This window comes from Oncorhynchus clarkii, chromosome 29 (assembly GCF_045791955.1).
Source record: "Oncorhynchus clarkii lewisi isolate Uvic-CL-2024 chromosome 29, UVic_Ocla_1.0, whole genome shotgun sequence".
Taxonomy (NCBI): domain Eukaryota; kingdom Metazoa; phylum Chordata; class Actinopteri; order Salmoniformes; family Salmonidae; genus Oncorhynchus; species Oncorhynchus clarkii.
This window is the reverse complement of record NC_092175.1, coordinates 11995148-12265616: the sequence shown is the minus strand read 5'-3', so window position 1 is coordinate 12265616 and position 270469 is coordinate 11995148. Positions and strand designations below refer to the sequence as shown.

General features: G+C 42.4%; 5 protein-coding genes, 1 long non-coding RNA gene and 3 other non-coding genes across 13 annotated transcripts; 2 read left to right on the top strand and 7 right to left on the bottom strand.

Annotated features, from left to right (window-relative positions):
- Nucleotides 1–88366: 88366 nt before the first annotated feature.
- Nucleotides 88367–131754, top strand: LOC139387831 (epidermal growth factor-like protein 7). 5 transcript variants are annotated; one of them, XM_071134089.1, is made up of 9 exons: nucleotides 88367–88484; nucleotides 113291–113557; nucleotides 114420–114545; nucleotides 124544–124656; nucleotides 124738–124833; nucleotides 124922–125131; nucleotides 128220–128278; nucleotides 128617–128779; nucleotides 129045–131754. In XM_071134089.1, exons 2-9 carry the CDS (start codon nucleotides 113478–113480, stop codon nucleotides 129062–129064), a joined length of 867 nt encoding a protein of 288 aa, XP_070990190.1. In that variant the 5' UTR covers nucleotides 88367–88484; nucleotides 113291–113477; the 3' UTR covers nucleotides 129065–131754. The 5 variants fall into 5 exon arrangements, with proteins under 5 accessions (XP_070990190.1, XP_070990188.1, XP_070990191.1 ...); XM_071134087.1 differs by lacking the exon at nucleotides 88367–88484 and adding an exon at nucleotides 99451–99685; XM_071134088.1 differs by lacking the exon at nucleotides 88367–88484 and adding an exon at nucleotides 101663–101968.
- A 2786-nt stretch (nucleotides 131755–134540) lies between these two features.
- Nucleotides 134541–156560, bottom strand: LOC139387832 (1-acyl-sn-glycerol-3-phosphate acyltransferase alpha-like). The gene is made up of 6 exons (XM_071134092.1): nucleotides 156106–156560; nucleotides 148486–148619; nucleotides 140109–140284; nucleotides 138014–138109; nucleotides 137137–137209; nucleotides 134541–136958 (listed from the first exon to the last, which is right to left on the bottom strand). The coding sequence occupies exons 1-6, from the start codon at nucleotides 156279–156281 to the stop codon at nucleotides 136792–136794; spliced, it is 822 nt and encodes a 273-aa protein (XP_070990193.1). The 5' UTR covers nucleotides 156282–156560; the 3' UTR covers nucleotides 134541–136791.
- Nucleotides 156561–162211: 5651 nt separating this feature from the next.
- On the top strand, nucleotides 162212–190995 carry LOC139388573 (divergent protein kinase domain 1B-like). Its single transcript, XM_071135316.1, has 7 exons — nucleotides 162212–162879; nucleotides 164088–164222; nucleotides 181738–181845; nucleotides 182310–182486; nucleotides 184196–184422; nucleotides 186449–186590; nucleotides 189926–190995. The coding sequence occupies exons 1-7, from the start codon at nucleotides 162811–162813 to the stop codon at nucleotides 190367–190369; spliced, it is 1302 nt and encodes a 433-aa protein (XP_070991417.1). The 5' UTR covers nucleotides 162212–162810; the 3' UTR covers nucleotides 190370–190995.
- Nucleotides 190996–192243: 1248 nt separating this feature from the next.
- On the bottom strand, nucleotides 192244–197361 carry LOC139388572 (uncharacterized). Its single transcript, XR_011629299.1, has 7 exons — nucleotides 197250–197361; nucleotides 196239–196316; nucleotides 195850–195978; nucleotides 194866–194938; nucleotides 194480–194590; nucleotides 192810–192849; nucleotides 192244–192556 (listed from the first exon to the last, which is right to left on the bottom strand). It is a non-coding gene; the product is annotated as an uncharacterized lncRNA (long non-coding RNA).
- LOC139388862 (small nucleolar RNA SNORA17) lies at nucleotides 192624–192753 on the bottom strand. Its single transcript, XR_011629385.1, has one exon. It is a non-coding gene; the product is annotated as a small nucleolar RNA SNORA17 (small nucleolar RNA).
- On the bottom strand, nucleotides 194678–194809 carry LOC139388861 (small nucleolar RNA SNORA17). The gene has a single exon (XR_011629384.1). It is a non-coding gene; the product is annotated as a small nucleolar RNA SNORA17 (small nucleolar RNA).
- Nucleotides 196057–196185, bottom strand: LOC139388863 (small nucleolar RNA SNORA17). The gene has a single exon (XR_011629386.1). It is a non-coding gene; the product is annotated as a small nucleolar RNA SNORA17 (small nucleolar RNA).
- Nucleotides 197362–200648: 3287 nt separating the features above from the next.
- On the bottom strand, nucleotides 200649–206997 carry LOC139388406 (small ribosomal subunit protein uS2m-like). Its single transcript, XM_071135046.1, is given in 5 exon segments — nucleotides 200649–201262; nucleotides 201531–201660; nucleotides 201812–201831; nucleotides 201833–201920; nucleotides 206973–206997. Coding segments are annotated over 5 exon segments (813 nt in total). The 3' UTR covers nucleotides 200649–200712.
- A 7390-nt stretch (nucleotides 206998–214387) lies between these two features.
- LOC139388680 (protein phosphatase 1 regulatory subunit 26-like) lies at nucleotides 214388–222506 on the bottom strand. Its single transcript, XM_071135505.1, has 2 exons — nucleotides 222331–222506; nucleotides 214388–219428 (listed from the first exon to the last, which is right to left on the bottom strand). The coding sequence occupies exon 2, from the start codon at nucleotides 219355–219357 to the stop codon at nucleotides 215674–215676; it is 3684 nt and encodes a 1227-aa protein (XP_070991606.1). The 5' UTR covers nucleotides 219358–219428; nucleotides 222331–222506; the 3' UTR covers nucleotides 214388–215673.
- Between the last annotated feature and the right edge of the window lie 47963 nt (nucleotides 222507–270469).

Here is a 270469-nt window from a genome sequence, read left to right as displayed (position 1 = left end):
GTTGGCTCCCTTTCCTGATCATCACTTGATTTCCCTGAATTTACAAGCTACTAAAAAATCAAAAGCAACTCAGGGATAATGGAAATTAAACAATACACTTCTTAAAGATACTGATCTCATTGAAAACATCAAATCATTAGCTAAAGATATTTTTGCTAGAAAAGACTTAAACGCGCCAAAGAGCTGATGCAATTAAAGAACAATAGAGAAAAGGAGATGATGAGCAAGCTTGACAGTTTTCTAAAGAAATATATTCTATCTGAAGAAGAGGAGTCTGTGTTCAGGTCTTTACAACTAGAATTAGAACAGACTTACAAGGTCAAGAGCCAAATGGATTGAAGAGCGGGAAAAAAACACGAGTTACTTTTTTGCACTTGAAAAGAGAAACTACAAAAGAAAATCTATAACTGCACTCAAAATTAACAATGTTTTATGCAAAGATCCCATTACAATATCATCATTTGTCAATTCATTTTATGAAAACCTTTACAACTCTCAATCTCAGGAAGATGGTTGTGAAAGTTACATTTGCCACATTCAGAATTGTGTCCCTGTAATTGAGGATGATTTCCACTCAGTTTGCGATTCACCTGTGTCAATTGGAGAAATTAGAGAGGCTCTGAATTCAATGAAAAAAGGGAAATCACCTGGCCCTGATGGCCTGTCAGTTGAATTCTATAGACAGTTTTGGGAGTTACTAGAAGACCCGATTTTCAATGTTTCAAGATTGCATTAAAAAAGGGGAAATGGTCTCCACTATGAAACAGGGCCTTATTTCACTGATTCTGAAGCCTGATAAAGACCCTTCTCTCATTGACAATTGGAGACCAATTACTTTATTAAATACTGATTACAAATTGATTGCTCTGCTTTATGCCAAAAGATTAAAGAAAGGAATAGATACCATTATAAATGAGACTCAAACAGATTTATGAAGGGCCGTCACATAAGCTCGACCTGATAGATTATTCAGATGCAATTGACTCAGATGCGGTTGACCTATTTCTGGACTTCTGTAAAGCCTTTGACACAATTGAACATGAATTTCTCTTTAGGTCTCTTAAACTTTTTGGATTTGGTGAACATTTTATTAAAGTAATTCACATGTTTTACAAAGATATAAATAGTTCTGTGCTACTAAACCTTAATACTTCCAAAAGATTTAGTATCAACAGAAGTGTACGACAGGGATGCCCAATTTTGCCATTTTTATTCATTTTGGTTGTGGAACTTCTATCTCTAGATATTCTGAATGATGCAAATTTGTATGGCTTAACCATTTTTAACAAAGAAATTAAAATTTCCCAACTGGCTGATGATACTACTCTTTTCTTAAGACACAAAGACGAGGTCGCACATGCCCTTAATGCTATAACTGCATTTTCTATTGCATCAGGATTAAAACTGAATGTTTCTAAATGTGAAATCTTATGTTTATTTGACTCTGATGATAAAGAAATTGAAAATATTCATGTAAAGGACTGTGTTAAATATTTAGGAATACATCTGTCAAAAAACCACTTAGTCAGACAACATTTGAATTTCTCTCCTAAAATTAAGAGAACTAAAAATATATTTAATAATTTGCTACAAAGAGATCTTTCTATACTTGGGAGAGTACTTCTGTCCAAGGCAGAGGGACTGTCTCGTTTTGTGTACCCCCCATTATCGTTATGTGTAAATCCAGCTACTTGTAAAGAGATCAATAAGACCTTTCTTGACTTCATCTGGAAAAATAAGTCTCACAAACAAAAAAAATATGTCCTTTCTAACCAAAGAGCTGAAGGCGGTCTAGAAGTGTTGGACTTTGTTGACATAAATAACACTTTCAAGATAAACTGGTTGAAAAAATGTTGCTCGATACTGATTCAATATGGTATTTCATTCCAAATAATGTGTTTAATAAATTGGGAGGTCTTACATTTTTACTGAAATGTCATTATATTCCTGAAAAATTACCTGCTAAATTGGCTAGGTTTCACCAACAAGCTTTACTGGCCTGGAAAATATGTTTCCTGCACAACTTTTCCCCTCATAAAGCTCTTTTGTGGAATAATTCAGACATAACTGTAAGGAATAAGTCATTGTTCTACCCCAGCTGGCATGAGAGGAATATTGACTTTGTCCTTGATATTTTCGACAACAAGGGTAATATTCTCACATATGAACAATTTATAACATTGAAAGAGTTTCCAATACCTTTCAGAGAGTTTATTTCTGTGATCAAAGCCGTTCCCAGTGGTCTAACTACACTTATGAAAAGTCATCTTAATTTTGGGAATGATCACAAAGTTTATCCAGAACTCAGATTGGAAGGCGTGGGCTTAATTGAGAAATCTTTTTGTAATAAATATATAAGACAAATTCTTCATTCACAAAACCAACTTACACCGAGAGGAACGTTTTTCTGGAACATGCTTATTACTGACATTGTCTGGAAAAATGCATGGTTAAGAACTTACAAATACTGTATAATAAAGTTAAGGAAGTGCACTTCAACATTTTGCAGAAGATATATCCATGTAATTCTATGATGTCCACATTTGTGGCTATTGATGATATCTGCGTTTTCTGGGAAAAAGAAGGTGAGAATCTGTCTCACTTGTTCTTTGAATGTAAATTTGTGTCAGAATTTTGGGAAAACCTTGCAAAGTACTTATTTACCATTATGAACACTGCTTATAATTTTAACATAAAATATATAATATGTTACTATTGCAATGATAACAAAACCACTGAAATTATTGTTAATTTTTTTTATTCTTGTTGCCAAATACTTTATACACAAACAAAAACTCCAAAATTCTATACCAAAATTACCAATTTTTCTGATTGAATTATCTTATTAAAACACTAACCCTAGTGAATAACAAAAATAATAACATCTTCATGAATCATTATAATAAGATATTTTCAGAGTGAATATAATTGCACTTAAATTGTTTCTTTTTTTGTATTTTATTTATATTTTTTGTATGTTTGAGCATTATTAATACCTGTATTTGGTTTGCTAGACATGTTTGATGTAGCAATGTTGATTTTTGTATTATGAATAATAAAATAATAATAAATAAATAATAAATAAAATAAAATAAATACTAGTCGTAACTAAGAAATTCTGATTATTTGAATTGCTAACTTGTTTAGTTATATACGTGCAGCTTCAATGAGACAAGTCGGGCATTTCCGAGTTCAATTGTTCCTACTAGCATTTGAGCACGGCATAATAAATAAACAGCCACAAATGGCTAAATCCCACCTATTTATACAATTTCCACACCGATAACCCTATAACTAACCTGAAATGAAGACATTTTATTTATGAATTTTTACGATATAGCCCATTTTGCTGGTTGTCACTCATCACCCCACAGCCAGAAAAGGGATCGCATTCAACATCGGCTACGTTAGACCATGGTTTGTCACATGGATGTCATTCGTCATTTCAAAGTTAAAACAGCTAATTATATTCAAAAGCACACAATGTTAAGGGCCAGAGGTGTTCGTGCTGAGCCAGAGAGATGCAAGTAGCTAAGGAAGGACCACAATACATTTACTTACTACAAACGAGGATATGTTAAAAGAAAATAAAGCTGCAACGCCATTAATACATCTAGGAAATACCCCCCAAAATAAACCTTACCACACCGCTACTAAATGTTCATATTACCTGCTGTTTTTAGGAGATCCACTCTGGTATACAACATTCGTGAAAATAGTAAAACACATACCAACCGCTATGCTGGTACTGATGGGTTCAATCGTCGCAGTGATGTTCAACAACAGAAACCCCGGCAGAAAACTGTCGCATCTTTGACAGTGTTTACGAGCTAGCTAGCTGTGTATATTTACCGAAACAAACTTGATTGCAGACTAGGTTAAGTAAAATTAGACACAAAATGGTATCAAAGAATACAGACAACACCACCTGAGCGAGCCACAACTCTGTGGTTTGAGCTTCTTCTATGATATAATGGCGGTCCGTGTATGCCGCCACCTGCTGTAGTGTGTATACAACATTTCTAAATCCTCCTTCCTAAATCAGTACTTTTGAGAAAATACAAAAGAGCCCTACTAGCATACCCTCCCCCATATCCTCCACACACTGGAGGGCAACTATTATCGCCAACAGTTCAACTGAGTATACCGAAAGTTAATCTCTTAATCTTCTACATATCTGCACATCAAATTCAGGAATGTAAACGCCTGCTCCTGTGCGCCCACTATCTGGGTCCTTGGATCCATCTGTGAAAAGAGGTAAAAAAAGGCTAGAAACTTCTACCAATGTAATTGTCAACCAGTTTCCCTATATCACTGACTTCTGACCAATCTTTCCTCTTCTCTACCAAGGTTAGATCAACAACAGGATCTGGGAGTACCGTAATTGCTGGACTATAAACCGCTACTTTATTCCCACATTTTGAACCTCGCAGTTTATACAATGACGCGGCTAATTTATGGATTTTTCCCGCTTTCACAAGATTATGCCGCCAAAAAACTGAGCACCGTCACATAATGTGACATAAATCGAGCGCGCTCAAACTTCCCATCATTCTGATTACGGTAGTAATTTTGTCACCCTCATCATGGAAAAGACACAGAGAAATGCATATGATGCAGCTTTCAAGTTGAAGGCGATCGATCTGGCTGTTGGAAAAAGAAATAGAGCTGCTGCATGGGAGCTTGGCCTTAATGAGTCGATTATAAGACTTTGTAAACAGCAGCGTGAGGAACTGACTCAGTGCAAAAAGACAACAAACCTTTCAGAGGGAAGAAAAGCAGATGGCCCAAAGTATTTGCAGCCACTCGACATCAGTGTAAATCGTGCATTTAAGGTGGCGCTCAGTGTTCAGTGGGAGGCTTGGATGACAAGTGGGGAGAAATCCTTCACTAAAACGGGCCGCATGCGAAGAGCAACTTATGGTCAAGTCTGCCAGTGGGTCCTGACAGCGTGGAGCATTGTCAAAAAATCCACTATCATCAACGGGTTTCGAAAGGCTGGACTGCTGCGTGTTGAAGGGGCAGCATGAGCTCAGCGGGGTATTTGCCTCCGGATGAAAGTGAGGAGAGCTACTGTTAGTGTTCAAATACTGGAGAGTTGAGACCAAATCACGGACGCTGGACAGAGTGGATTTCAGTTGTAACAAAAGACAGTTTTAATGAGTCAGAGATATCTTGTCCCGCAGTTTTACGTGCACGGACCTAGTTCACATAACTCGTCAAGGAGCCAGGTGAAAAAGAGGCCTATACAATGGTTACATACATTTTTATACATAGAATAAAGTAGGTGGAGTCTTGTCGTTTCGGTCTTCTTGACTGGTCGGAGGGTTGGAGGCGGGCCTTGCTCTAGCCAGAGCGGGCCCCATTGGTGCACAGCAAAAGTTCTTTGCTCTTGGGACCGGCCAGTTAGAGGGAGATGAGATGTGTGTTTATATAAGGAAGAGGGGGTCAGTCTTATGGCTGGGTGTATGTGTTCTTACGACGGAATGTCTTTGTTTATATGAGCTATGTGTATGAATATTTATATAACACTACAATGAAAACGATCCAACATCGGATTAAGCAATTCTGAGGCTATTCAACTCCGACACTGAAGGAGATGACTTCAGTGGTTTCAGTGCACAGGATGAGGAAGATAGTGACCAATGACTTTCTTGGTAGGCTACTGTTTTAATTTTTGTTACAAGCCGTGTTTCGTTAAAGCCTATTTATTTTTGTTACAAGCCGTGTTTCGTTTAAAGGCTGTGTAAAGTTCATTTGTTTCAATGTACCGGTAGGCACCTGCGGCTTATAGACATGTGCGGATTATTTATGTACAAAATACATATTTTTTAATAATTCAGTGGGTGCGGTTTATATTCAGGTGCGCTTAATAGTCCAGCAATTACGGTAACTATGGAAGAACATCCCCTATCACCACAGGAGGGCCAACCTCTAAGTCCCTCAAACCACTCTCATGAGCAAGCTGTATCACATCCCAGCCGTGATTGGGAGTCCCAAAGAGCGGTGCATAATTGGCCCAGTGTCGTCCGGGTTAGGGTTTGGCCGGCGTAGGCCGTCATTGTAAATAAGATTTGTTCTTAACTGACTTGTCTAGTTAAATAAAAAAGCTTTTCAACTGTCCAACCAAAACCACTACCTTGTCTACTAGTATGTTCCCAACCATCATCTTGGACAGTAGCAATGGGATGCACAACCTCAGCCTCTCAACATAAGCCAATAAGCTAATGACCATTTTTTATGCTGTATATCCAAAGCCATCTCACCTGCCTACACTAGTAAGGCACAGATGTTGATTTAAATGCACCAATAAATATCCTTAAAGCTATACATTGGATTGTGTCCAGCTTCTGAAGCAAAATCTTTAGCGCTGTTCCATAAACTATACACCCGTAATCAATTGTCGTCCTGATCAGAGCTCTATAAATATCAATCAACGATTGTCTGTCAGCACCCCATTCATAACCAGAGACCGAGCGCATAAGATTCATTACCTTCTTACACTTTGTTTCAACATTGACATTATCTTTCCATTTATATCACTCATTGAACAATAGATCCAAATATTTGTACTTAGAAACCATCCTTATAGGCTGTCCATACAGAAACAACTGTATATTATCTGAAACTTTCTTATTCAAGAAGAACATAAAAGACTTCGCCACTGACAATTTAAAACCCCAGTCAATCAACCATCTTTCAACATCCACTATAGCTTGTTGAATAGATTTGATCACATGAGAAACATTCCTTCACCTCCAAATAGCCACATCAGTATATAGGGAAGCCCCAATACCTCTACCTACATTCGAAAACACATTGTTAATCATAATGTTGAAGAAAATAGGACTGATAGCACTGCCTTGAGGAATACCATTGTCAACTCCATAGGCATAAAAAAATGCTCCTATTTTTACTTGAAAAGAGCGGTTACATAAGGCCATAGCCCAGTTATATAATCTCTCACCAATACCAATTCTTTCCATCTTATTCAGTAGGCCTTTTCTCCACATAGTGTCATAAACCTTTTCAATGTAAAAAAAAAGACAGTAGCCATTACTTCTTTCATGACCAGAGTTTTTTCAAATTCATTGCTCACCTTTACTAATGCATCCAAAGTAGATCTACCTTTACGGAGTCCACTTTGACATTGACTCAATAAACCTCTATGTTCCAGGAAATATGACAATCTACTGACTATCATCTTTTCCATCAGTTTACACAAGTTAGAGGTCAGTGCTATTGTTCTATAAATATCAGCACATGAAGGGTCCTTACCAGGCTTTACAAAAGGTAATATTTTTGCACGTTTCCAATCAGATATAGGTATAGGTATAGGTATAACACCCTCACTCCAAATTGTATTAAATAATCCCAGGAGAATAATCCCAGGTTTTCCTACTTACAAAGCATGTAGAGAGGTATGTCATTTTTATCATAGGTACACTTCAACTGTGAGAGACGGAATCTAAAACAAAAATCCAGAAAATCACATTGTATGATTTTTAAGTAATTAATTTGCATTTTATTGCATGACATAAGTATTTGATCACCTACCAACCAGTAAAAATTCTGTCTCTCACAGACCTGTTACTTTTTCTTTAAGAAGCCCTCCTGTTCTCCACTCATTACCTGTATTAACTGCACCTGTTTGAACTCGTTACCTGTATAAAATACACCTGTCCACACACTCAATCAAACAGACTCCAACCTCTCCGCAGTGGCCAAGACCATAGAGCTGTGTAAGGACATCAGTGATAAAATTGTAGACCTGCACAAGGCTGGGATGGGCTACAGGACAATAGGCAAGCAGCTTGGTGAGAAGACAACAACTGATGGCTCAATTATTAGAAAATGGAAGAAGTTCAAGATGACGGTCAATCACCCTCGGTCTGGGGCTCCATGCAAGAGCTCATCCTCGTGGGGGATCAATGATCATTAGGAAGGTGAGGGATCAGCCCAGAATTACATGGCAGGACCTGGTCAATGACCTGAAGAGAGTTGGGACCACAGTCTCAAAGAAAACAATTAGTAACACACTACGCCGTCTTGGATTAAAATCCTGCAGCGCATGCAAGGTCCCCCTGCTCAAGCCAGCGCATGTCCAGGCCCGTCTGTAGTTTGCCAATGACCATCTGGATGATCCAGGGGAGGAATGGGAGAAGGTCATGTGGTCTGAGGAGACAAAAATAGAGCTTTTTGGTCTAAACTCCACTCGCCGTGTTTGGAGGAAGAAGAAGGATGAGTACAACCCCAATAACACCATCTCAACCGTGAAGCATGGAGGTGGAAACATCATTCTTTGGGGATGCTTTTCTGCAAAGGAGACAGGACGACTGCATCGTATTGAGGGGAGGATGGATGGGGCCATGTATCGCGAGATCTTGGCCAACAACCTCCTTCCCTCAGTAAGAGCTTGAAGATGGGTCGTGGCAGGGTCTTCCAGCATGACAATGACCCGAAACACACAGCCAGGGCAACTAAGGAGTGGCTCCGTAAGAAGCATCTCAAGGTCCTGGAGTGGCCTAGCCAGTCTCCAGACCTGAACCCAATAGAAAATCTTTGGAGGGAGCTGAAAGTCCGTATTGCCCAGGGACAGCCCCGAAACCTGAAGGATCTGGAGAAGGTCTGTATGGAGGAGTGGGCCAAAATCCCTGCTGCAATGTGTGCAAACCTGGTCAAGAACTACAGGAAACATATGATCTCTGTAATTGCAAACTAAGGTTTCTGTACCAAATATTAAGTTCTGCTTTTCTGATGTATCAAATACTTATGTCATGGAATAAAATGCAAATTAATTACTTAAAAATCATACAATGTGATTTTCTGGATTTTGGTTTTAGATTCCGTCTCTCACAGTTGAAGTGTACCTATGATAAAAATTACAGACCTCTACATGCTTTGTAAGTAGGAAAACCTGCAAAATCGGCAGTGTATCAAATGCTTGTTAGCCTCACTATATATCCACAGCCTTTTAAGGCTGAACGCACCTCATGTATGGTAAAAACAGCATCCAAAGTCAACAGTATCTCTTTTCTTCTACACATTAACATTATAATTTAAAATCTCACACCTGCGTTGCTTAAATGCTTCATCCAAAGTAACCCAACTACAGTATGTACCCTAGCAAATGCCTAACAAGTCAGCTTTTTCTTTATCAGTTACGGACATTTTTTGACCCACAACCATAAATGGAATTCGGGTGGACTTGCTTCTTCCAATCATTTTATTCAACATAGACCATAAATCTATCAGCTCAGTACCCCTGCCTATTGTAAAGCAGAACTGTCTTCGTGCATTTCTCTTGACAGACTTAATGACCCTACATACTAGAAGAAATCGACTAGATTGTCAGGAGTCATATTCCTACGCAACACTCTTTAAGCCCAATTTCTTTCTCGACTAGCCGCAGTGCACTCTTCAGTCCACCAAGGAATCACCTTCTTTTTCTCACCCACTTCACTCATTGGTACATATACATTCGCAGCACCCAAAATCGGAGGTCACAGAGGCAGCACATACATCAACCAGCCTCTCTAAAGACAACTGTCCAATAGACTTTAAGCAATGATCTCCAAACCTTTCCCAGTCTGCTTCATGAAAGCCCCATCTTCTGAATGGTACCGTATCTGGAATAGCAACATCTAAGTTCATGGTAAAACCAAATCTGGAAATGATCACTTCCAACAGTAGAATAATTCCTTACATTACATTCACACAAAGATGCAATAGAGTTAGAAGCCGTTATGAGGTCCAGGCAGGATGCAACCCCTCTAACAACATCAACTCTTGTACCACATCCATCGTTAAGACATACAAATGCTCTTGTTTCCATCATATCTTCCGCAATAGTACTATTAGCATCTGTATGTGTGCTTCCCCATAAACTACTATGTGCATTAAAGTCGCTGCACATACCTCTCTAGAGCCCAACTCTCCTGATATTTCATCAAACACCTCTAATGATAGTTGACGACAAGGGTGGTAAAAAATGGTGTAACTTAATATTACTACCTGCACTGTAGATTTCCACCATTGAGCATTCATATTCAGATGGGACAGTTATATTACGATATACAAGACTTTCCCTTATGAACGTAGCACACCCACCACCCTGTTTAGCTGATCTATCAGATCTGATTGAACAATAACCTGGAATAAAAAAAATCTAGATGTTTCTTGAACACATATCACATCAAGTTTGATCTCTAAATCTATTACATATTTCTTAAACTCCTGGCAGTTAGCAAAAGGCGTCTGGAATTCCACTGAAGGATAACAAAAATCTAATGATCATCATACTGAGACATTCCCTCATTAGTATTATTAGGAGTCAACATATCAACAATCATGGCGATAGTAACATCTGTTACTCTTAAAAACTCTGTTGCTGCTTCCACAATGATCTTCAACTTGGCAGTTATTTTTTCCACAAACACAGTCAGGTTGATAATCTTTCCAATGAAGGCTATAAAGTCAATCTGATGAACTATTAAGGTGTCCTTTGAAACAACACATTTGCGAGAGCAAGATTTCTGAACAGGTCTTGTATCCGTGTCTGGACCAACATGAGCAACATTTCCTACAGTAGGTCCGCTTATTCCAGGAGTAACCCTGATATCTCCATCATTCTGCCTTGCAGTCTCTGCATAAGAGACATTATGAGTGATTTGATATGTTTTTGACTCTTTCTGCATATGGCATCCACCAAATGCTGCACTGTGTTCCCCCCCCACAATTACTACATTTAACTTTGACATGGTTCCCACGTTCACCATAATCATGTTCCCCTCCACACTTGGCACATCTTTTCTTTCCTTTGCACAGATCAGCTACATGTCCCATTCTTTGGCATTTAAAACACCTTAATAGAGGTGGGACACTCTCTAACAGTGAAAGGCAGAAAGCCCATCTGTGCTTCTTAGGTACAGCCTTCTCAAACATGAATAATACTGACACTTTAACTTCTCTGCCCCTCTTTCTTACTGAAAAATCTTTTAGCTTCAACTACTATGCCCCCCCCCCCCTCTGCATTTATATAATCTATAGACAGACAGTAGAACCCCAGAAATGACTGTATCCAACCACCATCGCCCGTTTGACGTGTGGTGCAATCGTATTCGCCCTTTGACTTTAGCCACCGCCCCAACTCAAATTTTCAGAAAACATATGGCGGCCATGACACTTTCCCCGCATCCTATCATTGTTTACATCACACAGAGAGATGGTTACAGAGTAAGTATATTGTGTAAGCTGGCATGAAATCGATTGTAATGTTATTGCTACATCTGTGAAGTCGTAAGAATGGAAAAGCTAATTGTAAACATTATTATACAGTGTGATCTCTGGTGTCAAATACCTATGATGCACGTACAGTACCATTGGTTTCGGCATCGGTAGCTAACTTTACCAGTTGAAACAGCCACCACTTGTCTGCATTTTCAATCATATTTTTACAATTGTGGGGTTTTGAAAATATGCTTGGCCTAACATGAGGGTGTCTGTGTGTGTTAGAAGTAACATTTTGCGACATATGGTGTGACTAGCAGAAAGGCTATGGCTAACCTTGGGTGCAGGCAGTTATCATGAGTTGTGGGGGACACATACAGAGCATAGTGTTGCGAAAACAAACTGTATTTTGTTAGACATTAACAAGAACCAGATGTGTGATAACGGTATCTAGGGTATGAGGGCATAGATATTCTACACAGCAACAGTTACATCTATCAACTGGAGTGCCTGGGGGGCTGGGACCAGCCTGTGCGCCAACGATAGGCTGAGTGAGTTTAAATCACGCCCAGTCTCTACTCTGACAGGCCAGCTCGGAAGCAGGAACGACTTCTGTCAGAGTATTAATGAAGATACCGTTAGGGTGTTGGCCAGTTCTCTGTTCTGCCCTGCGTGGTATTACAGCGACCCCGTATATATGAAAATTGCATTTACCATTTATTGCTTAAGTTAATAAAAAGTGTTAATAGAATAAAATCGATGTTTCTGAAATTCACTCTCTAACCTGAAACCAGATTCGAATTGACGCAACCCCTTACACAATCGTATCTATTTTAATGCACACTATTGCTTAAATTCGTGCTTTGTTTTATGGTATAAGACATCTGTGAAGTTGTTATAGTTGTGAGATCGTGTGCACGTGACGCAGGCTACAGTACAGTAATGTTATCATGCTACAGTAGTTTCTTTTCTGTTCCAGTGTATGTGGCAGTATCAGTCATGTATTAGCTAATGCATGTATTATGTTAGCTAGTTTAATGGTGTTTGGTAGGCAGGCATTCAATTCCCTTGACATTCTGCAAACATGAATACTTTACAGTAAGGAATGATCTGCATTGCGTTAGTCTTACTATTTGCCCGTTAAATCTCACATGCATTGAATGCTAAACAACTTTACCACATGCTTTCCATAAATGCAGTGTGTACTTTGCAAAGATGAAAACCCTTCCATGATGACACTCCCGTCCTGTATCTGTCATATAGACCTATGCATTCTTTGTCCTATAGCTAGCTAACTAAATCTAGTAGCTGTCACTTACCATCCATGCTGCGGCTTGGCTGTAGATTTGCTCTCATGGTGTTGAGAATGATTAATACTGTAGCTGTCACTTATGTATTCTCTGTATGTATTATGTATGAACCCTTGGACGTACAAGTACCTCCAGTGCTCGCTCCTGCCTCACGGCAGGCCTGCCCTGGGTGATCTACCCCAGGCTTCTGTCTTTCCCCCGGTGGGGTGAAGACTAGCAGAAGAGGGCGATGTCCTTCTTGCCTCAGAAAGTGCTAGGGTGAGTTTTTCTATAATAAACTTTAAGCTTAGAAATTGTAATTGAATATTTGCTAATATTGGGTTGACTATAAGTAGTTTAACACTCTCTCCCTCTCTCAACAAGCATCAGCAGGGGTGGATTGGCTGGACGCTCTTGACCAGGAGCAGCATGGGGAGTTCACAATTCAGCACTGACTTGCTTGAGAGACACCAGACCAACGTTGGTCCAGTGTGAACTGGCGGCCAGCAGTGGACTGCCCGACCTCCTTCTTTGCATATCCACTGTTCCTCTGGATGCCCCTTTGTATGTAGGCATTTAAGCTGACATGCCCCCAGGCTGGGTGAGGGCACAATTCATCACAGACTTGCTTGAGACACCAGATTAACGATGGTCCAGTGTCCAGTGTTGTTTTCCACATTTTGTACAGGTGTGGCATGTGGTGTGAGCTGATATTCAATGTTCCCCTCCTGTGAAAATGTAAAGTTATTTATTTTTGCAGACTTAAATAAATAGTTTTTTAAAAAATTAATTACATTTCCGTCCAGTTTTTGGTCACAAGGCACCTGTCACTAATTTCGTATTTTTTTTAAAGAAGGGGGATAATAGTCAGTTGTACAACTGAAATGTGTATTCCGCATTTAACCCGACCCCTCTGAATCAGAAAGGTGCAGGGGGCTGCCTTAATTAACATCCAGGTCCAGGGAACAGTCGGGCAGTATTTTGATGTTTGGATGAAAAACGTGCCCAAAGTAAACTGCCTATTTCTCAGGCCCAGAAGCTAGAATATGCATATAATTAGCAGATTAGGATACAAAACACTCTAAAGTTTCCAAAACTGTCAAAATATTGTCTGTGAGTATAACAAAACCGATATTGCAGGCGAAAACCTGAGGAAAATCCAACCAGGAAGTGCTGTTTTTCTGAAACCTCTCTTTTCCATTGCAAGCCTATCCTCCATTTAAAGGGATATCAACCAGATTCCTTTCCCTATAGCTTCCACAGGGTGTGAACAGTCTTTAGACATAGTTTCAGACTTTTATTCTGAAAAATAAGCAAGAATGATCACATCGCGTCAGTGGATAGCTAGGTGATAGCTAGATTTGTGCATGCACGAGCGCCTGTAGCAAGACCTTTTCTCTCTCTCTCTCCTATTGAAAAGGCTACCGTCCGGTTGAAATATTATTGATAATTTATTGTAAAAACAACCTGAGGATTGATTTAAAAAATATTGACATGTTTCTACGAACTTTACTAAACAAAATGCGCCAACCAAATGGAGGTTTTTGTATATAAAAATAATCTTCATCGAACAAAACAAACATTTATTGTGTAACTGGCAGTCTCGTGAGTGTAAACATACGAAGATCATCAAAGGTAAGCGATTAATTGTATTGCTTTTCTGACTTTCGTGACCAATCTACTTTGCTGCTAGCTGTTTGTAATGTTTTGTCTGCTGAGAGCTGTCCTCACATAATCGCATGGTTTGCTTTCACCGTAAAGCTTTTTTGAAATCTGACACGCCAGGTGGATTAACAACAAGCTAAGCTGTGTTTTGGTATATTGCAGTTGTGATTTAATTTGAATTTGGCGCTCTGCAATTCACCGGATGTTGACGAAAATTATCCCGCTAAAGGGATCGGTGCGCCAAGAGGCTCTTGCTCAGGGGCAGAACAAGAGATTTTACCTTGGGGATTTGATCCAGCAACCTTTCAGTCACTGGCCCAACACTCTTAACCTGTTGCGACGACCAAACCCGGATCCGGGATTCTATTTATAGACCTAAGCTCATTACCATAACGCAACGTTAACTATTCATGAAAATCGCAAATGAAATGAAATAAATATGCTAGCTCTCAAGCTTAGCCTTTTGTTAACAACACTGTCATCTCAGATTTTCAAAATATGCTTTTCAACCATAGGAAAACAATCATTTGTGTAACAGTAGCTAGCTAGCGTAGCATTTAGCGTTAGCATTAGCGTTAGCATTAGCGTTAGCATTTAGCAGGCAACTATCACAAAAACAAGTAAAGCCTTCAAATAAAATAACTTACCTTTGAAGAACTTCTGATGTTTTCAATGAGGAGACTCTCAGTTAGATAGCAGATGCTCCGTTTTTCCAAAAAGATTCTTTGTGTATTAGAAATAGCTCCGTTTTGTACATCACATTTGGCTACCAAAAAAAAAAAAAAAAAAAAAAAAAAAAAAAAACGAAAATTCAGCCCTCAAAACGCGAACTTTTTTCCAAATTAACTCCATAATATCGACTGAAACATGGCAAACGTGGTTTAGAATCAATCCTCAAGGTGTTTTTCCACATATCTCTTCAATGATATATCCTTCGTGGAAGCCTGGTTTCTCCTTGCTCTCAAATGGAAAAATAATTGCACCTGGCTTTACGCTCCAATTTCGACACAGGGACACCAGGCGGACACTTGGAAAATGTAGTCTCTTATGGTCAATCTTCCAATGATATGCCTACAAATACGTCACAATGCTGCTAACACTTTGGGGGAACGACAGAAAGTGTAGGCTCATTCCTTGCGCAATCACAGCCATATAAGGAGACAATGGAAAACAGAGCTTCAGAAATTCTGATAATTTCCTGGTTGATGCATCATCTTGGTTTCGCCTGTAGAATGAGTTCTGGGGCACTTACAGACAATATCTTTGCAGATTCTGAAACTTCAGAGTGTTTTCTTTCAAAAACTGTCAAGAATATGCATAGTCGAGCATCTTTTCGTGACAAAATATCGCGCTTAAAACGGGAACGTTTTTTATCCAAAAATGAAATAGCGCCCCTAGAGATCAAAGAGGTTAACCACTAGGCTACCTGCCGGTGTTTATCTGACTAGATTTTTTTTTATGTATATATATCAGATTTTTTTTTTTATATATTAAAATATATATATAATAATTATGTCTCCCCCTGCATAGATATATTACATTTATTACATGTGTTAACAACATTGGTCAGCTAGGAGAAATTAGAATAGGTAAGGTTGAGTTGAAGATGAGTGCAATATAAGCCTAAGAGATGGTGAAAGTACATTTTCAACAAGGTTGCATAATAATGATTTTCTATATGTAAAAACAGTAAACTCAGTTATCAAGGTTTAAAGGGACCAATATGACAGAATGTTTTATCACAAACAAATGTGCCACTCCTATCCAGAATATTAGGCTATTTCCTGGTATAGGGTACTATGATTGGTTTACTTTATGTTTGTTTGATAAAAAAAAAGATTTAAAAAAGAGACAGAACTATTTAAGTCTTTAGAAAGAATATAGAATAAAAGCTATGGTTGATGCCACTTTTTAATCGATAGACCTACCAGAAGAGGGCATTATTGTATTGTAGAGAGTAAATGGCTTGCCTTACCTTCTCAATGGGAATTATCCTGCTGCACTACAGCCACCTTTTTAAAGTCTACAAAATCACCTATACTACACTCTTTACATTCACCATACAGTGCCTTCATAAAGTATTTTGTTACGTTACAGCCGTATTCTAAAATGGATGGGGGGGGGAGAGTCCTTAGCAATCTACACACAATACCCCATAATGAAAGGGCAAAAATAGGTTATTAGAAATGTTTGCAAATATATTAAAAATGTAAAATATAAATACCTTAAGTATTCAGAGCCTTTGCTATGAGACTCAAAGTTGAGCTCAGGTGCATCCTGTTTCAATTGATCATCCTTGAAAGTTTTCCAAAACTTGATTGGAGTCCACCTGTGGTAACTCCAATTGATTGGACATGATTTGGAAAGTCACACACCTGTCTATATAAGGTCCCCCATTTGACAGTGCATGTCAGAGCAAAAACTGAGTCAATAGGTCGAAAATTTGTTTTTACAGTTCCGAGACAGGATTGTGTTGAGGCACAGATCAGGGGAAAGGTACCAAAACATTTCTGCAGCATTGAAGGTCCCCAAGAACAGAGTGGCCTCCATCATTCTTAAATGGAAGAAGTTTGGAACCAGTTTAAATGGAAGAAGTCTGGAACCAGTTTGGAACCACGCCAAGCCAAACTGAGCAATCGGGGGAGAAGGGCCTTGGTCACAGAAGTGACCAAGAACCCAATGGTCACTCTGACAGATCTCCAGAGTTCCTCTTTGGAGATGGGAGAACCTTCCAGAAGGACAGCCAACTCTGCAGCACTCCACCAATCAGGCCTTTATGGTATAGTATCCTGATGGAAATCACTCCTCAGTAAAAGGCACATGACAGCCCACTTGGTGTTTGCCAAAAGGCACCTAAAGGACTCTCAGACCATGAGAAACAAGATTTTCTTGTCTGATGAAACCAAGATTTAACTCTTTGGCCTGAATGCCAAGCGTCACATCTGGAGGAAACCAGGCACCACTCATCAGCTGGCCAATACCATCCCTACGGTGAAGCATGGTGGTGGCAGCATCATGCTCGGGAGATGTCTTTCAGCGGCAGGGACTGGGAGACTAGTCAGGATGGAGGGAAAGATGAACTCTGCAAACTACAGAGAGATCCTTGATGAAAAGCTGCTCCACAGCGCTCAGGACCTCAGACAGGGGCGAAGGTTCACCTTCCAACAGGACAATGACCCTATGATTTGGAAAGGCACACACCAGTCTATATAAGGTTCCACAGTTGACAGTGCATGTCAGAGCAAAATCCAAGCCATGAGGTCGAAGAAATTGTCCGTAGAGCTCCGAGACAGGATTGTGTCGAGGCACAAATCTGGGGAAGGATACCAAATCATTTCTGCAGCGGTGAAGGCCCCCAAGAACACAATGGCCTCCATCATTCCTAAATGGAAGAAGTTTGGAACCACCAAGACTCTTCCTAGAGCTGGCTGCCTGGCCAAACTGAGCAATTGGGGGAGAAAGGCCTTGGTCATGGAGGTGACCAAGAGCCCGATGGCCACTCTGACAGCTCATGAGTTCCTCTGTGGAGATGAGAGAACCTTCCAGAAAGACATCCATCTCTGTAGCACTCCACAAATCAGGCCTTTATGGTAGTGGCCAGACGGAAGCCACTCTTCAGTAAAATGCACATGACATCCTGCTTGCAGTTTGCCAAAAGGTACCTAAAGACCATCAGACCATGAGAAACAAGATTCTCTGGTCTGATGTAACCAAGATTGAACACTTTGACCTGAATGCCAAGCATCACGTTTGGAGGAAACCCGGTACCATCCCTACGGTGAAGCATGGTGGTGGCAGCATCATGCTGTGGGGATGTTTTTCAGCGGCAGGGACTGGGAGACTAGTCAGGATTGAGGCAAAGATGAACCAAGCAAAGTACAGAGAGACCATTGATGAAAACCTGTTCCAGAGTGCTCAGGACCTCAGACTGGTTCACCTTCCAACAGGACAACGACCCTATACACACAGCGAAGACGACGCAGGAGTGGCTTCGGAACAACTCTCTGAATGTCCTTGAGTGGCCCAGCCACAGCCCAGACTAGAACCTGATAGAACATCTCTGGAGGGACCTGAAAATAGCTGTGCAGCAATGCTCTCCATCCAACCTGACAGAGTTTGAGATGGGAGAAATTTCCCAAATATAGAAGTGCCAAGCTTGTAGCGTCATACTCAAGGCTGTAATCGCTGCCAAAGGTGCTTCAACAAAGTACTGAGTAAAGGGTCTGAGTACTTATATAAATGTCATATCTCAGTTTTTAGTAAACATTTCTAAAAACCTGTTTTTGCTTTGTCATTATGTTGTATTGTGTGTAGATTGATGGGGAAGGAAATGTAATCAATTTTAAAATTAAGGCTGTAACTTAACAAAATGTGGAAAAGGTCCAGGGGTCTGAATACTTTCCGAAGGCACTTTATCTTCATTTGTATGTCATGAATCTTTAAGTTCGTTTGCCGTTATGTGTCTCGGTTTTCAGAATTTAAAGGCGCCCACTAGAGGTCAATGCTATGGAAGTCCAGAGAGGACACATGAATAAATAAATTCCCTCGTTGTGTCGAGATCCTAACTTATTATTTGTTTCATGATCACGACATAACAAAAGTTGTTTTGTTGAGATCACTCTATATATCGGTGGAGCGGTATTGATAATAGAGTGACAGTATGTCTGAGGCAGCAGAGCTCATGGTGGATCAGCATATACGTTTCTATTGATTGCTACACTAAGGGATGGTACATTTAATGTTAAGATCATGCTTTAATTTGTGTTTGGAGCTCATTATCAGTTTATAAATTAGAATGTTGGCAAGCTAAATGTCCCTTACCTTGAGCTAAGAGCTTGTGGGGCATTTAAGCCCTCATGGGGCATTTAAGACCTGAACAATGCCTGACAAGCAGCACTGTCTCCCAGGCTATGCAGGCTATGCACTCAACAAACAGGTGGTAGATGTTTTCAGCCCTCTGCTATGTGCCGTCTTTACATGAATTACCTAGTGGGGAAGCAACCATGAACAGCCATCCATGAGATGTCTTTCTGTTTGTTTGTGATGTCGTGGTGATTGAACTTTAACCATACCTGTTGCGTGTCTATGGCTGAGCTGACTCTCAGGTGGGCCATGATGTCCTTGTACATCCAGGATGCCAGCCTCAACCGTGGGCAGATCTGACCTGAAGGCAAAATCTTTCCACATATTGTACACTGGTGGGGGGTCCCAGCAATAGGGTACAGTGTGGTCGAGGGTGCTGAGTCCCAGGGTTCTGAGGATAGGAGTTGCAAAGTACCGTTCAAATTACTTGGCTTTCCTGTCTGTCTTGTGGATGTTGGTGACCAAGTTGGATAGTCCTTGTGCCTTAATGATGTTAAGGATGTCCACCCAGTCTCAACTGCTTTGTGCAGGGTGCTGTGCTTGAATTGCTCCATCTGGCTCCCCCAGACAAAGGTGAGCATCATACGTTCGATTTTCTTGCTGGTCGCTCTCTCCGGGGGAAACAACCTGCCTAGGTACAGTAGAATGGGGAGAACGATTGCATTCAGGACCTGGATCTTACCCGTCATTGTGAGGGACCGTGCATTCCATTCGCAGATATTCTGTTGGACATGGTGGATGGTCTCGTCCCAGCTGACGGAGCCATCTTCATCCCTCTGACCCCAAGCAGCTTTATGGTCTCTGTTTTGACAGGGAAAGAGTTGGTGAGAGAGTCTCATGCCAGTCCTGTGACAGGTACAGTTCACTCTTAATCCTGTTGATGAGGGCACCAGTGGCTGCATAGTAGTCTTCCACCACTTTTCCATAAAGAGACGTGTTTTTCTACATCATCATGTACACAGTGTGACCTTTGGTAGGTTGGCTGCTGGTAGGCTTTGGCAGCATTACAGCAAAGCCAAGTCAGTCCCTTGCTCATGGTTCACTTCTCACAGGGTAAGTGAAATGATAGGCTACAATGACTTTGCTCATGGTCCACACCGAAAATGATATGTAACAACACCCTCAGTGCACCAAACACGAAACCCCAATACAAATGTAACAACAGCACAACAAAATTGATCAACAAGTTCCTTGAATTTTCTTTTGCAGGTGCCTGTTCATTATAGGATAGACACTTATGGTTTAGCTGCACCAATCAAAGTAGTGAAGCAAGACTTTAGTGGTCAAAACCATTCATCTTGGGGCAACGGGGGGAGCAGGATTGCAAATTGCAATCATATCACGCAATTATACAATTTATAAAATGGTCATATATATTTTTTAATACAGACAAGCTAAAAAATGTACTAAAATTATCACATTTTCTGGTAAAAAAGTGGAGCTGCAACTTTGCACCCCGTATTTTAATTTGCTTAATTTATTTTAAGGCTCAGGCGTACAAGTACAGGCTATGCCGAAAAGCTGTTTAGCTCAGTCGTGACTGGCGAAGAAGAAGAACTTTGCAGGTGTTTCTTTTTGTTCTTTTTTAAAATCATGCTTGTGGGAGGTAACATTAAAATAAAACCCAGCACTGAAAATAAAAGTAGACTGAAATGTATTAGCATGTCATATCGTAGGGGAAACACAGCAGAGCTGCATAAAAAAATCAGAAGTCCCCAATTTGGATTTCCCACTTCAAGTCCAGCTATAAATGATTTACTCTGGATGTTGTCTTTCAGTTGAAAACATTTATATTTATGTTCTTGTGGGCTTTAAAGAGGATTAAATAGCATCCACTGGCCCTTGTGAAATGTCCCCTTGTTTACATGCTAACAATGCACTCTGAAGTTTTGGGATTACCTTTACAGTGGTTATGACATGTTTTAACATAAAGTCAGAGAACATTGAAAGTGGTGGGTCAAGTTACACCAACAACTAAAAAAAGCTGTAAAGTATCACTCAAACATGAGTTTTGGTCTAATTGGTTCCATGTCTTGGTTGATTCCAAACGTCTCCCATTTAACAATGATGGAGGTGTTCTTGGGGACCTTCAATGCTGCAGATATGTTTTGGTATCCTTCCCCAGATCTGTGCCTCGACACAATCCTGTCTCGGAGCTCTACGGACAATTCCTTCAACCTCATGACTTGGTTTTTGCTCTGACGTGCACTGTCAACTGTCGGACCTTATATAGACAGGTGTGTGCCTTTCCAAACCATGTCCAATCAATTGAATTTACCACAGGTGGACTCCAGTCAAGTTGTAGAAGCATCTCACGGATGATCAATGGAAACAGGATGCACCTGAGCTCGACTTTGAGTCTCATAGCAAAGGGTCTGAAAACTTATGTAGTTAAGGTATTTCAGTTTTTTTTATTTTGAATACATTTGCAAACATTTCTAAATACCTGTTTTCACTTTGTCATTATAGGGTATTGTGTGTAGATTGATGAGGCAAAAAAAACTATTTAATCAATTTTAGAATAAGACTGTAACGTAACAAAATGTGGAAAAAGGGAAGTGGTCTGAATACTTTCCGAATGCACTGTATATCAAGTATCCGTGGCGCAGTGGTTAACTGCGGGTCTGAGCATCTTATCAGTTACTGTTACAGGTTCGAACCTTCCACCGTGCTTCATTTTTTGCTGTGAATCCCTTTTTTTTGCTGTCAAAAACTATGAATCTATGGCATTATTTAGGATAGAAGCTTATACTAAATAAAACAAATTGTTTGAACAACAATGTGCAGAAAGTGTGGTGTCACAAATATTTTCAATTGAATATGCTTCCACCGGGATTCAACATTGTAAGTACGGTGTCAAGTAGAGGTCGGTGTTTGAAAGCGACTTGGAATCGAGGAAAGCCCCGGAACCACTGCAAAATCAGTGAAAAACCACTTGATCTAACAAAGCTTTGGACGTCATTGATCACATGATAATGTTATGTTGAAACAAGCATCAGTCCACTGCATCAGAGCATCGGAGCTCTAGTATCATACGTCCCATTACTCAAATTTTGTCCAGTAGGATTTCTCAAGGAAAACTCCCCCACTGCTATGTCAAAGATAATACATCTAAAGTATTTATAACAAAGTATACTATCGTATTTTTTAATGTGTGTGTGAGAGAGAGAGAGAGAGAGAGAGAGAGAGAAAATATGATCACAGTCACACTGAATTGTGAGCACACATTTCATATATTTTTTCAAATGTTAAAAACAGTATTTTCATTATTGAAAAAGAAAACCTGTTGTTTGACTAAGCTTACAGCAATCAGAGTTGTATTGAGTAATAATCTAGGTGAGGGCAGTCACTGTTTGTTCAGTCTGCTTCATAAAACTTAGCCAACATTCCCATGTCCACAGAATGAGACCCAGCTTTAACGTGGTGGCAGTAAAGTTGTAACTATAATGACTACATGTCATCAATACTATACTTTCTTTCCACCACAATTTTTCTTTTAAGCAAATACTTTATCAGGACAAGGGAGCAGTTTCTAAAACAAGCTCTAAGGTATTGAGAAATGCCTAAGCTTACTGACAAATGTTTATGATTGATGACACAAATAAAGGGGAAGAAGCAGTGAAGAGAGGAAGGGGACTTTCATGTGAGTCATTTTACAGAAAAAGTTGTGTGTGTGATATTATTCATACTCAACCAATGAAATAGGTAAATATTATACACTGAGTGCACAAAACATTAGGAACCCCTTCCTAATATTGAGTTGCACCCCCTTTTGCCCTCAGAACAGCCTCAATTAGTCGGGGCTTGGACTACAAGGTGTCGAAAGCGTTCCACAGGGATGTTGGTCCATGTTGATTTCAATGCTTTCCACAGTTGTGTCAAGTTGGCTGGATGTCCTTTGGGTGGTGGACCATTCTTGATACACACAGGAAACTGTTGAGCGTGAAAAACCCAGCAGCGTTGCAGTTCGGTGTGCCTGGCATCGACTACCATACCTCGTTCAAAGGCACTTAAATATTTTGTCTTGCCCATTCACCCTCTCAATAGCGTTCGTACACATTTCTCAATTGTCTCAAGACTTAAAAATCCTTCTTTAACCTGTCTTCTCCCCTTCATCTACATTGATTGAAGTGGATTTAACAGGTGACATCAATAATGTATCATAGCTTTTACCTGGATTCACCTGGTCAGTCTATGTCATGGAAAGACATATATGGCGCCGAAGAACATGGCTGACGTTTCACATTCTTCCAACCAATTGTGCAATTTTTTTTTTTGTGTGTGTTTTGTGTAACTTAAAAAAAAAACGTATTGCTCCTCCTCTTATGACCGAAAATAACTTCTGGACATCAGAAAACCGATTACTCACCACAGACTGTGAGAAATGTTTCCTATTTCCTGCTTTCACCGGAACAGGCCCAGATCCATGCCTTTTGTGTGAAGAAAAGACGTCGGAAAAGGGGATGCAGATCGGGGATCCTTCGGAGAAGCGAGCGAGTAAACTCTCAATGCCTTCCATTCTCCTTGCTAACGTGCATAAAATTGATGACCAATAAAATTGATGACCAAGATTAATAAAATTGATGACCAATATTAAGATTATCCTACCAACGGGACATTAAAAACGTATGTTTCACTGAGACGTGGCTGAACGAAGAAACTGACAATATAGAGCTGGCGGGATTTTCCATGCACCGGCAGAACAGAGACGCTGCCACTGGTAAGACGAGGGGTGGGGGTGTGTGACTTTTTGTCAATAACAGCTGGTGCACGATGTCTAATATTAAAGAGGTCTCGAAGTATTGCTCGCCTGAGGTAGACCTTATGATGAGTTGTCGACCACACGACCTACCAAGAGAGTTCTCATCTGTATTATTTGTAGCTGTCTATTTACCACCACAAAGCGAGGCTGGCACTAAGACTGCTCTCAACCAACTCTATAAGGCCATAAGCAAAAAAGAAAATGCTCACCCAGATGTGGCACCCCTAGTGGCTGGGGACTTTAATGCAGGCAAATTTAAATCAGTTTTACCAAATTTTTACCAGCATGTCACATGTGCTACCAGGAAAAAATTAATCCTAGACCACCTTTACTCCACAATTCTATCCTCCTGATTCCTGCTTACAAGCTAAAACTAAAGAAAGAAGTACCAGTGACTCACTCAATACAGAAGTGGTCAGATGAGGCGGATGCTACACTACAGGACTGTTTTGCTAGCACACTGGAATATGTTCCGGGGTTAATCCAGTGGCATTGAGGAATACACCACCTCAGTCATCGGCTTCATCAATAAGTGCATCGATGACGTCCCCCCCCACAGTGACTGTACGTACATATCCCAACCAGAAGCCATGGATTACAGGCAACATCCACATCGAGCTAAAGGCTAGAGCTACCGCTTTCAAAATGCGGGAGACTAATCCGGACGTTTATAAGAAATCCCGCTATGCCCTCTGACAAAACATAAAACAAGCAAAGCGTCAAAACAGGATTAACCTCTCTGGAATATGTGGGACGGTAGCGTCCCACCTCTCCAACAGCCAGTGAAAGTGCAGGGCGCCGGGGGGATGGTAGGGGACGCCATGTGCGACTGACGTGTTTTCAGTTTGCTCCCGTGGTATTCTTAAAGTTTATGTGAATTCTGCAGCAGAACCATATTTATTTTCAAATATTAATTTGGTGATCCCTTTCCGTAAAAACCAAGACTACTTTGCTTCCGAATGTCAGCATGTCGACCAAACATAAGGCCAAGAGCATGACTTTGAGAAAACCCAGCCTACAAGACCCGCTCTCATCACCGCCCTCTCCTGAGTCTGAGGGCCCGGGGACGCACACTTTACCCGGGGTGAACATTCTCGAGGCCATCAAACTACTACGCTCTGAGATAGTTGAAATGAAAACACAGGTGGTTGCTACGATTGAGGCCAGAATACAGGAGGTTTCTGATACTTTAAAAGCAGATTTAACCATCCTGCGGAACGAGACTGTGCCAGCAATCACATTACTCAAAACAACAACTGCGTCACACACTACAACGATTGCAGCACTAGAGTCCTCCGCTACTAATGTCTCCGATTTAACTACCTGGAGGCTGAAGTTAAACGCCTAGCTGCGGATTTGAAAAAGGTGAGTGAGAGCTGTGTGAGTTTAGAGGGATTCTCTCGCCGCAATAATCTGAGACTTGTATCAGTCCCAGAGTCCGCGGAAATGCATCGCGCCACGGATTTTGTTTCATGGCTGCTGAAGGATGTTCTTGCCTTAGATGAAAAGCCCCTGATTGATCGAGCCCACCGGTCGCTGCGCCCAAAGCCCCGGGATGGGGAGAGGCCCCGTGACATAATTCTTCGAGTGCACTTTTTTCATGAGAAGATGGAGATCCTCCGACGAGCCCGTAATACCATGAGTTTTCAAGGACAGAGCTTTTCCATCTACCAGGACTACTCCCCCACTGTTTCCAGGCAGCGCGCAGCTTTCGGACAGGCCAAACGAGTACTTCGGGACCATCCAAGTGTGAAGTATGTTCTGCGATTCCCGGCCCGTTTATGGATATCTCATGAGGGTAAAGACTACACATTTGAATCTCCGGATGAGGCTATGGCTCACATTCAACGTCACATCAAGAAGTCTTGAATATGCTTACAGTTCAGCAACTGTTGCTTGCGAACTGTGGATAGTAAGTACCCCACTTGTGGTACAATTATGTTTAGATATAACAGGCTAGTCTTGTATAGTTGGTGAAACTATTCAGGCTTATTTGATGTGATCTAATGTTTTGATCATCTAGTGTGCGTGCCTTATCTTGCTCACCTATTTAGTTTGTTTACACATTGTCTCAGTGACTCAAAATATTTTTGGTTATTTGTTTACTGCATCCGTTTGCATTGACCCAGTAAACAGTAAATGTCTCCCGGGGCTACACGGTTTCTGGGGCCTCACTTTAATTTTAAAAGTTTTGAGCGTCATTTATGCCCAGCAAACGTTCAACGTTGCGCACACGTAGTTTTTTGGTATTGGTTGCAAGCTGTCTCAGCTTCAACTAGACTACTATTATAATTACTATTATTTTTGATTGTCTTACTATGATTTCCTTACTTCAAATTAGATTTTTGGCTGAGAGCCTTTATACATTTTATTTATTTTCTCTCTCAATGCCTGTTATAAGACTGGGAATACAATTATATACATCTACAAGTGGTGCTTTTGTCATTCCGTTTGCACAAGGGATTCGCCTTTTTTTTTATTTGAAAAAATACATACAAATCTTTCTTTTTGCTGCTTGATCCACTAACAAAACGCGACTTTAAAGAGCGGGACTGTGGGTTTAGGTTTAAGACCGCACTCTCACAGACATACTGTGCGAAGAGAACATGTTCTATTTAGGCTTGTACCTCATTTGGGGAGGTATTGTCTGGGATGGGGGGATGGGGGGGGCAGGTTGAATTGTTCAGTTCAAATGTTGTCATTCTGTTTTTTTTCTGTTTTTTTTTCTGTACTTTTTCCAAACATTTACCACCGTACATTATTACTCTGAGACAAGTTACTCTGGGGGTTTTGGGCGCTCATTGCTTTTCCATTCTATGCTCTGATGACAGGGTTGAATAACGGGAATGCCCAGAGGGGCCGAAATAATACGATCAAGTACATTTCTTGGAATACCAAAGGGGTTAACAACCCGGTGAAGCGTAAGAGGGTGTTGACACACTTAAAGGGTTTGAATGCAAGTATTGCATTTCTACAAGAGACTCACTTGAGGACTGGTGAGCATTTTAGGATGCGTAAGGACTGGGTTGGTCAAGTGTTCCACTCAAACTTTCATAGTAAATCAAGAGGTGCTGCTATTCTGGTTGATAAAGCTACTCCCTGTGTAGCTTCTGAGGTTATTGCTGATCCTAAGGGACGATACGTCATAGTAACCGGTGAACTGTTTTCTACCCCTCTTGTTTTGGCTAGTGTTTATGCTCCCAATTGGGATGACACAAGGTTCATTTCTTCCTTTCTGTCTGCTATTCCCAATTTAGATTCTCATTTGTTGATTTTAGGGGGGGATTTCAACTGTAAAATGTCCCCAGTTCTTGACAAGTCCTCACAAACAAATACAGGCCCATCTAAATGTGCCCTACTTATTCAATCCTTTCTTCACCTACAGATAGACAGTATTCCTTTTATTCTCATGTTCATCAAACATACTCCCGGATTGATTACTTCTTTTTGGACAAAAAAATCTGCCTAACCTTCGGCAGTGTACTTACGAGAGTATTGTTATCTCTGACCATTCACCATTAGTGCTTGAACTAGAGTCTCCCCAGCGACCTCCTATGTGTTATCAATGGCGTCTCAACCCCATTTTACTCTCAGATAAGGAGTTTGTCAATTTAATTTCTTCTGAAATTACCTTATTCCTAGAAACTAATTCAACACCAGGTATGTCCTGCTCTACCATATGGGAGTCTCTCAAAGCATACCTACGTGGCCAAATTATTTCTTATACAGCCAACCAAAACAGAGTTCGCTCCCAGCGACTTCGGGACCTGAGCGAGTCCATAGCCACATTGGATGAGAAGTATGCTACGGATCCTTCCTCTGATCTGCATAAAGAGCGCCAACTACTCCAATCTGAATTTGATGAGCTTTCTACCAGGCAAGCTGAACAGTTACTCTTGCGAGCTCGATACAAAGTCTATGAACAAGGCGACAAGGCCAGTAAACTCCTTGCGCATCAGATCCGTAAATCTGAGGCCTCACGTTTAATCCCACAAATAAGGACCCCGTCTGGTGCCACCACAGTTATACATAATGAGATCAACGATCAATTTAAACAATTTTACTCTGCGCTATACACCTCTGAATCCCCTCAAGACCCCTTGTTGATTGACTCCTTCTTTAATGGCTTGAATATGCCTTCAATTGATACAGACTCCCATGACTGGGAATTTACGCTTGAGGAGATTGCAACAGCAGTGTCCGCAATGAAAAGTGGTAAATCACCGGGTCCGGACGGTTTTCCAACCGAATTTTACAGGACGTTTTCTGGTCTGCTTTGCCCATTCTTGTCTCAACTATTTGCAGAGTGCCTCAATACTTCAAAGCTACCGCCTAGTCTTTATCAGGCTTCAATTTCATTACTACTAAAGAAAAACAAAGACCCCCTGGAATGTGGATCCTATCGCCCAATCTCGCTTTTAAACTGTGATTACAAAATCCTAGCTAAGCTTTTAGCCATCCGTATGGAAGGCTTGCTGCACCAAGTAATACACTCTGACCAGACTGGCTTTGTGAGAAATAGGCATTTATTTTTCAATATCAGGCGCCTTATGAATATACTGTACTCCCCAGCGTCGGAGGACCCGGAGGTGGTGGTCTCACTTGATGCCGAAAAAGCGTTTGACCGCGTTGAGTGGGATTACCTAACAGCTGCCCTTTATAGATTTGGCTTTGGCCCCAAATTCATTGCGTGGATAAAGATTCTTTATTTTTCCCCCATGGCTTCGGTACGGACTAATAACTTGTCCTCTGACTATTTTCCCTTGCACCACGGATCCAGACAGGGTTGCCCACTCTCCCCCTTGTTGTTTGTTTTGGCAATCGAGCCTCTCGCCATTGCACTACGCTCTAATGATGCCATTCAAGGCATAATCAGGGCGGGCTGGGATCAGAAAGTCTCGCTATATGCTGACGACCTCCTTTTGTTTATCTCCAACCCTGATACCTCATTGCCACGTGCCCTATCTGTTCTTAAAAAGTTTGGATCAATCTCAGGGTACAAGCTGAATCTAGGCAAGAGTGAGCTTTTTCAGGTAAACAAGGCTGCTTTAAAGTGCTCTTTCACAAGTTCTCAGTTTAGGATTGTCCGGGATCAATTCACTTACTTGGGAGTAAAAGTGACAAGGAAATATTCAAATTTGTTTCAGGAAAACTGTGTTGCTCTAGCAGACAGATTGAAACAATCTTTTACTTTTTGGAATTTGCTACCCCTTTCTCTTATCGGAAGGATTAATGTCATTAAAATGAATGTGTTGCCCAAATTTTTATATTTATTTCAATGTTTACCCATTTTTATTCCAAAATCTTTTTTTATTTCACTGGATCAAACATTCATGCATTTTATTTGGGATGGCAAGGTACCACGGATTGGTAGAAAACATTTACAGAAGCCTAGGTCATTGGGGGGTTTAGCTCTACCAAATTTTCAGACATACTACTGGGCTGCAAATTTCAGAGCCGTTCTGTACTGGCTGCAGACTGATCCTACTGGCCCTAGACCACTCTGGGTCCAGATGGAGTCTGAATCGTGTAAACCTGCAGCACTTTCCTCTGTGCTGTGCTCGTCTCTCCCAGTGTCCTTAGGCAAAAGGTGTCCGACTGGATTCTTGATAGGGGGGTACCCATGGGCAGTACTCCAAAAAGGGCTGTAAGGGGAGACGGATCTATAACAGTGTCATATATATCAGAGAAACATTTAAATATTAATTCCCAGAAACCTGACAGTTTATGACAGCCCCAAAACATATGCAACAGTGTGGCTGGTTCCACCTTACATCTGACACAGGTAGGATCAAAATCAGAGAATATTCTTCCAAGTTTGGCCCCGACCAGTGGATACAGTATATCAATTTATTTGAATTTGCCGCGCTGCATTTTCCCTTAAACAGGTCAACATTCACAAAGCCGCTGGTCCAGACGGATTACCAGGATGTGTACTCAAAGCATGCGCGAACCAACTGTCAAGTGTCTTCACTGACATTTTCAACCTCTCCCTGACCGAGTCTGTAATACCTACATGTTTCAAGCAGATCACCATAGTCCCTGTGCCCAAGGAAGCGAAGGTAACCTGCCTAACTGATTACCGCCCTGTGGCACTCACAGTGGTATATGGTCTGACCATATAGACTGTTTACTCTGCTACCGCACAGCAAGCGGTAGCGGAGCGCCAAGTCTAGGACCAAAAGTCTCAACAGCTTCTACCCACAAGCCATTAGACTGCTGAACAATTCATGAAAATCGTCAACGAACAATTTACATTGACCCCCCCCATTGACCATTTCACTGTAAAGTCTACACTTGTTGTATTCGGCGCATGTGGCAAATAAAGTTTAATTTGATTTGACTAATGTTTTGTACTCAGTGTATGTAACACAAAATCCTGTATTTGTGTATGTTGGGGACGTACATCCAACTACCTGTGCAAAACATGTATATGCCTCTATACAAATTGTATATGCATGTGTACAGTATGTGTGAGTAGATATGCATGTGTGTGTTTCAGCATGTGTACACATCTGTGTGACACTCATCTCATCTTTGTCACTGCTGTTGAGAGGTGGGGTGGCCCGTCATCAATCAACAGAATGAGAGCAGATGCAGAGACAAGACTGGAACCTGATGCCAGAGTGTCCAGTGTCCCTTCCTCTTCAGGGCCATGCCACCAACGACGTCCACCTCCCTCCCTCCTGTCACTGCACCAACCACAGCAGTGACGATCCTCTCCCACTCTAGCGCCTCCTGGGATGGTCTAGTGGTGGTCTACCACAGTCTCGTGTCCCTGGTTGTAGGTCACACCACCGCAGAGAGAGAGAGAGAGAGGGAGGGAGGGAATGTGTGTGTGTGTGTGTGTGTGTGTGCGTGCGTGCATAAATGAGTGAAATGAGGGTTGTTCTGGTTGTCTGTCACACCACAGCACAGAACACAGGAAGAAGGAAACCAGGGGAATCATTCAAACCAGACAGAGTAGAGCAGCCCTTTACAAAACTGAAACCACACTGACCTTAGACTGACTCCAAATGACTCACCAGATGTTTACTATGTTGGCCCTCTTCAAACTTTAGGTTTGTTGAAACTCAATGATAGATGACGGCACTAGAGTGTGTGTGTGTGTGTGTGTGTGTGTGTGTGTGTGTGTGTTTGTGTGTGTGTGTGTGTGTGTGTGTGTGTGTGTGTGTGTGTGTGTGTGTGTGTGTGTGTGTGTGTGTGTTTGTGTGTATTTGAGACCAATTCAAGTCCTACCTGAGACCATTATGACTGAGGACACATTAACAAAGATGTGCTATTGAGTCAGACATAACAAGACTATTGTGGGCAAGGGGAATCGCGTTTGATGTTTTTCACTCTTCACTTTGATATCTTAGGGTTTATCCTCCTGTTCATGTTTTGGAGAAAGATTGGGTCACATTTCTGTTTTGTTACTTTAATATTGAAAGGTAATGTTCTTGTCTTGTTTTATTCTGTACCAATAACATTGCCCTGCTCGTGACCCCTTCATCTTTGACTTAATTTCCCCCTCTGGCCATTCGGATCAAGCCCGTATATTTTTAGAGAGAGAGGAGAGAGAAAGATAATGGTTTGGTTTATAGAAACCAAATGTTCCATCCCCTCCCATTCTATCCACCCTCCTCCCTCTCTGTCTGCCCTCTCCAACCCCGCACCTCAACCAGCACTTGGCCCACATTAGCTGGGCCTGAGGTGAGGATGCTGATACTCATACTTATTTTTACTAAGGAATGTGAAGTGGGATGTGTGGAATAAATATAGACATAACAATAAAAAGTTTAAGTGGTAAAAAGAGATGAGGGGGGGGGGGTGGGGGGGAACAGATGCAGGCAAGATGGCCAATGTAAATGAACTGACATCCAATAAATCTTACAATATGGTCAGAACATGCAGCAAAGCAGCACAATTGTGACTAAAAAAGTGACTAAAAAGGTTTGGTATGTAGTTGAATCAGACCCTTGGGGTCTCTGACTGACTGACCGCCTGCCTGCTATGGCAGGTGAACTGGCTGTTTGTTACACAATCTGTCTGTTCATAGATCAGTGTGCTATTTAATCAGCTGATGTATGACAGGTGAACAACAGAGCCAGAGAGATGAATCAGGATCAGCCAGGTTACCCTTCGGCAGCCCTGGGACACCCTGACTCCCACCCACTGGGCGAAAGGGTCCATATCAGGGCATGACACCTTTTTGATATTCTAGAGAAAATAGACCATTTGCATATTTTGAGTTTTGTGAATATGCACCATATCCTGACAAATTCTGAATCCAGATTTGTCTTTTATGATACTGGGATTACTCTGAATATCACACATGGACATTTCCTATGGTCGGATATGGACTCATTTAATATCCTGAGATATGTGACATATTTTTCTCTCTCTTCATGTTGCCAAATACTGTGTGCATCAGCAGATCTGTGTTTTCTCAGCACATTTCTCAGCACATTCCAGATATGCTTCTCTTGGCTGAGGTCCATATCCAGATCTAGATATGCCTTTTGATATGCTGAAAATAAGGACGATTTCTGATGCATTTCTTGAGACTTTCAGCACATGCTCAATAATTTGACAAATATGAAATCCATATTTTCCTTTCATGCACAAATCTTTTTTGGATTCCCTCTGGATATATGGCCGGATATTGATTCAATAGATATCCTTAGGTAGGACTATGTATGTGGACATCTTATTTTGTCTATATGATGACAAATACTGACAGTAAGCATACACAGTATATTTTCTCCGCACATACAATGCATATGCTCTTGACTGATGTCCATATCAGGATCTTGATACACTTTTTGATATGCTAAATAAGGACAATTTCTGATGCTTATTTAAGGACATACTCAATAATATGACAAATATCCAACCCATATCATTCTTTCAGACACTAGCTATAATTTGTGTATTCCCTCTGCATAAAGGTGATCGCCTTGCAACAAGAATCACGTATTTTAGAATTTGAGCACCACAAATGAGTGTGTAAACAGTGTGTGGTCGAACTGACAACTGGAGACACAAAGAAGTGAGAAGCTGTTCGGAAAATACCTAAAAGAAGTTAACACTAAAGTGAGAAGCTAATTTGAGAGGTTTTATTTAACTTAGTAACTAGAATCAAGAATGTTAGCTAGCTAATTTAGCCAGCAGCCAGTAGGGCTAGCTAGACTTGATAGGGGGGTGAAAGCTAACTGGTAGTCTAAGTTAGCTAGCTAACAAATAACAAAATTGCCTTTCCTTCAGCAAAATGTTTTTACCCCCTAACAAGCCTCGAGGTAACAGCTAATGTTTTAAAACGTTTAGGCGTATTTTGAATTACTGGTTAATATAAGCTAGCAACTCGGCTAGCTAGCTAGCTTGTTCCACTTAGTTTTATCGTCATGAATGAAGCAGGTAACGTAAACTCGTACATCGCCTTGGTCCATACAATTGCCCTTATTTTAGCGCCCCACGTAATAATTCCAGATCAACTGTAATGTCAATACCATTGTAAAGCACAATTTCTCCCCTTTCAAACAGAATCAATTACATGACCTAAACGCTGCCCGTTTCTGCATAATTCAAGAAGACAATGAGCCTCGTCGGGTCTTTTTAAAAAGGGCGGGTGGGGAAGCGAAACTAATGCGTGATAGTGAGAAGGAGAGATGTTGTGTGAGAAAATGGCTTTTTTTCACTCGATCTGTCCAACTTATCACCTTATCGCCTCTAAAATGTAAATAAAACACTATAAAGTGTTTATATAATGTGTCATTGCATTATATACCTATTTGAATGTTTGTGTCGCAGTTGAATCAGGTTTTTAGGGGCTACCTTGTGGTATGGTTATGTGAAATGACAATATTTTCTTGGAGTATCGACACAATTTTGATTCATGATATGCATTGACAGTTTGTAGTAAATCGCAGACTGACACTACCACCACGTTGGGTCTGGACTGCGAGGGACCCCCACTGACAACCCAATCTGCCAATAGTGTGTAACTGCAGCCCGCACTTCGAAGTGTTCCTGCATGTGGGCATTCCTGCATCTATTCCTTATATCTAATAACATGTAAGATATCCGGAAATATATAGATAGATAAAGATATCCCCTGATATTGACCCTTTTCGCCCAGCTACCTGCCTCTCTTCTGCCTCCTCCCTGCCTCCCTGGCAGGCTCTCTGGTCTCTGGCCTGGCTGAAAATCTGTCAACAACAGAGGCCATCTCTCATCTCTTTTCTGCTGTTTCGGGTGTTTTCCCTTCCTCCCCGCATGCGTGTGTGTGTGTTCGTTATGTTTCAGGATCAGCACCCTTCCTTCGAGGGCCCTGGGTGTGGCCCCTGGGGGGGGGGGGGGGGGGGGGGGTAATGAGGGCTGTGGCCCTTGACAAAGCACAGGCCTTCTTGCAGGCAGAGATAAGACGAGAGAAAGAGAGGGATTTGGGTTTCCATTGATAGAGTGGGGAGCTGTGAGAAAACAAGGAAGGCCTGAAAGCTGAGAGGGCACATCCCAGTACACACTCCTCTCCGCGCTACCTTCATTCCCCTGTCCCAGACCCATCGACTCTTGGCACCCAAAGGGATCTGTACAAACACTTGTGCCAGATTTGTAAAATAAACACCCGCACTTCTCTTTTTTCTCTCTCTCAAGGAGGTCATTGAGCGACAGATTTTCAGGAGGAGGAAAAATAAGATTTGCCATCATCAGGGAATGTTTCTGTTGTGTTTTTCAGTGTTTTGTTTGTGTTATTTTCTTGTCTGAGCAGCCCAAGAGGTATTATTGCTATTTTTTTAATAGCCACAATTATCATAACCAAAGGCATCGACATGGCAACTCAGTAACTCATGTTCAGCATTTTGACTTGGTCTGAACACAACAACATGTTTTACATTAATGCCTTATACGGTCTTTCTATATATTTTAATCCTAGATCCCGCTTCTATTTCAGTCTTAGTTCACTTCAGGTTTTGTTATTGGCAATGGAGAAATCCATTTGTGTCACCAAAACATGTGCCACAACAACAGCAAATAAAATAAGTTTGTAACAAAATAGATATCAATAACATCTGGGAGTCATTACATGAGAACACAAACTCGGAACCTGGAATGTGTGTGTGCTTTTGAATGTGTGTGTGCCAGTCCAATCACAACCTCCTGGACAGTAGTAAGTCTCCTCAGAGGAAGGGGAGGACCATCCTACTCAGTGAATTTCTGAAAAAATTCCCTTTAAAATAACTAAATATATTCATATGTCGACAAATACTGATTTAAAAAAAAACGTTTTTGCAATATTGGCCTACAGTTGTCTCAGCAGCACCCTCTAGGGTAGCACCATGGTGTAGCCGCAGGGCAGCTATTTTCCGTCCTCTGGCTACATTGACTTCAATACAAAACCTAGGAGGCTTATGCTCCTCACCCCTTCTATACACCTACATGGTAACTATGACACCTTCCGGAGGACATCCTCCGAACAATCAAAGATTTTTCAGTACGAACTAACATCTTGTCAATCCAATCAAAGGATCAGAGAATGAACCTAGTTCTTCGTATGTGTGATTTAAAAGCTTGGTGAGTTGGTGACAATGTTGGATTGATTGAAGTTGAGATAGTGAAAGTGATCATTTATTTCAATTTTCCTTGCTAACTTCAGTAGCAAGTAGCTAGAGTGCAGAGTGCAGTTTTTACTCTAACAACAATGTAGTGGATTTTTTTTGTTGAAAAACCCTTTCATTGCCCACATCAGGTTCAATCTTCTGGGAAAAAGTTTTGGTCTTCCCAGTCAAATCCTGTCCTGCCCTTAGTGGAAGAGTTGAGCTCTTCTCCAACACCATCCATCTATAATAAAACTGTCCTGCACTGAAGCCTCTGAACACCTCAACCCCTTTCCTGCACTGAAATCAAGCCTCTGAATACCTCAACTCATACCTCATACCCTCCTTCAATCACTGCTGTAATCCCTTCCCAGCACTGTGTAAGTAGCCCCCTCATGTTTGGATAAATACCATAGCAGACCAGCAGCTAACATAATCTAGTTATTACATATACACATCAGTGATTTTACTCTTTGCTTGGACTAACTCATTCTTAGCTCATCTGTCTAAATGTCCTGTGTTCAGGGGTAAAAAAACAAAAAAACATTCACAATCTTTCCGTTCTGAGCAGAACTTTCCGATGTTCTGACCAGAGATTAAGTTCTGAACCAGTTCAAACCCCCTAAAAGTTACGGTTCATAAACCTTCATTAAGTTCATTTCTTAACCTGTGAAATCAACATTGTTTTTACATTCAACTAATTCATTTACTCCACCAATTTGCGCCAATAGTGCAGCTTGCTGTGGAACGGGTAAAATAGTTGTTTACATGTTTGTGCAGGCATGTAAGTGCAGGCGCGAGATGCAACTGAAATTTCCCAGGTAGGGAGCAAGCGAGAGAAAGGGGTATGCATGGAGGGGGCTTGGCTTGAAGCGCTGAACATCACAACTTGAAATGGAATATGTTTATGCTATAACTAGCATTATAACTGCACTGAATTACAGAATAATATAGTAGACATTTTGAATATTTCTGAACAAAAAAATAACATTATTAACCGGTTCTCAAGATTTGATCACTTTTGTTCCGGTTTCTGTTTCCGTTCCTCAATTTTATTTGGTTTTTGGTTCTGTTCTCTGAACCGGTTCCAATCCCTGGTTGAGTTATGGATTTCACTGCCCTCAGTGAATGAGTAGAGCTCTTCTCCAAAACCCTCCAGCCATGATGAGCCTGTCCTGCACTGAAGCCTCTAACCACCTCAACTAATACCTTGTACCCTCATTCAATCACTGCTGTGATACTTTCCCAACACAGTGTAAGGTATCCCTCATTTCCATTCCCCATAATATTTTACTATAAATGTTATTAAAATTTTTAGGTTAAAATCATTTGTATTTGACGATATTTGAAACACTCTTTGACGTCTCTGTGCGGTCCGCGCCTATACCGTGGGTCTCTCATCCTCCTCAACTTTTCAAATCCCCAGTCCTCAGCTCTCTCTTTTGATAAATGTGTGTGTGTGTGTGTGTGTGTGTGTGTGTGTGTGTGTGTGTGTGTGTGTGTGTGTGTGTGTGTGTGTGTGTATTGCGTTTGTGTAGAGACAGGGTGGCAGTGCCTTCTGCTCAATCAGCTCATTTTCAGATGTTTGGTAATCTGACACTTCACAGGGATTACACAGGGTCAGATGTTAGAGTGTATACGTATTAGGGAGGAACCCTAGAGATAATCCCACAATATCAACTGGCTTTACAGCTAATCACCCAATAAAGACTCATCTGGTGATAATGCATCTCTGTGATGTGACTTTTGCTTTGTAATAAAACATCAGCATCCATTTCTCATCTCAAATGACATAATTCTACAGCATATAGTCTTACTCAGCGTCAGATATAAACGCTGCTATACAGCAAGCCTGTAATCGGTGAATTATGTGTGTCGTTTTACGAGAGAGGCTTCTTTCTTTGGCTAGGCTACAGAGTGTAGTAACACAATCTGCCTAGTCCGACAGGTCAGGGCATCCTTTCAATAATAATAATAATAATAATAACGTTATTTGAGCCAGTGTTCTGAATCAGTGTGTCCCAAATGGTCAATGGTCAATGGTCAATGGTCAATGGTCAATGGCGCTCGGTGCTGTGGAATGGAAGATGGCATCTCTGAAGGCTTCATGTTCTTAGAAGGACAGAGGACAGGTCAGCTACTAATCTCAGTTTAAACAGAGGCCACTGCCACTACAAAGCAGGGGCTGACCCCAACTCCCCCTCTTTTCTCCTGGGTTAGCCCTAGCCTCCCACTCCTTTACCCCCACCACCCCCTATCAGCCCAGCACCCCGCTCCTTTGAGAGTAAACCCAGGGCTAAAGCACATTCCTGTGCAGTCAATAATTAGGGAATCTGCCAAAAGAAGGCAAAAGAAGATGGAGTGAGAGTGAAGAGGAGTAAATCGACCGAGAATAAATGGTTGTTTCACTCTCTCCATCACGTTATCACTTGTTGTACTTGTAGATCCTCTCCCCCTCCCTGTTCATATACCGTACTGCCTCCCCTCTTGGTTAAATGTAAACATGTTTAAGAGGGGTTGGTGTTTGGCTGTGGATCTGCTTCGTAACAGTGGTCCCCTCTAACTGTAATGGCAACTCCCAGAAGGAGTGTACAGCTGGTGTACAGCTGTCTTCCCCACTTCTGCTCTCCATAACATAACTATGTATCCATACTCTTTCTCTCCCTGTCTTTCTCATTCTCTCCCTCTCTCTCTCCTACAGTATGACTGTACGTTACAATTATTCATCATGCCATACTAACAAAGGCCACCACTCTCAACGGTGAAACCCAAGCTGTCACCAACAGCACGACAGGCAGAGGCTCCTTCCCACACAGGGTATCTTACACATTCTGTCTTAGAAACGTGATCCACCCTTAGACTCAGGTCTGAGAGCATACCTCAGCTGGGGAACTACAATGGATCAAAGAGAGGAAAGGAGACAACAGGTGATACTAAGTCTCGCTGTATCCCTACCCCCTCCAAAGACTACTTAGCTACAGGGATTACTCATCCTACCCCTTCAATGCACTTTACCCCCTTTTACCAAAGTGCTTGGGAATTGCAAGGGTGCACCGTATTGCGAGTTTACAGTAGTAATAGTTTACAGACTGTACAGTACCTCAAGTCCTTACCCTTCAACACCAGCAGAGGGAATTTAGTGATTTTCTACGGGCATGTCCACAGATTAAATATGCCACATGCATGCGCTCTCACACACACACACACACACACACACACACACACACACACACACATTCCATATCATTGTCAGAGCGGTGAGCTCATCAAAGGATATATTGGCATGGGAGCTGTTAGGCCCGAGACAAAGTAAATGCGACCCAGTCATCTAAATGTTCCATTGCCAGCAACATTATTATCCCTTGCTTGCTAGCTAGCCAACTACTGCTAACTTACAGTCACGTCAGAATAACAGCAAAGTAGCTGCATTTGCATTTGCTTAAGCTGTTTTATAGTGGCCTTCATTTTGGGGCGGCAGGGTAGCCTAGTGGTTAGAGCGTTTGACTAGTAACCGGAAGGTTGCAAGTTCAAACCCACGAGCTGACAAGGTACAAATCTGTCATTATTCTGCCCCTGAACAGGCAGTTCAGGGGCAGAACACTGTTAAGGATGTCATTGAAAATAAGAATTTGTTCTTAACTGACTTGCCTAGTTAAATAAATAAAACATTTTGGATACATCCATAACAATGAGCAAATGAGGCACGATTTTGCCTGGCATAGAACATTTGCACACTCGTCAGGACACTGTTGTTCAGAGGAGCTAGCCAGCAACACAGTTAACACATTCACTTCAAACTGAAGCTGGAAAGACTGCAAAAAACTAGCTGCACTTCGCTTCGTTTTACCTTTTTTTAGCTGACATTTCTTTGAATATATCGATAAAAATGATGCCAGCTGATTCATGACTGGCTGAGAAAGGCTGCCTGTCGCTGATTGAGAACCATACCCGGCCAAAACAAAGAAATACAAAAACATAGAAAAAGGGACATAGAATGCCCACCCAAATCACACCCTGACCAAACCAAAATAGAGACATAAAAAGCTCTAAGGTCAGGGTCAGGAGATTGAATTTTAATATTGAAACAATGTTGCAAATGTCAAGGTTTATACACACATTTCCACTGTTGAAACTACATGTTATTCTAAACAAAATGTAAGATAATGTCTAGATATTTTTTATAGTGGAGATCAAGTTTATAAATTGCTTGGCTGGGCTGATGAGACAGTGGATTGCGCAGTCAGATGGAATAGGATAAATAGGCATTTTAACATCATACATTTCGCCGATAACTTGTATAATAGACACCGGCTAGAATGAGGTTTTATCCAATCAGTATTCAGGATTAGACACACCTGTTGTATGAAATGGCATAACACAACACATTACATAAACTGGAATGACACCCCACAAATGGTTGCACAAAAAGAGCTCTGCGCAAACCACGGCCAAAAATATTCTAATGAGCCGCTCCCCTACATTTGAATTGTCACAAAAGAGCAAATAACCCTTTTGAGAACTTTAAAGAACCATTGAAGAGCTCAAAGGTTTATTTGAGTCATAATGGTTCCACATAGAACCATCACCCTTTCCAAATAACAATTTTTTTGTGAGTAGCCACCGTTACAATACTGTGAAACATATGGGACTACTATATACCAATTCAACAATCAAGAGAACTACTGACCTAATCATAGGGGCTACGACACAGCTGGCTGAGAGACACGGCTCAGAGAGGAAGGAAGTGTCGATTCGGCACAGATAACCTGGAACACCTGTTCTGTTATCTATGATATGTGTACTGTAATAGACCAACATACACTGTCCACAGCACAGTCAGGGCTGGAGCCTACCAAATTCCATTGTGCGTGTGTGTTTGTGACGCATGCATGCACATGCAAGTATAGTTATCTAATGTAATGTCTATCAGGCTTATGACCAATGGTTATGACTTACTGAATACTTATGGGGCCAGGACGTTTTCCTGCCCACATGACCTGACAAGGAAAAACTCCAGGCCCTACTCATAAACATAAAGAGTTGGCTGACCATTAAAACCTCACCACTATTCCACTACTTGGCCCTATCTGATCCTACACCAGGCTGTCATTCTGGGAGGAATGGGACGATATCGTTCAGCACACCTTGTAAATCCTCGGCAATAAAATCTCGTACACCCAAATACTTCTCTCCAGCTGCCACCACAACAACTATTTTCTGTGATTTACGTTCCATTTTTGCGGTACAGTTGACAACCTTGGCTATGAACACTAAGAAGTTAACTTTACTGGAACACATGTTATTCCTATTGACCTCGGCCTACTCACAGGGATCCTCTTAGGACAGAGAGAGAGAGAGAGAATAGACAATACACATCACGACAACACATGACTATATATAGGGCAGCGTTTCCCAAACTCGGTCCTCGGGACCCCAAGGGGTGCACGTTTAGTTTTTTGCCCTAACACTACACAGCTGATTGAAATGATAAAAGCTTGATGATTAGTTGATTATTGAATCAGCTGTGTAGCGCTAGGGCAAAAAAACAAAACGTGCACCCCTTGGGGTACCGAGGACCGAGTTTGGGAAACCCTGAAATAGGGAAACGTTCTCCAAGCTGTTCCATTGAATCATAATGAGCTACTTTATATTAAAACGTAAACATCCACCAATACCCAAAGTCTATATTAACGCCTCTAATTAGGAAGTGACCCAACATCCTGCTCCTTTTCCTCTTCCTCCTCTTTTTCAGTCTTTCTCTCTTGGGGTGAGAGCTGCCCATGAAGAGAATTCAGACCAGGGACAGGAAGGTCTAGGGGGTAGGGGTTAAAGAGGAGTAGTGAGGGTGTTTTGATTTGATCTATATGGCGTTTCACAAGGACTTTTAAAAATGCTTTAGGTTGGTCACAAAGAAAACAAGTTTTGAAACCACTATGATATTATTGTCCTATAGTACTATATAGTTGTGGTTTGGGAGCCGCTATACTCATCCCTTTACATAAATTGGACTCTGGTGATATCATTAAAAGCACTGGTGATGTCATTAAAAGCACTGGTGATGTCATTAAAAGCACTCTGTTTTCCAAGAGACCCAACCACAGGGAGCAGAGAGAGTACATGGTGAGAGGGATCGATATGACTGGTCTGACTGCTATAAAGCACCGTTAGGGAGCTACACTATAATGTTCAGGTTGGGTGGCAGCCAAAGCCCCTTTCCATAACTCAGGAAGGATGCCAACACCAGACCAGTTTCAGGGTCCATTTGCTTGTAGTAATTCTTATTTTTATGATTACAGTAATGGCCATAAAACCATGTTACTGTGTTTCTGGAACACAATAAATCACTCTTTAAACACAGAGGTCAGGGTTCTAAGATGGCACCGGAGAGGATGGCTGCCGTTTTATTGGCTCTTAACCAACCGTGCTATTTTTTTTAAAAAAAATGCATTGTTTGTATCTTATTTTGTACATAACGTTGCTTCTACCGTGTCTTAAAGAGCTTCTGGACATCAGAACAGCGATTACTCACCTCGAATTGGACGAATAATTTTTCTTTCATGAGTCGGACGAGAAGGATATACTCCAAACACCCAAACTGTCCCTCATCCTCGTCATTTGCTGGAGAAAGAAACTGAGATTTTGTGGAAAGAGATCGGGGTGTGAGGATCAGGCAACTAGTGGCTAACCTGCCTTTGCCATCCGTACTGTTAGCCAACGTTCAATCGCTGGAAAATAAATGGGACAAACTGAAACCACATATATCCTACAAAATTTGAGTGTAAAGAGCCATAAGCCAATATCATGTAAAGGTACACTGTGCAGAAACGCCATTTCCTGGTTGCTAAAATTCTAATACAATTCTAATTCTAAAACAAGCATACCATCTAAACATCTGTGAAATATCTTTTCAATATTGTATTTTCAGCTGTTAGAAGCTGGTGTACGAAACTGAAAATAAAAGACCAAAAACAAAACTGAAAGGGCAAATTCAAAAATGTTCTACTTCATATTCATCATCGCCACACCACTCCAACATCAACATATGTGAAAATGGTGCATTTCTATGTTTTGTAGTAAAAAAAATAGAGAAAGGTAAGTTTTTCTAATGACATGATCAACCATTTAGTAGGCAATTAGTAGACAATGCATACTCACAATTGGTCAAAATCACACGATGCACACCGTTGATGTCATTGGAAGTACTTATCTTCCTCTATCTTTTTTTTTTACTACAAAATATATAAGAGTACCATCTTCACATATGTTGATGTTGGGGTGGTGATGGGGATGATGAATAAGAAATTGAAAATTGTGAAGTTAACCCTTTATGAACGGGAAGTATAGAATTAGCGGGCATAGAACAGATCTACCGCTTCTTAGACCTGCTTTCAATGAGAGTGACAAATCTATAACTAACATTTCTATGTGAATTTTGTCGGGTCGCCCAAAAATGTATATATTACAGTTTTTGTCCGTAATGTAAAGGAAAGTAAAAGGAAGGATGTAAAACACATGGGTTAAATTAATAGTTTTATGTTGGTATGCTAGTAATGGAATAGTGGTTTAAATGTGGTGGATTTCCATATATGACTGTTGTCTATATGGAGACATTTTTACATAACAATGACCTAGTGAACTAACAAAGAAGCACCATATTTACTGTTACAAGGGATAGTTGAGGCAAAATAAACATATTTTCTGAGGTTAAACACACACACACCTGTTTGAACACTCACAAGGTCACTTTCCCTTCAAAGAGTATGTCATTCACAGATAAGTAAAAACAAAAGTAACAACCAGGTACAGAACATTAAATATCCCATCCCTGCCAATGTTGTATTATGCGGCAGAGAATGAAGTAAAAGTATGAAGTACACTTTAAATGAAGTATACTGTGAAGTTTGTAAAGTAAATTATTATGCAGACAGTACAGTACAGATGCTTAAAGGATCATAAAACTGAAACAGCTAGCTTGAGACTACGTTGGTAAGCAGGAGCGAATAAGATCCCCTAAGTGTAAGTGAGGAAGTGAGATCACCTCTGAGTAGAGGGGGGTCTGTTATAGGGTCCGTACCTTCTGGGAACCCCACTGTGACAGGGGTCTTGGAAACAACCTTCCTGGGTTGGAGAAAGGAAGGTTGAGGAGAGGACACCACAAATAGATGAATGAGCAGAAACAACAAGAGGGGGAGAGAAACAAACAAACACAGGGCTAGCCTTACGTCCACCTGCCCACAGGCCACTGACCCTACATCCTAAACCGTAAACCTGACACAACCCCAGTAAACCTAGAGCTACTAGCTGTAACTGCATGCGCACTCACCTCAATCACCAAACCAGATCTAAACTGTTAAAATACACCGTAAATATGTTTGACTCAAGGATTCATTGTTTCAATAAGAAAGAGTTTGCTTCTTGCCAAAGACACTCATGCATTTAAACTCCTTTGTATATCAACTACACTAACATTTGTATTCTTCTGGAAGCTGAGCAGACTGCGAAAATAGTTATCAGAACTTCAGGGCTTTGAGTCTTCACATCACACACACTGAGACAGTAACTCTAAGATAATAGTTCATTACTAAAACTTTCTTTATAAAGGTCAATTTATTTGTTTTTTCCAAAATGCATTACAGTTTCAAATGTTCAATCAGTTTAAAAGGAAATGTACATTATTCAATACATCATTAAGGTAAAATTTGAAATAATAAACAATTCAAACAATAAGTAATCAATCCAACTTAGGCTAATCAAATGGTAATTCAATCAAAAGAAGACATAGAACAAAAAAACGAATGCAATCAATGAAAACAAGGAGTTGACGGTGTATGTGTGTCTTTCTGATACAAAAACTCTGAGATAAGAGTTAAGTACTAAAACTTTCTTCATGAAGACACAGGGAGAGGTTGCTGACACCATCGGTTATTAGGGCACTATGCTGCTACAAAGAGAACATTAGGAGTCTCTTCTGAGTGTGCGTTGACCGGGGCACACATACACATTCACAAAAGTCATTGATTAGGCTGTTATCAGAACACTAGACTACAAAGTGGATAGGGATAACACAAACATTCCATTGATTTAGCTGTGAAAGAGACCCAATGCAGCACTTGCTTCTTTGTTTACGCTCCCACTCATCGACAGCATCAGCCCAGACTCAAAAATGTTAAAGCATACCCTTCCTCCAACCTCTCCCCTACCCTCTCGGAATCTACACTGAACAAATATATAAACATAACATGTAAAGTGCTGGTCCCATGTTTCATGAGCTGACATAAAAGATCCCAGAAATGTTCTATACACAAAGAGTTACTTCTCTCAGATGTGTGCACAAACTTTATTACACCACTGTTAATGAGCATTTTCTCCCTTGCCAAGATAATCCACCCACCTGACAGGTGTGGCATATCAAGAAGCTGATTAAACGGCATGATCATTACACAGGTACACCTTGTGCTGGGGAAAACAAAAAACAAATTCTGATTGGCTGAGCCTGACTCCCCAGTGGGTGGGCCTATGCCCTCCCAGGCCCACCCATGGCTGCACTCCTGCCCAGTCATGGGAAATCCATAGATTAGGGCCTAATGCATTCATTTCAATTGACTGATTTCCTTATATGAATTGTAACTCAGCAACATCTTTGATATTGTTGCATGTTGCATTTATATTGTTGTTCAGTATACTTACCATATGTTTACTGGGACACCAGGATATCCTAGGGTTCCCACTCTCTCTCTATCTGAGCCACCCAGTTGACAACACAGAGCCAGAGGGGGAAAGACCTGACACACACACACACACACACACACACACACACACACACACACACACACACACACACAGCCAGATAATGGCTTTGTACCAGCCTGGTGGTGCACTCATCTAAAGCAAGGGCTTTGAGCCTACCGAGTCCTACCTCCCTGCATTAACAGTCTTTAAATCTTACCCCCTCTGTCAGTGAAAGAGTGGAACATGCCTTTACATAGACTCTGCTGACTGGGGAGTCTGAGCAGAGGTCTGAGGTGAGGCACACTGCTCCAGGGCACGTATGTGGAAAGATAGAGAGGTTTCTTTAAATTGGGTATCAGCATTTCAGCACTCTCAGTTCAATATGGGAGAAGTGTTTTGGCCATACCCAGTAATGAAAATGAAGTTGAAAAGACATCTTTTAGAAGTATTTCCCAGACGTTGACATCACGTGCTTTTTAAGTGCTGAATAAAAGGTACAAATAAATATTTTCCGGATGTCAAAATGATGTATTTTGCGAACATTTAAAATACATTTTCAGATGTAAAATTCCAGACGTTGAAATCAGGTGCATTTTAGTTGCTGAAATAAATATTTTCCAGATGTTGAAAATACATATTTCCAGACATAGAACATTTTTCAGGCATTGATTCAATGTTCAACTGCTACACATTCTCAATTAAGTAAGCATTATATCACAATAATAATTTTTCACACCTCTTAATAGCAAAGAGGAGCCAACTAAAGATTTCAACAAAAAAAAGCCTTCATCAATCACATGGACTTACATATTTATTTTTCAAATGTTTTAAAACGGTCAGCAATTATGTTAAAAGCAATCAAACATAGTGAATAAACCAACATATCACTTCAACTACGATAACATTCTGAGTAACAGTTACAGAATACATTTTTCTTGCTATGTTCTTGTTTATCTACCTTAGTTGAATGTACTTTCTGTAAATTACTCTGTATAAGGGTGTCTGCTGAATGACCAAAATGTCAATTTAAAACCAAACACTTGCAAAGCATGCTTGGTATTATTATCCGCCCCCAAACAAGTACAAATTTAGTTGGTGCGAACCAGATCCAAATCTGAACAAATCATAGACGTCTAGTTTGAACTTCACAGTGCAGTATGGCACAGTTTAGTACAGTAGAACACAGAAGAGTAGAGTACAATACAATATGGTATGGTACATGACAGTAGAGTTTTATTCAGTAGAGTACTGTACTTTACAGTACAGTAGAGTTTCATTCATTAGAGTACAGTAAAGTACAGTAGAGTACAGTATAGTACAATCCAGTAGAGTGCAGTACAGTTCAATTCAGTAGAGTACAGTACAGTAGAGTACAGTATAGTATAGTTTAATTCAGTAGAGTAGAGTACAGTATTGTTTAATTCAGGAAAGTATTGTATTTATTAGGGATCCCCATTAGCCGCTGCCAAGGCAGCAGCTACTCTTCCTGGGGTCTGAACACATTAAGGCACTTACATTACATATAAAACAAAATATAAAACAGTACATCATATAATATTATTACACCACTACATACCTCCAATACAAAATGTATAATACCACCATACAACAATATTACAATGTATGTGTGTGTAGAGTGCGTGTGCTAGTGCTTATGTGCATATGCATTTCTCTGTACCCTTGTGTGTCACAGTCCCCGCTGTTCCATAATACGTATTTTGACCAGTTTTTTTTATTTGATTCTACTGCTTGCATCAGTTACCTGATGCGGAATAGAGTTCCATGTAGTCATAGTTTAAACAGACAGCTTGGTATATTCAGCTTGTCAACACTTCTTACCAAAACAAGTAATGATAAAGTAAATCTCTCTTCCACTTTCAGCAATGAGAGATTGACATGCATATCATTAATGTTAGCTTCCCAAGTACTTTCTGCTGCCCTGTTCTGAGCCAATTGTAATTTTCCTAAGTCCCAATTTGTGGCACCTGAACACACGACTGAACAGTAGTCCAGGTGCGACAAAACTAGACCCTGTGGGACCTGCCTTGTTGATAGTGTTGTTAAGGAAGCAGAGCAGTGCTTTATTATGGACAGACTTCTCCCCATCATAGCTACTGTTGCATTAATATGTTTTGATCATGACAGTTTACAATCCAGGGTTACTCCAAGCAGTTCAGTCACCTCAACTTGCTCAATTTACACCTTATTCATTCCAAGGTTTAGTTGAGGTTTAGGGTTTAGTGAATGATTTGTCCCAAATACCATGCTTTTAGTTTTAGAAATATTTATAACTAACTTATTCCTTGCCACCCATTCTGAAACTAACTGCAGCTCTTTATTAAGTGTTGCAGTCATTTCAGTCACTGTAGTAGTTGATGTGCACAGTGTTGAGTCATCTGCAAACATAGACATAGTGGCTTTACTCAAAGTCAGTTGCATGCCGTTAGTAAAGATTGAAAAAAGTAAGGGGCCTAGACAGCTACCCTGGGGAATTCCTGATTATGTTGGAGAGGCTTCCATTAAAGAACACCCTCTGTGTTCTGTTAGACAGGTAACTCTTTATCCACAATATAGCAGGTGGGGTAAAGCCATAACACATGTTTTTCCAGCAGCAGATTATGATCTATAATGTGTTTTGCCGGACCGGACCAAAAATAATCGCCCATGGACGTTGAAATCAAGGCCAGTCCGGATCACACCAAAAAATACAAAAATAAGACTGAAGACCCCAAAAAATATGGAGTACGACAAAAAAGACGTCCAAAAGACGTCGCCTAACATTAAATGCTTAGTGGATATACATTACACCCCCCCCCCCTTCCCTCACAATTTTCTTTTTACATACACTAGATAGGTGTAGTGAAATGTGTTGTTTTACAGGGTCCGCCATAGTAGTAAAGCACCTCTGGAGCCAATTCAGGTTAAATGCCTTGCTCAAGAACACATTAACAGATTTTCACCTTGTCAGCTCAGGTATTCAAACCAGTGACCTTTCGATTTCTCTAACGCTCTAACCGCTAGGCTATCTGGTCTAACTTCTAGGCTACAGATGGCCCCAAGTATAGAGGAGGAGAGGGGGAGCTGGTGGAGGCATGGTGGAGAGAGACAGAAACATGGTTGATAAACAACATGTAGCCTGCAGTGCGTGGCTGAATCTGTGGAGTGCAACCCAATCCAGGTCCTGGGTGGTCGAGAATGAAGAATGGCTTTTGTTTTTCTTGAGTCCTTTTAGAAAATAAACAGCCTGTAGATGTGATTGGCGGAGGAGATCGCATTGCATATTAAACACTAGGCTAGAATCTAGCTAAAGAGTTTGCTTCTAGCAAGCCTGCCAATATGACAAACAAATTCAAAAATAGCAGTTGCTCAAAACAGCTAGTCAAACTAGAAACATGTGGGGGGATTTGACAGCATAGCGCCACTTGCGTTGTGGCTGCAACAGAAGGGACAAGAGAAATTCATGTTCATTACTCACCACGTTAGGTCATCAGATGCTCCAAAAAAACATGTCTCTGCAAAAACAAATAAATGCTAGCTAAGTTTTTCCTCGTTGGACCTGCGTTTACAATGTATCCAATTTCAGTTTGTGTGGTTGTTGGTTTAGCTTTCTGTAACTTTGTAGCAAGTATGGTCTGCATGTGTTGGCGCATACTGCATCATAATTGCAAAGTGTCCGATAACTTTTCCAAGTGGCTTAAATAGCCACCCATTCAGTCTGTTACCAACCCTTAGTAAAGTTTGGAAAAAAATTGTGTTTGACCAGATGCTATTTTACAGTAAACAAATTGACAACAGACTTTCAGCACGCTTGACTGATGATTGGCTGAGAGAAATTGATGATAAAAAGATTGTGGGGGTTGTTTTGTTAGACATTAATCGATCATAGTCTGTTGCTGGAAAAATGTATGTGTTATGGCTTTACCCCACCTGCTATATTATGGATAAAGAGTTACCTGTCTAACAGAACACAGAGGGTGTTCTTTAATGGAAGCCCCTCCAACATAATCCAGGTAGAATCAGGAATTCCCCAGGGCAGCTGTCTATGCCCCTTACTTTTTTCAATCTTTACTAACCACATGCCACTGGCTTTGAGTAAACCCAGTGTGTCTATGTTTGTGGATGACTCAACACTATACACGTCAGCTACTACATTGGCTGAAATGACTGCAACACTTAACAAAGTGCTACAATTGGCTAAGAACAGGGCAGCACAGCTGACCCTTGGATGTACACAGAGAGCAAACATAAAAAAATATGCATGTCAATCTCTCCTGGCTCAAAGTAAAAGTGATATTGACCATCACTACTTACATTTGTGAGAGGTATTGACATATTGAAAACACAGAGCTGTCTGTTTAAATGACTGGCACACAGCTCACACACCAATGAATACCCCACAAGACATGTCACTAAAGATCTCTTCAGTCCCCAAGTCCAGAACAGACTATAGGAAGCACACAGTACTACATAGAGCCATGACTACATGGAACTCTATTCCACATCGGGTAACTGATGCATGCAATAGAATCAGATAAATATATATAAAAATACACCTTATGGAACAGCGGGGACTATGAAGCAACACAAGCATAGGCACAGACACATGCAAACACACACATGATAACATATGCACTATACACACACGTAGGCATGGATTTTGTGTTGTAGATACAGTGCCTTCGGAAAGTATTCAGAACCCTTGAATTTTTCCACATTTTGTCAGGTTACAGCATTATTCAAAGTGATTCAAATGTTTTTTTCCCCTCCAATCTACACACAATACCCCATAATGATGAATCTAAAACAGGTTTTAGACATTTTTGCTAATTTATTCAAAATAATAAAAATTAGAATATGACATTTACATAAGTATTCAGACCCTTTACTCTGTACTTTTTGTAACACTTTTGGCAGCGATTACAGGCTTGAGTCTTCTTGGGTAAGACGCTACAAGCTTGGCAAACCTGTATTTGGGAAGTTTCTCCCATTCTTCACTGCAGATCCTCTCAAGCTCTGTCAGGTTGGATGTGGAGTGTTACTGCACAACTATTTTCAGGTTTCTCCAGAGATGTTCGATCGGGTTCAATTGGGGACTCTGGCTGGGCCACTCAAGGACATTCAGAGACTCCTAAGTCATCTTGGCTGTGTGCTTAGGGTCGTTGTTCTGTGGGAAGGTGAACCTTCAACCCAGTCTGAGGATCTGAGCTCTCTGGAGCAGGTTTTCATCAAGGATCTCTCTGCACTTTGCTCTGTTCATCTTTTTCCCGCGATCCTGACTAGTCTCCCTGTCCCTGCCGCTGAAAACATCCCCACAGCATGATGCTGCCACCAACATGCTTCACCGTAGGGATGGTGCCAAATTTCCTCCAGATGTGACGCTTGGCATTCAGGCCAAAGACTTCAATCTTGGTTCCATCAGACCAGAGAATCTTGTTTCTCATCGTCTAAGAGTCTTTAGGTGCATTTTGGCAAACTCCAAGTGGGCTGGCATATGCCTTTAACTGAGGAGTGGCTTCCGTCTGGCCACTATCATAAAGGCCTGATTGGTGGAGTGCTGCAGAGATGGTTGTCCTTCTGGAAGGTTCTCCCATCTGCACAGAGGAAGTTTAGAGCTCTGTCAGAGTGACCATCGGATTCTTGGTCATTCTCTGTACAAGGCCCTTCTCCCCTGATTGCTCAGCTTGGCCAGGCGGCCAGCTCTAGGAAGTCTTGGTGTTTCCAAACTTCTTCATTTTAAGAATTATGGAGGCCACTGTGTTCTTGGGGACCTTCAAAGTGGCAGAATTTTTGGGGTACCCTTCCCTAGATCTGTGCCTCGACACAATTCTGTTTCTGAGCTTTACGGACAATTCCTTCGACCTCATGGCTTGGTTTTTTCTCTGACATGCACTGTCAGCTGTGGGACTTTATATGTGCGCCTTTCCAATCAATTGAATTTACCACAGGTGGAGTCCAATCAAGTTGTAGAAACATCTCAAGGATGATCAATGGAAACAGGATGCAGCTGAGCTCAATTACGAGTCTCATAGAAAAGGGTCTGAATACTTATGTAAATAAAGTATTTCTGATTTTAATTTTTTAGAAATTTCCAAACATTTCCAAATACCTTTTCACGCTTTTCACGCTTTGAGGTATTGTGTGTAGATTTCTGAGGTTTTAGTTTTTGTATTTAATCCATTTTAGAATACGGCTTTAGCGTAACAAAATGTGGAAAAAGTCAAGGGGTCTGAATACTTTCCGAAGGCACTGTATGTGGTAGTGGAGTAGGGCCCTGAGGGCACATGTTTCTAAAATTGTATAACTACCTTAATTTTGCATGACCCCAGGAAGAGTAGCTGCTGCCTTATGGGATTCCACAATAAATACAAATACAAATGTCCCATTTGTTGGTTTTAATGTCAATTTTAGAATGTCCTTCAGAAACGAGTATTCAACAATGCTGTGGTATAATGTTAAACAGATGGAAGCAACCATGCCATGGGCCGGAAAGTCTGCTTCTGGAGATTGAGTCAGTGCAGGCTAAAAGCCTTTCCTTCTACCATCCTATATCTCCCAATTTAATTAAGCCCTGTAACTCATCACATCAACGCCGAGGCTTATAGAACAGTTCATTATAAAGAAAATTCCCACAAAACAATTATTACCTCTGCACATTGTTTAATGTGTCAACATTCTGGTTGGGGACCTTTCTCAAGACAGATATACTTCATAGTCCCCCCAAATTTCTAAAAGATCAACTCATACATTTAAGATTAAAGCTGGTTAATCACATTTATATTAGCTATACACATATACAGCTCTCCTGACGTTGTGTTTTAATTAGAATTTGAATTTGAAAAACGTTATTGTCCAAGCAATGTGGAAAGTTGTCTTAAAGCAGACATTAAACACCATCAGGAGCACAACATCCTCAAGATCATTAAATCAAATCAAAACAAATCACATTTTATTTGTCACATGCGTCGAATACAACTATTCGAATACACATGCGTCGAATATGAACTTTACCGTGAAATGCTTACTTACGAGCCCTTTCCCAACAATGCAGTGAAAAAGTAGGAAATTTAGCAAATAGATAAAAAGAAAATAATATCACCATAAATTAAAATAAAGTATACAAAGCACAAAAGTGCTACAGTGCAAGTTCAGTTTCAAGTTAGTATACATTTCATCATTGGTCTAAAAGATTGAAGGGCACCTGATCATCTACATGATTCAATAATTCCTATGTACATGCAGTACATCATGATCCATGAACATTATAAGCACCTATGCTAATACAACTTGGGACAAATTACTTTTTATAGATACTCTTAGAGGTCCTCGGCATCCTGAACCACCTCCCAAAGGGGAGCATTTCAAACTCTGGGAATAGGGGATGAGAGGGGTCATTAGCAATAGTTAGTGCATTCCGCTGAGTGCTCGGCACATACAGTACATGTTACTGAGCAGCCTTTGAGATTTACCAACTATCTTGCTGCCCATATATATTACTCTGGACAGTTGTGTCCTGTTCTTGGCACTCAGGTTGCCTTAACATATAGTCATGTTGAAGTAAGAAAGACTTCCTACCTGAAATAGTACACTATTTCAAGAATATGATGGCTCACACCAAAGATGTTTAACTTCCTGAACAGATAAAAATATAGTCAGTGTTCACAGTAAAATTCAAAGAGTTGTCACAAAACAAGTAGTATTTAAACGGTCGACAGGTTGACATTTTACCAGATGCTCTTCTCCAGATCAACTTACAGGAGCAATTATGGTTAAGTGCCTTGCTCAAAGGCAAATCGGCAGAAGTCCTTTTGTTCACCCCATCTAGATTACTTCACTATAAAATACCGACCGCATTACCTCCCGAGAGAATTCTCTTTGGTCATCGACGGCATTCAAGTAACTACAATGGACTTTGTGCAAACTGGAAACCGCATATCCTGAGGCTGCTTTTATTGTAACTGGGGACTTTATGAAAGCAACTCTGAGAAAAATGCTACCAAAGTTTTATCAACACATTGCCTGCGCTACTCGCTCATCAAGAAATATTGACCTTTACTACTCTCCCTGGCTACAAGGCCCTATTACAATTACGCCTCTATTCTGCTCCTTCCTTACTATAATGCAGAAACTCAAACAGGAAGTACCTGTGGTAAGGACTGTTCAATGTTGGTCTGACCAATCAGAATCTATGCTTCAAGAGTGGTTTGATCATGCAGACTGGGAGATATTACAGGTCGCCTCTTAGAATAACATTGATGTATACACTGACTCAGATCATCAGGAAGTGCATAGAGGATGTTGTTCTCACTCTGAAGATTAGAATTTACCCAAACCAAAAACCGTGGATAGATGGCAGCATTTGCGCAAAACTGAAAGCGGGAACCACCACATTTAATCATGACAAGGTGACTGGGAACATGGACAAGTAAAAACAGACCAGCTAGGCCATCCGTATGGCAATCAAACAGGCAAAACGTCAGTACAGAGACCAAGTGGAGTTGCAATTCAACGGCTCAGACACAAGGTGTATGTGGCCTGGACTCCCGACAATCATGGATTATAAAGAAAACCAGCCATGTCGTGGATACCGACACCTTGCTTCCGGACAAGCTAAACACCTTCTTTGCCCGCTTTGAGGAAAACAAAGTGCCGCCTACCTGGGCCAGCGCCGAACACGAGGACGTGTTAACCCTCGAAAAGTCTACCGGTCCAGACGGCATCCCTAGACACGTCCTCAGTGCAGACCAGCTGGCTGGCGAGTTTACGGACATATTCCATCTCTCCCTATCCCAGTCTGCTGTCCCCACATGCTTCAAAATGTCCACGATTGTTCCTGTACCCAATAATGCAAAGGTAACTGAACTAAATGACGATCGCCTCGTAGCACTCACTTCTGTCATCATGAAGTGCTTTGAGAGACTAGTTAAGGATCATATCACCTCCACCTCCACCTTACCCGAAACCCTACACCCACTAAAATGTGCATAAGCCCCAACAGATCCACATGCTCAGCCCACTCCTGTACTCCCTGTTCATAAATGACTGTGTGGCCATGCACATCTCCAACTCAATCATCATGTTTGCAGACGGCACAACAGTGGTAGGCCCAATTACCAACAACGACGAAACAACATACAGGGAGGAGTTGAGAGCCCTGGCGGAGTGGTGCCAGGAAAATAACCTCTCCCTCATTGTCCCCCAAAAAATGAAGCTGATTGTGGACTTCAGGAGACAGCAGACGGATCACGCCCCTATCCACATCGTCAGGGCCTCATTGGAGAGGGTGTAAAGTTTAAAGTTCCTTCGACGTACACATCACTGACAACCTGAAATTGTCCATCCACACAGATCGTGTGGTGAAGAAGGTGCAAGAGTGCCTCTTCAGCCTCAGGAGGCTATAGAAATTCTGCTTGACCCACACAAACTTCTACAGATGCACCACTGAGAGCATCCTGTCGGGCTGTATCACCACCTGGTACGGCAACTGCACCATACGCAACTGCAGGCCTCTCCAGAGGGTGGTGCGGTCAGCCCAATGCATCACTTGGGAAGCACTGCCTGCCCTCCAGGACATCTACAGCATCACAGGAAGGCAAAGAAGATCATCAAGGACCTCAGCCAACCGAACCATGGCCTGTTAACTACGCTACCACCTAGAAGGCGGAGACAGTACAGGTGCATTAAAGTTGGGGCCGAGAGACTGAAAAACAGGTTCTATCTCCAGGCCATCAGACTGTTAAATAGTCACCACTAGCTGGCCTCCGCCGAGTACCCTGACCTGAACTTGAGTCGCTGTTACTAGTCGGCTACCACCAAGTACTCAACCCTGCACCTTAGAGACTGATAACAAGTTCAAACAGGTGCCATTAATACAGGTAACAAGTGGAGGACAGAGGAGCCTCTTAAAGAAAAAGTTACAGGTCTGTGAGAGCCAGAAATCTTGCTTGTTTGTAGGTGACCAAATACTTATTTTCCACCACAATTTGCAAATAAATTCATTAAAAATCCTACAATGTGATTTTCTGGATTTTCTTTACTAATTTGGTCTGTCATAGTTGAAGTGTACCTATGATTAAAATTACAGGCCTCTCTCATCTTGTTAAGTGGGAGAACTTGCACAATTGGTGGCTGACTAAATACTTTTTTGCCCCACTGTATGTATATACTGTATTCTTGTCAAGGGTCATCCTATATAACTACTGCTGTACATGCCTTTTCTATTCATATACTGTCCATAATGCCTATACACACCATCATATACATATATATTTATATTCCAGACTCTGACTCTGCTCGTTCTAATATTTCTATATTTCTTAAGTCAGAAATGGGACTTTTTGGGATCTGTGTGTATGGTTAGGTATTACTGCACTGTTGGAGCTAGGAATATAAGCATTTCACTACAACCGCGATTACATCTGCTTGTACGCGACCAATATAATTTGATTTGATTTTGTTAGCATAGGTAGAAAATAATACAGGTGATAAAACACGTCCTTGAGGTGCCCTGGTGTTTAAAACCAGCTGCTCTGACATGGCACCCTTAGTGGAGACCCTTTGTGGCCGGGTAGAACAGGGCTTTCCAACCCTGTTACTGGAGAGCTACCATCCTGTAGGTTTTCCCTCCAACCCTAATCTAGCGCACCAGATTCTAATAATTAGCTAGTTGATAAACTGAGTCAGGTTAGTTACAGGAGGGTAGCTTTCCAGGAACAGGGTTGGAGAGCTGTGGTTAGAGAGGAAGTCTCTGATCTAGAGAATGAGACCACCATTCAATGAGCCTTTGCAGGAGAATGTGTGTTTTAATGGCGTTAAAAGCAGATCTAAAATGTATGAACGCAACTCTTGTATTGCATAATGTTAGAGTTGCATCAGTAACTTTTATAAGCAAACTGGATTATCCACAGAAGCTGTAAGGTGATTAGTTCTCCATGCGTTTGTTCAGGATGGAGGTGAGTGCCACTGGTCTAAAATCATTCAAGAGTAGCTCCAGGCTTCTTTGGTACAGGTATAATATTGGATAGTTTCCATGAATTGGGTACAATGCAGGTGGTCAACCAAAACAAACTTCTTTGGAATCGGTGTCCCTTCCACGGGACGGTTGAGCTAACATAGGCTAATGCGATTAGCATGAGATTGTAAGTAACAAGAACATTTCCCAGGACATAGACATATCTGATATTGGCAGAAAGCTTAAATTATTGTTAATCTAACTGCACTGTCCAATTTACAGTAGCTATTACAGTGAAATAATACCATGCTATTGTTGAGGAGAATGCACAGTTTTGAAAAATAAAAAGTTATTAATAAACAAAATAGGCATTTTTGGGCAGTCTTACAAAAGTTTGAACAGAAATGCAATGGTTCATTGGATCAGTAAAAACGTTGCACATACACTGCTCCCATCTAGTGGCCAAAATCTAAATCACAGCTGGGCTGGAATAATACATTATGGCCTTTCTCTTGCATTTCAAAGATGATGGTACAAAAAAATACATTAGAACGGTTGTTTTTTTCTTTGTTTTATCTTTTACCAGATCTATTGTGTTATATTCTCCAACATTCCTTTCACATTTCCACAAACTTCTAAGTGTTTCCTTTCAAATGGTACCAAGAATATGCATATCCTTGCTTCAGGGCCTTACAGGCAGTTAGATTTGGGTATGTCATTTTAGGCAAAAATTGAAGAAACGGGGCGGATCCTTAAGAGGGGAATATTATCTTTAAGGACAGCCCCCCTGATATAGCTTTCATGGTGCTGAACGACAGCTCCTTCTGTCCAAGAACCTTAATTCTCGGGTGGTTGGGATGAGGAAATTGAAGTAACTGCTCCTCAGGAAAATGTCAATGATGTGCATATTTTATTGGGTTGTTTGAAGATGATGTTGAATGAGTTTGAACATTCTTTGCATTCTTTGTGACAAAATCAACAGTCAAATGGAACAGCAGGTCTTATTTAAGGCCTACGTAATATTAGTGAGTAGCTGAAGCTACATTAACATATTACAGACATGACATCCTTTACCCGCTGCTGCCTCCGCTCTTCCTGCCTGAGATCACAGCAAGTTTAGGTTGGATCAAACCCAAACTGGACCAGGACATGTGATTCAGAGTGGTTGGGTTAAATGCAGAAGACACATTTCAGTTGAATGCATTCATTTGTATAACTGACTAGGTATCCCCCTTTCCCTTTCCTTTATCCATGCATCCTCATACTTCTTACCAGGAATACTTCAATCAACTGCAACAGGAAACATACAGTTGAAGTCGGAAGTTTACATACACCTTAGCCAAATACATTTAAACTCAGTTTTTCACAAATCCTGACATTTAATCCCAGTAAAAAAATGCCAGTTAGGATCACCACGTTAGTTGAAGAATGTGAAATGTCAGAATAACAGTAAAGAGAATGATTTATTTCAGCTTTTATTTATTTTCTTCATATTCCCAGTGGCTCAGAAGTTTACATACACTCAATTAGTATTTGGTAGCATTGCCTTGAAATTGTTTAACTTGGGTCAAACGTTTCGAGTAGACTTCCACAAGCTTCCCACAATAAGTTGGGTGAATTTTGGCCCCTTCCTCTTGGCAGAGCTGGTGTAACCGAGTCAGGTTGTAGGTCTCCTTGCTCGCACAAGCTTTTTCCATTCTGCGCACAAATTTTCTATAGGATTGAGGTCAGGGCTTTTCAATACCTTGACTTTGCTCTCCTTAAGCCATTTTGACACAACTTTGGAAGTATGCTTGGGGTCATTGACCATTTGGAAGACCCATTTGTGACAAAGCTTTAACCTCCTGACTGATGTCGTGAGATGTTGCTTCAATATATCCACATAATTGTCCTTCCTCATGATGCCATCTATTTTGTGAAGTGCACCAGTCCCTCCTGCAGCAAAGAACCCCCACAACATGATGCTGCCACCCCCGTGCTTCACAGTTGGGATGGTGTTCTTCGGCTTGCAAGCCTCCTCCTTTTTCCTCCAAACATGAAGATGGTCATTATGGCCAAATAGTTCTATTTTTTTTTCATCAGACCTGAGGACATTTCTCAAAAAAGTACAATCTTTGTCCCCAGGTGCAGTTGCAAACCATAGTCTGTTTTTTTTATGGTGGTTTTGGAGCAGTGACTTCTTCCTTGCTGAGCGGCCTTTCAGGTTGTGTCGATATAGGACTCGTTTTACTGTGGATAGAGATATTCACAAGGTCCTTTGCTCTTTTTCTTTGATTGATTTGCCCTTTTCGCACCAAAGAACATTCATTTCTAGGAGACAGAACGCGTCTCCTTCCTGAGCGTTATGATGGCTGCCTGGTCCCATGGTGTTTATACTTGCGTATTATTGTTTGTACAGATAAATGTGGTACATTCAGGCATTTGGAAAAAAAACATTCTAAGGACTTGGCTAATTAATTTAGATTTTCCCATGATGTCAAGCAAAGAGGCTCTGAGTTTGAAGTTAGGCCTTGAAATACCTCCACAGGTACACCTCCAATTGACTCAAATGATGTCAGTTAGCCTAACAGAAGCTTCTAAAGCCATGACATAATTTTCTGGAATTTTCCAAGCTGTTTAAAGGCACAGTCAACTTAGTGTATGTAAACTTCTGACCCACTGGAATTGTGATAAAGTGGATTATAAGTTAAAAAATCTGTCTGTAAAACAATTGTTGGAAAAATTACTTGTGTCATGCACAAAGTAGATGTCCTAACCAACTTGCCAAATATTTATTGTGCAGATAATTACATTCAGTCTGTCTGGTGTTATTGGCCAAGGATTAGGTGAGGGAATAAAGTCTGGCTGTTGACTGGTAGTTTCTGCAGGGGGTGTACATGGGTTGGTGAAGGCTGTTTTAATGGGGTGCAGAGTCTGGTGTTTGACAAGGTGTGTGTGTGCGTGCGTGCATCCCTGTATGTGTGTGTTTGGTTGCCGGGTGGGTGGGTGTTAGGTTGTGGTGGCCGGTTGTTCAGGGAGTCCAGTTTGCAGGGTCAATATAAATGCAGAGAGAGGAGGGGGAGGGCGGCGGATATAAGTCCTCTCACATCACTTCCTGTCTTTGTTCCAACCGCTCTATTTTCAAGGCTTGGAATGTAAATCCTGTCAAAAGGTGAAGGAATTTAAAACAAGTTCATTATCTCCTATGTCGGGAGTCAGGGGTGGGGGTGGAACAGGCTTCTGAGTGTGTGTGTGTGTGTGTGTGTGTGTGTGTGTGAGTGAGTGAGTGAGTGAGAGGGAATGGGAATGGTCTGGTACCACACCCTTTCTGTATCCTGTACCACCCCTTCAGTCCTTGTGTCTCAGGCCAGGGCACTGAGGCATGCCTAATATAAACACCCTTAAAAAAAGTGTCCCTTAAAACATGTAAAATAACAATTTAAATCTCTCATGTTAACACCACTTTTTCACATGTGAGAAGAATAAAATGTTTTCACATGTTAAAAACTTTCACGTGAAAATCAGATATGCAGTTTCACTTGTGAAAAACATTTACATGTGAAAATCTCATTTGCAGTATGACATGTAAGAAAACTCCAACTTTCACATGTGGTTTTGCAGATTCACATGTGGATACATTGTAAACACAGGTCCAACGAGCAATGTTTCCACCAGTGGAATTAGAGTGACCACATCTAAAATGGCCAAACGTGGGACAAGGGAATGATTTTGCGGGACTTTTGCAGAACAGTAGACAGAATACATTTTTAGGGGGTAGGCTAATGGAACACATTCAAATGACAACATATTTCTGCTATATGAAGGTCACTGCCTGTTATTAAAGAGGCAATCCTTAGTTGCTACATCCATTTTTTGACTTATAAATGTATGATAAGTACCCATTGATTCTTGAAGAAAATAACCTATAAATACCTCATGACCTTAGTTCAACTGTTGTACCCCATCAGAACCCAAAATATACACTTGTTGTACTCCAAGGTAGGACTGCTCTCCTACTGTATGATTATTTTTTTTTAAAGTGGGTTTGTCTCCTCGGGGACGTCTGACAGGGACCTGTCTCGGGGATGAGGCTCAGCGCTCGACGGAGGACAGATTTCCGGTAATCCTCCACTCCTCTCCAGAAAGACCTCAATCACCCTAAAGACTCTCTAGGAAACTGCTGTCTTTCAGCAGCAGAGAGATTTGTGACTTGAGGCAGGATACATGGATATACTTTTTCCATGTTCAGTTCACATTGTGGGAGAATGTGTGTTTTTGTGTGTGTGCCTGTGTACCATGTGAATTTGCTCAGCATATTGTGTATGCATCCAGTGTGTGTGAGTTGTAGTCATGTTCTTCTATTTTAAGTGCATTGTACTATATGAGCATTTTTGACAGTGCTTATTTTCTATATGAGTATGTGTTTGACTGTGTGTGTGTGTTTGTTTGACTGTGTGCAGGGCTCTAAAGTGCGACAATTGTGGTCGAGTATAGTCTTCAATATTTTGCTGTGCGGCCTGACATTTTAAATTGGGAACCCAGTGCGACTACAAAAAAATCTGCCAAATTATAATTGTTGTGATGATTAGGCTTCGCTGTACCTCTGTTTCCGAGTGCCCTAGATAAATTTTTAGCACAGATTCGTTACCTTGGTGGTTGCACCATTAGGTTGCACCATTACTACTGAGAAAACCGCTTGTCTGTGGCCCAAACCGTTCAAAAGTTGTTACCACATTACCACCGCTAAGCTTTAAAGTGGTTCCTTTACCAGTATGTCCAAACATTTGGGGGCACATAAAGAATGGTAAAGGTATACCTTCTTCAGGAGATCAGTGATCACAGCGATTAATGAATGACAGATTTGCATGTCATGTCAACACACACAAATGTAACACTCTTAAAGGGACCGTGGACAATTTTCAACACTTGCTTTTTACTCAATGTAGAAACCTAATATTCCACAAATTACTTTATAATTTCAGTGACAGGCATTTTTATAAACATTTGAGCTTTTATAATAAACATATGTCTTGACAGAGTTATATATTAGTTTCTAGGGCACAACATAGTAGCTAGAATTCATATAGGCCCAATAAAGTCTGTATCTCAATCATGAAAAAAAAATCTTATTTGATGGTGCTCCTAAATTTTATGTGGTGCTCCAAACTTTTTTTTAGGTTTGGAGCCACCAGTGCTACCAATGAAAGGTTTTAATTGAATTAATTTCTCTACCATAAGAGCCCTGACTGTGTGTGTAACTGATATAGCATAGCACGTGTTATGACCCATGATTTCTGTAGGATTAATAGTCCCTCGGGTGAACAACCCCACATGGAAAAACCCTGTGGATTTAACAATCGCTTGGCTGATGGCTTGTTGTTCTTACCTGTGGGGGTCAATCAGCCTTCCCTTGTTTTTACCTCCTTCCCTCCATTATCTACGCTCCCTCCTGCCCTCGCTACCAGCCCTCTCCCTTTTCCTCCCCCGTTTCCTCTCACTCTCCCTGCCCTCCACAGTGTGCTCGCTAACAGCCAGCGCTTGGTATTTGAGGTGTATTTGTTGACAGCCTGTCACTCACACACTGTGGGCGCATTAGGCCCAGGCTGCTAATGTCTTTGACATGTTTAAGAGAGCGCCTCGCCCCATAAACAGACTGAGTAGTAGGCAGCTCTGGTCAGGACCACGGCCATGACAAAGAAGGCCATTTGTCAGGCTTGTTTTCCAAGGTGTTTTGCTACTGTGTACACAGCCAGGTCATCTACTTTAACAGTCCTACCCACTGACTGACTCAAGGTCTTTAGGCTCTGTGTGTCAGAGGCCTTTTCTTCTCCACCAGGGAAGCCATGGGGGGTATGCCTGAAATTGCACTATTTATAATTTATAGTGTACTATTGACCTGGGCCTGCATAGGGCTCAAAAGTAGTGCACTATATAGGGAACATGGTGCCATTTCAGATGTGATCTGCATCAGCAGTACCCTCTGCTCACTTTACTTTACTTTCTTTTTTTTGGGGGGGGGGGTAGATCAGCTTTAATATTGCAGATAGATTGTGGCTTCTATCAATGTAATTAACTGCATCATTTCCAATCCCCCATATGTTGTTTTGTAAATATATATTAACACTACCGTTTAAAAGTTTGGGGTCATCTAGAAATGTCCTTGTTTTTGAAAGAAAAGCAAAAAAAATTGTCCATTATAATAACATCAAATTGATCAGAAATGTAGACATTGTTAATGTTGTAAATGACTATTGTAGCTGGAAACGGCTGTTTTTTTAAAGGAATACCTACATAGGCATTCAGAGGCCCATTATCAGCAACCATCACGCATGTGTTCCAATGGCACGTTGTGTTAGCTAATCCAAGTTGATCATTTTAAAAGGCTAATTGATCATTAGAAAACCCTTTTGCAATTATGTTATCACAGCTGAAAACTGTTAAAGAAGCAATAAAACTGACCTCTTCTGTCTATTCTTGTTCTGAGAAATGAAGGCTATACCATGCAAGAAATTGCCAAGAAACTGAAGACCTCGTACAACGCTGTGTACTATTCCCTTCACAGAACAGCGCAAACTGGCTCTAACCAGAATAGAAAGAGGAATGGGAGGCCCCGGTGCACAACTAAGCAGTAGATTGTCTCGTTTGAGAAACAGATGCCTCACAAGTCCTCAACTGGCAGCATCATTAAATAGTACCTGCAAAACCCCAGTCTCAACGTCAGCAGTGAAGAGGCTACTCTGGGATGCTGGCCTTCTAGGCATACAAAAAATGCTGATGCTCCAGATACTCAACTAGTCTAAAGAAGGGTGGTTTTATTGCTTATTTAATCAGGACAACAGTTTTCAGTGCTAACATAATTGCAAAAGGGTTATGTAATGATCAATTAGCCTTTTAAAATGATAAACTTGGATTAGCTAACACAACGTGCCATTGGAACACAGGAGTGCCCTGTGCTTCTACACCTGCATTGCTTGCTGTTTGGGGTTTTAGGCTGGGTTTCTGTACAGCACTTTGAGATATCAGCTGATGTACGAAGGGCTATATAAATACATTTGATTTGATTTGATTTGAGTGATGGTTGCTAATAATGGGCCTCTGTCCGCCTATGTAGAAAATCAGCCATTTCCAGCTACAACATTAACAATTTCTACACTATATTTCTGATCAATTTGATGTTATTTTAATGGACAAAAAATTTGCCTTTCTTTAAAAAACAAGGACATTTCTAAGTGACCCCAAACTTTTGAACAGTAGTGTACAGTCGTGGCCAAAGGTTTTGAGATTGACACCAATATTAATTTCACAAAGTCTGCTACCTCAGTTTGCATGATGGCAATTTGCATATACTCCAGAATGTCATGAAGAGTGATCAGATGAATTGTAATTAATTGCAAAGTCCCTCTTTGCCATGCAAATGAACTGAATCCCCCAAAAAACATTTCCACTGCATTTCAGCCCTGCCACAAAAAGATCAGCTGACATCATGTCAGTGATTCTCTCGTTAACACAGGTGTAAGTTTTGACGAGGACAAGGCTGGAGATCACTCTGTCATGCTGATTGAGTTCAAATAACAGACTGGAAGCTTCAAAAGGAGGATGGTGCTTGGAATCATTGTTCTTCCTCTGTCAATCATGGTTACCTTCAAGGAAACATGTGCATTGCGTTGCACAAAAAGGGCTTCACAGGCAAGGATATTGCTGCCAGTAAGATTGCACCTCAATCAACCATTTATCGGATCATCAAGAACGGTTCAATTGTTGTGAAGAAGGCTTCAGGGAGCCCAAGAAAGTCCAGCAAGCGCCAGGACCATCTCCTAAAGTTGATTCAGCTGTGGGATCGGGGCACCACCAGTACAGAGCTTGCTCAGGAATGGCAGCAGGTAGGTGTGAGTGCATCTGCACGCACAGTGAGGCGAAGACTTTTGGAGGATGGCCTGGTGTCAAGAAGGGCATCCATCCCTTTCCGATTGTTTGGGGCATCCAGAAAAAAGCTTGTCCGGAGAAGACAAGGTGAGCGCTACCATCAGTCCTGTGTCATGCCAACAGTAAAGTAACCTAAGACCATTCACGTGTTCGGTGGGAGTGGCAGCCAAGGGAGTGGGCTCACTCACAATTTTGCCTAAGAACACAGCCATGAATAAAGAATGGTACCAACACACCCTCCGAGAGCAACTTCTTCCAACCATCCAGGAACAGGCAAAAGTGATAACTAAGTGGCATGGGGAACAAAACATCGATATTTTGGGTCCATGGCCAGGAAACTCCCCAGACCTTAATCCCATTGAGAACTTGTGGTCAATCCTCAAGAGGCGGGTGGACAAACAAAACCCCCAAAATTCTGACAAACTCCAAGCTTTGATTATGCAAGAATGGGCTGCAATCAGTCAGGATGTGGCCCAGAAGTTAAATGACAGCATGCCAGGGTGGATTGCAAAGGTCTTGAAAAAGAAGGGTCAATACTGCAAATATTGACTCTCTGCATCAACTTCATGTAATTGTCAATAAAAGCCTTTGGACACTTATGAAATGCTTGTAATTATACTTCAGTATTCCATTGTAACATCTGAAAAAAAATATCTAAAGACAATAAAGCAGCAAACTTTGTGGAAATTAATATTTGTGTCATTCTCAAAACTTTTGGCTACGATTGTATATTATTATTATATACTGAACAAAAATATAAACTCAACATGTTCCATGTTTCATGTGCTGAAATAAAAGATCCACAGTAAATTTTACATTAATTATCTTTTTTGTTTGTTTATAGTCCAACCCTTCAGCTACCCTCAACCCCTTCCATCTATCTATGAAGACCATCCAGTTTTTATTTCTAATTGCCATATATATTTCCATTGTGCTGTTTCACAAACATTTTTTTATTTTATTTTTACCTTTATTTAACTAGGCAAGTCAGTTAAGAACAGCCTAGTGACTGCCTGTTCAGGGGCAGAACAACAGATTTGTACCTCGGGGATTTGAACTTGCAACCTTCCGGTTACTAGTCCAATGCTCTAACCACTAGGCTACCCTGAACCTTTCTTTCCTCATAGTTTCAACGGATTGTAAATTAAAGATACATTTATGTCAATAGTGGACAAGCTTGTTTTACTCCTCTTACCAGTTTAATACTTTCAGAGAAGTAGCCATTATTTACATTTCACACCTGGGGTATCTATACATAACTTTAACCCATTGCATAAGATTCTCCCAAATTAAAATAGTCCAGGAATTTATATATCAATTCCAGTCGTACTTTAAGGCCTTTTTTAAAGTCAGCTATGAATACCAGACCTGATTTCCCAGATTTTTCATAGTGTTCTATTGTTTCCAGTACTTGTCTTATATGTATCGTCCATGTAAAAAACCTGTCTGATTAGGATGAATAATATCCGACAATACCATTTTAATTCTGTGCACTATGCATTTTGCAAAAACAATTCACAACACTGAAGTGTAAAGGGTTTCCAGTTTTTTAGGTGGACTGGATCTTTATATTTACCAGCTGGGTTCTGTTTCAGTAATAGTGAAATCAGACCTTTATGCTGAGTATCTGATAGTATACCATTTTTATAGGATTATTTAAAACATGTTAATAACGGACCTTTGAGTACATCGAAAATATTTGATAAACCTCAACTGGTATGCCATCAAGCCCTGGAGTTTTCCCAGACTTGAAGACTTTAATTGTATCTAGAAGTTCCTCCTCTGTAATTAGGCCTTTACATGACTCTACAGACTGTACAGCTGTTCATTTTACACTATTAATTAAAAAAAATCTTTACAATTAACTTCAGTTAGTGGAGATGGAGGAGACTGAAATGAAAACATATGCTTAAAGTACCTTGCTTCCTCTTTCAAATGATCATTTGGTGAATGACTGACATTGGACAGGGAGACATTTTTTTCTGAACCACTTTTCCGTAAATGGCTCCAGATTCCAGAGGTATTCCAGACGTCCCATGTCGGATCAATCATCAGGTTAATTGAAATCTGGCACAAGTTTTTCTTTCAATAATAAGTACAGTTGCATGATCTAATTTGGAGGCAATGGCGGATGGGGGCCTGGAGACTATAGCGTAACTGTCGCTCGGGAGTCAAGATGCTTGGTTTCTAACTTTGGTTTGGCGTAAATCTCTTTCTGAGTGTCTCCAACTGTCTGCTGTGGATTTGTGTGTGGATGTGTGTGTGTGTGTGTGTCCTAACCCATCTGTCCTTAGTTAGAGATCCAGGCTTGACAGTCCACTAACGAGGGAATAATTAAGACATTGACAGACAGTAACAGCATCAGGCTGGTTGGTATTCTCTCATCTACACACTGACGCTGCTAAACTAACACAGCGCCTCATCTAAATACACTGATCCCAACTGAAATCAGGCTGTACAGTAAATATTTCTGGGAGTATGCCGGGTCTATGTAATCACTGGCGCAGCTGTATACAATTAGGATCCTACGCTGCCAGACTGCTCCCTCCAATAGACCTACTGGTTCAGGATATGGACATACAGTGCCTTGCGAAAGTATTCGGCCCCCTTGAACTTTGCGACCTTTTGCCACATTTCAGGCTTCAAACATAAAGATATAAAACTGTATTTTTTTGTGAAGAATCAACAACAAGTGGGACACAATCATGAAGTGGAACGGCATTTATTGGATATTTCAAACTTTTTTAACAAATCAAAAACTGAAAAATTGGGCGTGCAAAATTATTCAGCCCCTTTACTTTCAGTGCAGCAAACTCTCTCCAGAAGTTCAGTGAGGATCTCTGAATGATCCAATGTTGACCTAAATGACTAAAGATGATAAATACAATCCACCTGTGTGTAATCAAGTCTCCGTATAAATGCACCTGCACTGTGATAGTCTCAGAGGTCCGTTAAAAGCGCAGGGAGCATCATGAAGAACAAGGAACACACCAGGCAGGTCCGAGATACTGTTGTGAAGAAGTTTAAAGCCGGATTTGGATACAAAAAGATTTCCCAGGCTTTAAACATCCCAAGGAGCACTGTGCAAGCGATAATATTGAAATGGAAGGAGTATCATACCACTGCAAATCTACCAAGACCTGGCCGTCCCTCTAAACTTTCAGCTCATACAAGGAGAAGACTGATCAGAGATGCAGCCAAGAGGCCCATGATCACTCTGGATGAACTGCAGAGATCTACAGCTGAGGTGGGAGACTGTCCATAGGACAACAATCAGTCGTATATTGCACAAATCTGGCCTTTATGGAAGAGTGGCAAGAAGAAAGCCATTTCTTAAAGATATCCATAAAAAGTGTTGTTTAAAGTTTGCCACAAGCCACCTGGGAGACACACCAAACATGTGGAAGAAGCTGCTCTGGTCAGATGAAACCAAAATTGAACTTTTTGGCAACAATGCAAAACGTTATGTTTGGCGTAAAAGCAACACAGCTGAACACACCATCCCCACTGTCAAACATGGTGGTGGCAGCATCATGGTTTGGGCCTGCTTTTCTTCAGCAGGGACAGGGAAGATGGTTAAAATTGATGGGAAGATGGATGGAGCCAAATACAGGACCATTCTGGAAGAAAACCTGATGGAGTCTGCAAAAGACCTGAGACTGGGACGGAGATTTGTATTCCATCAAGACAATGATCCAAAACATAAAGCAAAATCTAGAATGGAATGGTTCAAAAATAAACATATCCAGGTGTTAGAATGGCCAAGTCAAAGTCCAGACCTGAATCCAATCGAGAATCTGTGGAAAGAACTGAAAACTGCTGTTCACAAATGCTCTCCATCCAACCTCACTGAGCTCGAGCTGTTTTGCAAGGAGGAATGGGAAAAAATGTCAGTCTCTCGATGTGCAAAACTGATAGAGACATACCCCAAGCGACTTACAGCTGTAATCGCAGCAAAAGGTGGCGCTACAAAGTATTAACTTAAGGGGGCTGAATAATTTTGCACGCCCAAATTTTCAGTTTTTGATTTGTTAAAAAAGTTTGAAATATCCAATAAATGTCGTTCCACTTCATGATTGTGTCCCACTTGTTGTTGATTCTTCACAAAAAAATACAGTTTTATATCTTTATGTTTGAAGCCTGAAATGTGGCAAAAGGTCGCAAAGTTCAAGGGGGCCGAATACTTTCGCAAGGCACTGTATATCATTGGTTACGCCCATCACAGCAAAGACTGCTCTCTGTCAATGTGACCATGAAACTAAGACACAATTCTCATCTTGACTCTTATAGCTTCTATAGATAAGGTGGAGGAGTTAGCACAATATTATGCCAGACAGCAAGCATTCATTCCACTGTGTCACAGACTAGGATACAGTTGCACTAAGATCAGTCTTGTGTTTACTCCCCTAATGGTTAAGGTTACGATTAAGGGAAAATAAGCTAATCCTAGATATGTGCCTAATTGTTAAGGCCCAATCAGAAGCAGACCTGAGGAATGCCCCTAGCTGTCGCTCTATACTCTCTCTGTAACAGTCGTCAGTCCCATGGTCAGCTCAGGCAGAAGAGATGCAGCACTCTATGGCACGTAGCAGCAGTATAATAAACCTCTCATCACCAGCAGCAACCCCACTACTCCTCTGACAGTCAATCCTGGGTCTACAACATACTCTCCTGGAGGATCCATTTAGTTTAGACTCTGGCTTCAGCGCCAGCTACTATCATTGCAGTCTGAGTGGAGTGTAGAGTTCCTCATGTCTAGTGGAAACCACTGATGTGCATCTCTGGACACCTTATCTCCTTACTCCAAACATGTTCCAAAAGTCGTTCTTCAACTGCTGCCCAGCCTCTCCAGAAAACTGCCACCAAACCTGTATCTATAAACCATAACTGAACTTATCAACTACCTATCTGGATTTGATCTCTAGCATGTACATATACAGAACCCCTCTTTGCAACACCTGCCATTGATTCACAACAGCTTTTCTATTCTTACTGCCCCCCCCCCCCCTCCCCCACCCCCACCCTCAACACACACACACAAAAACATTTCCTGTAACGCACATTTATAATGTAATCTAATGTACAGTATATTACTGGAATTACCCAGTGTTCTTTTCACTTTTACATTTTGGTCATTTAGTGGGCGCTCTTGTCTTTAGCAATTTACAGTCAGTGCATTCAACCAAGTTTGATAAAAAAAAATTTAAAAACACAGTCATAACAAGTAAAACGGTTCATGTTACCGATACTGAAAATGTTGTTCTAGTTAAGGATACATTGGTCTTCAAAATAATTGTAATTACAATAATTTTATGATATATCTCTGACTATCTGGATAGTGCCAATACAATACTACAAACACAGTACAACACAGTAAAAGTGACTAATTATTTATACAGTATTTTACTGTAAGTACAGGGGATTAGAGCAAGCAGGTTGGCTCTGTGCATTTCCATATTAATCAATACTAGGTGTTTTATATCACTTGCACATCTAGAGGAGAGTGGTTGATGGTGTATGTGTTTTTCTGTTGGGGGAGGGGCTGGGGCTGGCAGTTGCTGAAATGAGGTGGCAGTTGTGGTTTGTCGGTGCTGTGTCCAGGTTTGGGGCTGGTGTTGTGGCTGGAACTGGGAAAACCTGGGTTGGTACTGATGCTGGGGATGAGACTTCAAGTCGTGCTGGGACCGGGACTGGAGATCAGGGGCCGGATTCACAAAACCTTCTTAAGAAAACATTTATTCTTAACTGCCATTCTTTCCTGAACTATAGACTTAAGAAGAAATTTAAGCAAAGTTGCTATTCCTCATTAAAGTTATTGGAAATGTTCTTAAGTTTTTTTCCTGTTTCTTCCTAAGAAGAAAGTTAAGAAGAAATGGGATTCTTGAAAATAATGCTTTAGGATTTCTTCTTGGAAATGTACTTAACTTTAGGACAGCTAAACCCTTCTCTTGTGCAGACTGGTCCCAGGGGGAGAGCATTTTAAAAATACATTATAACTAAAAACATCAATGTAAACCTTAATTTGAAAAGATTTTAATGACATATTTGACAATAATGAATATAATAATAATTTTTGAAATGGTCATAAAATCAAATGACGACAAAGCTAAATGTATTGATTAGAAAAATTATTAAAATAACAATAGTCAAAAAACAGAATAATCAAATAGGAATATTTAGTGATTCAAAACTTGCCATGACACTGTCCATTAAAGGATGTCAATTCTTTGGGTAGCTGCTAGAGAGAGGGAGAACCCACAGAGGCCTCTCAGAGACCGGATGGATCCTCTACATGTCCCTGACCATGTTCTGAGGAAATATTGACTACCACATCACTCGATCATGTACTTGGCTGAACTTTAAATGAAAACTTAAAAAGTCCATGAGATCTAGCTCTCTTTCAATCATCCTGCAAATCATGATTGCCCTGAGATTCCTAGCATTGGGATCCTTTCAGGCCTTGCTTGCAGGGACAGTGCGAGTTAGTCAGTCCTCTGTGAGTCGGGTGGTTTGTGCAGTGTGTGATGCACTGTGTCATCATGTGCAAAGATTCCTCAAGTTCCCATAAACTGTAGCTGAACAAATAAGCACCAAACAAACATTTGAGGTGGATAACTTCCCCAATGTCCTTGGTGCTTTGGATGGGACCCATGTGACAATAAACGTCAGTGACGATGACTAGCTTCGGTCAAAACATGTCTACATAAGTAGAGTTTGCACCCCACCAAAATGTATTATTTCAGTAGGTTTTATAAGTATCTGATGTAGTCTTACCATTTATCCTGATAGGGTCCACGTGGTGAGGAGGAAATATATGTTAAACGAAATAACTCCCACTCTATCAATGTGCAAGTAGTCTGCAATGCCACACTAGCCTTCACAAATGTTGCCAAATAGCCCGGGAGCAGACATGACTCCTTCATTGTATCAAATTCAGCCCTGGGAATCAAGTTTGAGGAAGGTCACATTCCTGATGGATGGCTATTAGGTAAAGATATCAGAAATCACAACCCTTTCTTTACCTGACACCTGTGGAATTGTTTTATGGTCCACAGCTCACTTAAAATAGTGTTGCTTCTTATGATATCAATTTACTACTTTGTGTGTTTGGGGTTTTAGGTATAGTGGCTATGGACAAAAAAAACATTGCTCATGACACCAATCCTACACACTAACAATGATGCAGAAGAGAACTACAACCATGCTCAGATGACAACAAGGAGTTTAGTAGAGAGATCTATCGGAGTCCTAAAATCCAGATTCAGATGCATTGACCACTCTGGGGGAGTTATTTTATACAGCCCAGAAAAAACATGCAAGATCATAACCTCAGCATGTATCTTGCACAACATCTGCATACAAAACAGGATGCCACATCCCAAGATACCTGACATTCCACCAGCTGTACCTGACCAGGATGTTGCCGATTATCACAATGCTGCTGGTAGATGCAATGCTGGCCTACAAGCAAAGAAATTACCTCATAAGGACGAGATTCACATGAAAAAAAAGGTTTGTATATCGAAACAGATTTATTTTAGAACAGTAATCTTCAAGTCTTCGCTTCTCCATGGCAAACTTCTCCTTCTCCAGGGCCTTCCGAAGCTCCTCCTGCACCCTGCGCAGGGCCGTGACCTCCCCCAGGAGCGTCCTCTAGACAGCCACCATCTCCTCCACACCAGCATGCCTCCATGCCCGTGGTGGCACTGGCTCGTACATTGGGGTGTCATGATGGATAAGGATCTGAGACAGGCACATCTCCCCTGTGTCTTCAGTGATGATCTGTTGAGATAATACAATTAATCTGTTATGGGAATGATATGTGTTGTAGGCATATTATAGAATAATAATAAACATATTAAATGAGAAATCAAAACAAACACCTACCTCTGCTTGTTCTTATGTCAAATGATCATGATTTTCCATGGCTCCCACATCCGGGCACAGGAGCATATGGATCAAGTCCAGTGTTATATTATGGAAGGTCAAACACCGTGTTAGCATGACAACGTTTCAAGAGCTGTAGGCTCAATATGATGAGAGAAGTAAACCAGTGTAACGTTAGCTGCACGACTGGATACTTTTGAAACCATGAATGTTCTCTTGGGCCACTGCCACAGATGGCTACCAGACATTTCAATACAGCAAGAAAACAAATTAGACGTGAATTATCTAGCTATCTACAAATTAACAATACATTACAATATTCTAGAAGTGTTATATAGCTAGAGTTAGCTTGTTAATTTGCAAAGAAGAACTTGTCTGACTTAGCTAACGTTAACGTCGTTAGCTATGTTGGCTAATTAGCTAACGTTAATGTTGTTACAAGTTAGCTAGCTAACATACCGGCCGCGCAGTCTGAGTCGATGCCCGACCGCAGTCCAATTCATGGTCAATCCGAATTCTGCAGTGGCCGTACTGCATTTACAACGATGCGGCCTCCGCAGAAGTTCATTCATACTTCTTGAGCTTCGGTGAGCTGTCATACACAGCCAATAAATTGGTCTGCACCGCACCACTCGTAGTGATTCAGGGCTAATTTCTACAGCCATTCAGCTAATTATGAGCAACGGGCTAAACGAAAAGACAAGACCTTATCTCTTCTGAGATGTTGGAGTTTGTTTCCCGGTGCTTGACATAGGAGCTCCGCCAAGATAGCATGAAGTAAAAAGGCTGCATCTCCACGATGAATCTCCCCATTGCCCCCCAGCAATATCAGCCTCAATTTAGGCTATTGGTTTATTTCACACTATGTTGAGGTAAAAATGTGAGTATAATGCTTGCATGGATGTCAACAGCAATAAGTGTTCATGTCATCGCCATTAATCAACTGCATTACAGTTAAAAACAACTTTGACTACCACCCCTGATTTCTGTATGCTAGCTATGCTACCAGCCTATACGAACGGGAGTAAGCCGACAACTTCTAAATGTTATGCAGCGAAATATATCCAAATTCGATTTTGGTAACCACGTTGTGGGCCTGTTACAATTCATCAATCATTACGGATTTGACATATCCACTTTGTTAGATCAAATTTGTTGAATGTGCACCAATCCAGCGTCCTTCTATCCCCCACGGTTGCATTCCATTGACCTCTTTAACGCATCTATCCCCATCACCTCCCCGATGGGGATAGTTTTTTGTTTCTTTGAAATCCCAACAAGAGGTATCATAAAGATGTGTTTTATTTGTGAACTTACTCTGATAGCCTTTCATCAAAGTTCTCCATGTTTGCTGTCAAGGAAGTTGTCAAAGTAGTGAGTTTGTGTTCATACAGGATGTACCACCCCCACCTACCAATCATGTCAATATAGAGCTATAGGGAGCTATGCGGAGCCCCTCTGCATTGTTATAAAATTTTAGCATGTAACTCTTGGTGGGGCAAAAAAACAACAAGTGGAATGCATGCCAGCAAAGCCACTACACAACAAAACACTAAACAATACATTAATTGGACTATAACGGTGACCACAAACTGTTAGGGCCTACATAAAGCTGTCCCAACATCTTACCACTGCTACACCTGGCTATCAGCGGAGCCTTGTCTGGCAGCAAATTCAGCCTCTCTGTAACAGTCGTCAGCAAATTCAGCCTCAGCCTTGTCTGGCAGTTAATTCAGCCTCATACTGCCTTTAAAAAAAAAAACATATTGATATAGAAACAAATGTGGTTTCTAATGCCAATTGAGATGTACAAACTATGGCATAAAGGGACAACAAGTGGATAAGAGGCAATCCGTCATTTCGATTAAGACATTAATGAGCGAGCCAGGATGGACGTAACGTTAGTGTTACGAATCCCTTTTGGCCCGACAGTCTAGGGGGGATGGTAATGAGACGCGTAACATAACTCATGCAAATTATAATGGTGACAAAGTAAAAGTGTGAACGAAATAACCAGGACAACTGAAATCTACCGTCAAACTCAAGGTTTATTAATAAACACACGGTAATGGGGGGAGCAGGAAAAGGGGCTGAGCTGGACCCAAGGAAAGAAACAATAAGTATACAAAAACACCCCTAAACTAGACTAGCCTACTTTAACAACAGCTAACTAACTAACCAAAAATACAGTGGGTGGTCCGCCCAGTTCTAACTAGTGTATTTAACAAAGTTCACCTACGGGTAGTGTATGCCCATGGGCGACTTGTCTTGGTTTCCCCTTTTCCCACCAGCAATCAAATACAAACACCATAACCAAAAACAATACTCACAGGTGATGACAAAGTGCTATGGAGGTGCTCAAACAAAAGATAGGTTTAGACAAAAAGAGAGAGTGAAACACAGAGATCTACAAACATGGCATTTACAGAGAGATTGAGCTCTAGAGCAAACAAATGATGGGGTTTTTAAACCATGGGGAAGGAACTGTGATAGGGTAGGAAACAGGAGGAGGTGTGTCTTCTGATTGGTGATTGATTGTTGACTGATTGGGGAGTGATGATTTTCACCTGTGAGGGGAGAAGGAGAGAAAAGAAACACACACACACAGGATACACACACAGGATAATGGTATCTGTAACAGTTAGTCAAAATAACTATTTGTTTAGCACTTTTGAAATGTACAGAGACAGAATTCAGAACATGGGCCGTTCTTACAGTGTTCTCCCTTTACACCAAGTCAGAACTGTTGGATAAATAAAGGGGACATATAAGCAGACAATGAAAGCTCTTATAATATTCAATGATTACATTTCTCTAAAACAGGTTATAGGCTACATTAGAGCAGTCAGAACAGTAGGCAAAATGAAGAGGGGTAAATATACCAAATGATTAGGGTGAGGCACATGGGCTACTAACATCTTACTAAACAACATACACTTAGTATTACTTTCTTAGCTACAGTATACATATCTCTCTGGCATATTACATAATTTATCAAGAGCATAAAATACATTGTTCTTGCTGTGCTCACTTGAACATGAAGGTGGCACGGTGGTCCTCCGAGTTAACAGTTGTTTTGAGCGCTAGCTAAAATTGTGATAGTATGATGTTGACATGATCAGTCCAATCAAAGCTACTGTACATATGACGTGATTTGACGACATTTTATCTGTGGTCAATGACCTTCAGCTTTCTTTGATGGGCACTGCTATGGCAGCAGCCGATGGGCTAAAATCTTCAATGTCTCCTCTTACACTTGGCGTAAAGTGACGTAAATTCCCAATGAGTGACAGAACACTGAGCCAATCACGACACAACGCTCCGTATTTGAGTTTGAGTTTGAGTTTGAGTTTATTTTTATTTTTACAGGGACAGTGCACATTAATCAACGTTTCAGTAAAAGTGCCGGTTTTAGCCAGCCGGCTAATTTTCAACCGCAGTCCCTGGGCAGGTTATTAAAAACAATTACAATATAGACAATAGCAGCATAGAACAAGCAAGACATAGCAACATAGGACAAGCAAGACATAGCATACAGAGCAACATAGGACAAGCAAGACGTAGCATACAGACAGAGCAACATAAAACAAAAAGCAGCAAGACAAAATTCATAAAAGCAACAAAGTGTTTCCACACCTCACAAGCTACAGACAACAGACAACATGGAAAGCGGCAACACACAGCTAGGGACCATGTTCACAAATCTGATTGACCTTTAGCCATGTCTTCAAGCATTTTGTGAAAGTGTGATATGTGGTGCAGTTATGTGTGTCTGATGGCAGTGTATTCCAGACATGGGAAGCTCTCACAGAGAATGCAGATTTACTAAAGGTGCTTTTCCTTAGGGGAACTATACAGTCACCTCTCATGGCAGACCTTGTGGATCTGCTGCCATATGTCTGGGTTTTCTGTTTAACAAAAATATTGAGTGGAGGGGGAGCCAGGCCATTAAGGATCTTGAATACAAGACATGCGTCGGTGTATTGCACAAGATTTTCCCAACTCAAGAGCTCATGCTTTCTAAGAATGTGACAATGATGATGGCTATTGGGCTTCCTATCAAGCACTTTGAGAGCCTGTTTGTAGACAGACTGAATAGGTTTTAATGTTGTACAGCAAGCTTGGGCCCAACTAGTCAAGCAGTATGTTAAGTGGGGGAGTATCATAGTTTCGAAGTACAGTTTTGCTACCTCTGTAGTCAAACAATTTCGTATAAATCGGAAATTAGCTAGGTTGAATTTGGTTATTTGAATTACTTTTTTCACATGCTTTTTAAAAGAGAGGTTGGAATCAAGTATGATGCCAAGGTACTTAAAATCGGATACCACCTGGAGCTTCTCCCCTGACACATAGACATCTGGCTCAGTAGCATCTGTTGCCCTCTTTGTGAAGAACATGCAAACAGTTTTTTTCACATTGAGATGCAAACACGAGTCACTGAGCCACTTTGTAACCTGGACCATTACAGTAGTGAGTTCTTGTGCAGCTTGTTGTTTGCTCTTTGCATGCACATATATCACTGTATCATCTGCATACATTTGAACTTCAGACCCAGTACAGACAGAAGGCAGATCATTAATGTACAGGCTGAACAGGAGGGGCCCCAGTATTGACCCTTGGGGCACGCCCACATCATAGCTACGAGTGGGCGACAGCTCATTGCTCACTCTGACACACTGAGTTCTGCCTTCAAGGTATGATTTCAACCATCTCAAGGCATCAGGGGAAAAGTTGAACTTGGACAATTTTGTGATGAGAATCTCATGGTTAACAGTATCAAAAGCCTTCCTTAGGTCCAGAAACACAGCCCCCACAACACCCCCTTTGTCCATCTTGGACTTCACATTTTCCAGAAGAAAGCAGTTGGCCGTTTCTGTGGAGTGTTTCGCTCTGAAGCCAAACTGCATGGAGTGTAATGTGAAGGGGCTGTTGTTGAGGTGGGCAATCAGTTGTTCTGCTACACACTTTTCAACAACCTTTGACACCACAGGTAGTATACTAATGGGCCTGTAGTTACTCACGTCAGCAGGGTCGCCTGATTTAAAGATGGCCGTTATTGTGGCCGACTTCCATACCCTTGGAAACACACCGAGACCAATAGATGTGTTGGTGACCTTAGTAATGGGGCCAATGAGTGACTCTTTGTAGTTTTTAAGAAAGGTAGAGTCCATCCCAAACACATCTTTGGCTTTAGAGTTCTTTAGTGAGCTAATCACCTTGTTCACCTTTGACTCAGAAACCTCCCTTATGATGAAGACAGGTTGAGTGTCATTCACTAGCACTGGGCCCAGGAAACAAGTGGAGGGGTTCTGTGTCAGTGCCCTGACAGAGTCAATAAAGTAGGAATTGAAGGCTATTGCTATTTCGACTGCATCCTGTGTTAGATTGTTATTCACCATGATTTCTAGTCTTTTTGCAGTGTTACTATGGTCTTTCCCTGTTAACTTTTTTAGATTCTCCCATATCAATTTAGAATTTCCCTTTGCTTCACCAATTATGTTAATAAAGAAGTTTGCCTTGGCCTGTCTAATTTCTTTCATCACCTTATTTCTCAACATGGTAAACCTACGTCTGTCATGCTCTAATTTAGATTTTAGGGCTATTTTTAGAGCATAATCTCGTTCTTTCATCAATTTCCAGATTTCTCCATTTAGCCAAGGAAGAGTGCTCTTTTGGCCAGGTTTGGATTTGATTTTCTTTAGGAAGCCATTTATTGTAGTCTGGATTGTGGATAGAAAAACCTGACTATCAGCTTCCACGTCTGTATAGGACAAGATATCATTCCAGTTTATTCCCTTAATTGCTTTTTCAAAATAGTTTAATTCACTCTTAGGTATTCTGAGTTGATCCGGCTTTCTAACAGTAGAGAGGTTAAACCTGCTCTTAGACAGCTTTCTGGCTATAAGTGTCAGATTATGATCAGATAGCCCAGTAACCATATTGAATGATTTAGTCACTCTCTCTGGTTTATTACTGAACACCAAATCAATCTGTGTTTTAGAGCAACAAGTCACCCTGGTTGGCCCTTTAACTAGCTGTGTAAGGTCAAAGGTATTAGTGATTTGTTTGAGGGTTTTCCTACAACACTTGTCTTCATAATTAATGTTAAAATCTCCCATTAAGATGACCTCTTTCCCAAAATTACATTCCCTAAGCATGGTATTAAACTGATCAAAAAACACACTTTTGGTGGAAGGTGGCCTATACATTCCAATGAGGGTAAAAGACATTTGGGGAGACAGTGTAACGTTCAGGCCGATACATTCTAGTTCATTATCACATGACCACTCAATTTGTTTACATCGGATATGTTCTTTAATGTAAATCATCACACCCCCTCCTCTTCCTTCAATCCTGTCTCTCCTGAAAACATTGTAGCCAGGCACAATCAAAGCAGCATATGGAGAGTGTTTATGGAGCCATGTCTCTGAGAGGCAGAGAAAGTCAAGGTTGGAGTCTGTGAGTAGATGTTGAATTTGATCACTTTTTGGAATGACACTACGAATGTTCAAGTGCCCCCCTAATAGTCCCTTGGGCTTAGCTCGTGGGTCCCAGATGACTCGAGAGTGATTGACACATTGAAAAAAGTTTAATTTTCTGTGTTTTCTGACGGCTGGGTTTAGGCCGTTTTGTTTCGTTTTGATTAGGGGCAGTTCGGTAGCGCAATTAACAATCCCTCCCGCCTGCACTGGATGCGGGGAACTAATTAAAATAGCTTGCGTACCAGAAACAGAGTCAGAGATCGCATATAACGACTCTGGTATGTTTGAAGAGTCAAAATCTATCCTGGAGCCGGGTGAGTCGAGAGAAACCATAGGACCATAGCACTCACCCACCTCCACAGCGGCGACGACCAGTGGACGAGGCCATCCACCGCTCTCCACTCCGGTGCGTATCACTGGCTCGGTGATATTGGGCCCAGGATTGAGTTGTACATCCCCGGAGAGCAGGAGGGTAGTGAACAGGTAGTTTAACAGTTTCCGATAAATGTTGGACTTGTGTTTGTTACGCCTAAGCGGTTCAGTAGAATAAGGAGCGAGGTAGACTTGGCCATTATTCAGAACATTATGGTATGCTGTGTACTGTCCGCTCCCGTGGAACGGTGAACCAATGTGTTTGGTGTTGATATTCTCCGGTAGTAGACTGATTGTGTCATCCCAGCAAGGACGCACTGAGATTATCAGTAGAGCAGCTACATAACTGACAATCATGGCAGAGTACTGGAGATAAAACACATAATTGCGCTTTAACTCTTTGCATGAGTTACTTAGCTGGGATCGGCGTACACCTGATGGTTTAGATAAAATTACAGCATTCGAATGAGAAGCGGCACCTGCCGCACCACCCTGTCTTCCGTCCGCCATTTTTTAACAGCTGTCAAGTCGAGTGTACGACTAGGGGTTCTCACGATGAAATTCATCTATAGCCCAAAAGGTAATAGAGATTAATAGCATATTCTACATATTACATAACCATGCAGTCTCTAAGAGGAAGTTAATGCATTTCATTAACTAAAATAGCTTCCTAACAAAGAGGAATTTGTCAAACAAGAATTTTTCTAGGACTGTCTGGGAGTGGTCTTGAGTGGGGAGGGGAAAACTGAAAACAAGCTGTTGTTCTTCTGGCTTGCCCTACCACCACAGAAAGCACTGAGCTAGGCTGTAATACCTGCATTTTGGAGCTGCCTTACTCAAGAAAACAAAAAAGAGACCATGATTGTATGATATATATTATTTTTTACATTATTTGCAAACTGATATGTGACACGTATTACTGCCAAAAATAACAAGCAAAACAGGCAAGCCCCCCCAAAAAGTATTGTTATTATTTTTCTTGTATTTATTTTTTTGCTAAAAATGTGGGGCCCAAAACAGGTGGGGCTCTGCCCTGCCTAGGTACAAGAGAATGGGGAGAACAATTGAACAATTGCCTTCAGGACCAGGATCGTACCCATCATTGTGAGGGACCGTGCATTCCATTCGCAGAAAGGGAAAGAGGTCGTGAGAGTCTCATGCCAGTCCTGTGACAGGAACAGTTTTTTACCCCTGTTGACAAGAGTGTCAGTGGCTGCACAGTAGTCGTCTACCACCTTTGTTGCTGTGGTGATGGAGCGACTATCTATGCCAGGGGTGTCAAACTAATTTCATGGAGGGCCGAGTGTCTGTGGGTTTTTGTTTTTAAGACCTAGACAACCAGGTGAGGGGAGTTCCTTGCTAATTAGTGACCTTAATTCATCAATCAAGTACAAGGGTTGAGCAAAAACCTGCAGACACTTGCCTGGCATCTGGTAGCCACAGATTAAGAGGCTCTAGGTAGATGACGTACAAGGGCTAGGGGCAACCTTGGCATACGCCGGATCTGATGGGGAATGGGTCTGTGAAACTGTTGTTTACCAGAACTCTGCTTGTGATGTTCTGGTAGCAAAGTTTGGTACACTGGATGAGATGTTGGGGGAATTTCATCTTGGTTAGCACCCTCTGCAAGAAGCCATGGCTAACCCTGTCAAAGGGTCTAGGCTGAAAAGGCCTAAACGGGACCTCTGCTCCTGAGAGTGCAGGATGAGATCTCTCACCAGGAGCAGGTTGTCATTGATGGACCTACCGGGGATGCTGCAGGTCTGGTCTGGGGCAATTAATGAGGGGCGGTGTGTCTGGAACCGTTTGGTGAGAGCCTTGGTCATGGTTTTGTTGTCGACAGAGAGGAGGTTGATTAGGCACCTGTTCCGGAGGTCCATAAGGTCTCCATGTGACAGAGACCGACATGGACCCACCCAGCCTCTTTTCCCTGTATACTACTCTGAAGACCTTCGCCACGTCGTCCTTGAGGAGATCCCTACCGTAAAACTCCCTGGCCACCCCCAGGATATTGTCACTGTTGGTCACAGTGTCCACTTCGTTGTTGTACAGGGACAGAATGGGTTTTTGCTTTGACCGTGCCCTGCAAAAGAAGCATTTCTCCTGCTCCTCCAGATCCTGGAGTTTTGACCTGTGCTGGATCTTCTTCTGTTCTTCCCGATAGAGGGTGGGAAAGATGTTATTTGGTTTTGGCCAGCTCTCTGGCCGTGTCCCACCCCTCTAGCTGGAAGAGGCTAAGACACTGGAGGGCCTTGTTGTGGTGTTCAAATTTGGCCCTCTTTTCCCTAGCTTTCCTCTGGGCTATTCCCCCAAATAACCATGGGTCATGGCCTTGACCATTTCTCACCACTCTATCAGGGAGTCAAATATTTCTTTCAAAGTCATCCACTCCAGGTAGCATCTGGAGGAGAGCTTGACTGCTGGGTCCTAAAGGATAGATGTATTCATCCTCCAGGACCCATGCCTACTCTCACTAGAACTTAGGCCTTTGCAATCTAAAGACACAGTCAGCATCCTGTGGTCTGAGAAGTGCACTGCTTAGCTTGTCAGGGAGCATATTCTCAGACCTGGCGATAGCAAGAATATGTCAATCCTAGAGTAGGATGCAACGGAGGAACTCACCCACGTTGGTGTCGGAGGGGAGTTGCCACCGGCGTCTGTCTGTAAGGGGGAGGTCATTGATGATTGATTGTAGTTACTGAGTGCTATGGTCTCTCTTCGGCCTGCTGCGGTCTTTGTCTTAGAGGGCACAATTAAGTCTCCCCAACCAGGACTGGTGTGGGGGTGAGCAGGAGTGATTGAAGCTGTTTGAAGAGGGATACTCTCTCGGCCATGTTGGTGGGGCCATATACATTGATGACCCTCAGGGGCGAACCCTGAATCTTGAGGTCTAAGACCAGGAATTGCCCACTCTGAACTACCCTGATGGACTTCAGTTGAAGGTGGGGGTTGGTCACCAATATGCCAACCCTGTCTGCTGTGCCGATGTTGGAGGGTCATAATGGGTTATGAAGAGGATCCGGGTCCAGTGTTGGCCATATCATTACAGAGTTGGATGATGGTTTCTAGTGGATCGGTGGTGCTGGATGGTGGCCCCCCCACTGACTGCCTGGTGGCCCAATAAACTTTCCGGATGAAGGGTTATAGGAGTGTTGAACATGGTGGCTCAGATGGTCTGGGGGTCTGGACTGAGGCTGGCTGGCATGCTGCTTTGCGGAATCAGGGGCAGGGAGGGCTAGGGGGGGTGGATCTTGGTCACTTAGGAGCAGGGGGAGGAGGCAGGGGCAGTTGGTGGCGGGAAAGGGGATCAGGAATGCGTCCTTTATATTCAAGCCAGACTTGGTGCAAAACTACGCCCACAAGAAACTTAGCAACATTCAAAACTGTGCTGATTGGTCAGAGTTTGGTTGTTCACTGTGAAAAGTAATGGCGCGTGAGAGAAGAAAGAACGCTAGAGACGGAATCCCCACCAAAACAAAACATTGCCATCCCATACCTTGCATTTTCCTGAATTTGGATATGAAGTTGCATTTAACAACATCGATTGGGATGAAGCTGTCTATTAGTGTGTGTCGTCTAGCATTAGCTTAGTGTGGTTATCTACATGTTTACGAAAGGACTATTGAGATACTTACCTACATGACGTTTGTGCTAGTTGGCAACTAAAAGAGATGCTGCACAGCTAGCAGTAGCTGAATGTGCAAAGCTAACTCCATTCATTCACTATTACTGACAATCATGTAATGTTAGCTATCTACAGAGTCACTTGTTTCTTGCCTTCCGTTTAGATCATTTCAAATGAGGCCACGAAACTGTGCATCTCCTGCAGTCTCCTGGCATTGCAGGCACGAGCAAAATCCGAACTCCCCGTCTAGCGTTCTTCATCTCTCACTTCGTCACAGGGAATTTCCAAACTCTGACCAATCAGCAAGGCATTGTATGTTGCTAGATTACTTTTGGGATCTGTAGAAGTGCCCCTCCCCTTTGCACAGTTTGCAGGGTCGTGATTGTTTGAATTCTGATGTGGGGTGGTTGCCTTTGCAGTTTTTACAGCGGATGGCTCTGCAGGCACTGCGGCCAGATGCTCAAGTTAGCCGCAGTCCCTGCACAGCTTGGGCATACCGCAGTAGTGGATGGCGCCCCTGTTGTTCCTCAGCGTGATGGTGCTGGGGTTATGTTGGTATAACTGACCAAGCCATTTTCTTGCCCAAGTCCAGAGAACTCCAGGACTCTCCTGGCCGTTGATTTGATCAGTGCAAACCTGCCGAGCCAAACCTGGATGTCAAAGTCTTGAATACAGTCGTTGTGGAGTTGAACAGTGACTATCTTGTTTCCTGTGTCTGAGAGAGGGTGTGCTCTGAATTTGTTAATCGTGGGTACATTTTTGAAGTTCCTAAATGTTACACAAAATTGGAAACTGCCCATACCTCTCTGGAGAAATGCCCTGCTGAAGCCAGGAGGGTCATGCTGTTTCCTGGTCTGTTGGTTCCGGTTGCTGATGTTGCTCCATATCCGTTTGTGGTCGACTGTGGCACTCCCCTGTGGCCTGCCCGGTCTTGGAGTAGATTGGTTTCTTTGGGTCCTTCCTCCGTGATTGTAGCAGGGTCTGGTCCTGGGGGTTGTCTAGTCACTGGTCTACTCTGTTCCTTTAGGGGGAGGAAGGACAACCTCAGAGTAAGCAGTCACACCTGGTAGCCCATGACCCGGAGATCAATGGCGGATCTCCCCTATGGTCTGCTTGCTCCAGGTGTAGGTTTGTGTCTTTGGTCCTTCCTCTGCACCTTTGGTTATTTTGGTGATGGTGTCTGGTCTGGTCTCTCCTTCTGTTGGTCTGCTCTGGATGGTTGGCGGTCAGCTGGTCCTGCTGGAGTCAGGCCGTGCCGTGGTCAAGCCACTGTTACCCTTCCAACTTCCCCAGTCCTTCCGGCGATTCCGGCCTTGTCTGCTGGACCAGAGAGACAGCGCCAGCCACGGTCAAGTCATTGTTAGTGTTGCTGTCTCCAGGGTCTGTCCAAAGAAAAAGCTAGTGAGAAAAGAGGGTAGAGAGTGGGACACAACCCTGTAAAATCTCCAGCGCACATGCTTGTGCGTAATGAAGAGAAACCAGAGTTAAATATCTTTAATTGCATTTTTATTTTCATGGGAGAATCATTAACATACATACAGGGAGTCATGCAACAAGGCAAAACGTACATGAACTAACACTCATTGACTTGGGGGCAGTTATCATTCTGTCTATCATTCAGACATAGACATATGTGGAAACACTAAGAAATCTAGAAACGAAGAAACAAAGGGCAGGGAGGGTATGAGTTTCAGATGGCTTCTTAAGGGGGGTGCAGGTTCTAAGGAAAGACAACACAACATAATACAACACTACGTATACGATATTAACTGTGGTTTATAAATGGGGTGGCATTATGTTAGTAGGTAAAATTGCAGGGGCAGTAGTCAAGCAATGATCTATTGGGGGAAGAGAAGGGGAGGGGCTGAAAAATAAAAAAAATAAAGTATTTGTGTCTGATGGCTACATTGTTCCATACTGTTGTGCTTAGATCAGTGGTCAGTGTGTGTGTGTGTGTGTGTGGGGGGGGGGGGGGGGGGGGGGGGGTCTGTGATGTGCTTTCTGAGGGTATTTGAATGACCAGTACTGGCTTGTGTTAGTGTCTGGTGCTGTAGGGAGGTGATTACTTTTTTAAGGTCTTTGTAGTGTTTCGGGGAGTCCCATGAGTAAGGGTTCCTATGGTCAAGGGTACAGAGCCCTAGTGGTCTGCTCATGGTGGAGAAGTAGAAAGTGTTGAAGATGCTGGCCTTACTGTGTTTTTTCTGTATTTTGGAGATAATGTAGCTAAGGCCCTGCACTGCTACCATGAGTGGGATGTTAGGGATCCCCTTACCCCCCTTGTCTAGTGTCTTCCACATAGTCATATTTTTACCTGTTGCTGGCTGCTGCTCCAGAGGAAGTGGAAGATGACCAGATTGATGCATCTGGCTGTATGTTTACAATGATGACAAAACCTAACCTATGTAAGCCAGTATCAGGTATAGGATGGCTTTGATCAGTAATCCCTTCCCAGTCATTGAGAGTGATCTTCCAGCTTTGGTCTCTGGGGTGAGTCCTGCTAAAACAGATGCTCAGAAAGTTAACAGTGCTCTTGATTGGAAAAAAGATGTGCAGGATCTGGTCGACTCGCCAGTTTGGTGTACGCAAACCTCGCACTTGGTATCATTCACTATTGTGCCTGTGGTTTTACAGAAGGAGTTGATGGACTGGATGACATTGGGGATAGACTGTGGGTCTGTTGTGACTATCGTGACATCATCCATGTATAACTGTTTTTTTAGGGTTGTGCCTTGTGCACCTGATGTGGCCTGTGATTAGAGGATGGTTGTGGATGCTTGCAGGGAGTGGTTCTATTGTGATGGTGTAGAATAGGGCCGATAGTGGGCAGCCCTGTCTTACTCCAGCATGAATGGGTATGGGATGGGAGGGGGTGCTGTTGATCAAGACTCTACTCTATGTATTCCCAGTTTTGGAGACCGAGAGTGTGGTTACTTCTGGCCAATACCCTAAGCATGTATTGGTGGCACACTCTGTTGAAGGCCTTTTCCATGTCAATATTGAATAAACAGAATGTGGATGTCACCAATCGACAGAGTGAGCAAACACGTCCCTGATGGTGGAGAGGTTGTGGGACTACAGATCCCAAATTCATACAACCAGTAGGCCTAGGCTATCTAAAAAAAAAAGTAAAAAAACAATGAGTCTGATGCGACAGATCAGAACATTTAGTTTAAAATGTTGCTAAACTATTATTTCTTCACATTATAAGCTCAGAAATGCAAACAAGGCAGTAGGCTAGGTGCGACTGTTCGTTCCATAATGCAATTAGTGGGAAAACACTGTTGTCAAAAGCTCACCACACATGCGAGCGGTTTCATGTGACAGAGATGAAAATATCCATTAGAAATGTAGAAGGTGCAAATAGTCTGGGTAGCCATTTGACTAGGATTGTGCCTTGTGGCTACTGGAAAGTGAAAGAAAGTAGCCACCACCGATATGGTCTGGTTTTGGCTAGGCTACTTTGAAGCAAGGTAAGACATGTCTCATAATATGTAGCAAAACTTTCAGGTTTCAAACAATTAAGTACAGTATAATGCATACTGCCTCCAGCTCATTGCAAAGTTGTTTGTGACGCACTGATAAAGCCTGCCTTCCGTTGCCTGTGCATTTGCTGTTTGAGATGCTGTAGCAGCAGCTCAAAGGCATTGTATCTGTATGCTATGAGCTACATGTGTGATACATAGGATAGGCCTACATAACGAATATACTGCACACATGCAGCAATTTATTTCCAGTAAACTATACAAATGAACCTATAGACCGGTAAGCATGACTCGTCAACTGTACACTATTTCCACCGACTGCTATTTTCATCAATGAATAGCATTATTTGGCAATGGATTTTTTCTTGCAATTTTATTTATCAGCTTTTCTATTTTTTCATCTGCCAAAAGCTAGCTATTCCCGGCTAATGGAAACCCTGGTCTGAGCCCAAGAGACTGATACGGCGCCAGTTCTTGAGCTCAGTAGCTTCTCCCTTTCCCTTGTACAGGAGAGTGATTGCACTCTCCCGCACTGAAGGAGCTAACCTTCAGTGTGGGTGAGTGCAAGCTAGCCATCCCTGTACATGCTACTGTAAACTGTCCCCAGACTGACTTAGAGGTGTTTCCAAAATGCTACGTAAAACTCAGTAGGGAGCCCAACTGGACCTGGTGTCTTACCTTTGTTTAAGGAGTGCACGGCCTGGATGAGCTCATCCAGCGACAGGCCCATTTCCTCCTACAAAGTCGTGTTGTGGGATTGGCGCTATGTGGCTGAGGAGTTTGTCGATCAGTGTGTCATCTGTCGTCTTAGGGAAGTACAATTTACTGTAGAAGACTGTAATGATGTTATTGATGGCCTGATCGTCAGTAGTGTCTGTTGGTCATCTTTCAATGCATCTATTGTCTGTTTCTTTCATCTGATTTGTTTGAAAAAGTATTTGGTGCATTTCTCTTCCTCTTGTAGGTGTTGGATTTTGCTTGTGTGTTTGATTTTCTGCTGTTTCTGCCTGTGTAAGAGTGCGAGTCTGTGTTTGGTGTCTGCTATTTCGGGTGCCAGATCGAAGCCTGCTTGCTGTAGGTCGGATTGGCTTGTAGTCGTTGGTTGAGTTTGTTCAGTTATTCTCTTTTTACCGTTTGCTATTGATTTGCCTGCCTTGATGTAAAGGTGTTTAGTTCTCCTCTTGACCATTTCCCACCACTCGATGGCGGAGTTCAAAAGGTCAAGGAGAGAGGTCCAGTTCTTCAAATGCGTGATGCATAGGTTGTTGAGTCTGGTGGTCAGTAAAGTGGTGTTCAGTTTCTGTGTCGCTGGGAGGTGTACAGTCGTACTGAGTTGTCGGTGGTCTGAGAAGAAAGTGGCTGATGTGGTACCTGATGCTGTGGGCTGTCCAGGAGGAGAAGGTAAATACTGGAGTATGACTGGTTGTCAGAGCTCACCCAGGTGTAGCAAGGCACCAGGTCCTGATCTTTTAGCCCTGATCTTTTAGTTGGTACTCATTATAGACTTCTACAGTAAGTCCAGAACAGACTATGGGAGGCGCACAGTACTACATAGAGCCATGACTACATGGAACTCTATTCCACATCAGGCAACTGATGCAAGAAGTAGAATCTGATCTAAAAAACAGATAAAAATACACCTTATGGAACAGCAGGGAATGTGAAGAGAAACCCACACAGGTACAGACACACGCTTATGCACACACACGCTAGCACACGCACTCTACACACACGTACACCGTCATATTGTTGTATGGTGGTATTATACATTTTGTATTGTAGTGTATTGGTGTAATATATATGATGTACTGTTTTATCTTTTGTTTTATGTGTCCACACTTCACACTCACACAGCCTCCTGAAACAACTTTGGGGAATGTTTTGGCTCAAATTCAAGATGGCTGCCACTGTTCCAAATGCTAGCCTCATGGAGAGAGAATGGATTACTATGGTAAATAAGCCTATCACTGTCACATGTGTTTCTGAGGGAGCAGTTTGGGAGGAATGTGTATAAAATTCCATCTCTCCCTGGCCGTCGATGACAGTTTCTGACGAGGACCGTTGGCAACGGCAACAAGGGGAAGTAATGTGAACGGGACGGGAGTCACAGTTGGGTCACAGTTGGGTTATTGAGCTCATCGAGTCAGATCAGAAGACTGGAGGCGTGGCTTAGTAAAGGTGTGGCTTTCAGATGGTTCCTTTTGGCCACCTGTGAGAGTAAATGTCATTCTGGTTCTTCTGTTCTTTTGTATTGTCTACACCTGTTAAGGTTGAGCACCGACACTTTTGTAGTTTAACGCTGGGCTGTAAAGTCTCCTGTTTAGGAGATCTACTTGGTTCTGTTTCTGACTGACATTTTTGCTTGTAAATCAATCTGTGGAAATCCGTAGATCCAAATGGCTTGCGTTGAGCGATAGCCCTGGTTCCCACGGACACAGAGCCTGCGTCCGTAGGATGTGAAATCTGAAACCACTTGATGCTGGGATGTCCCTCCTACCATTTCATTCGCTCTTCCGACTGTCCATCAACTCCTGGCTGAACCCTACGTCACAGCCACTGACAATCCTTACATCGTAGCGCAGCAGGAGAGAGTGGTTTCACCTCATTCAGAGATCAATCTATAAACAAAAAACACTTTCTGTTTGTCATAGATGGACTAGATTAATATGAAAGGTGAGTTCCTACCGAGTTCAGGAAGCCAAGCTAGAGCTATGTTTTGATCAAGAGAGACATTTAGAAAATATGCACATTTTCTCTAACACTAAACATACAAATATGTATTTTACAGTTATGTAATTGAATAATGATGTAATTAATTGTAGTGATGTTACGATTGATACCGGAGCTCCAAGGCATGTGTCGAAATCTCTAAGCAGCTAACTTCGAAGCAGTGTGCCAATACATGTATCACTTTATCAGAAGTACGTCGTCAATGACGTCCGAAGCTTTGTTTGATTGCATGCTTTTTATAACCGTGTGTTGCAAAATGCGAGATCACACTGATTTCAACGTGGTTCCATTGGTTTCTTTAATTCCAAAGCTGGTTTCAAACACCAACCTCTACTGGACAACGTACTTACAAATATAGTTAGGATTTTGTATATGTACTTTCACCTGACAGGTAGCTTAGCAGGTACAGGAGGGAACTCAGGGACGTGAGGATATGAGGTCAAATCTTGTCGAAGTCACACTATGGTATTCCAACTGTATATAGGCTATTAAAGCCAACAACTTACCATTGAGCCACGGAGTTCAAATGAAAACAGTGGAGAGAAAAAAAACGTCTATCTGATAATCGCACTCAGACGTCACTAATGTGCATTGTGAACCGATAATGAAGCGCAGGGTAATTAACCACTTTTCAGCACAATTTGGTGTAAGCTCCAAAGAGTTCAGAAAGCCTTGGTTTCCCATCACTAATTAATTGTTTATTAAAATATTTAACATGCCACAAAATGATGAACATGAATTACATTTACTCTCACCGGTGGCAAAATATACCTATCTGAAAGCCACAACCCTAATAGGCCAAGCCTCCTAAAAATAAACGAAGGATTACATTAAAAAGACCCATCCCTGGGTCAACCCCAATAAACCCCCAACCCCAACTGATGGTTAAATTAACCCATGTTTGGGTAATCCAAAGGTGTGGCCTATTGGGGGCGTGGCTTTCACCTATATATCCGTGAGAATAAATATGATTCATGTTCATTATTTTAAGTATGTATACTGCAAACTTCAAATTTCCTTCAATGTTTTTGCACATTACATATTTTAATATACAGTTGAAGTCGGAAGTTTACATACACCTTAGCCAAATACATTTAAACTCAGTTGTTCACAATTCTTGACATTTAATCCTAGTAAAGATTTCCAGTTTTAGGTCAGTTGGGATCACCACTTTATTTTAAGAATGTGAAATGTCCGAATAATAGTAGAGAGAATGATTTCTTTCAGCTTTTATTTCTTTCATCACATTCCCAGTGGGTCAGAAGTTTACATACACTCAATTTGGTAGCATTGCCTTGAAATTGTTTGACTTGGGCCAAACGTTTTGGGTAGCCTTCCACAAGCTTCCCACAATAAGTTGGGTGAATTTTGGCCCATTCCTCCTGACAGAGCTGGTGTAACTTAGATTTGTAGGCCTCCTTGCTCGTACACGCTTTTTCAGTTCTGCCCACAAATTCTCTATGGGATTGACAGAACGCGTCTCCTTCCTGAGCGGTATGACAGCTGCGTGGTCCCATGGTGTTTATACTTGCGTACTATTCTTTGTACAGATGAACGTGGTACCTTCGAAATTGCTCCCAAGAATGAACCAAACTTGTGGAAGTCTACAATTTTTTTCTGAGGTCTTGGCTGATTTCTTTTGATTTTCCCATGATGTCAAGCAAAGAGGCACTGAGTTTGAAGGTAGGCCTTGAAATACATCCACAGGTACACCTCCAACTGACTCATATGATATCAATTAGCCTATCAGAAGCTTCTAAAGCCATGACATCATTTTCTGTAATATTCCAAGCTGTTTAAAGGCACTGTCAACTTAGTGTATGTAAACTTCTGACCCACTGGAATTGTGATACAGAGAATTATAAATTAAATACTCTGTAAACAATTGTTGGAAAAATGACTTGTAGATGTCCGAACTGACTTGCCAAAACTATAGCTTGTTAACAAGAAATTTGTGGGGCGGTTGACAGACGAGTTTTAATGACTCCAACCTAAGTGTATATAAACTTCCGACTTCAACTGTACATTTAGAAACATTCTTATTTAAATATTGTAACAAAGCTGTAAATATTTCAACATAGGCACTTAAGGAACTCATATTCTTGACTTATTAAAGCAACAAAAAGTGTGAGGGTTCAACATTAACATGCATTTACAATATGACAGAACAGATTAACTGGAATGACATTTACTGTCACACCACTAGTACCCCACTAGCTTTAAGCACCAGCTGTCAAAGCAGCTCACAGATCACTGCACCTGTACCTAGCTCATCTGTAAATAGCCCATCCAATCTACCTCATCCCCATACTGTATTTATTTATTTATCTTGCTCCTTTGCACCCCAGTGTCTCTACTTGCACATTCATCTTCTGCACATTCTACCATTCCAGTGTTTAATTGCTATATTGTAATTTATTCACCACCATGGCCTATTTATTGCCTTACCTCTCTTATCCTACCTCATTTGCACATGCTGTACATAGATTTTTCTACTGTATTGTATGTTTGTTTACTCCATGTTTAACTCTGTTGTTGTCTATGTCGAACTGCTTCGCTTTATCTTGGCCCGGTCGCATTTGCAAATGAGAACTGTTCTCAACTGGCCTACCTGGTTAAATAAAGGTTAAATAAAGGTGAAATAAAAAATATATTTAAAAAATAGTATGCCACACCTCCAGTCTTCTGATCTGACCCGGTGGATAATAGCTCAATAACCCAGCATCAACAACCAATCTTAAAGAAAACAATGGGTTGTTTCTGACCCAACTGGCTAGGTCAAAACAACCCAATGTTTGCTCTGTACAATATTTACCCAAATTGGGTTGTTTTTAACCCAGCATTTTTTTAGAGGGGTTTAAGGCCTTGGATGCAGGACTTCCTGTTTGGCTTGACTGAATGGAAAACATGTCATCACTGTGGTAGTGGTGGAGAGATGCATGGAGCACAGGGAGAGGGGGTTTAAGTGTGTGTGTGTGTGTGTGTGTGTGTGTGTGTGTGTGTGTGTGTGTGTGTGTGTGTGTGCGTGTGTGCGTGTGTGCGTATGTGTGTTGTGGGGCTATATGAGGTTCCCAGAGACTCTTCCTCCTTTCTTCCTTTCTTCTTACTCATCCTCTCTTCTGTCTTATCTAAGCAACACACATTGTCATGACGTGTGCGTATGCAATAATTAGTGTGCAGGATGTGTGGTTTTATAACAATGTGTTATATGATTGAATAGGGATAATAGGTGTGCGTTTGCAACGTTGCACATATCTGTCTTCTCCACACATGCTCGTAAGCCTTACAGTACAAATCTCCACCGCATCCAGTCTAGCCTCATCATTCTAGTGTCCAGCATGTAGACAGACAGACAGACATACACTACATGGCAAAAAGTATGTGGACACCTGCTCGTTGAAAATCTCATTCAAAAATCATGGGCATTAATATGGAGTTGGTCCCCTCTTTGCTGCTATAACAGCCTCCACTCTTCTGGGAAGGCTTTCCACTAGATGTTGGAACATTGCTGCGGTGACTTGCTTCCATTCAGCCACAAGAGCATTATTGAGGTTGGGCACTGATGTTGGGCGATTAGGCCTGGCTCGCAGTCAGGATTCCAATTAATCCCAAAGGTGTTCAATGGGGTTGAGGTCAGGGCTCTGCGTAGGCCAGTCAAGTTCTTCCACACCGATCTCGACAAACCATTTCTGTATGAACCTCGCTTTGTGCACGGGGGCATTGTCATGTTGAAACAGGAAAGTGTCTTCCCCAAACTGTTGCCACAAAGTTGGAAGCACATAATCATCTACAATGTCATTGTATGCTGTAGCGTTAAGATTTCCCTTCACTGGAACTAAGTGGCCTAGCCCGAACCTTGAAAAACAGCCCCAGACCATTAATACTCCACCACCAAACTTTACAGTTGGCACTATGCATTGGGGCAGGTAGCGTTCTCCTGGCACCTGCCGAACACAGATTCGTCTGTCGGACTGCCAGATGATTTAGCGTGATTCATCACTCCAGAGAACGTGTTTCCAATGCTCCAGAGTCCAATGGCGGCAAGCTTTACACCACTCCAGCCGACGCTTGGCATTGTGCATGGTGATCTTAGGCTTGTGCATGGCTCCTCGGCCATGGAAACCCATTTCATGAAGCGCCAGACGAATAGTTATTGTGTTGGCGTTGCTTCCAGAGATTTGGCATCCTATGACGGTGCCACGTTGAAAATCACTGAGCTCTTCAATAAGGCCATTCTACTGCCAATGTTTGTCTGTGGAGATTGCATGACTCTGTGCTCGATTTTATAAACCTGTCAGTAACAGGTCTGGCTGAAATAGCCAAATCTACTAATTTAAAGGGGTGTTTACACACTTTTGGCCATGTAGTGTACTGTACATACATTTTGAAACCCCATTGCCCTATGTACACTACCGTAAAAAAATTGGGGTCACTTATTAATTTCCTTGTTTTCCATGAAAACATACATGAAATTAGTTGCAAAATTAATAGGAAATATAGTCAAGACGTTAACAAGGTTATAAATAATGATTTTTAATTGAATTAATAATTGTGTCCTTCAAACTTTGCTTTCGTGAAAGAATCCTCCATTTGCAGCAATTACAGCCTTGCAGACCTTTGGCATTCTAGTTGTCAATTTGTTGAGGTAATCTGAAGAGATTTCACCCGATGCTTCCTGAAGCACCTCACACAAGTTGGATTGGCTTGATGGGCACTTAATACGTACCATACGGTCAAACTGCTTCCACAACAGCTCAAAAGGGTTGAGATCTATCCAGTGACTGTGCTGGCCACTCCATTATAGACGGAATACCAGCTGACTGCTTCTTCCCTAAATAGTTGTTGCATAGTTTGGAGTTGTGCTTTGGGTCATTGTCCTGTTGTAGGAGGAAATAGGCTCCAATTAAGCGCCGTCCACAGGGTATGGCATGGCGTTGCAAAATGGAGTGATAGCCTTCCTTCTTCAAGATCCCTTTTACCCTGTACAAATCTCCCACTCTACAACCACCAAAGCACCCAAAGACCTTCATATTGCCTCCACCATCCTTGACAGATGGCGTCAAGCACTAATCTTTTCATTTTTTCTGCATCTCACTAATGTTCTTCTTTGTGACCTGAACACCTCAAACTTAGATTTGTCTGTCCATAACACTTTTTTCCAATCTTCCTCTGTCCAGTGTCTGTGTTCTTTTGCCCATCTTAATGTTTTATTTTTATTGGTCAGTCTGAGATATGGCTTTTTCTTTGCAACTCTGCCTAGGAGGCCAGCATCCCGGAGTCGCCTCTGCATTGTTGACATTGAGACTGTTTTGCGGGTAATATTGAATGAAGCTGCCAGTTGAGGACTTGTGAGGCGTCTGTTTCTCAAACTAGACACTCTAATGTACTTGTCCTCTTGCTCAGCTGTGCACCGGGGCCTCCCACTTCTCTTTCTATTCTGGTTAGAGCCAGTTTGCATTGTTCTGTGAAGGGAGTAGTACACGGCATTGTACGAGATCTTCAGTTTCTTGGCAATTTCTCGCATGGAATAGCCTTCATTTCTACAAACAAGAACTAATGAGGTTCAGAAGAAAGTTCTTTGTTTCTGTCCATTTTGAGCTTGTAATCGAACCCACAAATGCTGATGTTCCAGATACTCAACTAGTCAAAAAAAGGTATGTTTTATTGCTTCTTTAATCAGGACAACAGTTTTCAGTGCTAACATAATTGCAAAAGGGTTTTTAATGATCAATTAGCCTTTTAAAAGAATAAACTTGGATTAGCTAACACAACGTGCCATTGGAACACAGGAGTGATGGTTGCTGAAAAATGGCCTCTGTACGCCTATGTAGATATTCCATTTTAAAAAAATCTGCCATTTCCAGCTACAATAGTCATTTACAACATTAACAATGTCTACACTGTATTTATGATCAATTTGATGTTATTTTAATGGACAAAAAATGTTATTTTCTTTTAAAAAACAAGGACATTTCTAAGTGGCACCAAACTTTTGAACGATATATGTATGTAAATGCTATAATTACAAGACACATGACTTCCCACTTGCAATTTGCCAAAAGGCACCTAAAGGACTCTCAAACCATGAAGAACAAGATTCTCTGGTCTGTTGAAACCAACATTTAACTCTTTGGCCTGAATATCAAGCGCTACATCTGGAGGAAACCTGGCCCCATCCCTACTGTGGTGAAGCATGGTGGTGGCAGCATCATATTGTGGGGATATTTTTCAGAAACAGAGACTGGGAGACTAGTCAGGATGAAGGGAAAGATTAAATGAGCAAAGTACAGAGAGATACTTGATGAAAACCTGCTCCAGAGCACTCAGGACCTCAGACTGGGGCGAAGGTTCACCTTCCAACAGGAAAACGACCCTAAGCACACAGCCAAGACAACGCAGGAGTGGCTTCAGGACAAGTTTCTGAATGTCCTTGAGTGGCCCAGAGGTGCTTCAACAAAGTACTGTGCAAAGGGTCTGAATACTTATGTAAATATAATATTTCCATTTTTTTTTTAAGAAATTTGCCAACAAAACCTTAAAACATGGTTTTGCTCTGTCATTATGGGCTATTGTGTGTAGATTAATGAGGGGGGAACTATTTAATAAATTTTAGAATAAGGCTGTAACATAGCAAAATGTGGAAAAAGTCAAGGGGTCTGAATACTTTCTGAATGCACTGTACATACAGAGAGACACATTCTGCTGACTTTGCTTGTATCCTCACATTCCTCCATTACTGGTGTGGACAGGCCAACCGTCTTAGTATTGGCCAGAGATTCTAAACACAGCACAGATCCACAACTATACTGAACAGAAATATAAATGCAACATGCCACAATTTCAAAGACTTTACTGAGGTATAGTTCATATAAGGAAATCAAGTTGAAATATCTTCATTAGGCCCTAATTTCTGGATTTCACGACTGGGCAGGGGCGCTGCCATGGGTGGGCTTGGGAAGGCATGGGCCCACACACTTGTGAGCCAGGCTCATACACTGGTGAGCCAGGCCTAGCCAATCAGAATTTGTTTTTCCCCACAAAAGGGCTTCAGTTTCATCAGCTGTCCGGGTGGCTGGTCTCAGACGATCCCACAGGTGAAGAAGCCGGATGTGGAGATCCTCGGCTGGCGTGGATACACATGGTCTGCGGTTGTGAGGTCGGTTGGACGTATTGCCAAATTCTCTAAAATGACGTTGGTTGCGGTTAATGGAAGAGAAATTAACATTCAATTCTCTGCCAACAGCTCTGGTGGACATTCCTGCAGTCAGCATGCCAATTGCACACTCCCTCAAAACTTGAGACATTTGTGGCATTGTGTTGTATGACAAAACTGCACATTTTAGAGTGGCCTTTGTCCCCAGCACAAGGTGCACCTATACAATGATCATGCTGTTTAATCAGCTTGTTGATATGCCACACCTGTCAGGTGGATGGATTGTCGTGGCAAAGGTGAAATGTTCACTAACAGAGATGCAAACAAACGTGTACACAACATTGGAGAGAAATAAGCTTTTTGTGCATATGGAACATTTCTGGGATCTTTTATTTCAGCTCGTTTATATTTTTGTTTAGTATAAAGATAAGGAAGAAATTGAGAGTGAGGGACAAAGAAAGAGAGAGAGAGAGAGCGATGGAAGAGAGATTGAGATTTTATTTTTAATCAATGCTCCATTTAAATATTCATGGTTTTAAAGATAAGCAGATATCAGTGGTGCATCTAAGAGCCTGCAGGCACAAAGACAGCCTGCAGACACAAAATCTGTAAACACACTTGTGATGTCATCAATACTTAGTGACATGGAGGGAGGCGTTCACTATATGAGTAGCCAGAGAAACACACACACATGGCGACACACACACATGACTGCCCGCCCGTACAACGTACACACACACTGGCACAACCAATGCTTTCTACATCAACACACTCCTATGCTTTTGTGTAGACAGACAATAAACACGATGCGGTACGCGGTGGGAACGCTCCAGACCTATTTGTTTGTCAGCCACAATAATATTTACTGTATGGTATGCCCTCCTACTCTACTCTACCCTACCTCCACCTCCCAACCTCTCTCTCTCTCAGCATTCCCATTCTTTCCATCTCTACCACCTATCTCCTTGCTTTCCCTCTCTCTTATGACACTTTCTCTATAACTATCTCTCACCCTATCCTCTCTCCTATACTCGCACCTCTCAGGGCTCATCACGAAAGTTAGTTCACGTTTCATGACATTCTTCAGACCATAGCATGGGCACAGCGACCCTTCTCTCATACCCTCTCCAGGGTCAGTGCTTCTGCCCTTAAGCCAAATCTGTCAGGTTCCATTTTGACGCAAGTCCGCTTCCTGAACAAGTGAGATTTTAATTGTTTCAAGGGACACGACTCCAGAATCTCACTTCCACAGCCATTTCCTGCTTCCTCTCTGGCAGGAAGTGCTGCTTTGCTTCAGTTTTCTTTTGGTCTCAGCAATCGGCATCTTTTCCTGGGCCAAATCTGCAATATGCCACAGACTACAAAACTTTGCTTGCGTCGGACCAAGCCTTGATTTCAAAGAAAGAAAATTATTCCTGTCTGAGAGAAACAGACACACACTCACACACTTGTACTTTTTGCGTCTCCAGTTCCTTTAACCTTTCCTACTGCTCACCCTTGACAGAATGTCCTGAGTGTGTGTTGGTGTGTGTGGTCACCTGCAACCCCCAGCCATGGTGCTACAGCACGTAGGCTTCTCTGTTATCTCAGTAAAGGGTCACATCGCTAGGCTAAACCCCCAAATCACTGGGCCTTTAAACTTACCTCAGGAATAAAAACATGGCTAACCCTGGCAAGTTTGGTCTTTTCATTTAACTAATATGTTATTCTATTACTCTGGTGGTTTTGTAACATATCTGTTAACCAATATAAAATTATTACCAGAGAAAATGTGAACCAAATGTTAGCCTCTGAACAACTTTTAAATGTACCTTTGATGTAAAAAAATAAATAAATAAAGTACAAATAATCTATTCAGCATAGATAAAGACTGAGTAAGGGCCTCCCGGGTGGCGCAGAGTCCCTGGGTTCGCGCCCAGGCTCTGTCGTAACCGGCCGCGACCGGGAGGTCCGTGGGGCGACGCACAATTGGCCTAGCGTCGTCCGGGTTAGGGAGGGATTGGTCGGTAGGGATCTCCTTGTCTCATCGCGCACCAGCGACTCCTGTGGCGGGCCGGGCGCAGTGCGCGCTAGCCAAGGTTGCCAGGTGCACGGTGCGGCTGGCTTCCGGGTTGGATGCGTGCTGTGTTAAGAAGCAGTACGGCTGGTTGGGTTGTGTATCGGAGGACGCATGACATTCAGCCTTCGTCTCTCCCGAGCCCGTACGGGAGTTGTAGCAATGAGACAAGATAGTAGCAACTACAACAATTGGATACCACGAAATTGGGGAGAAAAGGGGGTAAAATTCAAAAAGAAAAAAAGATAAAGACTGAGTAATTCAAATTCATGGGTTTTTGCAGCCAGTGAGTAGCATATGGTCTCTACTGATTTTATACCCAGCCAGTGTGTATGACACGGTGACAGATGAAACACACACTCTCTTTCTTTTCTGGTTCATTGCAGCCACTCAATAGCTTTAGCCACATGTTGTGAGTACACATTATGAGTAATTGTTTAGAGTATTTATGTGCAGCGTGTGTGCGTGCGTCTGTCATTTTGTACACTTAGCATGACAAATGAAGACTGGATGTCAAACTGACTAATCATAACCTCAGCTTCAAAGGAAATAGATGAGAGTGCTCTATCTTTAACATGCTACTGACACACACTTCCCATTTACCTCCAAAAGGTTCTGGACCACATCAAATGAACATTAAATACCGTGTTTCCTCTCCCTCTCAGGCACACATTTATCTGAAAAACACCTCTCAGATCCCATAACTCTCTCACACGTCCTCATCCACCCAGTTGGAGTCAAAGTCAAACATGATGAAAATCAGCAAATTCACCACGAAATCTAAAATATGATTCATAGACTACGTTATGACACGTTTAAGCCAATACAAAATAGAAAGCAGCAATGGAGAGTCCTCATGTGCTCCTGACACCTAATAAGAATGTCAGTGAATACAGCACTCAGCTCTTACCCGGGATCAATGTGTCGTTGTTTCCATATTTCTGTGTTATACTGTCCTCTATTTTATGTATCGCTGTGCTGATGTGACTATATGTTCCGGAGGCTTTGGGAGTGACTGTACAGTATGTTTTGGAGGTGTTGAGAACGACTACAATCATAACTTATAAAGACCGATCCAACTCCAAACAAAAGCACAATAAAAAAAATCCTAAAATGACACCCTCAATGCTTTTGCTTTGACTCGACTTGGAGCAAAAGGTCTCATAAGAGGGCCTAAAATGTACATTTCAACCATAAACTCATTGTGATGGATTATGGTTGCATTGGGACTATTCATTGGTTGTCATTCCGTGTTCTCTGCAACTCTGAACACGAATTGCGGTATTTTCAGTAATAATGTTGCTATGCTGAATTAGCCTCTGTTGTAATGTAATAAAACATTCTGTGGGTTAAAATCTGATGGCTACAGTCCAGGGTTGGGGTCAATTCGAATTGAAGGGAATCAATTCAGGAAGTAAACTGAAATTCAGTAATTGAAACGATATGTGCAATGATTTATTAATTATTAAACAAAAGTTTAAGCTGTAAATTCAAATCACTTCATTGGACGCTTTTTCTTGTCCCTTCAAACTGTCCGTAGGCAGAGAATGCTTGAAAAGGTGATTCACATAGCGGTTTGAGCAGGATGGAGAGTGTTTGTGCAGTAGAAGGGTTTTATCAGCGCGAAACACTCACAGGAATTCCGGTTTGGGATTGTCCATCCAATTCCTGCGTTCCACAGGAAGCTCTGCATAAAAAGCAACTGAAAAACGCCCAAAGGCATTCCATTTTTCGTCAGTCGGTTCACGGGGAGCATCTAGAAATTAGCCGAAGTTTTGTTCTAATAAAAAACCGTGGGTACGAGTTTAAAATAAATTGTGTAACGATGGAAGATTATTCTAAACTGCCTGCCAAGTGGTCGAGGTTGGTTCCTATGGCAGCCTCCATTCATCGCGCGCGCAGAGACGCACAACCACATGACCTCATACTGAGGGGGTAAGGAAAGTTAATTTTTTTCGTTGATCTAAAAAAAAGCTGCATTTATGATAATTTCATTCACTTTTGAAGAAAAAATATATACATATTTTAACTTGTTTGAGTGTGATTTGAAGGGTTTAATTGAGCCATCCTTACTGCCAGCAGTAAAATGACATTCAGGCCTATTTGGATGTAGCCTGATATTAGATATACATAACCTAACCTAACCTAACCTTACCCTGGTTCAAAGATGCCACATATCTCCCATCAGGGCCGGCTCTAGCCCTTTGGGGGCCCTAAGCGAGAGTTGGTTGGGGTGCCCCCACACCTCACTGCAAAACATTTCAGTGGCCCCCCTCATGATGGTGGAGGAAAACAATTTCTGCAATTCTACACATTTTGCCATGGGGTGGAAAGAAAATGTTACAGTTTTAAAGGTGCAATATGCAGAAATTCTAATAGTTTGCCTAATTCCCGTTTATGTGACAAAACAAGCAATGTATAGTGTAGAGAATCATTGTACCATCTAAACTGCTGTGAAATATATTTTCAACAACCAAAAATATTGTATTTTCAGCTGTTTGAAGCTGTGTAAAAAATTGAAAGTAAAAGATGCAAAAACGAAACTTAAGAAATGGAAACGTATAAATAGTGCACATAGAACATATTTACTGCTTCTTAGACTTGCTTTCAATGAGAATGACAGATCTATAACTCACATTTCTATGTGAATTTGGTAGGGTTGCCAGAAAGTAACATATTGCAGCTTTATCACAAGTTTTCTGCAATTCGACAAATCTTGCCATGGGGCGAAGAGAAAACTTTGCAATTTTACAATGTCCTGCGCTCTCTTTCACTTCAACTTTCATGCAATTCTACTAATTTTGCCATGGGGCAGAGATAACATTTTAGCAGTTTAACAGCTAATTTCTTGCAATTCTACACATTTTCCCATCGGGTGGAGATAACGTGATGCAGTTTCTAAGCTAATTTCCTGCCATTCTACACATTTTGTAATGACTTATGTCATGTTGATATGATGTCTGAGTGAGAATGACAAATACAATCAATGTGGGCCCCCTGGAAGTCAGGGCCCTTGGTATTCAGCCATTATTACTACAAGTTTAGATAGCTGGCTAGCTAGAATAATGCTGCATTCACATGCTATAAATTATAGGAAGCTCCTAGTTCCCAGTGGGAAATTTCACTTGAACTACCAATCTAGAAATGTTTAACTGGCATGGCTAATTGAGTGACGGTCAGTTACTGACATAACTGCTGGTGCACAACCAAATTTCCAAATTGCACCTGGTGTATTCTACTATTCTTACTCTCACCAGTAAATTGAGCCCCCAACTGAGTTTTATGCCTAAAACCGCTTATGACTGGAACCGGCCCTGACTCCCATAGCAATGGAATCCTCAGCCAACCATTCACATTAACCATATTAGACTAGGCTACTTTCTTTGCATGCATAAAAATTATATTTGTCATATTATTGATTATCAGCTGATTGCAAAAATATATACATGCTTTTGTTAAATGCCTGTTGTAGTCAGAAACGTGATTTTCATCAGTTTTATATATATTTCCACACTATGAGGTTGGAATAATACTGTGAAATGGGTGAAAATGATGATAAAGCCCGTTTGGTGTAAGAGCTGTTTGAAACGACTGCCTGACATTTCAGCCTGTTTTGGTGGGATTGAGTTTTGACCTTCCGTGGTGACCTAACCACTCCCAGACAGTCCTAGCACAATCCTTGCTTGAGAAATTGCCCTTTGCTAAGCAGCATTTTTTATTATGATTTTTTAAAACCGAAATCACACTACGGTACTTAATTGTTACTCAGAAATTATTTGATAATGAGATCTCCGTATGCTGACGTCGACCCCCCCCCCCCCCCCCCCCCTCCCCCTGACACCCTGCTGACTCGAGCTAGAGGAGGTGCTGTTTTGGATAGGCTACCTACCCCCAAATGCGCGCTTTGACGTTAGGCTACTTACTCATAGAGACCTAACCTGCATGTGAGCTGACTGAGTGAGATATTACTACTAGGCTATAAACACAGGACGACTCATATGGGTTGCTTACTACTCAAGCGAGTGGAATATAACTTTCTGTTGAGGATTTCGTCTTATACAGAAAGGGTTTTCTGTTTTGCTGGGAATATCACATTTTGGTAAAGAGAACAGTGTGTGGCTACTTGGCTGCACATGGAACAGTTGTGAGTTTTGTGATTGGATTTGACAACATTTTACAAAAAAAGCCCAGTGGAATAAGTATTCAGAGAACTTGCTTGTGAGTTGCACGTTTTTATTTCTTTTCAGTCCATTACGCACATTCAAAACCAGTATGCATGCACTCACCTCCGTTTCGTTTTGATATGGACATAGCCAGCCTGCTACAGATTTTTCGGGGCAATAATTGAGTTGCACTGTGACTATTAATCAATATCGATAACTTTAGCTTATTGTTGTATTGAGAGGAGGATAGGATGTCATTCTCTCTCTCGCTCTGTGTGTGCGTCTGTGCCCACGTAAGTGCGTGCGTGCATGTATGCAAGAGTGAGAAAGAAAGAAAGAAAGAAAGAAAGAAAGAAAGAAAGAAAGAAAGAAAGAAAGAAAGAAAGAAAGAAAGAAAGAAAGAAAGAAAGAAAGAGCGCAAGAGCATCTCTGGCTGAGGCAAGTTTGCGGTGTGTGATCTAATGATTAAAGTTTTGTAAAACACTGCCGTCTTTTGGCCACTGTACGAAATGTGTCACTTGTGCCAACTGCTTTATTACCATGATGCCTTGACTAGACCAGGGCAATGAGGGCGCATGCTCTATCCATTTACTGTGTTGGCATAGCTGGTCTTGAATTTGACTACCAATCTCATTTGCAGCAATAACACTATTTTTATTTCTCAGCTAGATCAATATTTAACTGAGCTCAGGGCACTTGATTATCCCATTCATCAGTCCAGGTGTAGCTGTTCAGTTTTGTTTTGCTTGGCCATGTCTGATTTAACTCAGAGTAGTGTGTTCTCGGCTAGGGAGAGTTTTGGTTAGATGGTGCTTTGTGTGAACTGAGATTCAACCTACATGTGTATTTTAGGGCTCCATTCAGGGCAGGGAGATACACAGACGTTATCAGTCAGAGTCAAGGGCTTTGACTTTCTGCCAGTTTCAAATCCCCACCTCATGCACTCACACACACATCCCCAGGGTTAGTGACATCAACCTCTTAAATAATCAATTCAGGAAGGTAGAGGTGTGTGCTCTTCACCCTACAACTCACTCACTTTTTTTCACTGTACCTGGAAACGGCAGTAAATGTTTGTGCTGCCCTTGTCCTCACCACCATTCCACTACCATCCCCTCTCTCCCCTCGAGGAGAGACCCTCAGACACAGTGGTGATAGTCTGTCTTCCCACCCACCCCACCTCCATAGCCCCTCCTTTGGCCCAACCTTGGTAACCCCCTGACAGGCACATTGTGTAAGCTGATCCTACTGTCTGGTCTGTAGCCATTAGAGAGATATCCTCCCCTCTACACAGGGCTCCATAGAGCCTCGCCCCTTTTCAGACACACACTTAGACACATAGACAGACAGACAGACACAGCCTCCAGGTCTCCTCTACACTCCGCTCTCAAACACTATCATCATCTGTCTGTCTGTCAGCATAGACCTCATTGCACCCTCTCTAGCTGGGTGTGGTCACCTGGGGCTGGGACACAACCAGGACGAGAGAGGTGGAAGGGGGCACTGAGATATTGGGCTATATATGGGGGAAGGGAAAGTGTTTTTTAATTGGTATTCATTGCCTGGATGACTTTCCCATTTAGTTCTTTATCACCTGTGGAGTGGAGTGTCATGTTGAGTCTGTTGTACAGGTAGAGTGAACCCAGGCATTAGCTGCTTGGCTCAGTATATTTCTAGAGGAGATTATGTTTGTCAAAAATATTGTATGGAAGTGCCAGAGTTGTGGATTCAATTAATGAATCCCCAAAATCACTCTTTGGCTTCCAAGCAAACAACTATTTCTTCAACCAGTGTGACATCCATTCTACCAATTTAAAGTCAGCAAACATATATGCAGATGTACAGTACCAGTCAACTTTGGACACACCTACTCACACCTACTCATTTGTCTTTATTTTTTAAAATGTTCTACATTGTAGAATAATAGTGAAGACATCAAATCTATGAAATAACACATATGGAATCATGTAGTAACCAAAGAAGTGTTAAACAAATCAAAAAATATAATTGATATTTGAGATTCTTAAAAATAGCCACCCTTTGCCTTGATGACAGCTTTGTACACTCTTGGCATTCTCTCTTCCACAACTTAACTATCTTCTCATACCAACCCTACCTTGTCACAAGACAACTGATTGGCTCAAACGCATTAAGAAGGACAGAAATTTCACAAATTACCTTTTAACAAGGCACACCTGTTAATTGAAATGCATTCCACCTAATGAAGCTGGTTGAGAGAATGCCAAGAGTGTGCAAAGCTGTCATCAAGGCAAATGTTGGCTACTTTGAATAATCTCAAATATAAAATATATTTTGATTTGGTTAACACTTTTTTGGTTACTACATTATTCCATATGTGTTAAGTTATAGTTTTGATGTCTTCACTATTATTCTTCAATGTAGAAAATAGTAAAAATAATGAAAAACCCTTGAATGAGTAGGTGTATCCAAACTTTTGACTGGTACTGTATCTCGCCCAAAGAGGTTGTTACTGTATATGTCCTGTACTGTATTCCCTTTAGGGAGTGTGACTCAGACTATTGGAAGCAGTAACCATTCTCAAAGCCTTACATGACCTACAATCTAATCATCAGCGTTACGGCCTGCCAGCAACAAGGCAAAGCTGTGATAGCTGCACACCCTAAGGTCTTCTTTGATACTTCAGAATTTCATTGATCACTCTAAAGATAAGACACACACACACACACACACACACACACACACACACACACACAAGCCCCTGTCTCCCAAAGTGCCCCCCTGGATTGTAACATACTCTGTTTCACGGATACATGGCTCTCTCGGGATATACTGTCTTTGACCATCCAGCTAGCTGGACAGGAATAATTAACTCTCAGGGAATGAGAAAGGCAGGGGTGTATGTTTCATGGTTAACTACTCATGGTGTGATTGTGATAACAAACAGAAACTCAAGTCCTTTTGTTCTCCCGACCTAGAATACCTCACAATCAAATTCCAACCATATTACCTCCCAAGATAATTATCTTCGGTTATAGTCACAGCCGTGTATATTCCCTCTCAAGCCGATACCACGACTTGCCCTCAAACATCACTGGACTTTATGCAAACTGGAAAACACATATATTGTAGCTGGGGATTTTAACAAAGCAAATTTGAGGAAAATGCTACCGAAGTTCTACCAACACATTGGCTGTAGCCCTCGCTCTGAGAAAACAGACCACTGCTACTCAGCTTTTCGAAATGCTTACAAGGCCCTCCCCAGCCCTCTCTTTGGCAAATCTGATCACGACTCCATTTTGCTCCTCCCTTCCTATAGGCAGAAACTCAAACAGGAAGTACTCGTGCTAAGGACTATTCAACACTGGTCTGACCAATTGGAGTCCATGCTTGAAGATGGTTTTGATCATGCGGACTGGGATATGATCTGGGTAGCCTCTGAGCATCAACGAATACACGGATACGGTGACTGAGTTTATCAGGAAGTGTATGATGTTGTACCCACTGTGACTTTTAAAACCTACCATAACCAAAAACTGTGGATAAATGTCAGCATTCGCGCAAAACTGAAAGCGTGAACCACCGCATTTAAACATGTCAAGGTGACTGGGAATATGGCAGAATACAAACAGTGTAGTTATTCCCTCCGTAAGGCAATCAACCGGGCAAACCGTCAGTATAGAGACGGAGTGGAGTCGCAATTCAACGGCTCAGACACGGGACGAATGTTGCAGTGTCTACAGGGAATCACGGACTACAAAGTGAATACCTGCCACATCGCGGACAAGGACTGTGGGCTCTCCTGCTCAGTGGCCGACGTGAGTAAGATATTTAAGCGTGTTAACCCACGGCATCCCTAGCCGCGTCCTCAGAGCATGCTTCGGACCAGCTGGCCGGAGTGTTTACGGACATATTCAATCTCTCCCTGTCCCAGTCTGCTGTCCCCACTTGCTTCAAGATGTTCACCATTGTTCCTGTACCCAAGAAAGCAAAGGTAACTGAATTAAATTACTATCACCCCGTATCACTGACTTCTGTCATCATGAAGTGCTCTGAGAGGCTAGTTAAGGAACATATCACCTCTACCTTACCTGACAACCTAGACCCACTTCAATTTGCTTACCGCCCCACTAGATCCATAGACGATGCAATCGCCATTGCACTGCACACTTTCCTATCCCATTTGGACAAGAGAAATACCTATGTAAGAATGCAGTTCATTTACTATAGCTCAGCCTTCAACACCATAGTACCCTCCAAGCCTATCATTAAACTCGGGGCCCTGGGTCTGAACCCCGCCCTGTGCAACTGTGTCCTGTACTTCCTGACGTGCCGCCCCCAGGTGGTGAAGGTAGGAAACAACACATCCACTTCGCTGATCCTCAACACAGGGGCCCCACAACGCTGCGTGCTCAGCCCCCTCCTGTACTCCCTGTTCCCTGTTCACCCACACGGACAGGACAGTGTGGTGAAGAAGGCGCTACAGCACCTCTTCAACTTCAGGAGGCTGAAGAAATTTGGCTTGGCACCTAAAACCCTCACAAACCTTTACAGAAGCACAACTGACAGCATCATGTAGATCTGTATCACTGCCTGGCACCGCCCGCAACCGCAGGGCTCTCCAGAGGGTGGGGGGTCTGCCCACGCATCACCAGGGGAAAACTACCTGCCCTCCAGGACATCTACAGCACCCGATGTCACAGGAAAGCCAAAATGATAATCAAGGACAACAACCACCCGAGCCACTGCATGTTCACCCCACTATCATCTAGAAGGCAAGGTACAGGTGCATCAAAGCTGGGGCCGAGAGACTGACAGCTTCTATCTCAAGGCCATCAGACTGTTAAATAGCCATCACTAGGAGGTTTCCACCCGGTTACGTAACCCTGCACCGTAAAGTCTGCTGCCCTATATACATACAGTTGAAGTCGGAAGTTTACTTACACTTAGGTTGGAGTCATTAAAACTCATTTTTCAACCACTCCACACATTTCTTATTAACAAACCATAGTTTTGGCAAGTCGGTTTAGATAACTACTTTGTGCATGACACAATACATTTTTCCAACAATTGTTTACAGACAGATTATTTCAATTATAATTCACTGTATCACAATTCCAGTGGGTCAGAAGATTACATACACTAAGTTGACTGTGCCTAGAAACAGCTAGGAAAATTATAGTAAATTATGTCATGGCTTTAGAAGCTTCTGATAGGCTAATTGACATCATTTCAGTCAATTGGAGGTGTACCTGTGGATGTATTTCAAGGCCTACCTTCAAACTCAGTGCCTCTTTGCTTGACATCATGGGAAAATCAAAAGAAATCAGCCAAGACCTCAGGAAAATAATTGTAGACCTCCACAAGTCTGGTTCATCCTTGGGAGCAATTTCCAAATGCCTGAAGGTACCATGTTCATCTGTACAAACAATAGTACGCAAGTATAAATACCATGGGACCACGCAGCTGTCATACCGCTCAGGAAGGAGAGGCGTTCTGTCTCCTAGAGATGAACGTACTTTGGTGCGAAAAGTGCAATTCAATCCCAGAACAACAGCAAAGGACCTTGTGAAGATGCTGGAGGAAACACGTACAAAAGTATCTATATCCACAGTAAAACGAGTACTATATCGACATATATCGACAGTAAAAAGAATCCTATATCGTCCTATATCAACAAGGCCGCTCAGCAAGGAAGAAGCCACTGCTCCAAAACCACCATAAAAAGCCAGATTACGGTTTGCAAATGCACATGGGGACAAAGATTCTACTTTTTGGAGAAATGTCCTCTGGTCTGATGAAATAAAAATATAACCGTTTGGCCATAATGACTATCGTTATGTTTGGAGGAAAAAGGGGGAGGCTTGCAAGCCGAAGAACACCATCCCAACCATGAAGCACGGGGGTGGCAGCATCATGTTGCTTTGCTGCAGGAGGGACTGGTGCGCTTCACAAAATAGATGGCATCATGAGGATGGAAAATGATGTGGATATATTGAAGCAACATCTCAAAACATCAGTCAGGAAGTTAAAGCTTGGTCGCAGATGGGTCTTCCAAATGGACAATGACCCCAAGCATACTTCCAAAGTTGTGGTAAAATGGCTTAAGGACAACAAAGTCAAGGTATTGGAGTGGCCATCACAAATCCCTGACCTCAGTCCTATAGAACATTTGTGGGCAGAACTGAAAAAGCGTGTGCGAGCAAGGAGGCCTAGGAACCTGACTCTGTTACACCAGCTCTGTCAGGAGAAATGGGCCAAAATTCACGCAACTTATTGTGGGAAGCTTGTGGAAGGCTACCCGAAACGTTTGACCCAAGTTAAACCATTTAAAGGCAATGCTACCAAATACTAATTGAGTGTATGTAAACGTCTGACCCACTGGGAATGTGATGAAAGAAATAAAAGCTGAAATAAATAATTCTCTCTACTATTATTCTGACATTTCACATTCTTAAAATAAAGTGGTGATCCTAAGTGATCTAAGACAGGGTATTTTTACTACGATTAAATATCTGGAATTGTGAAAAACTGAGTTTAAATGTATTTGGCTAAGGTGTATGTAAACTTCCGACTTCAACTGTAAACTTTAAATCAATGGGCACTTTAATAATGGGACACTAGTCACTTTAATAATGTTTACATATCTTTGCTTTACTCATCTCATATGTACAGTGCCTTGCGAAAGTATTTGGCCCCCTTGAACTTTGCGACCTTTTGCCACATTTCAGGCTTCAAACATAAAGATATAAAACTGTATTTTTTGTGAAGAATCAACAACAAGTGGGACACAATCATGAAGTGGATGAAATTTATTGGATATTTCAAACTTTTTTAACAAATCAAAAACTGAAAAATTGGGCGTGCAAAATTATTCAGCCCCCTTAAGTTAATACTTTGTAGCGCCACCTTTTGCTGCGATTACAGCTGTAAGTCGCTTGGGGTATGTCTCTATCAGTTTTGCACATCGAGAGACTGACATTTTTTCCCATTCCTCCTTGCAAAACAGCTCGAGCTCAGTGAGGTTGGATGGAGAGCATTTGTGAACAGCAGTTTTCAGTTCTTTCCACAGATTCTCGATTGGATTCAGGTCTGGACTTTGACTTGGCCATTCTAACACCTGGATATGTTTATTTTTGAACCATTCCATTGTAGATTTTTCTTTATGTTTTGAATCATTGTCTTGTTGGAAGACAAATCTCCGTCCCAGTCTCAGGTCTTTTGCAGACTCCATCAGGTTTTCTTCCAGAATGGTCCTGTATTTGGCTCCATCCATCTTCCCATCAATTTGAACCATCTTCCCTGTCCCTGCTGAAGAAAAGCAGGCCCAAACCATGATGCTGCCACCACCATGTTTGACAGTGGGGATGGTGTGTTCGGGGTGTTGCTTTTACGCCAAACATAACGTTTTGCATTGTTGCCAAAAAGTTCAATTTTGGTTTAATCTGACCAGAGCAGCTTCTTCCACATGTTTGGTGTGTCTCCCAGGCGGCTTGTGGCAAACTTTAAACGACACTTTTTATGGATATCTTTAAGAAATGGCTTTCTTCTTGCCACTCTTCCATAAAGGCCAGATTTGTGCAATATACGACTGATTGTTGTCCTATGGACAGAGTCTCCCACCTCAGCTGTAGATCTCTGCAGTTCATCCAGAGTGATCATGGGCCTCTTGGCTGCATCTCTGATCAGTCTTCTCCTTGTATGAGCTGAAAGTTTAGAGGGACGGCCAGGTCTTGGTAGATTTGCAGTGGTCTGATACTCCTTCCATTTCAATATTATCGCTTGCACAGTGCTCCTTGGGATGTTTAAAGCTTGGGAAATCTTTTTGTATCCAAATCCGTCTTTAAACTTCTTCACAACAGTATCTCGGACCTGCCTGGTGTGTTCCTTGTTCTTCATGATGCTCTCTGCGCTTTTAACGGACCTCTGAGACTATCACAGTGCAGGTGCATTTATACGGAGACTTGATTACACACAGGTGGATTGTATTTATCATCATTAGTCATTTAGGTCAACATTGGATCATTCAGAGATCCTCACTGAACTTCTGGAGAGAGTTTGCTGCACTGAAAGTAAAGGGGCTGAATAATTTTGCACGCCCAATTTTTCAGTTTTTGATTTGTTAAAAAAGTTTGAAATATCCAATAAATGTCGTTCCACTTCATGATTGTGTCCCACTTGTTGTTGATTCTTCACAAAAAAATACAGTTTAGATCTTTATGTTTGAAGCCTGAAATGTGGCAAAAGTTCGCAAAGTTCAAGGGGGCTGAATACTTTCGCAAGGCACTGTATATACTGTATTCTATTATACTGCATCTAACAATTCACAACAAAACACACAATAAACACAACCCTAAAAGTAAAAGAATGGAATTACAAAATACATAAATATTAGGATGAGCAATGCCTCCGACATTGAGCAAAAGTAGTGCACTATATAGGAAACAGGGAGCCATTTGGGATGTAGAGTAAGGCTGGAAGTGCCGCTAAGCCCTGAGACAACCGTCACCGTGTCCGACATTGCTCATCCTAATTTATGTATTTCTTAATTCCATTATTTTACTTTTAGGGTTGTGTTTATTGTGTGTTTTGTTGTGAATTGTTAGACAGTACTGCACTGTTGGAGCTACAAACACAAGCATTTCGCTACAACCGCAATAACAGCTGCTAATCATGTGTATGTGACCAATTTGATTTGATTTGATACTCTGCCAAAGCTGTGACGATTTGTGAATGAACACAGGCTGAGTAAGGTTTGCCTGTCGGCTCTCTGGGCGTGGAGCCTGTAGAGGATCAGAGAGACATGCACACTGTCAGCCAGGACTTAGCGGGCACTTCCAGCCTTACTCTACATCCCAAATGGCTCCCTGTTTCCTATATAGTGCACTACTTTTGCCCATGGTTCATAGGTTTGTAGTAAAAGTGGTGCACGGTGCATTGTATAGAGAATATTTGGGACGCAGGCTACCTCATTGTTACCTGTCAGGCTAGCTGCTAGCCCAAGGCTAAGAGCAACCCTTCAGGGTAACATTAGTATAATGCTATAGGCTAGAAGAAAACCCAAGGCCCCTGCCTATAGGATCAACTCCAGGTTAACTGTAGTGCCATCGTACTACTCTCTTAGAGGCTAAATCAACTTTCAGAGTCAGAGTACCCCCTTCTCTTCTTAAGGTTAACCAAACTCCTGCTTTTTTTTCTCCATACATCTAACGGAGTAAGGGAGCAAGGAAGAGAGTATGGGCCAGAGCTGGAGGGAGATCTATCTTCACTTTATGTTCTGAGAGACGACTCAGTGTGAGTTCAGCACTGCCTCACACAGGATGAATGTGTTTGTGTGTGTGCGCGTTGGTTCGTGCTTATGTTTGTATGTGTGTGCATGTTGCTTTGGTGAGGGTGTGGGTCAATAGACAATATAACAGAGCTATAAAAATGTAATGGGTAATGGGGGGGTTAATGCACCCATGGCACCCATGATGCCACTACCCATGATGCCACCTCTCTCCCTGTGGCCCTGTGGCCCTGGCTGTGGTGTGGCGTGACTGATAAACGGTCCTCTAATTAACGGTCCTCATCATTCTGCGACCGTAGGGGTCCAGCGCCAGTCTACATAATGGGGTTAGCAGGGAACGTTAACATCAACCCAGCAGAGAGAAAGGTCCATGTTTATACACAGACACAGACAAAGATGCACGTGCACACACACACACACACTCACACACACACACAACCTACCGCCTTGAGCATCCGACAAACAACCTAGCTCACACGCAGTGCATAAAGCACAAACATGGCTCATAGCATCTTTACAGTTAGTCGTGAACTGTATTCTGAGTGGAAGAGGTATAGTAACCAAAGTGCTAAATCTGGTTACTGTACCCCATACTGCTACCTATCGTCTGAACTCCTTCACTTTTACGACCGCCATGTTTAAAAACAAACCACCAAGGAAGCACACTCAAATCTATTTTAACCAAAGCTTGGGGGGGGGGTCGTTATACGTCAATAACTGGGTTGATTACGTTAAGCTTTTCAAGATGAGGGGCTCTGTCGTTCATACAAATAGCTGCGGTAGGGAGACGAGAGTCACGTAACAAACAGAAGAGAACATACATAGCTACATGTTATGTGATTACAGTGAAAATATGACCTGTTGTGAGTGTAGTGAATGTTGAACGAGTCATTTGAAGTGAAATTAATTTCAGTGCTGCTATGTTAATCACTGCCACATTTTTTATAGTACAGTGGAGAGAGTCTTACTGTTCCTCTGAGTCTCTGACTTTACCTCTCTCGCTTTCTCTCTCTCTTTCTTTCTCTGCGGGTGCGTGCGTGTGTGTTGGTGTGTGTGCTTGTACAACCCCATCGTTATAATGTAGTAATAGAGCCATACCCTTCACTGCAGATTTCAACTTTGCACAGTATTACAACAGTATGTGTATCAGCTGTTTTAACGTAAAGTTTTACATTGTCCACGTTCTGTCCACGTTACACTGTCACTCCAGAACTTTATTTGCAGTAAGTCTGTAACTTCTCAACGTGCTCAACCCTACCTGCCCTTTAAAGCTAATTGTTTATGACTAAGCTGTGTAGGAGGATTGAAATCTGGACTTTGAGACTGTTTAATGTCCTCTATCCGGATGTTTGACTGCAGCACTTCATCTAATGGTCTCTAAAGCTTTCTAACTCAGGGTAGCTCGGGGTAAAGCTCTTGAGATTTTGGAGGAGTGAGAGGGGAGGAGGAGGAGGGTGGCTTTAGTGTTCTCGCTGACACGACACAGCTAAACAGCATGACAGCGTTCATTGGTCAGAGTGAGTCTATCTCAAGTGGCCCATATGCTGCCATAGAGGCACAGTATGTTTGCTTGGAATGGTGTGGGAACTGATATTAGGAGTGTTTTTAGGAGATGGATTGCCATGAATTTCACATGTGATCACATGTGATTCCAAAAACACGCTTTCATGTGATCACGCAATCTTATGTGAAGTTAATGTGATAACGTGACGTGTGAAGAAACGTGGTAGCGTGGAACTACACGTGAAAACGTGATCACGTTAAATCGTGCTCATTTCACATGAAATATTGTGATTTTCCCACATGTGAAATCATGTGGTTTTTCCGTAAGTGTGTGTTTGCGTATGTCTGTGGGGGTAACACGGAAGTCTTCCACATGAGATATGAGAGTGGAGAAGTAAGCTGGTCGTGTCTCTGAACATATTTCTAACATGGTTTCTTTCAAATGTGCAAAATGTTACTATGACCAACTGGGGTTGAAACTAGTCTTCTGTGCATCACAAGTGGAGTGGAAACATGAAGTGGAAATGCATGAAAAAAAGTGAGCAGTTACTCTTCTCTTTCTAACACCTAACCTCTGTGTTTGTCTCTCTCTCTGTGTCGCTACAGGTAGCTGGCATCATCCTCCTGTAGATCAACACAAGGAGCCGTAACATCAGAGAGAGAGGAAGCCCTAACACAGCCATTCTCCCCTCCTCCTCCCCCTCATCCTCCCTTCTTCTCCCATCAGACTGACAGAGAGAGAGAGAGAGAGAGTGAGGAAAAGAGTGAGGGAACGTGGGAAAAAAGGGGAGACATGTACCAAACACTCCTCCTCTCTTCCTCTCTCTTCCTCCTCCATGTCGCGGCCACTCCACAGTTCCACGGTCATCACGGGTAACCGCTCCCTCATTCCACTTCTTGTGCTTGTTATTGGCTGTCACTCATTGGTCGGTCAGCCTTGGTCCTTGGGACGGCTCGGCTACATGGGTGGCTAGCTTCAGTTACAGACTAGCCACTTACTTAATTGGGAGCTATTTATTTTAAAAGGTTATTTGCTTCTCTTGGCATTCTCACCCTGAGTAAATGTGTACTGGTTGGCCAGATAACAGTTATTAGATTATTAGACTTAGGTCAACTCTAAGGAGATGCAGGTTCTATTTTTGAGGTCTCAGTTGATTTTTATAGAGACCAAAACAAAATAGAGCCCTCGCGAGAGGTCAAAGGGCGATGAAAGGTTAGAGGTGACTCTCAACTCTGACACCTTCAGTGGCGATTACATCGGCCAATCAGCATCAATCACATGTCAGCTAACCTCCACTGACTAATAGAGACCTCAAGGTCACGTCCTCAATTGAGAGTTAAAATGCTTGATGGACTGTTTAGTTTCCAGACTGGTTAAGAGACCACATAGACTGGTTCAGATATCATATAGTAAGGTTGAAACCCAGTCTTAATTAAACTGTCCCCTGGTGCAGCACAATCTATAGGTGAATGCTTCAGAGGTAATGGTATAAGTGGTGTAATTTCCCATTTAAACCATGAAGATTCCTGTCAGTAATTTAACTACCAACATGATGTAAATGGTTAATTTGATGTCAAATAATTATGATTATGATGAATTTCATGACTTGGTGTGTTAAACTGATACAGTGACAGACTGATTTAACAACAGAGACAGTCGTCATATGTCCCAAAGAATACCTCTCCAGTGTGTGTGGTCTCACCTATGTGTTCCTACGTGTGTGTGTGATTTAAGGAGGAGGGTGTGTGGCAGAGATGTCCGTCACAGCAGTGTAGTCACGATGACAGAGTCGTTCGTCCAGCCCGTTCACAAGCCCTACATCACCCTGTGTCAGGGGCACCGCTTCTGCAGCACCTACAAGTAAGAGACATAGCCATGACTGTCATGATCACGATCACTGTTACTATCGCTGTCACTGCAAACATGGTAGCTGACTCTATAGCCACTCCTATCTGTCATATCTTTAATCTGAGCCTAGAGGAAAGTCTTTGTCCTCAGGCCTGCAGGGAAGCCAAAGTAATTCCGCTACCCAAGAGTGGTAAAGCGGCCTTTACTGGTTCTAACAGCAGACCTATAAGCTTGTAGCCAGCTCTTAGCAAACTGTTGGAAAAAATGGTGTTTGACCAAATACAAGGCTATTTCTCTATAAATGAATTAACAACCGACTTTAAGCTTGCTCATAGAGAAGGGCACTCAACACATACTGCACTGACACAAATGACTGATGGTTGGTTGAAAGTGTGGTTGGTTGACAATATGGTTGGTTGATAATAAGAAGATTGTGGGAGCTGTACTTTTAGATTTCAGTGCAGCCTTTGGTATTATTGACTATAACCTGTTGTTGAAAAAACGTTTGCGCTGTGGCTTTTCAATCTCTGCCATATTGTGGATTCAGAGCAATAAAGAAGAGAACTCAAAGGGTTATCTTTAATGGAAGCTTCTCTAATGTCAAACATGTAAAGTTTGGTGTACCACAGGGCAGCTCTCTACGCACTCTATTTTTACCAATGACCTGCCATTGTCATTAAACAAAGCATGTGTGTCCGTGTATGCTGATGATTCAACCATATACACATCGCCAACCACAGCTAATGAAGTCACTGAAACCCTTAACAAAGAGTTATAGTTGTTTTGAAATGGGTGGCCAGTAATAAACTGGTCCTGAACATCTCTAAAACTAAGAGCATTGCATTTGGTACAAATCCTTCCCTAAGTTCTAGACCTCAGCTGAATCTGGTAATGACTGGTGTGGCTGTTGAATAAGTTGAGGAGACTAAATTACTTGGTGTTTCCTTAGATTGTAAACTGTCATGGTCAAAACATAAAGATACCAATGGTAGTAAAGATGGGGAGAGGTCTGTCCGTAATGAAGAGATGCTCTGCTTTTTTGACACCACACTCCATGAAGAAAGACCTGCAGGCTCTAGTCTTCTCTTGATTATTGTCCAGCTGTGTGGTTGAGAGCTGCAAGGAAAGACCTAGTTAAACTGCAGCTGGCCCAGAACAGAGTGGTACGTCTTGCTCTTCATTGTAATCAGAGGGCTGATATAAATACTATGCATTCCAGTCTCTCTTGGCTAAGAGTTGAGGAGAGACTGGCTGCATCACTTATTTTTATAAGAAACATTCATGTGTTGAAAATCCCAAACTGTTTGCATAGTCAGTTTACACACAGCTCTGACACACAGACTTACCACACCAGACATGCCACCAGGGTTTTTTTCATAGTCCCCAATTCCAGAACAAATTCAAGAAAGTGTACAGTATCATATAGAGCCGATATTGCATAGAACTCCGTTCCATCTCATATTGCTCAAATAAACATGAAACTTTGTTTCAAAACAGATAAAGCAACACCTCACGACACAACGCTTTCTTCCATATTTGACCTAGATAGTTTGTGTGTATGCATTGATATGTAGGCTACGTGTGCCTTTAAAAAAATGCATGTAGTTCTGTCCTTGAGCTGTTCTTGTTTATTAATGTTCTGTGTTATGTTTCATGTTTTGTGTGGACCCCAGGAAGAGTAGCTGCTGCTTTTGTAACAGCTAATGGGGATCTTAATAAAATGACAAAATACCAATACCTAATCTTATCATAATACCATGCTAATGCCACCACAAGGTCCATATCACTTCCCATTCAACTCTGCCCAAACTACCAAACTGCCAATACATAACCTGTTAACTCTGCACGAGCAAGGGCCAACGTCTGGTCTGCTCCCAGCTGTACCATATTTAGCATTGGGTCTATACAGTCTTGCCTCAGCCAACCTCATGCAACACATTCATCTCTGAGACAGATGCTACAGTTTATACAATGTTATTCAATGTTTATTTGTTAGTTGGGCTACACTCTAAAGACGGTAAAGGGCTCCTAATGTGTTTTGACTGAGAGTTGATGAGCAGAGTAGAGGAGCCTTACCCATCCAGCAGAAGACAAGGCACTGTCCTTTCTCATTCTCTGATTCTCTCTCTCTCTCTCTCTCTCTCTCTCTCTCTCTCTCTCTCTCTCTCTCTCTCTCTCTCTCTCTCTCTCTCTCTCTCTCTCTCTCTCTCTCTCTCTCTCTCTCTCTCTCTCTCTCTCCACATGAACAAATACTACATTCTACTATATAATACCACAGTTAACTGTAGTATACTGTAGAATACTATACCACACACTGTATTATCCCTCGATCATGTGTAGTACTTACTATATAATTGTGTAGTATAATGTAGTATACCATAGTAAATACTACGGTATACTACAGACTAGGGTTGCACATTTTGGGGAATATTCAGAGGTGGAAACTTTCTGTGAGAATTAACGGGAATATATGGGAATTAATGGAAATATATGCAAATGTATATTAATACCATTTAAATGTAGATGTTTTTTGCATTGGATATATTTACCATATCATATGGAGACAGAAACATAAACCTTTTACCTTATCATAAGTAGACATACTTACAAATTATTATATCCTTCCAAAATAAATTTTAAAAAACAATTTAGTTATGAATTGAATTTTATAAATGAGTTGACTCTTCACATGGGATGATTTCACTGAACAACAAAAGAAAGGGAATATAGAATGATCCCCAATGATCCATCACATCTCCCAAAAACATGTTCAACATACATCTGTAAAATTATAGTCTAGAAACCAAAGCTTTGGTTGTCTTCCTCTCAGGCTTCCATGTCTTCTCCCTGGACCTCCTCAATGTCCACCTCTTGAACATCAGACTCTGAGGCCCCATCTTCACTGTCACTTTCCAACCTTGTTGAGGATGGCTCGTTGTCAGGCTCAAAAAGCCTCAAATTTGCCCGGATGATCACCAATTTTTCAACCCTTGTATTGGTCAGCCTGTTGCGTGCTTTGGTGTGTGTGTTCCCAAACAAGGACCAGTTGTGCTCTGAGGCGGCTGATGTTGGTGGGATTTGGAGGATGATGGAGGCAACAGGGGAAAGAGCCTCATATCCACAAAGTCCTTTCCACCAGGTGGCTGATGAAATATGTTGGCACGACTGCCATATTGCCTCTCCATCCCAAAACCCTCGCTTGGAAGTGTACTTCGCCAGACTGCCAAGAACCTTGCCCTCATCCAGGCCAAGGTGGTGGGACACGGTAGTGAAGGCACCATAGGCCTTGTGGATCTCTGCACCAGACAGGATGCTTTTGCCTGCATACTTGGGCTCCAACATGTACGGTGCGGCGTGTATGGGCTTTAGGCAGAAGTCTTCACGCTTTTTGATGTATTTCAGAACTGCGGTTTCCTCTGCTTGGAGCAACAGTGAAGTGGGCAGGGCAGTACGGATTTCTTCTCTTACATCTGTAAGCAGAATCTGAACATCAGACAGGATGGCATTGTCTCCCTCAATCCGTGCAATGGCAACTGCTATTGGTTTCAGGAGTTTCAGGCTGCTTACCACTCTCTCCCAAAATACATCATCCAGGAGGATCCTCTTGATGGGGCTGTCCATATCGGCAGACTGTGATATGGCCATTTCTTGGAGAGACTCCCCTCCAGGAGACTGTCAAACATGATGACAACACCACCCCAATGGGTGTTGCTGGGCAGCTTCAATGTGGTGCTCTTATTCTTCTCACTTCTCGCTTGGTGAGGTAGATTGCTGCTATAACTTGATGACCCTTCACATACCTAAACATTTCCTAGGCTTTCTTGTAGAGTGTATCCATTGTTTTCAGTGCCATGATGTCCTTGAGGAGTAGATTCAATGCATGAGCAGTACAGCCAATGGGTGTGATGTGAGGGTAGGACTCCTCCACTTTAGACCAAGCAGCCTTCATGTTCGCAGCATTGTCTGTCAACAGTGCAAATACCTTCTGTGGTCCAAGGTCATTGATGAATGCCTTCAGCTCATCTGCAATGTAGAGTTTATGCAATGTAGCTCATCTGCAATGCCTTCAGCTCATCTGCAATGTAGGTGTGTCTGTCCCTTGTGTCTGTGCTCTTGTAGAATACTCGTTGAGGGCTGGAGATGATGTAGTTAATTATTACTTGCCCACGAACATTTCGACCACCCATCAGAGATGATTGCAGTACAGTCTGCTTTCTCTATGATTTGCTTGACCTTACCTTGAACTCTGTTGAACTTTGCATCCAGCAAATGAGTAGATAAATGTCATGTCTGGTTGTAGGGGTGTATGCTGGGCGAAGAACATTCAGATATCTCTTCCAATATACATTGCCTGTGAGCATCAGAGGTGAACCAGTTGCATACACAGCTCGAGACATTCATCAGCATTTCTATGACTACGTTCCTCCATTGAGTCAAATAAACTTCTGATTCCAGGAGGACCATGAGCTGTTGCTATCGAAACGGTGTCTGATTCATCATTTTCACCTCGAATAGAAGTAGAGGGACTTTTGTCAGAGGTTGCTTATGGTGAACGCTGAGGGAATTTTATGCACCTGGCCAGATGATTCTGCATCTTTGTTGCATTCTTCACATATGATTTGGCACAGTATTTGCAAATGTACACAGCTTTTCCTTCTACAATAGCTGCAGTGAAATGTCTCCACACACCAGATAGTGGCCGTGGCATTTTCCTGTAAAGATTAGGGACAAAATGAGTAAAAAATATATATATATACATTTCCATGTACAGATAAATGGTTAAGCAGTTAGATTTAAACAACTCCTTTATAAAATAAATGTTTTGAAATGAAACATGTATGGAAACTGGTGAATTAACACTCCTCAGTTAGCAGGCTCAAGAAAGCTAAAACCCACATGGTAGCGTAAACTAACTAGCAGAAATTGTTAACATGTTAGAAATGATTTAAACACACTTTGCTGTAGGCTACTATTTACTAGTTAACAAAAGATAATGTATGTCATATAAAATACATTCACCCCACCCAGTATTGTAATCCAAAGCATTAAGTCCTTAGCTCAGACAGTGTAGTAGTATGGGCTCAATAGCATCTTGTTAGTGTGCAAGATCTTGAAAATCAGCTGTACATGTGTTGGAAGAGTGCAGTGCACATGTGATGGAAGAATGCACAGTGCATGCAGAGGGTTGCAATTCCATTGAATTAGGGATAGTTTAACCAAAATATGCCACAAGACCTAGAATTGCCTTGTGTATCCCACAAAAAAGGTTCACTGTTATAAACTGACTTTTTTTTCTGAATTTAAGCAAAATTCCCGCGCTTAACTTCCCAAGGAAAATTTCCGGAAAACGGCCATAACTTTACCGGAAAGTTTCCAACCCTTTGCAACCCTACTACAGACCACAAAAACACTGCAGTAAATACTACAGTAATATCCACAAAAACACTGCAGTAAATACTACAGTAATATCCGCAAAAACACTAGTAAATACTACAGTATTACTATGTTATATAATTACTATAGTATATACTTCTATATACTTTTTGTATGTATTTTTAACTACAATATTTATATTATAGTAAACTGTAAATACTACAGTAATGTCCACAAAAATACTACAGTGAATAATGCAGTAAAGTCATCAAATACACTACAATGAATAGTATAGTATATATACCATAGTACACTATAGTATTATTATAGATTATATTATTATATTAATATAGTATTGTTTCATGTGTGATCACTCTCTTATATCATATACTCATACACAGAAGTGGGTCACGTCACATATTTTGGTGGAATCCAAATATCAAGCACTTTGTATAACTACGTGAAATGACCAGCCAGCCCACAGAGCCCACTGCTGTGATTATCTTGGGTAACCTCTCCCTCTGTACGTACGCACTCTTTCTTTCTTTCGTTCCTTCTTTTCACTCTTTCACTTTCACTCACTACATTTCTCTCTCTCTTTCTCACGCTCCCATTCCCTTGTTCTCTCTCTCTCTTTCTCTCTTCCTGCACAGTAATGTGCCCACATTAAAAAATACTATACTGTGATATAAATATTAAAGTATTCACTGTAGTGTTTTTGCTAAACTTTAATGAAGTATTCACTGTAGAGTTGTACTTTACTGTAGTATTCACTGTAGTGTTTTTGCGTACTAAAATCAGCAAAAACACTATGGTGAATAATGTCGTATTTACTGTAGTATACAGTACTATACTGTAGTATTTACAGTTAAATATAGTATGAATACTGTAGTAAAGTCAGAATGTAGTATATACTATATTAACTAATATAGTGTTTTTGCGGACTGTAGTATACTGTAGTATTTACTGTAGTGTTTTTGCAGACTGTAGTATATTGTAGTATTTACTGAAGTGTTTATTCAGGCGTTACTGTAGTATTTACTGTAGCATTTTTGTTTTATTATATTTGACATAGAAGTGGAGGCTTTCTCTTTCAAGAAACCTACTTGAGAAATACTATTCCATTACCGGTAGATAGGTAGGTTCAGCTCTTTTCTATATACTGTAGGAAATACAATATAGTCTATACTTGGCATGTAGGTTTCTCACTTATGGGGGGCACAAATTGGGATTTGGGGGAGGGGAATAGGCAGGGTATATGCAAATAAATTCTGTAGTATTTTCTCAAGTTTAAAAATATTGTGTTTTTGCGGACTGTAGAATTTACTATACGTTTTTTTGCAGACAATGCTGCAATATTTGCTGTGGTATAGTCTTATACAGTATACTACAACATTCTATAGTACGCACTACACATGATGTGGGTGGGCAATGCAGCAGACCTCTCATAGCCAACAACTATAATTATAAACTTTCCTTCCCACCATGAGGCTGTTATGAATTAATGTGTTTGAGTCATCTTTTGTGAGGCAATTGTTCTCCTTTCCTCCCTCTTTCCCCCTCTCTGATGTCTGTGCCCGCACACTGAGAACAATGCCAGGAAACATTTCAGCACATTTCAGTGAAACAGCTGAACCCAGAACTGGCTTGGTGTTACCCCTTCTTCCTCCCCCCCCCACCCCACCCTCAAGCACTTTGTAACCAGTGGTCCATGGTCTAGCCTAATATTACAGTGAATTCCCATTATCTCATCTAAAATATACAGTGGGGCAAAAAAGTATTTAGTCAGCCACCAATTGTGCAAGTTCTCCCAAATAAAAAGATGAGAGAGGCCTGTAATTTTCATCATAGTTCAACTATGACAGACAAAATGAGGAAAAAAATCCAGAAAATCACATTGTAGGATTTTTAATGAATTTATTTGCAAATTATGGTGGAAAATAGGTATTTGGTCACCTACAAACAAGCAAGATTTCTGGCTCTCACAGACCTGTAACTTGTCATCTTTAAGAGGCTCCTCTGTCCTCCACTCGTTACCTGTATTATCAGTATAAAAGACACCTGTCCACAACCTCAAACAGTCACACTCAAAACTCCACGATGGCCAAGACCAAAGAGCTGTCAAAGGACACCAGAAACAAAATTGTAGACCTGCACCAGGCTGGGAAGAGTGAATCTGCAATAGGTAAGCAGCTTGGTTTGAAGAAATCAACTGTGGGAGCAATTATTAGGAAATGGAAGACATACAAGACCACTGATAATCTCCCTCGATCTGGGGCTCCATGCAATATCTCACCCTGTGGGGTCAAAATGATCACAAGAACGGTGAGCAAAAATCCCAGAACCACACGGGGGGACCTAGTGAATGACCTGCAGAGAGCTGGGACCAAAGTAACAAAGCCTACCATCAGTAACACACTACGCCGCCAGGGACTCAAATCCTGCAGTGCCAGACGTGTCCCATGCTTAAGCCAGTACATGTCCAGGCCCATCTGAAGTTTGCTAGAGAGCATTTGGATGATCCAGAAGAAGATTGGGAGAATGTCATATGGTCAGATAAAACCAAAATATAACTTTTTGGTAAAAACTCAACTCGTCGTGTTTGGAGGACAAAGAATGCTGAGTTGCATACTGTGAAGCATGGGGGTGGAAACATCATGCTTTGGGGCTGTTTTTCTGCAAAGGGACCAGGACGACTGATCCGTGTAAAGGAAAGAATGAATGGGGCCATGTATCGTGAGATTTTGAGTGAAAACCTTCCATCAGCAAGAGCATTGAAGATGAAACGTGGCTGGGTCTTTCAGCATGACAATGATCCCAAACACACTGCCCGGGCAACGAAGGAGTGGCTTCGTAAGAAACATTTCAAGGTCCTGGAGTGGCTTAGCCAGTCTCCAGATCTCAACCCCATAGAAAATCTTTGGAGGGAGTTGAAAGTCCGTGTTGCCCAGCAACAGCCCCCAAACATCACTGCTCTAGAGGAGATCTGCATGGAGGAATGTGCCAAAATACCAGCAACAGTGTGTGAAAACCTTGTGAAGACTTACAGAAAACGTTTGACCTCTGTCATTGCCAACAAAGGGTATATAACAAAGTATTGAGATAAACTTTTGTTATTGACCAAATATGTATTTTCCACCATAATTTGCAAAAAATTCATAAAAAATCCTACAATGTCTGTCATAGTTGAAGTGTACCTATGATGAAAATTACAGGCCTCTCTCATCTTTTTAAGTGGGAGAACTTGCACAATTGGTGGCTGACTAAATACTTTTTTGCCCCACTGTATATACAAAAGTATGTGTACACCCCTTCAATTTAGTGGATTTGGCTATTTCAGATGTATAAAGTCGAGCACACAGCCATGCAATCTCCATAGACAAACATTGGCAGTAGAATGGCTTTAAACAAGAGCTCAGTGACATTCAACGTGGCACCGTCATGGGACGCCACCTTTCGAACAAGTCAAATTGCTGCCCAGCTAGAACTGCCCCAGTCAACTGTAAGCGCTGTTATTGTGAAGTGGAAACGTCTAGGAGCAACAACAGCTCAGCCACAAAGTGGTAGGCCACACTAGCTCACAGAATGGGACCGCCGAGAGCTGAAGCGAGTAGCGTGTAAAAAATAGTCTGTCCTCGGTTTCAACACTAACTACCGAGTTCCAAATTGCCTCTGGAAGCAACGTCAGCACACAAACTCTTTGTTGGGAGATTCATGAAATGGGCTTCCATGGCCGAGCACAAGCCTAAGATCACCATGCGCAATGCCAAGCATTGGCTGGAGTGGTGTAAAGCTCACCGCCATTGGACTCTGGAGCAGTGGAAACACGTTCTCTGGAGTGATGAATCATGCTTCACCATCTGGCAGTGCGATGGACAAATCTGTGTTTGGCAGATGCCATAAGAACGCTCGCTACCTGCCCAAATGCATAGTGCCAATTGTAAAGTTTGGTGGAGAAGTAATAATGATCTGGGGCTGTTTTTCATGGTTCTGGCTAGGCCCCTTAGTTCCACAATGACGTTCTAGACAATTCTGTGTTTGCAACTTTGTGGCAACAGTTTGGGGAAAGCCCTTTCCTGTTTCAACATGACAATGTCCCTGTGCACAAAGCAAGGTCCGTACAGAAATGGTTTGACGAGATCGATGTGGAAGAACTTGACTGGCCTGCACAGAGCCCTGACCTCAACCCCATCAAACGCCTTTGGGATGAATTGGAACGCCGACTGCAAGCCAGGCCTAATCGCTCAACATCAGTGCCCGACCTCATTATTACTCTTGTGGCTGAATGGAAGCATGTTCCAACATCTACTGGAAAGCCTTCCCAGAAGAGTGGAGGCTGTTATAACAGCAAAGACCAACTCCATATTAATGCCCATAATTTTTGAATGAGATGTTCGACGAGCAGGTGTCCACATACTCTTGGTCATGTAGTGTACATTCTTCTCTGCTTACATGGAGAAAACTCTAGGAGCTCATCACACACAACGTTGACAGATAGGGGAATCTGACTAAATGCTACTCTACAGTGTAACAGACCAGTCTCGATTTCTCAGGATCATTATTCACACCTAACTGACTCTATGTCGGCAGCACAGACCCTGTCTTACCTTTCACTCTCTTTTGTGTGTTTTCTTCAGGACAGTGTACAGGGTGGCCTACCGTCAGGTGACCAGAGCGCCGCCACTCTCACACTCTTATCCAGAATGCTGCCCGGGCTGGCGACAACTCCACTCACACAACTGTAACCAAGGTAACGGCAGCTGACGCTCTCCTAGCATCCCATATGTCGTGTGTGTGTGTTTGTTTCTTATGCTATTTCTGTCCTAACCAGCGGTGTGTGTCCAGTCCTGTATGAACGGAGGAACGTGTTTAAGACCCAACCACTGTGCCTGTCCTCTGGGCTGGATAGGACGACACTGCCAAACAGGTACACGCATACACACACCTACACACTCACACACTAATGCTAGCACACTTAAATAAACAACATCAGTGACTCTCCCTCTCTCAATCAGATGTGGATGAGTGCAGTGAGCAGCAGCCCTGTTCTCATAAGTGTGTGAACATGGCAGGCAGCTACCGGTGTGTTTGTAGAGAGGGCCACAGGCTGGCAAGAGACAGACACTCCTGTGAGAGCCTTCCTCCTCCTCCTCCACCTCCTGCCCCTCCCACCCGCCCCAGCCAGGCAGCAGCAAACGATTACAGACCCCCCTCCAGTGATACAGGTACACCTACCTCCTCTCACTATTCATCCACAGGCATAGTAATCAATCGTGTGTGTGTGTGTGTGTGTGTGTGTGTGTGTGTGTGTGTGTGTGTGTGTGTGTGTGTGTGTGTGTGTTCTGGCAGAGCCTCCAATGGGAGTGAAGAGGAGACAGGACAATAGCCAGGCTCGCTGTCCATTATTACTTTTGGTACGCGCTATGCCAATCTCAACTCGTACCGTGAGTAATAATGCACTGCGACTGGTACCAACTGCAAGTGGACCACAGGCGCTCAACAACCAAGTGTGTTCATGTACAGTATGGTATGACCAGATGAACCATGCTGATAACTGCTGTTTCAACATAGATTGATGTAGACTTATCTTCCTTATCCTTTGCTTAGGAAAACGTCCCACGTTTACAGAACTTTCGTTTAGTATTGAGTGAAGCATGCTTCTCTCTCGCACTTTCACACACTCAAGCTTCTCTAAACTGTTGCATATCACTCGGACAAAAAGGAAACCACGTTTCCTTCCACAGTAAAGTCATACCGCCTAAAAAAATTAAATCACAACAACTGTGATGGAAACAGGTTTCGGTACAATTTTATAAATACCGACAGATCATGGTGAGACTTTTTTGATCTCGCATAATAAAATGTATTATGCGAGAAATGGCGGCGAAACGCCTTTAAGGCGCAAATATTGATATAATAACCATCATATTGAAGTAAACGTGGAGTAACGTGATGATATGCTGTGTGGTCCTCCCACTACGACTCGAGAAAGCATGCAGTTTATTAGGCGACAGATTAAATAAGTTATGAACTTCACAGGGTGGTGAATGTGCAAGGTGATGAGCTTGTTGCTCCTTTCCAATAAATATTGAGGCTCTTATTCTGGTGACATGATGATCGATGCTTGACAAATAAAAAATATTCTCGCTATTATCCACAAGAATCTCATCATGTAGAGTAGCCTACCAGCACTGTATCTGAGAGCTGTTGACTAGAGCACATGTACCAAGACCAGAGTTGCACATTTGCAATTTAACACTACGGTTTTTGTGACAAAACTATTGGTAGAGTGGAAAAAGCATTTTGTGTACACTACATCGTCACGCACTGATTTCTATCCACAACAAATCAGTTTGGTGGAAACACACCACTGGTGGGAAAATGTGAATATTTTCTTATGCAGAACATTTGCATGAAAATCTGTAGCCAATTGGATGGAAACCTAGCTATAGATGTGCTTTGTTTGGCGTAACATAGCAACGAGCTAAAATAACCTCTTGTCTAGAAGTGTCTGGACAATAATATGTATGTTAACATACCGTACACTCATAACCTCTCAAAAGACTAATCATGTCCCCCCTTTTCCTCTGTCTAGACCAGTGTTTCCCAACTCCGGTCCTTGAGGACCCCACCAACAGTACATATTTTTGTTGTGGCCCCGACAAGCACACCTGATTCAACTAATCATAAAGCCCTTGACAAGATGACTCAGATGTTTTTGTCCGGGGCTACAACAATAAAAATGTGTGCTGTTGGGGGTACTCGAGGACCGAAGTTGGGAAACACTGGTCTAGATAGAGGGGAGATATACAGGAAAGATTGTCTTTCATGTGTTAAACACACGTAAAGACATAAAAACTGGTAGTACTGTACATAAAGTAGAAGTGGCAGCGTTGCCAAACCAATGACCTCTTTCTCTTAACCACTTTCAGGAAAATGTGGTTAGGACCAAATTCACACAAGATGGCTCTTCTCAGCTAAACTTAGACAGGCTGTTCACCCCCCTGAGTGTGGCTGAGGATGGATGTATGGTGGAGGGTGTGTGTGTGTGTGTGTGTGTGTGTGTGTTTGTGGATGGATGAATAGGGGTTAAGGAGATCTTTTGCTTAATCAGCACAAAGTGAGAAAAACAGCAGGAAAAAAACATATGACAGATCTCTGTACTTGGTGAAAGTGACGTGGGTGAGGGGAAGTTAGTTGGGGGAATATGTGCAGGCTCAGTACAGAAGTGTTCTCCTTGGCCAACCGAGTGCAAGGCCAGCAGGCAGTCGCAGCAGCAACATCAGTGTTGTGGTTAATGGCTCTATTATATCCTTTAACTGTTCAAATCCAGGCTGACGTCTGATGTTGATGAAGATCATCGAGATAAACATGGGAATAAATGCTCTGCTCAGACCGTAACAGCTCTCGTCTGACCCCCTCCTCCTCCCCCCATTTCTGGAGCCTTTTTCTTCCTTCTCTCTCCCTCTTCTTGGCTGGGACTAGCGCTCTCATTCCAGCTCCATCAACCTCGTCTGCTGGGGGTCATCGCTCCCCCCCGTCCTCTTGTCTCAATAATAGGCCACATCTGGGAGAGATAAAACTGTTCTCAGTTTGACCCTAGCTCCAAGACGCGGGTTCCTACCCCAGCTCTGAACCCCTAGCTCTGGGGACCTGTCGTGGGGAGCAGGGGGACACTTGGTGACTGGTTGGACTCCAGCCCAGCTAACCCCTCCTTGTCCTGTAACCGATAGGATGACACGTTTAGAGAAGGCATGATGGACTGTGTGTCTGTTCATAGTGCCCTCTCTGTCAGTTATATGGTGTGTGTCTGTCATTTTCCCATATTCTCAGACCCTTATGCAGACTAATTTATGGATTTGTCACCGGCTTCACCCAAAGAACTGAATTCCCCAGCCAGCTTGTGGTTCTTCGGTTCTCTTCCCGTTTGTTTCATAGCTCTGCTTATGAATCACTCTGTAGCAGGATCAGAGCAAGATGCTAGAGGCAATATCTATCTCAAAGACATGTCACAAGTCCAAGCGTTTGATAGAATAGGAAGGATGAACCATTACACTCTTTCCCCCTCTGTTGAACCTCTCTGTAAGCTAACCCTCCCGGGTCATATTCTGTAGGTTTCATCGTATCAAAGTGTTTGGCAACAGAAAAGGAAAATCGGTGTTCTTATCGGAAAAGTCCACGCAGTAACCCCTCGTCTTCAAAACGTTTTCTCTCTATAAGCAACCTTGGTGTGCAGTTAGAGGGTGTTTTAGATCGTGGTGATCCACATTCTATTTTCATGTGTGTGTGTGTGTGCTTGTGTGTTGTCTACAGGTGAAAGGGTCACAGAGGAGGTACAGAGCCTGAAGAACAGAGTAGAGCTGCTCGAGCAGGTACAACTGCACTCCTCTACCATCACATGAACACACACACGCTCTCGTGAACGGGTGTACACTCGGGTGTAAAGTCCCCCTTATAACCCTTGCTAATGCCCCTCTAGCATCCACCACTCACCTTGACCCAGCCCTAGTAATATCAAATACCACTCACAATGTAATCATGAACCTTTGTTAAACGACAGAGAACACACACTCACAAAACCCAGCATCCTTTGAAACACTAGACTGGTAGTGACCTTTTAAAAGCCTTTATGAGTTTTTCATTAGAATACATGTTGCTAATGCTCCGTGGATTACAGTAGAATTGAATCTCTCTCCCCCCTTCCCTCCAGAAGCTCCAGTTGGTCCTAGCCCCCTTCACCAGTCTGTTCCCCATGTCGCTGGACGAGGGCGTGTCTGAGAAGACCAGCTTCCTGTCTCACTCCTTCCAGCAGCTGGACCGCATCGACTCACTCAGCGAACAAATCGGCTTCCTCGAGGAACGCCTCGGTACCTGTGAGTGGATAAACACACAGTTAAAAATGTATTTTCGTTGTACTTCTCTTGTTGGACAGGACAAATTGGCCATATCGAGGCTTGAAGTGGATGTGAAATGATTTGTTTGACTATAGATAGTAACACCCCACTGGGCACACACTGGTTAAATCAATGTTGTTCCCACGTCTTTTCAATGAAATTACGTTGAACCAAAGTGGAATAGACATTGAATTGGCATGTGCCCAGTGGGACTGATTTTTCCACTTTTCTGTCCTCCCTACAGGTTCCTGCCAGGAAAATTAGACACAGAACATGACTGAGTGAAAACCAACCAGACATCTCCACAGTCGGAATCCACAACACAATAACAATAGGAATGGAATGATTGCCCCAGCCCAGGGATATGGTAGGAGGAAGAAAGTTAGCAGAACATAGGCCTACTCAACGGTTTGTGCATTCACGTTCATGTACCAGCCCAAAGACTTGCTCTCGAGAACCCAAGGCATTAACAAGGCATTCTGCCTTATCTCAAGGGTTCTCAGCTATAAACACTAGTTACCGGTAGCACCATGTGAACTACAATTCCAACGCTGTTTTAACATTCAGAACATTCCATAATCATCGCCTTCCGATACGGTTTCTTAAACATAGAAAACGTATCTTTCATATCAGCGGGAATGAATCTTTCAAATAAAAAAGATACTTACTGAAACAGGTTTGCCCAGATCCTTACGTCTGTGTGCCTCCAGCCTTCAAACTACACTTCCTCCCCAGTTACACATACACACAGGTGTTCGAACACACTCTAGATAACTAATTAGCACAGGTGGTCGTCTCTGTCCACCATCTGTCTTCCGCAAACAAGCGCTGCAACATGGAGATATGGGTGTGTGGGAACACTCAGCCTAACCATATAAAAGGTGTGTAGTAATTTAACCTTTTTACAATTATTTCTCACTGATATGAAAGATCCTTATGTTTCCAAAACCGTACCACAAGCGATGTGCATTAACATTCAGAACGAGGCTCTGCACAAGAACGGGGCTCTAACAAAGCTCCACTGGCCAGAAGATACCGCCATGAATAGACGCTAAAAGTAGTTTGTGTGTATGTTTCAGGGTTCATTGAGTGGCGCAGCAGTCTAAGGCACTGCATCACTACAGATCCGGGTTCGATCCCGGGCTGTATCACAACTGGCCGTGATCAGGAGTCCTATAGGGCGGCGCACAATTGGCCCAGCGTCGTCTGTGTTAGGGGAGGGTTTGGCCGGGGTAGGCCGTCATTGTAAATACGAATTTGTTCTTAACTGACTTGCCTAGTTAAATAAAAAGTTTAAAATAAATGAGCTAGCCAAAGACTAGCTCTATGATGGGCAAACCTGTCATGTGCTGAGTCTCTTTTCTCTCCCAACAGCATGATTTCATGTCTTTACATTGCTGTTCTACCAAAAGACATAGAATAGCGTAACATCAGTACCTGTGGCAGGGTTACTGGGGCCTCGTTCTCCCATTACCACATTACTGGACAATCTGAGAGTCTAAGGTCAAACAGCCATTTTGACTTTGATGTATCTGGTTTCCGTGTCTTAGGTTCACATCACTGTCAGAGCCCCCATGGTGGGTCTCGCATGGACATCTGTATTTATCTATTTAAGTTATAATTCCTTGCTTATCTCAGAGCTACAATAGACACTTTTTTTTTTTTTTTTTTTTTACATAGCTTTGTACCTTTTTGTAATAAAATGGATCAATTAAAAATGTCTAGTAGAGGATTTGTGTGTGAATTTAGATTTTTTTTTATGTGAAGCCACTTGGAAGAAAAGTAACTATACAGATCAATATCTCATTTTGACCACTCAAACACATTCCTATACTGAACAAAAATATAAACACAACATGGAAGTGTTGGTCCCATGTTTGATGAGCTGAAATAAAAGATCCCAGAAATGTCCATATGCAGAAAAAGCAAATTTGTTTACATCCTTGTTAGTGAGCAGTTCTCCTTTGCCAAGATAATCAATCCACCTGACAGTTTTGCATCTCAAGAAGCTGATTAAACAGAATGATCATTACACAGGTGCACCTTGTGCTGGGAACAATAAAAGGCCACTCTAAAATGTGCAGTTTGATCACACAACACCACAGATGTGTCAAGTTGAGGTAGCATGCAATTGGCATGCTGACTGCAGGGAAGTCCACCAGAGCTGTTGCAAGGGAATTTAATGTTAATTTGTCTACCATAAGCCGCCTCCAATGTCATTTTAGAAAATGTTGCAGTACGTCCAATGTTGCAGGACCTTCATCTGGATTCTTCACCTGCTGGATCGTCTGAGACCAGCCACCCAGACAGTTGATGAAACTGAGGAGTATTTCTGCCTGTAATAAAAAAACATTGTGGGGAAGAAAAAAACAACTAATTTTGATTGGCTGGGCCTGGCTCCCTAGTGTGTGGGCCTGGCACCCAATCCATAGATTAGGGCCTCATGAATGTATTTCAATTGACTGATTTCCTTATATGAACTAACTCGATAAAAATGTTGCATTTATATTTTTCTGAACAAAAATATTAGTTCCAATGTCAATTCAATGGAGAGTTAGAAAACAAATTGTATTGCCAAAGCCATCCTAAATCTCATCTGCAAAGCCTGAGTGTCCAAGGATAAAATTATCATTTAAAATGAAATAACACACATGGCAATAAAGTAACAGCTCTTTAAGAAAGAAACAAATGACATTTATTTATCATTTCCCAAGGCATTCATCAAACACAGAAGGCTCACCAGGATGTCATAAGACAAGACACTTGACACAGTTCAGTTGAACATAGTTATCTTAAGCTACGAACAGATTACACTTTAATAGCTTTGGTGAAACTCATAGAATATTTTAAGATCATTTTTATACACCACCCAAACTCACCATGAAGTGCTTAATTAATCATTTTGAATATTTTAAATATTTTTCCAATTTAATTGTGAAAAAAAACAAAAAAAACAGATCAACCAACAAGGTTGTGTTGCAGAGCCTGTCGAGTTATCACGGTCGAGTCTGACGCTTTTAGCTGACACACTAGGAAGTTGAGTTATAAAACGCCCATGAAAATAATCATAGGCCAACTCTTGACCATTGTCTAAAATCATTGAGTTTACATTTGTTTAGTGCCAAATTGGTAGCATCTTTAAACATTCAAAACATCTTTGTTGCAGGATTAAACAAATGTAACACATGAGGATAAGCAAAAAAAATAATTAAAAATACTCTCATAAATATACTCTCCTGTGAACAAAAACAGATGTCACAGATTAATTTTATGTATCGGGACCGACTGGCGTATGTATTTTACTTAAAATGGTGTTATTGGTCTTCAATAACAAAGATGAGTAAAGCCCGAGGGCCGAGTTGATTTATCCCTAGGAGCCAAATAAGCCAAGAGTCCAGCAGGTGACACTAAAGCTCTTGCAGCCACTTGACTATGAAGAGGCATAGTAGTATACAGGTTTATTGCCAGACAGAACACAATGTTTTCACTCCTACAAACGTGAGCAATTTATCAATACCATTTCAGGAAGTAAACAAATTCTAATTCCATATTTGTCTCATAGAAGAATTGAGGATAATTGGATTTGTAAATTCAATTTATTTTCTGAATTGATTGACCACAAACCCTGCTCCTCAGGAAGTTTAGGTGCACAAGAAATTTAAAAAAAAATGCATTCTAGAGGTTAACTAATTTAACACTTAATTTCAAATAAATACATTTCATCAGACACATTTTGCAGTGTCAAACCCAACATTATGGAAGATAACATTCTATTGGAATATGTTATACTTGAAAGAAAAAAGACAAAATGACATGCAATTAAGGCTGCATATACACAGGTAGCACAGCTCTGATACGTTTTTACTAATTGGTCTTTCGGCCAAATCAGATCAGCTTTTGCCAATAATTGGGCATAATATAAGAAGTGGGCTGCGTTTAGAGTAGCACACAAAATAAATCGTGAAAGCTGAAATACATTCACACTGGCGTTTTTGACAGGCAAAAAGCTGCAAACGACATGGATCAAACTGTAAAGTAAAAGCAGCAAATACAAAAAGGTTAAGATCTGTACGTAATTGATAAGAAACTGCATTGCCATAAATAAAAAGTATCAATCATTTACTGTAAGACGTCATCTGTCTATTAATGACAAAATATAAACCTCAAGTTGAATTACTTCACAATCCTAAATTTGATGATTACTGTACCACCTTTTGACAGAAGGCTAAAACGTCACAAATCTCAACCAATTACTTTTTTTTTTAAATAGCCCAAGCCTTCTAAACTGCAGTCAGACTTTACATATTATACACCATCCATCGATAAAATAAATGTATTCTTAGTTCGGTTTTGCGCATCATAAATTGGTCCGAAAACTACAGTAGGTGTTGAGACATTCCCTTAACACATATCCCTATTCCTCATTCATCTATAGTAGAAACAGGATCCGTTTCTCAAGTTTAAAGCTAAGGTAACCACTCGGACAGCAGCCCTCCTAGTTACCAGGTACCAATAGGGAACATTTGGCCAAGCAAAAGACTTACAAGAGTCGTTACTGTGCTGTTATGATGCCAAGATTGTTTTAGAGCAATTGACAATTGCTCAATTTATTAGGCTATATTTTACTTCTTAACTACGGGTATCACAGGGGTTAGCAAAATACAGGTTTGTGGTGTTCAGTTTGAGGAGCATTTGATTCCTATTTCACCTCTTCAGATATGTATTTTTTGGGCTAGGCTGAAACGAGCAGTTTATTAGTAGTTAGTTATGGTGCTTTTCCATTAAGACTTAACCCCCACACCAATGGGTTGCCAGTGTTGGTTAAATGGAAGCTCTAGTGTAATTGTGTTTACATCAAGAGTGACTAGGACGTGCAGAATCAACAACATCTGCATCATTCAAGACAGTTGTTTCGTGGGAAGGCGTTACATTTCAGTTAGCTATTGCTATGTAAATGCCAGCGGAAAAGTTCCCAGGGCCTTGCGTCCAAGTTAGAGCAGGTCTGCCGGAGCCATGGCCCAGTGAGACAGCTAGATCACGTAGATAGAAACCAAAAAGTGTGAGCCTTTTGGGTAAATCACTGCGGTAAATCCTCATTGGAAATGCACCATTAGTAACAAATTATAGTTAAGAGGACCATAAAAACAACTTTGTGTCAAACAATCGATTTGAAATGTGAAACCTGGCGACTGTTTCTACCGTCATCACCGCAGTGCAGCGAGGATGAGTAACAGATTTGTCATTGGAAACCATGAAAAACGATCAATCACTAACAGATCACTTGTTACATTTAAAACACGTTGTACTGTAACATCTAGATCACTCCCCAGTGGTAGGTTTAAAAACACTTCCCCTCAGTAAAACCTCTCTCCACTGTGTAACATTTAAAACACTCCCCCTCAGTAAAACCTCTCTCCACTGTGTAACGTTTAAAACACTCCCCCTCAGTAAAACCTCTCTCCACTGTGTAACGTTTAAAACACTTCCCCTCAGTAAAACCTCTCTCCACTGTGTAACGTTTAAAGCACTTGCACATGGCACAAAACGGAATCTTGAACTTCATGAAATCATCTGACACTTCTTTAAATAGAGTGATATATGAGAAGACAAAAAAAAAAAAGTGTAGGCCATTTAGCAGACACTTTCACCCTACAGCGATTTAGTCATGGCTGCATATATGTTACGTATGGGTGAGGAATCAAACCCACAGCCCTGGTGTTATAAGCGCCACCCTCTACCAAATGAGCCAGTTGTTTTATTACAAGCGAAATAAACGATCATATGTAGAAATATATATATATATATAACACAGCTGAAGAAAATACACTTTTTGTACAATGTTATTTCTAAGCTGTTGGGGGAAAATAATTAATAATAATTTGGTGGGTGCTTATTTATGTCCTATTTCACACATGTACAATGTGTGGAAATGTGTATTTTTGCATATCCCAACTCCCCGAGACACCCTCAGAGAGAGGTCACGGCCAGGGTCTGCCATTATCAACGCCCTGGTGCAATTAGGTTTAAGTGCCTTGCTCAAGGGCACAGACAGATTTTTCACCTTGTTGGCTCTGGAATTCAAACTAGTGACCGTCTGGTTACTGGCACAATGCTCTAACCACTAGGCTACCTGCCAGCCTAGTACACCAACAATGCACAGTGTTTGTAAATCATTGAGTCTACTAGAGTCCATGAATTCACTGATGATTGTTCTCGTCGTCGTTGTACTTGTTGTTTGGCGTCGTCACAGTATGTTATTGAGCTATTTTGATCACATGGATTGAGAAGCAAGTGTGGTATGTACAGTGCATTCAGAAAGTATTCAGACCCCTTGACTTTTTTCACTGTTACGTTACAGCCTATTCTAAAAACGGTTTAAAAAAAGAATAATCCTCATCTACACACAATTCCCTAATTGTGACAAAGTGAAAAACAAGTTGACATTTTCGCAACTTCATCAAAAATAATAAACAGAAATGGCTTATTTACATAAGTATTCAGACCCTTTGATATGAGACTTGAAATTGAGCTCAGGTTAACATGGATCATCATTGAGATGTTTCTACAACTTGGAGTCCACCTGTGGTAAATTCAATTGATTGGACATGATTTGGAAAAGCACACACCTGTCAATATTAAAAGGTCCCACAGTTGACAGTATGTCAGAGCAATAATCATTCCATGAGGTCGAAGCAATTGTCCGTAGAGCTGTGAGACAGGACTGTGTCGACGCACAGATCTAGGCAAGGGTACCAAAACATTTCTGCAGCGCTTTTTTTTTTTAAAATAAAATTTGCAAACATTTCTGAAAATCCTCTTTGCTTTTGTGTGTCAATTGATGGGGGAAAACGATTTAATACATTTTAGAATAAGGCTGTAACGTAACAAAATGTGGAAAAGGTCAAGGGGTCTGAATACTCTCCGAATGTAACGATAGAGTTGAGACACAGATGAAGAACAAGTCCCTGGTCAACTACTGACCGCTCCTTTCGCTCTGTTGCCCTCCATCTCCCCTCAAGACCCATAGTCCAGACCCTGGTTCCCTACTCCTTCAAAAGAGGCAAGAGGCTGGTATGCACAACAAAACAGGGGAGGATATACTGGGGTTGGGTGGGGTGGGAGGGGGTACCGTGGTGTGTTGTGCGTGTGTGTTAGCGGTGGGAGTGGTTTGTGTGTGTTAAAGCAGGGTGGTTGTGTGCTGTGCGTGTCGTTTATAGCACATTAAGAAAAAAAAGTTAAGGCAGCACCAGAGGAAAATAAAAATATCCACCGTCAACATATGAAAAAACAAAAAAGTTGAGCCAGAAGGAAGGGAAAAGAAGCGAAAGTACCACCACTGAAATGTAAACATAAAAAAAAAAAAAATACAATAAAGCCTCTTTTAAAAAGGTGGAGGTAGAAAAAAAAGGTATCCCCAAGCATGCATGATGAACGCACATTAATAATGTTCCGTTTCGTTTGCCGTCGGTCCGTCACTCTACTCATAACCTGCAGAGCCAACAGGTCTTCTGTCGTGAGGAGTCAGGACTACACTGTATGGGGGCTGGCTCAGAGCAGGAGCCAACCAGAACCAAACTATACCAGGCCAAAACAACAGATGAGTTCATGACAGAGGCCTGGTGTGTGCGTTGTATCCTGGTACAGATGTGGTCAAATATATTGGCACCCTTGCACAATTCTCTATTTCTTCAAAAACAAGTTGAAATTGAAAACTGTGTTTACAACTGCACATTTCAAAGAAAAATGTCCTGGACCCTTGATTAGAGGCAATATCTCGTTGTGTAATTTATCTCACACCTGTGGTAAGTTGCAGGTCCATTCAAACAGTTTTGAAAAGAGAAAATGGAACATTCTGCACCTTAAGGGTGCCAATATATTTGACCTAAACATTAGGTACGTAGGTAGGGAGCTGGGACGATGCGGAGGACGGGGGAGAAATAAACATTTTAAATAGGTAGGGTAGGTTTTGGTGTCTCGGACATGGGAAATGTTCAGTGGTGTGAGGGGGGCCCGTTGCTCTGGGTTATGGGGGCGAAGCCAGAGATGCTCAGGAAGACTGAGCGCATGAGGTCGTAGGACTTGTCGGAGAGGCCGGCCACGTCGTCTGACGTCATGCCCTTCGTCTCGATCTTCGGAAGGATCTTCAACTTGATGGTCCCTGGTTTGAGCATAGCATCATCATCAGTCCAACCATCATTATCAGCACATCCCTCATTCATCATCAACATGTTTGCATGCAACCAAAATACATCTTTCTATGCATGTCATGAGCAGTTCATTTCAAGAGTAGCTGTGTATGAGCAATTTCACTATGAATTTCAAAGTGTGATCTGTACCCGAGTTGAACAGCTTTTCTTTACGTAGGTAGAAGTTACTGTAGGATGAGAACACAATGGGGATGATGGGAGCCTAGGAGCGAGAGGAAGAGAGTGAGATAAAGCGAATTGAAGGAGAGAGCGAGAGTTACCATGACAGTTCGTTCCACATTCGATTCAAGCCCTGGGTACCTAAATACTATTATTTTTTCCAAGATAAGTTTAATCTTTTCAGTGATTTTTCCTTTCCTCGGGCAAGACAAATACAAACATGAACAATCAGATACAGACAATAACATGCATGGCTGACCCAGCTGCACAGACTGTCTGTACACACATCTACCTCCCCTCTGTCCACCCCGCTGTCCTTCCCTCACTGACTGGCGCTGAGAGACAAGCGCATGAACAATAGTGTAGAGAGATATCCGACCTTCAGTACTGACAGCAGCTTTTGAACTGAGAGATTGAAAGCTTGGCCCTGAAGTAGCAACACTAAAGACTAATCCTTTGTGTATCCCCCACTCTTCTCACCTCAGAAAACCTACCTGTGTCTTTCTCACACCAACACTCATCCTATCACCCGCTCTCGGTTACCTCAAACCCTTTCCATCTCCCTCCATCCCTCTCTCTCTCTGGCTATCTTTCTCTCTCTGACAAAGGTAGTGAAAATATCATCTGAAAATCAGATCATGTTCATCAGTAACCACGTTAGGTTGTTAGCTCCCCCTTGTGTCCTAAATAGGTATAATACCCACGACCACAACCCCATACTACCAGAGTCCCAATACCCAGTAAACACCAAAATCTAAATCCAGATCACCACACACCAACTGCCTCCAAATAGAGTGACCACTGAAATAGAGGCGTGGACATAAACGGACACAGCCATGAGGCTCACCTGTGCCTGCACTGCCAGGTGGAAGGCTCCCTTCTTGAAGGGCAGCAGGTCGCCCCTCTGGTTCCGTGTGCCCTCAGGGAACACCCACAGCCGGATCTACCAGGTGCAAAGGTCAGGGGTCAAAGGTGAGGCCCATGAGGAAGCATGGACACAGTGTGTCAATATCAGTGGTGGAGATGGACCTAGATACTAGAGGTCGACCGATTATGATTTTTCAACGCCGATACCAATTATTGGAGGACCAAAAAAGCCATTACCGGTTAATTGGACGATTTAAAAATATATAGATTTGTAATAATGACAATTACAATACTGAATGAACACTTATTTACACTTAATATAATACATCAATAAAATCAATTTAGCCTCAAATAAATAATGAAACATGTTCAATTTGGTTTAAATAATGCAAAAACAAAAGTGTTGGAGAAGAAAGTAAAAGTAAAATATGTGCCATGTAAAAAAAAAAAAAAAGCTAACGTTTCAGTTCCTTGCTCAGAACATATGAAAGCTGATGGTTCCTTCTAACAGGAGTCTTCAATATTCCCAGGTAAGAAGTTTTAGGTTGTAGTTATTATAGGACAATTTCTCTCTATACAATTTGTATTTCATATACCTTTGACTATTGGATGTTCTTATAGGCACTTTAGTATTGCCAGTGTTAACAGTATAGCTTCCGTCCCTCTCCTCGCTCCTACCTGGGCTCGAACCAGGAACACATCGACAACAGCCACCCTCGAAGCAGCGTTACCCATCGCTCCACAAAAGCCGCAGTCCTTGCAGAGCAAGGGGAACAACCACTCCAAGTCCCAGAGCGAGTGACGTTTGAAACGTTATTAGCGCGCACCCCGCTAACTAGCTAGCCATTTCACATCGGTTATACCTGCCTAATCTTGGAAGTTGATAGGCTTGAAATCATAAACAGCTCAATGCTTGAAGCACAGCAACGAGCTGCTGGCAAAACGCACAAAAGTGCAGTTTGAATTAATGCTTACGAGCCTGCTGGTGCCTACTATCGCTCCGTCAGACTGCTCTATCAAATCAGACTTAATTATAACATAATAACACACAGAAATACGAGCCTTAGGTCTTTAATATGGTCGAATCCGGAAACTATCATCTCGAAAACAAGACGTTTATTCTTTCAGTGAAATACGGAACCGTTCCGTATTTTATCTAACGGGTGGCATCCCTAAGTCTAAATATTCCTGTTACATTGCACAACCGTCAATGTTATGTAATAATTACGTAAAATTCTGGCAAATTAGGCGGCCCAAACGGTTTCATATACACTGACTCTGCGTGCAATGAACGCAAGAGAAGTGACATTAACCAGGTGAAATTATTGCCGCTAACCTGGATTTCTTTAAGCAAAATATGCAGGTTTAAAAATATATACTTCGGTGTATTGATTTTAAGAAAGGCATTGATGTTTATGGTTTGGTACACATTGGAGCAAGACAGTCCTTTTTCGCGAATACGCACCGCATCGATTATATGCAACGCAGGACACGCTAGATAAACTAGTAATATCATCAACCATGTGTAGTTAACTAGTGATTATGATTGTTTTTATAAGATAAGTTTAATGCTAGCTAGCAACTTACCATGGCTTCTTACTGCATTCGCGTAACAGGCGTGGAGTGCAATGTAACAGGCGTGGAGTGCAATGTAACAGGTGGTTAGAGCGTTGGACTTGTTAACTGTAAGGTTGCAACATTAAATCCCCGAGCTGACAAGGTACAAAAAATAAATAAATAAATAAATAAAATAAATTTGTAATTAAAAAAAAAAAAAACGGCCCTAATTAAATCGACCATTCGGATTAAATCGGTCGACCTCTACTAGATGCTCAGCAAGAAATTTGAATAGAAAAACACAAATATCAAGTGTTCAAACTTGAATGGGTTAAGTTTCAGTATATATTGGCTTGGGAATGTTCAAAAATCAGTCGCCTCAGTGTTATGCTCCATCTCACTATCTGGCATAATTGCCAATCAGGTTGGAGTTAATCATGACTTCGGCAAAGCCCAGAGTACAGCAGAGGGCTACATGTATAATCATGCGGTCCCATAGATTAGTCCTGTAGAATTACCTGGTCGTCCAGCATGGTCTTGGCAGCGTCGGCCATGACGCTCTTGGCATCGCTGGTCTTGTTGCGGTTGATGAAGACGATGCCGCCCAGCCAGGACACAATGCCCACCGTGCCCGCGTACACCAGCTCCTTCTTGGCAATCATGGTGCAACGATCTGGGAGAACCTCCATTAGACCTGGGGATTGGAGAAGATCTGTTAGGATCCGTTACAGGATCTGGTAGGATCTCCATTAGACCGGGGTGCTGAAAAGGATCCAAGAGGATCTGTTAGTGCATATCAAGCCCATTAGATCCTTTAGAGGATCTTTTAGAACTGATAACTGATATTTTATGTTCTGTATGAACCCAGTCATGTGGGGTTGAATCTAACAGATTTTTGCACACCGATTCCATTGACACCACTGAATGATTTGGAACGAGACTTTAGGACATTTTTATGACCTTGAATGGTGCACAGCGTCTCTCTCCTGGGGCCTCATTTGTAAACATTATGTAAACTTCACTAAATATCTGTGCACACTCTGAAAAAAATCATTGATATTTCTTAACCTGGCGACATTTGTCCTGTCAGATATCAGTGCAGATGGCCGTCGTCGTGTTAACTTGCAAACACTCATGGGCTAGCTAAAGAGAAGTTTGGCCACAATATGCTGTCCTAACATTTAAAAAATGTTACCAAGATGATGACATTGTCCACTCAACTCTTTCTTCATCAAAAATAACCTGTAGCTAATATTCAAGTTTTTTTTTCATGAGCAAGTTTTCACCACCTAATTCTACATCTAGCTAAGGTGTTGTGGTGGTAGAATCAGTACTTATGAAATTGGAAATTTGCACAAAAAAAATGTGTCTGCTTGCTGGCTGAACCCGTATCAAATCAATCCATATGAAAAGGCAGGCATGCTAACAATGCCAGTTGTTCACTCACTCAATGCTGAACACTCCCTCAAGCAAAGTGTAGTGAAGTTTTGAGTTACGATATCTGTTCTGCCGTGATTAGTGCGCAGAGTTCTACAGCGCGGCTAATTGCACTGTGGTGTTACAAAGAAACAAGGCACAGTGCCAGCTGTCAGAAATATGCTGATTTATGAGAACAGTCCCATAACTTGTCAGAACATCATCAACAAGCTGGCAAACTAGCTACAGTATGGCCATTCAAAACAAGCTTGCACTAGGTTGCTAGCCGGCGCATTGATTGCCGTAGTAGCCAGTGCGTCAGAGAGCTGAGTGATTTTCAGAATTAGGAACTAGTGTAAGGCGGATGAGCAAAATCTTTATTTTTAGAGAGGTGTTGCTCATCCTACAAGAGATCGGTTGAGGGATGAGTGTTCCGCCATCTGACGTGAGACAACGCTTGGAGCACTCGTTTTAAATCAAGCCCTCCTAAAACTGTACGCGCGTCTTACATATAACTCGGCCAAAAAAAAAACACCCATCATACACCTTTTAAAAAGGTGATAACGCCCTTTATTTCCAATTTGGAACGATTGGAATTAGGCCACGGTCAAAACTAAAAGAAAAGAACAATGACAGATTTTATCAAAAATGTTTTTGAAGGCGTTGGCAGAAAGTAAAAGTGATGCTGGGTTTGGCAAAGGACTGACCGTTTCTGAAAGAGAAAAAGGCAAATGGTTGTGGACCTGTCAGCTGAACGTTTTAATTCAACAATGTTTTGCATTGACTTTTGCCCCCAACCTAAATGCTGGACTGCCCGGAATTCTGAAATAATGTAGGCTACTCAACAACAAAAATATTACAGTAGGCGCTACTTAGTGGTAGTTTAACCGATGTAAAATGGCTAGCTAGTTAACGGGGTAAACTAGCTAAGGCTAATAGCGTTTCAATCGGTGACATCACTCGCTCTGAGACCTTGAAGTAGTTGTTCCCCCGGCTTTAATGGAGCGAAGGGTAACGATGCTTCGAGGGTGGCTGTTGCCCATGCCTCCTGGTGTAACGGAGTCAGGTTCCTAGGCCTTCTTGCTCGCACATGCTTTTTCAGTTCTGCCCACAGATTTTCTATAGGATTCAGGTTAGGGCTTTGTGATGGCCACTTCAATACTTTGACTTTGTTGTCCTTAAGCCATTTTACCACAACTTTGGAAGTATGCTTGGGGTCATTGTCCATTTGTAAGACCCATCTGCGACCAAGCTTTAACTTCCGGACTGATGTCCTGAGATGCTGCTTCAATATATCCACATAATTTTCCATCCTCAGGTGAGCAAAATCCCGAGACTTCTTTAGATATCATGCACCTGCTGTTTACAAGTATGAATAGGCCCCTGCCCCGTGTCTTACCAGAGGCTGCTGTTCTATCCTGCCGATACAGTGCTTAACCCGCCAGCTGTATGTTCTTAATGTCGTCGTTCAGCCACGACTCGGTGAAACATGAGATATTACAGTTTTAATGTTCCGTTGGTAGGATATACGTGCTTTCAGTTCGTCCCATTTATTTTCCAGCGATTGAACGTTAGCTAGCAGAATGGAAGGCAAGAGCAGATTAGCCACTCGTCTCCTGATCCTCACAAGGCATCCTGATCTCTTTCCACGAAACCTAAGTTTCCTTTTCCAGCCAATCACGGGGATCTGGGCCTGGTCGGGTGTCCGTAGTATATCTCTCGCGGTCGACTCATTGGAGAAGAACTGCTCTTCCAATTTGAGGCGAGTAATCTCAGTTCTGACGTCCAGAAGCTCTTTTCGGTCATAAGAGACGGTAGCAGCATCATTATCAAGTTACGAACAATGCGAAAAAACAAAACAAAATAGCATGGTTGGTTAAGAGCCGATAAGATGGCAGCCCTACCATCCGGCGCCATCATCATGTGTGCTATTTAGAGAGTGAATGGCAAGACAAAATATTTAATTGCCTTTAACGGGGTATGGTAGTAGGTTCCAGGCGCACCGGTTTGAGTGTGTCAAGAACTGCAACGCTGCTGGGTTTTTCACGTTCAATGGTTTTACTGTGTATCAAGAATGGTCCACCACCCAAAAGACATCCAGCCACCTTGACATAACTGTGGAAAGCATTGGAGTCAACATGGTCCAGGATCCTTGTGGAACGCTTTTAACACCTTGTAGAGTCTTCTCGGAGCAAGTGACATCACCGATTGAAACGCTATTAGCGCGCACCACCGCTAACTAGCTAGTCATTTCACATCGGTTACACCCTGATGAATTGAGACTGTTCTGAGGGCAAAACGGGGGTGCAACTCAATATTAGGAAGGTGTTCCTAATGTTTGGTACTCTAAGATATACAGTGCCTTGCGAAAGTATTCGGCCCCCTTGAACTTTGCGACCTTTTGCCACATTTCAGGCTTCAAACAAAGATATAAAACTGTATTTTTTTGTGAAGAATCAACAACAAGTGGGACACAATCATGAAGTGGAACGACATTTATTGGATATTTCAAACTTTTTTAACAAATCAAAAACTGAAAAATTGGGCGTGCAAAATTATTCAGCCCCTTTACTTTCAGTGCAGCAAACTCTCTCCAGAAGTTCAGTGAGGATCTCTGAATGATCCAATGTTGACCTAAATGACTAATGATGATAAATACAATCCACCTGTGTGTAATCAAGTCTCCGTATAAATGCACCTGCACTGTGATAGTCTCAGAGGTCCGTTAAAAGTGCAGAGAGCATCATGAAGAACAAGGAACACACCAGGCAGGTCCGAGATACTGTTGTGAAGAAGTTTAAAGCTGGATTTGGATACAAAAAGATTTCCCAAGCTTTAAACATCCCAAGGAGCACTGTGCAAGCGATAATATTGAAATGGAAGGAGTATCAGACCACTGCAAATCTACCAAGACCTGGCCGTCCCTCTAAACTTTCAGCTCATACAAGGAGAAGACTGATCAGAGATGCAGCCAAGAGGCCCATGATCACTCTGGATGAACTGCAGAGATCTACAGCTGAGGTGGGAGACTCTGTCCATAGGACAACAATCAGTTGTATATTGCACAAATCTGGCCTTTATGGAAGAGTGGCAAGAAGAAAGCCACTTCTTAAAGATATCCATAAAAAGTGTTGTTTAAAGTGCACCACAAGCCACCTGGGAGACACACCAAACATGTGGAAGAAGGTGCTCTGGTCAGATGAAACCAAAATTGAACTTTTTGGCAACAATGCAAAACGTTATGTTTAGCATAAAAGCAACACAGCTCATCACACTGAACACACCATCCCCACTGTCAAACATGGTGGTGGCAGCATCATGGTTTGGGCCTGTTTTTCTTCAGCAGGGACAGGGAAGATGGTTAAAATTGATGGGAAGATGGATGGAGCCAAATACAGGACCATTCTGGAAGAAAACCTGATGGAGTCTGCAAAAGACCTGAGACTGGGACGGAGATTTTTCTTCCAACAAGACAATGATCCAAAACATAAAGCAAAATCTACAATGGAATGGTTCAATAATAAACATATCCAGGTGTTAGAATGGCCAAGTCAAAGTCCAGACCTGAATCCAATCGAGAATCTGTGGAAAGAACTGAAAACTGCTGTTCACAAATGCTCTCCATCCAACCTCACTGAGCTCGAGCTGTTTTGCAAGGAGGAATGGGAAAAAATTTCAGCCTCTCGATGTGCAAAACTGATAGAGACATACCCCAAGCGACTTACAGCTGTAATCGCAGCAAAAGGTGGCGCTACAAAGTATTAACTTAAGGGGGCTGAATCATTTTGCAAGCCCAATTTCAGTTTTTGATTTGTTAAAAAAGTTTAAAATATCCAATAAATTTCGTTCCACTTCATGAGTGTGTCCCACTTGTTGTTGATTCTTCACAAAAAAATACAGTTTTATATCTTTATGTTTGAAGCCTGAAATGTGGCAAAAGGTCGCAAAGTTCAAGGGGGCCGAATACTTTCGCAAGGCACTGTGTGTGTGTATATATATATACACACACACACACACACACACACACACACACACACACACAGAGGTCCAGCTCACAAGCTCCATCAGCAGCATATGTATCTAGATGGTTATCAAATCGTCTTGAAAGGGAAAGCACATCCCTACCAACCTCCCAGCATATATTGCTCCATCTGCTGATCCCAATCCTGTAATGAACAGCCCCGGCCTTCTGCCATAGCTTCATTCTCTACCCCCTTCCCTCAAAGAGCCTTTGTTTGACTGGGTGCACCTCAGTCACACGCAAGGACCTAAATTATATCTTAACCGAAACCGATAAATGACAATACTGTGCAGAAGTCTTCATCAACCTGGCCAAGGCTTCGACTGTGTCAATCACCGCATTCTTATCGGCAGACTCAACAGCCTTGGTTTCTCAAATGACTGCCTCGCCTGGTTCACCAACTACTTCTCTGATAGAGTTCAGTGTGTCAAATCGGAGGGCCTGTTGTCCGGACCTCCGGCAGTCTATGGGAATGCCACAAGGTTCAATTCTCTTTTCTCTGAAAACATCAATGATGTCGCTCTTGCTGCTGGTGCTTCTCTGATCCACCTCTACGCAGACAACACCATTCTGTATACTTCTGGCCCTTCTTTGGACACGGTGTTAACAAACCTCAAGACGAGTTTCAATGCCATACAACGCTCCTTCCGTGGCCTCCAACTGCTCTTAAATGCAAGTAAAACTAAATGCATGCTCTTCAACCGATCGCTGCCTGCACCCGCCCTAACATCTAGCATCACTACTCTGGACGGTTCTGACTTAGAATATGTGAACAACTACAAATACCTAGGTGTCTGGTTAGACTGTAAACTCTCCTTCCAGACTTACATTGAGAATCTCCAATCCAAAATTACATCTAGAATCACCTTCCTATTTCACAAAAAAGGCATTCTTCATTCATGCTGCCAAACATACCATTGTAAAACTGACTATCCTATCAATCCCTGACTGCTTCGATGTCATTTACAAAATAGCCTCCAACACTACTCAGCAAATTGGATGTAGTCAATCACAGTGCCAGTCGTTTTGTCACCAACGCCCCATATACTACCCACCACTGTGACCTGTATGCTCTCGTTGGCTGGCCCTCACTACATATCCGTTGCCAAACCCACTTGCTCCAGGTCATCTATAAGTCTCTGCTAGGTAAAGCCCCGCCTTGTCTCAGCTCACTGGTCACCATAGCAGCACGCTCTCCAGCAGGTATATTTCACTGGTCATCCCCAAAGCCAACCCTTCCTTTGGCTGCCTTTCCTTCAAGTTCTCTGCTGCCAATGACTGGAACGAATTGTAAAAAATAAAATTACAAAAATACAATTAAATTTTTTTAAATACATTTTTGAAGCTGGAAACATATCTCCCTCTCTAACTTAGAACAGCTTACCAATCATTGCACCTGTACACAGCGCATCTGTAAATAGTCCACCCAACTACCTCATCTCCATATTGTTTTTTTGCTCCTTTGCACCCCAGTATCTCTACTTGCACAGTCATCGTCTGCACATCTATCACTCCAGTATTTATTTGCTAAATTGTAGTTATTTCGCCACTGTGGCCTATTTATTGCCTTACCTCCCTAATCTTACTACAGTGTGTGAAAATGTACATAGATTATTCAATAGTGTTATTGACTATACGTTTGTTTTTCCCATGTGTAACTGTGTTGTTTGTGTCGCACTGCTTTGCTTCATCTTGGCCAGGTTGCAGTTGTAAATGAGAACTTGTTCTCAACTGGCCTACCTGGTTAAATAAAGGTGAAATTAAACATTAAAAAGCATAATGCATTTCATACTGATCCTGGCTTTTCGCTACAGTCAAATACACCTTATCTACAAATTAATACAGTCTTAAAATAGTGATGTTGATTAATTACATGCACCAGTCTGTCCTCAAGTTATTCTATTTATTTTTACCTTTATTTAACTAGGCAAGTGAGTTAAGAACAAATTCTTATTTTCAGGAACAGTAGGAACAGTGGGTTAACTGCCTGTTCAGGGGCAGAACGACATATTTGTACCTTGTCAGCTCGGGGGGTTTGAACTAGCCTCCGTTGGATTTGGACTGTAGCCTAACTTCCTTAGACAGCCATGTCAGTGATCACATCTTGTGTGATGCTATACCAACTGACAGTTATCAGTCTGTACCCACTGAAACCATGAGTGTAGCCCCATTATACTGTTCTCTCAGAATAGAGTGCCCTGTGACTGCACTCAAACCATTAGAGGATTCCCTTAGGACGTGAGCTATGGAGGGTAAAGTGAAGTTAGTGGGAGGGGAGACAACCAGCACTTGCACTTCTGTGATGTGTGGTTGTCGCACCTAGCTATCTTAACCTCTCTGGGATATGTGGGACGCTAGCCAGGGAAAATGCAGAGCGCCAAATTCAAATAAATTACTATAAAAATCAAACTTTCATCAAATCACACATGCAAGATAGCAAATTAAAGCTACACTTGTGAATCCAGCCAACATGTCAGATTTCAAAAAGGCTTTTCGGCAAAAGCAAACGATTCTATTATCTGAGGATAGCACCTCCGTAAACAAAGAGAGAAACCATATTTCAACACTGCAGGCACGACAAAACGCAGAAATAAAAATATAATTCATGCCTGACCTTTGACGAGCTTCTTTTGTTGGCACTCCAATATGTTCCATAAACATCACAAATTGTCCCTTTGTTCGATTAATTCCATCGATACATATCCAAAATGTCCATTTATCTGGCGCATTTGACCCAGAAAAACACCGGTTCCAACTTGCGCAACGTGACTACAAAATATCTCAAAAGTTACCTGTAAACTTTCCCAAAACATTTCAAACTACTTAAGGTATTTTTTTAACGTAAATAATCGATAAAATTGAAGACGGGATGATCTGTGTTCAATACAGGAGGAAAAAATGTAGCATGCTTTCTGGTCACGCGCCTCTAACAGTACACTTCAAGTGACCCTTGTTCAAGATGGCCATACTTCTTCATTACACAAAGGAATAACCTCAACCAATTTCTAAAGACTGTTGACATCCAGTGGAAGCGATAGGAACTGCAACAAGGTCCCTAATGAAAACCCATTGAAAAGAGAGTGACCTCAAAAAAAGTGGCATGTTTGTCCTCGGGGTTTCACCTGCTAAATGTGTTATGTTATACTCACAGACATGATTCAAACAGTTTTAGAAACTCCAGAATGTTTTCTATCCAAATCTAATAATAATATGCATATCTTATCTTCTGGTGATAAGAGCGTCTGCTAAATGACTAAAATGTGAATTGTAAATGTGTGTATCAGCGCATATGTTCATCTGTGTGTGCAGGCACATCCATCTCTGTGTGTGTCTGTCAGCAGGTCCGTCCGTGTGCGTATGTATGTGGTGTGTGAGCACGTCCGTCCTTGCTGTCTGTGTAGCCGACCGACCGACCGACCGACCGTGTGTGTGTGTGTGTGTGTGTGTGCGTCCCATACCCAGAACGTCCAAGGAGCTCTGGTGGTTGGAGATGATGACGTAGGGTCCCTCTGTCTGCAGGTGTTCCAAGCCACTCACATCGAACCGCAGACCCAGGAAGTACTTAACATGACGAACCAGAGCACGGACCACCCTGGAGACAGAAAAGAACACAGCAATGTTCAATTCAATCTTGATCTGAAAACCATGCGTGTTAAAACGATCGGAGTTCAAACAAAGCACCAATGCATCCATGACAGTGTTTCAGAGCATCAAATCTGCTCTGTCAGCGATCAGCAACAGAGCAGAATGAATGCTCTCAAACACTGTGACCGTCTCTAACGAAGGCGGTGAGAAAATACAGCTACGTACAGACAAATCTTGTACGTTGGACTCAACAAAATGTGCTCAATAAGCAACCTTCATCTAAGGTTAAAGAGGCCGACACATTAGCTGTAATTAAACAAGTGACACGAGCAAGAGCAGTGTGCAGATCTCTTTTCTTTGAACTCCATAAGTAACCTAACATATATTTAAATGTTTTGACTGTTCAAGTACTTGCATACTTGGAGGGGGGGGGGTGCACATCTGCCGGGTGTCAACAGTACAGGCTGGTGGTGTAATGGTGTGGGGAATGTTTTTCTGACACTGGTGATCATATTACGCTCAAAGTTGTTTAAGTCAATCATTTTGCCCATTCTAATGGTCAATGAACAGTAACTGAATGCCTCAATGCCCGTCTACTTGCTTTATATTTCAAGCCACAGCGACTCACTGTCTGTAGGAGCCAACACCATTTGTGAACAGGGTGGTGTTCCTAATAAAACTATATTCAGTCAACAACAACAAAAAGCCATTTAAGATTCATTTATTGAAGCGAATCAATTACATCTTCAAAAAGGCCATTATTGCAGCAGTGGTGCCTGCTTGTAGAAGCCTATGAATGTGCAATGGCATAGCCTTGTATTGTTCATTTAGCAGACATAAGGGCTCAGGAAATAAGAGCGTTAACACAGTCAAGACACCCAATTTATAGAAAAAACTATGTAGAACAGAACAAAATATTTTCCAAATGACAAAAAATTGCCAGTGCGAAGTGATGCACGTCTGGAACAGTTTTTGAAACGGGGCTTAATTTGGCGCTTTGAAATACAATTTTTTTTTCATGGCTACAAAACAAAATGTCTTATTTTCGATATAGGCCAACAGATGTAGTTTATTCTGTCTGTTCTGTGGAATTTTCTAAGTGGTTTAACAATTCCACATTGAACACGGCACAGTGATTAATTACAGCCACAGCATCTGTTGGATGAGTTATAGGCCTAAACCGAATGATTCTGATGAAAAAAAGACGCTGTCTTTACCAAACTACTGTTTTTGCATATTTTCAGTGTGGAACCTGTCAATGTTTGGGGGGGGGGGGGGGTTAATAGCCTAGGCTAACCAATTCTAATATGGAACTAGCGGAAAATAGACAGGATATTTTTTTAAATCTCTGGTTCAAAGATTGAGTACTCAAAACGGGTGACAAACCTATTACTCATGCTCATCTCTACAATAACGTAGCTAGAACATTGTCTGCTGGTGGCATCACATGTACCATTACATTCAATAACATGACTAGAATGTTGTCTGCTGTTGGCATGACATTCAAAACATGTTTAGGCTAGATGTAGAACATTGTCTGCTGTTCTTACCCAACCACAATAAGGGGAAGGAAATGGCTCTCTTTGGGTTAGGCTCTCTCTGTGCCCTGTCAGGAAAGCAATAAAATCATGGCCGCCAATCGCAACAGTCATTTTTATTTATTTATGGAAGATAAAACGTTTGTGTAAACTTAAATATATACATGTTTAAATGAGCTCATCTTTGGAGAACCACCCAAATAAAAACTAGACAGAATAGACATTTCCAAAGACGTCATGACATGGGGCCCTCATTGATTTTGTTTTAACGTTTGAGTCCTTCCGATAGAATAAGAACATGGCGTAAGTCATGGCAAAATGTGTAGAATTGCAGGAAATTGGTTTTGAAAAACAAGTGTCCAGTGTTTCAAGATTCTTATTAAATATGACCTATAATTAATGGTACAAAAAGGTAATGGAGTGTCAAAATGAGGCTTTTTTGTGTTTATTTATTTGTACTCCATTAACTTTTACAGAAGCAGCAGCTATTCGTCCTGGGGTCCACAAAACATGACAAGTAACAAAACACTGGTAGACAAGGACAGTCACATTAAAATACAAAAATATTATACAAACAATACAACTCAAAAATAGTGATAGTGTGCGCATGTTAGAGGTCGACCGATTAATTAGGGCCGATTTCAAGTTTTCATAACAATCGGAAATCAGTATTTTTGGGCGCCGATTTTTTTTACACCTTTATTTAACTAGGAAAGTTGGTTAAGAACACATTCTTATTTTCAATGACGGCCTAGGAACGGTGGGTTAACTGCATCGTTCAGGGGCAGAAAGACAGGTGGAATTAAAAATTAAATGAGAATGAAGAGCCAGAAGGTTGGCTGCTATTTACATTATAACCTGAATGGAGTTGACTAGCTAACTAGGACGGTGAGAAGCGCAGTAGCGTTATTGCTAGCCTCAATTAGCTAGCGTCTCTCAGTTTGATGCAGTCAAGATAGTTATTTATCATCACATCTGGTTACATAGTACCTATCAAGAAGTAAGTCTAGCAAGAAATAAGTGGTTGCGGTCCCTCCCGCCGTGCCTGCACTGGTGCTTTGAGCTTTCCATGTCTTACTCACATGCACCGCACGGCCTCCGCTCCCTAATAACCTTCAGCTGATCGCTCTGTGCCTCTCCCCCTTTCTCCATGGCTCCAGTTTAACAAAAATGTGTTTTTCTGCCACTTCCCTCACTCGGATCAAACCAGTTGTTTTTTTTAGCATTGTTTGAGTTACAACAGACAAAAGGTGTAAAGGTTCCAAATCTAACTGAACAATCAGGGGTTTGTTTGGACAAGGCTGTAGCAGGCATGGAAACAGGAGCAGGCTGACAGGGGAGGGGGATTTGAGTCTATTCAGGAGAGAGAGTTAACATAACCCAGTGAGAAGGGTTGACAAGAACACACTACACAACAGCACGCCATGGTTCACGAACACACCGACAGGTCTGTAATACTGTTGGCACTTCGCATCATAAGCCACTCCCCTTGAGCAGCTAGGAGACAGGTTAGTTAGGGTCTAAATCTCCTGTTTGTTTTCATCCCAAAACTCAGTGTGAAAATTCATGATGGAATCTTGGCGAGTGTTGACAGCAGCATTACGATTCAATTTATTTGGAACGTCAGACAGGGGGAAAAAAATCTAACAATTCCATCCCTGTTCCGGCTGAGGCTGAAGTAACACTTTAGTTCGCTTCAATGTTTGCTACGTTGCGTGACAGTTCGTACTGAATGACAGTTTTCCACAAAACGGTGCACAATGTTCTTCAACAGCCTTTAAGTTCCATTTAAACCTGTTTGGTGGGTGTGGCAAGGTAAATCTTGGTCAATATGGGTGACCGTCTGAAATCACAACACTCCGCAGCACACCATATGGCAGGGATCATCAACTAGATTCAGCCGTGGGTTGATTTTTTTTCTTGAGCGGGTGGTGGGGGGGCTGGAACATAATTACAAATAATTGGTAGACTGCAAATTGACTGCATGAAACCCAAACAGATATAAATATTTGACTAAAACAATTGCAAACCTTGTTTACATTGATATATGATCACGTCTCACAATTATGCAATGAAAATACTTGAGAACAGATTTATGGGGTCTATTTCACACCATATGTATTGAATTGAAAATGAAATCATTAATAAGTTGAGAATGTAAACATTTCAGGACCGCCACTCCAAAACTAGCAAACCAATAGACACTCATTGTCTACACCTCACTCTAAACCCCACCCTTCACAGAAAAAATAATGCCAAAACTCACCCTCAAAAAGACTAGCAGTAAAAAGGATTGGTTGCTGGGAAAGTTGAACTGAAAATTATTTTTGCATTCCTTTTTTCAAATATATATATATATATATATATATATATATATATATATTGCTCAAAAAAATAAAGGGAACACTAAAATAATACATCCTAGATCTGAATGAATGAAATATTCTTATTAAATCGTTTTTTCTTTACATAGTTGAATGTGCTGACAAAAATGACAAAAATGATCAATGGAAATCAAATTTATCAACCCATGGAGGTCTGGATTTGGAGTCACACTCAAAATTAATGTGGAAAACCACACTACAGGCTGATCCAACTTTGACGTAATGTCCTTAAAACAAGTCCAAATGAGGCTCAGTGGTGTGTGTGGCCTCCACGTGCCTGTATGACCTCCCTACAACGCCAGGGCATGCTCCTGATGAGGTGGCGGATGGTCTCCTGAGGGATCTCCTCCCATACCTGGACTAAAGCATCCGCCAACTCCTGGATAGTCTGTGGGTGGATGGAGCGAGACATGATGTCCCAGATGTGCTCAATTGGATTCAGGTCTGGGGAATGGGCGGGCCAGTCCATAGCATCAATGCCTTCCTCTTGCAGGAACTGCTAACACACTCCAGCCACATGAGGTCTAGCATTGTCTTGCATTAGGAGGAACCCAGGGCCAACCGCACCAGCATATGGTCTCACAAGGGGTCTGAGGATCTCATCTCGGTACCTAATGGCAGTCAGGCTACCTCTGGCGAGCACATGGAGGGCTGTGCGGCCCCCCAAAGAAATGCCACCCCACACCATGACTGACCCACCGCCAAACCTGTCCTGCTGGAGGATGTTGCAGGCAGCAGAACGTTCTCCACTGCGTCTTCAGACTGCTTTCATCTGCTTTCAATTTTGCACGCCCAATTTTTCAGTTTTTGATTTGTTAAAAAAGTTTGAAATATCCAATAAATGTCGTTCCACTTCATGATTGTGTCCCACTTGTTGTTGATTCTTCACAAAAAAAATACAGTTTTATATCTTTATGTTTGAAGCCTGAAATGTGGCAAAAGGTCGCAAAGTTCAAGGGGGCCGAATACTTTCGCAAGGCACTGTATGTATGTATGTATGTATGTATATATATATATATATCATTTGTCATAGAGTTTTGCTCTCACTTTAAAATGATTTGCTTACAAGTTCTGGAGTTTTGCTTTTGATGTCTTATTTTTGTTACAATTTTATACATTTTTTTATTTCAACATCCATTATTTCACCCGTCCTCAAAAATATTAAATGTTTACATTCTCAACTTTGTCATACTCACAATTTATTTTTTATTCAATACATATGGCATAAAATTGACCCCATACAGACTACCCAAACTAAATTCCCGGTGAGGATTTCCTGGGGTCAATTTAAAAAAAATAATAATAATAATAATAATGTTAAAAATCGGTGAACTCTTTCTAATATGGCCTGTCCCCCTCTGTGTCACTGTGTCTGGGTCCCTATTGCTTTCTCTTCATCTTGCACACTGTCTGTCTGTCTCACAGAACACACACGTTAACGACAGTGAATAGGGTCCCGCGCCCTATTCACTGAGAGAGAATGCTGCCTGGCGCAACATGACACCACTGATCTGCAAGCATGGCTGTGAAACAGTTCAGTTATTCCAAGAGCACTGAGTCTGAGCCAGGTCAGTCTGATAACACAGGGCAAGGCACTAAACTAACAAGGACAACAGGCAGCGCAGGCTGGGGGAGGCCATCCATTGATTTCTAGGGGACCTTTCGTAACATGACCCCAACCCGGAGGGAAATTCAGTTCTATCTGACCCCCACTCCTCTCTGAGTAATTATCTGATAATATAGTCACTTGTGTCCAATAGGCCGTGTCTCTGTCCACAGTACAATACCCAATCCCTCTGGCCTATTGACAAGTAGACTGAGTTGCACATTGACACAGGTGTAGTTTAACTCCACCAAGGTGAGTATTAGGCAGAAGTTGACCCAGTAAGAAGAGAGGTGTACAATGTACATTTCTTATGTAGGGAATGCCAGGTGGGATTTTCCTAAATTAAATAGGCAGTTGGAACTTGGCAACCATCCTAAACACTGTAAAATGATTTAATTATCGATTCCAACATGGAAGTGGTATTGGGTTCATTTAGACTAAAATCATTGACATTTTGATTTGCTTGCATTAGCCTTCCACATAAATTACCCAAATGGCAATTTCATAGACATGTCTAATATGTGGGGATAGCCTAAAGAATCTAACCTTACGGTCACTGTAAGTAGGCTACATCTTCTCTGTAAGGTTAGAATGACAGGCTGCCATGATCAGGACACCGCGGAGCCATATGGCTCAGAAAACGTATCTCAATCCAGGGATGGGAGATAGCGCTTTACTCTTACTTATCCCATATGATACATCAAGAAGATTTAATTTAAAAAAATCTAAACTGCCTTTAACAGTATACTAGGCTAGCTAAAGAAACCCCTTGGAATCGACTAGTAGTTAACCACCCAAACGCTAGGTATCACGTTGTCATGGAATCCAATGGGCTGCTATAGCATCAGCTAGCCTAGCATGTTGACAAACACAGCAAAAAAAAATTAAACTGAGTAGTATTCCAATATTCTTGATTCATTGCTCAGGAATAATGAGTACAGCGACATATTCGATTCCTGGATTGAGGTACATTTTCCAAGCCATATACCGCGCCGGGCTCCGCTGTCCACATTCTGGCATAGAAACATTCCTACAAATTCCGAAACATGTCGATGTCTTCAATTGTGTAGGGAACACCGTGTATATTTACAACGGAAAAACCTAAACGTCCCTCGTCTGTCATGAAGGTTGAATAAAATTACATTTTGACTTACTCTGCCAATGTCAGCTTTTGAGACCAAATATTTGGTCTCAAATTTCGAGCAGCTGAATGACAACTGTTAGAGTAAGTTTAATAAAATTACATTCAAACATGCTGGCTTGTAAGGAAAATGTCCACAAAAGTGCAGCGGTTTCTTTGATTGTATACCAATAATTGGTATCAAATACAAAAGTCTTATTAGACTAGGCAATGTTCCGAATAGCGAGAAGAAAATAACGAAAGTCGGATTCTTATGGCTAGTATGGGTCATTAAACCAACTGATGAAACCCAACATCCTCTTTTCTTGGCCCTGTTAGGACTTGAAACATTGACAATCTATGCAACAAAAAAAATGCATAGATTAAAGTGGCATTTTCTAAAATCTATTGTTAGTTTACATCTGTGCAAAACACACGCCTGTTGGATATGTTGTTCCGAACTGGTTTACAGCGAAGAAAATGTCGGACCCAGAGGCCATGTCCGGATGCGAGGTGAAGCTAACGTTAGCAAGCTAGCTAGTATTAGCCGCCTGGTTCAGAAAGTCCCAAACATCTGGCAATGCATTTGAAGCTAGCTAGCGTAAATGTACTTTATTTCCACTGCTGGATAACTAACTACCTTGCATTTCGTTATAAAAATGTTGCAACCAACCGTTGAAAAATATCAGCAAAATGGCTTATGATAAATTAGGGTAAAGCCACAGATTGATGTTGTGTTTGTAACATTTCAAGATTTGGCAAGCTAGCCATCTTCCATTCTAATGAGCAAACGAACCGTTCGCTAGCAAAGCATCGCTCGCGCGGTTGTGCAACCTGGAACTTACCTCATGTTTTCAACGTCCCTGCCTCCGCATTTCAGAATACTAAGCGGAATCGCAATCGCACCCAAAACCATCATATAAGCCACGTAGAAACACTTTTTGAAATAAAAAACAAAGGTGCTGCTAGTCCATAGCAGAAGTGGGACCAGCAGCATTAGGAATACCCAGAGCGCATCCATACTGATTCCTGCGAGGATATTGGCAGCAAAAGCTGACGTTACCGTGGCTAGTGAGAAAGCGTGAGCGGCACTGTGGCACCGGCTGACATTTCAACTTCCAAGGCAAACACCGGTGGTGCACAACTCGTTCTCTGGGTTAAAATAACGCAACCGTGAACGACAAAATATGACAACACTTTTCAGTCGACGATGGTGCAGGCAGCCTCATGTAGTGGTTCCGATATGAAATTCAATGGTTTCCGGTGGCACAAGCATTTAAGTTCCTCTGCAGAGATGGGCAGTATAAAGCGCCACAGTGTAGTTGTAATAATACCCATAAAACCTAGCGGGCAATTAGGGAAATGGTTCCAATCGTTTTTATACCATTAAGATACAGATGAATGATAAAACTCACCTTGTCCTAGAGAGATTTACACGGTTATCAAAACGTCATGCCTGGGATAGTCAACACGAAACACAGCCCTTATTTGAAGTCTTTCTAATATCCCATATGGGAAAAACGAATGGTGGAAAAACGATTGGAACCATTTCCTTGTTTGACAGCTATGTTTTATGGGTATTATGATTCATACTGTGGTACTCTATTCCTGTTACATGAATTTGAAATACATATTTGAATTACTTCTGTTTATTTTGTCATTCATGTTACACTGGGCTGAATTATACTCCAATGTATTTTCAAAATACAAATTACTTTACTATAAAAATGTTTTTATAGCAGTTCCCATTTTGTGGTCCACCTTTCAAACTGCATTGGTATCAGAAGTCTGATAGCACTATGGATCGGTGAGATAAGAGCATCCCCTAAAATAATGAAATATAAAAGTATGTGTAAAAATGTTGATATATACTTTGTTGAATGTACTTAATATGTACTGAATGTACGATTGTTATGTTGTTGTCTCACCTAGCTATCTTAAGATGAATGCATTAATTGTTTGTCTCTCTGGACAAAAACGTCTGCTAAATTACTCAAATGGAAATGTGAAAAAGAACAATTTCAAAGCAGTATTATTATAATGAATCCCCCCCCCATTTTGGCAGTGATGTAAAGTACTTAAGCAAAAATACTTTAAAGTACTACTTAAGTAGTTTTTGGGGGGATCTGTAATTTACTTTACTATTTATATTTTTGCCTACTTTCATTTCACTACATTCCTAAAGAAAATAATGTACGTTTTACTCCATACATTTCCCTGATACCCAAAAGTACTCCAATTGACACACTTATCAAGAGAAAATCCCTAGTCGTCCCTACTGCCTCTCATCTGGAGGACTCACTAAACACAAATGCTTTGTTGGTAAATTATGTCTGAGTGTTGGAGTGTGCTCCTGGCTATCCGGAGGTAAAAGAAAACAAGAAAATTGTGTCATCTGTTTTGCTTAATATAAGAAATTTGAAACGATTTATACTTCGACCATTGATTCTTATTACGTTTACCCCCTTTTCTCCCCAATTTCATGGTATCCAATTGGTAGTTACATTCTTGTCTCAATGCTGCAACACCTGTACGGACTCGGGATAGGTGAAGGTCGAGAGCCATGTGTCCTCCTAAACACAACACAGCCAAACCGCACTGCTTCTTGACACAATGCCCACTTTATACGTAAGCCAGCCACACCGATGTGTCAGAGGAAACACCGTACACCTGGCACCCGTGTCAGCGTGCATAACGCCCAGCCCGCCACAGGAGTCGCTAGAATGCAATAATGGGACAAGATCATTGCTGCCAGCCAAACCCTCCCCAATTGAGTGCCGCCCCATGGGTCTCCCAGTCGCGGATGGCTGCGACAGAGCCTGGACTCGGACCAGGATCTCTAGTGGCACAGCTAGCGCTGGGTCACTTGGGAGGCTAGTGACCATTGATTCTTTTAAGTATATTTGAGCAATTCCATTTACTTTTGATACTTAAGTATATTTAAAACCAAATACTTTTAGACTTTTACTCAAGTACTCAAATACTGTAATAATGGTTCCCTGAAGTAAGGGAAGATAGAAAAGGAAGATTTGTACTGTGACTAATCCTTTCTGGTAAAAAAAAATGTTTTTTAATGTAATATCATTAAATGTAAAATTACATTCCAGGTTCGAGGTAGCCTGCAGTCATTGCATTCAGCTAATGACTTAGGCTGCTGATCTCAGTCTCTAAAGATTTGGTGAATAAAGATTTGGTTAATGTTGTGTTTATTAGGCATGTGTTTCCAAAACAAAGCAGCTACAACATTTTCTGATTTGATTACAAATATATTTCCAAAGCAAAACATAGCGGCACATTGAAAAATGCATTATTGTTGTTGATGCCTGGGGCCAAACTAAGGTTCAAACTCAAGTTATTTGTGATCCTCTTAACATCTTCATGAGATATTTGTTGGGCTGTGCAGCATATTATTCTCTCTCCCTTTCCTGCTCTCTCTCTCGTGGCTAGTGGTGACTTTAACAGTCTGATGGCCTGGAGATAGAAGCTGTTTCTCAGTCTCTCGGTTCCTGCTTTGATGCACCTAGTTGGTAGGGGGGGGGAACAGGCTGTGGCTCGGGTGGCTGAGGTCCTTGATGATCTTCTTGGCCTTCCTGTGACACCAGTGCTGTAGATGTCCTGGAGGGCAGGCAGGTGATGTGCCCCTGGTGATGCGTTGGGCTGACTGCACCACCCCCTGAAGAGCCCTGTGGTTGCGGATGGTGTAATTGCCGTACCAGGTGGTGATACAGCCTAACAGGATGCTCTCAATGGCACATCTGTAGAAGTTCATGAGAGTCTTAGGCAAGAACTTCACAAAGCCAAATTTCTTCAGCCTCCTGAGGTTGAATAGGCACTATTGTACCTTCTTCACCACGCTGTCTGTGTGAAGGGACCATTTTAGGTTGTCGGTGATGTGCAAGCCGAGGAACGTGAAGCTTTTGACCCTCTCCACCGAGTCCCTGTCGATATGGATGGGGGCGTGCTCTCTCTGCTGTCTTCTGTTGTCCAGGAGATATATACAGTGCATTCGGAAAGTATTCAGACCCCTTGATTCTTTCCACATGTTATTACATTACAGCCTTATTCTAAAATTGATTAAATACTTTTTCCCCCTCATCAATCTACACACTTAATACCCCATAATGTCAAAGTGAAAACAGGTTTTTATACATTTTTGCTAATTTATTACAAGTAAAAAAGTTTTCAGACCCTTTTTGCTATGAGACTCGAAATGGAGCTCAAGTGCATCCTGTTTCCATTGATCATCCTTGAGATGTTTCTTCAACTTGATTGGAGTCCACCTGTGGTAAATTCAATTGATTGGACATGATTTGGAAAGGCACACACCTGTCTATATAAGGTCCCATAGTTGACAGTGCATGTCAGAGCAAAAACCAAGCCATGAGGTCAAAGGAATTGTCCGTAGAGCTCCAAGACAGGATACCAAAGCATTTATGCAGCATTGAAGGTCCCCAGGAACACCGTGGCCTCCATCATTCTTAAATGGAAGAAGTTTGGAATCACCAAGACTCTTCTTAGAGCTGGCCTCTTGGCATATTTGAACAATCGAGGGAGAAGGGCTTTGGCCAGGGAGGTGACCAAGAAACCGATGGTCACTCTGACAGAGCTCCAGAGTTCCTCTATGGAGATGGGAGAACCTTCCAGAAGGACAACTATCTCTGCAGCACTCCAACAATTAGTCCTTTATGGTAAAGTGGGCAGATGGAAGCCACTCCTCAGTAAAAGGCACATTACAGCCCACTTGGAGTTTGCCAAAAGGCACCTAAAGGACTCTCAGACCATGAGAAACAAGATTCTCTGGTCTGATGAAACCAAGATTGAACTATTTGTCCTGGATGCCAAGAATCACATCTGGAGGAAACCTGGCACCATCCCTACGGTGAAGCATAGTGGTGGCAGCATCATGCTGTGGGGAATTTCTTTCAGAAGCAGGGACTGGGAGACTAGTCAGGATCGAGGGAAAGATGAACTGAGCAAAGTACAGAGTTCCTTGATAAAAACCTGCTCCAGAGCGCTCAGAAACTCCGACTGGGGCGAAGGATCACATTCCAATAGGACAACGACTCAAAGCACACAGCCAAGACAACTCAGGATTGGCTTTGGGACAAGTCTCTGAATGTCCTTGACTGGCCCAGCCAGAGCCCGGACTTGAACCCGATTGAACATCTCTGGAGAGACCTGAAAATCGCTGTGCAGCGATACTCCCCATCCAACCTGACAGAGCTTGAGAGGATCTGTAGAGAAGAATGGGAGAAGCTCCCCAAATACAGGTGTGCCAAGCTTGTAGAAGACTCAAGGCTGTAATCTCTGCCAAAGGTGCTTCAACAAACTACTGAGTAAAGGGTCTGAATACTTATGTGATATTACATTTTTTATAAATTTGCCAACATTTCTAAAAATCAGTTTTTGCTTTGTCATTATGGGGTATTGTGTGTAGATTGATGAAGGAAACAAATACTAATAATCCATTTTAGAGTAAGACTGTAATTTAACAAAATGTGGAAAGAGTCAAGGGGTCTGAATACTTTCCAAATGCACCGTACATACAATATCTGAAGTAAACAATGCATTAGACATTCATACAATGTTGTGCATTTCCTCTCATACAGAAACATCTACTTTGATTTTGATCACGTTTGACTCACATTTTGGACTGTGCTGAGGACACTGAAATGCATGTTGGTGGACTCCCTACCAGCACTCAATACATTCAGCTAAATGGACCTGATGGTTTGACGTCTTCAGTGCAAAGAGGTAAGCAAAAAAAATGTGTATAGTTTGTTTCGCTTGTACAATAAAATCCTTGTCAACTGTGGTCTAAGCTTAACCAGATTTCATCATTTCTGACCGTGAAGAGACATGTCACGTTTATCCCTCTTATAAATCAAGTTGTTCAGGAGTCAATATGCCAGATTTAGACTACAGATATAACAGGATTAGATGTGATAATCTAGGAGTGTAATCCAGCCCTGCCCGGCGCCTCAGGTCTCAGACCGGTGTATCTGCTGTTTGTTAACTAGAAACTTTGGACCGATGCCAGATAATTAATCCCTGAGTGACTGCAGTGTTGTACCACTACTACTGTTTTACTCAATCAAAACCTGTAGTTTTTGACTGAAGGTTTAGATTGAGTGGCGCTGCGGTCTAAGGCACTGCATCTCAGTGCTTGAGGTGTCACTACAGACACCCTGGTTTGAATCCAGGCTGTATCATAACCGGCCGTGATTGGGAATCCCATAGGGCGCTGCACAATTGGCCCAGCGTCGTCCGGGTTTGGCCGTCATTGTAAATAAGATTTTGTTCTTAACTTGACTGACTGACTGACTAGTTAAAAAAACTAGAAAAATTAAATAAAAAACAGCAGTTTCAACAGCATTGAAACACAGCATTGATTCATTATGATTTTCTTTCACTGTCATTATTTACACAGTCAACATTGTATAGTTTTTATAAAATCATTAGGTGCAGTAATCTGATGTAAATAGTTGCAGTGATATGATTGGAAGAAACCTCACAGGAAGTAAATGGCTGATTTATATTTAGGGTTACTAGTGGGGCGGCAGGTAGCCTAGTGGTTAGAGCATTGTGCCAGTAACCGAAAGGTTGCCAAATCGAATCCCTGAGCTGACAAGGTAAACATCTGTCGTTCTGCCCCTGAACAAGGCACTTAACCAACTGTTCCTAGGCCGGCATTGTAAATAGGAATTTGTTCTTAACTGACTTGCCTAGTTAAATACAATATAATTGTATGGTTTTGGACAAGAGCCCAGATATTTCCGTATACATTTAGTGTTGCTTATGCATCTATCAGTTTTGGGCATATTGAATTCAGTTGTGATTTAAAATGATTTTTCTCTTCTCCTCATATAAAAAAAAGGGGAGGGGGGGCGTCTATTTATACCGGCGGTCTAAAAACTGCGAAGCCAGATGAGATTTGTAACTTCCCCTTTTAAAATAGCGCTCACATGAATCGCTACAACAGCGCTGTAACGAACGAGGTTTGGTCGGTGGAGTCGGAAGGTGTAGCATATAAGAAAGCTACTATATTTGGAAAACAGGTTATCTAACGTTATACATTATTTGTTGAAATAGAGGATCAGGACAGGATTTTTCTGCTGTCCTAATCGATGGCGCCGCGGCAGCTGAAAATGTGTGGCCAGAATGTCATTCTGCATGATCTGAACGAAATATCGCTGCACTTCGTATTTTTCCCCAAGGACGGGTGAACGATTTGGATCGGTTTTTATTTTCTGCAAAAATAATGGCGTTCTTGTTAAATAGGATTATGAAACGATGTCCTCTGTCTTGCTGACCTGACTCATCGCCGTCGCTCTGGACTGTTTATGATTTTGTTTTTAATTTTGACAAAAGATCTTTGCCCCTCATGCAAATATCGCACGACAAATGCGCACAATACTGAATGCTATGGGGTTGAACGAGTGATGTCAGTTTATTGTGCTCAGACGGGAAATGCTGGTCTCAAGGATGTGACTCGACGGGAATACGGTTCAGTGATTTGCCATTCCAGCCCGAGCGCGTCCTAATCGCTCATGATGCACAGAGGTTTACGGAGACTCGTGCACCTGGTGCTGTTTTGCCCTCTGTCGAAGGGGCTGCAGGTGGGACCAGTTGGCTGCATTTTTGTGCCTTAGGCCATCAGATAATCACCAATTTAAGAGCTCTCTCTGTATAATTAGGTAGGCCCAATAACATCATAAACCAGTGTGTGAATTTTATTTTGACTGAACAAAGGTGATTTGACTTTATTTGACTTGTGGACAATGAGGTGCTATTGAATATCAATGTAGAAAGATTTGAGTGATATAGCCTCCGTTTTTGGCTGCGGTCATGGCGCAGAAACTGAATGGTGGCTTGGCAAGTTGCATGAAAATCGAGACAAGTTACTACCCCCAGAGCATATGGCTGCACATAGGCCTACTTCACTTATGTATCAAAAGTTATTGTTCATATGTCATATTCATATGACAATCAAGCTGTTTGAGGAGTAAAAGAATGGTGCCAGGAATGGCAAGGCTAGTTTCACGTTTTTAAGTACAGTGAAATGCCTTTCTTGACAGCTCTAAACTTTAACACTGTAATACTAAAAATAACAAGGTAGAACAAAAACACGAGAAATAAAAATATCAAATAAGGAACATGAGAATGTAAGTAAGCATACTATATACAGGGGCAGTCAGTTTCAGTAACCTATTTAGTGTGTGTGGGTGTGTGTGTATGGGGGGGGGGTGTGTGTGTAAGGTGACGAGCCATCGGGATACATGATAAACAGAGTAGCAGCAGCGTAGAGGATGATTCTATATGAGTGCGTGTGTGTAGAGCCATTATTAATGTATGTGCATATTATGTTGGAGTGAGTGTGTAGGGCCCTGTCAGTGTGCATAAAAACAGTGCAAAAAAGAATAGGGTAAACTCAGTCTGTGTAGCCATTTTGTTAGCTATTTAACAGTCTTATGGCTTGGGGTAGAAAATGTTAAGGAGCCTGTCGGTGGCAGACTTGATACACCGCTTGCCTTGCGGAAGCAGAGAGAACAGTCTATGGCTTGGGTGGCTGCAGATTTCTTTGCACATGAGATGGTTCAACAACAGGGAATCTGTTAAACATAATGTGTACTTTGTTAATATCCCACTCTGGCACGGCACAACAGATAACAGTAAATACAGGTGCCAATGGCTCTGTAAGTTAGAGCATGCTGCTGGCAATAAGTTGATTCCCACGTGGGCCACATACAATGCTGACACTTCTGTAAATTGCCTTGGATAAAAGCATCTGCTGAATGACCATGGTCTCTTCCTCTCTCCCATGTAGAGTCGTCTCCCGGTGTTAAAGGTGAAGTACCTGCTGCTGGCCTGGTTGGGTATCCTGGTGGCCAGCTGGGTCCTCTACATGCAGTATGCCTCCTACTCCGAGCTCTGCCGAGGACATGTCTGCCACATGGTCATTGTAAGTATGAGTGTGCTCACAAGAATGGATAGCTTACTTTCTAAATGTAATCCATTACAGTTACCTGTCCAAAATTGGAATCAGTAATGTAACTTTTGGATTACCTTCTGTTACTTTTAGACTACTTTCCCCGAAAGAGGCGCAGGTTAGTATCTGACAGAGCAACAAAGTTATAAAATCTGATTTGAAACCTAACCCTAACCACGCTGCTAACCCTAAAGCCTAACATAACCTTACATTTTTACAATATAGCCAATGCAAGTAGTCTTACTCCCATCGGCTACGGAGAACGTGATCACAAAGTCGTCCGGAACAGCTGATGTTCTCATGCATGCGTGTGTTGCTTGCCTCAAGCTAAAATCATTTAGCTCGTCTGGTAGGCTCGTGTAACTGGGCAGCTCATGGCTATGCTTCCCTTTGTAGTCTATAATATTTAGCAAGCCCTGCCACACCCGAAGAGCATCGGAGCCGGTGTAGTACGATTCAATCATAGTCCTGTATTGATGCTTTTCCTGTTTGATGGTTCATCAGAGGGCATAGCGGAATTTATTATAAGCGTCTGGGTTAGAGTCCCGCTCCTTGAAAGCGGCAGCACTACTCTTTAGTGCAAATGTTGCCTGTAATCCATGGCCTCTGTTTGGGGTATGTTTTTATTTATTTATTTTTATTTATTTTTTATTTAACCAGGTAGGCCAGTTGAGAACAAGTTCTCATTTACAACTGCAACCTGGCCAAGATAAAGCGTGACACAAACAACACAGAGTTACACATAAACAAATGTACAGTCAATAACACAAAAAAATCTATGTACAGTGTGTGCAAATGTAGAACATTAGGTAGGTAAGGCAATAAATGAGCCATAGAGGCAAAATAATTACAATTTAGCATTAACACTGTGGTGAAAGATATGCAGATGATAATATGCAAGTAGAGATACTGGGGTGCAAAGAAGCAAGAAGATAACTAACAATCTGGGGATGAGGTAGTTGGGTGTGCTATTTACAGATTGGCTGTGTACAGGTACAGTGATCGGTAAGCTGCTCTGACAGCTGATGCTTACAGTTAGAGAGGGAGATATAAGACTCCAGATTCATTGGCAGCAGAGAACTGGAATGAAAGGTTGGCCAAAGGAAGTGTTGGCTTTGGGGATGACCAGTGAAATATACCTGCTGGAGTGCGTGCTACGGGTCGCTGTTGCTATGGTGACCAGTGAGCTGAGATAATGCGGGGCTTTACCTAGCAACGACTTCTAGATGACCTGGAGTCAGTGGGTTTAGCGACAAATATGTAGCGAGGGCCAGCCAACGAGAGTGTTGGAGGCTATTTTGTAAATGACATCGCCAAAGTTAAGGATCGATAGAATACTCAGTTTTACGAGGATTAGAGATGCTTAATGTGAGTCTGGAAGGAGAGTTTACAGTCTAATCAGACACGTAGGTATTTGTAGTTGTCCACATATTCTAAGTTGGAACCGTCCAGAGTCGTGTCGCTGGGTGGGTGGTTGCGGGCAGCAATTGGTTGAAGAGCATGCATTTAGATTTACTCGAATTTAAAAGCAGTTGGAGGCCACGGAAGGAGTGTTGTGTGGCATTTAAGCTCATTTGGAGGTTTTGTTAAGTGTCCAAAGAAGGGCCAGAAGTATACAGAATGGTGTCATCTGCATCGAGGTGGATCAGACAATCACCAGCAGCAAGAACGACATCATTGATATATAGAGAAAAGAGTCAGCCCAAGAATTGAACCCTGTGGCACCCCCATAGAGACTGCCAGAGGTCTGGACAACAGACCCTCCAAATTGACACACTGACATCTGCCGATAAGAATGCAGTGATTGACAGAGTCGAAAGCCTTGGCCACGTCGATGAAGACGGCTGCACAGTACTGTCTTTTATCGATGGCGGTTATGATATTGTTTAGGACCTTGAGCGTGGCTGAGGTGCACCCATGACCCGCTCGGAAACCAGAGTGAATAGCGGAGAAGGTACGGTGGGATTCTAAATGGTCGGTGATCTGTTTGTTAACTTGGCTTTCAAAGATTTTAGAAAGGCAGGGCAGGATGGTTATAGGTCTATAACAGTTTAGGTCTAGAGTGTCTCCCCCTTTGAAGAGAGGGATGACCACAGCAGCTTTCCAATCTTTAGGTATCTCATACGATATGGAAGAGGTTGAACAGGCTAGTAATAGGGATGGCAACAATTTCGGCGGATCATTTTAGAAAGGGTCCAGATTGTCTAGCCCAGCTGATTTGTAGGGATCCAGATTTTGCAGCGCTGTCTTAACATCAGCTGTCTGGATTTGGGTGGTGGGGAGGGGGGCTTGGGCAAGTTGCTGCATGGGGTGTTGAGCTGTTGGCCGGGTAGGGGTAGCCAGGTGGAAAACATGAGCAGCCGTAGAAAAATGCTTATTGAAATGATTGATTACCGTAGATTTATCGGTGGTGACGGTGTTTCCTAGCCTCAGTGCAGTGGGCAGCTGGGAGGAGGTGCTCTTATTCTCCATGGACTTTAGTGTCCCAGAACTTTTTAGAGTTTGTGCTACAGGATGCAAATGTATGTTTGAAAGCTAGCCTTAGCTTTCTGAACTGACTTTGTATATTGGTTCCTGACTTCCCTGAAAACTTGCATATCGTGGTGGCTATTCGATGCTAATGCAGAACGCCACAGGATCTTTTTGTGCTGGTCAAGGGCAGTCACGTCTGGGGTGAACCAAGGGCTATATCTGTTCTTAGTTCTACATTTTTTTGAATGGGGAATGCTTATTTAAGATGGTGAGGAAAGCACTTTTAAGAGCAACCAGGCATCCTCTACTGACGGGATGAGGTCAATGTCCTTCCAGGATACCCGGGCCAGGTCGATTAGAAATGTCTGCTCGCTGAAGTGTTTTAGGGAGCGTTTGACAGTGATGGGGGTGGCCGTTTGACCACGGACCCATTACGGACGCAGGCAGGCAGTGATCGTTGAGATCCTGGTTGAAGACAGCAGAGGTGTATTTAGAGGTCAAGTTGGTTAGGATTACATCTAAGAGGGTGCCCATGGTTACGGATTTAGGGTTGTACCTGGTAGGTTCCTTGATAATTTGTGAGATTGGGGGCATCTATCTTAGATTGTAGGACAGCTGGGGTGTTAAGCATGTCCCAGTTTAGGTCACCTAACAGTACGAACTCTGAAGATTGATGGTGGGTGATCAATTCACATATGCTGTCCAGGGCACAGCCGGGGGCTGAGCGGTGGCAACGGTGAGAGACTTGTTTCTGGAAAGGTGGATTTTTAACAGTAGAAGCTCAAAATGTTTGGGCACAGACCGGGATAGTATGACAGAACTCTGCAGGCTATCTCTTCAGTAGATTGCAACTCCGCCCCCTTTAGCAGTTCTATCTTGTCAGAAAATGTTGTATTTGGGGATGGAAATTTCAGGATTTTTGGTGGCCTTCCTAAGCCAGGATTCAGACACAAGGACATCAGGGTAGGCGGAGTGTGCTAAAGCAGTGAAAAAAACAAACTTAGGGAGGAGTCTTCTGATGTTAACATGCATGAATCCAAGGCTTTTACGGTTACAGAAGTAAAAAAAAAATGAGAGCGCCTGGGAAATGGTGCTGGGGGCTGCAGGGCCTGGGTTAACCTCTACATCACTTGAGTAGGATAAGGGTACGGCTAAAGGCTATAAGAACTGGTCGTCTTGTGCGTTCGGAACAGAGAGTAAAATGAGACTATTTCTAGGCGTGGAAGAATAGATTCAAGGCATAATGTACAGACAAGGGTATGGTAGGATGTGACTACAGTGGAGGTAAACCTTGGCATTGAGTGACAATGAGAGGTTTTGTCTCTTGAGGCACCAGTTAAGCCAGGTGAGGTCACTGCATGTGTGGGGGGTGGGACAAAAGATTTATCTCAGGCAAATAAGACAATCACTAACCAAAACAGCAATAGACAAGGCATATTGACATTAGGAAGAGGCATGTGTAGCCGAGTGATCATAGGGTCTAGTGAGTAGCAATGGGTGAGTCAGGGAGCCGATTCGGTAGTCGCTACTACGCTAGGCGAGCTGGAGACACAGCGATTCAGACAGCTAGCGGGCCGGGGATAGCAGATCGGCCTTTGGTGACGTCGCAACGGAAGAGCCTGTTGAAACCACCTCGGACGATTACGTTGACAGACCAGTCGTGATGGATCGTGTGGCTCCGTTTCGGCAGTGAAGGGTCCAGGCCAATTTGCAAAAGAGTTATTGTAGCCCAATAATTAGCTTGTGGACCTCTTCAGCAAGCTGGAGATGGGCCTAGTTCGAGGCTAGCTCAAGGCTAATTGGTGCTTCAGGACAAAGATGTTAGCGAGGAGTAGCCACTCGGATTGCAGCTAGCTAGCTGCGATGGTCCGGTGTAGGTTCAGAGCTTGCGATAGGAATCCGGAGATGTGGTAGAGAAAAAGGAGTCCAATACACTCTGGGTTGATATCGCGCTGTGCAGACTGGGATCCCTACGGGATCGCCTTGCCATAGCAGGTTTAACTTCGGGATCGGTGTCCCTTCCACAGGACAGTTGAGCTAACGTTAATGCAATTAGCATGAGGTTGTAAGTAACAAGAACATTTCCCAGGAAATTGACATATCTGATGTTGGCAGAAAGCTTAAATTCTTGTTAATCTAACTGCACTGTCCAATTTACAGTAGATATTACAATGAAATAATAACATGCTACTGTTTGAGGAGAGTGCATCATTTTGAACATTAAGTTATTAATAAATATATTAGGCACATTTGGGCAGTCCTGATGCAACATTTTGAACAGAAATGCAATGATTCATTGGATCAGTCTAAAACTTTGCACACACTGCTGCCATCTAGTGGACAACATCTAAATTGCACCTGGGCTGGAATAATACATTATGGCCTTTCTCTTGCATTTCAAAGATGATGGTACAAAAGAACGGTAGTTTTTTCTTTGTATCATCTTTTACCAGATCTATTCTGTTATATTCTCCTACATTCCTTTCACATTTCCACAAGGTTCAACATGTTTCCTTTCAAATGGTACGAAGAATATGCATATCCTTGCTTCAGGCCCTGAGCTACAGGCAGTTAGATTTGGGTATGTAATTTTAGGCAAAAAATGTTTTTAAAGGGGTGTATCCTTATGGACGCAAACAGCACAAAACAAGAAAAAAAACAGTTTTTATTTTTCCAACTACAAGCAATGAGCCCAATCAGTCCTCAATGACAAATACAAATAACTACAAAAGATAAGGCTAATTAGGCATTGGTTTTGGGGTTATGCGCAGATAAAACAATTTAGCTAATCTATATTTCCAAGCCCTACTCTTAAAGATCAAGTTGTATTAAATTAATTGGAATGACTGGAAATCTGACAGTTTAAACATTTGAATGTAAAAATATTTTCTAACGGTATTACTATCTGTAGTAGAAAGCAATGGGTTAAAGACACCTACATAATCAACCCAAAAGTAAAATGCAACATCCATTTATGGCCAGTTATGTAACCTCTAACATTGCTGTATCCTGCAATAGATGTCATTAAATTGGTAATACCAATTTTAGTCTTCTGCTAATTAGAGGTTGACCGATTTAATCGGAAGGGCCAATTTCAAGTTTTCATAACAATCGGAAATCGGTATTTTTGGGCGCCGATTTGCCTATTTATTTAATATTTTAAAAAATGTACACCTTTTTATTTCATCTTTATTTAACTAGGCAAGTCAGTTAAGAACACATTTGTTATTTTCAACAACGGACTAGGAACAGTGGGTTAACTGCCTTGTTCAGGGGCAGAAGGACAGATTTTCACCTTGTCAGCTCGGGGGATTCATTCTTGCAACCTTACAGTTAACTAGTCCAACGCAATAACGACCTGGGAGACTGCCTGTTACGCAAATGCAGTAAGCCAAGGTAAGTTGCTAGCTAGCATTAAACATATCATAATCACTAGTTCTCATCAACCATGTGTAGTTATTACTAGATATTGTCTAGCGTGTCCTACGTTGCATATAATCTGACTGACCATACAAGTATCTGACTAAGCGGTGGTAGGCAGAAGCAGGCACGTAAACATTCATTCAAACAGCACTTTCGTGCGTTTTGCCAGCAGCTCGTTGTGTGTCAAGCATTGCGCTGTTTATGACTTCAAGCCTATCAACTCCCGAGATGAGGCTTGTGTAACCGAAGTGAAATGGCTAGCTAGTTAACGCGCGCTAATTGTCGTTGTGTTGCTGGTTTGAGTCCAGGGAGGAGCGAGGAGAGGGACGGAAGCTCTAATGTTACACTGGCAATACTAAAGTGCCTATAAGAACATCCAATAGTCAAAGGTTAATGAAATACAAATGGTATAGAGGGAAAAAGTCCTATAATTCCTATAATAACTACAACCTAAAACTTCTTACCTGGGAATATTGAAGACTCATGTTAAAAGGAACCACCAGCTTTCATATGTTCTGAGCAAGGAACTGAAACGTTAGCTTTCTTACATGGCACATATTTTACATGGAACATATTGCACTTTTACTTTCTTCTCCAACACTTTGTTTTTGCATTATTTAAACCAAATTGAACGTTTCATTATTTACTTGAGGCTAAATTGATTTTATTGATGTATTATATTAAAATAAGTGTTCATTCAGTATTGTTGTAATTGTCATTATTACAAATAAATAAAAATTGGCAGATTAATCGGTATCGGCCTTTATGGTTTTCCAATAAATCGGTATCGGCGTTGAAAAATCATAATCGGTCGACCTCTACTTCTAATGCATCTTAAGCAGGTTGACAAGTCTTGTCCTTAAGAGACAGTGCAATTGAGCAATTTCCTTGTAAGGACCCGACAGCGAGTGTGTAATCTGCCTCTACCATCAGTCCTATTAGCCAACGTACAATCATTGGATAACAAAATAGACGAACTACGATCACGAATATCCTACCAACGGGACATTAAACTGTAATATCTTATGTTTCACCAAGTCGTGGCTGAACGACGACGTGAATAACATACAGCTGGCGGGGTTTATGCTGCATCGGAAAGACAGAACAGCGTTCTCCGGGAAGACAAGGGGTGGTGGACTGTGTATTTGGAAACAGCTGTTGCACGAAATCTAATTGTAAGGAAGTCTCGTGGTTTTCCTCACCTGAGGTAGACTATCTCATGATAAGCTGTAGACCACACCAGTTACCAAGATAGTTCATTTATATTTTTGTAGTTCATTTATATTTTTCGTAGCTATCTATTTACCACCACAAACCGATGCTGGCACGAACACCGCACTCAATGAGCTGTAAACGGCCATAAGCAAACAGGAAAATGCTCATCCAAAGGCTGTGCTCCTAGTGGCCGTGGACTTTAATGCAGGGAATCTTAAATCCGTTTTACCTCATTTCTACCAGCATGTTAAATGTGCATCCACCTTTACTCCCCACACAGATACACGTACAAAGCTCTCCCTCGCCAATCATTTGGCAAATCTGATCATAATTCTATCCTCCTGATTCCTGCTTACAAGCAAAAAGGGAAGCAGGAAGCACCAGTGACTCAGTCAATAAAGTGGTCAGATGACGCAGATGCTAAGTTACAGGACTGTTTCGCTATCACAAACTGAAATATGTTCTAGGATTCTTCCGATGGCATTGAGGAGTACACCATATCTGTCACTGGCTTCATCAAGAAGTGCATCGATGACATCATCCCCACAGTGATTGTACATAGTGCAGAGTTCCAAGATGGCGTAGCAGTCGGACGTGTGTTTTGTCTAGCCGTCCTTTCCCTTTGTAAATATTGTTTTCCTCATTTTTTTCTGTATATACACTGCTCCAAAAAATAAAGGGAACACTTAAATGATAAACGATTTCTGTAATTAATACACCCCTGGTTGCCAAAACAATGATTTGGTAGGCAGCTTGAACTTCTTCAATTCAATCGTCATTTGTAAAGTACACATACACTTGTCAACAGCCATCCACAACAACCCCAGTCCATAAGGCACTATGTAGCCTAGATATCAATAATCATTTACATCAGTATTGCCCGTAGGCTACGTACCATTGCTGTTGTCCTTACTTCCAAGCAGTTATTCACTTTGGATGCCGACAGCAGTCGCAACATTGAAAGACATAACTTGGACATGTAGCCTACAAAAGCACATTCCTGTTATTTTCCCGCAAACCATGAATCGCATTTGGTGTGTCATCATAGTGGTCTCTGATTTGTGGTCAGACTCGCTCAGGAAGAACAAACTTAAATTTGTGCCTTTTTTTCAATGTCATTGACAAAACCGAAAGATGTCAAATAATTTTTGCTCAAACATCCTTTCTGAATTTAAAAGTAAACATCACATTTTTAATCTGATTACAATATTTTAGCTGGTAACTGATTAGTTTTCTTGTAATCCGTTACTCCCCAACACTGTCCACACACACACACACACCCCTTTGATTATTCACAGGTGCATCCACCCTTTATATGGCGACGGAAACTGTCAGATGGAAAGCATTAAAGAGGAAAAGGGAATCTGTATTGTATGTGTCAGTAGCTGCTGAGGGAAAGATGGTTCCTTTTATAATATTGTAGCAAATGGGGACCAGTTAAAAGTAATTAACAGAATGCCTGACAAGAGTAATTAACACTGGATGAGAAATCAGTGATGTAACAGAGTGACTGTGTCTGAAATGGCATCCTATTCCCTCGGGTCAAATGTTGTGCACTAAATAGGGATTAGGATGCCATTTCAGAGGTAGCCTGTATCTCTGACTCGTCTGATAGCCCGGCCACAAGAGAAGTGTGACTCCTCTAGCTTCATTGTTCCCTCTGATAATCAGTGATGAGAAATAACCAAATATTACAGTGCCTTCAGAAAGTATTCATACCCCTTGATTTATTCCACATTTTGTTTTTACAGCCTGAATTCAAATTGGATTAAATCAACAACAAAAAATCACACATCTACACACAATACCCCACAATGACAAAGTAAAAACATGTTTAGATATGTTTGAAAATGTATTTGAAATGAAATACAGAAATATTTACATAAGTATTCACACCCCTGAGTCAATACTTTGTAGAAGCACCTTTGACAGTGATTACAGCTGTGAGTCTTTCTGGGTAAGAGCTTTTCACACCTGGATTGTGCAACATTTGCCCATTTATTATTTTAAAAATTCTTCAAGCTCTGTCAAATTGTGTGTTGATAATTTCTAGAAAACCATTTTCAGGTCGCCATAGATTTTTCAAGAAAATTGAAGTCAAAACTGTAACTAGGCCACTCAGGAACATTCACTGTCTTCTTGGTAAGCAACTCCAGTGTATTTTTGGCCTTGTGCTTTAGGTTATTGTCCTGCTGAAAGGGGAATTCATTCTGAACCAGGTTTGCCTGTGCTTAGCCTGTTTATTTTTTTTATTGTGGATAAACTCCCCAGTCTTTAATGATTACAAGTATACTCGTAGCATGATGCAGCCAACACTATGTTTGAAAATATCAAGAGTGGTACTCAGTAATGTATTGGATTTACCCCAAACATAACACTTTGTATTCAGGACAAAAAGTAAAATGCTTTGCCACATTTTTTTGTTGTATTACTTTAGTGCCTTGTTGCAAACATGATCCATGTTTTGGAATATTTTTATTCTGTACATGCTTCCTTTTCATTCTGCCAATTAGGTTAGTATTGTGGAGTACCAACAAGGTTGTTGATCCATTCTCAGTTTTCTCCTATCACAGCCATTAATTAAACTTGAACTGTTTTAAAGTCACCATGGGCCTCATCGTGAAATCCCTAAGTGGTTTCCTTCCACTCCGGCAACTGAGTTTGGAAGGACGCCTGTATTGTGGTAGTGACTGGGTGTATTGATACACCATCCATTAATTACTTCACTATGCTCAAATGGATATTCAATGTCTGCTTTTTTATTTTATTTTACCTATCTACCAATAGGTGCCCTTTTGTATGAGGCATTGGAAAACCTCCCTGGTCTTTGTGGTTGAATCAGATAATTACAGATAATTGTATGTGTGGGGTACAGAGATGAGAGAGTTGTTCAAAAATCATGTTAAACACTTATTGCACACAGTGAGTCCATGCAACATATGTCATTTTTAAGCAAATAATGACTTATTTAGGCCATAACAAAGGGGTTGAATACTTATTGACTCAAGACATTTCAGCATTTAATTTTTCATATAAAAAAAATCTTTGGTAAACATAATTCCACCTTGTTATATGGGGTATTGTGTCGGCCAGTGACCCCCAAAAAATCACTCTGTAATACAACGAATTATGGAAAGTCAAGGGGTGTGAATTCTTTCTGAAGGCTCTCAGAAGTGGTTGGGAGTGCTTGTGTTTGTTGCTCAACTGTCAGCGCACACATATTGAAGTAGTAAAGGATCATGAGAGAAAAAGAGACTAAGTGTGAAGATTAATGGACAGCCTGAGGGTGGTCCTGTTTTGGTTTCTCTATTTTTGTATTGTGATGAATACGGCAGCACTGTTGTGCCCAATTCTTCTTTGTGCCGCGAGAGGAAGGCCGGCTCTCTCGGGACATACAAGACATTGAAAACAGTGTCTGAGAGAAGAAACAAGGAGAGATGAGAGGAAGGGAAGGAGGATTGTTCTGCCTCAAAGCACAAAAAAGATTTCGACCCCCACCATCTCAGATTGTGCTGAGTTTGTTTCTGTAGTTAGAAACATTGACATTAGTATTCTGACTGCAACAAAATAGTGTTAGAATACAATGTAATTTGATCTCTGCGAAATAAATCTAATTGCACCCAAATTGGCCATTTTAATTTATAAGGTTCTTATAATCTTCAATAAATATAGTACCTGACATCCGATTTGGAACATAATTCTTCCTATCAATGAGTAAGACATGCGGAATCCAATAAAATGCTCAAAAGCCAACCACGGACCCTCCATACCCCACTCTAATCCCACCCCAAATGATATTAGATCGAAGTTTACACAAGGGAACGTTACACAAAGTAGTGTGGTGCAGTGGCAAGGAGTATTTCTTCATCCTTTGTAATGTATTCCCTGTGAATATGTAGTTTTTTTCGCTGTTCAGAGAAATTAGCCATTGAAGTCACATGCATTATTTACCATATATTAGTGTGGAAGTACTAGGTTTTGCTCACTATATGCCGCTGTTTCTGCTTTTGCCACGTCCTTTTCCATTTTGCTGGTCTCTTGTGTTTTATTAAATGGATACCTCTACCCAACATTGAGCAGAAAACCAATAGCTTTTTCTCATGATGAAAATAAGTTGGGGTCATCCTCATTCAAGCCAGTCCTCCGTGAAAGCAAATCACTTTGTCCTTCTCTTAGGTTTAATCTGTGTCAAGGAATCGGCCACTCTGTGTGGTTTATTCCCTTCAAAAATATCTGGATTAGTTAGACCATCCCTGGTGAACAAGCAAACCATTAGGCTACAGCAGTTGTAAAAACATTTACATTTTAATCATTAAGCAGATGCTCTTATGTAGAGCGACTTACTGGAGCAATTAGGGTTTAAGTGCCTTTCTCACCTGGGTACTATATTTATTCTGCCCTTGAGTTGCGTTCCCATGCAAAACTAGACAGATAGCTAACAACTAAGTCTTCAATAAAACTCCCAAGGCGTGACTTTTCTTGAATGAATATATTGAAAACGTTTTGTTGTGAAACTGCAAAATACAGAAAAGAATATACTTTAGTATTCAATTCACACCGACAGTAGCTGTACATTATACATTTGAAGTTGCATAAATACAAAGCACGCGCTAAGGTACCATGCATCTGGCATGATGCCAAACCATATAGCTAATTGTTACTCATATGGTAATTGGCTCCTTTCATTACTCTAATAATGTACAACCATTTATGTAGAATAACAAAGCACAAAGCACTAGGAACAGTAACGAAATTACAGTATTGTATATTTTACAATTCGTTTGCATGACGCACGAGCAAAGTAATACAGCTAACGACATGCATGAAAGGCATAGCAATTTGTAAGTAAATGCAACCAACATTGATTGATACGTAAGCAACTCTATCAATAACAAGATTATAATCATTAGCTAAATGCTTGAATTGAACTTACAAACAAATATTTTCCAAGGCTGAAGCGTGACAAGAAATAACTACATTGAAAGACCTGCACCGTAGCGTTGTTTGTAGCTGCTTTTATGCGTGCAGAACAAATTCTCTACTTCCTGTTTGCGTAGTCTTTCTAAGTACCAGAAACATCCACTAGGGGGCAAATAACACCATTGAACACAATGAAAATTCAATTGAACCATTGTTATAAAATAATCTGTTACCTTCTAACAGGATGGCAGCACAATATTTGTTGAATATTATGTGAATCCTATAAATTAAAAGGGCCAATTTGGGTGTGATCAATAAGCTTAATTTTCCAGCTAAACATCCTCCGCGAATATGGCAAGCGGGCATTTTTTTTAAATAAGGAAAAATAAGCATACGGTCTTCATAAAAGCACAATTTTCCACCAAAATGCTAGAGTGGCTAATGGTACTTCCGGATGTTCAACCAATCCGGTTGCAGCAGTCTTATTGTTTACCCCTGGCTCAACCCCGTGTGCAACATCGGGAAGTAGCATTAGCCACTTTAGCATGGTGGTGGATTTCTATTTTTTTTATTAAGACAGTACACATGTTTTTTTGTTCGGTGGCTTGCCAATAAAGCTAGTTAAGGAGGAAATTGACACCCTTGCAGCCTGAATGCAAGATGTTTTATGCACGAGCCTGTCACCAGGGGACACATGTATAGCTGGCTGCATACATTCCGGTTAGATGCAGATGACAAACGACGTAGAAGGAATAATAGCGCCATCGTCCGGCCGGTTGGGCTACTTGACTTGAATGATGCAATTCATATTCCACTTTCAAAAAATATAACATGACAATTTGGGAGGTGTTTCATGTTTTACATATGGGAAGTCTCAATCTGACAAACAAGTGCACGCTTCTCCCATTTTATTTTGTGTGAAATTGCGCAAACTCAAAAATAACACAGTGCTGGGATTCCATTTTGTTCTGGAGCTGGCAGATTTGCTGGCTCGGTCTGAGTTGTTATTGGAGGGTCTAATTATCCCCTACACCCTCTCTAATTTTCACTCCCCTAGCCTTGTGGACACTTGTGCATATGGCGGAGGCGAGGGCCGAGGATAAGGGGGTAATTTGGGATTCAGTGTGTGTGTGTGTAAGAGTGTTGGCAATCTTGTGCGTACTCTCAGTGTAATCTGCACATTACTGCGACATTAAGGACAACTACAGTAGCTGGGCCTGCCTAAATACCCCCCCCCCCCTCCAAAAAAGGAAGATAAAGGACTTTTTTTTTAAAGTATTCGTTTAATTGGTTTGCTCGCAGTCCAAAGTGTGCAAAATGAAGTCATATTACCATAGCAACCACCATACAGTGGAGGAGGTCACAGCCTATGGTCTTTAGTCTTTCTTTTTGTTTGGTATGATTCATGCTGTTTGGGTGGATCTCCTTTTACTGGAGCTAGCTCTTAGAACAGTGGAGTTAGCTCCAGGCGGGCAGGGTGCCTGGATGTTTCCCAAACAAGAATATCTCACACCCCACAGCTATGTTATGCTGTGGTTAGGGTTGCAAAGGGTCAGAAAGGTTCCGGTAAATTTCTGGACATTTTCCATGGGAAGTTTTAAGCCTGGGAATTTGGGGAATTTTTCTTAAATCATCCAAAAAGTTAGCGTATAACTGTGAACCTTTTTTTGTGAGATACACAAGGCAATTCTAGGTCTTGTGGCATATTTTGGTTAAACTATCCCCAATTCAATGGAATTGCAACCCTCTGCATGCACAGTGCATTCTTCCATCATATGTACAGCTGATTCTCAAGATCTTGCACACTAATGAGATGCTATTGAACCCACACTACTGCACTGTTTGTTTTTTGTTAACTAGTAAATAGTAGCCTACAGCAAAGTGTTTTAAATCATTTCTAACATGTTAACAATTTCTGCAAGTTAGTTTTTGCTTCCATGTGGGTTTTAACTTGCTTGAGCCTGCTAACTGAGTGTTAGTTCACCTGTTTCCATACATGTTTCATTTTAAAACATTTCTTACAAATGAGTTTTTAATCTAACTATTTATCTGTACATGGAATTGTATTTCTTTTTTTTCTTCTAATCTTTACATGAAAATGTCACAGGAACTATCGGATGTGTGGAGATATTTTACTGCAGCTAATGTAGAATGAAAATGCTGTGTACATTTGCAAATACTGTGCCAAATCATATGTGAAGAATGCAACAAAGATGCAGAATCATCTGGCCAAGTGCATAAAATTCCCTCACAGCTCACAACAAGCAGTCTGATAAAAGTCCTTCTACCTCTATTATGAGGTGAAAATGATTAATCAGACACCTTATCGATGGCAACAGCTCATGGTCCTCCTGGAATCAGAATTTGTTTTGACTCAATGGAGGAACGTAGTCAGAAATGCTGATGAATGTCTTGCTCGAGCTGTGTATGCAACTGGTTAACCTCTGATGCTCACAGGCAATGTATATTGGAAGAGATTTCTGAATGTTCTTCACCCAGCATACACCCCTCCAACCAGACATGACATTTATCTACTAATTTGCTGGATGCAGAGTTCAACAGAATTCAAGTGAAGGTCAAGCAAATCATCGAGAAAGCAGACTGTATTGCAATAATCTCTGATGGGTGGTCGAAATGTTCGTTGGCAAGGAATAATTAACTACATCATCTCCACCCTCAACCAGTATTCTACAAGGGCACAGACACAACGGACAGACACACTGGTCTACATTGCAGATGAGCTGAAGGCAGTCATCAATGACCTTGAACCACAGAAGGTATTTGCACTGGTGACAGACAATGCTGTGAACATGAAGGCTGCTTGGTCTAAAGTGGAGGAGTCCTACCCTCACATCACATGCATTGAATCTGCTGCTCAAGGACATCATGGTACTGAAAACAATAGATACACTCTACAAGAGAGCCAAGGATATGGTTAGGTATGTGAAGGGTCATCAAGTTATACCAGCAATCTACCTCACCAAGCAAAGTGAGAAGAATAAGAGCACCACATTGAAGCTGCCCAGCAACACCCATTAGGGTGGTGTTGTCATCATGTTTGACAGTATCCTGGAGGGAAGGAGTCTCTCCAAGATATGGCTAGATCACAGTCTGCCGAAATGGACAGCCCCATCAAGAGGATCCTCCTGATGCATTTTGGGAGAGAGTGGTAAGCAGCCTGAAACTCCTGAAACCTGTAGCCATTGCATGGATTGATGGAGACAATGCCATCCTGTCTGATGTTCAGACTCTGTTTGTAGATGAAAGAGAAGAAATCCGTACTGCCCTGCCCACTTCACTGTTGCTCCAAGCAGAGGAAACTGCAGTTCTGAAATGCATCAAAAAGCATGAAGACTTCTGCCTGAAGCCCATGTATGCCGCAGTGTACATGTTGGACCCCAAGTAAGTGGGAAAAAAATTGCTTGTTTAAAAATGTAAAAGACAAATTAAATGGATAAGTGGTGCGTGCATATGTATTCACCCCCTTTGCTATGAAGCCCCTAAATAAGATCTGGTGCAACCAATTATCTTCAGAAGTCACAATTAATTAGATTGCACACAAGTGGACTTTAAGTGTCACATGATCTGTCACATGATCTGTGTCTATATACACTTGTTCTGAAAGGCACCAGAGTCTGCAACATCACTAAGCAAGAGCCACCACCAAGCAAATGGCACTATGAAGACCAAGGAGCTCTCCAAACAGGTCAGGGGCAAAGTTGTGGAGAAGTACAGATCTGGGTTGGGTTATAAAATAAATATATGGCACCACAACAAACCTGCCAAGAGGGCTGCCCACCAAAACTCACGGACCAGTCAAGGAGGGCATTTCTCAGAGAGTCAACAAAGAGACCAAAGATAACCCTGAAGGATCTGCAAAGCTCCACAGTGGAGATCGGAGTATCTGTCCACAGGACCACTTTAAGCCGTACACTCCACAGAGCTGGGCTTTACAGAAGAGTGGCCAGAAAAAAAAGAAGCAAACCTGTTTGTTGTTCGCCTGTGGGAGACTCCTCAAACAAATGGAAGAATGTACTCTGGTCAGATGAGACTCGAATTGAGCTTTTTGGCCATCAAGGAAAACGCTATGTCTGGTGCAAACCCAACACTTCTCATCACCCTGAGACGATCATCCGTGAAGCATAGTGGTGGCAGCATCATGCTGTGGGGATGTTTTTCATCGGCAAGGACATGGAAACGGGTCATAATTGAAGGAATGATGGATGAAGCTAAATACAGGGAAATTCTTGAGGGGAAATATGTTTCAGTCTTTCAGAGATTTGAGACTGGGACGGAGGTTCACCTTCCAGCAGGACAATGACCCTAAGCATACTGATGAAGCAACCCTCGAGTGCTTTAAGGGGAAACATTTTAAATGTCTTGGAATGGCCTAGTCAAAGGTCAGACCTCAATCCAATTGAGCATCTGTGGTATGACTTAAAGATTGCTGTACATCAGCGGAACCCAACCAACTTGAAGTTGAGCTTTTTTTTGTCTTATTTCTTGTAAAAAATATGTTGCATGTTGGGTAAATCAAATGATACAAACCCCCCCCAAAATCAATTTTAATTCCAGGGTGTAAGGCAACAAAATAAGAAAAATGCCAAGGGTGGTGGATACTTTCGCAAGCCACTGTACGTATGGTCACTGTGGGGACAACATCATCGATGCACTTATTAATGAAGCCGGTAACTGATGTGAACTCCTCAATGCCATCGGATTAATCCCTGAACATATTCCAGTCCTGTAGCTCAGCTTCCACTTCATTGGACCACTTCCGTATTGAGCGCGTCACTGGAGGATAGAGTTATGGCCCTCTGTATGCGTCTCTGTCTGTGGAGTAAAGGTGATCTACAGTTTTTATCCCTTTTTAGTTGCACAGGTGACATGCTGGTAAAATGAGGTAAAACAGATTTCAGTTTCCCTTCATTAAAATCACCGGGCGCTAGGCGCGCCGCCTCTGGATGAGCATTTTCTTGTTTGCTTATGGCCCTATACAGCTCATTGAGTGTGGTCTTAGTGTCAGTATCGGTTTGTGGTGGTAAATGGACAGCTGCAAAAAATACAGATAAACAGCCTTGGTAAATAGTAAATAGACATGGTATCAAGAACAAGAAGAAATGAGCTGAAACGAGCCACTTACGATTCCCCCAGTTGTCATTCTTGCTAGCAATCAGGCCATTCAGAATCACAAAAGCACTCTGGCTTCTGCCCCATGGAAGCACAGCTAACCCATCCATAACTCACTAGAACAGAGAATCTCACGGGGTGAAAATAAAAAAATCCTAACTTTACATCCATGTGGGAATCTTGAAATTCCCAATTGACATCTACAGTATACATGATTTGCATGCGGTTGGGATTTGGGCCATAGTACATATGAGCACGAGATTGTAGGATCCTTGGGTCCTCTTCCTGTTGATAAATGTATTTCTGGTTTCATGTCTGTCTGTGACAGTGTGACCACTACAGAAACGGCATTGTCTCAGGGTCGTCCTGCAAGGCCCTATGTGAGGAAAGGACTCTGACCCTGCAGCGATGCATGTCCACCTCCTCCACACACCAGGTAGGTAACACACACACACACACACACACACACACACACACACACACACACACACACATCAGGTAATATGCACACACAGCCCTACCAGCTGCCAACCACACCTCACAAGGTACAACCACCTTACACCGGCTAATCTTGCTCGCCAGACTTGACAGCTGATGTAAAGGTAGCTGGAGTATATTTCAGTAAACATACACATGCACGCATACCACTTGACAAAACCACACACACTACCTACTCTACCTAATGACTGTCTATCTGGGGCGGCAGGTAGCCTAGTGGTTAGCGCGTTGGACTTGTAACCGATCGAATCCCCAAGCTGACAGGGTAAAAATCTCGTTCTGCCCCTGAACAAGGCAGTTAACCCCTAGGCTGTAATTGAAAATAAGAATTTGTTCATTAACTGACTTGCCTGGTTAAATAAAGATTACATTTAAAATGAAGAAAAAAATCTGTGTTTGTAGGTGTACAGTGGTGTGTGGAAGGAGAGGCCTGTGGTCATTAAGTGTGGTCTGGAGGAGCCTCTGAAGGGAGACGGTGCTCCTGACTCTGTACTGAGACAGGAAATGACCCTGTTTGACAAGCCCACCCGCGGGACTTCCATGGACGAGTTCAGAGAGATGCTGCACAGCTTTCTGAAGGTCTGGCTGCTCATTTCCCTTCATTTCCCTTCATCTCAGTCCTCACAGTTTGATTAGATATAACTTTCCACAACAGAACTGGTGTTTTTTGGTCAGGCAGTACAGGAAGTATTACAGACAGGCACATTTCAATACAATACTATCACACAAAATAATGCTACTTGTAGTATTATGAGGAATTTTACAGATTTTAAAAATGTACTGTAACTTACGCATTGCTATAATAGAAAAGTGAGGTGAGGACCATAATTGGAAATTAGTTTGACCTTGTGGCGGAGGGAAATTAGGGCATGTTGATACAGTATATTGAGTCGGAAGCTAACATAACATGGTAACTGATAATCACTGTGACGCTGAGTCTCTCTGAGGGACGGTTCCTCTGTAGACAGGCTTCATGTAGCTGGTGCTGGAAATGAACAAAGGCAGGGCAGAGTGACCTTGTTACTAGTGTGTGTGCTGTCAGAATACTGCTGGCTCCCCAGAGAGAGAGATGGGAAAAGAAAGATGGAGGAGGGGTTAGTGTGCGATGGAAGGAGGCAGTAGACATAGAGGGAGAATCTCAATTGCATACTCATGTCCTCTCTTCTCACCTCATTCTCAAACCCCATTGGAGGAGAATGTCAGAGGGTAGGGACCTCTGGCTTTCTCGTCCAATGGGTTTTGAGAAGGAGGCGAGGAAAGCGGACACGAGGAGTATGCAATTGATATTCTCCCATGGAGTGTGCGTGATGGAAGGAGGCGGTAGGGGGAAGTGAGAGAGCAAGAAGCTAGGGGTTAAAGCCCTGTGTCAAATATAGCGCAAGACAAGGTGCTGAAATAGCAGTCATTTTCAGCACAATGGCTCCACCCAACTGTAGTGAGATCGAATCATATTTGTGTCACCCCCTGCCAATTATCTAATGGAAGTCACATGGAAGAAATCCAGCACATTTCAATCATGCCACAGTCTTGTTTTTATTATAGTGTGTATGACTATATGAACTAAAAAGTGACCTGTTTAGTTTCTCTCTTTACATAGCATTATATACAATGAGTGTATAAACATTAGGAACACCTGCTCTTTCTATGACAGACTGGCCAGGTGAAAGCTCTGATCCCTTTATTGATGTCACTTGTTTAATCCACTTCAGTCAGTGTAGATGAAGGGGAGGAGACAGGCTCAATGATTTTTAAGCCTTGAGACAGTTGAGACAAGGATTGTATATGTGTCATTCAGAGAGTGAATGGGAAAGACAAAATATTTAAGTGCCTTTGAACGGAATATGGTAGTAGGTGCCAGGCGCACCGTTTTGTGTCAAGAACTGCAATACTGCTGGGTTTTTCACACTAAAAAGTTTCCCGTTTTGTATCAAGAATGGTTCACCACCCAAAAGATATCCAGCCAACTTGACACAACTGTGGGAAGCATTGCAGTCTACATGGGCCAGCATCCTTGTGGAACGCTTTCGACACCTTGTAGAGTCCATGCCCCGATGAATTGAGGCTGTTCTGAGGGCAAAACGGGGTGCAACTCAATATTAGGAAGGTGTTTGTAATTTTTGTACATTCAGTGTATATTTAAACTTGTTTTCTAGTCTTAACTGGCTGATACTTACCCCCCTTGCGTAGTTGACGGAAAGTATAACATTAGCTATGCAAGGTTTGAAATTTTACTGTCACCTGTAAACATTTACTCACTTCATATTTTCTTCTCTCCATCCTCCCTGCAGTCTAACCTAGGGGAGCAGCCCTCTCTCACCACCTTGGTAGGGCGTGTCATCACCCTGGCTGACGTCAACAAGGACGGCAAGGTGTCCCTGGCCGAGGCCAAGTCTGTGTGGGCTCTCCTCCAGATTAACGAGTTCTTGCTGATGGTGGCTCTGCAGGAGAAGGAGCATACCCCTAAACTGTTGGGCTTCTGCGGGGACCTGTACGTTACTGAGCGCGTGAGCCACAGGTGAGGACCACTTTGGAATCAGAATGCTTTATTACAATGCAACAAATATTGTTCCGGTTTTCTATTGGCTTTGTGACCAACAAGTCAGTCCAATTTTATGTTTTAATTTATGCTTTCAAGTGATATCCTCTGGGATCAAGTGCATGTCTTGTTTATGTAGACCCATTTCCCGGCCGCATCATCAAAAAATTGCACTCGCCGTTTCGAATCAGAAAGGGTTTAGTTTACATTCATGGGAGTGGATACAGAATCCTCTGACCTCAAATGCAGCTCGCGCAAGTTAACAAACACGTAATCAGACGGTTATCTGATGGTTATTGTCTACATACATCACCGATGTCATCGGAGGATGGATTACTGAGCAAATTAGCAAGGTGCAATATCACAAATAGAGCTAGATAAAGCCTGAAGAATAATATACCCGTTGAACATAGCCATCAGACCTGCGTGTTTTCATGGTCATCACTAACTCACTGCTAAGTTTATCAAGGTCCCGACATCAGTTAGCTACCCTGCTAGAGCTTTGGTGTAAGGATGTGCATGCATCCCTCCAACTTGACATTTGCTTGTAAACGAAAAACAAATGATAGCCCCACTAAGTGCAAACCAGATGGGATGCCGCATCGCTGCAGAATGCTGTGGTAGCCATGCTGGTTAAGTGTGCTTTGAATTCTAAATAAGTGTCACCAGTAAAGCACCCCCACAACATCACACCTTCTCCCCAATGCTTCACGGTGGGAACCACACAAATAAAATCAGATGTTATTGGTCACATACACATGGTTAGCAGATGTTATTGGTCACATACACATGGTTAGCAGATGTTATTGGTCACATACACATGGTTAGCAGATGTTATTGGTCACATACACATGGTTAGCAGATGTTATTGGTCACATACACATGGTTAGCAGATGTTATTGGTCACATACACATGGTTAGCAGATGTTATTGCGAGTGTAGCAGAGATCATCCGTTCACCAACTCTGCGTCTCACAGAGACACGGCGGTTGGAACCAAAAATCTCAAATTTGGACTCATCAGACCAAAGGACAGATTTCCACCTGTCTAATGTCCATTGCTTGTGTTTCTTGGCCCAAGCAAGTCTCTTCTTATTATTGGTGTCCTTTAGTAGTGGTTTCTTTGCAGAAATTCGACCGTGAAGGCCTGATTTCACGCAGTCTCCCCTGAAGAGTTGATGTTGATGTGTCTTTTACTTGAACTCTATGAAGCATTTGGGCTGCAATCTGAGGTGCAGTTAATTGCTGATTTCTGAGGCTGGTAACTCTAATTAACTTATCCTCAGCAGCAGATGTAACACTGGGTCTTCCTTTCCTGTAGCGGTCCTCATGAGAGCCACTTTCATCATAGCGCTTGATGGTTTTTGCAACTGCACTTGAGGAAACCTTCAAAGTTCTTGAAATCTTCCGGATTGACTGACCTTCATGTCTTTAAAGTAATGATGGAATGTTGTTATTTGAGCTGTTCTTGCCATAATATGGACTTGGTATTTTACCAAATGGGGCTATCTTCTGTATACCACCCGGTAGGTAGCCTAGTAGTTTGAGCGTTGGGCCAGCAACCGAAAGGTTGGTGGATCGAATCCCGAGCTGACAAGGTAAAAATCCGTTGTGCCCCTGAACAAGGCAGTTAACCCCCTGTTCCTAGGCTGTCATTGTAAATATGTTATGTTATTTCAAGTGCATTTCAGGTGACTACCTCATGAAACTGTTTGAGATAATTCGAAAAGTGTGCAAGGCCGTCAGTCCAAGGGTGGCTACTTTGAAGTTTCTCAAATATAAAATATATTTTGATTTAACACTTTTTTGGGGGGGTTACTACATGATTCCATATGTGTTATTTCATAGTTTTGATGTCTTCAGTATTCTACAATGATGAAAATGGTAAAAATAAAGAAAAACCCTTGAATGAGTAGGTGTGTCCAAACTTTTGACTGGTAGTGTGTCTGTGTGTGTGTGTGTGTCAATTATTTATTTTTTTACCCAAAATAACATTCAATTCACAGCTCCCTCTACAGGCTGGAGGTCCCCAGCTACCTGCAAGCGTTAGTCCCGGAGGCCCTAAGCTCCAGCATGAACCAGTGGCTGGCCCCGGCGTGGCCCCGGAGGGCCCGCATCACCATCGGCCTGCTGGAGTTCATAGAAGAGGTAAAGATAAGATACTGACCGTGTCTGAATGCCCATATACCGTATTACATACCATGTACTCAACGTTGCATACTATTTAGCACGTACCATTTAGTAAAAGGTATGCCACGGCTGAATAAAGAGCATGATCATTACACAGGTGCACCTTGTGCTAGGGACAATTAAAAGGCCACTCTAAAATGTGAAGTTGTGTCACAACACAATGCCATAAATGTCTCAAGTTTTGAAGGAGTGTGCACTTGGCATGCTGACTGCAGGAATGTCCACCAGAGCTGTTGCTAGAGAATTGATTGTTCATTTCTCTACCATAATCCGCCTCCGTCGTTTTAGAAAATTTGGCAGTACGTCCAACCAGTCTCACAACCGCAGACAACGTGTATGGTGTCATGTGGGCGAGCGATTTGCTGATGTGAACATTATGAACAGAGTGACCCTTGGTAACGGTGGGGTTACAGTATGGGCAGGCATAAGTTACGGACATCTAACACAATTGCATTTTATCAATGGCAATTTGAATGCACAGAGATAAAGTGACGAGCCCTATTGTCGTGCCATTCATCCCCTGCCATCATGTTTCAGCCTGATAAAATCATGGCCCCATGTCGCATAGAAAATGGCAGTTCTTCCATGGCCTGCATACTCACCAGACATGTCACTCATTGAGCACGTTTGGGATGCTCTGGATCGACGTGTACGACAGCGTGTTCCAGTTCCTGACAATATCCAGCAACTTCGCACAGCCATTGGAGTGGAGTGGGACAACATTCCACAGGCCTCAAACAACAGCCTGATGAACTCAATGCTAAGGAGATGTCGCGCTGCATGAGGCAAATGGCGGTCACACCAGATACTGACTGGTTTTCTGATCCGCGCCCCTACTTTTTTTTGTTTTTAAGATATCTGTGATCAATGGCCCGTTGTGTCAAGTCACTCTGGTTCACACAGACCGTGTGCAATGCCATAAGAATCATATTAAGCTTTAGCCCCCATCCAAACTCTGACCATTTTACTCGCCCTAGCAGAGCTGGTTAGGCTATTTTCATGTCATCCAAAGCGTTGGTGACTAACTGTGCTCCTGGCAACAATTGAATTACGCTTTTTTTTGCCAACATTTACTGACACCAGCGATAGTCTTCGTAAATTCATCATTTTTTTCTGCGCTCTGGCACACTGACGAGAGTGCTCTGAAATAGTTGTTGCAGTGACATTCTATTGAAATGGATACTTGCATGGAGTCTTTTGTTTTAATACGCGATACATTTCATAAAAAGCCTCTTTAAGACATGATTACCTACACATACTGACCAGCTCAAAAAGAAGTGTGCTATAATGGCAGACCAATCCAAACTCCTCTCTCAGCATGTCCAGCCCACTCATTATCTCAGCCAATCATGGTTAGCGGGAAGGTTGCTCACTTTTTCTGTGGCTTAATTTGACAATTGTATTTACAGATGGCATACAAGTGACCCTCTACTTTCCTGAAACGGGTCACATATCTGTAATCCCAGTCATGTGAAATCCATAGATTAGGGCCTAATGAATTTATTTAAATTGACATTTCCTTATATGACTAAGTAAGTAAAGTCTTTGAAATTGTTGCATGCTGCGTTTTTATATTTTTGTTCAGTATAAGTAGCCTACAAAGCAAAAACAATCCATATGTTCAAATCAAAAGGCCTGATTAACATGACATCAATAAGGAAGCCACATCCTGAGTGCCCAGTGCCAACACATTCAGAAATCAAAAGATGGTTTAGTGTTTAGTTTAAAAGCTATGACAAAGGCCAAGAAACACTTAAATGAGAGGACAGAATCCACTATGGATGAAACATTTTTAAAGACTTTTCAAAGATGTTGCCTAGGATGCAATACTCATGATAATTTTTTAAAGCAGAACAAAAACGACTTCACTTACATTTGAACACCACCGTAGAAGCTTCCCAATTAAGTAGCCTAGTTTTGTTGTTTGGCTACTTGAAGAGAATCAGCGCCAATAATTCACAGTCCACCTCTTCCAATGCATCATAAACTCAGCAAAAAAGAGCCGTTCTCTCACTGTCAACTGCGTTTATTTTCAGCAAACTTAACGTGTAAATATTTGTAGGAACATAAGATTGAACAACTGAGACAAACTGAACAAGTTCCACAGACATGTGACTAACAGAAATTGAATAATGTGTCCCTGAACAAGGGGGGGGTAACAGTCAATGCAACTGGTGGCTACACCAGATACTAAGTACTGCAGTGCTCCTCCTCATGGACTGCACCAGATTTGCCAGTTCTTGCTGTGAGATGTTACCCCACTCTTCCACCAAGGCACCTGCAAGTTCTCGGACATTTCTGGGAGGAATGGCCCTAGCCCTCACCCTCCGATCCAACAGGTCCCAGACATGCTCAATGGGATTGAGATCTGGGCTCATCGCTGGCCATGGCAGAACACTGACATTCCGGTCTTGCAGGGAATCACGCACAGAACGAGCAGTATGGCTGGTGGCATTGTCATGCCGGAGGGTCATGTCAGGATGAGCCTGCAGGAAGGGTACCACATGAGGGAGGAGGATGTCTTCCCTGTAACGCACAGCGTTGAGATTGCATGCAATGACAACAAGCTCAGTACGATGATGCTGTGACACACCACCCCAGACAGTCAGTAGAAAGGCCTCTTTAGTGTCCTAAGTTGTCATAACTGTGACCTTATTTGCCTACCTTCCGTAAGCTGTTAATGTCTTAACGACTTTTCCACAGGTGCATGTTCATTGTTTATGGTTCATCAAACAAGCAAGGGAAGTGTTTAAACCCTTTCCAATGAAGATCTGTGAAGTTATTTGGATTTTTACAAATTATCTTTGAAAGACAGGGTCCTGAATGAGACGTTTCTTGTTTTGCTGAGTTTATTTTACCAGATGAAGAGCCGAAATGAGTATACATCCGGGCATTTAAACCATACTCCATTTTCAAAAATTCACATACTATGAAGCTTTCTATTTTCGCATACTGGTATTGCGCAATTGCGTTGTTTCCCGTTATTCGATGATTTCAGTAGCGCATCCCCATATCTTATTGATCAACTGTTGTCATAGCCGAAATCAGTATGACATCTGGCATTTTAAAGTATACTCGATTTTCACATACTCAAACGGTCTACTATTTAGAATAGGTATTCGGATGCGACCACTCTATTATCCCCATGACATTTTGTTTTGCAGCTGTGTGCATGCATAAAACATAGACAAAGGACAGACAATTACAGGGACCAAATACAATCATTGGGATTAGAAAAAGGTCAGTTAATGTGTGATTCATAGTTAACTAATTATATACCACATTATCAACAGGTGTTCCACGGGGCATATGGCAGCTTCCTGATGTGTGATGCCAGCCCGCGCCATGTGGGCTACAACTTCAAGTACGACTGCAAGATGGCCGACCTGCGCAGTGTGGCGTCTGAGACGGCAGTCCGGGAGTTCCTGCGGGGGCGTCACTGCGAGACCAACGCTGACTGCACCTTCGGGAGTGACTGCACGGCCACCTGCGATCGGTTGGTGAAGCAGTGTAACACGGAAGTGGTCCAGCCCAACCTGGCCAAGGTGTGTGTGCTGCTACAAGACTACCTGCTGTTCGGGGCGCCCCAGGACCTCCGTACAGACCTGGAGAAGCAGCTCAGCACCTGTGTGACGCTCAGCAGCCTGGCCAGCCAGATGGAGGTGCACCACTCACTGGTCCTCAACAACCTCAAGACCCTGCTGTGGAAGACTATCTCCAACACACAGTACTCCTGAGGACCACAGAGATACTAGGATCCTGGCTCAGACCTGGGTCATATTCATTAGAGAACTTGACTCGGGTAGACCTAACATTAATTAGTGGATGTCCATCTATTTCATGTTACAAATTTCAATTTGAGTCCAATGTTAGCTAGGTGGCAGTTATGCTAAGTAGTTGGACATTAGCATTATACGCACAGCCAGCCACTTTGTTTTTGCCTGGCGTGTCCTGGATTTGTTTACTGTTACATCTAGTCAGGAACGCTGTGCTCCTGAGTGGCGCAGCATCTGTGCTGGAGGGGAGGGTCACTAGGCAACCTGGTTGGAGTCCCATAGGACAGTGCACAATTGGCCCGTGTCGGCTGTCATTGTACATAAGTCAAATTCTTAATGTTGATAGTGTGCTCTGATGAATACAACCCTGAAGTTCCCCCAATAGAACTTCAACCAGGGCAAAACTACAGGACCTGACGATAAGGGAAGCATGTCCATACTCTAGAGGTACTTGTACTTTTCTTAGAGCCATGCTGAAAACTTAAATTGGAAGGTTGATGTATGCTCTGGGCCTTGCGATGGTAATTTTAAACTACTCTACTTTTAAGAGAAGTCGTACTGAATAAACTAGTGCCATGAAGAGATCTGATGTAACTGTATGGTGAGTTTTTTTTTAATGCATTTCCTGTCCGTAATGATCCACTCAGACAGCTAGGGGCATAAAAGATTTCTCATGGGAAGATCCCATAACCAATCTGGAACAAGTAGACCACCCCAAACAATGGCCAATATACAGCCACTTATGGGGAACTTTGAAAGCCATCCTGTTTAGATTGGCCAATTTAAAAGTTTATTTGTAATGACAATTACACCAATCCATTTAGCCTCTAATGAAACATGTTCAATTTACTTTAAATAATGCAATAAGTCCCATGTAAAAAAAAAGCTAACGTTTAAGTTCCTTGCTCAGAACATGAAAGCTGGTGGTTCTTTTAACATGAGTCTTCAATATTCCCAGGTAAGAAGTTTTAGGTTGAGGTTATAGGACTCTTATACCATTGATTATTGGATGTTCTTATAGGCACTTTGTCAGTGTAACAGCATAGCTTCCTGGGCTCAAACCAGGAACACAGCCACCCTCAACGCAGCGCTAGGGTTTCAAAGCGAGTGAATCACTTAGCTCGAACTGTTGCAAATACCCTGAATGCAAGTGACAATTTCCCTAGTTTAATATTGTCTGCTAACATGAACTACTTTTAACTAGATATGCAGGTTTAATAGTGTGATGTTTATAGGTAGGTATGATTGTGCTTATTTTCACAAATGCGCTTTTATTAAATCATCCCGTTTGGCGAAGTTCGCTATCTTTGTTAAGAAGAAAGTCTTCAGTTCGCAACTGCTGCATACCTTGACTCCGTTACACACAGGTGACAATTTCCCTAGTTAAGACATTCATGTTTGCAGGCAATAGTAACCAAATATTGATGTTAAATACTTGTATCGATTTAAGGTTAGGTACAAGTGCTTTTCACAAATACTTTTAAAAGCACCCATTTGGCAAAGTAGGCTAAATTTCAATAATTTAAAAGGCAACAGGACACGCTGGAAATAACCATGTAGTTAACTAGTGAATGTTAAGATTTATAAAACAGACGCGTTTAATGCTAGCTCTTTGCTGCAATCGCATCGGCCATGATCGGTGTCCAAAAATGCCGATTGGTATGAAAACTTAGTCTACCATTCCGATTAATATGCCGACCTTTAATCCTGTTACCATTGTGTAGTTTGTCCATCCATTCCAGCAGACCTGTGACTTCACACATCAACATTCAGTTCTGTAGTTGTCATAGTAAAGGGCATCTGAAGAAATGCTAAAAAAAAAAAAATCAAACAGCCACAGATCAGCTTGAGTTTATTTGAATTATCTTGAAGGCAATACATTTATTCAAATCAAACAGGGCAGGTACATCGTTTAATTATTTGTTGAGCCAATTTTACCTAAGTCACCCCGAGTGAAGGGTTTCCGTGTGATAACCAGAAACTTAAACTGAGCTCGCTGTGATTAACAGCATCTAATGGCTATAATAGTGGCAGCTGCATACACAAAATCAGATGGCACCCTAGTCTTGGACCAGCAACTGAACAATCTGCTTTCTTTTAAGGTACTGCCACCTTTCATCTTCAGTCGTTCTTCAGCACCTGTCCCATCTAGCAACAAATAGGAAATTGGTGAGAATAAATAAAAAAAACCTGGCAACCCTTTAAAATGGGTCCCAATATCGGCGCCATAGTCACTCCAAGTACCCACTGTCCTGGGTCCTTGGCGTAGACGTAGCCCGGTTACTCTCCGCCCCTCATGACACAGGATCAACACATAGTCGGACTGCAACACCTCAAGGGGCAGATTTCAATGAGCCCAATATACATTTAGCCAGTGTGTAACCAAATGAGGCAGACTTACAATGACCTGTGGCTCCATGTCAACCCCACACTGCCAGACTCTGAAAATAAAGATGTAACAGGTAAGTTTGAAGAGCAACATATCAAGGCAACAGCATACACATTAAGTAGTGGGTCCAAATACATTGATGCTAGTTCTTGAGTATTGCACCAAACGTGCGTGATTAATAGGTTAGGACACTCTGCCCTCCTGGCGAGGGTCTGGGTACCTGAGACTGTGCCATACCTGCTTCCCACTAAAGCGGGCAGTCAAGTCATTGTGGGTCAGTTTGTCATGCAATTGGAGCCACAAGTACATCAAGAGGTCGGAAACACCATTAATACATGTACTGAAAAACAAACCTATTAAACATTGGTGCCTACATGGATTCTCCATTGAAAGAGCTTTAGTCCATTAGTAGGTTTAATCTATACCGAACCAATTTCACTTTCAGAGTTAAGTCAAGGAAATCAGGCTATGGTACTAAATCCAGTAGGCCCTAATCTATAGATTTCACATGACAGGGAATAGATTTGTCACAGATAAAGGCTTGTGCAACAACCATTTACCTCAGGCATCACAACATCTCCTTCGCATAGAGTGTGGCCTGTTCGAAGTTGATGATATTGCAGGAACACGCAATCATACAAAGCATCATAAACATGCTGTGTATGTAAGCCATGGAAGAAACGGGACATTTCATCTCACAGGAATTGTGTACAGATCATTACAACATCGGGCCATGGATTAGCGCTGAAACACGAGGTGAGACAGATGGCGGCACAACGGGCCTCAGGATCTCATCACGGAACCTCGAACACAATTACATGTTATCGACAGCAATTTGTATGTAGTTGCCCATATCGTAACACCACTGCCAGCATAGGGCACTCTTTGCAACTTTGACATCAGCAAACTGCGCACCCACACAACCTGCCATCTAACCGGTACAGTTGAAACTGGGATACACCTGTGAAGGGCACACTCCAACTCCTCGCACACCAACTCCCCCAGCAAAGGTAAGCATAGTCAGGTCAAGACATCCAAGTGTTCTGAGACTGTTTGACAGTCCATGCAGAACTGAATGTTGAGCAAATCCAGTTTCAGCTGTCTGGGTAGCGGTCTCAGATCCTATAGGTGAAAATATGGAAGTCCTGACAAATTCTAAAATGTTGGGAGGCTGCTTATGGTAGAGAAATTAATATCCAAATCTGGCAACAGCTCTGGTTGACATTCCTGCAGTCGGCATGCTAATTGCGCTCCTTCAACATGAGAGATCTGTGACATTGTGTTGACAAAACGGCATATTTTATTACCTGTGTAATGATCATGCTGTTTAATAAAGAAGCTTATGTCACATATCAGGTGGATGGATCATCTTGTCAAAGGAAAATGCTCACTAACAGGTATAAACAAGTTTGTGCAAAACATTTGAGAAATAAGGTTCTTGTGCGCATGGAAGATTTCTGCAAGCTTTTATTTCAGCTCATGAAACCAAGCCGTTCATTTGCTCATTGTAGCATTAACAGGGCTTGTGTGAATTTGTAACTGTGTCTCTGCAGGTCTCAGACAATGTGGTATAGAGGTTATCCATCACAAGTTCAGCGTGGTGCATGGTTTCTCATCACAGACCTATTAAAAACATTTTATTTTAAGACTTAAAAAGTTAAAATGCTATGGATGTTGCTTACCGTTCTGTGCACAGCATTCTTTCAGGGAGGAAAGGCGGCAATCATTCTGCTACTTCCAGGTTACATCTGCTAGGACACCAATATACCAATTTCTCATTGGCAGCTTCACATCTGAAGGACAACCAGAGAAAACTGAACGTTACATGTATGATATGAACCCCGGTCATTTACCCGCATTACATTTCATATACTGCTGCCAATGTTGGCACTATGATCACTCCAAGTACCCACTGTTCTGGGTCCTTGGCGTAGACATAGCCCTGTCACTCTCCGCCCCTCATGACACAGGCTCAACACGTACAGTCGGACTGCAACACCTCAAGGGGCAGATTGCTAAGAGAACAATACATTTAGCCAGTGCGTAACCAAACTATGCAAGGACTTACCGTGGCTTGTGGCGCCTCATGACCCACTATAACCAGTAGGTCAGCACTGCTGCACCCCCAGACCATCCTTTATCTGAAAATAACAAGATGGTAACGGTTACAAAACAAAACCAACAAATTGTCAAAGTGTAGATCTATTAAGTTAGTCCAAGTAGATCGCTGCTAGTGCAACAGCCCTCAAAGTCTGGACCTCAAAGCCAGTTCCACTGAGTTTTACTCTAAACCGGGGACTGATTTAAAACTGGGACCCAAGGTGGGTGCAATTATCAGGTAGGACAGAACCCCAGCAGGCTCCAGACCTCGAAGGGTAGCATTTTGGATTTTGCACCAACACAACTGATTAAAGTGATCAAAGCTTGATTAGTTAATTTAAATCAGCTGTGCAGTGCTTCGACAAAAGCAAAACGTGCAGTCCTCTGGGTCAAGAGGACATTTTGGGAAACCCTGTCGTAGGGCAAGGGTTGAATGCCCCTGTTCTAAAGCAGTCATATCAAGCGCAAATGTGCTCGATTAATAGATCATAGACATACCCTTTCCTCCCGGTGAGGGGGATGGATACCTGGGCCAATTAGGCCCGGTTCCATGCCCACTGAACAGGACAGCCGTGCCATTATTGGTTAGTTTCAGTCTGCCCGCTCATTTTCACAGTGGCATTGCAAAGGGCAAGAAACACCAAGAAGTACCATTAGTAACTGGTATTCTGAAAAGCAAGCCAATTAAACTGTTAGGGGTTGGAATATGGATTCTCCAATGAAATTGCTTTAGCCCAGAAGTAGGCTTAATCCATGTCGGGGAAACCAGAACCAAGAATTCACAACCCAGCCTTATGAACCAGCATTTATTTGTAACCATGTCTCTGCAGGTCTCAGATTATGTGGTAGAGGTTATCCATCACAAGTTCAGCGTGGTGCATGATTTCTCATCACAGACCTATTACACATTTATTTTAAGACCTAAAGTTTAAATGCCATGGATGCTGCTTACCGCTGTTATGTGCACACTGCACAGCATTCTTTCAGGGAGGAAAGGCGGCAATCATTCTGCTACTTCCAGGTCACAGCCGCTAGGACACCAACCAGCGGTATACCAATTTCGCATTGGCAGCTTCACATCCTAAGGACAACCAGAGAAAACGGAACGTTAAATGTATGATATGAACCCGTCATTTGCCAGCATTACATTTCATACACGGTTGCCGCTATGATCACTCCAAGTACCCACTGTTCTGGGTCCTTGGCGTAGACATAGCCCTGTCGCTCTCCGCCCCTCATGACACAGGCTCAACACGTACAGTCGGACTGCAACACCTCAAGGGGCAGATTGCTAGAACAATACATTTAGCCAGTGCATAACCAATTGAGGCAAGGACTTACCGTGGCTTGTGGTGTCACGTCATGACCCACTAACCAGTAAGTCAGCAAGCAGTGCTGCACCCCCAGACCACCCTTTATCTGAAATTAACAGGATGGTAAAAGTTAAGGAAACAGAGCAAAGTAAAAAATTATTTAAAAAAGCCGACAAATAGTCAAAGTGTAGATATAATAAGTAGTTAGTCCAAGTAGGTAGTTAGTCTGGACCTCAAAGCCAGTTCCACTGAGTTGGTTTCCTCTAAATCACTGGGACCCCAGGCGGGTGCAATTATCAGGTAGAGCAGAACACCAGCAGGCTCGAGAGCTTGAAGGGTATCATTTTGGTTTTTGCACCAACAACTGATTGAAATTATTAAAGCTTGATGATTAGTTGATTTAAAATCAGCTGTGTAGTGCTTAGACAAAACCCAAAATGTGCACCCCTTGGGGTCAACCGGACATTTTGGGGAAACCCTGTCCTATAGCAAGTGTTCAATACACCTGTTCTAAAGCATCAGTCACACCAAGATCAAAAGTGCTCGATTAATAGGTCATATCCCCCTCACCGAGAGGACAGGATATGATACCTGGGCATATCAGGCTGGTTCTATATGCCCACTGAATAGGGCAGCCGTGCCATCATTGGTTCGTTTGTCTGCCCGCTCATTGTAAGTGGCATTGTAGACCGTTACATCACAAAGGGAAAGAACCACCAAGAAGGACCATTGGTAAAACTGGTCTTCTGAGAAACAAGCCCATTAAACTGTTAGTATAGGGCCTATATGGATTTGCCATAAAAATAGCTTTAGCCCAGAAGTAGGCTTAATCCATGTCGGGGAAACCAGAACCAAGAATTCACAACCCAGCCTTATGAACCAGCCTTTATTTGTAACCATGTCTGTGCAGGTCTCAGATAATGTGGTAGAGGTTATCCATCACAAGTTCAGCGTGGTGCATGATTTCTCATCACAGACCAATTACACATTAGTTTTTAAAGACTGGACAGAGTTCCAAATGCCACCTGGTGTAGCTTACCACTATATTCTTTCAGGGAGAAAAGGCGTTCATGTGCCATCTGCTTGGACAGTGACACCAATAGGTCATGGTGGCATCTAATGTTCCTCATTTTACTCTTCACCTCGGAGACTATAAAAGAGAAAACAGGACATTAATGATTCTTAACACTTAAAAGAGCAACTCTGCCACAAATAAATTCACGATCTCCAGCACTAAAACAGTCGACATATGTGAAAACGGCAGCTAGGTTTTAGCAGATGACAAAGATAAAAAAAAAAAGGTCATCATGGGGAGGAAGAAAATACACTCCCTCTGGTTAAAATCTACTCACATATATAATAAACAGCTTCTTACTTCTAAGCCTACCGTGATGTTAGAAGCATTTAGGACCTTTATCTTTTAACCACAGAAACGTAACGTTTTCGCATATGTAGACACTGGTTTGGTGCTGGAGATAATGAATGAGGTTGAAAAGTGGAGGAGTTGCCCTTTAGTAGTTTACATGTACACCTACATAAAATGTAGAGCCACAAAATATGTGCGCGCCCACGTGGCCGCCGCAATCGAATAGACGGAAACGCCACAAACCGAGCCTGCAACGCCTCTAATTAACAAGAGGACATTTTAAAGAAAAATGCATAAAAAGCATGCATATCCCGCTAGAAATTAAACGTATAGGACGTGAGTGATTGGCAGTCAGTGAGCTACTTTTGTTAGTCTGACATTGGCTGTTGGCAATTGCGGCTAAGTAAGTTACATGCGTTAATTGAATCAGCAACATGTTACTTCGAATATTTCTCAGGACGTTCCTGAAACATCGTTGCCAACCGGATCAGAAACGGTCTGTAGAGTAGTACGGAACCACGTGCGAATGGTTACAACTCAATTTTAGAGTGGAAATAAAAATACACACACGCGCTGCTGCACTAGACAACAAGTACTCAAATACTCATGTATTACAGTAGGTTGGCCTGAAACTAAAACACTAAACCAAAATGTGCTACTCACCATGCTCAGACTTCTGAGTGAGAACAAGAGAACGAAAAACGGGGTGGTGTCTATTTATAAGGATCACCTACGGAATCTTTGAAGGACAATTTAAGGCAAGCAAAATATGCATTCGAGTGGTTTCATTCAATCGCATACAGGTCGACTAGCTAGGTTTCCGTCCAATTGGCGGCAGATTTAAGTGAATACTGCAGAATAAGCAAAAAGTAAATATGCGCCTTTCCACACCAGTGGGGTTTCAACCAAATGTACTTTTTGTGGATCAAAATCAGTGAGCTAAAAAAAAGCTTATAGTTCAATATGTTTCCATCGCATTTTCAACTCTACCGATAGTTTTTTCACTAAAACTGTTGCATTAATTAAATAGCAAATATGCCTACTCTGGCCTTGTCATGTGCACTCTAGCCCAACGTTTCCCATAGTCGGTCCTGGGCCCCCAGGTGAATGTTTGGTGTTTTTCCCTAGCACTACACAGCTGATTCAATTTACCAACGCATCAATCTTTGATTGTTTGAATCCGCTTTGCAGTGCTTGGGCAAAAAACAAAACGTGCACACAGGGGAGGGGAGCCCCAGGACCGACTTTGGGAAACCCTGCTCTAACCAACAGGTCACAGTGCTGATAGGCTGTTGACGCTGTGGCCCCAATGTATTTATTTTTTTAGGAACTGTCTGGGTCTCAACCTACTGTCGAGAGTCAGCATAATAGAATACACAAGGTGCAATTTCGAAATTTGGTTGCGCATCAGCAGCCGCTAAATGTATTTAGATTGGTAAATTAGTCTAGAGGCCAGCTATCTAAACTTGTGGTAAGCATGGTCGAATTACCGACCAGGGTGTGGCCCATTGATCGCAAACAGTTTTTAATTATAGAATTGTAGGAAATTACCGGTAAAACTGCAATTCTTTCTATCCTCTCCATGGCGAAATGAGTAGAATTGCAGCAAACTTGCTTTAAAATGGCAACATTTTCTCTACCTCCCATGGCAAAATTGTAGGAATTATTTTATCTTCGCTGGCACGAGGGGGGCTATAAAATGTTTTGCTCACAGAGAGGAGGGGTACGCAGAGCCACTGCAGCCCCCATGGTGAGTTCAGTTTTTTTGTGGCCCCCACCCCCACTAAAGTTTCACATTCCTGATCTACATGAGATTATGGATAAGAGTGAGAATATTTGTGTTTGTCAAACGGCAGTCAAGCATCAATCATCATGTCACCAGAATAAGACCCACAATATTTATTGGAAAGGAGCATCAATATCACAGTGCACCTTCACCATCCGGTGAAGTTCATCATTATTTACAATATTTAATCTGTAGCCTAATAAAACTTCAAGGTCTTGCGAGTCGTAGTGGGAGAAACACACACCATATTATCACCACTCCAAATTTACTACGATAGGAGGGTTATTATTTCAATATTTGCGCATAAAGGGGTTTCCACTGCCATTTCACACATAATTAACTTTACAGACGCAAAAAGATCCCACCATGTTCAACAAACAAATGATCTGTCCTCATAAAATTCTACTTAAATTTCCTGTTTCCAAAACAGCTGTCCTGATTTTTAAATACGACAGGACTTAACTCACATAAAAACTGTGGATGGAAACATGGTTTAAGTTGATCAAAAATAGAAGCTACGATGAAGACATCTGATATGTTGATTGCTATACAGTGGGTGCAATAACCCTTCCACTGGAGTCACCATGATCACTCTGCTTGGTGTAAGTTTCATGTTTTCATATGTAATAATAAACATGCCATAGCTATACATTTTATTGGCACAAGAATTAGATGAATTTAGTCATTGCCGAAGTAATAGTTTTTTTTTGCACTAGTTGGACATGACTTGTACACTAAGATTTTAGCCCAGTATTAAAATCCACTAAGTGTGCGTGTAGAAAAATGCATACAAAAGAGACCAAACAAATTTAGTGAAAATAAAGTTTGCTTGATATATAGAATGAGTGTAGTGCAATCATGTCATTTGATACAGAAATGCTATTTTTTCATTGAATTTGACCAGACAATGAAAAACAAGCTGAGATTTAGCAATAATATGGAAACATGCTGATCAAACCTGGATCAGTGATGATGGAACAAACATTGGAATTACACATTTTGTACACCAGTTTCTCCAGATACATCTAGAAAAAGAGCAACAATTCTGTACAAATTCACCAAATCTGTTGCTGAAACATGATGCTTCAGAGTATTTTAGCAGTAATGTCCATGTCCTTGTCTATGTTCAAATACTGAAAATGAATCCTCTATCTTCTCTGTCATAAATCCATAATCTGATATCCATATGTTGGGGCAAACTAAGAAGTGGAACACTTGCCTCCAGATACTACTCTCTTAGCCAAAAGGTAAAGATTTCACCTATCCTGTTACTTTAGATCAGGGAGTAAAGAAGAATGCATTTTCAAAGAACTCAAACAGGGGCCCTTCATTCCCACTTGTTGCCGCTCACTAGGAGCCTGTTGTGAGGCCCACTGCTGATCGACCCTGCAGCAGCTCCATCTGTCTCCTCTTGTCCTTGGCTCGGTTGATGTTCATCTTGAACAGGCGGCAGTACAACTCCATAGCGGCTGGTGTGTCGTCATTCCCAGGCACCGGGTAAGTCACCAGGCTGGGGTTGCAGTTAGAGTCCACCAGCCCCACTGTGGGTATATTCATCTTGGCCGCGTCGCGGACCTCCACGTGCTGCTGGAAGACGTTGTTGAGCGTTGAGAAGAATACGATGAGGTCAGGCAGCCGAACCCCCGGGCCATACTGGATGGGTGCATTGGTGAGCAGGCCGCCCTGCCAGTAGCATGTGTGGGCATATTCTCCGCAGTCTTGCGCCGTGCTCTCCACCAGGTGACCAAACTGGCGGCGGCGTGAGACGAAGAGGATGACACCGCCACGGTAGGCGATGTGGGCGGTAAAGTTTAGGGCGCTCTGGAGGTGCTCCACTGTCTGGTCTAGGTCGATGATGTCTTGGTCCAGACGACTGCCGAACAGGTAGGGCTCCATCAGTCTACAAGAGAGGGAGGGAGAAAGAGTGGGAGCAAAGGAGAGAGAGAAACCAGAGATTGTTTGTGTGAGAACGTCAGTCTGTTTATACTTACATGTTGTCTCTAATATCTGAAAGCTGACAAACATTTTGTCCAACGGAGATTTTTTATTCTACTTGTCTGATCCAAGATGGTAGATCAGTCATAAGTCTAATGTGAAGCACAATGTCAAGTTGACAAAAAATCATAGTGCAACTGTTAGATGAAATATGGAAATCATATTCAACACACCTGTGTCTGCAGCCTTTCTTGTGGCCGAGGTGAACTCTGGCATCGAATAGATCTTTCAAGGAGAACAGTTCTGACAAGCGGAAGAAATCTGGCATTTCAAGGGGAATGTTCAGGATCTTGTCAGTGACATCTACAAAAAAAAAAAGAGAGAAGAGATTATCTCCTTGTGATGGTGAAGTAGAGAATGTTTGTGAATGAGTGTGAAACTTAATATCTATACCTATAACTACTGTAAGACAGCTAAATGTACATGTCACTGACAACTGCCTACTTGTGCCTACTTGTGCTGTCAGTTTGCAAGTGTTTTGACGGCCGCAGCAGTCGCACAGAGCGGTCCACTACAGGAATATCCGGCTGCAACAAGCCAGGGGTGATGGAGCCCGCACAAACCTAAGGAACACACCGGCATAAAGTTAGCTAGCAGTCATAAAATTACGACAGTAGCTAAACTACAACATATAAGCGATTAGATTGTAACGCTGACCATCCCACTTGATTTGAATGTGTGACGTAGAGGGCTGCATTCCCGATGGACCCGACAGAGATCATTGCGGTGCGCCAGGAGCGGGCAGTCAGATGACTTTGGCATTAAAATATTTATTGTCCCGCAGATTATTTGAAAATGTTTGTCTTGCTGCTTTGCATACCTTATTTTAAGCCTACCTATTGTATTAAAATAACTTTTTTGTTATTGCATTATTCAAACACTCAGAATTCACTGGTTCAACTTCAGTAGCCTACCTCTCCTCTATAGTTGGGTATGTATGTATGTAAATTCAAGTGTGCCTAGTATGTCTGGTCTCATTTCAATAGAGTAGGCTGCCTCCATGGGCGGAGAATCAAGTGGCAGTTAAATATGAAATTAACTACATATGATTAGACGTGTTTACTACAGTGCCTGTAAATAAATATTGATAACAGAAAGTGTAGGGAGCTCAACCAACATCAGTCAAGGTGCAGTAAAAAAAGGCAGACCACGCGCATTGATTAGGCTACAATGGTGAGCAAGTGTTTTCATTTTCAATAAGTATTAATTACACATCTGCCTGCCACTCGTCCTCCTAAAAAGTTAAGCTACAGTGCATCCAGAAAGTATTAGAACCCTTGACTTTTTCCACATTTTGTTACAGCCTTGTTCTAAAATTGATTAAATTGTTTTCTCCCCTCAATCTACACACAATGCCCCATAATGACAAAGCAAACACAGGTTCTTAGCAAGTTGCCCTAAATCTTGTGAGATGCTAATTGTTAGCCGCTAACAGCTAGCAAATAAAATGTACTGAGTAAGAGCAAACTTAGCTAGCTAATACAGCCTGATAATACCAGTGATGGTGTATACCTAAATCTGCATGTTGTTTGTGCAACAGCATCTTCTAAATCAAAGAGTAATATGCAAAGCAAGAATATGTTGGCTACATTAAGTAGCTAAGAGAAAACATGCAATGTAGCCAAAGCTTATATGGTCCCCTAGGAAACACTTAAGACTTTAGTTCCTACCATGTCACAATAACTTCTCCCTGGCATTTTAATTAATTGTCATCTCAAACACTGTATTTAAAGTGTTCACTATTATAACAGTAGAATTAGAATAGTCATTCTATTTCCATGATTCCAACAGTTTTGCTCTAATTCGTAAGTCAAATCACAATTGCAACAGTCGGTTGAAAAGAAGTCCTTGATTATTTGTTCATATCGTGGAGCGCTACGTGGCAGTGTGGAAATTCTCTCAATTGAGTAGAAATACTTTCAAGTACTACTTAAGTCTGGGTTTTTTTTGTATCTGTACTTTACTATTTTTGACAACTTTTACTAAACTACATTCCTAAAGATAAGTGTACTTTTTACTCCAAACATTTTCCCTGACACCTAAAAGTACTTGTTACATTTTGAATGCTCAGCAGGACAGGGAAATGGTCCAATTCACACAATTTGTTTGTGGAATTGAACAGTGTAAAACAATCAGAAAGAAGAAAGACTCACTGAAATCACTTAGATTGTACGTGTTGCCACTCTAGGATCACTCACTACTCAAAGCAAATGTAGAACTGTTATTATTCAAAAACAAAAAATATAATCAAATTTTTTAAAATACCGTGATATATTTGGGCCATATTACCCAGTCCTACTGAGGAGTGGCTTCCATCTGGCCACTCTACCATAAAGGCCTGATTGGTGGAGTGCTGCAGTGATGGTTGTCCTTCAGGAAGGCCCTTCTCCCCGAATGGTCAGTTTAGCGGGGCGGCCAGCTCTAGGAAGCGTCTTGGGGGGGGGGGGGGGGGATGGGGGTTCTAAACTTCTTCCATTTAAGAATGATGGAGGCCACTGTGTTCTAGGGGACCTTCAATGCTGCAGAAATATTTTGGTACCCTTCCGCAGATCTGTGCATCAACACAATCCTGTCTCTGCGCTCTACGGCCAATTCCTTCGACCTCATGGCTTGGTTTTTGCTCTGGCATTCACTGTCAACTGTGGGACCTTATATAGACAGGTGTGTGCATTTCCAAATCATGTCCAATCAATTTAATTTACCACAGGTGACTCCAATCAAGTTGTAGAAACATCAAGGATGATCAATGGAAACAGGATGTACCAGAGCTCAATTTCGAGTCTTATAGGCAAAGGGTCTGAATACCTATGTAAATAATGTATCTGTAATTTTGGGGTAAATTGTGTATAGATTGAGGAGAAAAAAAGAGAATGTAATCAATTGTACAATAAGCCTGTCATGTAACAAAATGTGGAAAAGGGGAAGGAGTCTGAATATTTTCCCAAATTTAAATTATATCCTATTTGGAAAACGTAGCAAGTGTTGCTGTCATCATTCTTGTTGCTTTAAGTTCAGTAGCCATACGTGAGAGTTTAGGTGCGTGTGTGGTCTCAATTAAATAGAGAAAGATATGGCCTATGCATGGGCGGAGAAGCACGGGGCAGTCATCTTTCCAAGGAAATGTACTTCCTAAATACGATTAGGCTATAGTTTGCTCCGTCTGAAAATGTTTTGCTCTTCAAACTACATCTTGCATATTGGCTGATATAAACTCAGCAAAAAAAGAAACGTTCTCTCACTGTAAACTGCGTTTATTTTCAGCAAACTTAACATGTGTAAATATTTGTATGAACATAACAAGATTCAACAACTGAGACATAAACTGAACAAGTTCCACAGACATGGGACTAACAGAAATGGAATGTGTCCCTGAACAAAGGTAACAGTCTGCGGCCACCAGCTGCATTAAGTACTGCAGTGCATCTCCTCCTCATGGACTGCACAATATTTGCAAGTTCTTGCTGTGAGATGTTACCCCACTCTTCCACCAAGGCAACTGCAAGTTCCCAGACATTTCTGTTGGAAATGGCCCTAGCCCTCACCCTCCGATCCAACAGGTCCCAGACGTGCTCAATGGGATTGAGATCTGGGTTCTTCGCTGGCCATGGCAGAACACTGACATTCCGGTCTTGCAGGAAACGTACAGAACGAGCAGTATGGCTGAGCCTGCAGGAAGGGTACCAGATGAGGGAGGAGGATGTCTTCCCTGTAACGCACAGCGTTGAGATTGCCTGCAATGACAACAAGCTCAGTCCGATGATGCTGTGACACGCCGTCCCAGACCATGACGGACCCTCCACCTCCAAATCGATGGAGGGAGAGTACAGGCCTCGGTGTAACGCTCATTCCTTCGACGATAAACGTGAATCTGACCATCACCCTTGGTGAGACAAAACCGTGACTCGTTAGTGAAGAGCACTTTTTGCCAGTCCTGTCTGGTCCAGCGACGGTGGGTTTGTGCCCATAGGCGACGTTGTTGCCGGTGATGTCTGGTGAGGACCTGCCTTTACAACAGGCTTACAAGCCCACAGTCCAGCCTCTCTCAGCCTATTGTGGACAGTCTGAGCACTGATGGAGGGATTGTGCATTCCTGGTGTAACTCGGGCAGTTGTTGTTGCCATCCTGTACCTGTCCCGCAGGTGTGATGTTCGGATGTACTGATCCTGTGCAGGTGTTGTTACACGAGGTCTGCCACTTTGAGGACGATCAATCCTGTCTCCATGTAGCTCTGTCTTAGGCGTCTCACAGTACGGACATTGCAATTTATTGCCCTGGCCACATCTTTAGTCCTCATGCCTCCTTGCAGCATGCCTAAGGCACGTTCATGCAGATGAGCAGGGACCCTGTGAATCTTTCTTTTGGTGTTTTCAGAGTCAGTAGAAAGGCCTCTTTAGTGTCCTAGGTTTTCATAACTGTGACCTTAATTGCCTATCGTCTGTAAGCTCTTAGTGTCTTAACGACAGTTCCACAGGTGCATGCTCATTAATTGTTTATGGTTCATTAAACAAGCATGGGAAACAGTGATTAAACCCTTTACAATGAAGGAGTTATCTGGATTTTTATGAGTTATCTTTGAAAGAAAGGGTCCTGAAAAAGGGATGTTTATTTTTTTTTGAGTTTATGTGCAGACAGAGCTCCCTGCCATCCAGGACCTCTACATCAAGCGGTGTGAAAAGTACGCCTGGAAAACTGTCAAAGACCCCAAGCCATAGACTATTTTCTCTACTGCAGCATGGCAAGAGGTACCGGTGCATCAAGTCTGACACCAAAATGCTACTGAATAGCTTCTATCCCCAAGCAATACAACTGATAAATAGCTATAAGAAAAGAGCTGCACGGACTCTTTATCTTGTATCTTTATTGGCCTTTTATTTCAATATTTGCGCTGTCTCTATGCACACTCACAGGGCCCTTACACACTCACTGTCACTCCAACACTCACTGCATAATTTGCTCACTCACACATAATATGCACGTACATTTATACTGACTCTACACACCCACTCACATACAAGCTGCTGCTACTGTTCTTATATCCATCACTCCAGTATCCCTGCACATGTAAATATGGTATTGGAACTGACTTTTTAAATATTTCCTGTATATTGTATGCTTGCTTACTTACTTGCTTTGTGTATTTCATATTTTCTATTCCTCCTCTTTTTTTCTAGTAATACATTGTTATTGATTATTGGATTGTTGGGTTTTGAGATTGAAATTAAGTCATTTCACCGTACTTGTGCATGTCAAATACTAGTATACTGTAGCCCAGTAATACAGATAGCCTAAAATAATGGGCCACCTGAGAATCTCGGGTAATTTAACCAATTTCTTAAATTATTTTTGCGCATTTGTTACTGCCTATAGGACCTGAGAATCTCGGGTAATTTAACCAATTTCTTAAATTATTTTTGCGCATTTGTTACTGCCTACAGGGTGTAAAATTGTTGGGACTGGGTCAGGTTTTGGACAATCCTTGCGGTAGTGGGTGGGAGTCGGACAGAAAGCCAGAGGGTGCGGGAGGAAGCGAGACAAAGAAATCAGGCCCACGCCTATTTTCTTTAGAAGCATAACCAACGTACATAAATGTATTGTATAATGTAAATAAACTGTACCTTTGGTAAAAACTCCGGCTGCCATGCTTGATTGGGCTCTGTACCCTCCCACTGAAGGTCAAATAAAAATGTGACTGAGTAGTTGTAGTCCATTGGATGTTTCGTGCGCGCTAGATCAAGCGTCAATCATTTCTATTGGACCACAACTCCCACGAACACTCATTAATTTGAATAAACACTTTATTGAAATGTGTTACAAAATCAATGTACAGGTAACTTCCACATTTTTTAAAACTTATTTTACCTTTACTTAACTAGGCAGGTCAGTTAAGAACAAATTATTATTTTCAATGGCCTAGGAACAGTGGATTAACTGCCTGTTCAGGGGCAGAACGACAGATTTGTACCTTGTCAGCTCAGGGATTTGAACTTCCAACGCTCTAACCACTAGGCTACCTTGCCGCCACCACTTCCAAAAATAATGGAAACACCTACATAAAGCATCTTAAATTGCGCGAAGGGCCACCACGAGCCGCCAGAACAGCATCAATGCACATTGGCGTATATTCTACAAGTGTTTTGAACTCCATTTGTGAGATGTGCAGTAGCGGTGCCTGTGTAAAATCACTGGGGAAGTCAAGCTAGTAAAAAAGACATATTACAAGTTAGTTTGTGATAATTGTGTTGTTTGCATTCCTTCTTAAGCCACGTGAGACAACAAAAAGACAACTGTCACACAGTGGCGGAATAAATTGAATGACACATACCTTTGTTTAATCACATAACAGGAGAGCAATCTGTCAGGTGAAGTCCACAAAACAAATATTGCATGTAAAAACAGTTAGACCTACAGCGTGGTCAAACAAGTTAATGTTTTAACCGTTTCCTAAACAACCATACTGAACAAAAACATAAACGCAACATGTAAAGTGTTGATTTCATGAGCTGAAATAAAAGATCCCAGAAATGTACCTTTCACACAAAAAGCTTATTTATCTCAAATTTTGTGCACAAATATGTTTACATCCCTGTTGGTGAGCATTTCCCCTTTGCCAAGATAATCCATCCACCTGACAGGTGTGGGATATCAAGAAGCTGATTAAACAGCATGATCATTACACAGGTGCACCTTGTGCTGGAGACAATAAAAGGCCACTTGAAAATGTGCAGTTTTGCCACACAACACAATAGCACATATGTCTCAAGTTTTGCTATTGGCATGCTGACTGCACAAATGTCTACCAGAGCTGTTGCCAGAAAATGTAATGTTAATTTCTCTACCATAAGCCGCCTCCAACGTGGTTTACAAAAATGTGGTAATACTTTCAACCGGCCTTACATCCGCAGACCACGTGTAACCACGCCAGCCCAGGACCTCCACATCCAACTTCTTCACCTGCGGGATGTCTGAGACCAGCCACTCGGACAGCTGATGAAACTGATTAGTATTTCTGTCAGTAATAAAGCCCTTTTTTGAAGAAAAACTCATTCTGATTGGCTGGGCCTGGCTTCCCCAGTGGGTGGGGGCCTATGCCCTCCCAGGCCCACCCATGGGTGTGCCCCTGCCCAGTCATGTGAAATCCATAGATTAGGGCCTAATTTATTTATTTCAATTGACTGACAACAAAGTCAGTCAATATGAACTGTAAATATATTTTTGAACTGTAAATAATAATATATTTAAATAAATAAAATCATTGAAATTGTTGCATGTTGCATTTAGATTTTTGTTCAGTATAGAACCACCGAGTTACCAGCAAGTCAGCACAAAGACAACAGGAGCACTGCCTCCGCTATTCCAGCATCATTTCATCATCATCAAATCAACTAGGCTATATATAAAATTAGCTTAATAACGTGAAAACAAACTTAAAGATACCAAAAACGATTTAGTCCAATTATTGTTGCTAAATATCATGTGGCTGTCCACGGTAATGAATTGTTTCGTGCTCAAGTAATAAAAAACAAAAACAAGTTGACTTTTATTACATTTTTTATTTCACCTTTATTTAACCAGGTAGGCTAGTTGAGAACAAGTTCTCATTTACAACTGCGACCTGGCCAAGATAAAGCACAGCAGTTCGACACATACAACAACACAGAGTTACACATGGAATAAACAAACATACGAGTATGAAGCGATGGCCAGCCAACGATAGCGTACAGGTCGCAGTGATGGGTGATATATGGGGCTTTGGTGACAAAACATCCAATTTGTTGAGTAGAGTGTTGGAGGCTATTTTATAGATGACATCGCCGAAGTCAAGGATCGGTAGGATGGTCAGTTTTACGAGGGTATGTTTGGCAGCATGAATGAAGGATGCTATGTTGCGAAATAGGAAGCCGACTCACTCTACTTCTAGACTAGTTGAACGCCAATGCCATCCTCCTCTTTCATGTTGGCAAAACGGTCTATGGCTCTGTCATACAGTACACTTTTAGTTTTTGTTGTCATAGGCTACGAAGCTAAAATTCTTGCTAGCCTAACTTCTTCGCATGGGCAATTATTAATCAGCTATGTTAACTAGCTAGTTATGTGAGGCTACATCTATGCTACATATAGAACTTCAATCGTCTCAAGTCAATATTAATCCATGGTTAAATCAGAATCGCCATCATAATCATTTTCCTGTACAGATAATTAAGTCAAAACCTCAAAACCACAAGTCCAAATCCACATCTCCATCGATGGCTTAGAAAAGGGTTGATTTAGCAAGCTAGCTACTGCAGGACATCAACACAAGCAGACCAGAAACAGACACGTTTTTGACGGATGTGATTTGATTGTTGTGAAGCCAAATCCATACTGGCCTCCCTTGGGGGGAGGGGGGATGCTGCAGCAGGACAACCCACAGTTGAGCTCAGCTGAAAACTGATAGTTTATATAAAATAATTAGCCAATTTTATCAATCGGAGGTCAAACGCTTGTTCAATCAATGAAATGCTCCGGCGGCAACATGTCATACTTTTTTAGTCCAGACAGCATCAGATAAATGGGCTACACACACTGAGACAGAGGGGCGCAGTTTCCTTTGCTCTACACTATTATTCTACAATGTAGAAAATATTACAAATAAAGAGTTGTGCCCAAACTTTTGACTGGTACTGTATATATTTTGTTAATTAGTCTAATATTTGAGGAAGCCTGGCTTTCCTTGACATCCATGAATACACACCACTGGGGATGCGACACCATTCATCCACAAGAAATCCCATCCACTCTATATTTTGTTGATGGTGGTGGAAAATGCTGTCTCAGGTGCTGCTCCAGAACCTCCCATAAGTGTCCAATTGGGTTGAGATCTGGTGACTGACATACATTTGTTTTACTATACTTTGAGGACCAACAATTGATTCCCATTAAAAATGATTTCCCCTAACCTTAACCCCAAACCCTGAGCCTAAAGTAGCTGTTTTCCTTGTGAGGCCCTGCAAAATGTCCTCACTTGTCAGGATCTTCCTTGGTGTACAATTGTGAGGACTTCTGGTACTCAGCAGTATAGTAAAATACACATACTTTAAAACCCCTATGCTCCTTTGAGACCTCTCGTTCAAAGTCATTGAGATCTCTTGTTCTAGCCATGCATTTTTATACATGACCCTAAGCATGATGTATATTAATATACTTAATTAACTCAGGAACCACACATGTGTCAAAGCACCTGCATTCAATATACTTGGTGGCTCTCGTTTACTCAAGTGTTTCCTTTACTTTGACAGTTACCTGTACATTCCTCTTTCTTGTCAAATTCTAGCCAGATTTTCTGGATCTGTTGATTTCATAACCTTGTTTTTACCAAAAGTGCCAAGAAATTATATGTCAACATTAATATGAACATGATGTAGAATAACATTTATTGACATTTAAAACATTCAACAACTCTCAAAATGTTAATATTGAAGATCAATGGCCTAATCAAAATAGCCTACTATGCAAATATGAAACAAATATGAATAATACAAATATTGTTGAACAAACCAACAAAGAGCTGAAGTGCAATTTCAACACAACTAACATACTTCCCAATCAAACAATTCAACCAACAATAAAAGTTCAACATTTCAATATTTGATAAGAATTCTTGAAGTGTGCTTCACTTCCAAGTTGATTCATTTTTCCTGCAAAGCAGAATCCTTTATCATTACACTAATTTTTTCTCTCTGCATTGTTGGGAAATGCCCATAAGTAATCATTTCACTGTTAGTCTACCTGTTGTTAACGAAGCAGGTGACAAATACAATTTGATTGGACTCAAGGAACCCCTTAGATTATAATCATGTAATTTCCTACTCCTTTATTTATCTCCTTATTGTACTATTGTGTTATCAACTATGGTAAATATGACAAGATGAGACTGACAAAATGTACCTGGATAGTGGTAGAAATTGGAGCACTCTCTTGACGGGTTTTTTAATCTTGGTCTAATGAAAAAAAGCAACCGAAAGATTCCATTGTCAACAAACCAAGCCAACAAACCCCAATGCATCACAAACCTATTCCAGATAAATCAGAACACACACTAAAGCCCCTTGCACAATGCCCATGCAATACCCAACACATAGACACACCTAGCCAACTCAGTTTCTGTTGGTGTTTGTTTGGCATTGTATGGGCAGTGTGCAACAGGCTTAACTGTTCCTGTATGTCACTGTACCTTTGGCTGTTTTACAGCGACTGCTTTATACGTCAATCCTCTCCTCTTGCTCCTCTCCTCTGTGTTCAGTGCTATGTAAGGGCTGAGCTCGACACCAGGGTCAATGGCGCTGGATAGAGACCTGGGGCAAGGTAGGGGAAGTAGCATCAGTGCATGTTTAAGACTGGCTACATTGCAGCCGGCAACAGTAGACTGACTGACCTACACATCACCCTACATCTTCAATGACTACTCATTAGAATTTGGAGATCAGACAATCTGCTCAAGAATAATCGAACACAGCCTAATTACCACACTCTTTAAAACAGTGACTGCTTATGCACTACACATTATGAAAAGTATGATCATATCCTTCTCAATCTCAACATTAGAGAAATCGAAATAGTCAGGCCGCAGAACAGAATTGCATGCGGTTTGCCAGAGGGAAATGATAAGAGATCAAGTAGAGACCTTGGAGTTTCTCAATCATGTCTTCCAATCGGTCTGTCTGATGAAAATGTTTCTGGGCCCAAGGTACTGCTGTACTAATCACCGCTGAGTAACTTTGATTTGATACGATAATGAAATTAGAAGTAGGAGGAGACTGAGGCCTTTAACATTAGCTAAACGAGTCATGTACATGGACAATATAGCAAGGGTTACATACAGTGCCTTCAGAAAGTATTAGCAATACTTTGTATTGTCTGGCACTGGCCTACACACAATGCCCCATAATGTCAAAGTGGAATTATGTTTTAATGTCTACACAGTAACTAAAATTAAAAAGCTGAAATGTCTTGGGTCAATAGGTATTCAACCCCTTTCATATCGCAAGCCTAAATAAGTTCAGGAGTAAAAATGTGCTTAACAAGTCACATAATAAGATGCATGGACTGACTCTGTGTGCAATAATAGTGTTTAACATGATTACTACCTCATCTCTGTACCCCACACATAAAATGATCTGTAAGGTCCCTCAGTCAAGCAGTGAATTTCAAACACAGATTCAATCACAAACACCAGCAAGCTTTTCCTATGCCTCGCAAAGAAGGGCACCTATTGGTAGCTGGGTAAATAAAGCAGACATTGAATATATCCCTTCGAGCATGGTGAAGTTATTAATTACACTTTGAATGGTATATCAATACACCCAGTCATTACAAAGATACAGGCGTCCTTCCTAACTCAGTTGCCGGAGAGGAAGGAAACTACTCAAGGATTTCACCATGAGGTCAATGGTGACTTTAAAAAAGTTATGGCGTTTAATGGCTGTGATCGGAAAAAACTGAGGACGGATCAACAACATTGTAGTTACTCCACAATACTAACCTAATTGATAGATTGAAAAGAAGGAAGCCTGTACCGAATAAAAATATTCCAAAACATGCATCCTGTTCGCAACAAGGCACTAAATTAATACAGAAACAAATGTGGCAAAGCAATTAACTTTTTGTCCTGAATATAAAATGTTATAAAATCCAATATAACACATTACTGATTACCACTCCATATTTTCAAACATACTGGTGGCTGTATCATGTTATGGGTATACTTGCAATTGTTAAGGACTGTGATGTTTTTCAGGATACAAAAAAAAAAACAGAATGGAGCTAAGAACAGGCAAAATCCCAGAGGAAAACCTGCTTGAGTCTGCTTTCCACCAGACACTGGGAGATTAATTCCCCTTTCAGCAGGACAATAACCTAAAACACAAGGCCAAATCTACATTCAAGTTGCTTACCAAGAAGACAGTGTTACTGAGTGACCGTGTTAGTTTTGACTTTAATCTGCTTGACAATCTATGGCAAGACCTGCAAATGGTTGTCTAGTAATGATCAACCACCAATTTGACTGAGGTTGAAGAATTTTGAAAAGAATAATGGGCAAATATTGCACAATCCTGGTGTGGAAAGCTCTTAGACTTAAGACGTCATCATGCTTCAGTTCGGGTGGTGCCTAGCCGAACGGAACGAGTCTGCTCGCATACTCCCTTTAAAGACCTTTGCTTGTATAATGAGAAAAAAGTGGCAATAGTACTGTTTGTCGATTTTGAGAAGCGGTAAACAGTACACACTTCCTCAAAATAGTATGTATTAATCTAAGATAACTCAAGAAATCTGTCATTACTTTCAATGTTTTTGCCCAGGAGATTTTAGTTGCACAATTGTACATCTAAAATGTTTGGTGCAGGACCGTAGACTTCAGCCCCAAACTTTGCCTTGCCTCCACCCAAAAAATTGTGGGCTTGAACAGCCCCCCCCCCAAAAAAAGTCACAAAATGTCATCATAATATATGCATGAACTCTTTCGAACTGTTTTGGCTGGGAAGCATTTACCCAGGAAGACTCACAGCTGTAATCGCTGCCAAAGGTGCTTCGACAAAGTATTGACTCAGGGGTGTGAATACTTAAGTGATATTTCAATAAATTTGCAAAAATGTCTAAAACCATTATGGGGTATTTTGTGTTTGAATTCAGGCTGTAACACAACATGTGGAATAAGTCACAGGGTATGAATACTTTCTGAAGGCACTGTAGACATGGCTGTTTAACAGCAATACACATTCCTTTAGGGGCAAGTGTCCTGAGGAGTAACAGCTGGTAGGTACATCTTGAAGAGCTCTTCTGTGACGTATGCATGGTCCATCTCAGTTGAGCAATAATCAAGTTATGATTCTTATATTGTTGAGGCTACATTTTCATTTTAAACTATATATTAAAAAAATACCATATGATTGTCTTTTGACATTTTCTCATTGGTTCACAATTACATGCGCACGCACACACTCATATTGACCATATCAATCTTGAATTGTTAAATCAGATAGAGGCACCACTGTTGTTGAAATTCACTCTTTATTATACAGTTGCACTTTAAAGATACAGTCAAAGTATCCTTCCTCTGACAGGGAAAACCGGTGAAAGTTCAATTTTTGCAAAATATTTATGAAAACTGGCGATGCACAGCATGTTCAGTAAGTATTTTTTCCTCCTTTTTTCCCCATAAACAAAAATAAATAACATTCTTTTCACATATGAAAATTCAAGAAAACTACTGGAACATAAAACAAGCAAACAAAGAAAGAAAAGAGAAAGAAAAACACCAAATGGCAAGTGGAGAAATCTGAAGAGCCCGATGAGTTTGTGTGTGCTGTTGACAGCTTGTGAGCGGGAGATGAACCATTGATATGGGCAAATTGCCTATGATTGTCCTCTTTACAATCTCTTCATGATAGGCCACAAATTTCAGAAAGTATTTGTATATTTTCAGACACAAAACAGAGCAAACATCGCTTTTGCCAATTTAACCGCTGCTGACAGGATCCTTCAGAACAGAAACGTAGCTTATGGTAAGGGCTTGTTATGAGAATTATACTTTTTGTTTCCGTGCGTTTGTGTCATTAAAATGGGGAAGACTGTTAGAATGCACAGGGAAGATTTTAGTCTATTAAAACATTACAAAGAGGGAAAGGGAACACAGACACACACACGGGAATATTAGGCTAGTTGAATGCAGAGTATGAAGTAAGCCATTCATCCATGGAGCTACAAAACACTTCTACCTCACTGCTCCCTGTTGTCTTTATAATTCTGTATTTGACCTAACATTTTATAGTACTAGTGTAGTATTTTAGTGGTTAGGTCTATATATTTGATAGGGTTTGAAAGTTTTTTTAAATGTCAAGGGAGACAAAAATAACCAGTTCCTGTTTTAAATGACCAGACACACACAGCTGTGCATTGGTGGTATGAGCCTTCATGCACAGGGCTCGTTGTTTCAGGGTGGTGATTGATATTGCTTTTAAGAGCTTGAATGATAAGAACGTAACAGAAAATGGAATCTCACAGAACAAATGAAAAAAAAAAAAGGTAGGTTTGTCTTAAATCCTTGATGACATTGTGTTATAGTATTTTAAATAGATGTATAAAATGTACAAACATATAAAAATAAGCTTTGCACTATGCTCATTTTGTGTATCAACAAACAAACTATCCCTTGGAACTGTCAAATGAACGAATGCACATGATTTCCACTAGGAAGGAGGGCACACGCAATAGGTAAAAAAAAAAGAAAAAAAAAAGGCTATGTGATGCTACTATGTGAAGTTACAAGGAAAAAGCCTGAACTTACAAAGTAGGAAAGCCCTGCTTCTTCTCTGGGCTCGTCCTCTCGTCTGACTCGCTGACATCGGTCTCATCTACACACTCCTCCTCTCCTTGTCTTTCTATCTGCTCTCCTCCTCTCTCCTCTGGCTTTCTGCCCTCCCTTTCTTTTTCCTTCTCTCCTGCTGGCAAGTCACTTCTCCTTTCCTTCTTTCCCTCAATCACTGTCACCTCCCTGCTCCTGACTTGTACATGATTGGTCTCGTTCTCAGACAGTTCGACAAACGTGGTCTGGTTCTTGGCCACTTGTACCACGCTGCTCTCCGACGGCCCTGGGGTCAGGGTTGGAGGTTGACCCCAGCGGCTGCCCGGCCCTGACCCATGACCCTGGAGGAAGTACCTCCCAGACGGCCCCGTCTCCACAGGTCTCCTGGTTAGGCTTGGGAATGGAGAGCTGAAGACGACGGCTGTCTCTGAGGATGAGGGGCAGTGGAAAGGAACCAGTGGTGATTTGATGATCCTCCCAATCCGTACAACATCAGGACAAGTGGAGACAGGTGTGTCCAATGCAGGTGCAGGCTCAGCTCTCCTTCTATGTTGATAGATACTGGCTGGTACTCCACACTGATACGCATGCGTGGTGGCTGTCTTCTCACCAAAACTAGGTGAGCTGTACTGGAATGGGTTCCGGTTATGGATCTTCTCTTTTGTCTCAGTGGGGGGGAACGCTTGGCTCTTAAGCCACTGCTCTGAGTCAGTCCTGGGCAAGTGGGTGCTGGGGCTTGGAAATGACCTGTGGCTGTGACCCCTTGCCATCTCCGAGCTGGCATACTGGTGGGCATTACCGCTTCCTGAACCCGAACTCCTCTTGTCAGCTCTGGCAGCCCCAGCGCCATCAGCAGGCTCCAGGGCTGTAGGATAGGAGCTGGGGGTGAGGGCTGAAAGGAGGCACGATCCCCTGGCTGTTCCTAGGACGGAGGTGGGGTTTCCTGGGGGTGTGTTGGGAAAGACTCCTCTGTCCAGAACTCCTCTCTGCTCAGAACTGCCCTGACAAGGCGGGTCAGGGAATTGGGTAACATCCATTCTTGGAATATCAGCCAGCTGATTTTCCGTTTTGATGCTTTTCTCTGTGAGAGGGATTGTAGTTTTGCCCTTGCCGTTCCCAATCTCCTTTCCATCTCCCGTGGTCCCTGCGGTAGTAGAAACTTTAGCCTTTTCCGCCAGGAACTTTCTGATCTCCTGTTCAATGCTGTCGTCGCTGTCCACTGAACTACTATCTTCCTTTATCTGAAACACCCCTGAGTCATTAACTCCCGACAAGCATTCTACACATTTTGTCCCTTCAGACCGGTCTGTCTCATATGCCTGGTTAAGGGGCTCTTTCTTCTTATTGCTCTGTGGATGCTTTGACACATTCTTACTCACTTTGCACTTCTCTCTGTTGTCGTTGCCACTTTGGGCTGTAGTAGTAGTAGTAACTTTAAGGGTCGTTTTCAAAAGACTGCTGGTCTTGGGCTCAGACTCCGTTCTGAGCTTCTTTAGCGGTGATGCTGTTTTTCTAGACAAATACTCATCCTTGAGGCCCTTCCTTGACTTCAACTTCATATCTCTAGTCTTCTTTTTCAACTTCTTCTTGGTCTTGAGCAAATCTTTTATTGCAGTGTCCAGGTCTTCGTCACTGTCCAGTGAGCTACTCTTCTCTCCACTCTGTTCCCTCCTCCTCTCTGAGCCCTTCACGGATTTCAGTGGGGCTTTCTTCAGGGACGACAAGGATGAGCCTGACCCTCTGTCATGCTCAGTCAAGGGTTTTGTGACGGCCTCTTCTTTCATTCCGAGATCAGTCTCTCGTTCCTCCTTGGAACCGTTCCTGCTGCCGCCTTCCTCTTTGCGCTTTCTTCTCTGCGTCAAAGACAGCCTCAGTGTTTTCTTCTGGGCCAGACTCAGTTTGGTGTTTTTCTCTGGTTCAGTCGTAGTGTTAGTTCCACCCTGACTTGTTGTACCAACAGCTGAACCAGGCAACAGTTTGTGCATTTGGGCCTTCTGCTCGAGAAACTTCCGGATTTCCTGTTCGATCCCCTCCTCACTGTCAACGGAGCTCTCATCATCACTTTTATTATTATCATCATCAGGACAGTTTGTGGAGATGAGGAGGGAAGTGGTGGACTCTGTGGAACTGCTGTTGATATTGATAAGGTCCGCTGCATTAGGGTTAAAGGCCTCTGGAATTTTAATGACAGCTTTAGAGATATCCAGAATGGCTTCAGCACACATCAGCTCAGCTGTGGTGGTAGTGATGGTGTTCACCTTCAGGGTGGCTGGGCCTGGGGTGGTGTGCTGCTCCTGCTCCCTCTCTCGCAGGGGCTCCACATGAGTCAACAGGAGGAGGCCGTTCCCCTGGGGACAGCTAGCTGCTAATCTCGTCTTGATAAGAGAGAGTGAGGAACCTGGAGTTTGGGAGGGTAGATAGGATTTTACATCCCTAGTCTCAGGTTTATTTTTTTTATTTTTAGACAGTTTGTGTTTTTTCATGGCCCCTGCTGGAGAGCTGATGCTCTCTGGACAGTACAGGGAAGCGGCTGCTTTACTGACTTGCTTATGTTTAGGGGGTAGAGATAGAGAGAGTTTGGGGAGATTCTTTTTCTCTTTCTGCTTCTCCAGCTGGTAGTGGCGGATAGCCTCCTCAATTCCGTCATCGCTGCTGCTGGAGTCGGACTCCTCTTTGAGGAGAAGAAGGGGCTTGGAGGACTGTCTGCCTCCTCCTTCATGTCTCTCTCTTTTCTTCTCCTGCTGGTAGCGTTGAATAGCCTCCTCTATACCGTCATCACTACTGCTGTCACTGTCAGACAAGTGTTCCTCCACTGCTTTCACCAAGGGACACTTCAGTTTGCCAGAAAGAGGGTTCGAAATAGAGGGGCCTCTCTTCCGTTCGAAAGAGGACAGTTTTTGGACCACCGCTGCTTTGCTTGTTGTGCCCAATTTCTTAAAGGGATTCTCTTTGCAGGTGGGTGTCTTACTTTTTACACGTTTTTTCATGGCTGGGGGTGTGGTGTCCTGCGTTTCTGTTTTGACACTTTTCGGGACCTGGTTGCTGGCAGTTAAAACCTTATTGCTGTCAGATTGTGGTTTGGGAGGTTCTGGAACGGTTGGAGGAGGCTCCCTCCGCGGCATCTTGGGTGGCTGTAGAATATTAGTCGATGGCTCTGGCTCGGCCTTGCGTTTGTGGTCGTCCTTTTCCTTCAGGTACTCCTGTATGGCCTCCTCGATCCCTCTATCCACAGAGTCATCGCTGTCAGAACTCTGGCTCTCCGAATCAACATTTGAGGAAACTTCTGGCACTGCCAGCAAGTTATTAATGTGAGTGGCAGGAAGAAGTCCTCTGAATTTGGGCCCCACCACCACAGGAAGCCCCCTCCGGGCCTTGAAGCCCTGGCCCTGGGAGCCGCGGGCTCCGACATCCTGTCCTGGTTGTCCTGACAGCACCTGGTTCCCGTCCGTCTCATTGCCCATGTCGAGTGAGGAATGGGTGCTCCTTAGGCTCTCTATGATCATCTGGACCTTCTCTGGGATGGGTGTTCCAGTGGTGGACAAGTCGCTGTCAGAGTCATTGAAGCAGATGGGCAGACCGCTAAAGCCTCCGGGTGGACCGCCGCATGATGACTTCCATTCTGTGTGAATAGCCGCAACTGGAGGCACGTTCATCAAGTACATTCTAGTGTGGTGCTGGGGTGGGTGGGAGCATGGGAGCACATCTGCCTCTGACAATACTCACATTTTTACATCTGAAACAAAGAGAGAAACGAGAGGGGCTCAAAATACAGCTTTTGTATGCATGTCATACAACATTCTTTATATACAGTTGAGGTCAGAAGTTTACATACACCTTAGCCAAATACATTTAAAACACAGTTTCACAATTCCTTACATTTAATCCTAGTAAGAATGTCCTGTCTTTAGGTCAGTTAGGATCACCACTTTATTTTAAGCATGTGAAATGTAATAGTAGAGAGAATTATTTATTTCAGCTTTTATTTCTTTCATCACTTTTCCCAGTGGGTCAGAAGTTTACATACACTCAATTAGTATTTGGTAGCATTGCCTTTACATTGTTTAACTTGGGTCAAACGTTTTGGGTAGCCTTCCACAAGCTTCCCACAATAAGTGGGAAGTGGGTGAATTTTGGCCCATTCCTCCTGACAGAGCTGGTGTAACTGAGTCAGGATTGTAGGCCTCCTTGCTCACACATGCTTTTTCAGATCTGCCCACAAATGTTCTAAGGGATTGAGGTCAGGACTTTGTGAAGGCCACTCCAATATCTTGACTGTTTTCCTTAAGCCATTTTGCCACAACTTTGGAAGTATGCTTGGGGTCATTGTCCATTTGGAAGACCCATTTGCGACCAAGCTTTAACTTCCTGACTGATATCTTGAGATGTTGCTTCAATATATCCACATAATTTTCCTGACTCCTGATGCCATCTATTTTGTGAAGTGCACCAGTCCCTCCTGTAGCAAAGCACCACCACAACATTAAGCTGCCACCCCCGTGCTTCACAGTTGGGATGGTGTTCTCCGACTTGCAATCTTCCCCCTTTTTCCTCCAAACATAACAATGGTCATTATGGCCAAACAGTTATATTTTTGTTTCGTCAGACCAGAGGACATTTCTCCAAAAAGTATGAACTTCATCATGATGTGCAGTTGCAAACCGTAGTCTGGCTTTTTTATGGTGGTTTTGGAGCAGTGGCTTCTTCCTTGCTGAGCGGCCTTTCAGGTTATGTCGATATAGGACTCGTTTTACTGTGGATGTAGATATTTTCTACCCGTTTCCTCCAGCACCTTCACAAGGTCCTTTGCTGTTCTTCTGGGATTGATTTGCACTTGTCGCACCAAAGTACATTCATCTCAAGGAGACAGAACGCGTCTCCTTCCTGAGCGGTATGGCGGCTGCGTGGTCCCATTGTGTTTATACTTGCGTACTATAGTTTGTGCAGATGAACGTGGTACCTTCAGGCGTTTGGAAATTGCTCCCAAGGATGAACCAGACTTGTGGAGGTCTACAATTTTTTTCCTGAGGTATTGGCTGATTTCTTTTGTTATGCCCATGATGTCAAGCAAAGAGGCACGGAGTTTGAAGGTAGGCCTAGACATACATCCACAGGTACACCTCCAATTGACTCAAATTATGTGAATTAGCCTATCAGAAGCTTCTAAAGCCATGACATCATTTTCTGGAATTTTCCAAGCGGTTTAAAGTCAGTCAACTTAGTGTATGTAAACTTCTGACCCACTGGAATTGTGATAGTGAATAATAAATGGAATAACCGGTCTGTAAACAATTGTTGTAAAAATGACTTGTGTCATGCACAAAGTAGATGTCCTAACCGACCAAACTATAGTTTGTTAACAAGACATTTGTGGAGTGGTTGAAAAACGAGTTTTAATGACTCTAACCTACATGTATGTAACCTTCCGACTTCAACTGTATATTGTTCAGATAGCCTATAGCTTACAGTGACTATCATAATTGTATTTTGACTATGGACCTATAAAAAGGACAACATCACATGTATGCTGAAATGCTCCTTTATTGAAGATCATGATTATTACAATGCTTTTTAGAGCTACAGCAATGCAGTAAGGGCATAGGCCTAAATTTGCACAAAAAAAACACCCCAATCTGCCAGAATATGAATTGCTTATAATTTAACTCAACCAATTAGGGTTATTCTACAGAGACTATGGCATGCACAAATACACTGTATTAAACTAGCAGCAGGTGGAGGGGCGGTAATGTGTAGCGCGATACTCAAACCCGCCATACTGTATCTCCCACTGTCTGAAGCCTACCAATGAATGATAAACAACGTTGCCGACTTCCAAGGCTGCAGTAAACCGCCGAGGAAGGGCCGCAAGCTCGGAGAAGACCAAGCCTAGGCTACTGTTTAATTAAATAACACTTCACAAAAACGCCAATATCATGGGATACACGAATAGAACTGGGATATATGAGTCAATGTACAGCCAGTGTATGACGGTAGAAAGTCAAAATAGACGACAATCTGTCCAAATTGTGATGGCCATCATCATCATCATACATAATTTAACACGACTTCACACTGGATCCAAAAATTATTTGTTAAAATTGAACTTTACCTGTGACAACATTAACTTAGTCTGCATAAGGCTATACCTGATAAATAGGACGGTTTTCTTTCCAACAAAATCATTCACGTACGTCGAGGGCATTCTCTCTGTACCTCAATACATCGGTTGTCGCAACGCCACCCCCGGCAGTCCCCGTATCCCTCTAGCGGCCCAGGCTGCACTTATGGCCGGTGTGTATCACTAGGAGACACCGCAGACCAACCAATGTTCCTTCGCTACCCGGCCACTGATCTTCCAAACATTCACTTTACGTTGTCATCTTCTCAACGGACACGGGTTACTCGACAATATGTTTTCTCACTAACAACGATATTCATTTAAAAATGTATAAAACAGGCGGGATTGGGAAATCTCATTGAACCTATTCGTTGTCTTGAGAAATAAGATACTTGCGGGCCTCTTCTGAACAACCGGCATTTTTCTGCGAAGAAAACCTTTGTATTGTGCTCCTCAACAACCTCTGTAGTCACACGGAACTGTCGTTGTCGGCACAAGATATATCAGGACATCAACTTACCTGGTTATGGTTGAATCGCTCGTACGCGTTAAATGTCCACCAGTTTCGCTGGTTTTCCTTGTAGCTATTAGCTAATTCTATAGATTTCAGCAGTATTCACACACACAACTGACACAAGCAAACAGTGCACGGTCTCTAGCACCCCTTCCTCTCCACCTCGGTCAGCTTTTTATTTTAAAGGAACAGTAAAGGAACATAGCCTAACTCTCAAAGTTGACCAATGACTGTAAGGACTATGTTAGCTTATGTAACAGCTCCTCCTGATATTACACTACAAACCATTTTTTATTCAGATTTAATTGATATGGACAGATATATGAGACATTAAACAGGGAGGCCTAATTTAATTATAGTATGATTTTACAAATGATATCCACAGAGGGGTTGACTGTTTAGCATGCACAACTTATGGTGTAAAATTTATGGCGTTGGCTTGGGTTGTTGACAACGTGTATGCTATATTTTGTCTCCCAATGTTTATTGAAAACATAAATAAATTGGCACGATGAGCACTTGTTGAGTCTCAAATACATCGTTAAAGTTGTTGGTTAGCTAGCTAAAAAATGTTTTGCCATATTAGCATAGACTTGACACCAATCAAAACACCTCAAAACAAGACATGGTAGATATCAATAACAAGATAAAACGGTCTGAAACGAGCCACCTACGATTCCCCACATTGCAGATTTTTGTAATTGTTGCTACCTGCTGCTATCATGCAGAATCACAACAACAACACGCTGACTTCTGCCCCATGGAAGAGTGCACGATGTACTTACATTTTAAGAAATATTGTGGCTAATTATATTTTGTAATAATTACACCTTCTTCAATGTGAAAAGCACATCACAACACCTCAAGTTAAATAGTAAATAATCATAATAGTATGATAAATTGACTCCACTTTTATTCCAACAAAGCTGCAGGGTCAAACATTATACAATTATACATTCAGTGCAATTCAAAGTAGTAATAGTAGCCTAATAGAAAGTAATGGTCAATCCTTGATTTTTATAATTCATAAAAAAATTGAAATATGTAATGTCTATTATGTTCCATGCATTTACTCTAGGTTGTTGAAGGTACAGTAGGTAGATGAATACAACATTACTCATCTCATATGTATATACTGTACTCTATACCATCTACTGCATCTTGCCATCTTGATGTAATGTATCACTAGCCACTTTAAACAATGCCACTTTATATAATGTTTTCATACCCTACATTACTCATCTCATTTGTATACACTGTACTCTATACCATCTACTGCATCTTGCCTATGCCGTTCGGGCATTACTCATTCATATATTTTTATGTACATATTCGTATTCATTCCTTTACACTTGTGTGTATAAGGTAGTTGCTGTGAAATTGTTAGGTTATATTACTTGTTAGATATTACTGCATGGTCGGAACTAGAAGCACAAGCATTTCGCTAGACTCACGTTTAACATCTGATAACCATGTGTATGTGACAAATACATTTTATTTGATTAGATTTGTATACTATACATATTTTGTATCTGCAGTTGTTTCAAATGCCACAAGATGGTGCTATATGCAAACATAAAACATATCTTATTTTCTTCTCATCCGCTCCCCTCTCCTCCCCTCTCCTCACCTCTCCCCTTCCTCTCTTTTCTCACCCTTTTTTCACCCCTCTCTCTTTCTCTCTCTCCTCCAGCTCTTCTCACTTCCCTCTCTTCCCACCTTTCCTCATATCTCCTCTGTTTTTCTTACTCCATCTTCTCACCACGCTCTCTTCCTCAGGTGCAGTTTCACCTCATGTTCAAAATACTGATTCTTCTAGTCTCCTTTAGCTTCTTTCAGCTATTTCTTAATGTCTGTCTGCTTGTCTTTCTCTCTGGGTGCATCCCAATAATCTCTCCTTCTTTGTGACGTGAACACTTGTTCACTACTCTGCACACATTTAGAAGTATTTGATTGGTGTAGGCATGGTCTAGACTTGGGGGACTTCCCATACAAATCAAATCAAATGTATTTATATAGCCCTTCGTACATCAGCTGATATCTCAAAGTGCTGTACAGAAACCCAGCCTAAAACCCCAAACAGCAAGCAATGCAGGTGTTGAAGCATGTTGGCTAGGAAAAACTCCCTAGAAAGGCCAACAGCTAGGAAGAAACCTAGAGAGGAAGCCGGCTATGAGGGGTGGCCAGTCCTCTTCTGGCTGTGCCGGGTGGAGATTATAACAGAACATGGCCACGATGTTCAAATGTTCATAAATGACCAGCATGGTCAAATAATAGGTCTGGGACAGGTAGCACGTCCGGTGAACAGGTCAGGATTCCATAGCCGCAGGCAGAACAGTTGAAACTGGAGCAGCAGCACAGCCAGGTGGACTGGGGACAGCAAGGAGTCATCATGCCAGGTAGTCCTGAGGCATGGTCCTAGGGCTCAGGTCCTCTGAGAGAGAGAAAAAAAGAGAAAAAGAGAGAATTAGAGAGAGCATACTTAAATTCACACAGGACACCGGATAAGACAGGAGAAGTACTCCAGATATGACAAACTGACCCTAGCCCCCCGACACATAAACTACTGCAGCATAAATACTGGAGGCTGAGACAGGAGGGGTCAGGAGACACTGTGGCCCCATCAAATGATACCCCCAGACAGGGCCAAACAGGAAGGATATAACCCCACCCACTTTGCCAAAGCACAGCCCCCACACCACTAGAGGGATATCTTCAACCACCAACTTACTATCCTGAGACAAGGCCGAGTATAGCCCACAAAGATCTCCAGTCATACCAGTCATTTACTTTAAAATCCATGAAGGTAAGCGAACAAGTGCATACTTCAGGAGAAAATAGAGATTATGGGAACAACCCCTCTCTCCTTCTATCCCCTTCCTCCCTCCTTTCTTCCTCCCTCTTTATTAATGACTCACTGGCTGGATACTACTAGCAAAGGAAGGCAACGCTTCCTTGTTGTTTACAGAATGAAAAAAAAAAAAAACATTGCTATCACCCCTTTGTGAATGGGAATGGGACCGGCGAGGATATCATGTTACCAAAAGGTGTTCGCTACTCCAAAAATCCCACTCCTCCCACGTGCAAGCATGCACGTAGATCAACAGAGTGGAGCTTGTAGTAACCTTAACATGCTTCTATCACAGTGATTCTCAGTGGAGTCGGTCACTTTCTCTCTTCTCTGTAATTAATCACTTCTGTCTCCTAAATGGCACCCTATTCCCTACAAAGTGCACTACTTAGCCCTCTCGTCAAGTAGTGCACTTTGTAGGGAATAGGGTGACATTTGTGAGGCAGACACCAGCTTAAAATATCTTAAAGCTACAGTCTGGGATCTGGGAATCTTTACAATTCTTAGCCAAAACCCATTGATTCTTGAATACTATAACAAAATATGTGCCTCATGACTCATGATATTAGCACAGTCCTTGGATCTAGAGTGGTCTCTGTATTTGAGAAGGGTTACATTTCCCACCTAAACCCCTTCTCTCAGATGAATACCAAAATAAGTGCCGTCGCTGCAATTTGGCTGAAATACGAATCCCAGATTGTAGCTTTAATGACGACAAATTCCGATTGGTTCCCAGGAACTCAGTAGTGAGTATGTGTCCCAAATGGTAACCTATTCCTTATATAGCGCACTACTTTTGATCAGGGCCCATAGGGAATATGGTGACATTTGGGAAAAAGAGGGCCTGATTAGGGAGTTGGGAGCAGTTTTCTATCTTTAGGCACAGTATGAGGAATGTTTCATATTCAGGTCGAGCAGTTTCTTGAGTTCCGCTGTTAGTATCTCCATTTAAAACTTCTCAAAGTCTCCTACCGCCCCAAAAACCTTTACCCCTTCTGTATATTTTCCCGAACTGTGTTTGTGAGATCCACCAAACATTGTATTGATGCAGTCTTAAATAACAAATGGGTATTCTAATACTAAGGCTCATGAATGTTCAGGAGGATGAGCCTTAGTATTAGAATACCCATTTGTTATTTAAGGCTGCATCAATACAATGTTTGGTTGTAGCAGTGAAGAGGCAGACATATTTTACAAAAAATCTGCTCTAGTCGAGGCGGTTATTAACAAAAGTGGAAAAATAAATAGGCACCAAACATCCAAACATAGGCTACTACTTACAATATTTACAAAATGATAAACAGGATGAAGAGCAACAAGTCATAGCACGGACTTAATCCAGGCCTCAGTAATGCATTTGACCCATAATGCATTTCACCATGGGCTATTCCATTAGGCATAAATTAGCAAGAACATCATTGAATGAAAATATAAATAATAATATAAACTTCAGACAATACACATAAGCTTACATACCAATAGCACTCACTTCAATCAAGGTGCTAAACCATGCTTTAATAAGCTACACATTTCAATGTTTTCCAATCACACTGTCACGCACTGACCGTAGCTTTTTATGTCTTTCATTTTGAGTTGGTCAGGGTGTGATTTGGGTGGGCATTCTATGTTCTTTTTCTATGTGTTTGTATTTCTTTGTTTTGGCCGGGTATGGTTCTCAATCAGGGACAGCTGTCTATCGTTGTCTCTGATTGAGAACCATACTTAGGTAGCTTTTCCCCACAGGGTTTTTGTGGGTAGTTGTTTTGTGTCTTTCTGCACAGACCTGTTTTGGTTTTTGTTCATGCACGTTGTTATTTTTGTTAATCAGTGTTCAGTTCAAATAATAAAGCTGAACACGTACCACGCTGCACCTTGGTCCTCCACTCCTTACAACAGCCGTTACACACACCTGGAGTAGCATGGTGATGATTTAGTCAAATTTGCATTTTTCTCTGCTCTGAATGGGCTCTAGTTAAGGAGTTAAGCTGCCGTGTTTATAAGAATGCAACACACACATTGTTGCAATTTCCATTACTTGTTAGTGTGACACCACAGAAATAATATTTGAGGATAGCATGCCACCAGCATTAATGAATTAATTATTCATTAAACGTATAAATTACATAATGATTAGTTATAAAATGTTTGCTCCTGTGGACTTGTCATTGTTTGTTGACAAGGACGCCCTTGAAAATCCTTGATGGCCGTTAGTGAATTAATGAGTTTGCACATCGAGCAAGAAAACATACATTTATTTTCCTCTCTCGTGGACAGATGACTTTGTTGTAGGTCACTCAGAGACAGATGTGAGAAGGGCTGATTTAGCAAAGTTCCATTTATTTGCCCAAAGTTAGCAAAAAAAATGGTCAAACACACACACACACAAAAGTGACCCTTGGCTGGCTGTGAGGACAGTTTCATGTCAGATAAGAGGCAAAGTGTCTCTTCATCCCACTGTGTGTGTGTTTCACCCCACGGCCCTCTCCTTATGGCTCCTCTCCCTGCCCCACAGTGTGATATTGATCGTTGGAGAAAATACAATTAATTTCTCTCACAGCAGGTTGTCTGTTGTGGCCAACTGTCCTTGAGGCCCCCATTTAACTTATTTTAATAGAATATTACACAGAGAGAGGGAGAGGGAGGAAGATATAGGCAGGGAGGGAGGGAAGGAAGGAGAGAGTAGGAGAGAGTGAAAAAAAGGGAGAGAGAGAGAGAGAGAGAGAGAGGGAGATATGCCCCCTAAACATGTTACTCTCCAGTGGAAATATTGAGTTGATGGGTTTTTGTCCAAAAAAGTCATGATTCACTTTGTAGTGTATCCAAGACGTTGTCATCTTCCAAGATGGTGTAGCAGTCGGATGTCTGTTTTGTTTGTCTTTTCCCGTCCCGTGTATATATTGTTTTTCTTCGTATATATTTCATATATATTTTTAATCTAAATTTCCATCTACCGACTGAACATACTCTCCTGCAACTCGCCTCACCCAATTTGGTATGGACCTGCTATTTTTTTATACTTTATAACCAAAAACCCTTTCAGAAGCTAGCCAGCTAACACGCTACTAGCTAGCAGTCAGTTAGCCACTGCTAGCGGTCATCACCGTTAACTCGGACACCAGCCAGCCTCAGCCAGGTCAATTCCTACCAGTCTGCACAACGCGATATCAACACAGAGCATATCAGACTGCTTTTTCTCTACAACATCTCCAGATTCCTACCGCAAGCTCTGAACCTTGACTCCAGATCATCGCAGCTAGCTAGCTGCTATCTGAGTGGCTACTCCTGGCTAACGTCTCTGGCCCGAACAAGCATCAGTTAGCCTAGGCCCATCTACTGGCTAGCCGAAGAGATCCATCAGACATTTCCTGGGCTTCAGTACTTCTTTTGCCAATTGGCCTGGACCCTTTGCTGCCGACACGGAGCCCCGCCGATCCATCACGTCTGGTCTGCTGACATAACCGATCGAGGGGGTTTCAACAGACTCTTCAGTTGCGACGTCCCCCTGAGGCCGATCTGCTAGCCTGCTAGCCCCGGCCTGCTAAATGTCTGAATCGCCGTGCCTCCAGCTCGCCTAGCTACTCACTGAACCCTATGATCACTCAGCTACACATGCCTCTCCCTAATGTCAATATGCCTTGTCTATTGCTGTTTTGGTAAGTGATTTTTCTCTTATTTCACTGTAGAGCCTCCAGCCCTGCTCAATATGACTTAGCTAGCCCTTTTGTTCCACGCCCCACACATGCGGTGACCTCACCTGGCTTAAATGGTGCCTCTAGAGACAAAACCTCTCTCATCGTCACTCAATGCCAAGGCTTACCTCCACCTACCATACCCTTGTATGTACATTATGCCTTGAATCTATTCTTCCGCGCCCAGAAATCTGGTCCTTTTACACTTTGTTCCGAACGCACTAGATGACCAGTTCTTTAAGCCTTTACCGTACTCTTATCCTATTTCTCCTCTGTTCCTCTGGTGATGTAGAGGTTAGCCCAGGCCCTGCAGCCGCCAGCATCACTCCCATTCTCCAGGCGCTCTCATTTGTTGACTTCTGTAACCGTAAAAGCTTTGGTTTCATGCATGTTAACATCAGAAGCCTCCTCCCTAAGTTTGTTTAATTCACTGCTTTAGCACACTCCGCCAACCCGAATGTCCTAGCCATGTCTGAATCCTGGCTTAGGAAGGACACCAAAAATCCTGAAATTTCCATCCCTAACTATAACATTTTCTGACAAGATAGAACTGCCAAAGGGGCGGAGATGCAATCTACTGCAGCAATAGCCTGCAGAGTTCTGTCATACTATCCAGGTCTGTGTCCAAACAATTCAAGCTTCTAATGTTAAAAATCCACCTTTCCAGAAACAAGTCTCTCACCGTTGTCATTTGTTATAGACCCCCTTCAGCCCCCAGCTGTGCCCCATCTTCAGACTTCGTACTGTTAGGTGACCTAAACTGGGACATGCTTAACACCCCGGCCATCCTACAATCTAAGATAGATGCCCTCAATCTCACACAAATTATCAAGGAATTTACCAGGTACAACCCTAAATCCGTAAGCATGGGCACCCTCTTAGATATCATCCTGACCAACTTGCCCTCTAAATACACCTCTGCTGTCTTCAACCAGGATCATTCAACTCAGTGATCGTTGCCTTATTGCCTGCGTGCGTAAAGGATCCGCGGTCAAATGACCACCCCTCATCAAACGCACCCTAAAACACTTCAGCGAGCAGGCCTTTCTAATCGACCTGGCCCGGGTGTCCTGGAAGGATTTTGACCTCATCCCATCAGTAGAGGATGCCTGGTTGCTCTTCAAAAATGCTTTCCTCACCATTTTAAATAAGCATGCCCCATTTAAAAAATGTAGAACTAAGAACAGATATAGCCCTTGGTTCACCCCAGACTTGACTGCCCTTGACCAGCACAAAAACATATTGTGGCGTTCTGCATTAGCACCGAATAGCCCCCACAATATGCCACTTTTCAGGGAAGTCAGGAACCAATATACTCAGTCAGTTAGGAAAGCTAAGGCTAGCTTTTCAAACAGAAATGTCCTACCTGTATGTAACGACATTCAGAGGTGGAAGAAGGAGAGGACCAAAGCGCAGCGTGGTTAGTGTTCATCTTTTTAATAAACAACTGAACACTTCAAAAATACAAAACAACAAAGTGACAACCAAAACAGTTCTATCTGGTGCAGACACACAAAGACTGAAAATAACCACCCACAAAACACAAAGGAAAACAGGCTACCTAAATATGGTTTTCAATCAGGGACAATGATTGACAGCTGCCTCTGATTGAGAACCATATCAGGCCAAACACAGAAATAGAAAATCATAGAAAAACTAACATAGACAACCCACCCAACTCACACCCTGACCATACTAAAACAAAAGACAAAACAAAGGAACTAAGGTCAGAACGTGACAGTACCCCCGACGCAAAAGGTACGGACTCAGGCCGCAAAACCTAAACCTATAGGGGAGGGTCTTGGTGAGTGTCTGTCCGCGGTGGCGGCTCTGGCGCGGGACGTGGACCCCACTTCACCACAGTTTTTGTCCGCCTCCTCAACCGCACCTGTGGCCTCTTACGAGCGGCGACCCTCGCCGCCGACCTCCGACTGGGGACCCTAGCCATGGGACCTGAATCGACAGGAGACTCCGGCAGCGCGGGACAGGCGGGAGACTCCGGCAGCGCGGGACAGGCGGGAGACTCCGGCAGCGCCGGACAGGCGGGAGACTCCGGCAGCGCCGGAGTGAAGGGCGATTTGGTATCGCCGGCGTGACAGGCAGCTCTGGCAGCTCCTGGCTGATTGACGGCTCTGGCAGCTCCTGGCTGACTGACGGCTCTGGCAGCTCCTGGCTGACTGGCGGCTCAGGACAGACTGACGGCTCCGGCGGCTCAGGAGAGACGGGAGGCTCTGGCAGTGCCGGAGAGGAGGAAGGCTCTCGCAGCGCTGGACAGGCGGGAACACCTGTAGGCAGAAAACGGAGAGACAGCCTGGTGCAGGGGGCTGCCACCGGAGGGCTGGTGCGTGGAGGTGGTACTGGGTAGACCGGACCGTGCAGGCGCACTGGCGCTCTTGAGCACCGAGCCTGCCCAACCTTATCTGGTTGAATGCTCCCGGTAGCCAGGCCAGTGCGGCGAGGTGGAATAGTCCGCAATGGGCTGTGCTGGCGAACCGGGGACACCATGCTTAAGGCTGGTGCCACGTACGCCGGCTCAAGGAGACGCACTGGAGACCAGATGCGTAGAGCCGGCTTCATGGCACCTGGCTCGATGCCCACTCTAGCCCGGCCGACACGAGGAGCTGGAATGTACCGCACTGGGCAATGCACCCGCACCGGGGACACCGTGCGCTCCACAGCATAACACGGTGCCTGCCCGGTCCCTCTCGCTCTCCGGTAAGCACGGGAAGTTGGCGCAGGTCTCCTACCTGGCTTCGCCACACTCCCCGTGTGCCCCCACCCAATACATTTTGGGGGCTGACTCTCGGGCTTCCAACCGCACCGCCTCCTCATACCAGTGCCTCTCTGCCTTCGCTGCCTCCAGCTCTGCTTTGGGACGGCGATATTCCCCCCAGGGTCCTCTCCCGTCTAGAATTTCCTCCCAAGTCCATGAGTCATGTGTCTTCGGCCGCTGTTAATGCTGCCCATTACCACGCCGCTTGGTCCTCTGTTGGTGTGTGGTTCTTTAACGGCATTCAGAGGTGGAAGAAGGAGAGGACCAACATGGTTAGTGTTCATCTTTTTAATAATCAACTGAAGACTTCAAAAATACAAAACAACAAAGTGACAACCAAAACAGTTATATCTGGTGCAGACACACAAAGACTGAAAATAACTACCCACAAAACACAAAGGAAAACAGGCTACCTAAATATGGTTCTCAATCAGGGACAACGATTGACAGCTGCCTCTGATTGAGAACCATATCAGGCCAAACAAAGAAATAGAAAATCATAGAAAAACTAACATAGACAACCCACCCAACTCACGCCCTGACCATACTGAAACAAAAGACAAAACAAAGGAACTAAGGTCAGAACGTGACACTGTAGCACTAATTCCAAAAACTTTTGGGACACTGTAAGGTCCATGGAGAATAAGAGCACCTCCTCTCAGCTGCCCACTGCACTGAGGATAGGAAACACTGTCACCACCGATAAATCTATGATAATCAATCATTTCAATAAACATTTTTCTACGGCTGGCCATGCTTTCCACCTGGCTAACCCTACCACGGCCAACATCTCAGCACCCCCTGCAGCAACTTGCCCAAGCCCTCCTCCCACTTCTCCTTCACCCACTACCAGACAGCTGTGGTTCTGAAAGAGCTGCAAAATCTGGATCCCTACAAATCAGCTGGGCTAGACAATCTGGACCCTCTCTTTCTAAAATTATCTGCCAAAATTGTTGCAATCCCTATTACTAGCCTATTCAACCTCGCTTTCGTATCGTCTAAGATCCCCAAAGATTTGAAAGCTGCCGTGGTCATCCCCCTCTTCAAAGGGGAGACACTCTAGACGCACACTGTTATAGACCTATATACATCCTGCCCTGCCTTTCCAAAATCTTTGAAAGCCAAGTTAATAAACAGATCACTGACCATTTCGAATCCCACCGTACCTTCTCCGCTATGCAATCTGGTTTCCGAGCTGGTCATGGGTGCACCTCAACCACGCTCAAGGTCCTAAACGATATCATAACCGCCATCGATAAAAGACAGTGGTGTAGCCGTTTTCATCGACCTGGCCAAGGCTTTCGACTCTGCCAATCACCGCATTCTTATCGGCAGACTCAATAGCCTTGGCTTCTCAAATGACTGCCTCACCTGGTTCACCAACTACTTCTCAGATAGAGTTCAGTGTGTCAAATCAGAGGGCCTGTTGTCCGGACCTCTGACAGTCTCGTGGGGGTGCCACAGGGCTCAATTCTCGGGCCTACTCTTTTTTCTGTATACATCAATGATGTTGCTCTTACTGCTGGTGATTCTCTGATCCACCTCTACGCAGACGACACCATTCTGTATGCATCTGGCCCTTCTTTGGACACTGTGCTAATAAACCTCCAAACGAGCTTCAATGCCATACAACACTCCTTCCGTGGCCTTCAACTGCTTTTAAATGCTAGTAAAACTAAGTGCATGCTCTTCAACCGATTGCTGCCGCAACCTCCCGCCCGACTAGCATCACTACTCTGGACGGTTCTGACCTGGAATATGTGGACAACTACAAATACCTAGGTGTCTGGTTAGACTGTAAACTCTCCTTCCAGACTCACATTAAGCATCTCCAATCCAAAATTAAATCTATAATCGGCTTCCTATTTCGCAACAAAGCCTCCTTCACTGATGCTGCCAAACAAACCCTCGTAAAACTGACTATCCTACCGATCCTTGACTTCGGCGATGTCATTTACAAAATAGCCCCCAACACTCTACTCAGCAAATTGGATGTAGTCTATCACAGTACCATCCGCTTTGTCACCAAAGCCCCATATACTACCCACCACTGCGACCTGAATGCTTTCGTTGGCTGGCCCTCACTAGATATCCGTCGCCAAACCCACTGGCTCCAGCTCATCTAAGTCGTTGCTAGGTAAAGCCCCTCCTTATCTCAGCTCACTGATCACAGTAGCAACACCCACCCGTAGCAGCGCTCCAGCAGGTATATTGCACTGGTCATCCCCAAAGCCAACACTTCCTTTGGCCACCTTTCCTTCCAGTTCTCTGCTACCAATGACTGGAACGAATTGCAAAAATCTGTCACGAGATACTAGGAGTGGTGGGTGGAATCAGGCGCAGAGAGCAGGGTTCAGTAGAGTGTCAATTTATTCTCCGGCGCACAAAACGGTCACGCCAACACACAGGGCGCATATACAATTGACCAGCCCAAAACACAGGACCAAAATAGTCCGGAGAATACATACACGAAAACCACCATACAACAGAGTAACAAAAACAATCCTGCACTAAACAAGGGCGGGACAACCTACTATAAATAAGGACGCTAATTAAACTAAAATACACACAGGTGAAACTAAGTTTTTTTATATTAAATAAGACAAAACCAACAGACAAACTAAAAAGGGATCGGTAGTGGCTAGTAGGACGGTGACGACGACCGCCGAGCACCGCCCGAACAGGCAGGGGAGCCAACTTCGGCGGAAGTCGTGACAAAATCGCTGAAGCTGGAGTCTTACATCTCCCTCTCTAACTTTAAGCATCAGCTGTCAGAGCAGCTTACCGATCACTGTACCTGTACACAGCCAATCTGTAAATAGCACACCCAACTACCTCATCCCCATATTATTACTTACCCTCTTGCTCTTTTGCACCAAAGTATCTCTACTTGCACATCAATCACTCCAGTATTAATGCTGAATTGTAATTATTTCGCCTCTATGGCCTACCTCACTACTCTTCTACATTTGCACACACTGTACATAGATTTTTCAAATTGTATTTTCTAATGTGTTATTGACTGTACGTTTGTTTATGTGTAACTCTGTTGTTGTTTTTGTCGCACTGCTTTGCTTTATCTTGGCCAGGTTGCAGTTGTAAATGAGAACTTGTTCTCAACCTACCTACTCTACCTGGTTAAATAAAGGTGAAATAAAAAATTATAAAATAAATAAAAAATAAATTCCGGATTCTGTCAATTCCAAAATAACAGGCCCAATTTGTTCACCGCTAGGGCCTATAATGTTTATAATGAATCATCTGCATAGCTATACGTGAACTGCATAGCTGTATGTCAAGGATCTCAAAGCACTTTGCTAAATGATAAGTAACCTTATCAAGAGTCTTTACATGGAAATGTGCGTCAGTAAGTCACACATATGTAATAACACCAAAACAGATAGACACACAAGTAAGTTATTATCAGAGACATAATTATAAGGTGTTTCATTTAAATGAAAGGTTGTGAGAAAAATGAAAGGTAGACTTAGTCCATAAAGCTTTTAATAGCAATTGTCTCTCAGTTTCCCCTAGGAGTGGTTGTTAGTTTCCCCCAGATGTCCCCAACATCTTCCTGGCAACCCCTCACCCCTGCAAACCCTCTCCCCTGGCAACCCCTCTCTACTGGGTTCCAGCTGGAACATCATACCTCATTAGGGAGAGAGGATGACAAAAATCAATGATAATTTCCCTCTCCCGTAGGGTTCTTTGGTTCTCTTCCTCTATGGTTCCTTCATGGAACAGCTGAACATACAGGGGAGTAGAATTGGTCTTTAGGGAATCCTGTCCTCTCCTCACACCTGAGGTAGACAAGTCATGAATAGACATCTGTTGTCGAACACAAGGCAGTTGTAAAGTAGTACTTATGAAAAAGCACCTTGTCACGGTCGTCCTCCTCATCTGAAGAGGAGAGGCGAGAAGGATCAGAGGACCAAAACGCGGCGTGGTATGTGTTCATAGTGAATATTTAATAAAGAAAGTACTGAACACTGCATACAAAACAATAAACAAATAACGACCGTGAAGCTACAAATTAGACCTGTGCTGACACAAGCCACTAACATAGACAATCACCCACAAACAAACAGGGCAACCCAGGCTACCTAAGTATGATTCTCAATCAGAGACAACTAATGACATAGAAACATAGAAATCCCAAATCATAGAAAATCAAACAGACTGCCCACCCAACTCACGCCCTGACCATACTAAATAAATACAAAACCAAGGAAATAAAAGGTCAGAACGTGACAGTACCCCCCCCCAAAGGTGCAGACTCTGGCCGCAAAACCTTAACCTATTGGGGAGGGTCTGGGTGGGTGTTACGGATACAGTTATCCTGTGTGTGTGTGTATCCTGTGTGTGTGTGTTTCTTTTCTTTTCTCTCCTTCTCCCCTCACAGGTGAAAATCATCACTCCCCAATCAATCAACAATCAGAAGACACACCTCCTCCTGTTTCCTACCCTATCACAGTTCCTTCCCCATGGTTTAAAAACCCCATCATTTGTTTGCTCTGGAGCTCAATCTCTTTGTAAATGCCATGTATGTAGATCTCTCTGTTTCACTCTCTCTTTGTGTCTTAACCTCTCCTTTTGTTTGAGCACCTCCATAGCACTTTGTCATCACCTGTGAGTATTGTTTTTGGTTATGGTGTTTGTATTTGATTGCTGGTGGGAAAAGGGGGAAACCAAGACAAGTCGCCCATGGGCATACACTACCCGTAGGTGAACTTTGTTAAATACACTAGTTAGAACTGGGCGGACCACCCACTGTATTTTTGGTTAGTTAGTTAGCTGTTGTTAAAGTAGGCTAGTCTAGCTTAGGGGTGTTTTTGTATACTTACTTGTATACTGTATACTGATTCTTTGGAAGGCAAAAAGGGTTCTACATAGAACTAGTGATGTTATGTTTGGTACTGGAGCTCTGAGGCATAATCACTAAGCAGCTACGTTCGAAGCAGTATGCCGATGCATGTATCACTTCATCAGAAGTACTCATCAATGATATCCGAAGTTTCATTTGATCATGTCCTTTTTCAAACCGTATGTTGCAAAATGCGATATCCCACCGATTTCGCTGTTTCCAGTGCTTTTTCTGATTCCAAGCAGCTTTCAAACACCGACCTCTACTGGAAACCGCACTTACAATTATCATTAAGATTTTGTACAAAACATCTGATCTGACTGGTAGCTTAGCAGGTAGAGGGAACTATGCAACTAAATTGTTTATAAAATTTCTATTGGAAGGATTTATTAATTTGCAATTATGTCTACTTATGATAAGGTAAAATGTTTATGTTTCTGTTTCTATATGATATGGTAGATATATCCAATGTAACAAACATCTACATTTAGATGGTATTAATATACATTTGCATATATTTCTGTTAATTCCTATACATTCCCGTTAATTGCCATGGAAAGTTTCGACCTCTGAATAATCCCCAAAATGTGCAACCCTACACACACCTATCTATATAAAGTACCACAGTTGACAGTGCATGTCAGAGCAAAAACCAAGCCATGAGGTCGAAGGAATTGTCCGTAGAGCTCAGAGACAGGATAGTGTCGACGACAGATCTGGGGAAGGGTACCAAAACATTTCTGCAGCATTGAAGGTCCCCAAGAATACAGTGGCCTCCATCATTCTTAAATGGAAGAAGTTTGGAACCACCAAGACTCTTCTTAGAGCTGGCCGCCTGGCCAAACTGAGCAATCCGGGGAGAAGGGCCTTGGCAAGGGAGGTGACCAAGAACCCAATGGTCACACTGGACAGAGCTCTAGAGTTCCTCTGTGGATATGGGAGAACCGTCCAGAAGGACAACTATCTCTGCAGCACTCCACCAATCAGGCCTTTATGGTAGTGTCCAGACGGAAGCCACTCCTCAGGAAAAGGCACATGACAGCCCTCTTGGAGTTTGCCAAAAGGCACCTAAAGACTCTCAGATCATGAGAAACAAGATGTCTGGTCTGATGAAACCAAGATTGAACTCTTTGGCCTGAATGCCAAGCATCACGTCTGGAGGAGACCTGGCATGATCCCTATGGTGAAGCATTGTGGTGGAAACATCATGCTGTGGGGATGTTTTTCAGCAGCAGGGACTGGGAGACTAGTCAGGATCGAGGAAAAGATTAATGGAAAAAGTACAGAGCGATCCTTGATGAAAACCTGCTCCAGAGTGCTCAGGACAACAAACTGGGGCGAAGGTTCACCTTCGAACTGGACAACGACCCTAAGCACAGCTTGAAGAACCATACATAGAGGGTTCCAGAGGGAACCCTCTGCAAAGGGATCTACCCAGCACCAAAAAGGGATCCTCTATGGGGACAAACCTAGGAACCATGTATGGCTTCACTTAGCACCTTTTTTTCTAAGAGTGTAACATTCACAATGGTAGCCTCAGGCCTCTGTTCCACAACAACAACAACAGGGAAACACTGGTGTATTTTCAACACCAGGAATCCTCTCACCCCATCTCCCCAGGTTCCTGGTGAGAGTTCCTGGGAAGGAGAAAGACATTGGACGACCCATGACAGTGATCTTCCCTGTCTCACTCTTCACCTGAGACTCATTTTAAATATCTGGATTGGGGATATCCAAGTATTGGCCTTGAAAGTAGAAAGTAGAAGGGATTGTGAGGAAACAGGGATGAAGAGCAATTGAGAGGCAAGAACAAAGCAGAAAAGGGAAGTTGAGATAACAAGAGGATATCAAAAATGGGGAGGAGATATCAACAAGCTAGAGTGGTGTTGGAAAATAATGGAAGGCTATTTTTGGGTCACCAGTGTGAGTGTGTTGCAGCTTGTGAAGCACTAGCAGCTCACATCCACCTCATTCACACTCCGCACAAGCCAATCTATTTCTGTCATCTCCACTGTAGGCTAGTCTGTAGCTCCTCTCAGCCTCTAACAGCCCTTGTCTGTGTGTGTGTGTGTGTGTGTTTGTGTGTGTGTGTGTGTTCTTGAATAGGGAAGCTAGTTGGACTTCATTATAACTTCCTTGTTCTTGTTGACTGAACTTCGGAACTCCAATAAGATGAAGGACTTGGAGAATAGGTCAACAACGTCATAACAGTAAACTTTTACGTGGAAGGTTAACAGGTTAAAGTAATGGTGTGAACGTACTCACGTCGCATTTGACTCCTTTAATACATTTATATTTGTCCCATCCCTCTCTTATTGTTCAAGGGAGAAAAACATCCAATGTCTGGATGAGCTTTGGGAAGTCCAGGGGTAATAGAAAAGTTTCTAAATGACGAAACTCCCCTGCCTCCAGTTCTAAAACTACCTTGAAAATGAAATCGATCAGTTATTTTCCAACTAGTTTCATAGCCTCATCATACCATTTTTTTTTCAATCTCTCCTCATTTTCCCATCTTGATTGACATCTCGAAGTCAATATTTAATTTCAGAAGTCAGTGAGAATATCAACCCTCTGTTGGTGTGGCATTTCACACACAGCAACTGTCCGATCCTTTATGACGGTTGCTGTATAAATGGCAGGATTAACATTGATGGGAGTTTATGGCACATCCTGCTGAGTTCTCGGCAGTCGAGAAGAAAATGTTTGCGTATTCAATGTGACTTTTACCCAGAATAACCCCATGGGGTTCAGAGCTGGGATCAGAGTGAAAGGTTGTCTATAAAATATGCATGCTACGGGAGGGAGGGCCTGAAGTAAAGTGTGTGTGTGTTAGCGTGTGCGTGTTTGCGTGTGTGCATGTGTTTCTGAGTGTGTGTGTGCATGTGTTTCTGAGTGTGTGTTTGCATGTGTTTCTCTTTGTGTGTGTGTGTGTGTGTGTGTGTGTGTGTGTGTATGAGGGGCAAGGAGACTTCCATAACGAGTTATGCTATGAAACTGATTTAAAAGGGCTTTCAGAGGTGCACTTAGCCAAAGCCTGAGAGCTAACTGCTTATGTCATCCACAATTGGCCACTGGAACTAAAATATAACACACTGTAGTCTATTAGCAGAACCACACACAGCAATGACAGGAAGGTTCTTACAGGAAAACAAAGAGACCTTCATCTGACTTGGCTTGAACCACCCGTCTGTGGTTCTCACTATTTGACAAAGTGGTAACATAGACAGTAAACGAACCATGCATTGCATTACAGTGTTTTAGAGCACTGATGTCTTCAAAAGTGAATATAAGTTTGAAATGACAGTATTGAAAACAGACTACTAAATCAATGAGCTATGGTTAGAACCTCTTACTTGGATAATTTTTCTTTTGATGAACACTGGCTAGAAAACATGCATTTGTGACTACTAGTGTAGTCTATAGTAGCCTAGGAGGTAACTAGTTAGAGTATTTAGCACTGTCTTGTAGGAACGTCAGAGAATGATACTGTGACGTGTACCACCGCCTATCACTGGTTATTTGGTTCAAAGTTTCGAGCAGAGTGTTTCGGACTCGAAGCAGGTCCAAAGGAGGGAGGAGGGGGACTTAGAGAACATCAAATAAACATGGCCTGTGTCTTAAATGGCACCCTATTCCCTATATAGTGCATATAATCCTGGTCAAAGATACACAGGGAAAAATATCCTGTAATTTTGACAGTAAATTACAGGCAGCACGGTAGCCAGTAGGTTACTGTAAATTTACAGTAAAATACTGGCAACACAAACTCCAGTAAAACTGGAGATTTACAGGACCTTTACTGAAACACATATTTAAAGCATATTACTCTAACACCTGACTACAGTGACATGTCCTATTTCTATCATTTTCAGTGAATTACTGGTAGCACAGTGGTCAGTAAACTGTTGCAAAATTACATTGCAGGTTGCATAGCGTCAACGATGGGCAGTATTTCTGTTACATGGATTTGATGTAGGTATTTTGGCCCCACTTTATTTGAAGTGCACCTTTTTATATAGGCTTCATACGCACTACATAGATTCTTCACAAATCATCTATAAACATATATCATGCTCGATAAATATTAATAATGTGGCAGAACTGTGTAACAAAACCATCAATTTATTTGTTCACATTAATTCATATTTTATGGAGCATGAAATACAGTTATAGATTATTTGTGATCCATTTATGCAGTGCTTATAAAGCCTATATGAATGCTTTATGAAGCCTTCATAAGATGCACTTCAAATAAAGCAGGATCAGTATTTCAAAAGTTTTCATTCCTATTTTGTTATTTTACTGACCTGCAGTACAATTACTGTATTTTGTAATCAATTATATATTGAACAAAAATATAAACGCAACATGCAACAATTTCAGTTACAGTTCATATAAGGAAATCAGTCAATTTAAATAAATTCCCTAATCTATGGATTTCACATGACTGGGCAGGGGCACAGCCATGGGTTGGCCTGGGAGGGCATAGGCCCACCCACGGGTAGCCAGGCCCAGCCAATCAGAATACATTTTTCCCCACAAAAGGGCTTTATTACAGACAGAATTACTCAGCTGTCTGGGTGGCTGGTCTCAGACGATCCCGCAGGTGAAGAAGCCAGACGTGGAGGTCCTGATCTGGCGTGGTTACACATGGTCTGCAGTTGTGAGGCTGGTTGGACGCACTGCAGCTTATGGCAGAGAAATTAACATTCAATTCTCTGGCAATAGCTCTGGCTGACATTCTTGGAGTCAGCATGCCAATTGCACGCTCCCTTAAAACTTGAGACATCTGTGGCATTGTTGTGTGACAAAACTGCACATTTCAGAATGGCCTTTGATTGTCCCCAGCACAAGGTGTACTTGTGTAATGATCATGCTGTTTAATCAGCTTCTTGATATGCCACACCTGTCAGGTGAATGGATTATCTTGGCAAAGAAGAAATGCTCACTAACAGGAATATAAACAAATGTGTGCAAAACATTTGAGAGAAATAAGCTTTTTGTGCTGACGTAACATTTCTGGGATCTTTTATTTCAGCTCATGAAACCAACACTTTACATGTTGCGTTTATATTTTGTGCAGTATAGTACATTTACTTCGTATTTTCTAATACAAAAAGACACATGCAAGTGGCCCACTTAACTACAACAACATTCTCAGTAATGGTAATATAATATTTCTATTTGCTATGACTTCTTGTTTATCTACCTTAGTTTAATGCACTGCTAAATTACCAAAATATACATGAAACATTTAAATGTCTTGGAATGGCGTAGTCAAAGCCCAGACCTCAATTCAATAGAGAATCTGTGGTATGACTTAAAGATTGCTGTACACCAGCGGAACTCATCCAATTTGAAGGAGCTGGAGCAGTTTTTCCTTGAAGAATGGGCAAAAATCCCAGTAGCTAGATGTGCCAAGCTTATAGAGATATACCCCAAGAGACTTGCAGCTGTATTTGCTGCTGTATTTGCTGCAAAAGGTGGCTCTACAAAGTATCGACTGGGGAGGTGAATAGTTATGCACGCTGAAGTTTTCTGTTTTTTTTGTCTTATTTCTTGTTTGTTTCACAATAAAAAATATTTAGCATCTTCAAAGTGGTGGGCATGTTGTATAAATGAAATGATACAAATCTGCTGGGTCTGGAGCTTGGACTGGGGGCCTGGGAGAAACAGGAACTGGGAACCACAGGGTCAGAGTTGGGATCTGGGTCTGTAGAGGGGAGGAAGAACAGATCCAGAGGTCAATAGTGGTAATTCCCTATGTCCTGCTCACTTTGGATGAAGATGTGGTCTTTGGTCCCTCTTCCGTGCCTCTTCTGGTGGTCTGGTGCTGTGACTGGGTCAGGTGCTGGAACTGGGACTGGTGTTGGATCTGCAGAGGGAAGGAAGGACAACCTGAGGAACTAGCATGATAGTACTCCCCTGTGGCCTGCTCGCTCTGGGCATATGTCTTGATCTTTGTCCTTCCTCCACGCCACTTCTGGTGTGATGATGAATGGTGCCTGGTTCTGGTCTGGTTCTGGTTCTGGTTCTGTGAGAGGGATAAGTGTTGAGGGAGGAATGGGGAAGGTGATGTAGAGGGAGCAGGGGGATAGGGGTGATGGAGGGTATGTCCATCGGCCTGGGCTGGTGTTGGAGGAGGAGCGATGTGGTGGCAAGGGTGGACGCTGGAGGGAACAAACAGGGCCCAGACCCACCTGGTCACAGAGCACTCACAAACAGTTGGTGGGTGAATTCAGTGCGAGTGCCTCCATGAGGGCAGTTCTCTGTATGTACCTTGTGCCATCGATAGAGGAATTTCCTAGTGGGAAGGTAACCATGAACAGATGTCTGAGCAAAATCCTTCTGTTCGGAGTGTGTTTTCAGGGTCATGATGATGGGTTATTGGGTGGGTCCAGGTCTTATCATTTCATTGCAGAGGGCATCTAGCAGGTTGTGTGTGTTGTTGGGTGGTTCTTGGCTGTTCACAAGTCTTGAGATGCCTCCCCACTGACTGCCTGGTGGCCCCCTGTACTGACTTGGCAGTAGACTGGGGTGCTGGGAGGGGTGAAGGTGGTTTGGGGTGTCCGGGGGGTCTGGACTGAAACTGGTTGGCTTGCTGCAGAGTGGGATCATTGGCAGGGAGGGCTAAGGGGGGTGGATCTGCGTCGGTAAGGATCAGGGAGGAGGAGTCAGGGGCAGTAGGCTGTATTGGAGGGAGGTCAAGGGCAGTTGGTAGTGGGAGTGAGGATCAGGGGCAGAGAGGAGCGATCAAAAGAAGTAACGGACGGACGGACATGGGCGGGGCGTGGTACGATGAGGGGTGAGGGGGTTTCTGCACAGTTGGCCGTATTTCCTGCACAGTTTGGGCATGCCGTAGTGGTGGACTGAGCTCTGTTGTTTCCCAGCGTGATGGTGCTGGGAAGGTGTTGGACTCCGGTTGGGTCAATACCCAGTCCAGATGTTGTCTTCGTCCAGGACCCTCCTAGCCGCTGACTTGAGGGTGGCGAACCTGCTTAACCAAACTTTTATGTTATAGTCCTGGATGCATTCATTGTGAAACAGTACTGTAACTGCCTTGGATTCTGTGTCAGAAAGGGGGTATGCTTGGAGTCTGTTCAACAGGGCTGAATCTTTGCACTTTCAGAATTTTCCCCAAAACTGTTTGAGTAACTGGGGGGTCTTAAAACTGGCTTCAAATGATTCCTGTGAACCCCGGTGGTTTCACCAGTTAGTTCAGGTCAGACGGCACAAACCCCATACCTCTCTGGAGAACTGCCATGCTGAATTCCATGTGGGCCATGGTTTCTGGTCTGGCGGTTGTTGTTGTTGATCTTGCTGCTCCCCGGCGATTGTTGGCTCTGTCCTCGGCAGCCTTCTCAATGGGGATTAGCGTCAGCTCCTGGGTTCTTCCAGGTCATCTTGGTCGGGTGGAGGGGTGGTTGTTGTTTTGGGTCTTGGTCTGGTCGTTAGTCTTCTCTGTTTAAAAAAATATATATATATTTTTTTATTTGACCTTTTTTTAACCAGGTAGGCAAGTTGAGAGCAAGTTCTCATTTACAACTGCGACCCGGCCAAGAAAACGCAAAGCAGTTCGACACAACAACACAGAGTTACACATGGAGTAAAACAAACATACAGTACAAAAAACAATATATACAATGTGAGCAAATGAGGTGAGATAAGGGAGGTAAAGTCAATAAAAAGGCCACAGTGGCGAAGTAAATACAATATAGCAATTAAAAACACTGGAATTGTAGATTTGCAGTAGGTGAATGTGAAAAATAGAAATATGGAGGTGCAAGGGAGCTAAAATAAATAAATACAGTAGGGATGAGGTAATTGTTTGGGCTATTGAGATGGGCTATGTACAGGTGCAGTGATCTGTGAGCTGCTCTGACAGCTGGTGCTTAAAGCTGGTGAGGGAGATAAGTGTTTCCAGTTTTAGAGATTTCTGTAGTTCGTTTCAGTCATTGGCAGCAGAGAACTGGAAGGAGAGGCGGCCAAAGGAGTAATTGGCCAGTGAAATACACCTGCTGGAGCGCATGCTACGGGCGGGTGTTGCTATGGTGACCAGCGAGCTGAGATAAGGTGGGACTTTACCTAGCAGGATCTTGTAGATGACCTGGAACCAGTGGGTTTGGCAACGAGTATGAAGCGAGGGCCAGCGAACGAGAGCGTACAGGTCGCAGTGTTGGGTAGTATATGGGGCTTTGGTGACAAAACGGATGGCACTGTGATAGACTGCATCCAATTTGTTGAGTAGAGTGTTGGAGGCTCTTTTGTAAATGAGATCGCCGAAGTCGAGGATCGGTAGGATGGTCAGTTTCATGAGGGTATGTTTTGCAGCATGAGTGAAGGATGCTTTGATGCGAAATAGGAAGCCAATTCTAGATTTAATTTTGGATTGGAGATGTTTGATGTCAGTCGAAGGAGAGTTTACAGTCTAACCAGACAACTAGGTATTTGTAGTTGTCCACATATTCTAAGTCAGAGCCGTCCAGAGTAGTGATGCTGGGTGGGCGGGCAGGTGTAGGCAGCGATCGGTTGAAGAGCATGCATTTAGTTTTACTTGTATTTAAGAGCAGTTGGAGGCTACGGAAGGAGAGTTGTATGGCATTGAAGCTCGTCTGGAGGGTAGTTAACACAGTGTCCAAAGAAGGGCCTGATGTCACGGTCGTCCTCCTCTTCATCCGAAGAGGAGAGACGAGATGGATCTGAGGACCAATACGCGGCGTGGTAAGTGTCCATGGCAAATCTTTAATCAAGAAAAACTGAACACTATACAAACGAGTAACAAAAACAATAAACCAAATACGACCGTGAAGCTACAAAATGAGACCTGTGCTGAAACAAGCCATCAACATAGACAATCACCCACAAACAAACAGTGCAACCCAGGCTACCTAAGTATGATTCTCAATCAGAGACAACTAATGACACCTGCCTCTGATTGAGAACCATACTAGGCCGAAAACATAGAACTGCCCCAAAACATAGAAAAACAAACAGACTGCCCACCCAACTCACGCCCTGACCATACTAAATAAATACAAAACAACAGAAATAAAGGTCAGAACGTGACAGTACCCCCCCCCAAAGGTGCGGACTCCGGCCGCAAAACCTTGACCTATAGGGGAGGGTCTGGGTGGGCGTCTGTCCGCGGTGGCGGCTCTGGCGCGGGACGCGGACCCCACCTCATCATTGTCTTAGTCCGCCTTATTGTCCGCCTCCGTGGCTTTCTCAGCATGACCACCCCTCTCAATGACCCCACTGGACAGAGGGGCAGCTCGGGACAGAGGGACAGCTGCTCGGGACAGAGAGACAGCTGCTCGGGACAGAGAGACAGCTGCTCGGGACAGAGAGGCAGCTGCTCGGGACAGAGAGGCAGCTGCTCGGGACAGAGGGGCTCCGGCAGCAGCTCTGGGCAGAGGGGCTCCGGCAGCAGCTCTGGGCAGAGGGGCTCCGGCAGAGGCGCCGGACGGGCAGAGGGGCTCCGGCAGAGGCGCCGGACAGGCGGGAGGCTCCGGCAGAGGCGCCGGACAGGCGGGAGGCTCCGGCAGAGGCGCCGGACAGGCGGGAGGCTCCGGCAGAGGCGCCGGACAGGCGGGAGGCTCCGGCAGAGGCGCCGGACAGGCGGGAGGCTCCGGCAGAGGCGCCGGACAGGCGGGAGGCTCCGGCAGAGGCGCCGGACAGGCGGGAGGCTCCGGCAGAGGCGCCGGACAGGCGGGAGGCTCCGGCAGAGGCGCCGGACAGGCGGGAGGCTCCGGCAGCGGCGCCGGACAGGCGGGAGGCTCCGGCAGAGGCGCCGGACAGGCGGGAGGCTCCGGCAGAGGCGCCGGACAGGCGGGAGGCTCCGGCAGAGGCGCCGGACAGGCGGGAGGCTCCGGCAGAGGCGCCGGACAGGCGGGAGGCTCCGGCAGAGGCGCCGGACAGGCGGGAGACTCCGGCAGAGGCGCCGGACAGGCGGGAGACTCCGGCAGAGGCGCCGGACAGGCGGGAGACTCCGGCAGAGGCGCCGGACAGGCGGGAGACTCCGGCAGAGGCGCCGGACAGGCGGGAGACTCCGGCAGAGGCGCCGGACAGGCGGGAGACTCCGGCAGAGGCGCCGGACAGGCGGGAGACTCCGGCAGAGGCGCCGGACAGGCGGGAGACTCCGGCAGAGGCGCCGGACAGGCGGGAGACTCCGGCAGAGGCGCCGGACAGGCGGGAGACTCCGGCAGAGGCGCCGGACAGGCGGGAGACTCCGGCAGAGGCGCCGGACAGGCGGGAGACTCCGGCAGAGGCGCCGGACAGGCGGGAGACTCCGGCAGAGGCGCCGGACAGGCGGGAGACTCCGGCAGCGGCGCCGGACAGACAGGACCACCTGCAGGGAGGAGACAGAGAGACAGCCTGGTGCGTGGGGCTGCCACAGGTACCACCAGGCTGGGGAGCCCTTCAGGAGGCTTGGGGTTAGGAGGAGGCACCTGAAGGACCGGGCTGTGGGGGAGCACTGGAGCTCTGGTGCGCAACCTTGGCACCACCTCCCCAGGCTGGATAACCACTCTAGCCCGGACCGTCCAGAGTGCAGGCACAGGTTGAACCGGGCTGTGGGTAAGCACGGGAGATCTAGTGCTTACTACACGCACCTCTCCCTTCGGCTCCATTCCCACATTCGCCCGGCACGAGCGGAGCGCGGGCAGAGGACGCACTGCACCCTCCCAGCGCCCCGGAGACACAGCACGCAGAGCCGGCGCAGGATACCCTGGGCCAAAACTGCGTACCGGCGACCAGACCCGCTGAGCAGGCACCATACGCCCTGGCTCGATGCCCGCACTCGCATGACACTCTCGGGGGGCTGTCCCATAGCGCACCGGGCTATGGGCACGTACTGGCGACACCGTGCGCTTAACCGCATAACACGGTGCCTGCCCAGTATCTCGCTGCTTATAATAAGCACGAGGAGTGAGCGCAGGTCTGCTACCTGGCTTAGCTCCACCCCTCGTGTGCCCCCCCCCCAAAAAAATTTGGGGCTGTCTCTCGTACCTGTCGCACTGCCGTGCTGCCTCCTCATATCGCCGCCGCTCAGCTTTCGCTGCCTCCAGCTCTGCTTTGGGGCGGCGATATTCCCCAGCCTGTGCCCAGGGTCCCTCTCCGTTCAGTATCTCCTCCCATGTCCAGGAGTCCTGTGATACCGGCCGCTGTTGTTGCTGCTGCTGCTGCTGCTGTCGTCGCTGTTTTCTACCACGCCGCTTGGTCCTTGGTTGGTGGGTGATTCTGTCACTGTGTTTGGTGTCACAGGATAGGACTGTTTTGCGTTTTCACATTTCTTGTTTTTGTTAGTTTGTTCATGTGTAGCGATTTATTAAAACATGAATAACCACCACGCTGCGCTTTGGTCCGCTTCTCTTCCTCCTACAGACGAACGCCGTTACACCTGAAGTATACAGAATGTTGTCGTCTGCGTAGAGGTGGATCAGAGACTCACCAGCAGCAAGAGCGCCATCATTGATGTATACAGAGAAAAGAATTGGCCCAAGAATTGAACCCTGTGGCACCTTTATAGAGACTGCCAGAGGCCCGGACAATAGGCACTCCGATTTGACACACTGAACTCTATTGGAAAAGTAGTTGGTGAACCAGGCGAGGCAATCATTTGAGAAACCGAGGCTGTTGAGTCTGCTGATGAGGATGTGGTGATTGACAGAGTCGAAAGCCTTGGCCAGGTCAATGAATACGGCTGCACAGTATTGTTAAGATATTGTTTAGGACCTTGAGCGTGGCTGAGGTGCACCCATGACCAGCTCGGAAACCAGATTGCATAGTGGAGAAGGTACGGTGGGATTCAAAATTGTCGGTAATCTGTTTGTTAACTTGGCTTTTGAAGACCTTAGAAAGGCAGGGTAGGATAGATAGAGTTCTGTAGCAGTTTGGGTCAAGAGTGTCCTCCCCTTTGAAGAGGGGGATGACTGCAGCTGCTTTCCAATCTTTGGGAATCTCAGACAACACGAAAGAGAGGTTGAACAGGCTAGTAATAGGGGTTGCAACAATTTCGGCAGATAATTTTTAGAAAGAAAGATTGTCCAGATTGTCTAGCCCAGCTGATTTGTAGGGGTCCAGATTTTGCAGCTCTTTCAGAATATCAGCTGACTGGATTTGGGTGAATGAGAAATTGGGAAGGCTTGGGCGAGTTGCTGTGGGGGGTGCAGTGCTGTTGACCGGGGTAGGTGTAGGTGGAAAGCATGGCCAGCCGTAGAAAAATACTTATTGGAATTCTCAATTATAGTGGATTTATCGGTGGTGACAGAAGTTCCTATCCTCAGTGCAGTGGGCAGCTGAGAGGTGTTCTTATTCTCCATGGACTTTACAGTGTCCCAGAACGTTTTTGAGTTTGTGTTGCAGGAAGCAAACTTCTGCTTGAAAAAGCTTGCCTTGGCTTTTCTAACTGCCTGTGTATATTGGTTTCTAACTTCCCTGAAAAGTTGCATATAACGGGGGCTGTTCGATGCTAATGCAGAACGCCACAGGATGTTTTTGTGCTGGCTAAGGGCAGTCAGGTCTGGAGAGAACCAAGGGCTATATCTAATCCTGGTTCTAAATTTCTTGAATGCGGCAAGCTTATTTAAGATGGTGAGGAAGGCATTTTTAAAGAATAACCAGGCATCCTCTACTGATGGGATGAGGTCAATATCCTTCCAGGATACCCAGGCCAGGTCGATTAGAAAGGCCTGCTCGCTGAAGTGTTTCAAGGAGCGTTTGACAGTGATGAGTGGAGGTCATTTGACCACTGACCCATTACGGATGCAAGCAATGAGGCAGTGATCGCTGAGATCTTGGTTGAAAACAGCAGGGGTGTATTTAGAGGACAAGTTGGTTAGGATGATATCTATGAGGATGCCCGTGTTTACGGCTTTGGGGTTGTACCTGGTAGGTTCATTGATAATTTGTGTGAGATTGAGGGCAACAAGCTTAGATTGTTGGATGGCCGTGGCGTTAAGCATGTCCCAGTTTAGGTCACCTGGCAGCACGATCTCTGAAGATAGATGGGGGAAATATGGTGTCTAGAGCACAGCTGGGGCCAGAGGGTGGTCTATAGCAAGCGGCAACAGTGAGAGACTTGTTTTTAGAGAGGTGGATTTTTAGAAGAAGAAGTTGAAATTGTTTGGGTACAGACCTTGATAGTAGGACAGAACTCGGCAGGTTATCTCTGCAGTAGATTGCAACACCGCCCCCTTTGGCCATTCTATCTTGTCGGAAAATCTTGTAGTTAGGGATGGAGATTTCAGAGTTTTTGGTGGTTTTCCTAAACCAGGATTCAGACACGGCTAGGACATCTGGGTTGGCAGAGTGTGCTAAAGCAGTGAATAAAACAAACTTAGGGAGGAGGCTTCTAATGTTAACATGCATGAAACCAAGGCTTTTACGGTTACAGAAGTCAACATAAGAGAGCGCCTGGGGAATAGGAGTGGAGCTAGGCACTGCAGGGCCTGGATTAACCTCCACATCGCCAGAGGAACAGAGGAGGAGTAGGATAAGGGTACGGCCAAAAGCCATGAGAATTGGTCGTCTAGGACGTCTGGAACGGAGAGTAAAAGGAGCAGTTTTCTGGGGGCGATAAAATAGATTCAAGGTATAATGTACAGACAAAGGTATGGCAGGATGTGAATACAATGGAGGTAAACCTAGGCATTGAGTGATGACGAGAGAGATATTGTCTCTAGAAACATCATTGAAACCAGGTGATGTCATCGCATATGTGGGTGGTGGAACTGATGGGTTGGATAAGATATATTGAGCAGGGCTAGAGTCTCTACAGTGAAATAAGCCAAGAAACACTAATCAGAACAGCAATTGACAAGGCAAATTGACATTAAGGAGAGGCATGCTTTGCCGAGTGATCATAAGGGTCCAGTGAGTAGTGAGGTTGGTTGGGGTCACGGCGAATTCAGACAGCTAGCCGGGCCATAGGTAACAAGCTAGCAGAAGGCGGAGGTCTGTTTTTAGCCACCTTGTGCATTTCTGTCGGTAGATTAGTGGGGTTCCGTGTGGTAGAGGGGACCAATCCATTTGTCAAAATAATTATAGTTGTAGTGGCCCAGGAAAATTGTCCGATAGACCTATTCAGCTAGCAGCCAATATGCTCAAGACAGCTAACGATTAGCGGGCCGAAGTTAGCAGATGGGCGTTCAGGTTATGTCGCGACGGAGGGGCCAGTTGAATAACTCCCTTGGGCAGATAACGTTGGTAGTCCAGTCATGATGGCCCAGTGGGGCTCCGCATCGGCAGTAAAACGGGTCCGGCTAGGTGACTGTAGCCCAGGAGTGGCTGATGGAACTCTTCAGCTGGCTAGCTCTGGGATAATTGGTGTTTGCTCCTGAATCGACGTTAGCCAATAGTCACTCGGATAGCAGCTAGCTAGCTGCAAGATCCAAGTGAAAATGTCCAGAGCTTGCGGTAGGAATCCGGGGAAATGAAGAGAAAATAGGTCCGGCATGCTCTGGTCTGAGTCGCGTTGTACAAAACTGACGATAGCTTTCTGAGCTAAAGGATAGCTGATGACCGCTAGCCGTGGTTAGCTGAATACTAACGTTAGCTAGTGAACTGGCTAGCTTCTGTTGTGGATTTCAGATCTGAGGTGATTATTACTTTTAAAAGAAACAAACAGATTCGCACCACGGTTCTGCAGGGGGAGGAAGGAAAAACCTCAGAGCGAGCAGACACACCTGGTAGCCTGTGGCCATAGGTCAATGGAAGCACTCTCCTGTGGTCTGCTACCTCCAGGCATAGGTTGATGTCTTTGGTCCTTCCTCCGTGCCTCTGGTTCTGGTGGTGATGCTGTCTGGTTTGGTCTCTCCTTCTGTTGGTCTGCTCTGGGTGGTTGGCAGTCTGCTGGTCCTGGTTTGGTTGGTGGTGGCCTGAGGAGGGCAGATGGAAAACAAATGCGGGAGAGGAGGGCTGCAGGCCAAGGGTAGAGGGAGTAAGGCTCCCCTTGGAAGCACTCTACTAGCCTCGATGGCCTGCAGTCCGTCGTCTCCTCCTCAGGCAGTTGGTCCGGTACTAGTTCTGAATGCTGAGGAGGTGTTCGTGTGGTCCATGGACTGGGGAGTCAGATCGGGCCACTATTACCCTTCTGTGTTCCCCAGTCCTTCAGGCAGTTCTGACCTTATCCACAGGACCAGAAAGATGGAGCTGTCAAGACACTGACACCGTTGTTGCCTTCTGGTCAGTCCAAAGAAAAGGATAGAAGAGAGAGGGTAGAGAGAGGGACACAACCACAGAAAATCTCCACCACGCAGGGTTGTGTGTAATAAAGAGAAACCAGCTTTGTTGGTACTGTATATGTTAATGAGCAAGCGATTCTTCCCCTCCCAAAAATGTTTTGCACCATCATTTACAGAACGCTGCTGTAAATATGCAGCAAAACATGTAATACAATACTTTCTGTAAAATTGTTTTGGAACATTTGCAGAATGCCACTGAGCCCCCATAATGCATCTCTTTACAGTACTGTACTGTAATTTAGAGTATCTAACTGTAATTTTTTACTGTATATTTACAGAAATTTGTTACAGTGTAGTGCACACTATATATTGAATATGGTGCCATTTCAGACCCTGTATAGACTTCAGAGGATGGAAGCTTAGCATGGAGGCTATTTGTTCAATTATCTTTCACAGTGGGAAGTGAACTCTAAAACCCCTAGCTATTACCAGGTTTAACAACTGACATGCAGGGGAAATGAAAAATAAAATCTAATAAAATCTACAATGAAAGAGCAATGGTTGTAAGATTTCTTATGATTGTATGAGAGAGAGAGAGAGAGAGATGAAGAGGTAAATAATGAGTGGAGCAGTGAGCCATGTACTGTACAGAAAATACTGTCATGCAGTATCATTTTGATTTTACATTCTCTGGCCACAAGAAACAAGTTCAACATCTGCAATTGGAGGGGGAATTCAATGTCGCTATTAGATCCTACTGACTGCGAAAAAAATGTTTCAACAGAAAACCGGCAGATGGTACATTATTGAACCCATGTATACTGTGAGAGAAGTATGACTCTCCCACTGCCAGCAACCCAATTTTCTCAGAAACAACAGAACACAACAACCCCAAAGACAGTAACAAACATTAGAATGGCACTTTGAAGTACACAGTAAATCAAGGAGAGTGGAAATCACAGAGTAAAAACATTTCGAGTTAAATTGAGTGTTGATAACTTAAGTTGATTGGGACTGAGTACTTTTAAATCCATTAAGAGTAAACAGAGACAGTGGCCGTGTCCGAATACCCGTACTTGTGTCCTAAATAGTAAGCTGTTTGAGTATGCAAAACAAGTATGTGACATTTTCTAAAATCAAATATGCTTTAAATGGTGTTATACTGATGTCGTACTGATACTTTGACAAAAGCTGATAATCGTATATGGGGATGTGCTACCGAAATGAACTCATAACGCGAAAACGACATTCTCTCTGAGCCTCTTTACTGTGTCGCCACCATGCTCGATGCGAGGTACAAGGACCGCTACTTCGATGCAGACAAGGAACAGAGTTTACTTCAAATGTTTCATACACAGCTGGACAAGATGGAAACGGACACAGTGACAGTGCGCGCCGATTAAGAGAGGCCCCGGACAGACAGAGCTGAAACTTCACTGCTTGACATGTAAGATGAAATCCTGGTTGAGCCTGAACAAATGAACAATGAAACAGCACAGCAAGTAAAGAAACAGGTTTTGATTATGTTTAAACTGGTAAAGGGGAGATACGTAAATGCCAACAAAATAACTTTTTGGTGTGTGTGTGTGTGTGTGTGTGTGTGTGTGTAACCTTTATTTAACTAGGTAAGTCAGTTAAGAACAAATTCTTGTTTACAATGGCGGCCAAACCCGGAAGACGCTGGGCCAATTGTGGGCCGCCCTATGGGACTCCCAATCACGGCCGGATGTGACACATCCTGGAATCTAACCAGGGACTGTAGTGACGCCTCTTGCACTGAGATGCAGTGCCTTAGACCGCTGCGTCCATGTGTGTGTGTTAACTATTTAACTGTACTAGAATGCTTAAATATCGGTTATCAGTATAGTTTTATTTGGCAAGGAAAATATTGGATATCTGTATCAGCCAAAAATGTCTTATCGGTGCAACCCTATTTAGAATGCAATTAGTGTCCTGTCCTCGCAGGCTGCCGGCCTGGTGTAGTATCAGATAGGGCCAAGTAGTGGAATAGTGATTTTACAGGGTGAATGGTTAGTTGTTTTTTTCTCCCCTTTTCCCCGTCTTTTTTCCCTTCCCTTTTTGTGTCACAAAGTGTAATGAAATTACCCTCCAGAACAGTAGGTGGCAACACAGGGCTAAAAAAGAGAAATTGATAAATAGGGAGGCGTGACACTCCAGTACCGTAGGTAGCGATGTATCCACCTCTCGCTGCAATCTGCCGATACAAATTTAAAGAATAAAAAGAAGTACTCCCCTCTGTTCTGACATGCATTCTAAATGTAAGTTGTGTGTGATGTAAAATTGCTGGACAATCCTCCCTCTTAAATGGATACCAATAGAGATTGGATAACACACTGCAAGGCACCTTAACATGACACATTAAGGAATACGTAAATTACTTCACACCTTTAAATAGGGCCATATAGACCCTAAAATAGTGATGAGTTTGACTCCACAGGAGTTGAATTAACTCTTGCGATTATATTGTGAGAGTAAACATTACTCTAAAATAATTTACTCTAGAATACTGAACAACACAGCAGAGTTAAAAAAGCAAGAGTTATTGTCAATTAATACTATACAGAGTGAAACGCAATTACGCAGAGTTAAATATCAACACTAAATTCTGAAAAAATAACTCTGTAGCCAGAGTACGTTTGACTCTTTTTAGACAGCATGGGACCAAATGTTATCTGTGGCAGAGCAACATTTTCTTCAATTAGAGCAAAATTTACTCTGTAATTTGTACTGTGTACCACCACAAACAGAACAATATTTTGTGATTGGTTGCCAGCAGAGATTCTAGGGGCACTAGACATATTAACTATTACAGACTAAATCATTCTACTAGGACAGTCTTACTTCTTTGTGGAAGCTGTATTACCTTGCCATGGTTGCTAGGAGACTACGGGGCCTCAGGTATCTAGGCTCTACTCTGTCATTCTGGAGGCCTCCTGACTTCACCAGGGGAATTAGAGCTAAAAGTCTGAATGTTGTGTTGTAAGGACTGATTCCAAAATTGAACTGCAGGAAAATCTGCTTTCCGTCAAATATGTGCAGCTGCTGAATGGAGAATTTAGTACTATAACATTATTTGGTTCAACTTCCCCTCATGTTATGATAGCAGAGTTCCTGTCCATCTTCCAAAAACATCTGAAAACCTAACTCTTCACAAAGTATCTTGATTAAATCCCACAAAAAAGGGAATAACACGCACTTGTCTTATCTTACTAGCACTGACTTTGCTGATGTCTACTTGATTGAGTAAAAATGTTCTTACTATGACTATTGGTTAGAGCCTGTAAGTAAGCATTTCACTGTAAGGTCCTGTTGTATTCGGCACACGTGACAAGTAAACTTTGATTTGATATGTGGTTGTCTCACCTAGCTATCTTGAGATGCATGCACTAACTGTAATTCACTCTGGATAAGGGCGTCTGCTAAATTACTAAAATGTCAATATAAAATTTTGATTTTACATGTGAAAGTATGTACATTTCGTAAGTGGTTTGAGGAGAAGAGGTTTAGGATAGATGGAAAGAGAAGATTGTGTGAGTAAAGAGTGACTAGAGAGAAGAGCCACCTAAAGGATCATTTCTGCTACATGTTAGATTTGCCTGATCTATTGTTTCACAGCAGTTCAGATCTCAGCCAGACAGGGCCAGTAGTGTTCTGTCTCTCAGGTTGCCCCATTGAGCACTGCATTACCTTCGCCTCACCTTCTCTCTCTTCTCATGCCTTCTCTCCTTTCTTCTATTCTCATCTCTTTCTCATTATAAGGTTTCTACGTCTGTGAACAAAGACGTTGACAGTTTAGTTTTACCCCATGCATAATCCCAAATAATGTATTTCCAAAAGGGGAGTGGGGCCTCGTCAATGAAATTGATTTGTAGTGCCCGTGTAGATTATCCGACATGCCGGTCCGATCGATCCCAGACTCGTTCGCTTCGCAAAAGGCCTTTGACTCGTTCATTAAAACTGGCATTGGCGGTGCGATTGAAACCTGTGAAAGAGACAGTGTGACGTCAGACAGACAGTAGAGGATAAAAACACTCATCTTATGTCTTTCTCTCTCTCTCTCGCTCTCCATTTCTGTCTTTTGCCGCGGGGCATTTTTGTTTTGAGAGAAAGGTGTCACATACCTGGCTCCCTGTGTAATACTGTATCTGGTCTGCAACCCATTGGTTGAGGGCTCAGGAAGGGCTCCGGTGCTAAGGCAGGCAATGCTTAAGGCTGAGAAAAGGCCTTCTTGGCACCTCCTGTTCCCTCTGCTGCGTTGGGACTTGCTACAGGAGACTTTCTAGCAGAGGCACCATGAAAAAGATGCTCCGAGCTAATGACCTATTCATTTTGTGGTGACAGGCAGAAGGGATGTGTCTGGACTTTGACCATGTGGGCTGCTTTAGTTCTGTGTGGCCCGCTAGTCCTGCTTTTTTTCTAAAATATACATTATCCCTGAAACACACTGATTTGAATGTTTTTGAGCCCTCAAACTCAACTCTAGACCTCAAAGCCAGTTCCACTGTATTTTTTCATTGCTCCCCTCTAATCAGGGACTGATTTAGACCTGGGACACGAGGTGTGTGCAATTAATCATCAAGTAGAACAGAAAACCATCAGGCTACAGACCTCGTAGTGTAAGAGTTGAATACCCCTGTTTTAGAGAACTCACATCTATGATGAATGTATCTATGATGTAATACCCCACTACCTCTAGCTGTGATATAATATTCCTGTATATGTCAGCGTCGGCCTAGCGTATCTCTTTGAAGCTCCTCTATAACGCCAACAGCCATGTAACACCCCTGTATGTATAGTGAACAAAAATATAAAAGTAACATGTAAAGTATTGGTCCCATGTTTCATGAGCTGAAATTAAGATTCTAGACATTTTTCATATGCACAAAAAGCTTATTTCTCTCAAATTTTGTACACAAATTTGTTTGCATCTCTGTCATTAAGTATTTCTCCTTTGCCAAGATAATCCATCCACCTGACAGGTGTGTCCAATCAAGAAGCTGATTAAACAACATTGATATCTTTCTTGTGATGATGACAACTGCGTTGGAGTTTATAACGCCACTTCCCGCCCTTTTGCTCCATGCTGGCTGAAGACCTAGCTAGCCAGTAACTAGCTAACACCAGACACAGATGAAAGGGGAAACATACAGTATCGGTATCCATAGATGAATAGGGTAAACTTTTAATTATATTTGCTGACACCTACAGTTAAATTTTTTGCACCAGTAGAGTAGCTACATACAGTGCCTTGCGAAAGTATTCGGCCCCCTTGAACTTTGCGACCTTTTGCCACATTTCAGGCTTCAAACATAAAGATATAAAACTGTATTTTTTTTGTGAAGAATCAACAACAAGTGGGACACAATCATGAAGTGGAACGACATTTATTGGATATTTCAAACTTTTTTAACAAATCAAAAACTGAAAAATTGGGCGTGCAAAATTATTCAGCCCCCTTAAGTTAATACTTTGTAGCGCCACCTTTTGCTGCGATTACAGCTGTAAGTCGCTTGGGGTATGTCTCTATCAGTTTTGCACATCGAGAGACTGACATTTTTTCCCATTCCTCCTTGCAAAACAACTCGAGCTCAGTGAGGTTGGATGGAGAGCATTTGTGAACAGCAGTTTTCAGTTCTTTCCACAGATTCTCGATTGGATTCAGGTCTGGACTTTGACTTGGCCATTCTAACACCTGGATATGTTTATTTTTGAACCATTCCATTGTAGATTTTGCTTTATGTTTTGGATCATTGTCTTGTTGGAAGACAAATCTCCGTCCCAGTCTCAGGTCTTTTGCAGACTCCATCAGGTTTTCTTCCAGAATGGTCCTGTATTTGGCTCCATCCATCTTCCCATCAATTGTAACCATCTTCCCTGTCCCTGCTGAAGAAAAGCAGGCCCAAACCATGATGCTGCCACCACCATGTTTGACAGTGGGGATGGTGTGTTCAGCTGTGTTGCTTTTACGCCAAACATAACGTTTTGCATTGTTGCCAAAAAGTTCAATTTTGGTTTCATCTGACTAGAGCACCTTCTTCCACATGTTTGGTGTGTCTCCCAGGTGGCTTGTGGCAAACTTTAAACAACACTTTTTATGGATATCTTTAAGAAATGGCTTTCTTCTTGCCACTCTTCCATAAAGACCAGATTTGTGCAATATACGACTGATTGTTGTCCTATGGACAGAGTCTCCCAGCTCAGCTGTAGATCTCTGCAGTTCATCCAGAATGATCATGGGTCTCTTGGCTGCATCTCTGATCAGTCTTCTCCTTGTATGAGCTGAAAGTTTAGAGGGACGGCCAGGTCTTGGTAGATTTGCAGTGATCTGATACTCCTTCCATTTCAATATTATCGCTTGCACAGTGCTCCTTGGGATGTTTAAAGCTTGGGAAATCTTTTTGTATCCAAATCCGGCTTTAAACTTCTTCACAACAGTATCTCGGACCTGCCTGGTGTGTTCCTTGTTCTTCATGATGCTCTCTGCGCTTTTAACGGACCTCTGAGACGATCACAGTGCAGGTGCATTTATACGGAGACATGCTTACACACAGGTGGATTGTACTTATCATCATTAGTCATTTAGGTCAACATTGGATCATTCAGAGATCCTCACTGAACTTCTGGAGAGAGTTTGCTGCACTGAAAGTAAAGGGGCTGAATAATTTTGCACGCCCAATTTTTCAGTTTTTGATTTGTTAAAAAAGTTTGAAATATCCAATAAATGTCGTTCCACTTCATGATTGTGTCCCACTTGTTGTTGATTCTTCACAAAAAAACACAGTTTTATATCTTTATGTTTGAAGCCTGAAATGTGGCAAAAGGTCGCAAAGTTCAAGGGGGCCGAATACTTTCGCAAGGCACTGTAGCTATATAAACCACGTCCCTCTGCAAACACACCTTCTCCGATGTTGATTACAAGGCAATACTTACTTAAATTAGGTAAGAGAATATGATGTTACCATTAATTTTGTTAAACTGTTCCAAAGTATTCCCATGCAGAATAGAGAGATATGCGAGATGGTATAAAAATGTACGCAAGGTTGAAATCATTATTTTTTTGTCAAATATGATATCTGTTTGGGATTCTTGCATCAATTTGCAGTGTACAAATTATTTGTAGTTATGTGCCGCCCTCCTAACCATCTGCTCAAGGCCCGCGGATGAATCTAGTTGACGATCCCTGCGTCACTAGTTACTAGTTACCAAAAATTGTAATCAGTAAGATAACTTTTGGATTACCCAAACTCAGTAACAATCTGATCTCACTCCAATATATTTTAATAGACAGTTAGCAAAAAGAGATAAGATCTTGCTACCATGGAAAGGAAAATACCTGTCCATTTGTGGAAAAATCACCCGGATGAATTCTTCAGTCATATCCCAGTTTACCTACAGTATTTGCTTATGGTCTTGCCTACACCTAGTGAACAGTTATTTAAATTATATGAGAAAATAATATTCAATTTTATTCGGAACGACAAGCCAGACAAAGTTAAACGGAAGAAATGATTCAATATGACAGCATTAGACCTCTCACTTAAGGCTTCAGTCATACAAAAGTCATACTTAAATTTGAGTGTGGTCTATAGCAAATTAATACGAATGTCTCACCCTATGTTCAAGAATGGCCTTTTTCCCTTTATTCAGATCTCAACCTCTCACTTTCAGTTATTTGAAAAGGAAATAATCTATCAAATATCGCTATTTTTAAAACAAGCCATAGATAGTTGGCTGTAATTTCAATTTCATCCACCAGAAAACAAAAACAAATAATACAACAAATATTGTTATTAAACTCAAACATACTGATAGATAAAAAACAACATTATTTTTGGAAAAAATGTTTAAAAAAGGTACAATCTTTGTAAATGATATCATTAATAGGACTGGTGTAGTTACTGTCACGCCCTGACCTTAGAGAGCCTTTTTATTTCTCTATTTTGTTAGGTCAGGGTGTGATTTGGGTGGGCATTCTAGTTTTCTATTTCTTTGTTGGCCAGGTAGGGTTCAAATCAGAGGCAGCTGTCTATCGTTGTCTCTCTGGGAATCATACTTAGGCAGCCTGTTTTCCACCCTAGTTTGTGGGATCTTGTCTTTGTATAGTTGCTGTTTAGCGCTACAGAGCTTTACGTTCGTTTATATAAAAATATCTATATTTTTGGTGTTCATTTAATAAAGTACGATGAACACTTTCCACGCTGTGCTTTGGTCTCATTCAATTGACGACGGACGTAACAGTTACAGTTGAAGTCAGAAGTTTACATACACCTTAGCCAAATACATTTGAAATCAGTTTTTCACAATTCCTGACATTTAATCCTAGTAAAAATTCCCTGTCTTCAGTCAGTTAGGATCACTACTTTATTTTGAGAATGTGAAATGTCAGAATAATAGTTGAGAGAATGATATATTTCAGCTTTTATTTCTTTCATCACTTTTCTAGTGGGTCAGGAGTTTACATGCACTCGATTTGGTAGCATTGCCTTTAAATTGTTTTCCTTTTCACAAGCTTCCCACAGTAAGTTGGGTGAAGGCCTCCTTGTTCGCACACACTTTTTCAGTTCTGCCCACACATTTTCTATAGGATTGAGGTCAGGGCTTTGTGATGGCCACTCCAATACCTTGACTTTGTTGTTCTTAAGCCATTTTGCCACAACTTTTGTAGTATGCTTGGGGTCATTTGACAACCAAGCTTTAACTTCCTGACTGATGCCTTGAGATGTTGCTTCAATATATCCACATAATTTTCCTGCCTCATGATGCCATCAACTGTGAAGTGCACCAGTCCCTCCTGCAGCCAAGCACCCCCACAACATGATGCTGCCACCCTGGGGGGATGTATTTCAAAACATTTCTGCAGTATTGAACGTCCCCAAGGAGACAGTGGCCTCCATCATTCTTAAATTGTAGAAGTTTGTAACCACCAAGATGCTTCCAAGAGCTGGCTGCCAGGCCAAACTGGTTACTCTGAAAGAGCTCCAGAGTTCCTCAGTGGAGATGGGAGAACTATCTCTGCAGCATTCCACCAAATAGGCTTTTATGCTAGTGGCCAGACGGAAGCCACTGCTCAGTAAAAGCCCGCTTGGAGTTTACCAAAAGGCAGGTAAAGGACTCCCAGACCAGGGGAAACAAGATTCTCTGGTCTGATGAAACCAAAATTGAACTCTTTGGCCTGAATACCAAGCATTACATCTGGAGGAAACCTGGCACCATTCCTATGGTGAAGCATGGTGGTGGCAGTATCATGTTGTGGGGATGTTTTTCAATGGCAGGGACTGGGAGACTATTCAGGATCGAGGGAAAGATGAATGGAGCAAGTACAGAGAGATCCTTGATGAAAACCTGCTCCAGAGTGTTCAGGACCTCAGACTGGTGCGAAGGTTCACCTTCCAACAGGACAACGACCCTAAGCACACAGCCAAGACAACGCAGAAGTGGATGCGGGGCGCTGTCCTCAGATAATTGCATGGTGTGCTTTCACCATAAAGCCTTTTTGAAATCTGACACAGTGGCTGGATTAACAATAAGTTAAGCCTTGTTTTGATGTATGAGACTTGTATGTTAATGAATGTTAAATATTTATATTTCTGTAATTTGAATTTCGCGCTCTGCAATTTCACCAGATGGTGTCGAGGTGGGTCGCTAGCGGAACGCCTGCGCCAGAAAGGTTGACAAACCTCCAAACGAGCTTCAATGCCATATAACACTCCTTCTGTGGCCTCCAACTGCTTTAAAATGCTAGTAAAAACTAAGTGCATGCTCTTCAACCGATCGCTGTCCACAACCGCCCGCCCGACTAGCATCACTACTCTGGACGGTTCTGACTTAGAATATGTGAACTACAAATACCTAGGTGTCTGGTTAGACTGTAAACTCTCCTTCCAGACTCACATTAAGCATCTCCAATCCAAAATGTAATCTAGAATCGGCTTCCTATTTTGCAACAAAGGGGATGTAGTCAATCACAGTGCCAGTCGTTTTGTCAGCAAAGCCCTATATCCTACCCACCGCTGTGACCTGTATGCTCTCGTTGGCTGGCCCTCGCTACATGTTCGTCGCCAAACCCACAGGCTCCAGCTCATCTGTAAGTTGTTGCTAGGTAAAGCCCCTCTTTATCTCAGTTCACTGATCACCATAGCAACACCCACCTGTAGCACGTGCTCCAGCAGGTATATTTCCCTGGTCATCCCCAAAGCCAACAATTACTTTGACTGCCTTTCCTTCCAGTTCTCTGCTGCCAATGACTGGAACAGATTGCAAAAATCACTGAAGCTGGAGACGTATATTTCCCTCTCTAACTGTAAGCATCAGCTGTTAGAGCAGCTTACCGATCAATGTACCTGTACACAGCCAATCTGTAAATAGCACACCCAACTACCTCATCCCCATATTGTTATTTATGTGTTTGCTCTTTTGACCCCCACTATCTCTATTTGCACATCATCACCTGCACATCTGTCACTCCAGTGTTTATGCTAAATTGAAATTATTTCGCCTCTATGGCCTATTTATTGCCTTACATCCCTAATCTTCTACATTTGCACACACTGAACATAGATGTTTCTATTGTGTTATTGACTGTACGTTTGTTTATGTGTAACTGTGTTGTTGTTTTTGTTGCACTGCTTTGCTTTGTCTTGGCCAGGTCGCAGTTGTACATAAGAACTTGTTCTCAACTGGCCTACCTGGCTAAATAAAGGTTAAATAAAAAAATATATAGGTCCAGGATGGCAGGAAGCTTGGTCCCAGTGATGTACTGGGCCGTACGCACTACCCTCTGTAGCGCCTTACGGTCAGATGCCGAGCAGTTGCCATACCATGTGGTGATGCAAACAGTCAGGATGCTCTTGATGGTGCAGCTGTAGAACATTTTGAGGATCTGTGGACCGATGCCAAATCTTTTCAGTCTCCTGAGGGGGAAAAGGTTTTGTCGTGCCCTCTTCACGACTGTCTTGGTGTGTTTGGACCATGATAGTTAATTGGTGATGTGGACACCAAGGAACTTGGAACTCTCACTCCACTACAGCCCCATCGATGTTAATGTGGGCCTGTTCGGCTCGCTTTTTCCTGTATTCCACGATCAGCTCCTTTATCTTGCTCACATTGAGGGATAGGTTGTTTCCCTGGCACCACACTGCCAGTTCTCTGACCTTCTCCCTATAGGCTGTCTCATCATTGTCGGTGATCCGGCCTTCATCAGAAAACTTAATGACGGCGTTGGAGTCGTGCTTGGCCATGCAGTCGTGGGTGAACAGGCAGTACAGCAGGGGACTAAATACACACCCCAGACGCGCCACAGTGTTGAGGATCAGTGTGGCAGACGTTGTTGCCTCTCCTTACCACCTGGGGGCGGCCCATCAGGAAGTCCAGGATCCAGTTGCAGGGGGAGGTGTTTAGTCCCAGGGTCCTTAGCTTAGTGATGAGCTTTGTGGGCACTATGGTGTTGACTATGCTGAGCTGTAGTCACTGAACAGCATTCTCACTTACGTAGGTGTTCCTTTTGTCCAGGTGGGAAAGGGCAGTGTGGAGTGAGATTGAGGTTGGGGCGGTATGCGAATTGGAGTGGGCCTAGTGTATACAGAGGATGCTGTCGATGTGAGCCATGACCAGCCTTTAAAAGCACTTCATGGATACCGACTTGAGTGCTACTGGGCGGTAATCATTTAGGAAGGTTACCTTTGCTTCCTTGGGCACAGGGACTATGGTGGTCTGCTTGAAACATGTAGGTATTACAGACTCGGTCAGGGAGAGGTTGAAAATGTCAGTGAAGACACTTGCCAGTTGGTCCGCACATGCTTTGAGTACACGTCCTGATAATCCGTCTGGCCCCGCGGCTTTGTGAATGTTGACCTGTTTAAAGGTCTTGCTCACATCGACTACCGAGAGCGTTTTAACACAGTCATCCAGAACAGCTGGTGCTCTCATGCATGCTTCAGTGTTGCTTGCCTCGATGCGAGCATGAAAAATGCCAAGGGGGTGAATACTTTCACAAGTGCCTCATTATTGTGTTAATTTATATTTTGCTTTAGTTTATTTATTAAATATTTTTTACATCTATTTTCTTAAAACTGCATTGTTGTTTAACCTCTCTAGGGTATGTGGGACGCTAGCGTTCCATCTGGCCAACATCCAGTGAGGTTGCAGAACGTCAAATTCAATTACAGAAATGCTCATTATAAAAATTCAGAAAACAAAAATATTTTACATAGGTTTAAAGATTAACTTCTTGTTAAAACAACCAGTGTCATACTTATAAAATGCTTTTCGGCGAAAGCATACCTAGCCCAGAACATAGCCGAGTTGACAAATGATTACAAGCATTAACCAGCCAAGCAGAAGCATTACAAAACTCAGAAATAAAGATAAAATGAATCCCTTACCTTTGATGATCTTCATATGGTGGCAATCAGAAGACATTCATTTACTCAATAAATGTTCCTTTTGTTCGATGAAGTCTCTTTATATCCAAAACCCGTTTTGTTAGTGTGTTTTCTTCAGTAATCCACAGGCTCAAACTCAGTCAAAACAATCAGACAATAAAATCCAAATTGTTTCCGAAAAGTTCATAGAAACATGTCAAACAATGTTTATATTCAATTCTCAGGTTGTTTTTAGCCTAAATGATCTATAATATTTCAACCGGACAATAACGTAGTCAATATAAAAGGTAAACAAGAAATGCACATGCGCCTGAAAAAACTCTGCGTCACTTTAGGGTCCACTCGTTCAGACTGGTCTTACTCCCTCATTTATAAGAATACAAGCCTGAAACGATTTCTAAAGACTGTTGACATCTAGTGGAAGGCATAGGAACTGCAAATGGAGTCCTAATTCAATGGATACTGTAATGGCATTGAATAGAAAACTAGAAAACCACAAAAAAACTACTTCCTGAATTGATTTTTCTCAGGTCTTCACCTGCTAAATCAGTTCTGTTGTACTCACAGACACTATTTTAACAGTTTTGGAAACTTTAGAGTGTTTTCTATCCAGATCATATCTTCTGGGCCCGAGTAGCAGGCCGTTTAATTTGGGCATGCTTTTCATCCAAAATTCCGAATCCTGCCCCCTAAGGACCACACCTGTATTGGGCGCATGTGACAAATGACATTTGATTTGATCATCTGCACTCAATATCCTTTCCTCTCTTTCTCTTCCCTCAGGCTACTCTGTCCTTGAGGCCCCCGATTTATGGAACAGAAAAAATAAGTTATTTAGATTTAATAAAGCCAGTGACCTTTCGAAGGAGTAGCACTAAGTGGTTGAAAACTTTCATCCATTCTCACTTTATAGAATTATAACAAAACTTCTGGGGCATACAGTGCATTTGGAAAGTATTCAGAACCTTTCTCCACCAATTGCTCAGTTCTAGGAAGAGTATTGGTGGTTCCAAACTTCTTCCATTAAATAATGACGGAGGCCAATTTTTTGGTACCCTTCCCCAGATCTGTACCTCGACACAATCCTGTCTTGGAGCCCTAAGGACAACTCCTTCGACCTCATGGCTTGGTTTTTGCTCTGACATACACTATCAACTGTGGGACCTTTATATAGACAAGTGTGTGCCTTTCATAATCATGTCTAATCAATTGAATTTACCACAGGTGGACTCCAAATCAAGTTGTAGAAACATCTCAAGGATGATCAATGGAAACAGGATGCACCTGAGCTCAATTTCGAGTCTCATAGCAAAGGGTCTGATTACTTATGTAAATAAGGTATTTCTGTTTTTTTAGATTGATGAGGGAAAAAAAATATTAAATCCATTTTAGAATGAGGCTGTATAGTTACAACATTTTGAAAAAGTAAAGTGTTCTGAATACTGTCCGAATACACTGTATATCAGGAGAAGTGCAATATTATCATAAGGAGACGGATACTTGGAATACAGAGGAGGAATGGAGGGAAAAAGTGAGATAGAGGAGGTCGAAGAGAGAGAGATGGAGAAAGAGGGTGAACTTGAGCCTGTTAAAAATTACGGAGTAAAGAGAGATGATTTGTTAAAGAAGCATGGTAGAAAGTGTAAACAGAGTGACCTGTATGCCAGATTGAAGCCAGGAGGAGAAATGGAAGTGAATGAGGGCAAAGTATCAGAGTTGGTAGGTTTTGTGACGTTCTCAGAGCCCGAGGCTTGCACCGAAGGTCAGGAAGAAGATGAGTCTGTGACAGTAGGACTGCAATTTTTGGAAAAAGCATACCCTTACCTTTTGGCTGATCCATTTGTGGTTTCAGGGTGGGTGAAAACAGGTGCTGTGGAATCAGTGAGGGTAACCAGAAGTGGTCTTGTGATAATTGTTTTTGTTTCTGCTGGTCAGAGTGAGGAGGCACTCCACGTTAAACGAATGGGGACAAAAGAGGTTAATTTTTTCACTCTCAAGGAAAGGGTGCCATTGAGAGGAGTGATTACTTTGGTAGGGTTAAATATGAAAGTTGACCAACTGAAGGGGAAGATTCCCTGTGTTTGTGATGCTCGTTGTTTGGTGCAACGCAGGCAGGGTGGCGTGAATGGTGAAACACGAGTCGCTGTCTGTCATTTTGAGTTTTGATGTTGAATCTTTGCCCAACAAAAGGATGTTAGGATGTATAAGTTATCTTGTTTAAGCTTATGGGCATGTGGCAGCAGTGTGTAGGATGGAGGTTCATAGGTGTGAGAATTGTGCAGAAGGGCATGAGACAAAGGAATGTGTTGCATTAGGGAAAAGGTATGTGTTAATTGTAGGGGTGCCCATGGGGCTGGGGATCAGAAATGTCTGGTGTGAGATAGGCAGGTTGAGGTTTCCAGGGTTAGAGTAGTGCAGAAGTTGTCGTATGCTGAGGCAGTGAAGAAAGGAGAGGAAGATGGATCAAGGGGGAGGGATCCTGACAGGAGTGGTGTCAGTAGTAGATCTGTACCAGTACAGAGGGAGGGATCCTGAGAGGAGTGGTGTGAGTAGTAGATCTGTACCAGTACAGAAGGATTGCCCAACAAGTGATATATGTTTCAGTAAGATTGGATTTTTTTCATTTATGGCAATGGTTATCAATTGTACTGCAGGGATGGAACGTAAGTCGCAGAAAATTGAGGAAGTGGTGACAGCTGCAGAGAGGTATTTGGGTGTGCGAGACTTGATGTCAGAAGAGTTACAGGGTGTGTTAAGTGGCGGTGTCCCATCCTTTCAGGCTGTTGGCCTGAAGTAGGAATAATTTGATTTAAATAGTGGAGTAGGGTGGTGGGTTTTTAGTGAGTGTAGGGTTAGATGGTAGAGTATTTTTTGTTTTAAGTAAAAATTATTATTTTTCAAGCAAAGTATAAGGGGGTTATACTCCCGTCTAGTAGGTAGTGGCAATGCAACATTTATTGGATGCCAACCACTGTTAAACCTCATTGAAGAAGAAGAAAATGGTTCATTTGATGCTGCAGCCACAGGGGGGTGCCTCTCCCCTACTCAATCTAACAGGATATGACCAACATTGGCAGCTCCATCATTCAGATTTGGACAAGAATTTCAAGGTAAGAAACTGTCATTTGTTTTTATGTTGGTAATGATAATATTTACATTTTCAAGTATTTATTTTGATTGATGAGATGAGTCTGTGAAATCAAATTGTGAAGCCTGGTGAGCTAACTAGCTAACGTAAACTCACCCCATTCCGTACAAAACATCTCTCCTTCTCACTATCACGCATTAGTTTCGCTTCCCCACCCGCCATTTTTAAAAAGACCCGACGGGGCTCATTGCCTGCTTGAATTATGCAGAAATGGGCAGCGTTTAGGTCATGTAATTGATTCTGTTGGAAAGGGGAGAAATTGTGCTTTACAATGGTATTGACATTACAGTTGATCTGGAAGTATTACGTTTTTGGGGCGCTAAAATAAGGTCAATTGTACGGACCAAGGCGATGTACAAAAGTGAGTGAGTTTACGTTACCAAGCCAAGTAGAATTAAAAAGTAAAATCAGCTTGAAAGTGAGTTGACAATTTCTATCTGAGGTAAAAGTTAATATAATCTGATCAAGGACATCAATATTTCTAAAGTACATGAAAAGCTCTATGAAGTAAATCAGAGATGATAAAAAATCTCCTCAGATAATGCTATCTATCTAACTATGACGGTTAGTTAGCCTGTGTTGGTCAAGTCAATCACCCAAGACAGAGCAAGGTAGCCTACTTGATTTTGCTCTTGTCTAGTCTTTTTGATGTAATGTTTTCTTTGGTAACTGTACAAAATAAAATGCATTTGTCATTAGGTATTAGAGCTAAAAAACTAACTGGCCAGTGATTATATTTAGTCTTTAGCTAGCCAGCCAAAATGGAGAAGGGTGCTGTGAAGGAAAATTGAATGACTATATTTTACTAGCTAGTCATATCTTCTCGTCTGTTTATATGTGATATGATTCCTATGAAATATTAAGCATTCTGGCTGTTGATTGCAAGAATGAATGTAACGTTATAGCTTAAACCTTATGATAAAAGCTTATAAACAATGCCTTAGTGGTGGTCAGCTTGGTAACTAAATGATCCTGGTCTAGCTGGTTTGTGATTTTGCTACTTACAGGCAGACTATTTCAGTTATAGATAATCAGATATGCAATTGATAACTTGTGGATACACTATTCACTTTCATTGATGATTCTCATTTTTATGTACTGAAGTGTATTATGAATATAACTTTTTGTCACTCCTGGGCTATTCTTTGGAGGGGCTGTCACTGGTTTACATTTGAAATGTTAATTTTCATGCTTTGTCTTTATGTTTTAGAAATGTACCAAAGCATAATGCAGTTGTCCTTGAGGAAGAGGACACTGACAGCAGCTGAGCTATGGGTCATTGCTGCGGAAGGCCGGCAGGATGAGGAAAACCATGAAGGCATGGCCTTCTTAGAGGAAGATGCCCTTGAGGTTGAGCTACTCTGAGAAGACGAGGATGAAGAAAATAAGATCAAGGAGCCAGGGGAAATTGAGGAGCCACCACCTGAGGCCTCTCAGCCAAGCCCTTTAACTGGAAGTAAAACGCACATGACAGCCCGCTTGTAGTTTGCAAAAAAAGGCACCTAAAGGACTCCCAGACCATGAGAAACAAGATTCTCTGGTCTGATGAAACCAAGATTGAATTCTTTGACCTTAATGCTAAGCGTCACGTCTGGAGGAAACCTGAACCACCCCTACAGTGAAGCATGGTGGTGGCAGCATCATGCTGTGGGGATGTTTTTCAGCAGCAGGGACTGGGAGACAAGTCAGGATAAAGCGGAAGATGAACGGGATAAAGTACAGAGAGATCCTTGATAAAAACCTGCTTCAGAGCGCTCAGGACCTCAGACTGGGGCGAAGGTTCGCCTTCCAACAGTACAAAGACCCTAAGCACAAAGCCAAGGCACGCAGGAGTGGCTTCGGGACAAGTCTCTGAATGTCCTTGAGTGGCCCAGCCAGAGCCCGGACTTGAACCTGATCGAACGTCTCTGGAGAGACCTGAAAATAGCTGTGCAGCGACGCTCCACATCCAACCTGACAGAGCTTGAGAGGATCTGCAGAGATGAATGGGAGAATCTCCCCAAATACAGGTGTGCCAAGCTGGTAGCTTCATACCCAAGAAGACTCGAGGCTGTAATTGCTTCCAAAGGTGCTTCAACAAATTACTAAGTAAAGGGTCTGAATACTTATGTAAGTCTTCTATTTAAGTTTTTATTTTTAATAAATGTGCAAAAATGTCTAAAAAACTGTTTTTGCTATGTCATTATTGTATGTATTGTATGTAGATTGATGAGGGAAACAATTATTTAATCCATTTTATAATAAGGCTGTAACCTAACAAAATGTGGAAACAGTCAAGGGGTCTGAATACTTTCTGAATGCACTGTACATACACAGAAATCAGTACCATGGACAGCCACATCACATGTAGGTTACGTTGATTGGACAAAATTGTTTTTGATATCTTTTAGTTGTCACTGTATTAGCATGGGTGATTAGATGATGTTTAAGCTGAAATAGTGCTGGAATAGTGGAGGCAGCTCCTGTTTTCTTTGCGACTTTCGGTAACTCGCCGTGGTTCTAAATCAATAGTTGTTTAATAGTCCAAAAATGACTGAAAAATGACCTTGCCTGACCATGCTGCATGCCATGTAAATGTTTGTTATATGCAATATGTTTAGTGGACTTCACCGAACAGATGTTGCTCTCGGGTTTGCGATGAAACAAATATGTGGTTGAATTCATTCTGCTTCCATGTCTTCGTATCGTCTCGGCGTTAGGCCTATATATCAAAGTTTCAAGACATATGAACTAACAGGTTATAGAGCAAACAACGCAATTATCACAACACATAGGTTGTAATATGGCTTTTTTCCCCTGGATTGGCTGCCCCAGTGATTCTAGCCACACACTATTACTGGTTACTAGATACACTGATAAACTCTGTGCCGTACAGTTTAGGACCCAAAGTTTTTTGCTAACTACATATCCTGACCAGGAAACACTCTGGGCCCTAGCTATAGATTATTATAGTGTCGTCCACAGTTTTTCCTGGCAGTAGGGCACTACCATCTCCATGTTCGGGCCCCCAGCCAGCTCCATTCAACATCCTTTAGTTCCCTCACAGGGAGAGTCTGGCCTGTGTCACTAGTCCCCCTATACCACAGTCAGAGGGCAGTCTGTAGTGGGCCTGGAATAGTAATAGGAACATACTGGTACCTACTCCAGTGAGTCCCCATTGGCTCAAAGCCTCATTAAGGCTGCTCAGGGCTCAAAGGCCTGTCACACTGCATCTCTCTGCCCATTTGTCAGGCCTGG

Coding starts and splice junctions, on each gene's coding strand:
- LOC139387832 (XM_071134092.1), bottom strand. CDS start 156,281: ATGGATGCGCTCTGGGTATTCCTAATGCTGCTGGTCCCACTTCTGCTA. Junction 140,285..148,485: donor GAGCTCCTTGGACGTTCTGG/GTATGGGACGCA, acceptor TCCAATCCCCAG/GTCTAATGGAGGTTCTCCCA. Junction 136,959..137,136: donor AGAAAAGCTGTTCAACTCGG/GTACAGATCACA, acceptor TGCTCAAACCAG/GGACCATCAAGTTGAAGATC.
- LOC139387831 (XM_071134089.1), top strand. CDS start 113,478: ATGTACCAAACACTCCTCCTCTCTTCCTCTCTCTTCCTCCTCCATGTC. Junction 113,558..114,419: donor CAGTTCCACGGTCATCACGG/GTAACCGCTCCC, acceptor GTGTGATTTAAG/GAGGAGGGTGTGTGGCAGAG. Junction 114,546..124,543: donor CGCTTCTGCAGCACCTACAA/GTAAGAGACATA, acceptor TGTTTTCTTCAG/GACAGTGTACAGGGTGGCCT.
- LOC139388680 (XM_071135505.1), bottom strand. CDS start 219,357: ATGTACTTGATGAACGTGCCTCCAGTTGCGGCTATTCACACAGAATGG.
- LOC139388573 (XM_071135316.1), top strand. CDS start 162,811: ATGATGCACAGAGGTTTACGGAGACTCGTGCACCTGGTGCTGTTTTGC. Junction 182,487..184,195: donor TGCTGCACAGCTTTCTGAAG/GTCTGGCTGCTC, acceptor TCCTCCCTGCAG/TCTAACCTAGGGGAGCAGCC. Junction 186,591..189,925: donor TGCTGGAGTTCATAGAAGAG/GTAAAGATAAGA, acceptor CATTATCAACAG/GTGTTCCACGGGGCATATGG.